The sequence below is a fragment of the Lethenteron reissneri genome, chromosome 17 (genome assembly GCF_015708825.2).
Source record: "Lethenteron reissneri isolate LAM-NWPU_2019-01 chromosome 17, ASM1570882v1, whole genome shotgun sequence".
Classification (NCBI taxonomy): Eukaryota; Metazoa; Chordata; class Hyperoartia; order Petromyzontiformes; family Petromyzontidae; genus Lethenteron; species Lethenteron reissneri.
Genome location: NC_083795.1, coordinates 11,212,330 through 11,462,839, shown reverse-complemented (window position 1 = coordinate 11,462,839; position 250,510 = coordinate 11,212,330). Strand labels below are relative to the sequence as shown.

The 250,510-nt window shown below is 47.1% G+C and overlaps 3 protein-coding genes across 4 annotated transcripts; 2 read left to right on the top strand and 1 right to left on the bottom strand.

Annotated features, from left to right (window-relative positions):
* The first annotated feature begins 8,625 nt into the window (after window positions 1-8,625).
* Window positions 8,626-196,572, top strand: LOC133343488 (slit homolog 2 protein-like). Its single transcript, XM_061553143.1, is given in 39 exon segments — window positions 8,626-9,128; window positions 21,627-21,698; window positions 22,356-22,427; window positions 31,498-31,569; window positions 125,754-125,825; window positions 129,913-129,984; window positions 130,921-130,992; window positions 132,308-132,471; window positions 134,037-134,048; window positions 136,432-136,579; window positions 139,753-139,824; window positions 141,842-141,913; window positions 142,049-142,120; window positions 145,246-145,389; window positions 146,542-146,705; window positions 148,459-148,482; window positions 152,123-152,273; window positions 152,865-152,939; window positions 154,970-155,113; window positions 156,665-156,808; window positions 159,441-159,607; window positions 160,338-160,470; window positions 162,220-162,288; window positions 163,234-163,305; window positions 167,157-167,228; window positions 168,742-168,813; window positions 169,235-169,398; window positions 170,106-170,230; window positions 170,866-170,966; window positions 172,333-172,472; window positions 177,305-177,398; window positions 179,821-179,932; window positions 179,934-179,959; window positions 181,774-182,014; window positions 183,517-183,647; window positions 188,272-188,426; window positions 189,325-189,619; window positions 190,278-190,492; window positions 191,841-196,572. Coding segments are annotated over 39 exon segments (4,665 nt in total). The 5' UTR covers window positions 8,626-8,940; the 3' UTR covers window positions 192,116-196,572.
* A 5,984-nt stretch (window positions 196,573-202,556) lies between these two features.
* Window positions 202,557-212,410, bottom strand: MORN4 (MORN repeat containing 4). Of its 2 annotated transcripts, XM_061553141.1 has the most exons (6): window positions 212,326-212,398; window positions 210,894-210,939; window positions 210,146-210,247; window positions 209,714-209,828; window positions 205,563-205,672; window positions 202,557-204,611 (listed from the first exon to the last, which is right to left on the bottom strand). In XM_061553141.1, the coding sequence occupies exons 2-6, from the start codon at window positions 210,895-210,897 to the stop codon at window positions 204,463-204,465; spliced, it is 480 nt and encodes a 159-aa protein (XP_061409125.1). In that variant the 5' UTR covers window positions 210,898-210,939; window positions 212,326-212,398; the 3' UTR covers window positions 202,557-204,462. The 2 variants fall into 2 exon arrangements, with proteins under 2 accessions (XP_061409125.1, XP_061409126.1); XM_061553142.1 differs by lacking the exon at window positions 210,894-210,939 and having other exon boundaries at window positions 202,558-204,611; window positions 212,326-212,410.
* Window positions 212,411-219,097: 6,687 nt separating this feature from the next.
* LOC133343486 (ligand-dependent nuclear receptor corepressor-like protein) lies at window positions 219,098-241,595 on the top strand. Its single transcript, XM_061553140.1, is given in 9 exon segments — window positions 219,098-219,299; window positions 232,602-232,667; window positions 233,699-233,778; window positions 233,951-234,062; window positions 234,335-234,548; window positions 234,909-235,165; window positions 235,417-235,492; window positions 236,125-236,838; window positions 236,840-241,595. Coding segments are annotated over 9 exon segments (2,097 nt in total). The 5' UTR covers window positions 219,098-219,202; the 3' UTR covers window positions 237,321-241,595.
* The last annotated feature ends 8,915 nt before the right edge of the window (window positions 241,596-250,510 follow it).

Sequence of the window (250,510 nt, the reverse complement as noted above, 5' to 3'; positions counted from 1 at the left end):
TCGATTGAGTGCCTGGTGCGGTGTGTAAAAACATCGCCACTCGGGAGACAAAGGCGGCCGGGCGTGGGGCTGGCCACCCACCCCATTGTGTGCCGTGGCGGCCTTCATAGGTGCTCGCTAACAGCACTTGCCCCGAAAGTTTATGTTCAAGCTATACGGGGGATCTTTGTCTTATATAAAAAAAATAGTAAAATTTGTTTACGTGTTGTGAGCGCCAGTGGAAATATAAAAAGGAGCCTAGCTTCAATTTAGTCCGTGCTTAGAAACGGGGAAGGGGTCGGGGGGGGGCGGTATGGGCCTCCGAGAGGACATAGTTTCCTTTTCACTCCTGGCTGACCTCAAATACTGATGCCCACGGTCCCTGGCCTAATTATAGGTGTGGCGGGTGAGATGATATCGCTGCTTTGTGCGTGTCTCTCTCGCTTGCCCCGTGCTGATGGTTCTCTGCACGGTCCCCAGGACAATGTGGGCTGCACTGTTGCATCTTTAAAGAACAACAACAACAAGGATGCAAAACAAACAAACAAAAACCACACCGTAGGCAAGGCAAACTTTTCTTTAATAGCCATATAAATAATGATTTGTATTAAAATTAACGGAATAGAACAAACTGTTTCGTAACATTTTCGAAGGTGGCATTGTGAAACTTCTATCACTGTATTTGTTTTTAATGGGGAGCGATGTTGCAGTGATTTGGGTACAGCGCTACGAAACTGGCCACTTGGGTTGGATTACAGCCGTGGCTGACAAACAGTTTCGAGCGATTTCTGAACCGGTACTGGTTGTGGAAGAGGTTTTCACACGACACATTTGAATCCACCCTTTTCTCACTCGCACAATAGGGACGTGCATCTTAAATTTCGATTTGAAGCTTTCGTGACTGCAGGGATTCATCTTCTTGGTTCTTTCGGTAAAGTCACGTGACTTTACCGAAATAATCAAGAAGATGCAGTGCATCTTGCCACTGCCGGGAGATTGTCATTTATCGAATGAGGGACAAATAAAAATGATCTTACTGTTGGGATTTCGCCAAACTGAGTGAACATCAAATTTAACGCAATCGGGTTTTTTTTTTCGTGCAAGTCATTAGTGACCGGGCTGAAACCATCAGCTCTCTCCACTGGAGTACTGGACCTGGTTTAATCAGAGATGGATCATACCTGTATTCGAACCTGTGTTTCGTTCGACTGTACCAGCTAAGGCCCACTCAGCTATACAGCTCTTTTTCAGAAGCGACCTGGCCACAAATAATAGCTCACCGAAGTGGCTTATCACGTGGACATTTTATAGGAGCCAAATACTCCAGACAAATGTGTTCTTTAAAACTGTGGAGGCAACAACCCCTTAAGACATGGGGAAACATCCATGCGACTACGGGCAGAGAGACACGCAAAGTCCAAATATACAGCAAGCGTCAGGGTCGGGATTCGAACCTCGGGTCTCTCGGTTCAGGGCTCTGATCTCTGAGCCACCCATTAACCTCTAAAATCGTGACAATAAATAAAACAATCCTGCGTGCATGTACACACGACAGTCTAACTAAAAGTGAATACAATGTTAATTAATCATGCATACATAATTGACAGCCACTGTGTTAATACGAAGGCCCCCGCCCCCCACGCCGTTTCGGATGTTTGACCATACTTCACCACGTTGGTCAATGGAGGTTGGTCAAGAAGGGACGGAGCGCAGATATCACACACACCCGATGCGAGCCGTGGCACGGTAACGGAACTCAATCCGGCCAAAGTTCATAGCGCAGTGAATCAACGCAGCGCCACCACTCAATTAAACGGCTCTATTCGTTCATCGAGGCAATGTGTTAGCGTGATTAAGTGGAACCAATGCGAGCGCCATTAAGCGAGCGAACGTTCACATTTCGCTTCCGTCCATCGATTTTTTTTTGCGGGAGGAGTCGGAGCGCGGCGTGGCCTGTGATGCGAGTCGCAACCAACAGATGGAGCAAACCCCCTTCTCCTCCACCGTCTCCTGTCGCCGCGTGTCCCGTGGACGAAGGGCTCGGGCGTTCGCGTGGACGATCACCCGAGACTCGGGCTTTGTTCTGCGGACGCACACAGTGGTGCTGGCAACGCGATACGCGGAAAGAAGGTCACAAGCCCCCCCCCCCCCACAGCCGATGGTGAAACAATCAATTTACGGGAATATGTATTTAATTGTTCATGTGAAAACCACCGTCAGACGTTTACGAAGTGTGTTTTGCTTCATTCATCCTCATCGGCCAAGATCGATCCACTGCTAGATGAAGGCCTCGCCAAGCCGTCGATATCCTCGACGATGTAACAATATACTCCTTCATCTTTCCCGTGGCGTCAATGCCGCTCTACAATGGGCGTAATTATTCGCACGAGACGAGATGCATTTATGTATTGGGAACTCCGCGGGGAGGAGTGCAACCGCCGTGGTCAGAGAACAGCCGCGGAAGATGGCATTACAGAACTACTGCTGAAGTCACAACAATATGCCTCTTGATGCACACTCGGGGTGGACCGTTTAAATCCCACACAAAGAACGTGTGTTGCATGGTTTAATATACTCGTCGTTTTCAGATGCAATTTTCCATTCTCTTCAGCTCATCACCACCCCCTTGACACCCCCCTCCCTCCACCCTGGGTTAATCACGGGCGGCTGGAACCCGGACTCGAACGCAGGTTTCTCAGCGATCAGGAGACACTCGTGACGTTATACTCTCCCTCACAACGATCTTGAATGATAACGATGTGTGGGTTAATACACGTAACGGTAAGTCCTTGCTTAACGAGGTTGTTGCATTATGCAACACTTTTCGCGCTCGTAATAACGCGAAACAACGCGCCGTTACAACGCGGTTTCTTGAGCAGCCGAGGACAAACTACTTTCTTTAGCTTCGCCGCTGAGCGGAATGATACAATTCGCGGAATGATACGGCAACGCTGCGGCAGTATCCTCAGTGATGTGTCCCATCCATCTCGCTGCGCGTGCGTACATCGCATCTCGCTTAACTTTATCGTTACATTATTTCATCGTTTCGCTTGAACGCGCCTTTCGCTTAACGCGGACATTTTCAGGAACCCATCCACCGCGCTAAACGAGGACTCACTGTGCTAACGTGAACACGCGCTCTTTGAAAACAAGCTTACACTAGTGATAGTTTTACACGAATACAAACCGAGTATGCTCAGTGAACTACGCTCTGAACCCGGCCACCCGAATTCAAATATTGGCGACGACCACCATCAGTGATATCTGAGCTAGTGCAGAATTATCGCAGTAGCACAAGTAGCGACATATGCTACGGGCCCCGCACTTTCAAGGGCCCCGCGCTAAATGCTTTCAAGCTATCGATTCTAGTTCAGTGATTCTGCACTTGCTCTATTACTATAGTACTATACCGCCTTCAACTTTTATGAACGACTGGGTGTTTAAGGTTAGCGATTTGTCGAATTATCTGGCTGTATATCAAATGAAAAAATACAATTACTTTACTATGCGAGTAAAAAATGTGTGTTTCAATATTCATGTGTTTTATATTTAGGGCCCCTCGCAAACACGCACTGGGCAGCATGGTGAGGTATCGTCAAGTAATTTCAATGACCGATATGACGGTGAAGAGATCCTTATCCGGCAGTGGATTGACAGAGGGATGTACATCGTTTCAATTCCATTGCGCGCGATAGAGCGATCAGCAGTCTCAATACAACTCCCGCGTCAACAATCAAATGTTTATTTCAACTTGCACCTTACACACGCAATGCAAAATGCACCCAGGGGCTATTGATTCACATTAACGTTGGCGCACATATCGGTGATGTATTGTTATTCCCATACGATCACCATTAATTAGCAATCGGCATCGTGAAGACCACAGACAAGACCGTGTGAAAAATAATTAGCTCGGGGTATTACAACGCACCGATGAATCGCATGCTTTACCATCTAAGGCAACGCTATGCATTTAAACGAATTTCATAGTAAACCATCGCACGTTTGCCGATTCCTACGTCCCGTGTGAATGCATCACGTGACTCAGCAGCCGCTAGATGCCGCTATCAACGTGATAAAAAAAAAGGTTATCGACGATTCATTGAATCGCCAGCATGTATGCTACTCGCATTGCTTCTGTTTTATTTCACTATACTTTGCACTCCTATCGTTGATGTTGTACTGTATGTTGTATCGTTCTGACCGCCCCTATTGGTCATCTGTAGAAGAATTTCTTCATAAATCATCGGATTTCTCCAGGATAAATAATGATTCCGATTCTGTAACGAGGACTCAATCTGGCCCACCGCTCGCCCTTCCCACGAAGCGTAATGAATTCACCAAATCGATCGAGTTTAGCTATTTAATATCGACAGCTCAAATGACACCGACTCATAGATGGCGCACACCACGACGCGTAACTCTGCCACGCGACTCATGACATGGACATGGAGTTGCCTTTCATTTCGAGCATCGGTGTGCGGCTGCGTGTGTGTGTGTGTGCATTGATCCATATTTCAAGCGCACACGTGTTATCTAGAGTAATTGGTAGTACACGTGTTCTATCGTAATTGGGAATATAGTACACGTGTCCTACAGTAAGTGCTAGTGCACGTGTTGTACAGCAACTGGCAGTACGTAAGGCACCAGGTGGTTGTACCCCTGGCACTGTATAGACTTGTCAGCAGAATGCTCCTGGCAGAATGTAACGCAATTTAGATTCGAATCGCGTCTTCATTACCGCTGCATCTAAAAACGCTGTACAAACACAGGGTGGCATGCGCATTACGGTAATGCGGACGGTAATATCGATGTAGATGAGCGAGAAGGGTCAGTGGCAGAATAGCTCCTTGATACATCTTAAGACTTGGACGTTCTTCACATGTGTGTGCAAAGAGGACTTACCGTATCCGTATTCTGCGGATGAGAAGAGACACCCCCCCCCCCCGCCCTTGCATGGTCGATGTGCGTCTTCCAACAACGAAAAACAAAAAAACAGCCGTGCATTTTGTAATTGTCAATTGTTAAAGAGGCCGAATTGCAATGAGCGTACGCTTTGGTTCAGATAGGTTTTCACATCATGCAAAATTATGTAGAAATAAGTAAAACTGTTGTGGGCCGTCAATACGTTTGGATATCTACCCTTCGCGGAAACGACAACTGTTCAAAGAAAACACGTGCAAGTTAATGTATGGAGGAGCGGTGGCGCCGTGGTTAGCACACTTGCTATAAACGCGGCCACTGCAAACGTGACTTTACCGGGGAGTGACTTCTGAACCGATTCTGTGCCTCTCCCCCCCCGACTTCCATCAACCCGCAATGACACGCGTAGTGAAGTATGGTCAAACAACGTCCACGACCGAGCGCCCGACACGACACGAGGAGGCTTTCATCCAGCAGTGGATTGACAGAGGGCAAGCGAACGCCCCATGCTGTGGCACAAGTTGCACCACGCTCGCAGCATAACGAGTTGGCACGTACGCACGTCGAACTTCTTTCGCGCCGTACATCGCCAGCCGTGCTCATCAGAGGTGCAAATGATTGCTCTGTGACCGATTACGGAGTCCGGGCGGTGTGAAATATGACGCAGTGCGCAACAAAGCAGAGAACACGCACCCAATAGAGGGCTTCCACCGCGGAACGTGAGAGCTCTGATATCGGACCACGTGGAGCAGGTAGGTAGGTACACAGGTATGTGCAGGGTGTGCAGAGTTGTCCGTGAAGAGGGATTGCGGAGGTCTTCATCCAGCAGTGGAATCGACCACGGCTGCTGATGACGATGGTTATATCAGATGTAAATGATGCACACTGAGCCCGGGGCATTTGCTCAATCGCGCACTATCAATTATTTCAACTTGTAACCAGGGCCGGATTAAGATTGTGTAGGCCCCTGGGCTACAGGCTACCGTGAGGCCCCCAGTAATATTTTCAAAAGGAAAACAATGTTAAAGAAAAATACAATTTATTTTTTACAAGGCCTACAACAAATCAAATTCAGCATTCACAAATGAAATAACTTTTGCACTTTATCTCTGGAGGCCCCTCTCCAGCTGGCGGAGGCTCCTGGTGCTGCAGCCCCTAAAACCCCCGTGCCTGAATCCGGCCCTGCTTGAAACGCGCCGCCACCACCACCGCACCGTAATTCGTTCACCTCTCGAAGAGGCGCGAGGAGGAGGAGGAGGAACCAAAGACAACCTGCGAAAGCAGCAACCACGCGGTGGACCGGCGCCAACAAATTGCCCAAGCTTTGCGGTCCACCATACGTCAAGGTGTTACCGGCACATTTAATGAGCGCATACACGTGGGATGAAACCTGGCGGAGAAAACCCTACTCGCGCGAGGGAGAAACACTCTACCCCCATACGGACGGAACAGGTGGAATCCACGTGTTGTTGCGTGTACCGCCTTCTCCTGGCGAGCCAGGGTATGGCAACATCGAGCCTCCACCAAACCCGGCTCAATGCTCGCGCCACGACGATTCATCATTCCGGGGTCGGTTGTCGAATTGGTCGGCGCGATGTCAGACGTTTCGCTCCACGTGCGTTGAGCTTCTGCAGCGGTTCCTGTGGCGATTTCTCGAGGGACTGCAGAAAGAAGAGGCAGCGAAACGTCGGAGGGCTGCGCGGATTTCCCGACCGAAGCGAGCGACGCTTCTCGCGACACGAGATCTGCAGCGCTGATTTAGTACGCTTCCCACTAAAGGAAATCTATAACATCATTACAAAATCAATTGACGGTCCCGTGGGAAACGACTGGAAATATGAGACCCCCCCCACCACCACCATTCTCCTACCCCCCCTCCCCCTTCCACACAAACCACCCGACTCCTCACTCACTCTCTCTCTCTCTCGCCGGCGCCGCGCACGACCCAGCAAGCCACTCCGCCTCGTGCACGAAACCATCGTCCAACATTGCCGCCGCCACCCCTCGCCCCCCCCCCCCATTCCGGGCCAAATGAGCCCCCCACCTCATCCCCACAGCACTAACAGACTGCACATATACGTCGAGTATTGTACACGAGACCCTTGAATATCGCGGGGGGGTTACGTTCTTGGAAAGTTCCACGTGAAGCCGAAACCGCGATATTCGATACTTACGCCTTAACTAAATAATGGGGCTCGGGACGCAGGCAAACAAACATATACGCATCTAAATTGAAATAAGCGTTGTTACTCTATGCCACGTAAACTGATAACACAATTATTGAAATAAATCCTGAAAACACTTTTACAAAAAAAACATTCCTAGACAATACAAAGTATAAATAGTGAATAGATATTGTGCAGTACACATCTCTTAACCTGGCTATCCCTCCCCCCCAGCCAAACACAACCACCCAGCCCTTCTCCATCCATCGATCCCCCCCCCACCCCCCACACACACCCCATGACGCCCCATCACATCACACTGTCACAATCTGCGTGTATGTATCATTGCATTGGATACAACACCGAATGTGGATGTAAAGGTGCAGCCCTGCAATTGCGTGCTCACCGCCACTGCGGGCGGATGGACCTCCTTTAGAGGGAGCGCTAGAGAGCCCCTCTAGAGAAGAGGTATTTGACATTCTCTTCCACGCCGACAAGACGTCTTGGAAGAGGTGCACATCTCTTAACCTCCCTCCAGCTTACCCCGCCCCAACATTCCAGCCAGCCATGACCCTCGCCTCCAGCTACCCACCTTCGAGACCCCTTTCCCCACGACACCAGAGATGACCCCCTCTATTATAACAGCCTCGCTCCGTACCCCTCCAAAGGGACATCTATCGCACAGCAACTTCGAGTGCAGCTTGTTGCTGCCCGCTTGGCGCTTTGGGGCGTTTTGCTCCTGTGCTCAGCAATCGTTGTTTTTTGTTGTTGTTGTTGTTGTTTTAAAAACAAAACAAAGCACTCATCTCCTAACCCCCACCACACCACCACTCCGCACCACTACCATCATTACCATCTCCCTCCATCCATCCCACTCCTGCGCGCAGGCTCCACGCACCCACACCACGCGCTCTCTGCTCCCTCTCTCTCTCCCTGCCCGTGACTCCACCGCCTCCCAGCGCGAGCCGTGGGCCGTTTTTCTATTCGCTGACAGGCGAAATGAATGGGCCGGGCGAAGCGAGGCGAGGTAGCCCGGGATTGGTTTATGGCCGAGCACAGCGAACACAACTCCTTGGTGCGGCACGCAGAGCCGTGCACCACCGCAGCCGCCCGCTTTAATAATAGAATAATACAAACACACGCGTACACACACACCGAGGAGAAGGCTGCGGCGGCTCAGGGTGTTCCTGACTCTGCTCGCTTGGTGCTATCGCTGCTACTGTTGTTTTTCCATTCGTATCGTTGGGAGCAGTCGTGATTATAATCATATCGCCATCATCACTGTCATCATCGTCGTCATCATCATCCTGAAGTGCGGAGCGGTCGAAGCCGGGTGGGTGGTGGTGGTGGCTCCTTGCGTGAGACGCAGCATCCACGGGCAGCTTCAACGGGGGAAGGACTGATCCTCGGTTCGGTGCAGAGATCGTTCTTGAATTGTTGACGGGAGGAATCATTAAAGCCCCCGTGTTCTGCGTGGGACGGAGCATTGCAGCACGAGCGGAAGGGGGGGGGGCGGGGGGGGCGCCGGGGGGGGCGCCGGGGGGGGGGGCACGGGGGGGTCTCGGTACTTCACGCGACCACCCTCGCTCATCAATCAAATGCGCAAAAGAGCAAAGCAACATCGGAGCCGCTGATCACTGCTAAGGCGACGCACCCGTTCTTAGCGCTAGAAAGTGCGCCTTTAAATATTTCATTTTGTTAGCCTTTCCCCATCACCCCCCTCCGCACAATCCTTCCCTTCCCTGTGAACAACCGCAGTCGAGCCTACGTACGCCAGAGTGTGCTGCTGAAGGGAGGAGGAGGGGGGTGGTGGTGGTGAATAGCGTAGACACAGGGACGTGTCTGCCGTGCCCGTCGTTCACCACGCACGAAGATGCTCGGAGCGACGCGCCCCGTGGCTCTTCTCGCCGCCGCCGCCGGCCTCCTGTGCCTCGCCTTGGCCGGGAACGGCGCCTGGGCCGCGTGCCCGGCGCTCTGCACCTGCACGGGCACCACCGTGGACTGCCAGAACCTGGGATTCCGCGCCGTGCCAAAAGGCATCCCTCGCAACGCCGAGAGAATGTGAGTAGAGAGACACGTCGCGTTTGTGATAGGGAGTGAGGTGGGGGGGTCCATGCGGGATGAGACTCGTGAGCGAGCGAGCGAGCGTGGCTGTGTGCTCTGCCACGCTTTACTACCGCAACATCCTCCTCGTCGTCGTTGTAATCATCGTTCGCTCCGGCATCGTAATCATTGTAATTGTCGTCGCCGTCGTCAGCCGATTTCTCTTCCACCACATCTAATTCTCCCTCCGTGTCCTTCTAACCGTCATTTCTTCCTCTTTCTGTGATTATCTTGATAATTGCTCTCATGTTCCACCTTCTCAGTAACATTTACATCTGCAACAGCGTCTGGATATTCCTCTTAAACATACATTTGCTCTCTCCTTCGCCTACCTCTTTCAAAGTCGATCATGATCTGCCTCAACCACCTTCTTTTCATCCGTCTAATCATCTTGATCTGTCTGCTTTTCAACCCATTATCGCCACTCCATCTTCTCCTCCTCCTCATCATCATCATCATCCGCTTAATCTTCTCATTATCATAATGATCATCATCAGCCTGTTGATTCACCACCTCCTTACTCCTCCTGTTGCTGCTAATTCTCATCGTTATCATCGACAGCCCACGCGTCTAATGAATGGACCGCCCGTGCGTGTGTTTGCCCCAAAGTTGTAAATTAACGCGCGCGCCTCGACGGCGAGAGACGGCGATCGTAGCCACGAGTTGAGAGCCGTGATGGCAGTTGGCATAAGCCGCAGAGTCACTTTATAACGAGTCGACAAAACTGCCCGCTCTAATGACACACTTGACGCCAGATTGAAAAACAAAAAGATGAGTCTCAAAACTTGACGAGGAACTCTGTTGCACGAGCCCGGCTCTTGTGCGTAATGAGCGGGCTGCAGTCATCCATTCAGCCAGAGTGAACGCTCCAAATCGTCACAAATCTAATCTGCCTCGCCGCCGACTTTGTAATTCATTGATAATGGACTTAATGACGGGCCAGTGAAGTCCAGTTGAGAGTTTATCGGACAGCGCGCCGTACACGCACCCGTGGTTGTAATTGCTTTAATCGCGCTGCTGTGGTTAACTCACATTTGTTGGAACGTGGAACGCAAAAAAAAATCATACTTCAATCATTTCCAAATCGCGTACGAATCATCTGCGTGATTGTTAATGGCATACTATCAGATGCAGAGGTTGGGGTTTGGTAAGTATTTGTTTATTTACGGCCGCTGGCGTTTCTGAACAGATTAAGGGAGCATCGTTGGCCTAACTGATGCTGTCGTAGGCTTCTTTTAAATGCTTTCTAACGGAATGGTTTGGGGGTAGAGCTGCTTATGGGGAAGAGGAGGAGGCATTGAATGTAAACACACATATTTGCCTTGAGTACATTGATGGAGCGGAGTCGTGCCTCGTGTAGACAACAATCATCGCGCTCCCCCCTCTCCCACGACAGCACGAAGATTGTTTTATTGTCGCCTTTAAATGCGCAATGGCAGTTGCACTGAAACGCGACACCGGCGCTTGAAGATGCGATTATAAAATAATAAAAAACGACGAAGGTTAGAAAAAGAAAAAAACACACACACACGTACAATCCCCTGCCCTCACATTGCATTACATTCGGCGGGGTCACGTACTCATCTCGTGTATGTATGTATATACAGTACACGCCACAGCAGTCATGTACCACGAGTCAAAGTGTGCACGGGTTGTGTTTGCCATGTTGTGAGTGCAACGTCGAGTGCACGGTTTCGCAAACTGCAGTCCTCGCGACCCACCACGCCACATGATTCCGCGTCTGCCAGTTTAGTCCCCATTCAAATACAAATTAACTCGTTCGATGATTGGTCAACACGCCCCAAGTGTACACGCTAAGCATTCGGCGGGTTTTCGCGTTATTAAGATCGAGATCTCAGTGTGCGTGCCTGTGTGTGTGTGTGTGTACACACGTATTTTACGTGACGTAGATAGCGTTAATTGCTTAGCGCGTCACGTGGGACGAGCTTAACAATCATCCGGTGCGTGCAGCGTGGAACGAGTTAATTTGTATTTGAATGGGGAGGAGAAGATGGATAAACGCGGACAGACGTGTCGTGGTGGGTCGCAAGGGACCGGCGTTTAGGAAACCCGGTTCTCATGTTTGCCTAGCGAGCTGTTAATCGCCTCGCCTGGTATACAGGAGGTCGTGGGTTTGACCCCGATCCTGATAACTGTATATTTGGAGTTTGCATGTTCTCGTCGTGGTCGCGTGGATTTTTCTCCAGGCACTTCGGTTTTTCCCTCCACATTTAGAAACATGCTTTTCAAGTGTTTGGCTGCTTTCCATTTCCAAGTAACAAGCCACTTCATTGAGCTATCATTTGTGGCCAGGTCGCTTCTGAAAAATATCTACATAGTTCAGTGGGCCTTACCCGGTAAAATAAAACTTGTACAAATACTATCGTATACATGGGCATTATCCTTGTACGCGTACGTGTGCATGTGGTTTATGTTAATAACACATTGCATAGTCCATCGTAGACATGGATTTAAAAAAAAACGCTTGTGTTTCACGCCTGCGTTCGCGACAGTGAATGTCACCAGACGAAGTGCGATGATGGGGTGCCCCCCCCCCCGTCCCAGTTGACAAGCAGATGCCCCCACACGGCCACTCCGATTCACGCCGTGACATTTGACCCTTCTTCATCGGCGCACGCGCTTAGAACGAGCAACGTGGGTTTGTTGATTGCTTACTGGCGCCGGGAACACAGCGACGCATCGCACGAGCAGAGCAGCACAACAAATCCTACAGCGCGTCACCTTGTTATATGGGAGGTGGGGGGGGGGTGTGGGGGGCGTGGATAGGAGGGCATACAAAACACTGGGGGGCTGATGGGCACGGCAATGAAATCCTGCCCGAATTTAATGGTAAAAATGAATAAGAACATTTATACACCTTTATACAGCTGGTAAATTATATCACCACCATGAAATAATCATCATCATCATCATCATCGTCGACTCGACTACAACAGTATTGACTTTACTGTAAGAATTTTGAGGGGGGGGGGGGCTGAACCTTCAGCAGATGCGAGGCGTGTGGGGGGGGGGGGCAGTCCCCTCTTGGTGCCAGCCCGACGTTACAATCTAGAACAGGGCTGCCATGCAACACAATCTAGAACAGGGATTCCACACAACACAGTCTAGAACAAGGCTGCCACACAACACAATCTAGAACAGGGTTGCCACACAACACAGTCTAGAGCAGGGCTGCCACACAACACAATCTAGAACAAGGCTGCCACACAACACAATCTAGAACAAGGCTTCCACACACCACAACCTAGAACAGGGTTGCCACACACCACAATCTAGAACAGGGCTGCCACACAACACAGTCTAGAGTAGGGCTGGCACTCAACACAATCTAGAGCAGAGCGTCCACACAACACAGTCTAGAACAGGGCTACCACACAACACAGTCTAGAGCAGGGCTGCCACACAACACAGTCTAGAACAGAATGTGGAGTTTCTAGCAATGACGACTCTTTATCTACCACCACCCGCTGCGCATGCAAAGACTAAGATCCTCCGTGTAGCCTTAACAGACTGTTGCGGCAAGTGCTGTTAGCGAGTAGCACCTATGAAGGCCGGCACGGCACACGGAGGTGAGTGGGTGTCCAACACCACGCCCGGCCGTCTTTGTATCCCCAGTGGCGATGTTTACTACACACCGCACCGGGTACTCATTTGAAACCGAGTCGACCTAGGAGGAGGCCCCATGACCGGTTCAGATAATCGTCACCGGCGTTGGCCGTGAACGGGAATCGAACTCGGGTCGCCGTGTTCGTTGCGCAGCGGAGCGCCGACCGCTGCGCCACCGCTCCCGCGTTCACGGTGCCCGCATCGTGCTCATCGGCGATCTCCGGACGTATCCGGCGCGCTTGGTGGAGGGCAGCTCATTGAAACCCGAACGCCAACAACAACAACAACAAAAATAAGTGCGCGGCTCGTAACGATTCCAAGCAGAAAAGACATCGCCCGCATCGCGAGCAAATAATTTGCCATTTGGAGCGCCGCGTGTGCCGCGGATTTACATTCAGAGTCCCCGTGCTCTGTGCCAAGCATTAACCGTCATCGGGCGTGGTGTTTTACATTGATGTCCTTGTGTGTGTGTGTGTATATGTGTGTGTGTGTGATTGAGAAAATTGCCCGCAATTACTCAATTACAGTGTCGAGATGTAGTTCTCAATGCACGCTTCACGCGAGACGCAGTTTTTTAGTTTCATTTATTTGGTATAGCCCTGTGAGCCAACGCGATGCTGCATTGGGCAGCGTCTGTGCGGGATAAATTGCCGCAAGGCACACATCGACCAAAATAAATGGTGATATACGCACAATATTGTACTTTCCGCGTGTGCGTTCGTGTGTGTGTGTGTGAGCAGTGGCGCGGTGGTTAGCGCGCGGTGCTCCAAACCCAGGCGACTCGAGTTCGATTCCAATAACAATTATCTGAACCGGTCCTGGGCCTCCCCTAGGTCGTCTCATCCTCAAATGAGTACCTAATGCGATGCGTAAACATCGCCACCAGGGATACAAAGGCGGCTGAGCACGGAGCTGGCCACCCACCCCCTCGTGTACCGTGGCGGCATTCATAGGTGCTCGCTGACATCACTTGCCCCAACAGTCTGGTCCAGGCTTTGGTGAGATTGATTACGTCAAATTATTTGTCTATGGCTCCTCCTGTTCATTCGAGAAGACATAACGGTGCCTCGGTGGGGTTTCGGTTAATAACAAAGAATGTGCATGATGTGTTTTTTTTGGGGGGTTAGATCGCGTAAATATAAATGTGTCGGTAAAGCCGCCGCCACCCGACACAGCCAACTAGTGAGGGTTGTCACGTAAGCAATACATGGCAATTCGTTACGAGTACAGCGCACCGGTGTGTTGGAGAGCAAATCCACAACATTTACAATCAGAGTATCGTCATGCTCTACATTTTGCGTACCGAGAGCGTTATTGTTATTACTTTGTCTTTGGTGCAATTAAAGCGGATAATTAACGTTTCAGAAAAGAAAAAAAAGATTCGTTAAATATATTGGCAACAACATCAGTCGCGTGGCATTTCGGATCGGCCACACCGCGGATGCGTGTTTGCTCTCTCCCTCGGGATTGTTCGCACAGCCCCGTGATGTTTGCTTGAACGTTTGGTCCACGCACCTACCCGTGATATCGTGATTTCGCGGATACCGCCGGTAATCGATGAGTAAATAAAGCAGATGCAACGATTGCTCTACTAAGAACGTGTGCGCGCGCGCGTGTGTGTGTGTGCACGCGCGTCTCTATAACAACATCAATCTGCACACGTTGAACATTGCCGGTTGAAGTTAAAAGAACAAATCGTTATAGTTTTTAATCCGTTGGCTCTCATTCACATCTTAGCGGTGTCTGGCCGAGCAAAACAACAGACAATTTTACTCCGACGTGGCGTTTATTTTCTTTGCAGTTGTGCTGTTTCACCCCTCGTGTGTACCCTGTCGGGTCGTACCGCGTGTCGTTGTCGACGTTTCACTCCACCGGCTGGGAACTTCTTCCCGAAACGCACTGAAAACGTAAACAGGCAAATTACCCGGTGGGTTTTTATTTTTATTTTCATTTCCTTTTGCAAAACCCAACGTAACGCCAAATCCTGATCGCGTTACAATGCCGGCGAACTTACCGTCAGAGTGTGGATCAAATCCGTAATCTCCGAAATGAGTGTCCTGTGTGGAATCGTTCAAAAGCTTTTCCTCGGCAGTTACGAGGTCTGTCTCGTTAACCCTACCCCCCACCCCCTACAAAAAAACAAATCTAAAGTGATCGCTCACCTTTAAAAGGGGGAAAAAATACCCCCGCTCTGTGACGTCACCGTTCGTCATATTTCACCGATGGTGACAGTCACGTGGACAGAATCCAAGAAAAAACGCGGACTCCTTCGTAAATTGTGGCGGTTTAATGCTCCGCGAAGTGCCCATTAAGAAAACATGTGGTTACCTCCACAATACACACACACACGCGCAGGCGCGCACACACAGACAGACACATTTACACGCTCCTAGGGACTCGTGACCCAAAATGTGCAATAATTTAGGGCGGCATTGAAGGCAACTCGGCCCTCCGGTTATGTTTTTGGCAATATTCCTTTGGCACGCGCGCGAGCGACGCGCCGCGCCTTCCAATGCGAAAATAAATTAGCGGCGCGTCACGCGATAATTCATTAATCTCGAACGCCGACGTGCGATATCTTGCGTGCCGTTTGTTTAGCGAACGGAACACCCATTGAGTGCTTGACCGCTCGACGCGCGCACCGCGGTAAATATATCCCCCGACGGTGAGGCTATTGAGTGCGCAGGCGGTGCAACTGCACCGAGGCGCACAGGCCAGAAGGGGACCAGGTGGCAGGCTACGAAGAGAGGGGGGGGGGAGGGGGGCAATTTTCATCGCTGGCACCAGCGCCGATGCTAACCGAGCGACGCCACTGCCACTCGCACGGCAAAGGCGAACACTAAATATTGACACGATAGATTAACTGTGAAAATATTTAACTTGGTGTATACAGCATATGTGAGAGTGGTGGGGGTGGGGGTGGGAGCTTTGGCGCAATGATTGACACACGAGGCGATGAACCCAGCGACCTGAGTTCAGTTCCGTGGCCACTGCTAACCCCGCCGATTGGCGAGCGATATCCATAACAAGCCCTAGAAACTCCCCCCTTCCCCCTGCCCCCACCCCCGTGACCACTGTGGTGAAGTATGGTCAAACCACTCCTCGTGACCAGTGTGGTGAAGTATGGTCAAACCACTCCTCGTGACCAGTGTGGTGAAGCATGGTCAAACCACTCCTCGTGACCAACACGACACGGCGTGGATTTCATTCACCCATCAGTGGATTTGACAAGTGGCTGTGTGTATCGTTGTAATTTATTATTAGATGTGTACGCAGCATCCTCTTGGATTTGCAAAACACGCGGTGACGTTGGGGACCTCTTTCCTCCAGGAATAATTGGCATCACACACGATGTTGCGGCAGCTTATAGCCACTTCATGGAAACATTCCTGACAGTAATTACGTTTTTGCACCGTTGTGACGAGAAAAGTAAACTCTCATTTCTGCATCTCGAGTATGATGATGATGAAGATAAAAGCACAATAAATTCCTACTATTTTCCATCCGCCGAAAATAAACTTTTGAGTTCTTTCGAGACAATTTTTTTCTGGTTATTGTATGAACATACAGCAGACGCGCGCGCGCGCACGGTAGTCCAGAAATAGAATGACGCTACAATGCGCATTCCTCTGCAATGCGAGTCTGAAGTTAACTACTCACCTAAGGCCATGCGAGGCCTACTTCCCGTCACACTGCACAACCGCAGCGGCTCGGTACATGCTGCGTGTACACCACTCGACGCTTCACGTTGGCATTGGCGTTATTTTGTGTGTGTGTGTGTCAAAAAGAAGTTTAACGTGTACTGTACGTACGTATGTTGAACTTCTTTCGCACCGTACGTAGCCAACCGTGCTAATCGGAGCTGCGGGGGGAGGACAACAAGCTAAACACAAACAGCTGTTCTAACGGAATGAGTTTACAATCTATATTTTAAAGTTCACGGCTCCATTGGCTTCCTAATATCGGAAGGGAGAGGGTTCCAGTACGGCCGCAGAAGCGCATCTGAAAGCGCGTGATGCTGTGGCCGTTTTTGTTCGACGGTTAGCCAGAAGCCGCTGCGAGGATGACCGGAGTTCGGGTGATGGTTTATTCTCCTTGACGAGATCAGCGACGTATTGTGGTTCATTTGCGGCAAGAAATACAAAAGAAAAAAATCCCCCGTATAGCCTTCACATACTATTGTGGCAAGTGCTGTTAGCGAGCACCTATGAAGGCCGGCACGACACACGAGGGGGTGGGTGGCCAGCGCCACACCCGGCCGCCTTTGTCTCCCCAGTGGCAATGTTTACACACCGTACCAGGTACTCATTTGAGGCCGAGTCGACCTAGGGGAGGCCCAGGACCGGTTAGGATAATCGTCACCGGTGTTGGCCGTGAGCGGCAATCGAACTCGGGTCGCCAGGTTCGTAGCAAGAAATGCATTCGTACTCATACATCGAGTTACATCGAGTGAGAGGCTATGCTTCATCAGTGCCGTTGACAAAGTGTGTGTGTGTGTGTGTTTTAGTCTGCACAGTGTTGTACTTTGTGTGCACCCGAAACAGCTGCCGGGTCTGCATTTATGTGGCCAGCGCCGCTTTGTTCAACGTGCCCCTCTGACGTTAAGTAAACGTCCGCTCCTGCTTAATCAATCGATGTGTGGTCCCCTTTATTTAATCAGGTGAGAACCCATCGAAATTTGACACACTCTGCATCTTCCACTCGGAGAGAAAAGAAACCGCGATGACGTTTGACAGAATTGAATGCATCCCGATGCGTTGACCTGTCATCGTCGTTGTCATCATCGGCCATGATCAGTCTACTGCTGGATGAAGGCCTTCTCAAGTCGCACCTATCCCTCACGGTTCGGCGATGCAACAATCCACACGAGCCGATCTCAGCTTCATATCCACGGCGGACGTCACCTTAGACCGGTTTATTCCTTTGACTGTCGCTCAGTATTTATTTTCGCCATTATCCCTTCCAGCCGTGACATGTCCTGCCCAAGCCCAATTACTTATCTTACCAGTCAAAATAATGTCTTTGGCCTTCGAATGTTCTCTAATCCACGTGTCCTTCTTTCTGTCTCTGAGTGCAATCCCAAGAATGCATCTCTCCTTGCTTCTGTTGACCTGTACATAGAAAAATGTACGTTAACGTTTGTGCATAATGATTTTCTAACAACAAAAGTGAACACTAACACCTTTGCTTTTGTTGGTATCCTGGAGTTTAGCGGACGTTATTTAAATTTAAGCATACATATTATGTATATGTATTCATGCTCAAGAATACAAGATGTGTACGTCACGATTAGTCGAGCGGCAAGTCGCGTGAGGTGGGGAGAAGTGTGGGTACTCGCGCGCCTTCCCAAGATTTCCGACCAGTGTGGAAGAGTAGGCCAAAATCATCTCGAGAAGGGAGGGCTCCTCGCGCACTCCCCATGACAACAGCACCTTACAGCCGCAGTGGTGTGAGCAAACAATTGCAGGGCTGCACCTTCACCGTTTTACATTTCATCTACATTCATGCCAGAGCTTGACAGCCTTTAAATTCAAAACACATATCCGCTCCGTTGTACCGTAAATGTGAGGCCGATATTAATCAGAGCCCACGGTGAAGTTATTATAATGGGCTCTAAACGGGGTCGTCGTTGGGTCAGACATGCCACCACGTGGCTTTGTGAGTGTAAATTAGGCCGTGAACGGTGAGGCCACACAGGTGGGTGTTTACCCGCGTTGTGGTTTTTAAATACGGCAAGTCCTCGACTACCGAGTGGTGTTCGTGCAACGAATCTTTCCTGTAACGCGGTTCTTCCGTGAGGAAGCGCGGAATGCTCACAAGTTACAACGTGGAATGCGCCGGCTCGTCATAGTTTCTGAGCGGTCAACGACAAACTACTTTCTTGAGCTGCACGGCTGAGTAGTATGATACAGGACGTATGTATGTATGTTGAACTGCTTTCCTACCATACATAGGCGACTACGCTGGAGGTGCGGAATGATATGGCAATGCAGCGGCGTTATTTGTCCGACCGTCTCACCGTGTGTGCGTGCGTCGTATCTCGCAGAGTTTTACCTTTATGTTATTTATGGAGAAATTCATCTTCTTGGTTCTTTCGGTAAAGTCACATAGAAGGGAAATAATAAAATAATAAAAATAAAACATAATAAAAGAATATAATAAAATAAGAATATTATAATATATAATTATTTTTATTATTTTATTATTTACCTTCTACGTGACTTTACCGAAAGAACCAAGAAGATGAATCCCTGCAGTCACGAAAGCTTTAAATCGAAATTTATGGAGAAATTGTTTTGCTTAGGGCGTTTTTCGCTCAACGCGACACTGTTCAGGAACGCATCTACCGCATTAAACGAGGAATTACTGTGCCCACGAGGATGCAAAGAAAGTTTGCGCGGGAGGAGCTGGCCTGTTACGCAGCTGTAACCGAGGGTTCCCAGGTCTCTGTTACATTGGGAAAATGAACGCAGAGAGTTGTAGACGCAACTAAAACATAAAGGAAAGCCACTGACTGGGTAATATTGCTCCAAGGTAAATACAGTTTGCGCGTTCTGCTGTGAGTCAGTTTGGCCTTCGCAGCGCTTTCACTCCTGGTACCGGGTCACTCAAGGGTTCTTTGTCACCAGAAATCACCAGAGGTCTACGGAATTGATGATGAGCTATGTGCAATTCAAATGACCTTTGGCTTAGGTCAAAAACATCAAAATATAACATTTGTCACCAAGCTAATTTTGCGGGGTGTTTTTTTGTTATATAAATGTTTAAACTCTCCTGCCATTCCTCTTCATGTTTGAGTTGACAGCTGAGGGAGTAGTGTTTGTGAAATGAAGAAAAATACGAGCAACATGAGGGGCTGGGGGGAGGGGGTGAGGTGGGGGGGGGGGGGGGAAAGCTGACTTAAACTGTAAAATTTCACAACCATTGTATTCGATTTACGACAATAATTGACGATCCTGTGTCTTGTTACAGATTTTACCACTTGGGTGCTGTTACACTGGTGAATGATGTATGACATGCGAGACAATTACATAAGAAATATAGAAGCCACAAGTATTTTATTTATGAGTGTAACTGCAGCTATTTATATATGAAATTGATTTTTTTTTTATTCTACTCATTCATATCGTAATGTAAAGTTCAGCTCACTCTCTGGGGAATCTAACATTGTTCAATTCCATATGTCTTTACATTAATTGTTTCGTAAACCCCTCTGGTGAGTCCTCATATTTTCACAAATTGCAGGCATGTTTCAAAAAAATATCCGGCGTAATTTTACGCGACATTCTTTGCGACATTCTACTTATCCTGTGTCATTTTGTTACCCGTATCAACAGTCGCAAAACGTGGATAGACCAATCGCGGAGTTAGATAACCTGGAGGTACCCGGGACATCGTGCACGCTCCGTAGAATGCACACACAGCGAATCGATGCCCTTTCAATCAGGCGAGATCCAATTGAGATGCATTATCTCTTCTGCTGGACAAACTTTGCAATCGCGGTTGTGTTTTTTTTTATATTGTCCGCGATTAGGGCCAAGATTTATACCAAATGATATCAGGTAATACATTTTGTTGATCACCAACTAGTTCACAGCCGATCGCGTTCTGAGTTAATCACAATGTCTCCCACAATGGCTGTGGCGGGAATTGAACTAATGGCTCCCCGCACACTGGCTTGGCGGTTGGCTCGTTGGGGCGAGAATCAGAATCAGAATGTGTATTGATACTGGAGGAATCCGATGAGCTATGAAGCTCTTTCTTCACAGATGTCCAGCAGGATCGGACGGGGCTCATGTGTGCAGCGGCATACCCAGCTGATCGATTTGTAGCATTCAAAATGTGCTTCTACCAAAGCGAACGCTAAATCGGAATGTCACTGGTTTTGGAAAACAATGACAGTAATTTTCGATTGAAAGCTTTCGTGACTGCAGGGATTCATCTTCTTGGTTCTTTCGGTAAAGTCACGTAGAATGGAAATAATAAAATAATAACAATTTTACTATAAAATTCTCACGACGTTTCGATTGCAACATAAACAATCATCATCAGGTGTGCTGTGGTTTTCACACCTGATGATGATTGCTTGTGTTGCAATCGAAACGGCGTCAGAATTTTTTTTTTCCTCTTCTACGTGACTTTACCGAAAGAACCAAAAATATGAATGACAGTAATTGTACATATTCTGGATTTGTATAACATTAAAACTATCTTAAATGACATCTACGTTCAATCACTATACATTTACACGTTTACAATGATGCAAAATCTCAAACGTAGTCTGACAAACAACTGCCACCTAATTGCCCTTGTGCCTTTCCCTGGGTGCGCCTCTGTGTGTATGATGTGTGTGTATTTGTGCGTGTGTGTGTGTATATATTTGTATGTGGGTGTGCGTATGGGTAGTGTAGCGGGTAGCGCACTACGCTACGAACCCAGCAACCCGAGTTCGGTTCCCGCTCATGGGCAACACCAGTGACGATTATCTGAACCTGTCCCGGGCCCCGCCTAGTTCGACTCAGCCTCAAATGAGTACCTGGTGCGGTGAGTAATCATCGCCACCGGGGAGACAAAGGCAGTCGGGTGTGGTGCTGGCCACCCACTCCCTAGTGCACCGTGCCGGCCTTCATAAGTGTTCGCTAACAGCACTTGCCCCAACAGTCTATTAAAAGTGATACAGGAGATCTTTGTCTTTGTGTGTACAGGTGGTTCTCTGCTATTGCGCTGCATACCAATCCATGCGCCTGGCTGTGTTGCCGTGGGCTCGGAGTCTCGCAGGGTCAGATGAAGGCCGCTCACCGCCGTGCGCTCGTGTTTTGTTGTTCACAGCGACCTCAATGGGAATAACATCACGCGCATCAGCAAGGCGGACTTCGGAGGGCTGCGCCAACTACGCGTTCTGTAAGAGCCCTCTCGCCCACCTACCGCTCGCGATACGAGATCGACCCCCCATTGTCGAATCCCACCCCCCCGATTGCAATTACCACCACCGAAGATTTTCATTTCCAACGGAAATATATTCTCCGGGTCACCGGCTAGAATGCTGTGTAGTAGGCACACGCGAATGTGAGCCGTAGCCATAGCAAGAAAGGTATACTGAATGTGGTGTGCAGGGCTTGAGAATATTTTCCAGGTCGATGGAGCGGGCACACGACTAATAGGCATGCAGACGGTAGTGACAGTCAAAGTGAGTAGGATAATGGACGTGGTTTGCCGGGTGTGTAAATGTTTTTCTGATCTCCGACCTAGACAAACAATATATATTTTTTAATCCTAATAATCTTCATATGTTTTGCCTTATACGTGTTTTTGTTGTATTCTGGGGGCCGCTGTCCTTCCGCCAGCGTTGCGCCAGATAGTGGAGAGTTGACCGCAGTTGTTTGCTGACTGTGAACCTGGCTATGGTAGTTCTCTAGCGTTGTGATGATAGTTTAAAATTGACCGCGGTCATTTATGAACCGTGAACCTCACGATGGCAGTTCTCTCTTCCACCGACCTGTCGTCTTCGCGCGGCTGATCCTTGTGGGTTTTTTTTCTCACCCGCCTGCTCGTTCACAGGCAACTGATGGAAAATCACATCGTCGCGATTGAACGCGGCGCCTTCCAGGACCTGAAGGAGCTCGAGCGACTGTGAGTACATCGCCCGAGAAAAAAATATTTCCGTGCCTGGCACACAACATCCAATGTACCTCTCGCTATGACTGTGACTACTAGCTACGAGCCACGTGACACCTGCTAGCGATCTTGAAAATATTCAGTGAACAATTAGGCCCCTGAAAGTTGTACTTGTTTTCCCTGATTATCATTAATATTATTAATTCGTGAAGGTAAATAATTCCCAGGCTAATGATTATAATTATTTGTTCCTACCAGCATGCATTCATTGCCCCCTACATGCAAGTCTGTTATTCATCCCTCTCTTATCTAACTTGTATATATATCTCTTGAAAAGGAATTTGGTTTAAGGTTAGTAACTGATATTCTTGGTTCTTTCGCTAAAGTCACGTAGAAGGGAAATAATGATGATGATTGCTTGTGTTGCAGTCTAAACGTCGTGAGAATTTTTATTGTTTTATATTCATATTATTTTATTATTTCCCTTCTACGTGACTTTACCGAAATAACCAAGATTATGAATCCCTGCAGTCACGAAAGCTTTAAATCAAGAGTTAGTAACTGAGTTAAGTTTGGACTAACTTCGGACCAAAGTCATTGTATGAAAACTTTAATTATGCTGCATTTATGTTGAACTAATTTCACACCGTACGTAGCAAACTGTGCAACATACAGTTCATGAAGAAGTTGGGCAACCAGTCTTCAAATAAATCATTTAGTGGAAAATGCACGGATATACGGTAATGCAAGGAAAGATTAGTCCATTTCAAAAATAAGAGGGAACACAAATATTTCTGAAAGGGGACCAATATTCGTGAATGTCAGTTCTGAGCGGGAATGCACATTCGTTCTCTCTGGAGCAATTATTCGGGTCTTCAAATAAATCATTTAGTGGAAAATGCACGGATATACGGTAATGCAAGGAAAGATTAGTCCATTTCAAAAATAAGAGGGAGCACAAATATTTCTGAAAGGGGACCAATATTCGTGAATGTCAGTTCTGAGCGGGAATGCACATTCGTTCTCTCTGGAGCAATTATTCGGGGAGAGGGGGGGGAAAGGGGGGCGGGGAACACACATAATCCCTGACACCTTCACGACAGCACGTGTGTTCTATTACTAGTGGCACACATGCTAAATGTACTTGTTATGCAAGTGTAGAAACACGCACACGACAATTGTCAGCACAGCAAGGGGTGTCCGCCGTTCTTTGTGCCGGTGCTCAACCCGAACTCCTGGAGTGGTCACGCGCGCGGAGCTCACTTTACAGGGCGGCTTTGCGTCGGCCCCGGCTCTTGGGCCGTCCCAACCCAATTTCAATTACCGGTGGTGCGGTGAGACCCACGGTCTGCGCCGACCGTCAGGGATGCAGGGACTAGACTGGCGTAGTTTCTTAATTGCAGCCACTCACGAAGCAGCATTTTCGTACGTGGGATATCTTTGGCAGATATTAAACTCCGTTGTGAGAATGTCGGGGTGTCATTTCTTTTTATGGATAATTTTTTTGTCCGCCAATTATGCGACACGCATTTGTTAGTTGAAGCTACTGGCTGGCTGGATGGCCCCTGCTAATGAAAGTCGACAAGCTCCGCTCTGTACACGCTGGAGTCCCGATTGACATTTGAATGAAATGGCTAAAAACCAATCGGTTAGGTGATTTGCAACATTGTTTGGCTTTGGAGAGACGATTTCAGAAAAATATATCTGATGAATTTGAATTTTCATCACTGTGACAACTTAGCCCTGAATCAACCCTTAGATGCTTCGTGCTACAAGAAGCAGTGCGCATGATAATTCCTGCAGTCACGAAAGCTTTAAGTCATGATAATTGGGTCTCGAGAGAAAAGTGCGGGTGCTGCCTTCTAATCTAATATTTCGATTTAAAGCTTTTGTGACTGGAGGGAATTCATCTTCTTGGTTCTTTCGGTAAAGTCACGTAGAATGGAAATAATAAAATAATAAAAATAAATCATAATTAAATAATTCTCACGACGTTTCGGCCACAACGCAAGCAGCCGTCCTCAGGTGAAGAACAGGTCTGTCAGAAAGACAACGTCTGAATGACAGACCTGTTCTTGAAATGTTTTATTTTTATTATTTAATTATTTCCATTCTACTTGACTTTACCGAAAGAACCAAGAAGACTAATCTAATATGTTACGCTAGCATGGAAGAGTAGGCCAAAAACACCCCCCAAATAGAGGCTGTATAGCTCCCTCTGGTGGAGGCATTTTCGTGAGCAGTGGTGTGAGCCAGTAGTGGCAGGGCTACACCTTTACCTACATCGAAGGTAGGGCGCGGGAGTGGTGGTGCAATGGTTCTCGCACTATGTTGTTAACTCGAGCGACCTGAATTCGTTTCCCAGCCGCGGCTAACATCAGTAGGTGGGTGACATCTAAACCAATCCTGGGTGTCTGTACCCCCTCCCCCACCTGCCTCGCAAACCCACTCTGACCGGCATGGTGAAGTATGGTCCAACAACTCCCATTACCGACACAGCACGGTGTGAGAACTTCATCCAGCTGGAAGTTATCTATTCTTTTTATTTTCTACACAGAGGGCTTAGATTGGAGCGGTGTCCGTGACGGTGTGTCGTCGAGCCCCTATTACCCTCTGAGCTGTCGTAAACGGACTCTGCTGGGGGCTCCGCTTGGGCTGTGCGCTTTGCCGCACGACGAGCGGTGAGCAGAGCGGCGGTGGTGGCCGCGTAGTCACAAAGCTGTGCCGCGCAGGCTGTCATTAACCCTGAGCCGCAATTTCCTCCGTTATAATTTAGCCTTTGCAATTAAGCCGCTCTTGTGCCCTCTATGATACGCGTAAATTTTTTTTTTATTGTGGTTAGTCATGCTAGTTTGCGATTGGGCAAGAAGAACATTTTTACCTGATTTTTATAATTTATTTATTCCGTCCCTTAATTTAATCCCGATTGTTTTTCTACGGTGGATGTATACATTTGTCTCGGAGATGCCAGTGGAATCGCTGAAGGCAATGTTTCTCAACGCCAGTCCTCACAGACAAACCTTACACCACAATCCACCTTCTTAGCTTCACCAATATTGCCTACCCACATGTAATTTAGCGTGGGTGGGTCACGATTGAACCGACTGCCGTTGAGAAACGCTGGCTCAGAAGTTCCGCGGGCTGCTCTCGCACCGAGGTCCTGTATTCACCTCCTCCATTCCCTGTGGCCCAAACGGCCATTAAATACACAGGGCACCATGCCCACGGGGCCGCGTCGCAGCTCAGCGGCAATATCCTGGGGTCAAGCTGCGCAAAGACCCAAAACAATGGCAAGACGGATTTGCCGTTGACACTGCTTGAGGTGGCCTGTGAGGAGAGTAATTATGCCGCACGGTTGCCCAAATCTACGTCACGTGACCAAGATGTGACCCGGAATTAAATAATTATCCGAACAATTATGGGGAAGGAAATATCTCACCAAGATGATGATGATGATCATCATGCTTCTCAAAACGTTCATCTCCGGACGTTTTGACAGCCAATCGTGATACATTTTAATCCCTCTTCGTGCAGAGGGGCTTAGCCCGTGCAGCAGTCAGAGTGGCAACCGAGCGATATTTCTTTGCTGCAGGACAGGCGGATGCTTTGTTGGGGACCTCCTGAGCAGTTTACCCGAGGAAACTAGCACGTGGGCCGGCAGGATTTAAGCATCTTTCATGAGTTTGCCGTTGAAACATCTGGAGATGCAATTACTGTGGTTGGAGAAGCGTCATCGGCATCTTTGTGAGACCCATTATTGTTGAGACTCGAAGACGCAGCCCTGTCTGACATTCTGCAGCTGTCCACAAGTGTATATGATTCACATTAATTGTAAGCATAAATGTTGACTTGAAGCTTTCGTGACTGCAGGAATTCATATTCTTTGGGTCTTTCGGCAAAGATACGGAGATAGAACAATAAAATAATAAAAATTAAAATAAAGTGAATAAAAATATAAGAATTTCACTTCAATTTTATTCTTTCATTGTTCTATCGACATGACTTTACCGGAAAGACCCAAATAATATGTAAGCATATATGTTATTAGGTTATCATGTTCACATGAAAGTCACTGGTAAATAGATGTAAAAAATTGTATCCTTTCCAAACACTCAAGCTTAGAAGTACCGTATTGGCAGCATTAACATTGTCCATTCACATATGATACAATCCAATTGCGATTCATATAGCGTCTCAATGGAGCTATATCTTAAGACACTATTTGGAGAAGTGGGGCATGCGCATGACCACAGAGATGAGAGGGTGGTGCGTTATTGAAGCAAGTCGCGATTGGGAATCACACCGCACACACGGCTACGTAAGGCAACAAAGCCGCAGTGGCTTATAAATATCCACAAATCACGGAGCACTGAAACAAACGAATCTCCATTGAAAACTCGTTTCTTTAGAATTGCTTTTCGTTTTTTTGTTTGTTGTCCTTCCCCCGCACCTCCGATTATGTATGGTGCGAATTTTTTGACGTACAACAAAATAAAATCAGGCTTGACGATTACAGTTACTTGAATTGAACACTGAATGGATCTAGGTTATGGATTGAGGGTTGGTCTCCATGAGGGCCGATGCGCTGCCAATCGAACTGACGTCCTTGCCTACGTTGGATGTGGACGTTTTCTGTGGGTGCAACATCGGTGCCGGTAGATCGAGCGTCTCGAACTTGGCCAGGGCTCCGCCATCAACAATTTAACATTTTCGCTGGACGGGTTTTTGTTGTTGCAATTTCCAGAAATTGGTGTCAACAAATATAAACGTCACTCGCACTAGCCGCCCGTGGGATCTCCTGATGTCCGTCTGATGCGAGGACGCAGCGTCCGATTGTTTGCGGGGCACAAGCACGTTCCGTTTTTGTCACGGCGAGACAGAAGGGGGCTTTGACGAGCACAGCAAGGGCCCTCTTTTTTGGAACGTGGTTTTCGGTTCAGCGCTGCTCCACATTTTGCGGAAAAATTGGCGTGGCGTACCGATTTATCGTTGTTTTTGTTGCATGATTGTGAGCGCAAAAATAACAGCGGCAGAAGTTGATGCGACCACAGCGCTCATCCAAGTGGCTGCCGCTTCGAGTACCGCTGCCAAAGATTGTTAACGTCGCGATGACGCTTGGCCGTAGCCGCATCAGCAGAGTCAAAGTGATCTCCTGCTGCTCAAACGAACATTGAGGCATTGAGGCATTGGTGCTCATCTCCTATTTACAGCGGTGGAAGTTCCACATTCCTATGCCAGGGTGCGCGGATGATGGGCTGAGTCAACCCCTATCCAGGATTTGAAATTGCAACTCGATAATTGTGAGCCAGCTGCCTCCTAGGACGGGTCGCGTTAGGTATCAACACTTGGCATGTCGATGGGGGGCACGGGGGGCTGGCTGCAGTGCAGTGGTTAGCGCATCGCACTATGAACCTGACAAACTGGGTTTGATGACTAACTGTGGCTAAATTCGGTGGCGAGAGGTATTTTAAACCAATTCTGCATCACCCCCCTCCGCCCCACCCCCTTGGCTTCACCAACCCACACTGTTTAGCGTGGTTAAGTAAGTATGGTCTTGCAATCTCATTAATTGACATGGCGTAGGGGGATATCTTCATGCAGCAGTGTATTGACGAAGGATTGTAGTATCAACAAAGCTTTGTTGATATCTGAAGCACTCTTTATTGATATGATATTGTGACAGTTTTCATCATTTTGCAAAAAACCATGAGAGTACTTGACAAAGCAATAGCGAACCTGTGGATGTATTCCTCGATCGATTATATGAACTTGCAATGCACGCTCTTGGCAGAAGCACGCTCGATAGTACGCCTTGCTGCCGGGATGTTACCGTTGCACAAAGGTCAACAATTATGCTTCTTGAAATCTTCAAGAAAATGCATTGAATTTGACATAAAACAAATGCCACAGTCACACGATGAGAGGTCTAGTTTGTATTTGAGCGAAAAGTCAATTTCCTAAATCATCCGTGGCGTCGACATTTTATTTCCTGCACCATTTGTCTGCACACCAGTTAGGGTCGGTTAGTATTCTTTGCCAATAAAGGCTTATGTCTACAGCTTACTGGGCAATGCAAGACCACGTGACTTGGCGATAACATCACAGGAATAGGCAACGCATGTTGCAATAAGCAGAGCGCCGGCCAAGGCGTGGCATCAGTGCTATTTTACAACGGGTATTGTGTCATTAATCATGTGATTGTAAGTAACATTACTGGCCCCCTTTCTTCATCTGCCAGTGCATTGACAAAGGGTTGTAAAGTATTTATTTTGCATTGCATTTACCCATGAAAAGCCTCATTGAGTGCCGGTAGAGAACAACAATGGATTTTGCCGCCTTGCTCTCTACTAATAACATCGCTCCGCAGCAGCCAATAGCAACCTGTTTGTGCACGGTGGTCTCCCGTTTGCCCATCCATCCAAGCGTGAGCCAGGCTCAAAAGTCCTGCTTAGCTTCGGAGATAATTTGCACCTGCAGATATGTCGGGTGCGAGATGTGTCAACTACCTCGCCTAGTATACAGGAGGTCATAGGTTCAATCCCAACCTTGACGGCTGTATAATTTGGAGTTCTTATGTTTCTCTTCCCGTGGTTGCATGGAATTTTCTCCGGGTCCTCTGGTTTTTTCCCTGCACATTTAGAAACACGCGTTTAGAGTATTTGACTGCTATACATGTCCACGTGATAAGCGACTTCTTTGGGCTTTCATTTGTGGACAGGTCGCTTCTGAAAAAGAGCGACATAGCTCAATGGGCCTTACCTGGTAAAATAAACAATAGTTTACGTAGTTTAGTTTTCCTACGCAGTGCTCCGTTTTTATGCATTCTCGGCTGCTCATCTTGAATTGATGAACTGTTAAAGTTTCCTTTTTTTATATATATATACGTGCATAAAGTGAATTTTAACCGCGTTCAGTTTCCATAAATAGCGAATTTGTGGAGCAGGGGCTTCTGGGGAGTTGTGCTTTTTTTGTCACATTGTACTTCAAGACTGAGACTGCTTTTTTCCCACCTGACACGACCGGATGGTGGAGGGATTTCTAGTAAAAGAACCCATCAGGCTCGGCGTATTGGTGGTGTAACTGTGACGCAGATTGAATCGCCGGAGAGATGCTCGGATGAATCAACATCCATCGGCGGAGAGAGCGGAGCGTAATTAATCTCGCCGCCTCGCCTCGTTTCGCTGCCATTAGCAAACTTTCTTTTTTTTTAAGCACCTTGCCTCTGGGGATAAAATTAGCACAGCCGTTACAGCCTCGTTAACGTGTTGCTTAGAAGAGTGTGTGGGTTTTTAAAAAATAAATATACATATTAAAAAAATATGCAGGGCCTACCTTGGCTCCTCCCACCCTCAACCAGTATATATACAAATACTGTTTTCTTGGTATTTGTCTCACTTGATACAGCTATCGTGCTGTGACGGTTCCACCTGAAGACGGAAGCTAGTGTTGCATCCGAAACGTCGTGATTTTTATTTTTTTATTTTATTTTTATTTTACTTTAATTATTTTAAATTTTTTACCTACGTGACTTTACCGAAAAAACCTAAGAATATGAATCCTTGCAGTCACGAAAGCTTCAAATCTAGAGTTACCGTGCTTGTTTTTTACTTGCGTGTTTTTTTTGTGAAACCTCCACAAGCAAATTTGACCGTTTATAGACAAACCTATTTATTATCTGTGTCGATTTGGGTATGGAATTGACCAAACATCCCAGTGCAGGACCTTCTTTAGAGGAGACGTTTAGCACTCATTGCGGGCGGGGGGGGTCTTGGGGTTGTATCGCACACCCACGTGGACAGCAAAGCTGTGAGGATGAGGCCCTTGCCACGTCCTGCGCTTCACGTTTGGTTATTTGACCAGAGGTCACCACACCGCTAAGTGTGGATTTGGTGGAGGCGTGGAGCGTATACGTGGGAGCATAGAAGTACTGTACAGCAATGGATTTCGCGACACCGTAAAAAGGACGCTTATTTATTTTGAACTAGGTACTGTAATGTATTCTATGTAGAGTATGGATGTGTGTGTGTGTATGTGGGGAGCGGTAGTGCGGCGGTTAGCGTGCTGCTCGAGTCTCCAGGTTCGATTCCCGCTCATAGCCACTACCAGTGACGATTATCTGAACCGGTCCTGGGCCTCTCCTAGGTCGACGCAGCCTCAAATGAGTACCTGGTGCGATGTGTAAAAACATCGCCACTGGGGAGACAAAGGCGGTCGGGCGTGGTGCTGGCCACCCACCCCCTCGTGTGCCGTGCCGGTCTTTATAGGTGCTCGCTAAGAACACTTGCCCCTACAGTCTGTTAAGGCTATACGGGGGATTTTTGTTTTTATATGTGCACTTGAAATATATAAACTTGTAGCAGTTTGTTAATCTGCTACTAAATAAAGCCCTCCCAACGCCATTCCGCTCATGGGGTTTGCGTGACTGTCCTTTGTATAAATACACACACACTATGTTCTTGTGTTGTATCTAGATCGTAATTGTCTCAGATTTTGACGTCTTGATATTTTTAGGCGCCACGTGTAAGAGGGGGGAGGATGCCGCCTTTTGTGACAACTTGTGCTGCACCCACCACGGCTCCATTTGTCCTCACACGTGTGTTGTTCTTCTTCTTGGTTCTTTCGGTAAAGTCACGTAGAATGCTTGCGTTGTGGCCGAAACGTCGTGAGAATTATTTTATTACGTTTTTATTTTTTTATTATTATTTTATTTCCATTCTACTTGACTTTACCGACAGAACCAAGAAGATGAATCCCTGCAGTCACGAAAGCTTCAAATCGAAATTTACGTATGTTGTTTTTCATCTCGATTCGAAGCTTTCGTGACTGCAGGGATTCATACCCTCTGGTTCTTTCGGTAAAGTCACGTGGGTAGAATTTTTTTTCATAAAAGAACACGACGTTTCGGTCGCAACACAAGCGTCCGTCATCAGGTGAGGTGTGTTGTTTCTCTCCGTGCCTTGCTTATGTTGACATGATTTCCCTCACGGGGCATCTTGAGGTGCACTTGAGTCTGGATGCTTTGCACGATTAAAAAAAGCGCACGACTTCTCTCCCCATCTCCCTTGTGGTGGTTGTTGTCGGCCAGGCGCTTGAACAGGAACCGCCTCCCTCTCCTCCCCGAGCTGCTCTTCCTGGGGACGCCGAAACTCGCCCGACTGTGAGTACAGCCGCCTTTATTCTTTCTCAACTCCCATTAGCACGGTTCACTACGTACGGCGCGAGAGAAGTTCAGCACGCGTACACGCACACACACCACCGCCATCGAGCGTCAGAGAGTGTGCAGGCAGTGCAACTGCGCCGTAGGTGCCTACAGGTCAAGAGGGGCCCAGGCACTGGGCTATGAAGAGGTATCGAGCGGAGGGGGGGGGGAGTATGATGCTCAAAACACCGCCCCCCCCATTTCATTCCTCATACCACCAGGGCCCAATGCCAACCCACGCTGCGACACTGCATTCAACACGGGGTGCGTCGGAGGTCACGTCCGTGACCAACTCCACGTCTGTCATCTGTTGAGCATCGCGCGCGGCATGCACAACGCCTCCTACGTGTCTCTCTCGAATTGCGCGCCAACCTCCGCCACGATGTCTCGTGGCGGACGCAAGCGTCGCGCCGTTTTAGCGCTCGCCGACCCAACGCGTTGGCAGCGACACCGCACCCGTGCCACCCCCCCCTCCTCCCCCCGCGCTCTTCAACTCGTGCCACCTCTCTGCCAAGCGCGCCCGCGGATTTACCGTCACGTCGCTCACGCCCGCCCGCCCGCCCGTCCGTCCGTGCGCACCTTCGCGCTCGTGAGGCTGGCGCAGTTTGCGTAGCGGAGCTCCAACTCCCTGCGGGATTCTCCATTGAAACTGTATTCCTGCCTCCGGGAGTCGGAAGTCTATTAAATCGGATTTAAAGGCGGCGGCGGCGGCGGTGGTGGTGGTGGCGGCTGGTTCGTGCAGGGAAGGAGGGCCCTCTCACCGGGCGAATCGTCTTGGCGAGGATTAAGAGCGAGGTGGTCGCCGGAGGGGGGTGATGGTCTGCGGCCTCAAACGATGCCATGCGGCAAGTTAACGCTTCCAATAGATCTGCGGGTAACTTGAAGGGTATTTTTAGCTTATCGGGCCGTTGGGCTGTTTGCTCACCAATCCATCTCCCGCTATCTGATAGGCCCATCTCGAGCCAAAGAGGCCATTGGACAGGCTTGGCAAACATGCAACCCAATGCCAATGCTGATAAGAAGTGCCAGGTGATGCAGATAAGATTTGGGGTAGGGGTGTGGGTGGAATGCACTTGTGGCAGCTGATTTTGGAAATATAAATAAACGAGAAAATAAAGTGTCAAAAAAAGAGAGAACGTGCTAAAAAGAATTGGACCCGCACATTGATTAAAAACAAAAACATCGCCGCTACGCTTAGATTATTCGCATACATTTTTAACGCGATCTATTAATAAATCATTGAGGGAATGGTGTGGTGGTGGTGGTGTGAAACAAATTCATTACCATTATAAAAGGGCATCTGGTATGGGAGGATTTCAAATTAGCGAGGGAGAAAAAAATAATCTGCCGCGTGAACAATAATTACGTGAAGCAGTGCGCCGGAATAAGTGCGGTTTGCTTTTTTTGTGTTCGTGCATGTGCAGGCCCGGTGCACGTGCGTGCCCATTAAAAACCCTCGCACGTGCAGCGGCGCGCGCGCACACACGCACGGTCATTCGCGTTCTCTCCCCTCCCGAGATTACAGTTCAGCGATGAGGTCATCGGACGTCTCGCTGTCTCGCTGGGCGCATCTCAAATATCGATGACTCTCGCGCATTTCCCACGAGCCTTGTGGCCCCTTCCCTTCCGAAGCTGCCGTCTCGCGCGCGTGCCGCGACCTCTCTCCTGAGAGCGCGGCCACCGCCACTGCCACCGCCACTCTCTCTCTCCCCCCCCCCGCCCCGGTCCCAGAGTTGGCCATCATCGCAAGTAGCGCCGCCATGACGACGACGACGATGATGATGATGAGACACAGCCTCATTAACCTCTCCGTGGGAAATTGCTTGGGGGCAGGTGCTGCTCTGACCTCCCGGAAGCTCCCTCGCGTAGTCATCCCAGGTGGGGGGGGGGCATCTCAGGGCGAAGGCGCATCTGTGCAAATGTATAGATTTTTGCACGCAGGATGGAACACTACATTTTTTTCCCTTAATTTAACCTTAACGTGTCAAGCTCTGTTCTGTTGGGAGATGTGTGTATTTTTTGCACGTGTGGGTGTAAGTGTGAATTTGTGTGCTATTATTAGTGGCGACTATTTGAACCGGTCCTGGGCTTCCCACGAATTTGACTCAGCCTTAAATGAGTAATTGGTGCGGTGTGTACCCAACAGTGTTGGGGAGATAAAGGTGGCCAGGTGTGTTGCTCGTGGTCTCGTATATACATTTTGCTTAACCAGTTAGCCCACGCATTAGCATATTGTTGGAATACATTTTTGTAAACAATCAATTCTCAATCGATGATCCTATGCATGCATTGTGAGCATAAGAACCTATTTTATCCAATGAATCAATGCTTCGTTACACTCCTCGTAATCGGCAATAATCATCATCAGCCATGGTTAATCCACTGCTGGATGAAGGCCACCCCAAGCCATCGCCATCCCCCAGGGTCTTACAATCAAAACCCACCCAACACCTGCACATCATAAACTTTCAACTTATTTTTTTTTATTTTACCAGGTAAGGCCCATTGTGCTCTACAGCTCTTTTTCAGAAGCGACCTGGCCAACAGTGGTAGCTCAACGAAGTGGCATAACGTGCGGGAAATTATAGCAGCCAAAAACTGGAGGACCCGGAGAAAAATCCACACAACCACGGGAAGAACATGCAAACTCCAAATACACAGGCGTCAGAGTCCAGATGAAACCCACGACCTCCTTCATACCAGGCGAGGGAGAGAACATCTCGCCACCGCGGCGTTTCCGCCACCAGCTTCCGCTCCGTTGTTAGTCCTGGCCACGGTAATTGGCGAAACGCGTGCGAAATATCCGTTTAAGCGAGCGGGCGCGTGACGGTACGTACCTGCGCAAGTCACTTTGTTTTTATAACGGTGACACAACTCCCACGATTATTTGTCAAAGAGAGAGTGTGGGGGGGGGGGGGAGGTCTTAACAAACAGGCCTTGAGTTGCCCATAATTGGAGGGGGGGCAGGCTAGGGCGATCGGGCGTCCGGGGCGCTCGCGAAGAGAAGAGGAGGAGGAGGTGGCATCGTTATTTCGCGCTCGCGACAAAAGCTCGGCATGGGTGCCACGGCTCGTTCTCCCGCAACGGGGAGGGGAGGGCCCGCCGCCTGCCCGCTGCTGTGCGCCGCCGCCGCGCTGTGCCGGGCCTGACGTGCCGATTAGGGGCCCCGCTCGCCGCCTGAGCGGCTTGTAACGAGACGTGAAACTGACAGCCGCTTCGATGTACTGGCATTTGTATCCCTATCGGATGTCGCTCTCTCTGCTTGAGTTGCCACCCACCCCCCCTCCCACTCCACACACTCGTTCACCACACCGACCCTGCCAACCCACGTTCCTCCCGTTCACACTTTGCCAAATTACTATTCCTGGGGACATGGACATGCTCACATGAATATATACACATGCTTGAAAGGAGAGGCGCTTACCCTATATTTACCTGAGCGCTATGTTTGAGGCTGACTTTTGCGCAGAACGCCACATATATATGTATCTATTCGGTGTCTGGGGCACATAGTTGTTATATGCTGATGTATTATCATCATCATCATAGGCCACGATTAATCCGCTGCTAGGTAAAGAGCCTTTCGCCAAGTCGTCGCCATCTCTTGCAGTCGAGTGGCGTAAAAGGTTCAACAAATGTCCCCCCCCCCCGCCCCCGATGTGGTTGTAACGATGTGAAAGTAAAAGTGTCCAACTCAACTTCTTCTTGGTTGAAGCTGTGGACGAGACGAGACGGCCTCACCAGGTTTTACAGTTCTCCGTGTTTTGAACGACGCGGGTATAAATTCTCTCGCGGGTGATCGAGTTGCCGCCGTCAACTGAGATGTGGAGCACGGGGGGACGGCGACAACCGCCGGGAAGAGTATCACAGGTCATAGGGGGGGGGGGGTGGTGGTTGGCGAGGGGGTTGAGTGGGGGGGGGGCTATGTCCGGTGACATTTGTGGAAGTAGCTAACGAGAGTGTGACGGCCGCCGATCTAATTTCGATCCGTGCTTCTTCCAGCGCTGAGATTCAAGCGCGGCTTGAGCAGATCCGCGTGCTTGGTTTTCGCCCCTAAATTAAAGGGGACGATGCCGCCGCTGCTGCTGCTGCTGCCGCTGTAGCCATGGGTCATTTTATAGCAGTTGGCTGCCATTTGGAACACATGGGGGCCCTCTAAAAGTGTCACGCTTTGGTGGCTGCCTTTCGCTTTGCGCAGGCGTGCATGCACAAGGGGTGTGTGAGCGGTAACGGAACGAGCGTGCTCTGGGAGTATTTGTGGAGGTGCCCATTGCCCGGGCTTGCTCACGGACCTGCACGCGCATGTCGCTCGAGCTGTGTGTGCGTGTGTGTGCGTGTGTGCGCGTGTGTGTGTGTGCGTGTGCGTGTGTGCGCGCGCGCGTGTGTGTACGTGTGTAGTGGTTAACGCGCTGCCCTACGAACCCGGCGACTCAAATTCGATTCCCGCTTGCGGCCAACACCAGCGACGATTTGTTTAACTGGTCCTAGGCCACCCCTAGGTCGACTCAGCCTCAAATGAGTACCTGGAGTGATGTGTAAACATCGCTACTAGGGGACAAAGGGAGCCGGACATGGTCTTGGCCGTCCACTCGCTCGTGTGCCGTGCCGGCCTTCGTAGGTGCTCGCTAACAGCACTTGCCCCGACGGTATGTTAAGGCTATACGGGAGAATCTTTGTCTTTGTGCACGCATTTTTTCGGTGGCGATGGCACAGCGATTAGCACACAACGTTAAGGTCTTGGAGGCCTGGGTTCAATTGCTGTCCATCGCATTGCATCATTAACAAACTACACCTGTCCTAGGCCTACCCCGAGGTCAACTTTAGGCTCATCACGAGTCCCTGAAACATTGTGTAAACAACAGCACTGGGAAGACAAATGTGACGTGGTATGGTACCTTGGCAACCCGGAATGTATATCCACACTTGGCGCGCCACATCGACTATTACCTCCCGCTCTGGGGGGAGCTGCTCGTCACGTGCCATCTACTCCAATCTACCAGCGACACAAGCAATAATATTCTGTGAGAAATAAAGATCTGGCCCTCTATTAAACAACGCTAATCCTGGTCATTGTGCATATCTCTGTGTGGAACGAGCCGCTATATGAAAGTGGTTGGCTGATGCGCTGTCTGTTGAGGGAGTGCGAAGGGTGATCCAGAGCTTGAAACAAGGTGAAGGAGTGCAGGGCAACTAGAATGCAGAAAGTTAGCAGAGTGAGGAGCACAGTTGGTGCATCTGCCAGTCATCACAGTCAGTCATCCCATGGCACCTGGGTCTGTTCCATGTCGTCCTGCCAGTGGGAACTTCCGACACTTTACGTGGCCTCAAATTGCACCTAGCCTGGCACAAGAAGCGCGCTGACGTCACCGCCACTTAGTGGTGAGCGGCGGTGGTTGTTTTTGAATGTGTGTGTGTGTCGTATGACATTGGAAGCGGTGTGAGGCCGCGTGATGAACGTGTGCCTCCCCCGTCGTCACCCGATACCGCTTCTCTTCCTGTATCCGTCTCGGTTGCATCGCACCCGCTTCACCTCGGCATCCGGATTTTTTAAAAATCGCAGCGGGGGATCGCGCCAGCTTTGCACTTCAAAAACCTCTGGGAAGGCTCGGCATTAACAAATACGCGCGGGCCGATACCGATTTTACAACATAAATATTTAACAGTGATCATTGGTTCATTGACCCCGCGCAACTGCTGCTAACCGCTTCAAACGACGTCCGATGGCGGTTTTTGCAGCCAACCGAAAACCAAAATAGACTTTAAGACTGCAAAAGCTCTGCATGCCTTGCAAAATGCAACCGCATATTCACTCGTGTCCCACGGCAGTGAGAGGGGCACCACCGTGGCAAGATGTTAACTACCTTGCCTGGTATGCAGGAGGTCGTGGGTTTGATCCCGACCCTGGCGCCTGCTGCTGTATATTTGGATTTTGGATGTACTCCCTGTGGTTGCGTGGATTTTCTCTATGTCCTCCGGTTTTTCCATTCCACATTTAGAGCCAACACACGTTTAGAGTGTTTGGCTGCTCTAAATTTCCACACCATAAGCCACTTCGTTGAGCTATCATTTGTGGCCAGATCGCTTCTGAAAAAGAGATATACAGCTCAGTGCGCCTTACCTGGTAAACATTTTTAAATTAGTGAAATAGTTGATATGAATTGGGATGGGGAGGGCGGGCGGAGCAGTGGTTTCTGCACTGGGCCATGAACCACGGTGACCCGGGTTCAATTCCCGGCCACGGCTAACATCATCGGTGAATTATATCCGAACCGGCAACGACCAGCACTGGGAAGTGGGGTCCAACGACCCCCACAACCAACACGGGGGCGTGGGAAAGCCCTCGTCCAGCAGTGGATTGACAATGGGCTGTGAGTCAAATTTAAATATCACGAAGTGGAGCAGGTAAGCGGTGAGTTTTACACGGTGAGTTTAAACGGTGAGTTTAAACGGTGAGTTTAAACGGTGAGTTTAAACGGCGAGTTTAAACGGCGAGTTTAAACGGCGAGTTTAAACGGCGAGTTTAAACGGCGAGTTTAAGCGGCGAGTTTAAGCGGCGAGTTTAAGCGGCGAGTTTAAGCGGCGAGTTTAAGCGGCGAGTTTAACGGCGAGTTTAAACGGCGAGTTTAAGCGGCGAGTTTAAGCGGCGAGTTTAAGCGGCGAGTTTAAACGGCGAGTTTAAACGGCGAGTTTAAACGGCGAGTTTAAACGGCGAGTTTAAACGGTGAGTTTAAACGCACCTGAAATGTAAACCGTTTGAACGCCGGTGGTGTCGGCGCCTGATGGACGTTTGTCATTTTAAACGCAGAGTCGTGAGCTTTGGAAAGGCTCTCACAATGTGGGCTGCTTATTCCCCCGTGAGATGTCATTTAGCCTTGGGGTGCTGGCGGTGGGGAGGAGGGGGTAATACGCAGTCACCATAATTTCGAGACAATTGTCGGCGGGATATGGATTTGGAGGGGGTCTGGGCTGGTGAGCAGGTGCGCGAGTGTTTCATGTCGGCGTTGTGTCTCGCCGCAGCGCGCCCGCGTGTGCTCCCAAATCCTCGATTTCTGGCGAGCCGTCCACTTATTGCCGGTAGCGTCAGCGCCAGTGCTCCATTTCTCACTTTAAAAATTTCTGGGTCTCTGGTAGACCGGAGGAGGTGGTGGTGCTGGTAGTGCTGGTGGCAAACAGCACGTGATTAGTAACCACAGCCATAGCGAGAAGTCTGTACCGGATGTGGTGTCCCAGCTGTGGAAATACGTTCTGGGTCACTGGTAGGCTTAAGTAGGCGGATTAGCATGGCTGGCTACGTACGGTGCGAAAGAAGTTCAACATACATACAAGTGACTGGTAGTAGTAGCCACAGCCATAGCAGAAGATGGTGTGCTATATTCCTGTGCACCTATATGGACAGACTCGGCTGATATCAAGCACTGGCCGTAACATTGTAAATGCAAATGTTAAAATTTGCAAACAAAAATACTCAAACTGCTTCGACTGGAGCTGAGTTACCCATATGCAACCACGGGATGGTTCCGTGTCTTCCGACCTACGTTGGCGGCGATGCAGCGAAACATAAGGGGCTGGGGATGTCCGTGCGGATAACCGTGAGGGCGTGAAGTTAATGACCGCGAATGGGGTTTGTGCACAGGCTCTAAGTGCTGCGCGAGCACAGATTGAGGATCCGGGGAGCGAATGGCCTGAAGAAGAAGCACACAGCGGTCCACCTTACGAACGTAATGAGAGCAACGTCGCCACGGCAGCGAGATGTTAACTCCCTCGCTGGGTATGCAGAAGGTCGTGGGTTCAATCCCATCCCTGACGCCCGGTCGCGTGGATTTTTCTCTGAGTCCTCCGGTTTTCCCATCCATATTTAGAAACATGCGTTTAGAGCTAGTTGGCTGCGATACATTTCCACGCGATAAGCCACTTCGTTGATCTATCGTTTGTGGCCAGATCACTTCTGAAAACGAGCTATATGGCTCAGTGGGCCTCACCTGGTAAAATAAAAATAGATTTTGGTTTTAGTTTTACATCGTGCTTTGTCTGGGCTGGTTTACATCCAGAAGGTTAAAAAAAACTGAAATCTGAATCGAATTAGTTGTCGTAATGACAGCACTGTATTTCGTAACGAGACGACGATGACGAGACACGGTTTTCTGCGCCGTCTGTTTTTGACTGATTTTTGTTTGCCTTTCCGTTCACTCGGTGTGACTGCCTTCAGAGCTCAAAATAAAACCACAATACAACTTCACGATCAAACTTCTGCGACGTCGTGCCGCTCGGGGAGAGACGCGTGCGCTCTTGCCTTTGATATTGTAATTTTGTTTTCATAGGTAAGGCGGTTTTTTTTTTGTATCCATCCGCTCGCTCGTGTCTCCGCAGAGGCTTGCGACGGCGGCGCTCGGGCACAGCTTAGATAAATCAATGACAGAGATGAGATCTCACCCCCAACATTTTTCGTGTGTGTGTGTGTGTCCCACTAGGACCCCTGCACCGCACCCCTATTCTCAATTGCACATGGTGATCTAAGCCCCGTTCCCAGCGCTCAGATCCCGTGCGTACATAGCAACTCGCTCGCGCGCCCCAAGAGAAACTCAAGGGAGAAGGGCGGGGCGGGGAAGAACTTCGCATGGAAAAGAGGGGTCTCTCTTTTTTTTTTAAATCGTGGGGAATCGGGACACAAAGGCCAGTTTGTTCCTCCTGGGGAGAAAAAATAGTTTGTCATTAACTTTTAAACCCTGTGCCCCCCCCCCTCTCCTCCTCCCTCTGATTCCCCTTTCCATCCCCACCAGACGCTGAATGGAGTTTTGACGGGTTGCTAAAGAGCTGCTAAATCTCTGCAAGCAGAAATTAGCAATTTAATAAACGCAGAGTAAATGAGTCTTTTCTTTCGCTCTCTCTCTCTTATTGACTTGCTCGCCCGCCTTCTCTCTCTCTCTCTCACACACTCAGTGCTCTCTCTCTCTGGCTGCCTGTCTGCCTGTCTCTCTATCTTTTATCGCGGCCCGTCTGTGCCTCTCGTGCTTTGTGCTTAATGTGTTTGTCTTTTTTTTTTCTCCCCGTGCTTTTAGCCCCTGTCCCTGAAGGTGAAAGGGAGCCTAGCGTTCCGTTATTTGGAATTTACTGGAATTCACGTCTGCCCGTCTTCCTGAGTATTTGTTGGGAATCGTGGGCTTGGCCTCGTCTGCGGCGATGAGCTTTATTTGTTTCGTTCTGTTTGACTAACGGGGTTCCTAACTGACAAAGGCATTACGCTTAAGGTTAATGAATATTTGCTGGCCTGGCTTCTGCCTGCCAGCCTTCCCTCCAAGGGCTCTGACAAAGTGTGGCATCTGCTCTTGTGCCTCTGGAAGCCGCCACCACCCCCCCCCCCACCTCCCTCAATCTTTCAAGCAGATGCATCTCATTCAGCAGATTTATCGGCGAAAATGGCAAGGCTTTAATGCACGTAAATCTTGGGCTAAATTCTATCAATTTAAATTCCTCGCACCATCATCGACTCGGGGTCCTGCTTTTTGCCAAGGTTATCCCACGCACGCCACGATTTGCCGCAACGGTGCTTGGATTGTCTTCGCCCTTAACCTTGCGTCGCGAGCGAGGTTCGGCGACGCAACAGATCAAGTCCTTCACGGCGCGACTGTGATGAATCTGTCATGCCGCGGCATAATTGCATCCATTCGCGTTAGCTCAGGACTGCAACAACATTTAAGGGAGAAATGCATCGTTGTGGGGAAGAGAAAAGGTGGCAGCAGACGATATTTGTTTAGAGGCCCTGTCCCTCGTTTACGCTAATTAAGCAGCCCGTTAACTCGGCCATTCACAGCGATTAACCAAGTGTGACGGTGTGAATCGGGCCGCGACCGCGAAAGGGGGGGGGGGCCTGGACCACAAAAAAGGGGGGGGGACCCTTGACGTCACCTTCGCGTGACCGGCTCTCGCCCCCTTCACGGCAGCGACAAGCAGCACAGCAAGACGGACAGTCCTGTAAACTGTGATGTGCCTTGTAGCGTCGGCGGTGCATTTGGCGAGCCCCGGGGTTTTTCTCGAACTGTGATTCCTGCGGCCTGCACCGCCGATGTTCGGCCATAATTTGGCAGCAGCTACTTGCTGGGTGGCAAAGCGCGAGGAGCGAGGTGCTCCCTTTAAAATGCCGTACGCACTCGGGAGTTCCCGTTCGCCTTCCTCGTCACCATCATCGTCACCGTCAGCCGTGATCTATCAACAGCCAGGTGAAGGTCTTCCCAAGCCATTACCAAGTCTAAATTAATAACGAATTTCTTTGGGACTGCTCTTTGTGTTTAGTTTGTTATCCTTCCCGCACACCTCCGATTAGCACGGTTGGCTATGCACGGTGTGAAAGAAGTTCAACATGCATGCGTGCGTACGTCTCTCAGGGTCTCGCAAAGGTCAATCTAGCACCTGCATTTCATTGCTCGATCTCCCCAGTGGACGTCCGCTCGGGCACCTTCCCTCCTTCGGCCCCCACGTTGCCGGCGGTCTCAACCCCACCGGCCATTGTCCCTTCTAGCCCACACGTCCGGCCCAGGTCAATGTGATATCTCCGTCTTGCATACGTGCGCTCCCCCCTCCCTGCCTCTGAGTGGAATTTACAAACAACGCATAGTTCACACCTCGGCGACTATTATCGCTTAGGCCAAGCGCGGGTTCCAAGCATCACGTGCGATCGGGAATTTTGTCCGCGTTCTCTAGGCAAATCTGAGAACACGTTGCCTGGAGTTAGCGGACTTTTGAGAAAGGGAGGTAATCGGCCCGTCTCGTTTACGGGTTTAATGGCCAGATTCGTGTTTCAAACCTCGCCGATGAAACGGCGCAGACGCCGCCACGAGGAATCGGGCGGAGGAGGAGCGGCGCGTGAACGATCCCACGTCGCGTCACGGGGGGACGAGGGGGCACGCGCACGTACCTGCATGCGCGCACCACGGCACACACGCGGCACACGCACAGCACACACGTGTGCGCTCACGGGCATATACATTGTGCCCGGCCGGCCGGCACTGTGCGTGCGCGTACATGCTGCTGGTTGGTCGTCGCCTAGCAACCCGAGGCGCTAAATCGTGGCTTTGTGAGCGCGGGGCCGTCCATCTCCGTGGTTACCGCGGTGTGAATAGATTGGCTGGCGGGGGTGGTCTTTTTTTTGTTTGGAGAGGGCACCCCCCCCCGCCCCCACCCCCTGCCCCCTCCGCACACCTCCCTCTTGCCAACCACGATGGCCTGGGCCCCCCCCCTCCCCTTCCTCCCCCACCAACTAGTGAGGAAATTCACGTTTGGCCAGTGAAATTCACCTAAACACGGCGAGGGAGGCTAACAAGTGGGTTATGGGTCACGAGGACACAAAGAAGGTGGCGGGCGGGAGGTGTGAATAGGAGAAGATGAGAAAGGAGAGGCGGCATGAATAGAGAGCGGCGAGTTTTTGGGTCGCGATGAGTTTTTGAGGAAGAATCAAAAAGGTGGAATTGTCGTGCGAGCGGAGTGGCGTTGCTGCTGCTGCAGCTGCGGCAGAGGTGGCGGCAGCGGAGGCGGCGGTGGTGGCGGTGGTGGATCGCGGTTCTCCAAGCCGGCAGATGGGGGGGCCGGCGACGCTGAATGAGAGAGTTCAGGCAGGAGCACGAGGCCCGCGAGAGGACGATGAATCGGGAGTTTTGTATTGAGCTAATGCTGTTCGACAAGGCTTATAGTTCACACAAGTGGATTATGACGGGTAGAAAGGGACACCAGCACAATGACGACAGAATGAAAGGGTAGGGGAAGCAGAATTATATATATATAAACACACACATATATACTTATAGACACATAGATAGACAGACTGAGATCGAGAGGTTATTGCCATCCGTTATGCTGTGTCTCCCGGTTTCCGCCATGAACGCTGAGGGCCCGTTGCGCATCTCTATACACACGCAGGTGGAGGGGGCATGGCTCCTGGGCTCCCTCTCTTTCTCAAATAGCTGGCCCAGTCACGGGCAGGGAATGTGCATGAACAAAAGACTTTTCAGGATTTAAAAGGATGTAATTACCACCACCCTCGTACCCACCTCCCTAACGTTTCAGCGGAGCCCTACCTCAATCGCAAACCCCCATGCCGAGTGCCCCTCCAGTGCAGCTCCCTTCTCAGGACTCATTAAGTTTAATAACGGCGCCCGATTCTTAATGAACTTGCGCTCCAGATCACTTCTTTTCAAGTCTTGTTTTTTCTTCTTGTTCGTCTTCTACCACTTTCCGCTTTCATTACGCCGAGCATTGGAACTCACTACCTTTGATGTGCCTTCCCCGAACCTCAACCGATTGACACAGATCATTCGCGTTAAGTTCACAGCTGGGTTTTTTTTTTGTCTTTTTTAAGGCTTCGCTTTGAAATAATTTCGACTTTAATACCGATGTTAATTTTCAGCAGGCGGTGGTTATTGTCCCTTGTTTGACTCGCGGCTCGATGGTGCGATCACCACCAGGGCATCGTACAGCCGACCTCACTCAACCGGCATTTCTCTCCAGAATCGATGATTCTTCACGGAGGAGCGAGACGGGGTGGGGGCGGGGTGTTGTGAAGAGTGACGATCCAAATACATTGCCTCATGGCTGCACACTTAACCGATTTTAATGAGTAACTGCAGAGATTAAGAGCAGGCACATCATTGATTCTCATAATATGTGTGTGGCAAGGTCAATCTCAGGCCCTAGCGGTGGTACCAGAGGTCTTGTACTTGTGCTCAGGTAGGAGCCCGTTCAGAATGGGAGTTCGTTTTTTGTTGGTTCGTCTGGGTTTACATGAACGCAATAAAACACGAACAAATTCCACGAAGTGTCAAGATTTAAACAAAAAAATCAACACAATGCATTGTTTATCATCGTTATCATCGCGGGTACAATGGCAGTTGCACTTCAACATTGCCAAAGAGAATGGCAAGGCTAATTACAGGCCACACAAATACACTTAATAGAAATTTTAAAAAATTCAAATGAGCATGTAGATAATTTTAAATGGAGCATAAGCAGCCAAATCAATAACGTAGAAGAGCAAATTGGTTAATTGTATGTCACCACTTCAAATAATACATTAAATAGCGTATTAAGTGTGGTCGGGAAAAGGTTAGCAAGCGAAGAGCGAAAATCGTCTGGAACCACAAGCACATGTTGTGGGAGAGTAAATATATATATGAAAAAAGAGAGGGTGATACGAAACAAATGATTGAATACACAGAAACCCAACCACAAGTAATGTATAATAACTAAACTTAAGGAAAACACACAACACGCATTCGTTGAATATTTACTTCCGCTTTGGCAAGAAGAAAACATTTACATTCATGGTCCCTAAACGCGGCGGGCGCTGGCCATCTTTCAGACATTTGTTGGGGTCAATACGATTGTGTTCACCGCCCCCCCCCCAACCACCGGTCCCTCTGTTCCTCCGCTGCATTCGGCTGCTGCGTATTGACGACGGGGCCATGGGCCGGGATTTGTCAAAGAGCGGTGGAGAGGAGAAGAGGGTCATCGAGTCCATCCACTCGGCGGGCTCTGCTCTGCGTCTGACCTCGCACGGACGCTGTCGAACGCGAGCGCGAGCACTCAGACGTGACAGCGCCGATGACAGCCAGAGATATGAAGAAAAAACACAGAGCAGCCGGGAATAACGGACACAGATTGCACGGCCGACATACAACATGTACGTTATTGTCGCAATTTGTGATGCGTTTGCGTGTGTGTGGGGTGGGGGGGGGTGATAGTGTAGCGGGGTTATTGCAACTGCGCCATGAACCTGTCGACCCAGGTTCGATTCCCGCTTACGGTTAATACCAGTGACCATTATTTGAACCGGTTCTGGGCCTCCCCTAGGTCGACGCAGCCTTAAATCAGTACCTGGTGCAATGTGTAAGCATCGCCAATGGGGAGACAAAGGCGGCCGGGCGTGGTGTTGGCCAGCCACCCCCTCGCGTGCTGTGCCGGCCTTCATAGGTGTTCGTTAACAGCACTTGCCCCAACAGTCTGTTTAAGCTATACGGGGGATTTTTGTCTTTATTTTTGGTGGTACCGGTAGTGCAATGGTTGGCACGCTGCGCTACGAACCTGGCAAGTCGAGTTCCATTCCGGTCCCGGGCCTCGCCTAGGTCGATTCAGCCTCAAATGAGTACCTGGTATGCTGTGTAAGCATCAGCAATGGGGAGACCATCTGACAAGACCACCCGCTTTGTGTGCTGTGATGGCCTTTATAGGTGCTCGCTAACAGCACTTGCCCCAACGGCTAACGTGGGATCTGTGCCTTTGCGTGTATGGGTGTGTGCATATTTGCACGTGCCTTTTTAAGTTAAATTGGTTAGTTTTGTTTATATACGTAAATGTGTAGATCCCCTCTATTGTAATGTGGAATTTCCACAAGTCATAGTGTGGATGAGTGCCATGCCATTGCTTGTTTTTGAGAAGAGAGTCACGGAGTCGTTTTGACTTGGACTGCCCCTGTTGTAGAGAACCCTTATATATTCTGCACAGAATGCAAGAGAAAGGGCGTAATTATTTGGATGTTGGATTAAGCCGTAGCGGGAGATGTATTGCTGTGTGTGCTTATATGATCGAGCAGTTACTCTACCGTAATGGATTATTAGAATATTCTATTAAACACCGCGGCTGTAGTTTGTAAAATACGATATTTACACTAACGGCCTTAACGATCCAGGCTCTGACAATCCACCCGCATTAAATATGCGTATGGGTGCAAATAAAACGACAATTGCAGTGATTGAACAAATTGGAATACACTTTGGTGATTTATTTTTCATGCTAAATTTACATTTTAACCACTTTTTCCCGAGCGTGTGGCTCTTCTGAAGGTTATAGCTGAGTGGAGAGAAACTTGAGTGTACGTGGTGCAGCCACGCTAGATAAATTCGTAAGTTCGTATTTGGTCTGGAATTCTGAATTATGATGAGGCTTTGGCCAAAGGTTAAACTGCAGGGGCAATGCTGTTCACCTCTTTGATTTGGCTGGGTCACATCACAACTCTCCCGTGCCTCTGAAAAGAAACACGTGTAGCGGCACATGGCCACAAGCCACCAACAACAAAACGCAAGACGCTCGTCGAACGCACACTGCGGCCTTAAAAGGAAAGGTATATAGCGGGTGACGTTTCAAGCAATGGCCCTTCTTCATTGCACTTAAATGGAGAAACCAGAGGGATAGAGTGGATAAGGGGTGGAGACTGTGCCGTGAAGACATGCTTTTGCCAGTAAGGCCAAAGTTTTATTGACGAGAGCGTGGAATTCAATGCGTTATTTGTGCATGTGCGCCTGTACATTATAACCAAAATAATTTGTTTAATTTTACGTTTATAAGGTTATTAACGGTGGAATTTCCCCCCTCCCACACCACAAACAGTATTCCCTGTACGTGGTAATCAGTGAATAGATCTTATGCAGCGATAACATTTTGTCGGTTAGGTTTTTTTTTCTATCGGTAATGCAATATGCGCCCGAGAGAATATCAACCTTGGAGATGCAGAAAGGAGATCAGCTGGTGCGTAGAGATGGAATGAGAAGATCAGCTTGTGTGTGGAGTGGGGAGATCAGTTCATGTGTAGAGATGGAATGAGAAAATCAGCTTGTGTGTGGAGTGGGGAGATCAGTTCATGTGTAGAGATGGAATGAGAAAATCAGCTTGTGTGTGGAGTGGGGAGATCAGCTCGTGTGTAGAGATGGAATGAGAAAATCAGCTTGTGTGTGGAGGTGGAGTGGGGAGATCAGCTCATGTGTAGAGATGGAGGAGCAATGAGAGCATCTCGTGTGTAGAGATGGAGCAGGTGGATCGCTAAATCGCATAACCATGGAGGGAGATCTAACCCAAAAACGTTTATTATGAATAATATTGGTCGCGAAAGCCAACATGTTAAACATGGAGGGAGAGTTAGTGGTGGCTTGGGGAAGGCCTTCATCCCAGCAGTGGATTGGCCATGGCTGATGATGATAATGATGGTGATGAGGCTTCTTCATGCGACTGCATCTCAAGATGCTGTACACATTTGGGGGGAAGGGTGTATATGGTTTGAAAAAGATGAAAGTTTGTAAGGAAGCGAATTGGAGTTAAATTGATGTCTGGAATGAGAGGACGACCAGATGGCAGTAATGGGAAAAATAATAGTCTTTGAATAAAACAACAGAAAAAAAGTCATCATTCACTAATTTGACTGAAATATAAATGCATGCCTTTGAGCTTTTCACAAATGCATTGGCGACAGTTAGAGAAGCAGCAATTGTATAGATATCATTTTCCAAATGTCTAAGTGACGAATGTGTAGATGCTGTTCTACGGGACGCTAAAAAGAAACGCCGATACTTTGGCAAGATAATGAACAATTTACTTGTTTCTGGCACAACCGATTCAACATTCCATTTGAGCTGCCCATGTCAGCTTCCCCACTCTGACAACCAGCTGCCCGACGCGACCGCACACACTTAGAAGCCGACCACGTTGTCAATCATCACACATGCTCGCCAACCATTCGGTGCATTCACAGGAGATGACGACGCGAATGTAGCCTTGAAAAAAATTAACCCGTAAAAACTAAGTTTTTCACTATAAATCCTTTATATGCGTGGCATCGGGGCGGCTAGAATCCTCTCGTCCTCTGGCTTGAGATGGCTACCACCTATGGGTCAGATGATTGTCTGCCACCTTTAAACAATTGGTAATTAAATATTTAATTATTTTTCCACAACCATATAAAATTTGGGAAAAATTTTTTCACGAAAATTAATTGTCACGCACAACGAGTCTGTGTGCCAAATATCAGCTCGATTGGATGACGGGAAGTGGGTTAAAAAACGACCGAAAGATTTGCACGGTCGTAAGCAAGCAAGCAAGCACGCAAGCAAGTGAACTTAATATAAAGGATTTAAAAAAATAAGGATACTTTCTTGAGACGTCGCCGTGCTTCGTCAAATCTCTCGTGACTCGGTATGATTCGTATGGCACTGAATGGGCATCTCGTGGGATGCGGCTCCGAATCGATAGAGCTCTGGGAGAGCGGCGTCCGTTAGGAATCGTCGACAAGGCCTTGCAATCGGCAAACCCCGCAGCGACCATGCGTGACGGTGAGTCGATTCTGCGAAGCGTTCGGCCAGTCGCAGGGAGTTGTCCTCCCAAGTCACTGCTCCTTACCATCCTCCCCTTGGCATTCTCCAGGCAAGCTTTATCACGCTGCCATCATTTTTTTTGTTCTACCCGTGGCACACCGCGGATAAGAGAGTGGAGTCAAGGATATAGGGAAGAGACCGAGTGATCCGTTGCAGACAGAGCAGGAAGAATTGGCATTTGAAATGCTGCTTTACATGACAAGAAATGTGGAATTAAATTTAAGCCGGATCTGTTCAGTATGCCTCTCATTATAAGCGTGGCTAATTGTCGCGTGCATACTCCGGTCTTCCAGCAAATTGGAAAATATCCTGCCAGAAATTGAGCTCTTAGCACGTACGTGATTTTTGCTGTTAACAGGTTATCTTAATTGGCACGTTGGTTTTGTTTGGACCAGTCTTGTGGTCTGAGACCTGTACGCTGTGCTGCTGCTGCCCACACTCATAAGAACCACTCATTGATACAATACAAACACGTGTACAATGTGTACTCATATACAATTACAACACAATTTGTATTCATACATATCCAATGGAATTATTGTTTTTAGTTCAGCATCTAAAGACAAAATATATCCAAAAAGTGTATCTCAATAAAAACCGGTGTGACCCGCACATCATCTAGACGGTTACATTACAGCATGTACGGTGTTCGATATGTACACAGTCTGGATAAAGAGAGATGGTTCAGTCATGGGCAGAGATGGTCAGTCATGGGCAGAGATGGTCAGTCATGGGCTGAGGGCAACACCTTGATGCCCACTTGCAGGCCGGCGGACCGGGCATCTGCGACGTACACGCGACAGACGCTCCACCGGGGAGCGTCGAATGAAAGGGGGGGTGGGGGTGCAGGAAGGGAGGGCAAAATAAAAGATATTGGCAGAGGTTTAGTCACGCCTGTCACGTGCGGGCACGTCTTGTCACTTTGACCTCTGGCCCCGGTCTGACAGTGACACAATGGATTGGAAGGAGGGGGGTGGCGGCAGTGTGACTGGGGTACATGGAGACACCAGGCCGGAGGCGTGGGTGAGATGGGGGCAGCGGGGGGGTGGGGTAAAAGGAGGGAGCGCGAGAGAAGCGACAGCTTTATGGAATTCCAGTCAATCAAGCGGAGAAAATAACCGGGTTTCCATCCAGATATTCACACGCAAAGAAGTTTTACGATTTGTACATCTCTTGTATGCGACGGGCAGTCGGAGACACCTTACTGTCAAAGGTATATATAAAGTAAGAGTAAATTGCTGTGGAGTCAGATTGAAATGCATTACCATGGTGAAGTCTTTTTTTCATGTCTGCAAATTCATGTAAATGTATCGTTTATGGAAAAGCAGTTCCCGTTCTCCTTACCGAAAGCGGCATTCGAACATTACTCACGGCGGCAAGGAATGGCCCACGCTTGAAATTGCTGCCAATTTCAATCTCTTACCGAGTCCAATAATTCAAGCAACGGTGGCGGTGCTGGTGGGGGATGGTGGGGTGGGTGGGGGGGGGCGTTCACCCGAACGTGAAGTGGTATTGCACCATATGGTTTTTAACTGCGCAGAGTCTCGCCGAAGACTCCCAGAACCTTCATCCCTCGGGCTCTTTGGCGGCACAAAAGAGGAGCGAGAGCCGTCGCGATGTGACCGCAAGCGAGACGCGCCGCGCGAGCGAGAGCCGTGATTGCAGGGTTGGTGCTACAAACTCGGCCGATGCCACTGCGCAGGTGACTCATTCCTCGAGCTTGCCGCTCGCTCGGCGTAACACCAGATGCGCCGGCAGACTTTGATTTTTTTTTGTAAATAAACGTTCTCACACGGACACACGTGCGCGCGCGCGCGTGTGTATGTGGGCGTGGTGTTGGTCACGGTGGGGGAGCGGTGGTGTAGCGGTTAGCGCCGCTGCGCTGCGAACCGGGCGACCAGAGTTCGATTCCCGCCCACGATCAACACCACCGGTGACGATTGTCTGAACCGTTCCTGGGTCTGCCCTAGGTCGACTCAGCTTCAAATGAGTATTCGGTGCGGTGTGTAAAAACATCGCCACTAGGGAGACAAAGGCGGCCGGGCGTGGTGTTGGCCACCCACCCCCTCCGTGTGCCGTGCCGCCCTTCATAGGTGCTCGCTAACAGCACTTGCCCCAAAAGTCTGTTCAGGCTATACGGCTGATCTTTGTCTTTGTGGTGTGTCCGGTCCGTGTGGAGAGCGGTGGCGCAGTGGTTAGTGCACTATGCCACGAACCCGGAGACCCGAGTTCGATTCCAGCTCCCGACAAATCATTCGGTGACGAATATCTGAGCCGGTCATGGGCCTCCGGAAGATCAACTCAGCCTTAATATCGAGTACCTGGTGCGGTGTGTCCACCACACCCAGCACTGGTGTAGTGTTCGCCACCCACCGCCTCGTGTTGCTCTACCAGCATTCGTAGGTGCCCGCGAACAGCACTTGCCCCAACATTCTGCAAAGTCTATATGGGGAACCTGTGTGCTTGTTAGGGTGTCTGTAATGAAAGAAGTATAACGAGACAGAAGTTTGAACTAGAGCAGTAAAACTGCACACACACACACATTTGGTGTTTGGTGGAATGAAGATGTTATCGGAAGTTGTTATCCCTCTCAACCTCCACGTGTCTGACGTTTACATTGCGACGTTTGCCAACATCTCGGCTGTGGTTGTGTGGAATGCTTCTGTTTGGTGTTGCTCTTGAAGTCCACTCGTGCCCCTTCGGTTTGTTTGGCGCGGACGTTTATGACGCTTGAATAAAGGATTCATCTTCTTGGTTCTTTCGGTAAAGTCACGTAGAATGGAAATAATACAATAATAAAATAAAACATTATAATATAATTCTCACGACGTTTCGGCCACAACGCAAGAAGCCGTCCGCAGGTGAAGACCAGGTCTGTCGGGGAGACAGTCGTGAGAATGATCTTATTATGTTTTATTTTATTCTTTTATTATTTCCATTCTACGTGACTTTACCGAAAGAACCAAGAAGATGAATCCCTGCAGTCACGAAAGCTTTAAATCGAAATTTAAAGGATGCTTCTCTGATGTGCACGCCACATCGGCCGTCCGGCTGCTCCACGCCTCTTCCAAGACGTTTGGCCAGTGTGGAAGAGTAGGCCAAAACACACTCGAGACAGCTCTTAAAGGGGTTGTCTAGTGGAGGCCCTTCTGTCAGCAGTGGCATGAGTAATACATTGCAGGGCTGAACCTTTACCTTTACACGTCTAACTTTATAGATATTCTGGCCATTAAAAAAAAAATCACAATCCTTTTGCATTGCATTTATTCATTAACCAAGTTTGTTGTTGAACAAAAAAAACGCGTACTCCTTCGCAAGCCCAGGTGTTTCCTGAAATAAATTCTAATTAATATCCGTATTTAAAAAAAAAAACAACCGCCAGCTGTCTCAGACATCACAGTTCTTCGGCATGGGCAGCGTGGTTGGCTTGAGTGATGGTGGGTTTTTCGAGCGAGCAGTTCGGGAAGACGTGGGGGTGGGGGGGGAGCGGTTAGTGGGGGGCACCGGAGCCAGTGGTGGGGGGGGGGGGGGGTCCTGAGAAAAATCTATGGATTTGGAGGTAACCCCCCCCCACCCCATTTCAACTTATAGACTCCTATAGAGATGACAGACGAGATGTAGACGAGACAGAGAATCAGGCGTCCGATGAGAGAGGAGAGCGATAGGGATGAGAAACGAGTGACCTGTTTTGCAACATGAATTAGGTTGCAACGTTTTTTTCAGAATCAGAATCAGAAAGGGTTTTATTCGCCATGGAAGTTAGCACAGACAAGGAATTTACTTTGGCCGGAAGGTGCATACATTCAACATATAGGAATCTTAAATTTTAAATAAGTGGTTTACAAGTCTAACTATACTAAAGGTACAAGTCTTACTAATACTAAGGAGCTAAAGTATGTAAAAATTGAATAAGATAAAATCTAAAATATACGGATATGAATTCGAGCTCATTGCAGATTTCATTCCACCCTTGGTGGTGGGGGAGTGGGGGGTTCTTCCTCTTCTTCTTCCCGTGTGGGTCATGATTCCCGAAGAACCCCCCTTGAGCCGCTCTGGGGGCGACAACCCAACGCGTTTTCTTAAAGTTTCCTTCTGAGCCACAGTCGCCGCCGCCCCCTGCCTGGAGCGAGTGAGCGAGCGAGAGCCCCTGAGAAGTCCGCAAAGCTCTCGCTCTCTCGCTCGACAAGCCCTGGGAACAAACAAGAAGACAAACAAAAAATCCACCCCCGGCCGCCACCACCACCACGACCGCCGCCACCACCGCGGCCTCCCGCACTCCGTCTGCGGTACAACGACGGCAGTCGCCAGGCAACGCCACCGCCGGCTCTCCTCTCCCTGATTCCCCGGGATGGCCGGTCGGCGAAGAGTTTGCACCACGAGCGACACCGGGGGTGGGTCACAAAACCGGCTTGTGTAAAAAAAAAACTCAAAAAAAAACTTCGCGACCATGAATACGACGGACGGGACGGACGGGAGGTTACGCGTAAAAAAAAATGTAGAGTTGGTGATTCGGTTCAAGCTAAGTCATCGTTATTTGGCACAGAAGCGTATACGGTACAAGCAGAGCACTCTTTTTCAGTGTTTCCGTTTTTATAAAAAATTTATTTTAAAAAACACGTTTTTATCTATCAGCCGAATGGTTTTGCAGACCAATATGATCAAGGAGTGTTTGTTTAAGCGGGCGCATCCGATTGGCACCGTTGGCAACGGAAGAAGTTCAACACAAGCACACTCCTGGACAGGTTTTGATATTCTCGGTCACATTTGCAGAGTCATCACACTTGTTTAACAAATGCTGCTGTTGCTGTTATTGGTACTAAGATCACTCTTCTAGAAATGGAGTCCCGTTCAACTCTAAACGCATACTGCATTGCCACATGGTAGAACATCTCTCGTTTGATGCTACGGATGCCACCTGTACATAATTATCACGGGACGGTGCATATTTCAGATGGTTGTCCCGAGCGCTATGTTGACTCTTTCTGACTCTTGAAATAGTTTGCCAGCTTTGATGTCATTGTCCCAAACACCTGTTTGCCAGGATATGTGACTTGTGAAGTAAGGCACTTTTGTGCGCGACCTTTGTCAAATATATTTTTTTTATTCGAAGTTGACAACCCGACTTGGTATTTAAAGAAGCAGCAGCAGCAGCAGCTCCCAGTAGTGAGGTCGATAGTTCACGCTGTGACCAGGGTCGAATCGGGGCCGTCATCGTCGTCGTGATCCCTCGTGGGTCAGAAAAGTAATTGCAAGAAGGGTTTGAGAAAACACATCTTCACGAGTGGAAATGCGGATAAAATAGGAAAGAAAGTGCAGATAAGGATGACAGAGATGTGTGTCAGTTCTGTCTCTAAATCCCGAGTTAAGTGACTCTGCCGGCAGTATAAATAAACAGGCCTGATTGGGATATGAGTTCCTGATAAAGGGGAGGTGAGGGCTTGGGGGCTCCTGGTAACCAGATCCCTTTTGACAGTGCCACTGCGCCGTCTTTCGTGTCCATTCACCGTTAAAGAGTGGGCGTTCCTCCGCGGAGACGAAACATAAAGAGCGAGGGAGCAGAGCGACAAATGACTGTACTCCTTTACCACCCCTAACTTGTTCCTTTTTTTGTAGCCGTGGTCTCACAATGGAGGCACACGACCTGGGAGAATACCAGAGTGACACGCGTGATTGTGGTAGTTAAATTGGCGTTGAAGTCGGCTCTGCACTTCACAGATTCTCATTGTATGTATGTATGTACACACGCACACGCACACTTTATTGTGGCCGAGAGGCAAAGCTACTGCGACACAATGCAAACTTTTTTTTGTTTCAGAAAGTCCGCTATCATACCTTCGAATTGTAAAAGTGCGGAGCAAACTTTACGGACACTTTTGTTGAAATGGTACAAGGAAACAGCTGCCACTATCGTGGTGAAATACCCATCCTCGCACTGATCGGCGAAGAAACCAATGAAGACAAAAGCACTGTGAATGAAACGTGTGAGCGTTTGTCATAAACGCGTTTGTAATTTCACCGCGTAGGATTTGAGCTATCGCATTACCACACAAAAGCCTGCGATTGTGAAAAACGTCGCACGGTCCTTAGCGGCCCCCTTTGCAGCAGGCAGCAGCGCGTTTAGTGTCAACCCCTGTAGAAATCACTGTGCAGTGGTGGGAATCAAACCGAGGCCTTCATTCCGAGTGGCTCAGCGGGTAGCGCAACCGACCACTTGACTACCCAGCCAAGTGAATAATGCAGATCAAGGAATCTGACCCCGCTCCTTTGAGTGCTTGCGGAACGCATTGCGCGACTTTACGAGCACAGTTGTTGTGATTGAATGCATTTGAGAAAAGAGATAGAAAAAAAATAATCACGTCCAAAAGCCCTCCGTTTATTATTCCTGTATCGTGATTGCGCGTCGTCCTGCCGTTAATAATTGCGCATGGGCTGTATCGTGGGTTCTTTAATGACCATGAAAAAAAACGCTTTAAAAAAAAGTCTTCAAAAAAATGTTACATAAAAAATAGCGCGCGGTGGTTTTACCATTTCGATTAAACTTGTTAGGCAGTGGGCGGCTTCAACCGACCGCTGGCATCGGGGGTCATGCCACAGACTCGCACTGGGACCCTCCACGATCATCGAGGAGAAGCTGCCCCCCTTCACGCGGTAACCGCGGGCCGCTAACTTATGGGCTCGCTGTTAAAAGCGGCGAAATGTGGTGATTGCGTAGTTGGCGCGCCTGGACGTTTGCGGAGGTAAAGGGCGGCCGAAGTCACAAAAGGCCGCATTGCGTTTTAGAAAATGAACAATCATTCCAGATCTGAATGTAAGGGTCGCTATGGTGACATGTGGAAGGGGCTGTGTGGTTGTAGGTTGGGGAGTGGAAGGGGGGGGGAATGACGGACGGTGGTGGGAAGGGGGGTAATGGGGGGGGGGGTGGAGGGGGAATGTCGGCAGATAAAGAGATGGCAAGAAAGATGGGGAGATGAGATTGTGTCATGTGCACAGAAGGAGAGAAGAGTTGAGCGCCACTAACATATGAGCAATAGCCCATGATGATATCTTACACAGCAATAGTTGTCGTCATCATCACCATCACTGCCGCTAATTCCCAAATAATTTAGTTTTTACTTTTCACGCTTTTAAGAGGTGTAGCGAGCTTGCATTGCTTCTGCAGTGCTTGCGTTTGATGCTGTGGCAGGGCAGCTTGGTGAATGGCCATTTGCTTTGCAGGCAGGAGGTCCCGAGTTCAAACACTTCCACATGGCCCAAGCATTCCCTTCAAAGGAAATACAGTATTGCATTTGCATTAGCCATCTTTGTTATGGGGCCCTTTGTCAATCCACTGCTGAATGAAGGCCCTCCCCAAAGGAGTTATGATTGACCATACTTTACCACGTTGCTCCGTACGGGTTGATGGAGGAGATTGGGGGGAGGTGGTCCGGAGCCCAGGACTGGTTCAGACATCACCCGCCGCTGATGTTAGTCATGGCCTAGAATCCAACTCGGCTTGCCAGAGTCTGCCTTAGTTTTGAAGATGTCGTCAAGGGCACCGAATGCACCGCATCTCATCAAATCTCAGAAGCTGAGCAACGTTTGAGTCTTCGTTGTGCTTGGACGGGCAAACCGCCATGCGCAACAGGTGTCATAGGCTGCTACGGGGAGTTATGTGATTGGCAGTAGCAAAGGGCAATGCATCCGAATCCATTGTTGCGCACTAATTCTACGCTCCAACATTCTGCTGCTCGCTTTAAACCCCACTGACCAATGTGCCGAAATATGATCCAATAAACCTTCATACACGCACAGGGCAGGGGAGCTCCTCATCCCCAAGGGCTCTGTATGTGTACATGCGTGTGTACATGCGTGTGCACATGCGTGCATGCACAGGGTTAAAATGTATTTGTTTCATGGTCGCCGCTCGACAGAGCTCATTTGCCGTGAAATGGTGCGGCGTGGGGTACAGGTCCTGTTCCTAAGCGCTGTTCAGCGTGTGAAGTCGCTGAGATCCTGCAGGAATACAATGATTGTGTTGATGGCGGTGGTGGCGGTGCTGGCAGTGGTGGCGGTGATGGTGTTGATGGCGGTAACGGCGGTGATGGTGATAGTTGTGGCGGTGACGGTGTTGATGGCTCGCACGTGCCGTGCTAGAAGGGCACCTTCCTAATCGATTTCTCTTTGGCGGGCGTACGGGCGGCAGATGACGCAATGCAGAAGCCCCAAGTGTTCGCCGGAGTGGCCTGCTGCTCGTGACTGCTGGGTTATACTCCGGTCACTGGCCTGGCGGCACGGCAGCTCTCAGCCAAACCGTGCGAGCGCCGAATAACGAGATGTGTGCTTAACGGAGTCGCCGTCTGCTCGGGTCACCTGAGCTCAGTTCCCTCCCCCCCCATCTGTCCCACCACCCGCTCACCTTGTTTACTCTGGAGTTGGCCATCCGCGAAATTTAGTGCTCAGCCTTTTAAATGAAGTGGTGAAACAAATGCTGAATGGAGATTTTCTTTTTTTTTTAAGGCGTTTAACGTTTCGCTTGTTGCGAGGAAATTTGATCCAAAAATAAGGCTCCGACGTCCTAAATTACAATTTCTTGTCTTTAACGAAAGCTTCAAGTGGAATTAAAGCGTTTGTTGCATATTCAGCAAAATGTGCAGCTAATATCCATTACTGTATAATGCATGCACTTTCAAATGGGAAAATGTTTATTGTGATTCATGCAATAACAACAACAAAACAATTACATGAAGAGGCAGCATTAAACCCACAATGCCTTACTGTTCAAAATCCAAAAGTCAGACATCTCCCTGCTCAAATGGGCATCGGGCGAGTTCCCATTTCATTGTTGACCTTTTAGCTCGTGGTGGAAATTCCACATTGCCGTTGCTGGGAACAGTTTTCTCCACAGCACTTGATTAGCGATTCTGACAAAGCGATACTAAATTTTACCCACTGTGGAGGGGCAAAGGGCTGATCCGACCCTTCAACGGGGATGTGAATGGCGGTGAAATCCACAGCGCGTGATTAAAATCGATGGGGCTGGCAAATAAAAGTGGCGGCTGTGGGAAAAATTCCCCGGCGCTGCTCATGGGCACGAGCATCGCCCCGGCGCAGCGCGCCGCGCCTTTAATTTTGCCACCAGCAGGAGGGTGGAAGGGCAGGGGTCAGGGTTCACAGGTTAATTTTGCGCTCTCCGCAGCTCGAAGGGGAATGTTTGAAGCTTGAGTAAACGAACACGTCTGGAGTGCGGCTGGGCACACCCGCTCCGCAACACCCATCGTCCTATAAAGCGGAATGAAAGGACCCCACTTTGGGGCGGCTTTAGGTGATGGGGGCAAAGCTGCGGATGCGCCGACTGGAGCTGGCGATGGAATGGGAGTGGTAGGGGGAGAATTTTAATTTGCGCCTTTGATTTAATGAAACATTCAGTTTGATTAAATATATCACTTACATTAATGTAATGCCGAAATTAAATTAGCTTGATGACTTTAATCAAAGCTGAAGCTTTAAGAAGAAAAAAACATTCCTTTTAAAATTTATTTCTTGCAAAACTTGGTTGCCAGTTGTGGCTAATTCAGCGTCGTGATCAATGTGCACGTAAACGTTCTAAGGCAAGAAATGTCATTGCCTTCTGGCATGTTTTCTGAACGTTGCCGCCTCTTGCCCGCAAAATGTCCGACTTGCCGAGAGCTTCTTCGAGGACAAGAATCCTCTTGGCATTTTTGAGGGGAAAGTGAGACAACGTGCGGACAGCTACACAGCAAAGACAAACAACAAAGATCCCCCGTATAGCCTTCACAGACTGTTGGGGCAAGTGCTGTTAGCAAGCACCTATGAAGGCCGGCAAGGCGCACGAGGTGGGTGGGTGGCCACCACCACACCCAGCCGCCTTTATCGCCCCCGTGGCGACATTTACACATCGCGCCAGACATTAATATGAGGCTGAGTGGAGCTAGGGGAGGCCCAGGACTGGTTCAGATAACGGTCACCGGTTTTGGCCACGAGCCAGAATCGAACTCGGGTCGCCAGGCTCGTAGGGCAATGCGCTAACCACGACACTACCTCTCCGCAGCCACACAGAGCAACCAAAACACGTTCGCAGCACTCGAATAGTTATTCTCCGTCACACACGTTTGTGGTAAATGGCGCTTAACGGGCTGCTGGACAGTCGTACGTGCGATTGCGCTCATTTTTGAGAAGGCGTCGGGAGAGGAGCTTTCCTTTATTTTGAGCGGTTAATAAAGCGCGCGTCGAAGGCCCCGGCGCTCCTCAAGTCGCCGAGATCGCAGATGAAAGGCGCTATTCACGGCGTTCTCCGCGGGGACTGTGTAAATAGCACGGAGATAACCCGCTGCCTTCTAAAGCTCGTGCCGAAACCTGCCACTCACCAGCCCGGCACAAACCAGGTCCCAGTCACTTGGCACCGGGTCCCACGCTCACAAGAATAACGCTCTCTTCCCCTCCAGCCGGCAGCGGCCGAAAGATGTAAGTGGCAAAAAAAAAACTCGTGCAAATAATGCGGGCGGGCTTGCCGTGGGTGGTTTCCATCAGCGTGGCATGGCCCAAGCGAAGTGACGCTAAACCGAGAATGCGAGGAAACGTTTGGAGCCCAGGGTGTGAAACCCCTGGATTAGGGCACAGATTACAAATCAAAAGCACTTTGGAGCAGGAACAGTTTTTCCCACTTCTTACTCGAAGCAGCAACGTGCCAAAAAAAAAAGAATTCACGTCCAATCTTCAGGATTTGTTTATTAAAGAGAGAAAAGTTGGAGGCTGATTTTGTGACGTGAGCAAAGCATTCGGATTTATCGACCACGCACGCACGCACGCACACACACACCACACACGTGTAACCATGTGGCTGTGTTTACAAATAATCTCAAGAAGCTTCCAAAAGAAACCCAATCATGCGTATTTAAGGGAGTTACAAAAATAAAAAGGATTGTTTCTTTTCATGTGTAAAGTGGGGAAGCTCTAACCAGCTGGAAATATTTCACTGAAACATTAGAAGCATCGAGACACATCGCAAGCCCCCCAAGTGTTGTATTGATCTGAGCCCAGCGCTTTTTGAAATTTATACTCATTCAACGGCAGATTAAAAAAAGAGATCGCAAAATGGTCCCAGGTTAGGGAGCCGAGTTGTGGCATCATTTATTTATTTATCTGTCTGTTTGTGCATTTATTTATTTATTTTTCTGAAATCTCACAAACAGCCTTTTGTGCAGGCCCTGCTGTGGCCAACTAATCCGTTTGACCAGGCAGTTCGTTTGGCAAACATGGGATTAACGTGGAGCAATTTAAGGCAAAGAAGGAAAACAAATGCATGGAGAAATGGACTAATGTTTTTGAAGGAAAGGAGGCGGGGTGGTTGGGGGGCAGGGGGGGGGGTGAGAAAAGGAAATGCTTGGCTTGCAGCGGTCGGATTAAAAACTCATGACTTGGGGGGGGGGCTTAAATCTGTGGCAGAGCCAGGCCTGAGGGCTCAATGGACCAAAACTGGGCCGAGGTTTACAAGGACATTTCATGCTTTGGTGCCCACGAAAATGTGGTCGTTCGTACATTTCACTATTACTATTATTATTCCATGCATGCATACGTGCAGGCTTGTGCGTTGGATGTGTGTGCTGATTTGTGTGCACAGATGCGTGCGTGTGCCTGTTATCATGCGTGCCAGTTGCAAAATGGTAGCAGTGTGCCTGTGCATGCAAAGTTGTCATATTTCGAATGTCGCGTGCGAGAAATATTTTTGCAATGTAATTATCTTCGACGTAAGCCACCATAATTGACATTTCTGGATGCATACCGGACGCTTCTCCCGCTATATGTTAAGGAGGCAGTGTCCGTGGGCAGGAGAAACAATCTTCGGCTATAACATTGACTTATCTCGTTTCAAAACGGTATGAGAAAACCAGGGAGGAGGTGTTGCAGAGGAGGGGTCAGTGTGCCGGGCTTTGAGAGAGGGTAGGGGGGGGGAGGTGGGTAGTTCGATTAAAAACAATCTTTACCCACCAGGAGCTCGTTGATTTACAAGCACGAGGGGCCTGGCCGGAGTAACCTGTAACCCTGGCTCCTTAAAGGAGTCTGTCCACTTTTTTTTCCCCTGTGAGTCTCTGCCCTTTGGCCCACCGTGTCATTAGCTGTAATTACAATGCTTTCGTCTTTAGTCCGTGCCAGACGTGCACGCGCGCGCACACACACACACAAAAACACGCAGGACATCCATCCTTCAGAACAAGGGAGCAATTTTCAAAGTGGCTGGATATGCAAGGGTGGGGGACTGAGCTGGGGATGGTGCTATGATCAGACCGCTGTGTATTCAGCAAAACAAATCTAAGGTAGTTTGGAATTAAAAAAAAAAGTAGATATTCCGCGAGAACACAGGTGTAACTGATTACTTTGATTCCAAGTATGAACCTGCCCTTTATAGATTGTAGATAGAGGTTTAAACACTGCATGCGGACACTGGTAATGATTTGAGCTCAGACTATCGATGCTGAGCCAAAAAAAGAATCCCGAGTGAGTGCTGCGCAGTTAAAACCACCCAACCACTCTTGATCACGATCGTACGGAATTGAAATGCATTCATAAAATGAATAATGGACATTCTTTCCGACTGCCACATTCAAATGTTTCCTCTTATTTTTGTTTTCTTTAACAAAAAATAAAACCGCTGGCTTCTTCGACTAATAATAAAAAAGCACCCCCCCCCCCCATCAACCCTACCCTAAACACTCCGTTGTTTCAACAGGATTATCGAATGTAAACACAATCGCAGTGTGAAATCACATTAATGCTGTTTTGCAATCACTTTTTTAATTAGCTTGCACAGATCCAATTGTGCCCTGAAACCCCCCTCGCGAATTAAATACGGCTTACGAAGGGAGGGGGGCTTGAAGGTAATTTACTTTTTCAAACGGATTCGGTCTCGGAGGCCTCAAGAAGGTGTTTGGTCTCTCCATACAATTATAAAATGTGTTTTATCGTCTTTATTATCTTTAAATGTATGAGAGCTTTTATACGGTCGTAGGGTTTTTTTTTACCTTTCTATTCAGTGATAAAAATGTAATTGGCTCCATTTGGAATGGGACGGCGTGGTTGAAGACTATTACGAGCTAAGTTTTTTATCAGATTGTGTTGTACCTGTGACCAGGAGATGGCAGTGGCAAGTGATACCGCTCGTATGTGTAGGTTTTCTCGAGAGTTTCACCATTCTATCCCCATGTGAAGTCAAATATTCATTCTTTGTATTGGGCCATAATGCAGGATCTTCCTTTAAAAAAATACACTTTTCTGCCTGGTCTTAGTATAATTATCGCAGGTGAATTGGTGGCACTGTAAACTTTGGGGACCAGAGTTTGATTCCCGTCCACAGCTAACACAGATGGCCATTGTTAACTCAACCACACCCAGACGACACCCCCTGATGAAATATGGTCAAACGACCCAACCCCAGGACCGAAAGGCATTGGGGAAGGCCTTCATCCAGTAGTGCATCGATAAAGCACCGTACATTGCATTACAAAACTACAACAATGATGCCGTCTGCGTTGTCACATGAGACAGAGTAGCATGCTTTACGATCGTGTTTCACAATTAACCCACCACATTTTAGCGATGCTGCACTGCAGCCCAAATCCAACAACTTGGTGGAACACATTCATCTTCATTGTTGCGCTACCCCGTGTTTTGAAGACGAGCTGGCAAGGTCGCTAGCTGAGAACCACACACACGTTAGCGATGATTATCTCGCCGATTGCGTCTGTCCGCAGAATCTCGGGCATTATTGTGCCCGTGCGCTCCCCTACCCCCCCACACACACATCTTAAGGCAACGCTGTTAACAAACGTCCACAAAAGGAAAACGTTGCAGCTGAGAGCTCAACCCTGAAGAGAGAAGGCGCCTCCGAAGAGAGCGAGTTGGCTTTGGGGAGCGTTTGGTCGTGCCGCTAATGGACGGCAGGTTCGTGTCACGGTCAGTTTGAGGCGCGCGCGCGGCGGATGAGCTCGCCCTGCCGACCCAGGGTCTCGGCTCAGGCTGCCGGGGAAATGGCCCAGAACATTCTGGCAATTAGAAGAAACCTATCTGCTCCGCATGCTGATTTTTCGGGAGGTTTTTTTTCTTCTTCTTTGTTATTGTTTTTTTGTTCCTCTCTTCGTCTCTCTCACTGTGTAAACGTAAGGAGTTGGGTGTGGGGGGGGGGGAAATGAGTGCAGAAGAAAAGAAAAAAATCAATAGCTGCTGTTGAGTGTTGTGTTATTTTTGTGGCCTAAAAATGCACGACGGAAAGTAGAGTTGGCATTTAAAGGAGTTTAACCATCGCGGTTGTGCGGCGAAATGTCACGTGTGTGGTTTTTTGATTTTGTGGCCAAAACGAGAGAATTATTGAGACCAGAAATGTATGAGCTCTTGTGCCATCAACATTCATACATGTCCACGAATGGATGTTAATTTTTCCCCCATAAAAGTCACGTTCCAAATGTTATGGTTTAGGAAACATTCACTAGTTTCCTGGTCTAATAGGCAATATGCTCAACCCTTGAGCCGGTTCCCATGGATTTAATGGTACGATACTCACAGCAACATAGCAACTCGTCAGAATGAATTAGCATTGCCGTAAATGAGATAATAAAGACCCTGTGGCGTGATTTGCAAGAGCGAACGTCTGCTTCACTCAAACCTAAAATCCTAAATTGGAAAATTACACAAACTAATAATTTCAACGCAAAAAAATATAACTGTCTCAGCTTCACTATGGCAACCGATGCAGCACATGCAATGAAAAATAATGAACCTCAACGGATTCGCACCTGGTTAAATGAAGACGTGCAAGGGAAGTGAAAGTATAATCATTGTTATACGTCACGAATAATTACACCCGTTTTATATCTGACAGCGTTTGGATAATAATTGCATCTCTATTTTTGTTTGACAACTTGGAATAAAACAGGTTTTTTTTTTGTTCAACTTTACATATCCCTTTGCGCTCGGCCGCACCGCGATCCACAATTTCTCGTTCTCCAAAGAATGCTCGGGAGGGGGGGGGGGCAGCGAGGGAAGAGGGGGGAGGGGTAAATAAATAAATAAATAGTCGGCCCCCCTTTTTACCGGCCGCCTCCTGCTGCCCCTCGAACGCGGCGCAAATGGCACCGCGCGAGAGAGGCACACGGCGCAGCAGCAGCAAGAGACCGTGTCACGTTCGCGAGCCGCGTTCATTAATCACTGTCGCTGTGTTTTGAAAGCGAGTCCGGGGCAAGGTGGTTGGGTGCTGGGACGGGGGGGGGGGCTCGGTGGGGTCGTAGTGGGTGGAGGGGGGGGTGAAGTGTTGGGGAGGAGGGCGGTCGAGTTGGCAGGGGTTGGGTTTGGGATTTGAAAGCAAAGTCGAGTGAAGCTTGTAGGGTCGCAGGGGGTGGTGGTGGTGGGGGGGGGCAGATTGTCAGCTGAGAATCTTGTTAAACTCTACCTTCCAAACCCACCGCTGTGAGCCCAGCCCTTCTTGCGCGCCAAGTTAAATACTTCAAAAGAGTCCGGCGTCAGGAACTCGACTTTTCGGTGGAGTTCCGAGCACCTGGTCGGGTGGGAAGAAGGGCACAAGAGCCGGGGGGCCGTGGGGGTGGGGGGTGGGCGTTAGTAGCGGAGGAATCTGCAGCGGGCCACCCCGGTGTGTTTGTTGTATTGTCCGTGTTGCTGTTTGGTAGCTGATGCAATGTGTGTGTGTGTGGCAGGACTGGAAACAGGTCTGTTTTCTCCCCCGAGGGCAATAAAATAACATTGAGACGCGGCTGTCGCGGCTTGAAAGGTGCCCGGATTGCACACAGCGCCTGTGCCTGGTCAAGGCAGAGCCACTCTGCTCAAGTGACCACCTTGTGAGCGCCTATACGAGCAGAACCGCCGTCGGTGGGTCCGCGTGTCAATAAATACGTTGATATTTTAGGCCACTGGGCTATTGCTTTTCCGGACCAAATTATCCTGCAGCGTTTGTTTGAGTTTAAGCAAACTCTGGATCGGTTTTTACTTTCTGGGTTTCATCAGTAGGGTCAGTGTTGTTAAATAAATGTCGTTGGCTTGCCAGACGTTATTCGCAAGATGTTAACGATAGGGCCCTGTTCAATGCAAAAAATATCTATTTTGGATATCAACACATTATGCTTCGTGTAAGTACAAAACATTACCGGATTGGGATGTTGATTGTTTCTATCACAAGTCCGTGAAATGCAGCGTCGTGTGTGTTTGACCATGAAACTGCATTACGAAGTGTGCAGAGTTTCATTTAAACTGCAGTGTTTCATTTTTAGTTTTCACCCGCATTGGACGATAATGCAGCAACTTGGTAAGGTGCACTCCTCCACAAGTTGCCACCACCTCGTCGGCCTGCCGCCTGCTGTCTCATCGCCATGTCCACGCTCGGGCGTGCCAGTGTCGTTCTGCGTGCCGTCAGATTATTGTCTGCCGTTTGCGTGCAACAAAATCAAATGCCATTGCTGTTATTACGATCGACATCTGCATTAGCCAGTGTACCCTTCGTGTGTCCCTGCCAGATAGAGCATGGGGAGGTGGCTATATTCAGCACTGCACAAATTGAAATCTGCTGTAATCCACGATAATGGGAGGAATTCCAAGGACACGAAGATGATGAACAGGTACATCCGCCCTTCCTTCTGGCTATGAAATTACTTTCATTGTAGTCCTCTCTATTGTGGCTCTCCTTTGTAATATGCCGTTCTATTATGCAGCAGCCCAGATTGCTTATCTTCTTCAAATAGGAATATTTGGAGCGCGTTTGAATTATAATCTAATGCGGTGGGCGAGATCAAATGTGATTAAAATGCTTTACAGGAGAAAAATAATGTAATACCGTCATTTTACAATGCGCCCAACGGGCCACTGCGGCTGTGTTCGCAGGCTGTTAAGGTGCCTGGAAATGTGCGCGCAGTCGAGTCCAGATTAGTTTAAACTTCCCAGTTAATTCCACCCACTGGACTGCGTGTATCTGCTGTCTCATACGTGGACAGGTGGCTCTGTGGTAGGTGGTAGAGCGAGCGACGGCTCGTAAGTGGAAGGCTTGCGAGTTCAAATCTCGGTGAGGGTTTACGCAACCCATCACGTGAGAATAGGTGTTCCCCTTTTTTCTGGCAACAAAACAGGTGTTGAGATGTTAAAACAGTTTCTGATTTGACCAATCGGTTTCAAAGACAATGCGTATATTATTAGAGTATGGTTTTTTGTTTGCATTCTCACCACAAGTATTGTGTTTAATGCAGACATGATTCTTTGTAAAAGGTTTCAGTTTGGTGTTTTAACATCTTAACACCTGTTTTGTTGCCAGAGAAAGGGGAAAACCTATTCTCATATTTTGGTACTGGCAAAGAAGGTCCCATGATGTATCCTATCAGGTGTGTGGGCTTCATATAATGAATGCCAATTTGATGGGGAGTCAATAGTGGTTGTCCTTTGGATAAACTCGTCCCCACCATCGGAATGTGGAGTTCCCACTACTTGCTTATGGCTATTAAATGTTTTTTTTTCTTACCAGGTGAGGCCAACTGAGCTACATAGCTCTTTTTCAGAAGCGAACTGGCCATAAATGATAGCTTATCATGTGAAAATATATAGGACACAATTATTCTAAATACATGTTTCTAAATGTGGATGGAAAAACAGGAGGACCCGGAGAAAAATCCACGTGACCATGGGATGAACATGCAAACTCCAAATATACAGCAGCAGGCGTCAGGGTCAGGATCGAACCCACGACCTCCTGCATACCAGGGCGGGGTAGTTGACATATCAAACAGATGAGTACTGCCTCAATTCTCACATAGGTAGAACTCTCGGACTTTTTAAATGTACAGGAAAACCTTGCCCAACGCGGCTTCATCGTGTTTCAGCTCGACGCGGAGTACCCGATGAGGTCTGTTTTCCAGAGCATGGGGGTGACGTTTTTGGTTGTACGAGGTTTGACGCTGCTAAGATTCTCATCTCTGCGTCAAAAATCAATGCCGTGAGAGTGCCGCATCCGTTGGCAGGCGTTCATTCATCGACTGTGAGAACGACTTCTTTACCATGTACGTTTGGCGTGCGTGTATTTCTTCGTGCCATAATGTAACACACTCGAAACGCACGATGGCACGTTCACGTATTGACACGTATCCAGCCGTCCAGTCGTTGAGGACGTTTTGTCATGCGGACGCCTGGATGGCGAATCATTAACGTTCAAGTGACTGTGTTCTATGGGCGGGTGTCAGGCGTGAGTGCCCAGGTGATGGAAGAGTAATGTAGTTACATATTTTGGGATTAGTATATTCCGGGACAGGTGACTGGCAATAATGTGTTATACATTATTAAGATGTCAGGCAATGTTCGCACAGTCGGTCCGGTTTAGTTGACAATTTCCCAGCTAAATGATATCTATGTGCAAACTTTACCCGTCTGAGTATATGTGTGTGTGTACATAGAGGGAAGCGAAAGTGGAGCGGTTAGTGCACTGCGCTTCGAACACGGTGACCCGAGTTCAATTCCCGCACACAGCCAATTGCGATTATCTGAACCAGTCCTGGGCCTCCCCTAGGTCGACTCAACCTCAAATGAGTACCTGGTGCCGTGTGCAAACCTCGCTACTAGGGAGACAAAGGCAGCCAGGCGTGGTGCTGGTCACTCACCCCCTCGTGTCCCATGCCGGCCTTCATAGGTGCTCGCTAACAGCACTTGCCACAACAGTCTGCTCAGGCTAAAAGGGGGGTCTTTGTCTTTTTATATACACTGAACTTTTTCAGGCTTCGTATGTTTAGGGACAAGCGACAGGCAATAATATTTTATGACAACTCCTTGGGTCCCATTAATAATTTGTGAATATAGCAGAGTGCAATTTTGGGAATGCCGAGACACCAACACTAAGTAATGTAGACGTTTTATAGATTTTGCAGTCACTGCAATAAATGACAAAACGAGGCTGCAGTGATATCCGGGCGGCGAGCGTTGAATTATTCCTGCATACAGTGCGGTTCCCCTTGCTATCTTCCATCCCGTGTGCTTTTCTCATGTGAAATACACACAGCCTTGTCAATTGCTTTAGGAGAAGAGGGTGGGGGGGGGGGGGGAGTCAGAGACGAAGTAGAAAGGACCCTTAAGTGCTGCGCATTGACAAAATCCAGCCGGTGCGCATTTGACCATCGCCGTGTCCAGGTGCACGCCCAACGACTCCGCGTCGCCTCCACTTCACGACGCAAGCCCCCCCCCCGCCCCCTCCCGGCTGGCTTACCTGGGAGCAGAGAGGCTGCTGTTCTCGCCCGCCTGGACACCAGGAGGGTGCCCTCCCTTGGCATTCCCTGCGGCGCAGGCCGTTGTCTGCTGGCGTCGTCAGGAAAGAAAAAAAAATAAACCACCAGCTAAAGGTCATTCATCTCCCATTACTTAAAAAAGGTTGCACTTAAAATGAACGCGCCGCGGCTTTGCAGCAGCCTCGCCCAGGTCTCTCCCCAGCTGGCGAGGGCTAAGTTGGTGAGAGTTGCATGCGCAGGGACGTGACCCCCCCCCCTCGAACCCCCTGCCCCCTCAGCAAGTGGCCTCATTGTGTGAGCTCGAAGCAGCGGCGACTTCGGACACTTTGGCAATCGGCAATGGATGAGTCGAACTTGACGCGATAACTAAACACCGCGCGGTGCGTCTCGTTTTAGAGTTCAAGCTGAGTTTTGGCAGCCTACTTACACTGCACTTGTCCTGTTAAGAGGTGTTGGTTGTATCTATTAATAGTAGCATTTTTTTGTATCGCACAAGCAACGTCTAATGGGCTACTGGGAAAGTTATGAGAACGAGATCTTGAATAAATATCTAAAGCCCCGTCTCTGTGAAGTAATTATACAACGGCGAACACATGCAGATTGGAGACATCGTGTCGACTTGTGTGTACGCACGGGATATTGAACGCCAAGCATGCCAATCGGAGGCGCGGACTTGGGCAAGACACGTGGCTAAACGATGCGATGGCTGATGAATGATGCCGGTCATGGAACGGTCGCCAAAGGGGAGCGAACACACCGGAGGAGACGACCCCCGTGAGATGAAGCGCTGAGATGAGCTCACACGCAGGACCGAGACGGATTGTGGCATCACTAACACTACCATTCATATTTTTATTTTAGCAGGTAAGGCCCGCTGAGCTGTTTTTCAGATGCGGCCTGGCAACAAATGATAGCTCAACGAAGTAGCTGATGTGGAAATGTATTACATGATGCTGATTCTAAATGGAGAGGGAAAACCCGGAGGGCCCAGAGAGAAATCCACGCAACCACGGGGAGATCATGCAAACCCCCAAATCTACAGGCGTCGGGTTTGAAATCTAACCCACAACCTCCTGTATACCAGGCAAGATAGTTAACATCCTGCCACCATGACGGGTGGCGACCACTAGGGGTGGCCTTCATCCACGCTGTATCGTTTGTGGGGGTTGTTTGACCATACTTCACCATGGTGGTCTGTTGTTGCGAGTTTTGTGAAGGAGGAAGTCTGGAATTGGTTCCCCAAGAGCCACTGCACCAACAATCCCCCCCCCCACCATGAGTCTCACACATGAGTGCATTTGCATTATAGACTCATTATTTATGAACATCAGGGCAGCAATTAATGTACACAGAGTCTATCGTTCTGACTAAAATGATGCATTACGTTGCCATGATTTTGCGGGTGTTCCAAACAGCCAGCTAAGTGGAGATAATCTTTCTCACGTTGCCTGCCACCTAGGCATCTAAAAAAATTATAAATCAAAACAGCCGTTACGATATACTCAGGAGGGCCAGCTTAAACCAGGTCCCTCAGGTGCTCACCACTCTATGTTGCAGCACGAGCCCTTTGTTTTTATGATTATTTCTTATAATATGTTTTAACACTCTCCTGCCAACCCCTAACGCTGCCCTCCCACACTTCCATCTATTTTAGCTCAGCTCTGACAGGCCCCCATCTGCTAATGAGGCATGAAATAACGGTGGAGGAATGTGTTAGGGCCAGATTCTGAGCCCTGCCATGGATTCCAGACGCAAACCCCAACCAAGGGACATCGGACCCACCTCCCACCCCCTTCCCTCCCTCCCTCCCCTCCCTTCCCTCCCTCCACCCGTGGGGTGGATGGTCCTCAGTCAGTCGTTAATGATCCCTACGTTGCTGGCAGTCTGATAATAATTGTGGCATTGTGGGCGCACTGGCCTTGTGAGATAATTGAGCGTCTGGGCCAAGCCATCGTGGGAAGTTCATAACTCCATCAAATTTCAAGTTCTCAAAGTGTGTCTGTCGTTGGGTTGCAACCTGTCCTGAATTCCCAAGGATTGTCCCGTTTTGGGGAGTGGCTGCCATGGGATCTCTGTTAAGTCATTAAAAAACTGGTGCATAATAATAATAATACACTATTCAAGACAATGCACTATTCAAGAGTTTTCTCCCCTCTTCCGGTATTGTGAGAGATTTATTTTTTGTCCCGGTTTATTGCATCTCCGAGGTGGAATTCCCTCGTCTGTCATGATCGCCGGACTTTCCGTCGTGACGGCATTCCGCGTGACTTCGCCATCAGAAAATAAGTCGCGCCGGCAGTGGCGTCCGCTCTGTTCTCCGCGAGCACCGGCGTTTCACTCAAGATACCGGAGCCATGTTGGCAATGCAGTTTTTTTTTGGCTTGCCGAATCCCATGGTGCAAGTTAATTCGGTTGGGTGCCCTGCTAAAAAAATTCTTACGTTTTTTTTTCATAAACGGATCAAAACCCGGGGTTTTGGCAGGTTGTTTGATTGCAATGTAACAGAAAACCGCAGTTTACTTGTGCATGCAGTCCTTTACCTGCGCGCCCATTCCGTAGATGAGGAACCATATATACTTTGTGCTGACATCTGACAGTTTCTTTGTGCAATTTGCATTCGTTGGGCGCTTTTTTTCGAAGGTAATCTAATTATGGTGAGATGCACGTGATTTCTGCTGATATTACACAGGAGCCTATAATCAAGAAATTGCAGAATTATAATTTAAATAAAGGCTTAAGCGTTGGGCTGTGGTTAGCAGAAAATACATGATTTGACATGTTTCTGAAAGAAAAAAAAACGCCATTCATAAGTGCCAAGTTATACTGTATGTATAACTGTAAGTGTGGTGTATGTTAACCTACATGGGGCGATTCAGGGCTTAATTTCCAATTGAATTTTTTTTTCCTTCAGATAACCCGGCTGGAGTACGTGACACATGATTAGCTGCTTCTAGATTTGAAGCTTTCGTGACTGCAACGATTCATACTCTTAGGTTTTTTCGGTAAAGTCACGTAGGTAAAAAAATACAATTAAAAGTTAATAAAAGTAATAATGGACGTAAAATAAAATAATAAATCACGACGTTTCGGAGGCAACACAAGTCTCCGTCATCAGGTGGGACCGTCACAGCTAAAATTACTGTATCAAGTGATGCAGTAATTTCAAGTGATGCAGTAATTTTTGCTGTGACGGTCCCACCTGATGACGGAGACTTGTGTTGCCTCCGCAACGTCGTGATTTATTATTTTATTTTATTTCCCATTATTACTTTTATTAACTTTTAATTTCATTTTTTTTTACCTACGTGACTTTACCGAAAAAACCTGAGAGTATGATTAGTTCCCACAGCCACAGTTATATGTATACTGGATGTGCTGTGATGAGCATGAACATATCTCATGGATTGCTGACCCGTTGTGGACCCAATTGAATTTGAAGCAGTGTGTTATCCCACAATGCACTGGTTGTCTCTTGAATTATGTAATGCTTTCGGAATTTATTGTGTACCAATTCCAAAGTGAATTACTGCTTTGTATGTATGTCAAACTTTTTTTTGCGCCGTACTTAGCCAACCGTGCTAATAGGAGGTGCTTGGTTTGGCACTGCCAAGATGTGGCTTTGGAACCGCAGGTTGGTAATTATGAAATTGGAAAAACAACAAAACCCTGCGGTCATAGAAATGGTTTTCCAGCTAAGCCCACCTGCAGGCTGGCAACATGCAGTCGATTCACCAGTTCTCCGCTCGTTTGTTGTAACAACACTTTTGGCCACTCTGAATGGGTTCCTTTCCTTGTTTTACACAACTCCGAGTATCTAATCAAATTGGCACGAGATTGTGTGACTGTGCACCCGAACTTTGCTGATAATGGGAGGAATGCGGGCAGTATAATTTCTTCATCCGTAGACAACCCACGGTCCATTTCTTTACATCTTTAATTGCACGGTGTGCCAGTGTAGAGGTCGCACACCGCTGGCTGTGTTACTGATGTACGTTGTCTATAACGATGCTTTGAAAAGGGAAAAAATATACATGTACAATATACCTTATTATCCGGATTATAAGATACACCCAAACATTTTGCTTTAAAATACAGGGAGGAGAAGTGCATTTAATGATCCAGAGAGTATGGTAATAGGTAACGTTTCGGACAATAGCCCTTAATAATTATTTAATTTATCCAGGATTGCCACACTGAGCCATAGGACATTGCTTTTTTTTTAAGATGTTTTCAGCCAATTAATGACGCGGCTTGTTTGTACAAGTGGGAGGCGACCCAGAGAAGACCCTCACGTGTGAGGGGGCCAACTCTCCATCCCAGTACGGATGGAAACGGATGGCGATTAGTCCACGTAACATAGTGCTGTCTCCTGGCGAGCCAGGGCTATGGTCCCTTGACCTCAACGGGGATGGAGTTTAACGGCGTGTGTGCGCTCCACCAACCCTCGCAGCTGCCTCCACAGTGCTTGATTACAGGCCACATGCAGCAAAGCCACCGCAGCCCGGCCAAACGTCACCTCTTCTTGGTTCTTTCGGTAAAGTCACGTAGAAAAAAAAAATAATAAAATAAAAATAAAAAACATACTAAAATAAATTAATTATTATTTTATTACTTCCCTTCTACGTGACTTTACCGAAAGAACCAAGAAGATGAATCCCTGCAGTCACGAAAGCTTTAAATCGAAATTTAAACGTCACCTGTTGCGCGGTGTTTTCTCTTCAGTGCAGCGTTATTGACGAATGTGTTAACTTTTTATAATTTGTTTTTGTGCACCACTGCCATTGTGCGGTATCTATCACAAAAATACCGTTTCATGCAAGTTGTGCTCATCCATGCGTGTCCATTGTTTTCCGCTGAACCTGTCATCCAGCTGCAAGCTCAGGAATGTGCCTACGATGTATCTGTGCTTCAGCGTTAAGTGGATAAAGCAGCGGAGAAAAAAAATGTGTCGGCTGTCTGTCACCTTGACCCGATATGTGGTAGATAGCGCAGGCGATTAGGGAGCTTGCGACAAGCTTACTCACCGCAGTGCTTGGCACGTGTCTCCAGAGAGCTCGGCATCGCTCTAGAAATATTCCTGAAAAGATATGTGTTTAAAGGATTTTTAAAAATGTAATTAATGACAATAATTGCCTTTATATAGCACCTTTCACGGTATCTCAAGGCGCCATGCGTGAAAAGGACAAAGGTAACAAAGGAAAAACCCCAAATAAAAACCAGAGAGGAACAAAGCAGATTCAGTCGGGAATTAAAAATGTCACCTGCCAGAGTTTCACAACCGGGGGGCACCAGTCGGGAGTTTCTCAACCAGGGGCGGGGGGGGGGGCACTGCAATCTTGCAACCCTTCTCATTCGAATTCACGGCAGCTCAATATGTTTCCTCCATAACCACTTTAATTTCTGCTTTGTCTTTTTCCATCTCCTCAGTCCTCTGAAACTGAAATCACTCATCGGCTGTGCCGTCATTAAACCGAAGGACACACAATCTGCTTCAAATTACTGTTCGGTCTCCCTCGAAGCCGCCGCGGTCTCCGAAGAAAGTCGCAGGATGTGTGGTCGGTCTTCGACTTCAGCTACGCAGCCTCCTCCCAACTCAACCATCGTACTCTCTCCTCTTCCACACGCACACCGCCTCTCTGTGCGACCTGGCACCGGGGGCACGTGGGGTAGCAGCCGTGCCCGGCAACGCATGCCAGCCTGTCGGCAGCGGGAGCGTGTTGGCCTCCCGTTTGCTTTTTTATTTATTTGATCTGCTGCGAGGATTTCAACGCTGTCCGCAGCGCTGACCCAAACTATAACTTGGCAACGTGCTCATGCAAGTCGCGTCGTAGTTTCACCGCTCACCTCTGCAGCGGAAAACAAAGTGCGACTATCGCTGACACCATCTCGGCCAAAACGCCGGCTCTGTCCAAGAAATATATGCGGTCGAGCCCCAGTGTCCCTTCTGTTTTACTTTCGCAATTTAATATCTCCCTCGCTCTCTCTCTGTCTGTCTGTCTCCTTCCCAGTGCTCCACTCATTTGCCTTCTCAGCCTCCCCTTTAAGCCAGTCTTCCGCTGGATGCATGTTTGGTTTATGCTCAGTTCACACTTAAGATTTCTCTCCATGCAGCTAAAACAAAATCATGCAGTTGACCAAGCAAGCTGTACCACATGCCCTTTTCTATAACCAATCGAGCAAATTTGCAAGCATCTGGTGTGGAAAAGTATGCAGGCTTTGGCTTTTTTCAAGACGTTATTATGGTCCCACATATTTATATACATTTTGCTTGTCAAAAAGAGACCCACAGCAGACTTGGTACTATTAAGCAGAATTTCCAAGCACGAGTCATTTTACAATCAAACCAAAACCCGTGCCTGGCAATCGTCTGCCCTGGACGGGAATCCGTTTACGGTAGCTTGTTTGGCACCGCTGCTGCCCTTGTCATGGTCATAAAATGTAACCTCTTTTGGAATATTTTTTGGCTGCTGAGAAAATTGTGCACAAAAGCAGACTCCGGGGCCCCCGATATTACACCACAGGCTCGAGACGGGGCGCGTCCGGCTCGGTGCGGCGGGGGTGGTGTGGAAGCCCTGGCCGTCGCTCCCCCGCGAGTAAAACGATGCAAAAGGCGGCCTCCCCATGAGGCCAGGTGCTGGGCGAGCTACTGGCGGGCTTCGTTGGCAATCGCCTCGCTGCCTTCTTGCCTGGGAATCGCCTCCGACTCCGCATTCAGTGTCTCGTACAAAACGTTGCAGTGTTAAGAGGAAACTCCTCTTAACTTAGGCCATGGCGACTCGCTTGCTCCTCTTATCTAGAATCCCCACATTCAATCCGTGCAAACTTCTGTTGTCCGCGCAATGTTTGTCTTGATTATGCGTGATTTTCTGCAGAAGTTTGTGGCAAATTCATCGTAATATTCGTGTTGACATGGAGCTGTCACACAGCGGTTCTTGCACTGTGCTACGAGTTTAATTCCCAGCCATGGATAACTTTCGTGGAAAGTGATAGCCGAACTGATCTTGAGTCGAACAATCCTAATAACCAACATGGCATGCGGTTACCTTCATCCAACAGTGGATTGACAAAAGGCTGTATATTATAATTAAATCGTGTACCATTATCAACTTAAAGTGGTCTCCTGGAAGTGTACTCTTAGTTTTTTTCAGTAAAGTCACGTAGGTAAAAAATAAAAAAATTTAAAATAAATGAAATCACGACCTTTCAGGTGCAACACAAGCATCCTTCTTCAGGTGGGGACAACTTAGCGAAAGCACACCGCTTAAGTGCGTCCTTGCAGTCACGAAAACTTCAAATCTAGAACTCCTGGAAGTGACCTCCTGTAAGTGCCAAATTCATCATATTCTCTACGTCTATATCTTGACACGGATACAATGGGTTACCTGAAAGCGATGGCCAATTCATTCTATTATCCATTTCTGTCGCTGGCTACCTTCGCAGGTAACAGGGGCAATGTCTGTGGATACGTGCAGAATAATAACATCCACCAATAGCACCGCCCGTCCTCCACATCAGCCTTGGCTAAGGGGAGTTGTACGGTAATCAGCTGCTTCTTTCACACAAGTCGTGCCCATACTTGGCAAAGGGTTATTCCCCGACATTTCGAGAAGTCAGTCGGGCCACACCAAAGCCCACCGCTGCGGCACGCAGACCTTCCCCGGGGTCAAAGGTGAGGCCTTACGGACTATGGCTTTTTTGCAGGGTCAAAAAGCAAAGCTGCAAAACCATCATTGGCACGGGATGCCCTCTTTCAAGGATTAGCCTCCGTTTAACAATGGCTCTTTAGTCGATGTATTGTTGAGAGGTTCATAATCCGACCGTTTTCCAACTCCTGTCTCTTGGTTCCCCTGGGCTGCGGCAGGCCCGGTTTTTGGGAGCTGAAAGCGCACAGGGTTTTGGGGAGAGGTCAAAGTCAGCGACGAGTAAATGGGATTTGTCACTCGCCGGGCGCTGAGTGTGAGATTGATGAGAGGCACGGACAGGAGTCACGTCAGCCGTCGCTCGCTGCTCGATCCGCGGATTGTCGTTCACCTATTCAATTACGGGCTGTGGAAAATGGAGAACAATCCGCTCGGTGGATTAGACCATGGCGTGAAACGATGTGCACGTTTCATCAAAAGCTTTTAGAATGTAAGAGGGCGGTTTAAGGCGTAGTGTGGCGTTCCCGCTAGAAAAATCCAGTGGTGCTGCTTCAATTCAACACGAGTTGAGTATAATAATGATAATAATGCCAGCTATGTACCCAGGAAAAAGTCACCAAGTTCCAGGACTATTTTTCAGGGTGGTTCTGTATTTTAATGCTATGAACCAATTGCACTGTTACGTGTTGGACTTTTGTGCTGGAGGGGTATAACCGAACGATCCTGGAGAAAATCTACTCGCACGACAGGGAGACGCCTCTGCCCCATGCCTATAACACCTGGCAAGCCCTGGTGGTGATCACCCATCCAAGGTGCTTAACTGGGCTCACATCTGCTTAGCTCACAGGATCTGACGGGGCGATCAGGTGCATTCTGGGTTGTTTGGTCACAGGGTGATTTTGGACAGGGCCACTGCTCGGATTACTCCGCCTGAAATGAGCACTTCGTGCAATGTCGCACAGACGTCAGTACAGTGGAAACAAAGTTACTGGGAGGGATGCTAGACCCATCACTCTTTCTCTCTCTCTCGTGTAAGGGTGGCGGGTCCATAAGAGCAGTTGCCCCCCGCCGATAATCTATACGGGCTCAGCGACAAAGATTTGTCTTTATTCGCGTGTGTTTTGGTCGCAACTATCAGCGCATTGTCACGCCAATGAATTGAGCTTTGGGAAAAGAAAAAAAGAGGAAAAAAAAAACCTACAGCACAGATGGTGCCTGGTGTGGTCTTCTGAGGTTGTGCGGCCGGCCCCTGCTGTATCGGATTAGTGGCCATCGTTCAAGTGGGATGATGGATGTTGCTAGTGTTATTTTAAATGTGGCGTCGGGCCGATGCTTGCACTGGTGAGGCGGTGGAGGGGGGAGGGCCAGGCCTGGGCGGGGGGGCCACGTGCGGAGCGACGGGGCCTGGTGACGAGCAGGCGCAGGTGCTTGTGTGTCACGCATGGCGAGCGTGCGTGCGTGGGAGCGGGCGGGCGGGCGGGCGCGTGCGTCGGTGTTGTGCTCTGCGCTGCAGGATTCTGTACACGGATCGTGGGCAAAGTGTGCGTGAGCTCTCGAAAGGATCTGCGTCGGCGGCGTTACGGAAATGAGGTTACAGTTGCGCAAATGTGTCTTGAGGAAATGCTTATTTGTTGCGACCAGGCGTGTTTTTGTGATTACTTGGGACTGTATTTTAATATATTTTTTACTTTTTTATTATATTCTGTAGACGAATGTTTAATTGAATGTGTTTAAATAGGTATAATCTTTGTTATTGAGGAGTATTATCCCGAGCGTGACGTTAAACTGATTTGGTTGATGGCGTCATCTCAAAATCCACTGTGGACGGAAGACAAGGGGAAGAAATCACTCAACCATACTTCTCGAGTCGCTGTTATTACGCCTATTTATCCAGGAAAGCCTCACTGAATCGCAACTCTTTTTCATGAGGGTCCTTCCATGTATCCACATTAGAGAGCGATGTCACTTTGTGTAATTCCAATTGAGTCATTTGCAGGTAATTCTTTTAGCATTGAGGATATTTGGCCAATAGCAGTTACATTGTATTTTTTTTATCAATGGGAATAAACCAGAGAACCCGGAGAAAACCCATCCTGAACAGGAGGAGAACTAACAAACCACACAGAATGGCACCTGAGTTGGGACATCAAACCCAGGATTTGTTTGCTGGGAGGCACGAATGTTAACACTGTGCCACACGAACCCTCTCGTGTAGATTGAAGTAAAGAGGGGCGGGGGTGGCATCAGACGAGGATGGAGGGGGCCGAGAGCGGGGGGGGGCTATGGACCTGCCCTTGGGCAGAGAACTTGAGAGATTGTGAAACAAAATTTTTTGTTATTTTCCATGACTGCAATAGTTCATGTTTCAGAATACATTCAGGCAAGCTACCGCACAGTGGCTGACCTGACCTTTACCAAAGCCACGTGACCGTGAACGTGCCGACATGTCTCCACTAAGCACCTCGACATTTGGGTGCGCGAATTTCGATACTCGGAACAGATTTCGTGCCTGAAATTCATCCCATTTTGTGACAAATTTGGACACCCACTCAATTATATAACGAGTATAAAGATCACAGTGCGTCTTTTTATAAACCCGCGCGGTTTCATTTGTAATGTTTGCAATGAAGTTGTTCGTTAAGTGTTTTTTATTTTGACTTTCATTGCTGACCAATTGGAAAGAGGTGTCATTGCAGTTAGGTATTTTTTTTAAAGTGCCTACATTACTTTTCAAAGTGCTGGCATAGCCAATGTAAAATAAAGTGCATTGCAGTCCGCATTTGGCACCGAGACTGGCTGCTAACATATTTTATGGCTAGCACAGGGACCTAAATAAAACCCGCGATTGAAATGATGGCGAAACAATGGGTGCTATTCCTATCCGAGGCAAAGTTTGTAAGTGAGGCTTACAAGCATCGTGAATTCCCGCTCGCTAATGCGACACCTTCGCGAGGCAAAAACGATCGCGCTTCTTGTGGGGGCCTGTCCAAGTGCGCGCACCGTCGCGTTAACGACTTCGCGTCTTTGTTTTTCGTTTTGAAAAGTGTAAACGAGTTTTTTGGTTTCGCGCGTTGAGTGCTGTTTCACATTTTTTCAAACTGCGAAGATGAAAACAAAACCCTCCTGATTGGCCTAATGGGATGACAGGGTTATGCAAAGCTTTTTTTTTCCACCCGAGTCTCTGCCTCGGTGCCCGGTTATTCCATCTGTCGGGGGGCCGTGACCGCGGGATGGAATTACCAGAAATGATTTTGAAATCGGGGGCCATACGTTCTCGGCTGTCATGTTCTGCTTGACATCTGGCGGGCTTAACGCAGTATTAACTCGAGCATTTGCCACTCAGTAGGGGGGGGGGGTGTGCAGGGGGAGGTGGCCCTGGAAGGGGCAATTTAGCAAAAAACGGCTCCGTGCCTGTGGCGAGTTGGCTTTATGATGTATTCCAGGGGGTTTGACAGCGCTGGGGTATGCGCTCGTTCGTTTGAGAGTGCTTTAATATAGAAGGCATCACAATTATGGGTATTTTTACATTATTTTGATGGAAAGTACATCACGGGGGTTTATCTTTTAATTTCGAAGGAAAATGTATAATGTATATATCATTATGCAGAAACGGTTCAGCATCTAATAAAGCAATTGAGGCGGCCATTACGCCGAGTTAAGCCATCTGTAATTTCAACGGACGCTTCGGCGATTGGACACTCTGCTACATCTTAACTAATTGCAATTGTCGCCTCACGTAAATGATTATCCTGGGGCGAAGTTTCAGATTTTAATGTTGGCCAAATAAAACCCTTCTTAAACACCCCCCCCCCCTGCCCGCCCCCGCCCGCCCCACCACAGCATGTGAACATTTTCTTCTCCCGCAAAACTTCTACTGTGTGCGTGTGAGGGCGACATATTTTACAAACATCGCCCTTGAGCCCGGGTTTCGGGTTTTGAGTGGAATTCCCTCCAAGGGGCTCCGTTGCTCTGAGCCACCACCACTAATAGATGGTAGCCGTAATGCTGCATGGGAATTGTAATTTGTGGAGTGCCTCGTAACCAATGCTTTCGCGTGGGCAAGGCCAATCAGCCACCACGTGCCAATGTGAGTTGCTAAGATGGCCCCCTACCTTGCCCCCCCCCTCCACCCCCACCAGTCATTCGTCTTTCCCGACATTTTCAACTGGAGTCTGGAAATGCACGAATTTCCTCAAAAGCCGCATTTGAATCGAGGAGAGAGGACGCAGAGAGAGAATTACATCACCGCCCGGTCTGGTTGTTTTCTGGAGGTTTCCTCCCGTCCCGTTGACTCATCGTCAATTCATCTTTGCTCGTTCTTGGAATTGCACGCATCGGGAAAGAGTACGGGAGGTGGGGGGTTAAAGGTGTACTTTAGCAATCTCAAGCAAGGAGGGGGGGGGGGGGGCAGAAGGTCGCAAACATGTTTAAGATGTGCCAGTCTGGAGAAATATCTCATTATATTTGTGCGGGTCGACAAAAATGTCATAATGAAGCACACGTCCATGTAAATGTCCATCGACGTCCAACGTCTGAAGAAGAAAACGACTTGCCACGATCATTCGTCATTAGCACCGCATTGCTGCATAAAACCGTATAATAGACTGCCATTGCAGGCAGTGGTCCTCCTCCAGAGCAAAGGAAGGGCAAAAAGATTGACTGACTTCATCTTTGGAAACGATACTGTGCAATCTGGTGTTCTGCAAAAAAATTTTTATAAAATAAAAAATCTTTTATTTTTTGTCAATAAAAATTAAGCAGCAACCAATCACTTCTAAAGCCAAAAATACACTGCCTATCATCATAATCATTAGCCATGATCAATCCACTGCTGGCTGAAGGCCTTTCCAAGCTGCCACCATCTGCAATCACTCACAATTTTGCGACGTGCGCAATGATAAAGCTCGCGACGCTTGCACAGATGTGTTGCCATCATCGCTCCCCTTCCTCAATGTACATGCAAGCACTTTTTTTTTAATTCAAAGTTTGGCATTCGTGTGCGTGCAATTCTTCAACTGCACGACGAGACAGCCAACGAATGAAATACAAATTTGATGATTTCTGCTCAGAATTCAAATCACCTCCGGATGGGTGGAGGAGATTTAAAAAAAAAATTGCTGCAGAGATGGGTTTCAGGGGGGTTGGTCATGGAGCAACCGCTGAAGCCGGCTGTGACACTCGGGCGTTTAAGGTGGCGTGTTACTAATGGCCATGTGGGGCACTCTTTTCTGTCATTATCAAGGCCGTGGCAAAAAAAAAAGAGCTGAGCCATCGCATCTGGGTCTTTGACACCGAGCGGTGAAAGAGCCGCGCATCGCCACGGCCGACCAGATGCTGCCCTCCCCTTGGGGGGAAGCGAGTGCTGTAACAACAACACACACAAAAAACCGCAGTAGCTTTCCCGATCATAGTCCAATAAAAAAATGGGTTTGCGATCGTGCGTTTATCAACACCGCATTTCGAAAAGCGGAGTTGTAAGATGAATGCTTGTGAATGGGGGTGATACTGAGAACCGGTTGTCATGGCACAGTTGTTAACACATGGATTATAATTCCTGCCACCAGAGTTGGATTCCCGGTCAAGGCTAACAATATCAGCGGTCAATGATTTACGAATTTGGTCCTGGGGACACCTTTTCACCAATCCGTGCTGCTTAGATTTCGCGCCGCGCAATGGCGAATGCCGCAGCCGTGCATCGAACTCAGGTAGCCTGGACTTCATAGCCCTGTGCGCTAACCGCTGTGCCACCGCTCCACCGCTTTGTATTCCACCTTCGGTTTAATCTGCATTGCCCTCCGTGTTGCATTCCCTCGCTCACTTAAGCAGCTTTCCCACGTTTGATTTTGTTCTGACCCCCCCCCCCCACCGCCCCCCCCCCTGCCGTCAAGGTGAAACTGACATTAGCGCCACTTTGCACTACCGGACACGTTCATCGTATTTTCACCGTGAGACCCCCCGGAATGGACCCGATACCACCGGATCTCTGAAGCTAGCCAGGTTTTGACCGTCGGGTGGGTGACCACCATGCAAAAAAAAAGGGCTTTAGGTCTGAAAGCCCTCTCCTGGCTAGCAGACATTGACATGTGGCGTTTAGATCCAGTATGTATGTTTATTTAACCTCTTCCGCACCGTACGGAGTCAACCGTGCTAATCTGAGGTGTGGGGGAAGGACAACAAACTAGACACCAAAAGCAGTTTATAAAGGAATGAGTTATAAATTAAAATGTACACGTGTACAGCTCCAGTGCTTTCTAATATCGGAAGGAAGAGCGTTCCAGACGGCCGCAGAAGCGCATCTGCAAGCACGCGATGCAGTGACCGTCCTTTGTTCGATGGTTAGGCATCGAACGTATTGCCATCCGCAAGAAAATAATATAAGAGTGGGGCAACATCAGTTGTGGTTCTGTACCATGTTACAACAACCGTATTTCTCGCACCTTCGATTAGCTCGGTTGGGCTACATATGGTGCAAAAGAAGTTCAACATAAGTCCATACAACCCGCAGCGACCACCAGCACGGTGAAGCACGTTCAAGTGTCTCCCCTTCTCCCCCACAAGGACGCGCATGGCGTGGAGAGATCCTCATCCAGCAGTAGATGGACAAATTAAAGGTGGGCTGCGCATAATCAAGAACAAAGAGCTGCCGGGAGAAGGTCTCGCGGAGAAGTGGCTGCATCGATGTGAAGAAGACCTATTTGGCAGTCGTGGAAAAAGTGGGGAGTTTTTACAGTCACTCTGGAGGGCTTCCATTACAGAGATCAATGAGAGCTGCACGGCCTGGAGAATATCATTGTTTTTGGTGTGAATGCCGCCATTGGCCCCCCCCCCCGCCCCCGCTGGTAATTGATCTCGACAATGAGCGTCAGATATGAGGTTGTCGAGACATAAAATTGAAGGGGTTGTGGTGTCAAAAACGATCTCGGAGATCCACAAATTATTGGATTTTTTTCTCTCTCCTCTCCCCCCCCCCCCCCCCCCCACGGTGCTGCCGATTGTATTGGAGCCCCTGGTCGTGACAGTCTTACCTACTGATCGTGACAGTCTTACCTGCTGGTCGTGCCAGTCTTACCTGCTGGTCGTGCCAGTCTTACCCGCTGGTCGTGCCAGTCTTACCCGCTGGTCGTGACAGTCTTACCCGCTGGTCGTGCCAGTCTTACCCGCTGGTCGTGCCAGTCTTACCCGCTGGTCGTGCCAGTCTTACCCGCTGGTCGTGCCAGTCTTACCCGCTGGTCGTGCCAGTCTTACCCGCTGGTCGTGCCAGTCTTACCCGCTGGTCGTGACAGTCTTACCTGCTGCCTGTTCTTACCGGCTCCTTAAACGCGCAGGAGAACGTCGACATTCGAGCAGAAATGCCGTGACGTTGATGCGTGCTCGTTATCATCGTAAATCATCGGCCATGGTCAATCCACTGCTGGATGAAGGCCTCCCCTCCCCAAGCTGCTGCCATCTTTCACGATCTTGCGATGTGAGTAATACGCCGCTGAGTTCATTGTTCCATCTCTTCGCTCCTTGCCTTGCCACTCCATCATTATTCACGACCATCGGCCACCGTTCCTTCAGACGGCGTCTCTCCCGCTCGAGCCCCATTCGCATCTCATCACAACGCCGTTGTTATAGGAAGAAATTTTAAATATTCGCTTAATATTTTAGACATTTTTAAGCACCGAAGTTCCATCGTCAGGTTAACTTCTAAGGCGTGTCACTCTACACGCGATGCACTTAAGTCTGGCCCTTTGAATTAAGCAGTTTGAATTGACACGGACTTTATTAAGAATTAAACACTGAGCTCAGGATTCTACAAGGCTCCCGTCCTAGATTGCGGTGATGGAAAAGGGGGCCCCCTGTGGGAATGCGGCGCAGGCGACAAAGTGAAACTCCAAGAAGACAACAGCTCCCAGACTGGTTCTCCGCACACATTCCTGATCGCAGACAAAAGTTACCAGACGATCAGAATAACAGCCGACAGATAAACAAACCACGGCAGCAACAACAAAAACAACAAACAACAGAAGCAGGCTCTTTGGTGTGTGTGTGTGCGCGCCAGGCCGGGCACGCCGGCGGATTTGACGAACATAAATAGAGGCGCACCTCTCCGCTCGTAATTACGTATCGACCAGGCGCGTGAGATTTGTGAGTGGAGCGACGGTCATGGGGGGGAGGTGGAGGAGGGATGGGCCGCATCTGGGGCACCGCGGTGGGTATTGGGCACGCGACCGCAGCGCGAGCCGACGAGCAATTCCCCAACGGGAGCGGGGGAAATCGATGCGACGCGGACAGCGGACTTCAGCATTCCGATTTTGTCTTAAAGATATACAAAAAAAAAATGCGCCCGAGTGCATTTCTGCAGGATGGGGTGGGATTGTGAGTGGGGGGGTAGAGGAGGAGGGTGGAGTTGGGAGAGGGGGCGGGGGTAGAAATGGAGGCATGGAAGGAAGATGGGGAGGGGAAGTGAGAGGGGGAGAGGGAGTGAGGGTTGGAGCGAGTTTAATTTGCCAGCCAGATGGTGTCCCTTGTAAAGTAAAATATATAAATGAAAGAGGCGTCATCACCGAAGGGAACGAGATAAGCCTGCTTGTGCCGTTCCCTGTTAATGGAAGAATCGGAAGCACCCCCCCATCCCCCATCGGGTGGCGTCCGATGAAAAGAGACCGACCTCAATCAATGGCGCTGTGCTTCCTCGCCGCCACGTTCACGGGCCAACCAAACTAAGCGTAAATAATATCCCTCTTCTCCTTTCTTCAATTGCGATATCTTGCAATGTAATTTATATAAAATGAACAGAAAAGCCGTCGGCTTCCCATGTCATTAATTAAGTTACAAATGACCCAAGCAAGCGTGTTTTTGTTCATTTTCTTTCTTACAGGCAGTGTCGGGATGATGTCGATCGGGGGGTTTTTTTGTTGCTTCCGGTGACTTGGTCATCCCTCGCTTAGTGAGTTAATTAACGTTGTCATCAATATGCCCGTGGGCTGCTGTCGTGGGGACACGTGCGAGCGTGGACTAGCGCAGCGTGCCACTCTTAATTGTCAAAATCACGGCGGCTTCCGCTGAGAGAAACGGCCTCTGGCCGCTCAGTGCTTTTGTGTCCTCGTGTAATCAGAGTCTTCAAACGGCGGCTATAACATTTTTCAGTAGCGTATGGGGGCCCCTTTTCAAGTAACCTAATGACGCTATTAATCCTCTTTTTATAAAGCGGCGCTGACAGTTTCACTTTATTAGCGGCTCCCTGACGCGCTGCGCTGAAAAACACACGTTCCAGCGGCGGCTGCCGCGGTGGGAGTGGTGGAGGGCGTGGTGGTGGTGGCTGGGCTGGCTGGGCTGGGGTGGATGGATGGAGTCGAACAGAGGTGGTTGATGGTGCGTGGCTGGGGAAGGGCAACCGCACGATGCCTCCGTGGCTGGTCGAGTCTCGGGGCGGAGGAGGGAGGGAGCGAGGGCAGTGAGGTTAGGGCGTTGGCGCAGGCGGTGGTGGCGGGGTAGCAAAGTGCAGCTGGAATAAATTGCCTCTCGAGGCCCTCCCCTGCGAGCGGGGGGGGGCTCGTTATTAATGGGTGAGGACCACTCATGGGAAGAAGAAGAAGAAAAAACCACCACCACCCTCCCCAAATGAGGGCTCGTGCGCATTGTGCTTGCGGGACAGGGTTGGTCGCCCGCACGCACGTGGGGATTTTATATCCTTGCTACTTTATAACCTCGCAAGCTGCACGGTCGGGCGCAGATCTAGGGCGCCGTCTCTCCCTCAGCCCAGTTTTCTGGTTCACGACCAAAAGCTGTTCCACACTTTTGTATGGTCGTATACTCAGTGTATTGTGTGCGCTGCTCGGGTTGTGAAAGTAATCCGAAATTGTAAGTCCTAGATCTGTTCAATTTCAGGTCTGGTCTCGCCACGAACTTCGAAAATACGCGATCCGTGGTTGACGTACGGCAATTGCAGCGATGTAACTTTTGAGTGGTGCAGACGGTGCCACTGCACCAGGGCTCGTGGGCCAGGTGGGGCCTCGAGCATCCGGCTACAAAAGAGGGGGGTGGAAGGCAGACAGGGGGCGCCATCCATTCCATGTAACAGGGACCCATGCCAACCGTGTCACTGGGCATTTGTCGAGCGCTTCCATGCAGAGCTATGGAGCTTACCAGCGTGAATATTGTACCTTAACAAAAACAACAACAAAGGCTGTTGAACAAGCTGTATGCAGTGCGATGGAGTGACCTTGTGCGCAATTTTTTAATACATTCAATGTAAATACCGTCGTATAAAACAGGGCACAATATCATATCTGATATGGGCAGGAGAATTCCCACTTAGCAGCTGTGACCGGGATGTGAATCAGCTGCAATGTGCTCCGTGCAGCTACAAGCACTCCTGACTATTCATGCTGCACGGTGCAGTTTTGGACGTGTTTATTGGCTTAATGGGACGAATGGCTTCCGTGGTACATTTGCTGCCAACACGTTCTCCGTGTGACCCGTAAAACAAAAGGAAGAAATGAGATGAACACAAAAAAACGGTCCATATTTATTCAGCAGTCTGCATCTGCTGCAATGGACGCATGATGAGTGGGTATGCAGGCCCCACCAACTCTGCCTCTGCGTCTTGTCCAAACACGCACTGCTGCTCACGACATTTCTATTGCTTCGGAACTGGCAGATGGCAATTAGGCGGTGGTCCTTGAGATATCGCAACTCATTCTATGTGTCTGACTGGTCTCCAGCTCGGATCACGCCATCTGAAAAATCAAACGTGCATTTGTGAAAGTGGACTTTTTCTATTCTTTGGGTTTTTAGGTGAAGTCCCGTCGATATAAAGAAAAATACCACGACGATTCGATCGCAACGCAAGCAATCGTGATATTTTTATTATTTTTCTATCTACATGACTTACCGAAAGACCCAAACAATATCAATTCCTGCAGTCGCGAAAGCTTTCGGTCGAGATTTAGACGTTTGTCCCCTTGCCGACACACATGGTAAATTGCTCATCGGTGTACATCTTTACTTCACGAGTTTAATAACTCAAATGACTAACAGACATTTCAGTGAATCGGTAGAAGTAAAACTAAAACGTAACTTTATATTTTACCACGTAAGGCCCACTGATCTATATAGCTCTTTTTTCAGAAGTGACCTGGCCACAAATGATAGCGCAAAGAAGTTGCTTACGTGGAAATATACAGCAACCAAATACTCTAAGCGCATGTTTCTAAACGTGTCGGGGAAAACCGGAGAACCCGGAGAAAAATCCCCACGACCACAGTTCGAGAAACACGCCCTCTCCAAATACACAACACTCGTCAGGGTCGAGGATCGAACCCCACGACCTCGTGCATACCAGGCGAGGCAGTTAACATCTCGCCACCGCGACCAGGATGACAAGCCAGAACATCGCGCAGTCGAACTCACGGTGGTCCTGAACCCTGATCGCAGTTGACGGGAGTCGTCTGCCTTGGCGAGCGGCACGTCGCTTCGAGCAGAGGCGGGGCAGGCTGGCGCGGGACGCCGCCGCCGCCACTGCCGCCGCTGCCGTGGCTAGCGGTGCCAAGCCCGCCAGACGTGTGGGTGGAGTGAAGTTCAAACGAGCGGCTCTGCCAGAGGCCCCCAGCTGTTGTCGCTCGCGTCTGGAAAACAAACCAGCGCCGCCCACCCACCCCCTGTCTTGTTCACTCCGTGTCGAGCAGCCCCGGCCCAACAATGAAAAAGCAACGGTCGAGGCAGCGCTGGAGCGCTGATCCGTGAATCAAAATTGTGGTGCGGTTGAGGTTTTTTTTCTCCTCCTCTCTTTCGACTTAATTCAGCCTCCCAAGCTCAGCAATCATTTCGCCCCCCATCCCAATCCCCCACCGCCCTCCCCCACCCTCCACGCCCCTTCATAGCAGATGCACAAGCTGTTCCCTCTCCATTGCATCCGTTGTACCCTTATAGGCTGCCCACACCCAACCACACACTGCCAAAGGGCCCTCATCCCTAATCCGTTCAGTCTAACCCATCTCCTGTTGGGAGGTTTACCGTGGTTATAGCTTAATTGTTGTACAATGATTCACGTTATAATGCGCACATGCTAAGCGTGCCCTATATACTTCAATCTGAGCCGCCAAAACGTTTTGATGATGGGTCGTAAGAAGTAAATGTGGTGCCGCAAAGTACAGGTTTCATTCTTGTTCGCGGCCACTAACAGCATAAATATAACCGTACTTACTTTTTTATATGATTTGTACCTAAATGGCATTAGATTGACCATGGCTGCTGAAGATGATGGTTAGAGAATATGTAAATGATTACCATTGAGCCCAGGGTCTTTGCGAATCGCGCACGAAGAATAATTTCAACTTGTGACGCACCACCACTGCCGCACAGTTGATGATGATGACAAAAAATATGGGACTTCAAACTTAACTCAACGTGAAGTTCATGCAGCGATTACGACATGAAGGCGAGTTGGAATATTGTGAACGTCACTCCCGCACCCACATAGTTTCGTTTTTCAGTCAACCGTGCTGTCAATTCTACAGTTATACAACACCGAGTCTGTACACATTAATTTGCTTTTAAACGCGTTAAACGTACGGCGCTTGATTAATGTATCTTGTTTTGTGGTTGGGAAGGAATCGTGAAGGCAGTAAAACAAAGCGCCGGTTTATTTCCTGGCCCCGGGGATCAGCTGCTCCGTGGCCACGACAAAGGCTTCTGTGTGAGTGTTTTGACTGAAACGCTTGCTCCAGCGCGCCGCCGCTTTTATCGCGTAATGCGATTAGGGGTGACGGCTCATTAATCGTTAACTCTGATGGAAGGCAAAACACCCATCTGGGCACAGGGCACTCTGGGTAATGAGCGCAGACTTGTCGAATTTTCACGCTTTCGTCTTGGTCCGGAGCGGAAACGTACACAACAGGTACCTATGGACGCCTCCTTTCGACACCTGCAACTTGTTTCGGGGTGGATTTTAATGTGGACATAACTGCATCGACTGTCCCGATGTGTTTTTTTTCCCCCCGGTTGTATCGCACGTTGTTCCCGCGTGATGCCCTGAGGCCTTGCAACGCGTGTAGGTGGCTTCTTTGCGAACTGAAGGTTCAAAAGTTGCAAGCACGTGGAGAGAATTGTCGGACATCGTGCCATATAAGCCGAAAACACGTCTGGAGACCTATACAGCCCAACCCCGAAAAAAATCTACGCAATGGTAATCATTGTATTAAGTTCGTTAACGTCGGCATGGTGATCAATAATCCCATTATTGAGATCCTGTTTTGGGGAGGGGGAGGCCGTGAACCGGCATCATCTCTGGGAGCATCACAGTGGCGAGATGTTAGCTCCCTCGCCTGGCACACAGGAGGTCGTGGGTTCGATCCCGATCCCGACCCCGACGCCTGTATATTACGAGTTTGCAAGTCTCTCTCCCCGTGGTTGCGTGAAGTTTTCTCCGGGTTCTCCGCTTTTTTTCCCCTCCGCATTGAGAGACATGCATTCAGAGCAATTGGCTGCGATACATTTCCACGTGATAAGCCACTTTGTTTAGCTATCATTTGTGATGGGCACGTCGCTTCTGAAAAAGAACCATGTAGCTCAGTGGGCCTTACCTGATAAAAAATAAAAAGTTGTTTAAATAGTTAGTAAATCTCTCGGCTGTAAAGCTCGTGGCTTGCGGGGCTCGGCGAACTGAAACCACGCTCCGGCTGCATCGACGGAGCGTGAAAATTCATCCGGCATCTTCGGACTGGAAAATGTTTAACACAGCACTGGTTGTCATGCCTCGACACCCTTCCTGTTGTTTTTAACGGGCGCTGTTTGGAAGGCAGATGGGGGGGGGGCGGGGGGGTGTGGGGTGTGGGCTGTGGGGAGGGGGGTTGAGGGGGGGCTCGTTACATCATGCGAGATGCTGCCACCCTAAGTGGGATCCGCAGCCGGGAGCTCACGGTTGAGAACTTAACAAGAGCCATTCCGCCTGCATCGGCAGCATCATTTCGACCGCGCTGCGTGTGTCTCTCGCTCGCGTTCTCTCTCTAACCTCAGCCAGTGTTCGTCAGCCTAAGGTACGGTTAAAGCACTGATTTAAAAAATGTGATTTATATTCGAATAAAGATAACCATACCGATAAGAATATATTTACAACCGACTAACACCCGATTAAAATAAAATACAAACTCTTGACTTTTACCTATTTCATCATTGTTAATCTTAAGCGGGATATAACCGAGGTTTTTTTTTTTTTGCAACGGGATGCAAGAGCGTGTAACTGATAGTTTGCGTGCTTTTAAACTGTGAATTACATTATTGTTTGTATTATGTGTGTTTACAAGTAGCAGGGTGGAAGGGGGGGGAGGTTACATGTTTCCAGCTCGGAGACCAGCAGGAACGTTTTCATCTCCACGCCGTGTACTTAACCGGTCAAAACGTGCAGCAAATCCTTGTTTAGGGTCTGACCCCCACTTTGATCTGAATTGTCGGAGTGGCTGTTCGTTATTTTACTAAATGCCGTAATTATTCCCCCTCTGTTTTTAATTTGATCTGACAGTGTAATGAACAGCATGCAGTGCGACGCCATTGCATAAGCACTGGTTTTAGACTGCTCTGGCAATTACTTAGAGAGGGAGAGGAGGGGGTTTTTTTGTTGTTGTTGCGCTGGTCTTAAAGGCAAATCGCTTCGCAGCCTCGGAATGTAATTGGGGTGAAACACACATCATTAAGCACAAGCAAAGCATTATACGCGATGACACAGAAATGGCTACCATATTGGTGCGTAGGGCATGACACAATGCCAGGCAGGAGCCGCCTTTAGTTGAAAGGGAGCTACAGTTGGCACACACACACCAACCCAGACGGGAAGCTCTGAATGGCTCTTAAGCCAGATATTTTGAACAGGTACAGAGACCACTTTAATCTCCCGCCCCCCCCCCCCTTGCCGACCCCCCACCACCACCTCCGTCCACCCAGCAGCAAAATAAATGTGAGCACATTACGGAATCATAATATTTATTGAAGCTGGAGGAATCCGATGAGCTATAAAGCTCTATTCACAGATGTCCAGTCGGGGCAGGTCAGAACGGTACAACAACAAACAATACAAAAACACGATGGGAGTGTAAAGTATCGGAAAGGTAAGCAAATCACTTTTAAAAATATATATATAAATGAAACTAAGCTATTTTTCTTACCAGGCAAAGCCCACTGAGCTATGAGCTTTTTTTCAGAAGCGACATGGACACAACTTATCGCCCAATGAAGTGGCTTATCCGGTGGAATAAGTTAGCTGTACAGCAGTTCACGTGTGGTGGTGTTAAAGGTCTGGTCAGTGTCAAAGAGTAGAGCTTCCTCTCGTGCCAGTGACATAGGCAACCCATTGCGGAGGTATAACTCTACCTTTGTACAAATATCTCATCGTGCACATAACCATATCTGCTCCCGTGTGAACGCTGTCACTGTGTTTCGCTATCCAGGGTTCCCAATAAATGCAGTGTAGTCAAATTTCGATGTAAAGCTTTCGTGACTGCAGGGATTCATCTTCTTGGTTCTTTCGGTAAAGTCACGTATAAGGGAAGTAATAAAATAATAAAAATAAAACATAATAAAATAATTCTCACGACGTTTCGGCTGCTTGCGTTGTGGCCGAAACGTCGTGAGAATTATTTTATTATGTTTTATTTTTTATTATTTTATTACTTCCCTTCTGCGTGACTTTACCGAAAGAACCAAGAAGATGCAGTGTAGTCTTTAAAAAGATGCTGGGAGGGAAGGGGGCAGGGAAGAAAGAAATATGTTTTGATGTTGGATGTAAATCCCTTTTATTAGGATTTGCAGTTGCCGTAATGGACCCGTGTTGCCAGCAGTTGGGACCACGAAAAGCAGCCCCCGGGTTAGATTATCACATTTTTTGACATTCCAGAGTAAAGCCCTCCCTTTGGAGTTTACAAGGAGCCAAAAGACAAATGAAGACGCACATGCCACCATCAGGCCGCGTCCTGTACAGGTGCCACATGTGTTTAACGTTACACAGCCATCCTCTGCCGAGTTATGATATTTTTTTATATTCCGTCCTACCCCCTTTGCACGCCCGCCACTTTTTAGCGAGGTGTGCACAGCGATGAGGTTTTGTCTGATAATTGTTTTTTTACTCTTCTATCTGGCAACAAAACTGACACCTTTTTTTACAAGGAGTCATGTTTGCATAGACCTTACCCCGAGCTCTCATACTCTGATGGTGCATTGTCTTTGAGTTGTGCGCCTTTTGGCGTCATCTGGTCCAACCCATGTGAGACTAGGCTCTAAGGAAAGCTGTCTCGGGTGTGGACCAATCAACTTCAAGGACAGTGCATACATTATCAGAGTTATGTTTTTTGTTTGCATTATAACTGCAGGTATTGTGGTCTATGCAAACATGACTCCTTGTAAAAAAGGTGTCAGTTTTGTTGCCAGATAGAAGGGTAAAAAACCAATTATCATATTTTTTACTGGCAAATGAGGTTCCAATGGTGAGGTTTTGTCTGTCTGCGTGCACCTCTTGAATTTGAACGAGCACCCGCAGCCGTGGTGGAGGGTGGTTGCCGGGTGGCTGTGTGGCGGTTTTACCAAAGGAGCTTGGTGCTGGCCACTCACGCACTTGTGCGGCCGTATTGACCCTTCATAGGTGCTCATTAATAGCACCTGCCCCCAACGAGTCTGTGTAGGCCACACGGGGGATCTTTGTCTTTGGTATCACCGAAGACGTCGCAATTAAAGCTGCGCTGCCGGCAGGGGTTTTTCATCTGGCGGTTGTTTTTGGGGGTCAAGAGGTTCACGACAATGGCGCGACCCAAGCACGCGCTCTCTTTCCGTGTCGCCGGTTGCCGACAGGACCGTGAACATTTTGGTTTGATTTCATGTTTTTTTGTCTCGTGTGTAAAATAGATAATACGAATGAAGACAACAAACGCGATGCGTGCAATCTTCTCGAGTAGGTTAAATAGTTCTTTAAACAGAACGTGACATTTTTAAAATGTTTAGATTTTTTTGATTGTCTTTAATTTCGCGACTGAATAAGATGCCATTTTACTCAGTATAATTTCGATAGCATGTTGCGTTTGAACATGTATTTTCGTTGTGTTTTATATTTACGATGATAATTTTCTGAATTGCTTCATTGAGCTATGTTTATTGTTCACATTCCTGACTGTTATTATACAATTTGCAAATATTCGGTTATTAAAACTGACTACATTTGCCTAATTCATTCATTAATGATAATACTTTGGTGCTGATATATATAAGACACAATTACCAGAGTTTAACATATAACTATGATTCTTCTGACATGTCATTCGGCAATGATAACACCTTTAGAGTGTTCAGGAAAGTCTCAATACTCATTTTAGCAGAAGCCTACAAATGTATCTTCTCCCAGGGCCACTTTGAGCAGTGCTTTAATAGGAGCAGAACCTATACGATACCCATATAAACCCCCCACACACACAAAGGAATTAAACAATAGGTCCACACAGATGGGATCACGAGCGCTTGCCATCTCTTCGTATACTTCACAGCGCTTTGCGTTTTGGAGTTTCACAAATCTGGGTCGGCCTCCAAACAGCTGAGTCTCAGGCGTGCGCCACCACACCCCGTCAATAAATATCAATTCGAGCATTACGATATTATAGATATTTTTCCATTGTGCACAGAAAAAATGCCTTCTACGCTTGGTATTGTTGTGTTCATGCGGAGGCTGCACAAGGGGGAAATGCACAATAAGCATCAGCTCCTTTGAGATCCGTTTTATTATCAGCACTCCCAGAAATGAAAAGTTAAAGGTTAAGGTGCAGCCCTGCAATTGCTTGCTCACGGCACTGCTACCGGTGGAAGGGCCCGCACTCAACGGAGCTCTGGAGAGCCCCGCGAGACAATATTTGGCCTACTCTTCCACGCTGGCCAAAACCTCTTGGAAGATATGGGTGTAGTCACAGTTGCCCACCTCACACGACCTGCCGCGCCGAGGGATAGAATAGAACCGGCGAGCTCTGTATTGCTAGTGCAGCGTGCGTGCTAACCATTAATCGGCGGCAGCGTCCCATGGCCGAGACATGCCCTCGAGAGAAATGCGGGAGGCTGCACCTTTAAGGCGTCTCTTCGAGACCTAGAGTCATGATTTTCCTCATTTTCTCGCAAGATTCATCGGAAGACGGCTGACCCGCTCGCCTGCCGCGGTTTGTTTTTTTGATTTACCGCCGCCTTCATGAGGACAAATGCCTCGGCGCTGGAATTCACTATGCGCCTCGAGGGGAGGCTGCCACTGAGCCGCCCCTCTTTAATTCTGACCTTGTCCTCAAGAGCTGCTTCTTGCACTTCACAGCTGTGCTTCCAGTGTTCAAATACCAGCATTTGAAAACAACAAAAAAACAAGCTTTGCCTCCCACTTTCTCACACACAACAACAATAACACTTCTTAGCTTATGGGGGATTCATGTGTACGAGATTATTATTATTATTGTGAAGCCCCTCAGCAAGTTGCACCTGACAGCTGGCATTTCCCAACAAACCCCTTATGAAATCTGGTGAATAATATGATTAGATATTTTGGGAAAATTCAAACCACAGTTATAAATAGTAGGCAAAAAAAAGGTATTTCTGCAGTACTTTTTCCTAGAATTATATTGTTGTTGTTGTTCACGTAAACAATGACGATGTCGTTTTTACAGCAGCTTATTTTAATTCCATTCGTGCTTTCATGATAATTATTATTTAAAGCCATCTCTGAATCCACTGCTAGATGAAGCCTTCCACCACAATGTGGCGCCACGGTAGCGAGATGTTAACTACTTCACCTGGTATGCAGGAGGTCGTGGATTCCATCCTGACCCTCGTGCCTGTATATTTGGAGTTTGCAAGTTCTCTCCCCGTGGTCGTGTAGATTTTTCACCAGGTCCTCCGGTTTTTCCCTCCATATATTTATAATCAACTTGCGTTTAGAATATTTGGCTGCTATGAATGTCCACGTGATAAGCCACTTCGTTGAGCTATCATTCGTGGCCAGGTCGCTTCTGAACAAGATCTATATAGCTCAGCAGGCCTTACCTGTTAAAATAAAAAAGAACATTTTTATAGTAATTGTTTTTTTACCCTTCTATCTGGCAACAAAACTGACAACTTTTTTACAAGGAGTCATGTTTGCATAGACCACAATACCTGCAGTCATAATGCAAAAAAAAACACAACTCTGATAATGTATGCACTGGTCCAACCCATGTGAGACTAGGCTCTAAGGAAAGCTGTCTCGGGTGTGGACCAATCAACTTCAAGGACAGTGCATACATTATCAGAGTTATGTTTTTTGTTTGCATTATGACTGCAGGTATTGTGGTCTATGCAAACATGACTCCTTGTAAAAAAGGTGTCAGTTTTGTTGCCAGATAGAAGAGTAAAAAAACAATTATCATATGTTTTACTGGCAAATGAGGTTCCAATGGTGTAAACAGTTTTATAGTTTAGTATAGGTCATGGGGTTTGTTTGACCATACTTCACCACGCCGGTTCAATGTGGGTTCGTGAAGGTGGCATGCAGACTAATTCAAAAAGCACTCGTCGACATTAGCCACTGCCAGGAATGTATCACAGGGTGCTGGGTTCATAGTGTGGTGCACTCATGAGCACCTATCATGCCTGCCACAAGCGTTGTCTTCCCAATGTTGATGTTTACACACCTCACCAGGTATTAATTGAAGGCTGAATTAACCTAGGGAAGGCATGAGTGAGAATCAAACTCAGCTTGCCAGGTTCGTAGCGCAGTGCACTAACTGCCACGCTCCCGACTCCCCACAGAATGTGTCCACACATATACGCACACCATGTACCATTCACGCGGCTGCAGCTCTCCCACGTGTTCTCTCGCTGGACCGCGTGCTGTTCGGCATGACACAGCACAACCACCGAACACCCTCACAGTCGCGCGCACTGCCAGTAACCCCACAGCCAGGTCGTGTTTGACTACACTTTAGGGCCACCTGTTTGTTTGCAAGCGTATCGTTTTGTTTTGCCGTACTTTAGTGGAGGCACGGGGTTTTTTCACCACCACCTGCTGTGGCCCTGGCTTGGGAAAATAAATGGGGAGGGGGGGGGGCACCACAGTGCTATCGCAATCAATGGCAATCTCGCCTTAGATATTTTTCTCCCCTCGGCCGGCGCTGCTGCTGTCCCATTCGTCTTGATTCAAGGGCTGACGGGGGCACAGGGGACTGCTCTTGTGAAGCTGCCGGGGGGGGGGGGGGGGGTGAAATGAATGGCCGCACCACAGGTAAACGGGATCACATTTCTGTGACTCTTTATATTGAGTGGGACGCTCCGTCAAACTGCCTTGAAATTTAAATCGGAACAACCACGCGCGTGGCGGCGCATTTACCGCCGGCCATTATTTCACGATTGTCTGCGTTGATACCGTCATCTATTCGGCGTCTGCCGATACAATGACGCACCGCCATCTATTTACGCTCCACCGCATTGTGCGGAGTGATTAATGGATTCTTTTTTTTTACGAATATGTGCTGCCATGTTCAGGGAATTCATTATCGTAATCGCCATCGTGGGCCACGATCCATCCACCGCTGAACAAAGGTCTCCTCTCCTCCAAGCCGTTGCCATCCCTCATGGCTCCGCGATGCAGACATCCGTCCGGCGCTTTACACGCGAGCTGATGCCGTGGTTGTAAACGCCACCTTGCTAGGCACAAGACGGTTTCTGAATTACTGCACTGCACATATATATATTGTGGTGCTGCATGCTTTTTTTTTTAGATAGACCTGTCGACAAACATTAGACCGTAGCGCCGCGCGTACGACTACAACAACATCGTGTGCTCGAGCTTATGTGGGGTAATGGACAAGGTGTGTAAATCCTCGTGACATGCATAAATAAATGCATTTATTACAGTGCGCCCTTTGATGGACAACCACAGCATGCGGTTAGACCAAGTATCCGCTTGCGCCTGTTCGCTTGCGACGAGGCTTGACAAGCATAAAAGGCCCCGCGTTTGGTGCGTGGAGCCCGTGGGTTAAAAGGGGCCCCCTGGTCTGATCTCCGACCAATCATTCGGTTCCTCTTCTAAATAGCCCAAAATGAGTCGCTTCCTGAAATTAATTCTTCGAATGTAATTAAAAACAAATCGAGAGCACTTCAATAATAGGCCTCTGCAGTACGCGCAGCATTCCATTACGAATGCGCTGACCGTGAACTGCCATCATTTGGCTCTGCAATTATGTGCAGATTACGACCGGTCACTCCATCCCTCCGTGCATCCATCCATCCGTCGGTCCGTGCATCCCCAGATTGTTTTGCCAAAGCCACTGCCGCCGGATTGGAAATAAAAATGAGATATTACCCGTCATGATGTGTGACATTTAGTAACGGCGCGATGATCGAGGTGCAAGGCGCTGGGGGTGACACACGCTGTTGTACACAGAGACCTGGTGGGTCGGGAAGGGGGGGGGGGTACAGACGGTTTGTGCCGTGCAAGACCTGTTCAGTTTGCCAAAGAGCAGAGGAGAACGCAATGTAAACACGGGATGGCACCGAGCAAGCGTCGATGTTTTTCCCCCCCTCTCTCTCTCGTCAAGCAGTGTTTAGCCGTGTGAGTGACGGCTATTGTGGGAGAGAAATAAAAAAAACCCGGAGATCTCTGCCTTGTTTTTTTGCCACAGCCACACATGTGGATTTAATTTGTTATGTTTTTCTAAGAATCTGTCATTGCATTATTCACTTTTTCGTACGGGTAAATAAAGAAATAAGACGAGCGTTGCCGCGTTGCGTCTCCGGGCGCAAATTTCTCTAAAGGAAGATTAGAGTTCTACGGAATGAAATGCGAGTGAAACCTTAGTAGTGCCTCGCAGTACATTACGTTATAAATGATTGCGGACGGCCTTGGCTTAATTCCAAGCAAAGGTTGACGCTGCGCGCCCGTGCGTGTGTGTGTGTGGAGAGCTCCGTGCCGTGTGAATAAAGCGCATTGCTTGCAGCCACGATCGTGATACGGTAAATTGAATTGTTGCTGACTTAGTATTCTTACACGATAAATAACAGGTTGAGTAAAAACAAAAACGTATCCTTTGTTGTGCAGAGGGAACAAAACTACATTGATGATTTTGACTGACCGCCCACCTTCGAATGAAAGTAACAGAACACAATTCCAGTGATTTAATTTCACTTAGCCTGCTATTGTGAAGGCCTGCTGAAGTCGCAGTCATTCACGTTTGACTGGCTGACTGAATGGATAGATTTCTGCAAAGTTTGTGAGACAAAACTTAAATCTTCAGGACCTCACCTCTGTCAATTAACCTGAGTGTATCATAATCAGTGTAATCGGCTGCAAACAATGATACTTTCCCAAATCTGAAGATAGATTTCTTTTCTTTTTTTACGCCTTGCAACTCCTTTGCGCGTAACAGAACCTCGCTGTAATTGCCGTAAATCGACTCCTTGCTGTTCTTAAAAGTCCTACAATGCGTACAGTGCTCTTTTTGAAAAGGCAAAGTGGGCGCGTGATTTCAGTGAAGGCGCAAATCGTGGCTGGGGAGGCCCCCACGAGTTTCAGAAGTGCTTCTATTTATAAGATGCACGGGTCCTAATGCATCGAGGCAGCAACGTTGGGTTTTGCCCGCAAAGTGCTACTGCAGTTTTTAGTTTCTCTCCCATAAGCGGGTCACAGAGGATAGGTTTAAACAGCGGCTTGCTTTAGAACGTTACCCTGCGCACTCACCTTATTTAATTTCACCACTTGGCCACCTCGTATCCCTGCGCCCCGTGTGTGTGTGTGTGCACTCGTGGCGTTGGTGTCATAATTTCTGTTTTAAATAATTGAAAAAGTTGGGGGGGGGGGGGGTGCATATGTATTTTCAGTGCATCAATAATTTGTGAGTCTTCCCAGGGGAGGCAAGGCTTCCACTGAGCTCATGTCGGCGTCATTCACAATCTGTTGCATTTCATTCACTTACTCTAATCGTAATTGGGGGATTTGGGGGGGGGATTTTAGTTAAATGCTAATCATCATTGTGTTCATATTCTTCTACTGGCCTGTCCTCGCGGATGTTTGGGGTCAGAAAACAAAAGCTTGCCACCGGAACGAGGCGCATTGTGTGGGAGAGGAGGACTGTTTGCCAATCCAATGTGTCCACGACCTCTAACCTCGCCCCTAACAAGGCCTCCTCCTAACGAGTGGGCAACGGTTCGGGCACAGCCACGACATGTGCGACATCCCCCAGCTAGCAGGCACGTTTGGTTATTCACCAGATAGCTTTTGGCGTGAGAGTCAAGGATTTTCATTAAGTTTGATCAATTCTACGCGATTTGCAGCAACAGCAGGAGCCACAGAGGGAGCCTTGTGTACGCTTATTAAGATTTTGGCAAATACATATTTTGCCGTCGTCTTCTTCAATGCGCTCACACATCGTCGTCGTCGTCGTCGCAAAACAGCAGCGTGCATCTCTGCCCAGACGATAACCTGCGGATAAGCAGGGTGGTGGTGGTGGCGGCTGCTGCGGCGGTGGCGGTGGCGTTGTTGTTCCGCGCGTGCATGACTGGGCTGGTTTCACAGACGACTGGGCAAGCGTCTGGGGGCAGTGCCGTGACGGCGGGGGCGTGCGACGCTTGACTAGCCCCAGCGATTACCGCTGCCCAAGGATGCTGGCACGGGTTACTTATTCGCGCGTGCGACAGACGGTAACGCGAGTTTTGCTGACGGGCGAGGGACGGTCCGCAGTCTTCATGCAGCTGCAAATACAGAGATCATCCGCGTGGAAAGTTAACAGGCGGTTGGGGCAAGTGCTGTTATCTATCTCACGTTTACACGCAGCGCCAGGAACTAATTTGAGGCTGAGTTTACTTAGGGGAGGCCCGTAACTGGTTCAGACATTTGCCACTGTTGTTGGTCGTGAGCGGGAATAAAACTTGGGTCGCCGGGTTCGTGGCGGAGTGCACTAACTACGCACGCACGCACAGCACCGCGCGGTTACGAGCTCGTAAAAGGGAATCGTGGTGCTTCATTAGAATGATATGATCTCAAAAAATGAATTCCACCTTCGTTTAACTTAACAGAAGCTGTTGGGCTGAACGAATTGTATTGTGCCCGCAGCACATTGGAGAAGAGATCCAATACACGTCGCCTTTGTCCAGCAATAATTGCAACTATCTCTCGTTTGCTTTCCTTCGCCTGGTTCGCCAGTCCATCCCTGACAGCGTATATACGCGACGTAGATTTGAATTTCATTCCTTATCAATTGGACGCGAAAGTTAAGTTGAACAAAAGGAGAGAGAGAGAGAGAACAAAAACAAATTCCTGCCTACTGTAAGCAGTTCGGTATTCATCCCGATTTCAATGCAGCACACAATTGGAATTTTAAACGACCGCGTGTCACGCATCGTGTTTCACTACAGCCGCTTGGTGCGCGACAACCCACGTGCGTCCAGGGGCGCTGAGTGCGACTCCAATACGCGAATAAACAACAACAAATATCAATTGCTAATTATGCAACACAATACATATATTCAAAAATAATTACCGTCACCCGTTTCTCTTGGGAGGTGAGCTCTACATTATCACAACCGTGTTGCGAATCACGTTTTTTATTTTTTTACAAAGCTTTGCAACAACAACAACAACAAAAAACGGAAACGTTACGAAAAAATCGGCACCGTTGCGAGGGGTTCACAGCATTGGTTTGCCCAGCGTGCCTCCCTGTACATCGCCACGCTAATTAGCACCTTCGACGCTCGCAGAGGACAGGAGTTATGAAACTTGTATTCTAAGTCGCCGTGCAAGATGAATTACCATTCGTCTCCAAGGGCTTTAATTGAAATTGTAACTGGCGGGGGAATATGGTTCCGCCATGTGCGCGTGGTTGATTTTACATCGTTAAGCATTTTTTTTGTTTATGCTGCTTTTTGCGTGTGAAAATAGTGACATTTACCAGCTGTGAGTCGAAAGCCATACAGGCGATATTGTTGCTATTATTTTTTTTCCTTTTCACTCAAAGTTGGACTCCACTGAGATTTTTGTTCAGCTCAAACGTTTCACGCTGCATCATTGAGCAGAAAAGTCTGTTTCATGGTCTTGTATGTCGTGAGAATGAAATTGAATTTTTGCCAAACGTGTGCAGGGCTTTGGCGGACTGGGTCCTCAGTAAGAGCTAAGGGGTGGACAGCATTAATTTATCTTTTCAGGATTGTCCTTGGGATGGCATTGATTTTTTTTCTCTCTCCACAGCTTGTACTTGTAAGAAATTTCCAAACAGACACACAAGCTGTAACACCACCTCTTTTTTGCATAAAGATGATGGATGTGCGAAGCAGAATTTCAGCACAGTGCTTAGTTTGCGATTATATTGAGTGATGAGTGAGAAAGAGGATTCTCTTTAAAACATGCGCCTCACTTAGCCTTGCAATAGACACCCATTTATTCATGTTCAATTGCTGTCAAAACAATGGTGCCAGTTTCTTAGATACACCCCAACTCTTGTCCACCCAGCAGCATGCGAAATAGGTACAGCACAATCAGTCAGTGGGCAGGTTGCGTGTCGTGGGGTAAAGTGTGGGTACCTCCAACTCTCCCGAGACGTCTGCACAGCATGGAAGAGTAGTAAAAAAAATTACCCTCTCGAGGGGCCCTCTAGAGGCCCTTCCCCATCAGCAGTGGCATGAGCCGGTAATTGCAGGGCTGCACCTTTACCCCTTTTGACACCTTTAGCAATCCAACAAGTTCTAAACGAATAATGTTTTTCAGTCATTTTAGACAAACCTAGAACATCGTCTTGGTTCTTTGCGTAAAGTCACGTAGAAGGGAAATAATAAAATAATAAAACATAATAAAATACAATTCTCACGACGTTTCGGCCACTACGCAAGCAGCCGTCCTCAGGTGAAGAACGGGTCTGTCGGAAAGACATTCAGACGCTGTCTTAGGTTTATCCAGGTTGGAGTGCAAGGGGGGCAGTCACTGTGGGTGACCGGGCAAGCGGGAGTGAATGCTTATTGTGCTCCAGGTAAAGTTCCAGCAAAATGACGTTGGTCTTCCGAGTCCGATCCGTTGTGTGTGTCTAGGTGACGTCTCTTCGTGGGACCCACGGGCTGTAGAATTAACTTCCATCGGACGCTCATTCTGCTGACTACCGCCTCGTTTTATTAAGATGCACTTATTTTTAAGGGTTTTTTTCTACTTCTTGAATCCTTTGTTTTGGAGTTCTATCTGATTGCTGTGAGCCTGATTGTGTGCGTTTGTACAGCGCCTTTGGATCTCCAGGTGAAAGGCACTTTTTAGAAGTGTAAATTATGATTACTATTATTATAATAAAGCGTTTGTACATTTCATGTTATCGCTGAGCAGCAGGAGAAAACTTGCTGCTTGCCGTGTTGAGAGAGAGAGAGAGAGTCACAGTGTAATATAAATAGACTAAATATAATACTAGGTCAAAGACTTAATATAATACTCGGTCAAAGAGACGTTTCTTGTGGTTGTCTTAGAGCCGTCATTTTTCTTGTACGCAGCTGTTTCATATAAAATGCCTAAAATTCCACCGTTGCTACTTAGTAACTGCTTACTTAATGACAGAGATATATATGTACACAGGATTGTTACTGTACATGCAAAATGATGGTAATCTGTTAAAGGTGGTACCGGATGAGATAATGACACTTTAACAGTAATGCGTGGGGCGTGTTACATATAGTGGGTACGTGTCCAAGTCTCCACGTCCGCAATTATGCCCAAATTGCTTGCTTTGTTACACCTGCACTCAAAGGTAAGAAACGTCAATTTTACAAAGCATCTACACGCAACGGCTTCTCAAGACATTTTATAAATGTGGTGGGGGCTACATTTGGGACGAATGCAGGGATGGACAGGGGATTATATCAGAGGATTTATATTGTTTAGATTATTTTGCTGCGGTACATTTCAAAACATGATCAGCCACTTTGTTGAGCTATCATTTGTGGCCAGGTAGCTTCTGAAAAAGAAGCTAATAGCTGGTAAGATGAAAATAGTTTAGTTTCATTTAGTTATTTTTTTAAAGGTATTTTCTTACCTTTTCCATACTTTGCACTCCTGACGTGTTATTGCATTGTTGTTGTAACGTTCTAATCTGCTCCAACTGGACATCTGTGAAGAAGAGTTTTATATCTCATCGGATTCCTGCAGTGTAAATACATATTCTGATTCCGACACTGGAGCGAGAGAGGAGAGAGCAGCACCATGACATAGCTCAGGAAGAAGCAACTGGGGCACAGACAAAACAGGGCAGCCAAGGGCAGCTAGGGTCACCAGGGTCGCCAGGGCAGGCAGGACCAACCAAGGGGCAGGCAGGGCCCGCCCGCCATGGCAGCACCATCAAGTCCCAGTGGAGTGAGCTACTTTACTCCAGGATCCGCTTTGCAAAGTGAAACCAAAAAAATTGGTCCACTGTCACCGTGTTCTCTCACCTGGCTAAAAATGAAGGCAATGCCACGGTATACTCGTGGAGAGAAGCATTGCCTGTGAAGCGATGGGATTGCCACCGGCGGAGGTGGCCTGAAAAGCGCACTAAACAAGCGCGGCCGTACTTAACAGGATTACAGCCGTAACAAAGGGTATTCCCGGCTCGTGCTGCGCTTTGTGGCTCGGCTGAAATCCTTCTTCGGATGAGAGGGAGAGGGAGGGAGGGAGCCGATCTGAAGGGGCTGCTGGGATTGGAATAACGGCGAGCAATCGGGCGGGCGGGCGGGGAGAAGCTCGCCGAGCGTGCAGCTCCTCCGCTGGGAATTGTTCCGTCAGCGTTTGGAGAATGGCTGTGCGCGGGGGTGGCGGCCCCCCTTTCTTAAAAAAAAAGCACTGCATCCTTTGTTGCTTTGTGCCACGGGGAATAGACGGGGCCACGTTCACGTTTTTTTTTTTTGTCTCTCGATGAAAAGGGGCCGTTGAAAGAATAAAAATGCGACCTTAAACCCGCTCGCCGCCTTCAAACTTCCGTGGCCGCTGCCGTTGCAGCGGCAGGAGGATAAGGATGCATAATGAGCTCACTGCCGGCCCAGAAACATCAGGTATTATTCACATGATTAATCTTTGCTCCTTCGTAGATGACGATGGCTTGCAAGTTTTGAGGAGCTTTTTAATCTCTTGCCTTTGGCGTTTAGTCGTCGCGATGACCCGCTTGTGTTTGTTTTAGTCGCCGCCGCTATTTTTTTTTCATCGGCTCCCTCTCAAGTGCGTCTCTTGGGGAAAATGAGATTTTTGTGGCTTGAATGGCATGCGCATGCTCCGAGTGTTTGCAGGTTGTGTCGCACCCCGTGGATAACGCCGCTCTGTTAAGCATGTGATGATTTATTACGGCCGATTAGTGCCATCTGTGTCTTACAGCTGTTGCCGTTGGGTTGGGAAAAAAAAGAGTGGCAGTCAATTTTAGTCGGGGATGTTGCTACGCCCCGCATACGCGCTCGCTCGCTCCGATGACGGAGCGACGATTCTCACACTCGCAGAAATTAAGAGGCAAGCGGACAAACACACACCACAGGGGCGACTTGTGAGGGAACAAAAATCGCACCGCACAAAAGTTATATTTCATTCCCTCTCCTCTCGTAACGCCGTCGACCAACCGCAGCTAAATGGAGTTAAGCTGGCTCCACAATAAAAAAAAACATATTAATAAAAAAACTGGAAGCAGTTGCACAGCAGTGCCAAGCGTGGCTTCTGCTCTGAGCCCCTTCAATTACTCACGGCCTCATTATTGTTGGAGCTTTTTGCCGACGGGGATTGTGGCCTACGTCCCGCTGCGAGCCTACTCATTAGCGGGCGGCGGGTTATTCAAAAAACGTGTCGGAGGCTGCGCCTTCCTGTCCATCTGCGGGTTCTGTGGGCGCTCGCTTTATTTATTTATCTGTTTAGAACGACGGACCCTGACCGACCAGGTTTCATCTTTTTCTTAACGATCCTTTGCTATTTTGTGGCGTGCCAATCTTGCAATTTATTTATCAAAGTTGTGTTGGGGGGGGGGGGCGCGGCGGGGGGGGGGGGACGGGCACAGGCATTTCCATCCAATTACCGTGTGAACCGAGGGTTTGTGCGTGATGCACGTGGCCAGGGAAATCGTGTCGCGTTCGTGGCCTCCGCTTGCAGAGTTACTTCGGGCAGGGCTCGCGTAAATTTGCCACCGAATGTATTTCCCATTTGACGCTTTGCAAGTGAATGCAACAGGAAGTGATCGGGCGCTCCGTTCTACTACCGTGGGATGACATTTATTCTCATGGCTTTAGGGTTAAGTTGAGGTCTCGGGTTAAAATTGAAGTAGGATTATGGTCGGTATTCAGGCTAGGGTTGAGGTTTCAAGGGTTAGATTTAAAGTTCAGGTTGCATTACAAGCCTGCATTTCGGTTATGAATAAGTTCCAATAGTCGCGGGATCCTGTCCTGGACGTATCGTCCGTGGCCACGGCAAATGTTCCCATAAGTTCACAGCGCGATGTCCATCCATTGCCTGGTGAAGTTCTTCCACACGGTGTCAGTTATGGGGGTTGTTTGACCATACTTCACCTCGCTGATCGGTGTGAGCTGGTAGATTTGAGAGGGACCCAAGACCGATGTAGATATCACAGGCCACTGATGTTAGCCGTGCACTATAACGACTGTGACTGCTATATCTCCTTTGTTGTCACAAGTACTGTCGACACTTGTTCAAATCAGAATCTTTATTTTTACTGGAGGAATCCGATGAGCTATAAAGCTCTTTTTCACAGATGTTCAGTTCGGGCGGATAAAAACGTTAGAACAACAAACAAAACAAAAACACGACAGTAGTGAACAAGACAGGAAAGAAAAACAAATCACCCAAAAACGTACAAATAAAACTCAACCGTCCCCATCCTACTAAAACCTACTGAGGTATTAACTTATTTCTCATAAGCAACCTGGCCAGACAATATAGCATGAACAAAGCTGCCATCACGTCTAAATTTAGAGCGGCAAAATTATTTAAATAATCGTAATGTGCGTTTCTAAATGTCGGGGGAATTACTCCGAAAAAAACATCCACGAAACCATGGGGAGAGAGACACGCAAACTCCAAATATACAAGCGTCAGGGTCTGGATCGTAGGAAATATAACAAATTGTTAAGGCCGACAAGGGAATGCACGGGACGACTTTCCCTGAGCTGGGCTGCCCTCGTGACAAACCCTGCGTGCACCGGCAGCGCGTCGGCAATCATCGACGCAGAGAGGCGAGCGTGATTGCGGCGGCGGTGGCATTCATTGCGCACGATCACGAAACTTCACTGAGAGGGAGGGAGGGAGGACAAACGCGGACGGCTCCCGGCTCTCACGGCTGCCGCTGCAGGCTCGTTGGCTCGATCGCGTCGAGAGGCTCGAACCCGCTCCGTCTGACGCGTTTTATTTAATCCGCTCCCATTACCGCTGCATGACTAACAAACGCAATTGCGTTAGGAACGCTTAGGTGTGCTTTCAACATGCTGTGTATATTTTAAAAGCAGCCCTCCCCCCCCTCTCCCCCACCCCTCTTTGTACACGTGTTATTTATTTTACTTATTTTCAATTGAACTTTACTTTATTTTAGTTCACTGCCAAAAGAAAAAGAGGGTGTCGTCGCGGGCATGATCTCACCTTCTCCCCGTTCGTCTCAAACTTGACTGAGAGCAAATCTGCTGACCCCATGAAAAAAGTATAAACAATAGCACGCACGTCCAATAAAGTGGGAAAACTAGGAGGGGACAAGGGCCGAGGTCGAAAGGAGTCCTCGGTGCTGAGAAAGCACGCACACGCATGCGTTAACAGCAGTAACGTAATCCACTTCACGTTCGAAATGGCTGTAGGGTTCCGTTCAGTCAAAAACCCCTTTTCATGTAAAAAAAAAAAGAACTCTCTATCCAATGAGGAAGTGGCTGCAGTCGTAAAAAGAAAAGAAAAATAGGCAGGGAAGGGGAAAGGAGCGCACAAAACGAAACAACCCACTCGTACGACAGCCACACAGTTGCGTAGTGGGGGCGAACGAAGCCTATTTGGAAAAGAGAGAAACTCGGTTTTTGTTAAAGATTTGTAACGGGAGTAGCATTGAAGCCCCCGGGCCGGGCGGTAACAATGCCGGTACTGTGGCTCCGTGCGGCGGCACCGCTGCAGGGAAGCTGCAGCGGATTGCGAGCGAGTCTCAGCGCCGGCTCTAATGACCGCCACCGGAGGAAGAGCGGGCGAGCGGGGAAGAAAAGCGGACGAGGAGGAGGCGGAGGACCGCGACCACGAATGGAACATTTGGATTTGTATGGCAGCCCTCTAAACGCAGCCATTAAGAGTTGTCTCTGGAGTGGTCCACGCTACCCCCGCTGTGACCCCCACCGGCGCGAGTTCCACTCCCGGCAGACGAGCACAAGTGGCGGGTGATATGCGAGCCGATCCGCACTGATGCGCAACAGCAGTGGCGTCAAAAAGGGCTCCAGATATGAATTAAGTGCAACCGCGCCTCAAGCAGCTCCGCAGGAGTGAGAGGCAGAGGAATATCCTTGTTAGCGTTGAGTTGGGGTTGGTGGGGGGGTCAGTCGAATAAGGAATCAAAGATTATCAGGAAAATAATGTAAACGACAAGATAGTAAAGAGCAAAAAACCCAATGGAGCAGAGACAACAACCGGACATAGTTGTATGTTTGTTGAACTTCTTTCGCACCGTACGTAGCCAACCGTGTGCATCGGAGGTGCGGTGGAAGGGCAGCAAACTAAACACAAAAAAACAGTTCTAAAGGAATGAGTTTTTAAACTAGATGATTTAAAAGTGCATCGCTCCAGTGGCTTCCTATAGTCAGAAGGAAGAGCGTTCCAGACGGCCGCAGAAGCGCATTTGAAAACGCACGATCCAGTGACCTTCTCTGTGCGGTGGCCAGCCAAAATCTGGAAGAGGCAAGTGGTAAACATTGACATAGCACACGTGTAGAGAGAGGAAAGGTACACCACTCGTGGTAGAAATCCTACTTGAGTGGGGTTCTTAACTCGCGATCGCTGATCATAACGAAAGCTCTTCCACCAGCTCGAAGTGTGTCTGTCGCAAGATTCGTAAAACTGGAGGTGACGAGGTGCATTGTCGCAACGGGCAGCCGGCTGGTAGCTGACTCGTTGGTAGACGCCCGCTCCTCGTCGCCTGCCACACCACTTTAACCCATTACAACGTGCACAGGGCTCGCCGGAGTGATGCTGATGCGAGGGGGAAATATGTGGAGGGAACAAAACCGCCCAGAAAAGAAAAGAGGGTGGTCCATAAAAGCGCCGTTCGCTTTATCTTTTACTGACGGGGGGGCGGGGGGGTTGCGATTGGCTCCGTCGGGGTGATTCGCGGTAATGAATGCGTAATTCCGCATCGATGGAAAGACCCGAGGGACATCCGATCCCGGAGGTTTTAATCGCGACGGAGACGGTGGCCATCGGGGGGGGGCAGGTGGGGGGGGTGTTAGGATTGTGGGCATAGCAAAGGGACTATCGTTTCCTCGCAGACCGAATTACCCCTCGCTATTTTATCCGTACGTTATTTTTAGACGCGGGGTGGAGGGTTCGGGGGCGTGGAGAGGAGATCACGAGCGGGAATGTGTGTCGGGACAATCGTTGGCGGAGCGGTTATTGTTTTAGAACTGCGGCATCGCCGTGTTTTAAGAGCGGTCGGCACCGTCGCCGACGAAGGGGGTAGAGTAGGGGGGTACAGCACGTGTGTGAGCGGGGGGCGGGGGAACTCTCACGCCCGTCCTCGACTGCGTTGCCATTTCCGATAAAAGCGTTGTGGCCAAAATATATATTTCCTATCCTCTCTTATCTTTCTGGTCTCTCTGTTTATGTTGCTAAGCAGAAGGGCCCTTACACAAAACATCGCCTATTTTTTTCCCCTTCACACCACCGCATTTTCATTGAATATTGAGAGCGTTATTTTTAAACCCCGTTCTGATGACGTACGTCTACGGCATCAGTTTTTCTTCCAATTCCATTCCAATTACGTACATGTACATAAAACGAAACTGGAAGGAAAAGTGAAATAACTTTATCCGTACCTAGGCTCCTACAAGACCACGTGGGAGGTTGTGTTTGCACAGTTTGGTGCCAGCTATCATAGAGTGCGGTTGTGCCGCTACGGTTCTCAGCGCTACACTTGCGCATTGCAACTTGCAGACGTCTCAGAACAGGAAAGGGTTAAGTGTGCTTGCGGATCACTTGCCAACGCAGCAGCGTCACCAAAATAATTTGCTATTTTTAGATCGTCGACACAAACATTTTTTTTTACAAAACTTGAAAAGTGTACAAAGAAGCACGAGGGGAAATGCATGTTTGTAATTTATGACCACGTAGATTACACGGCTTTCACAGGATAAAGACATTTCGCAAGAAGGGATGATGGTCGATGGGGAAGAATAATGACTTCGGATTGTGAAAGATGGTGACAACTTGTGAGAACTTTATCCAACAGTGGATTAACCATGGCTGCTGATGACGACGACAGTGATGATGATGATTTCTTTAGCAAAATGCTCCACTTGGTTTCCCAGCCAATGACCTGCTGAAAGAGGGCCAATGCGCATTTAATGTCCCCATGCGACGATGCCTCGGAGTCGGGGATTGGGAGCCGCTGGACACGCGCGCATGGCAGAGCACGTAAACAAACCAAAATTACGGAGCGTTCCGAGCGATGGGCTTGTTAGTTTCCAATTAAGCGCATTTAGCGTCAGTGGATTTGGTTGGAAACCAATTTCGACGACGTTTGTACAAGATTAGAACCCAGGCGATAAGCGGAGGAGAATAACCTGCATTGTGTGCGCGTCCGCGTATGCCTCGTTTAAGCGAGCACCATGCCCAACAACATTGATGATTGATCGTGAACAATCCTTTTCCTGGAAGCGCACATGGTCACAAAGATGAGCTTTGCCTATGCAAGTCTGTGTGGCGGTGTTGTTTCAATGTTTATCGTGTTGCCTGTTTCCCTCAAATGTTCTTCTCATTGTCCCCTTTGGTTGATGATGCGTCGTGAGACGAGGGTCCATTGAGAAAGCTCTCGCAGGGCCGTGGATCACCCCTTCGTGACAGAACGGCCCACAGAAGGGCGTTTTGTAGAACTGCTTCTGAGAGAGAGAGAGCCATTCATTTGCCTCTCGTGGGCAATAAGTCGTGCGCATTCTTCACTTGCCCTGCCACAGAGAAACGCTCGTCACGTGGCGGGCACCGCAAATTATTATAATTTTCTCAGATCCCCAAATTAATCAAATAAATTGACGACCAAATTTAATAACGGGCGGGTTTATTATTTTGTCGCCGTAGTTCAAACAGCACTCGAGCTGCATTGCATTAAGACGTAAATGCACGTTTGCATGACGGTTTGACGTTAATTTCCGGAATGGGAAACATCTTGCATTGATTTGAAATGCAAATTAGTCGTTTGAATGCGAGTGCGAAAAAGCTCATTCATCCGTATCACGTATATTTATATGCCGTCTGTGACTATGATAGTGTGCGGCACTAGCATCTTTAGATATGGACACATCACATTGTCAGCATGCTTACGGACAGTGATTTGAGCGGTACTTTGTTTATAAAAAAAAAATTTAGTACATTGCAAAAGCAACATACAAATGTTGCTCAATCAGTACATAACCACCTTATATCACACGTTTGATCAGAAGCCTTGCCACTGACCAAAAACATTTTGGAACAAAAGCGAGCAGCATGGAGAAACACAAGCTTAGATTTGCATCAAGATACACAAAGAGGAACACGTGAATCGGGGAACAAATGAGAGAGAGAGCTCATTGACTTAAGCAAGTGAGCTGCAGCGCGACACATTGGTAGAAGGGCTGGATGATCGTTAGGACAACTGAAGGAGTGGCAGGCAAAGGTGGAAACATCTACCCTTGGAGATGGAGTGATGAAATAAGTTCATGTGCAGGCATGGTGTGAGTTGCTCCATCACAGGACCAAGAGGGGGGGTTGGTGGGAGGATGGTTATGCCTTCGTCCAGCAGTGGATGATGATGATGATGACGACGATGACGACGACGACGATGATCATTGATGATGGTGGTGACGTTTTAAAAACTCAAGTGACTCAATTCGCCCGATCCACGTGCCACGCTTCCCAGAGTAGTTTTTCAAACCCTCGGTAAATGTACAGAATCTGGTGAATGCCTGTGGCTTGAGAACGCTTAGTTTGACATCAAAAGCAGCTCCAAGGATTTAAATAATGTTTTGGAGCCACGAAACTAATGATTTCTTTAGTTTTTGTTTTCGCTTAAACATTGAAAAATTAAAAACCCCAACGCTAACCACGTGGTGGTGATTATACATAATGACAACGTCATTGTGTACAGTGCAAGAGAGCGTATTGGCGTACACGAGGATTTTAATCCTTTATAAACAATTCCAAGGATTAGTACAAATAAGAGAATCGGCCTCCCCCACACCGTGTCGGCCATTCGAGTTGTGTAGCCATACTTCATCACGCTGGTCAATGGCGATTGGTGAAAGGGGGCAGAGGACCAGGATCGGTTCAGCTATCACTCGCAATCAATATTTCTCGCTTTTGTCTTCTCGACAGACCTGTTCTCCACCTGACGACGGCTACTTGCATTGTGGCCAAAACGTCGTGAGAATTATTTTATTTTGTTTTATTTTTATTATTTTATTATTTCCCTTCTACATGACTTTACCGAAAGAACCAAGAAGATGAATCCCTGCAGTCACGAAAGCTTTAAATCGAAAATCAATATCCGTTGTTGGAAGCACAATGGGTCCAACATCTCATCCTGTGTTCTTTGGAATCTGAATTAGAGGAGCACGCCAAACACAGTCTCATCCGCTGTGCCACACTCTTTACATACTTCTAAATGTATAACTATTAACTTATCATGACATACGTACGCTATGCATCTGTTGCGTTGCGTACATACAATATTGATTATATCACATTTATGCAATGCAGATAATGCATTATATCAAACGTATCGCATCGATTATTGACCGTCACCCATATCGTTATCATTATTCGATAAGTAACCCTAATACATTTGTGTATTATAACATTACGTACATTTTCGTCTGACCAACTCAAAGCTTTTTGTTTGGGGATGAACCCCGTTAAAGTATGCATGCGTGTGTATATATATATAACATTTCTTGTGCGCGTGTGTATATACATACACAATAAATTCCGTGCAACTTAAAAAAAACCGATATTATGAATGGAAACATTTTGCGGCAGTTTTGAGCGCATGGCATTTGGCGCGGAGTAAACGCGCGCGGAGCCCGCATCTCGGGCCGGACCCCCTGCCGCTGCCAGTTAGCTACCAAAATGTTTCCAGCTGTTAATCATTGCCTTCAGACACAATGCTGTCCGGGGCGGCGTGCCCGTATCGTTTACAGCAGCGCTAAAATTAATTTCGAAACGCGAAGCCCCGGGGCCCCGTTCACTGTCGCGAGTGCCCAGCACGACCTGTTTGCCTACTGAGCAATAGCTGCCCCGCCAAACCTTTGCGGTGCATTTACCGAAATGCACCTTGACCCCCGGGGGAATAGGTCGTTCTCATTTGCAGCGTCACACTTTTGGAACAACCTCCTCCCGTGGCAATACGGGGACTCCTGTACTGATGAACATTCGACTTACGAACTTTCAGAGATACGAACAAAGCTGTCCGTATGATGTCCAGTTGCCTGTTCGGAACGAGAGTCGTAAGTTCAACCGCCGCGCAATAGATGGTGGTGGTGGTGGCATCTACATCTGCAGAACATGAAGAACCAGTGGCATCTACATCTACAGGAGATTATACAACTTTTCTTGGGTCTTTCTTTTTTCCTGAAGACGACCACTTGTGTTGCATTTGAAACGTCGTAGTTTTGTGTTATCTTTTTTATTACTGTATTTTCTTTGAACCTATCTACGTGACTTTACCGAAAGACCCAAAAATATGAATTCCTGCAGTCACGAAAGCTTTAAGTCGAGATCCATTCCCCGTGTTTAGTGTACATGCTGCCCAACATGTTTGGAATCGACAGGAGTAAAGTTGAAATTACGAACAAATCGACTTATGAACAGACCTCTGGAACCTAACTCGTTCGTAAGTAGAGGAGTCCCTGTAAATACAAACGACTGCATTCAAGTCACACCTCAAAACACATCTATATGCGCTTGCAAACAACTAACTCAAAGCCACAACTTATATTTGTGTTTATGGATGTTGGTGTGATGGCGTTTCGGGTGGAAGATTTGGGCCCAAAAGGCACCACACATTTTAAAATATAAATTTGACTCGCCTTGACTCTATCATTCTCTCAACCCTATTGAGGGAATGATAGAGCAATTTGTGGATTTTAAAATTGTGTGAAGGTTACAGACGGCATTTCAACTGACTCAGAAAAGTAAGTGGGCGTAACACGTGGATAAAAAAAAATCTAAAAAGATATATAAAAGGGATAGTGGACGATGATGGTCAAACATAGGAATGGCGTGACAGCCAAAATATCCAGTGAGTTTGAGAGTATGTCAAGCAAAGGGATGTAATGATGAAATCGGCTTTCGTGCCGGTACTATATAATTCATTACATGACAAAATTCTGATTGACGGCAAAAGCTTGGGGAGCTCTTCATACAGCAGCAGATTGATCATGATTGATGACGATGAAACCTGTTTCATGTTGGATCGATGGGATATTAGTTGGTGCACTGTACTCTGGACACGTTGACCCGACTTAAATTCTTGACCACGGCTAACATCAGTGATGACATCTTCACAAACCGGCACTGACCATTGCGGTGAAGAATTATTAAACTACCCAGCTCAACACGCAACATACAGCGCAGAGAAAAAAAAACCCATAATGGACTCACACGCGCACTATTCGACTACTTGATGCATGTATCCTGAGCGTGAGAATCAATTCAAGGCCATCATTAATGTTAGCGTGAAAGCATTAGCTTGAGAGAGTTGCCATGGCCACAGAAAGAGAAATGGGAGAGAGAGAGAGAGAAATCCCTGTATACAAAGGTGCCGACCCAGGTATTTTGTTTTAAAAGCACCACATCTGCACTGCGATGGTGTGTGGAGGAGGAGGAGGGGGTGGGGGCATCTGTGCTCACAGCGGGGAAGCAGGCCGAGTGAACGGATCGTGGCCGTGCTGAGAGACAGGGCAGCAGCGCCTCTGAGCTACGTGGAAAGCATCTGTCATCGTTAGGCACGTTCATGTCAAAAAAAACGTGCGCGCGCGACTATTGTGCTGTGCACGGCGGTGTTGCCCCCCCCCCCCCCGCGAAACCCCCCCCCGTTGAGAAGTTCTGTCAAGCCCCTTTAAAGTGAAGAGCAGAGAAGCGGGCACACAGACGAATGAGTTTCACGTGTTTACTCCTCAACTGGCGTTAGGTCGCACATCAAACAACATTCACCCGCAATTGTGTATTTTAACGGGGGCTTTCTATCGGCAGCAAAAAGGTGGCGATATCTGCCTTAACTGTTGTTTTTATTGTCCTTTGCCTTAAACGTGTGAAGGTTATAAGGCGGTCCGGAATGCGTCGGGGGGACACCCGTTTTGAGAATGCACGGAGAAAAGCATTTTAGAACGTGACGGCATCTCTTGGGTTTCGTGGTTATTAATATGTCGTGGGTTAGTGTGACATTTTAATCGAGAGCAGAGTTCATCTCATGTTTGACTGCCCCCCCCCCCCCATGCCTCGACCGGAATTTCTGGTCATATTCCTGTTTGGTTCGACCTCATGCATGGGCAAGTTTCAGGCATACAGACACACGTGTGTATTTAAACAAACTCAAAAACACAATTCTAATACTGCTTCACTTGTGGTGTACAAGCCCAAGTAACAAAAATTCAACACATTTGTCAATAACGCTGCCCTTAAGAGGAGAAATACAAATTAGCTGATGTTTCTTCAAAGCAGAGATATCGTCTGTCCATGTATTTATGCATTGCATCTATTTTTATTGTTTTATTTGCATAATTCGGCTAAATAGGAATGAAGAATTTCAGCCACTGACTCAAGACTAATGGGAATGCGCACTAGAAAATAGTAATTTGAGCATTTTAAAAAAAATTGGTTTTCAATTATTTTACAATAACGTTGAAATTACGGGAAGGTAAAAGTACAGCCCTGCAATTTCTCGTTCACACGACTGCCGACAGGAGCGCCTCCACTAGCGGAAGCTCTAGAGAGCCCCTTTAGATCGTATTTGGCCTACTCTTCCACACTGATCAGGCATCTTGACAGAGCGCTCATACTGTACTCTCCCACACACAACCTGCAAATCAATAAAAATATATACGTTCCAAAACAAAAAATCTATAACAAAATATGCTAAGTCGGCTTAGAGCTGTATAACTTGGCATGGCCGATGGCTTTTAATCGAAAAGCAGCCCCCCCTCCCCCCCCGTGGGTCTGACGGACGACGCTGGGGTAGCTCCTCGTGGAGATAGTAAACGCCCCACGAGAGGCACCTGGTACGGGGCAAAGGAGATTAAAACCGGTCACTCCGCCACGGTGAGCGGGGAGACGTACCAGTCCCCTCCGTGACGTTGCCACGAGACGTCTGGCGTCTGCCGGAACCCTGTGTTGGCAGACAGGTGGACGCGCGGCGACTGCGTAGTTGACCGCTGATCGCCGTGACTGCGGCCACCCTTTTTTGCCCGTGGCACCTGCTGGGTCTGCCCCGTGACCTCCTACCAGCGAGCGTTCGACACTTCACGTGGCCTCAAGGTGCACTTGGCCTGGCACAAGCGTCGTGGTGACGTCACCACCACTTAGTGGCGAATGGCGGTTGTTGTTGTGCGGTAGTGTTGCGGTTAGCGCGCTGCACTACGAACCTGGCGACCGGGGTTCGATTCCCGCTCACGGCAAACACCAGTGACGATTATCTGAACCGGTCCTGGGCCTCCCCAAGGTCGACTCAGCCTCAAATGAGTACCTGGTGCGATGTGTAAACATCGCCGCTAGGTAGACAAAGGCGGTCGGGCGTGGTGTTGGCCACCCACCCCCTCGTGTACCGTTCCGGCCTTTATAGGTGCTCGCTAACAGCACTTGCCCCTACAGTCTGTAAAGGTTATACGGGGGATCTTTGTCTTTGTGCTCGGTAACAGCTTCATTGCGGTAATGTAATTGATGTGCAAATGCATAACCCGACGCGATGATCAACATGTGAATCGTTGCAGTATTAGATACAAAATTAAGAAGGCAGTCCTGGTTGGGAAGAGAGGACATTGGTTGGTGCTCACAGAGGCCCAAGGCTTGCTTTGGCTTTTTTTATATTAGTGGCATCAACCGCAGCAGTTTCGGCCATAGGCAATCCAGGATTCGAGGATGTCTACCTCCTGCCAGGTTGTTCCGCAGTAGAAAGTGCAAAATGTACCCTTATACCTTCAACAAAAAATAGAAGACAAATAAACGGAGTTGTAAAAAACGGACACATTCTTCTGAATTTAAGATGACATTTGCAACTGCAGAAATAATTGCATCTTCAAATAACCACTTCAATTGTTACGAGGCGTTCGCCGTCATCAACATCATCAGCCATCATCTGTTTACTGTTCGATGACGAAGGCCTCTGCAAGCCATCGACATCTCACGGCGAAACTATCTACGTTGCTTCGGCAAACGAGCTGATTTAATGAATCCATCTTCATGGTGGATATCCTCTCGGGAACATTCCCGCCTTTCGCTGCCACTCCATTGTTAGTTATGACTACCGGCCATCATCTCTTCTCGCGACATCTCCCACCCAAGCCGACTGACTTTTGCCTTCACACACAATATCACGTCTCAGATGTGTGTGTGTGTTCTCTGATCAATAACTTTCCTCTTTCTGTCTCTCGGTGTAATTGCGAGTGTGCAATCTCTGCATGCTTGTTTGCATGCAGAGTATAATCGCTGTGAGTAGTAGCGAAATTGAAAGGTGAAATAATTTGTCATTATCCACGCTGGTGCCACGATTTTTTGCGCCCGTTGCGCAAATGGCCTTCGGATTTGGCCTTTTGTTTCCATGGCTTAAGGCTCGCACAAGCGTAGTGAAAACATTGCGAGGGGGGCACAACAGTTCTGTCGATGGTACCCGTTGATAAATCCTCGCTCTGACATTCGAGGTTCAGTTACATTGCCCTAGAGGGCCACAGTTAAACTCCCAAAGCATCCGGCTTAGAGAAAATGGGTTAGGACGTTGCAGGGGATTATGCTGTGCCTGGTTGTGAAAAAGGCACAGAAGGGTTTGTGTAAAATTGCACGAAAGCATTGTGCATTGATGGGAGGCTCTTGTTATAGTGTGTGCCTCGGTTTATTTTATATTTGCAGCTCTTTGTATCATGAAAATTGAGAAATAAAGTAATGATAATGTTGGTAACATTCTCACATGAAAGCTGCGTACAATTTCCGAAAGCTACGATATTCTGATAGTCTGAGACATGATCATACGCTTGCTTTGTGTTTGTGCTGACATTTTCAATTCATTTCTAGATTGATGACCTCATTAGAGGTTAAGCTCAATGTATTTTTTTTGGAAGAACGATTTTAAGAAGGGGAAAGGATTATTTGTGAGAGTCTTGCAGAGTTGCCTTAGTTTAATAGGCCATTTCCTTTTGTTTGACCACCTCCAAATTTCCTGGGTTCAGAGGGCAGTAAAATAAGAGTGTAAAATAAATGAACTCCCACAGGCCCGAGCCTCGCCATGAAAACATAACACGTGGCTAATGTTCCCTAATGCTTCTCCACTTAGTGCATACCAATCAATGTAATGAGCATTCTGCAAATAATGTGCTTGTTTATGTGTGTGTGTATATTCAGCGAGCCTTAGACACTTCACGTGACCTCAAAGTGCACCTGGCCTGGCACAAAGGCGCCGTGGTGACGTCACCGTCACTTAGTGGTGAATGGCGGGTATTGTTTTTTTTATTTAACAAGGGGTACTGCCACGGTGCAGTAGTTAGCACCATGCAATCCAGAAGTTCGCAGGTTATATTCGATCTCCAGGAGTGGCAGTTGAAGTAATGGCCATGGTTTCTCCAATCCGGCTGCCTCCACTCAGCACTGTAAATGGGTCCACCGTCAGCCGACCGGCCGGGTCGTCGCGCGTGGCAGTGTAAAAGTTTCGGTACCCTCACCTCTTCCAAGATGTCAGTCTAGTGTGAAAGAGTAGGCCAAATACCCCGCAAGAGGGCTTTTCTATAATTCATCCGAATGAAGGCCCTTCTGCCAGCGGTGGTATGAGCCGGCAATTGCAACAAAATTTTTTTTTTATTAAACAAGAGCCTGGCACAGAACGCGAGCGACGGGGGAGAGGAGGGGGGGTACAGAGAGTCTGCGGACGAAAATCCTGAGGCCAGGTACCCACGGGGCAGGAGAAAAGGAAGGTGGTTGTGGGCCGTCGCTCATCAATCGCAATTTGAACATTTCTTCATTTTTCGTTGAACTAAGCGACGCAGCCTCGCAAAAACACGACGACGACGACGCGGCCGCGTTCACAAAGCGTGCGTTGAAATGTGCGGCCGCATGCACTTATGCACGCACGCACCCAGCTGGAAGCAAAACGTGCTGTGAAATGAGACGGGCGCCGCGCGTGCGGTTTCATGAGAGAGCGAGCGCGTCTGGAAGTCGGAGCGCGTGGAAACGGGCGGTCAGGGATTCAACTCGTGCGCGGCAAAGTTCAGCTCGAGCAAGCCACTTTGTTACCGCCGACTGGGGCCGGTTTTATGAGGCAATCACAAACGAGACTCCCCTTTTTTTATCCCTCCTCCTCCCTCCCTCCTCCTCCTCACTGTAACCTGTCCTGTGTTGTTTGCAAAAAGTTTTTGCTTTCCATTCAAAGGTGTTGGAGGTCAGCCCCATAAGGATCTGCGAAGGCTAAGATGGAGCATTCTGGCATAAGTAACCGGAATAAGCGAGCGTATTTGCATGACCATGTAAAGCAGGTACCATTTCGCTTTGTTTATTTTTATCTCCGCGCGCACACACAATGCGCGGCATATGGCCCTTTCCACAACTACCATGGCCTTTTCTCCATATCAATACGGGGCAGGCAAAAAAAAAGGGAGGGTGGTGGGAGGAGGGATTCGTGGCGGTGGGAGCAGCGGGACCTGGGGGGGGGGGGGGAGACTTGAGATATGAGAAGCGTCCGACAGTGACGGTGCGACATCGTTAGGCCGGCGGGAATTCCACACTGCACGGTTACGGCTGGAAACTGAGAAAGTGGCAGGCGAGGAGACGGTAGGTTAACGGGGGGGGGGGGGGGTGGGGGGGTGGTTCTTCTTCTTCTAAAGACCCGGGAGGGAAGTGGGAGGGCCGTTTCAGATTTGTTCTTTAATGGAAAGCTTGCTCGCCCGAGGGGCATCGACCTCGGCATTTGTAACGCGGAGCGCATTTCTTAATAAGCTGGGCCTACATGATGCACGGCTCGCGAGGGATCGCTGCGTCAGGCGCCCCAACCTGAAGTTGATGTGCTTAGTGAATTAAATGTTTCCAATTTGTGTTTCCCACACACACACACACATCCCCCCCCCCCCCCCCCCCATATTTTAATGTCTCTGTAGGGACTTTTCCCTGTGGTTATATAAACGTTGGCATACTTTAATCAGCTTAATTGAAATGAGGCTGACTGCACAGTAATAGTTGACAGGAAAAGTGACAGCAGCAGCGACATGACATAGATCTGAATAAGGGTCGGACTTCCTCCTTCATTTGCACGGTTTCGCTTTTGTTCACTTTTAACAAGTGACTCTACAGCAGCAGATGAGTGAAGCTGCAATTATTTATGTTCTATTATTCTGTAGTTGTATTACCTCCCAAAGGGTGAGCATTTGTGAATTGCTAATCGTGAAGTTCATTTCTGCTGCTTTCATTCTCCCTTTGCTTGCCGTGACATCTTCAATCATAATGCCTCATGTTCTCTGGAGATCTTCATCCAAGCGTGGATTGATCATGGCTAAACAGGATGATGATGATGATGATGATGACGAAAACGCTCGTTGTATTATTTACTAGTCGTGTGTGTCTTTGCCATTGTGCTTGCTAACAGCGCTTGCCCCAAAAACCTATTGAGGCTATACGGGGGGAGGGGATCTTTGTTGTGTACACACAATGTAATTTCTCATGTTTAATTTTCATTTTGCGCTACCCCTTTACTCATCTTACCTTTCAATGCACACAGGGTGGCACTGGTGGAGTGAATGAAAGGTGTGAGCAAGATACTCACATGTGAGAGAGCCTTGTGGGAACGGTGCTGAGGATGCGGTCTCTCCTGCTGAAATGATCCCGTTGGTGGTGCACGTGACATCCCCCGTTTAATGAAACTTACCAGCGGCTGGCTCTGTAGCAATGCGTTGGAGGTGGGCGGACTGGAAAATTACAAAAAAAAGGAACAAAAAGAACCCGACCGAAATATATGGCTTCGTGGCTCTTGATAGAACGGTGCACCTCATACACTTAGAGGGGGGGGGGGGGGGGGGCGGCGCTTGCAACGCACTGATTTATACCAGCGTGAAGACGCACAAAGCAGACGCACTCAGCTAAACGACAAAATCGATGGGCTGTGTCGCTTCTCTTCGGGTCAAGGTCAGGGTGGCCCGAAACTTTTTTAATCAGAAGTGCCCCAATGAAATCACGGGCACAACCGTTCGAGGTGTAACGGATGCACCGATCGGGCCCGTCAATGTCCACCGTTAATATCACGCAAAGCGCATCAAACGGCGTGCGTTAAGAATGAATCGATGATTTATTTTCAAGTCCCTGTGCCGTGTGTCGTAGCAGGGGTTCGTGCGATGCCTGCAGCCACGAGAGGCCGATGCGTTCCACAAATAATTTTGATCCTCCCATTCGTTCATCGAATTGTGGAAAGTCATCGATACGCCGCCACTAACCGTGCGCAGATGTTTTATACGAAATGAATGAGCGTAAAGCCTGACCGATGGCAATGTCACCGTGGTGATGGGGCTAGAAAGATACAAATCAATACATAGCATAGCCTGATAATGTTCTTTCACATGAGCAGCTTTCGGCAATGAACTAATTCAAAGTTTGCAGGTGTTGCAGGGACGTGGGAGTGGGGGGGGGGCAACACTACTTGGGTGCCACAGGGGCAACATGTTAACTACCTCGCCTGGTATACGGGAGGTCGCGAGTTTGATTCCAACCCTGTATATTTGGAGTTTGCATGTTCTCATGGTCGCGTGGACTTTTCTCCGGATCCTCCGGTTTTTCCCTCCACATTTAGTAACATGCGTTTAGATTATTTGGCTGCTATAAGCCATTTCGTTGAGCTTTAATTTGTGGCCAGGTCGCTTCTGAAAAAGAGCTGCATAGCTGAGTGGGCCTTACCTGGCAAAATAAATAAAAAATGTCATAATAGGCAGTGCTGTTGGGTCAGTGCCCTATCCCAGCGTACGTGACGTGTGTGTGTGTGCAGAGGGGCACTGGTGATGCAGTGTTCCTGGGCACTGCGTTATCTTCCTATGCGCTTTTTTGCCCTCTACGTTGTCAATCTTTGCTGTCTCTCTCTCTCCGTTCCTCCTTCTCCTTGAGCTCAATCACGCTTTCGCTCCTTTTCTCTTCTTGCCCCCTTCACTGGAACAAACTTCTCCGCATGAAACAGTCGCCTTTGCTCGCAAGTTTCCGCTCCGCACTCAAAGCTCACTTATTGTTTCCTTGCTCACCCCACGGCCCCTTAATTATCCCCCTCATAACCGCCACCTTTACGTTATTCTCATAAGGCTTTCACTCATTCTCTATTCATTCAATCTATTCATCATTTACTGTCAGCAATGTCACTTTCATAATTTAGGTTTTTTTTTTGGTTAGATCTCGTAAATATAAATGTGTCGTTAAACCCGCCACCACTCGACACAACCAATTAGTAAGGTTTGTAACGTAAACAAAACATGCCAATTCGTTACTAGTACAGCGCACCGGTGTGTTGGAGAGCAAATGAGCAAATCCTCCTGTTTCGTTCCTTAAATAGAGGGACAGATGTGATGACGTCACTTGTGAATTTCGCTTTCACCGAAGTCGCGCATCATCGTCACAGATTTACCACCCATCGCTTCCTCTCATCTACGTCATTCACCTCAGCTCCACCATTACATGCATACGTACCACTGTTCATTCTGTGCAAAGCGCCTTGAACAATGCGCTATATACATTATCTTAGGATAAGAAAAGATTAACCTGGTGGCCTAACATCAGCGGCGAGCAATAGAGCAGAACCCCTCTTAACGACGGTGATTGGTTCCACGAAACCAGTCGTTAAGTGATTTGGTCGTTCAGCGAGTATAAGAGATACATGTTAAAAGTTGAATTCGTTCCGATAGCATCCAAAGTTACCCCTTTAAACCCAAAAATGGATATTAATACAATAAGATACTAACAGAATGAACACATTATTTTAAAAGAAACATGGTTAATCAATGCATTCATTAATATTTACTGTACCTACAACAACCCGTCATTAACAAGGGCATGGTCGGTAAGCGAACACATTGGGCTCTATGGAGGCACTACTATACACTACACTACTATACACTACACTATACACTACACGACTATACACTACACTGTACACTACACTACGATACACCACTATACACTACACTACTATACACTACGCTACTATACACTAAACTACGACACGCTACTACACAACTACTATACACTACACTATACACTACACATTGGGCTCAATGGAGGCCCACCGTTAAGCGATGAGTCGTTAGCAGGTGGGGTGATCGTTAAGAGAGGTTCGACTGTATCCGGACCAGTCCTCAGCCTCCCCTACCCATTCACTAACTCGCACTGACCAGCATAGCGAAGTATGGTCAAACACCGCCCTCCCCCCACAAGTGCCACGGAATGGAGGTGCCTTCGTCCAGCAGTGAATAAGCCACAGTAGTTTTTTGTTTTTCAATCTCTGTACTTGTATAATTTGGACGTGCTAGTGTAAGAGGGTTTATTTGTGGAAGATAACTTAACACTGTGCTCGCTTATTACGCACACCAGTGGGAAGATATCCACGTGCTTCAAATTGACCATAGTGGACGAGCGACTGTGAGGCTCTTTGCCCGCATTGGCGTAGTTGCTGCGAGTAGGGCTGATATTTATTCCTGCTAATTGAAGCCAAAACCTCTCACTCACCAGGAGGTCTCAATAGTGCCCACGTTTTACACAAATGGTCTTGGCGCCTTTGGATTTGAATACACCATGACCATGGCCTCGTTTGTAAATGGTCATTTTAACATTGCTCGGTGACTTACACAGCCAAGGACTCGCCATTTTATGAAGTCAAGGTTCACGTTTGGCATCTCTGTGCCTAGAAATCGATTTTTCATTTGTAGAACCTCACTGCATATCGTGCACGGCTGTTAGGTATCGAGGGCACATTTGTGTTTGGTTAAAAAAAATGCTTGTTATGCATTACAAATTACTAAATTAAAAGCATATTCCTTATTACAGCTGTAAACCGAGCTTCTCTCGAAATACAAACTTCGCACACAGGCATGGAGCCGCGCTTTGTGCAGAGTGACTAATTAATTTCAGACACATTTTAAAAAGCAACACCCACTTCTGTGGATTACAATTTTTTTACAAAGCGAGACATTTTATACGACCGCCTATTTTTCCCTTTAAGAATGAAATCCGCCTCTGGGCGTCTAAAAAGATGCCAGGGTTAAGCGGATGTAATAGTTACCAGCACATTGTAAACGCCTCCCAATTACCACATCAAACACAAGGTGCTTGGTGCTCCGGGGTGACGGATGTACAAGCACTGTGAGGTTTCTTACATTTTCCATTGCGAGCAACCAGGCAGACACGTCCTGGTTTTGTTCTTTACAGCCGCGTGTGCCACTGTTTTGCCAGGTAAGGCATCAATGCCTCCCCCCTTAATTCCAAGCTCTTGTGCGCAGACATATCTCCTACGTCGGGGTCATTTGTTTGGTTTGAAGTAGGGCTACAACCTCTGGTTACCACCACTCAAATGTAAAAAAAAACGAAAAGTCCCCACGACATATCGTGGGAAGAGGAAAAATCTCGCAATGTTGGAAGAGGGAGGCACTGCATGTAAAGCCATTGCTCCCGACTGTTGTATTATTACACGACCAGTTCTTTATTATGTCCCAGCATGGATACCTTTCAGCAACAGGACGTCCTGGGAAAACCAGGACAGGTGGAAACCCTTGCTCTGCAAATGCACCTTTCCCCATTGTGAAATCAACAACTCCGTCTGACTCGGGACACATTTCATTTTCGATTACTTTATGCGTCGTTTTCGAGTCACTTAAGAATCGGAATCAGAATCTTTATTTATGCTGGAGTAAAACTTGCACGGGGCGTGTTCGTATAATTGTGCGTTTTCATTAGCTGCGCCGCTGTTGCGTGCTAAACAATGTTGAAACGACAAATTGGGTGTTCCATCGGTTACGCGCCCACATTGTTTAAGTTAAGCGGTGGAGCTCGGGTTGAACCAGTTGTTCTTAACCTGGGGTGCACGCATTTCCCTGGGGGGGCAAGATGCCCTTTCTGGGGGTGCGAGACGTGGCCAGATTTCTTTCGAAGTTAAATAATTAAGCGCGGGCACGTAACTACAACTACTTTGCTTCACCAAACCCTCTACGCATTTACTAAGTGTACTTTTTTTTTACGATTGAGAAACAAAGGGGGGGTGCAATTCTGCAGCAAAGGTTAAGAACCACTGGGTTAAACGCACTGCGCATTGCTCACTTCTCAGTCAGCCGCCCCCGTGTGGATCCCTGTCCAGCCATGAGCGACTACCCTTCGAAACGGCCGCCCTGCTGCTGCTGCTGCACCGGTAATTGATTCACAGCGGTGCGTGGAGCGAACCGCGCGCGCGCTCCCGGCGTTTGGCGAGGGCGGTGGGCCGACGTGGCCCCGCGTTTGGTTTTTGGTTTTGGGGGGTTTTTTTGTTGGGCTCGATTCTCCACCTCCTTGGGAGGTTTTTTTTATTTTTGCAGTCGAACCGCAACACAGCTGCGCGAAGCAGGTGGAGGTAATTGGAACACGGGCGCTGACGCTTAATTGCGCCGCACCCACTTTGAGTTCCAATTAACCTGCACCACCTGCAAGAGCGGCGGCGTGTGTGCCGAGCGCGCGCGCGCACACGCGCACGAGCACGCGCGCACCAGCACGCGCACGCGCGCACGAGCACGCGCACCGCGCACGAGCACACGCACACGCACGCGCACCGTACACGCGCACACGAGCACGCGCACCGCACACGAGCACACGCACGCGCGCACGAGCACACGCACGAGCGCGCGCACACGCACACGAGCACACGCACGCGCGCACGCACACGAGCACGCGCACACGCACCGCGCGCGCGCACACGCGCACACGAGCACGCGCACCGCACACGAGCACGCGCGAATGCACAAACCCGCGAAGTGGAATCTGTCCTCTACCACCAGAGACACGGCTACGGAGTTCTCCAGCACTATAATTAATGCTAAAATCTACAAAAGCGCTGGCTATTGATTCAGTACTGAGCCTACTCTTCGTGCCCAGGTCTATATTCTCTCTTTAAAGGTTTTATAATTCAGAATTGCCACTGTCTGATGTGCCATCCTATTGGGATTGGATTTTATTAAAAAGGCATCTTAATAGAGCAGTAGAGTCTCCTTAAACACAGAGATCCTTATAAACTTGCAACACAGCACACACATGCAAGGAAATAAATCCTTGAAGTGTAACACGGTATTCCAGAAGGTTTCAAACGTTGTAAAAGATGAAGGATTAACTATGAAGCTGTCTCTCCAGTTGTACTCAATCATTTGTTAGATGCTTTTTGTGAATGGGTTTTCTTGATTGGGTTTCCAAAGCCACCGTGACGTAACGTTGCTTTCCCCAACGCTGCATTGTTTTCACCTTGAACACGTCTTTGCTCAGCACTGCCTTTGCCCAGTCACAGAAACAGCGAAGACATCACGAGTGAATAATATTCCAACACTTGCCATTCTATTTCCACAGCAAGCGGACATCCATAACGCTGAATTTTTTTATCTTGGCACTAAGTGCCTGTGCCACGATTGTCCGATGCATTTGCTCAGATTGTTATGGATTGTTTCAGGGACAGGTCTTCTTGGTACGTATTGATGCTGAAGTTGCGCCACTGAGTGTTTTTTGCTTGTTTTGTTTTTTTTTGTCGATTTGTTGCACACAGGGACCTCAGCGAAAACCTGATCCAGGCCATCCCCAGGAAGGCGTTCCGTGGCGTGACGGACATCAAAAATCTGTGAGCAATGAAGTTTATTTAGCAGCGTTCAATTTAATTTAAAAATAAATTTTACTTATTTATATAAGGCAGATGTCGTGTGACTTGTGTGTACAAGGAAAATGTGTATGCGCATGTCTTGCAGCTATTTTTTTATTTTAGAAATGTAATTGGGTGATTCATCATGAGGATGATACGATTTAGTGCAGTGCCCTCAGTGACTAATAACCAGCCAAGCATGACTTTGTCACGGTTTTTTTCTTTACCTGATAGAGCTGCCCAATACCTGTTTTTTCCCCCTATAAAAACTTGGTCACGTAAGTTAACAAAAACTCCAGTGGTCACTCACATCGCTGTGTTTTGTTAGCCCTGACCTTAGTTTAACAGCGACTCCGTGTGTCATCGCCAAAAAACACATCACGTTTCGTTACAACTGCCACGTCATACGGTTTGGGTGTTCCCCCTCCAGATATCAACACCTACTTTGCTGCAATAACAAAACAGAAGCCGGTGTTGCGAAGGGGGGCGGGGGAAAGATCCCTGGCCCATTGCCAGATTTTACAAAGCGCCACCACAACCACCACCACCACCGCCGCACACAATTACACAGTGCACAACACCAGCGAATACGGCATCCAAACACCGTTTTAAGACGCACCCTAAACTTTCCTACTGGCATCAAATTGTGGGGGGGGGGTGGGGCAATGAGGGCCTGGACACGCTGGCTGGGCATGTGCCCTCCTGTGTCCCTCCTTGCCCCGACCCTGCCCACGCCGTGCCTTGTGCGCAGCGGCACGGCGTGGGGCGACCTTCTGACGGGTCCATCGGAGGTTGTTTGGGCTAAAAAAATGTAAATGCCGCCCGCTTGTCTGCTGTCAAGCTCCTCGACTCGTCCTTGGTCTGTCCGAGAGGGGGTTTTGTTTTGCTTTTGCCCCCCCCCCTTCCCCTCACTGCGCGACGACTTATTTATTTAAATGTGTGTGGCTCTGCATTGGAGAAGGTCCCTGCATGCATAATGTATTTTTCCCCATCCACTTGGACCGCAGTGCTGTACTCCCCATACGCTCCCCAATGCAGAATATTTGTTTCCTAACAAAAGGGGGAGAAAGAAAAAAAACGAAGGCACTCGTTACGTTACGTGGGTGTTGCTGCGCGCCTATACCACGCACCTGCACTTAGCGTACCCGCTTCTGCTGGCGGAGAAAAAGAGCTTGATAGCTCACCGGATTCCTCCAGTTGGAATAAATATTCTGATCATACTGCACACACAGGTGCATCATAGCAGGTGCACCTTCTTTACAAGTAAGTTAACAATTGGCATTTGAAGCCTGTTCAACTGCTGGATGAAGGCTTTCCCCACACTGTGTCAGTCATCGGTGGGGGCGGGGGGGGGGGTCGTACTTGATCACGTCAGTCACTGTCAGGCTGGCGAAGTGGCGGAGTTGCTCGAGGGAACACTCGCCGCTGATGTCAGCCGTGGCCACGAACTAAACTCTCGTCTCGCTTGGTTCATAGCGCAAGTGTCGAACCACCTGACAACAGCTTCCGGCCCACAATTAGCGTGCCACATGTATTGTTTGTAACTTGCACCATTTTTGGCCAGGGTGCATTCGTCCTTGTTAATATAATTAAGAGGATGATGATAATGATGTAAAATTTCTGGCTGACAGATGCAAGCCAGCGCTCGCTCACGGGGGAGAATAATGTTCCATTAATAGATTAGAGTTCCGTACTTAATAAGACGTAAACTAATCAATCGAGAGAAATTGCGGCTCCCTTGGCATCTTTCGGGTTGGCACTTGGCCTGGCGAATGCATTGACAAAAGTTTTGGGCTTGGTTTTTTTCACGGCCGTAATGTTTTACTCTTGGAAGCGTGGATTATCAATCGCTGGAAGCACTTGCCGTGAATCACGCTTAACTTTGTTTTCCGTGACAATGCACTCATTCCAGCATGACGGCTTTTCGTAAAAAACAATTTTGGCACAAATTCATCAACGATAGACGGACATAACGTTTATCTATGGTGATGTTACCGAACGCTGTCTGAAGCTCTATCGTTGTTAAGGCAAACACGACGCATGTGCATCCTTGTAAAGCACACGCATGTAAAGCCTGTGTGACAGAGAGAGAGAGAAAGAACGCGAGAAAGATCCCTTTTTTCAGAAGGCATTTTAGGAAAAATACACACATTGTTTAAATATAATACAATTTATAGGGTACGTCAGGTGAACTGTGTGCATGTTTGCCTTCGTGATAAAGCTGTGAAAGGAATTGTTATGAATCGGGGGGATGAATGGACGGCCGAGTGATTGAAAGCTGCAGGTGAGGTGGAGCTCATTTTTCCCACGCAACACAAAAGAAAAAATACGATAAAAAATGGAGAGAGGGGAAAAGGAGAGGGAGAGGAAGGCAGATGAGGAAGGGAATGCGAGAAATAAGTCATCTGTCTTTGGGCCACCCAGCCCTGGTGCTGTCACCCTTTCTGGTCCCACCAGCACGCCCGACCGTTTCCGACAAGAGGAATTGCCGAGACCGTAGGGGCATCCAACTCTGTGACATGTTCCAATGAGCCCGTATACATGCGCACGTTGCTGTGCATGCGTCGATAAGTAATGCGAACGAAGCCGTCTAGATTTTTTTCCCCCCAGGGCCACACGATGGGTGGAACAATGCAGTGTCAGGATTCGGGTCAGGATTTTTTTTTATATATACAGTAAAACCTTGGATTGCGAGTAACGTGGTTTGCGAGTGTTTTGCAAGACGAGCAAATTTTTTAAATAAATATTAATTTGATAAACGAGCGAGGTCTTGCAATACGAGTAGTACGTGTATACGCTTTGTCTGCCGAGCGTCACGTGATCACACCTGATATACGAGTGCTTTGATATACGAGTGCTTTGGATTACAAACACGTTTCCGGAACGAATTATGCTCGCAATCCAAGGTTTTACTGTATATGTATATTAGGCTGAATGGAAGCTGCCTCTAATGGCAACTTGAGAGATTTTGAAGGACGTCTGAGAGCAAAGTGACACCGTGATAATTAGAGACATGGCTGCCTTTCCTGATCTAAAGCATTATAAACACAAAAACAACGAATTAAAGGTGGCACATGTATTTAGTATGAGTTCATTTTGTGTAACTATCTAGCCTGCTCGTGTCGAAATTGGTCATTTTGTTTAAATACATTTCTTCAGGTTTCCTTGGTCAATGTGAAGCTTGTGAATTTGCTAATTGATAAACATTTGCACTTAAGTTAAGTTTAAAATGCTACGTGCGTACACTACCAAAATAAGACTCTTTTGTTCGATCCTTACTTTCGCTCCACTAAAAAAATATACATTGATCGACAGGATCACGTCTTTTGTACAATCCACCGCTACGAGATGTCATCCGCTTGGCATGGCAACTTTGCGCATACTCCTACCCCAACTTGCAGAGCCTATTCCAGATTAAAATTCAATTCGGCCTACCTTTGGCAAAATATAATAAGTGGCGGATGGGCCCTGGGAAAGAGGGGAAAGAGAGTAAAGGCTGGAGCAGCAACCCACTGATTTATGGCCCCCATTCTCTTAATGAAATTGTTGCCTTGGACATGACAGCAAAAAAGCCCCGTAATGGATAAGCGACTTTACTTAATGAAATTACTAAGTCACGAGCCAAAAAAAAAGGAGAAAGAAGAAGAAGGAGGGGGAGGATGGGTGGAAGGGCTCGTGGGTCTGGGCTGCTGGCGCTTAGGAACGTGGGGGGGGGGGTGGTGGTGCGGGGGGGGGAGGCAGCAGTGGTGCCAGCATGAATATTTACTACGTTAGCGCGATTCATTTTTTTAATGCTCGCCTGCGCCGGGGACGGCGCTCGTATCGTCCGTGCCTCCCGTTAGAAAAGGAGCACCCTCGAGTCGCCTCGCCCCCACTCTCAGCGCAGGCGGCGGGGATTGCCGCGCCGGCGTTAGCGGCGGCGACAGCGGCGAGGACGCGACTCGGTCACCGGATTCGGCCGAGAGAATTCTCGCTCTGAGCCTTTCTGCCCTGCGGAGGCTGTCCGCCTGATTGTCTTCCGTGAGCTGTGCGCTTGTCTCTCTGTTCTTCCTCTGTCGCTGTCTTCTAGGCAACTTGACAACAATCGCATCTCGTGCATCGAGGATGGGGCCTTCCGTGCTCTGCGTGACCTGGAAGTCTTGTGAGTTGACACTTTTTTGAATGTCCTGTACGCATTTGCCGGTGTTTGTCAAAATATATTGGAGGTTTGCTGCAGAGGCTGTAAAGTGCTCGTTAGTACAAGCGAATGTTTTCGTTATGATATTTTTCATAATCAACGTTTTTGGGTTTATTTACTTATTTCCCATATCCGCATTTGTGTTTCCCATTAATGTCTATTGCTTGTTCCGGACAAAGAAAATGCCATTCCAATTACAGAGTGTGCAAACAGTAGGCTTCGAAACATCCGCGCAATCCGAACGGTTACTTAAGGAGAGAAGATGAGCGCGATTTTGCATTTTGTGACAGAGCACGCATATACAAAACAATTTTACAGCGAGCTTTCTCTCTACGTGATGAACGATCGGAATAATGCGGAGACAATCCACAGCTGATTCCGAGTGCTGAGTCTTCAGAGTGGCAAAAAGATCAGATGCCCTCTGTAATAGCTTTGACACACAGTGCTTGGGGTTAAGCCACACTTATATTAATGCGCAGCCCAATCAATTTCACAGGGAGGGATAACCTTTTCAGACGACAGTGCCTCCCAGGAGATGAATACAGCGATACCTTAATTTAATGCATCACTCTTCCTGCGCTGTTTGTTGGTGGATTTCAAACAGGGGAAGGTGTGCCCGTACATTATTTAGCTCGTTTTATTGCGCACAATTGAAAACGATGTAGAAAGAAACGGGCGACCGCGTTTGAGGGCTGAGGTGGGTAACTTTTCGTTCTGAAACTAGCAGAAGCTATAATTTATTCTTCTGTGTTTTCTTACAACAAATGTGCGCTAAATCTACCATGGCCAGAGTAGAAACTTGGCATTACCCGTGTGTGCTTCAAGAGAAAATGGTCTTTAAATGTGTTTTTTTTACACGAGTGGGCCTAACCATATGTTCATTTTTCATTCTCGTTTCAGCACGCTTAATAACAATAACATTACTTCATTGTCGGTGGCGAGCTTCAACCACATGCCCAAGCTAAGGACATTGTAAGTTACCGTGACACGCTGCCCCTTTTTAAATCGCAATTCGTCGCAGCAAGAGGTGCATTAACAAATTAGACATCATCACGTCACGTCTGCCGACGTTCGCGGCTAAATGATAGCCGCAATAAAGAAGAAGGCTTTTGCTGGGGAGCCTTGTCACACGACGAGAGAGAACGCTATTCACTGCATGCTAAGTGGCTCTACCCGGTAAAGGGGGGGGGGGCGGGGGGGGGGGGAGTGCTTATGAATTGACATGATGATATGTTGTAGGATGCTTGACTCTCCTATGATGAATGTTTCACTGACAAATTAGATAGGCCAGCTTTCTAATTTCCTTAAAAGCCTCCGCCTCCCCACACATGCTTGACGTGCTAATTTAATACGTTTTACAGAGCATTGGCAGCAGGGGGAAATACGCCCCCCCCCCCCCCCCACACACTCGCCTCCCCTTTCCAACTCCCCCCTTTGCCCTGGTCATAGCCGCCAGCGGAGAACCTCACGCCCACCGCGGTGGGGAAAAAAAACCCTGAAAATCTCGTCCACTCCCTCCCACTGGCAACGGTCTGTCCGATGCGTGCGGTCTCCTCGTCATTAACAATTACACGCACACACCGATATATGTCCGCCGACTCATTCGTACGTTACCAACTGTCGCGCGTGCCTGCCAGGGACAGAGGAGCGCGGCCCCAGCGGCAGCATGCGGCATGCTCACTGCGCAAAAAAACAGAGGGCCCGGTTGCCAAATCGGGGCCGCCTCTCGCGTCCCTAATTTGCCTCGGTTTTTTTTGTCGCTGCACTTCCACGGATGTCACGCCACGACTGGGTGATCAGTGATCACAAAAGCGAATTAATTACGCAAACGATTTTCACAACAAGGGCCCGGAGAGGCGCGGCTAGATTGGGTGCACGTCCAAATGTTGTGAACGCTACGTGAGCTCGAACACGACGGCAGCAATGATAAGAATAACCCCACGTTAATTATTTATTCATCATTGGTCATCCTACAGACATTACTTGTCCCCGCCATGGGAACGTGGAGTTTCCACCACTGACCCAGGGGCTGTAAACGGAAGATAAGGCAATGCCTCAAAGCTCACTTGGACAGGAAATGACTTGAACGTTTGAATGATTGTTCCACGTTCTTTTTGTCCCCCTCACGATATTCTTTCTAATCCTGTTGTGCGAATGTCTGCTCCTCTTTCCCGCGGACGCACGCACGCACACGTGTGTGTGTGTGTGCGGCCCCCGCTGGTGCCCACATTACGCGCACACGCACGCAACTCACCGACCCCGCTGTCTGCCGTTTGTGCGCACGTAGCCGACTGCACTCGAACAGCCTCCAGTGCGACTGCCACCTGGCCTGGCTGTCCGACTGGCTCAGGCAACGCCCGAGGATCGGCCTCTTCACTCAGTGCGCCAGCCCCGCCAACCTGCGTGGCCTCAACGTGGCGGAGGTTCAGCGCAAGGAGTTTGTGTGCTCAGGTGAGAACCACCGGCCGGAAATCGCTCCGGCGTCTTGTTCCTCGCACGCGTGCGAATCCGCGGCGCCTTGAGATTCGGCGGAAGTGCCGCACGACAGCAAGTAGGCAAGATAATTGGAAGTTTCTATAGAAAGAGATTCATTTTTTTGCTACAAGTCGCTATCGTAGGCAAATAGGGAATGTGACATTGACCACGTGTTCTAGTTTTCTAGGCACCACGCTCGCGCCATCACGCAATAGAACACTTGTCACTTAAAACGGTGCATGCATGCTAGAGTCGTGAAGGTGACTGGGCGTGCTAATGGTGGGGAATGCGTGTGTGTGTCCCTGATGTGTTTTAACTCAAGCATCCTGCATGATGACAACCAGTATTTCCAGAATTTTACCACGAGTTTTTACAAAACCGAAAGTCGCATTGACGAGATGACCATTGCATGTTGAATCGGTGAATGCTAAACGCGTCTGTGACCTCAGTCTAGCAGGCTTGAAGCTCTATAACAACAATATTCGGAGGCAAATTTACAATCGTTTTAACATATATATTATTTGCTAGAATTGTTTTGTTTTAAAAAGGTATGTAATTATCCTAATTGCTATCATGATCTATCCACTGCTAGCCATGACCTATCTACTGCTGGATGACGACCTCCCCATGCCAATGCAATCCCTGCTGCCCCTTGTGACGCAGCAATCCGCCAAGCTCATTTTAAACGAGACGACATCACTGCTGCATCCTCGCAGTGGACACACTCTTGCCCATATTCCCTCCTTTAGCTGTAACTCCATCACTAGTCTCAACCACTGGCCATCGCCTCTTGCAGTGTTGCACTGCCCCAAACCCACCTATCTAATCGGTCAACGTGATGTTTCTAGATTGCGTTAGTCCTCTGTCCCATGCAGTCCTCCTTCCGTTTCTCAGTTTTAATTCTAAGCACGCAACCTCTCTGAGATTATTTGTGCGCTGTTCAGCTTATGTTACATTTGCTTTGCCGGTGCCCTTGATTCTGAATCTGTTTTTTGACATCAGCAGCTAGTACGCGCTGATTAAAAACACCTTCCATTATCAAATTATGTTATCCAAAAGAGCTCCAACCTGTTTTCACCCTACCTCCTTAAATCCATCAAGTTAAATTTAATCCGTTGTCTGTACAGAGATGAAAACACAATGAGGTATATACACAAGCACATACTGAACTAGCGCACTCTCCAGCACTGTAGCTGTGGGGTGTGCAGGCGGTGCAACTGCTCCAGAGCCCACAGGCTACACAGAGTGGGGGGGTGGTGGGGGGGGTGTAAATTGGACTGGGGTGGGGGGGGCAGTTAACGCCTTGCACCTTGGCCCGTGCCAACCACACGACGCCATTGGCACTGTCAGTCATTAGCCTGAGGTCACAGCCAATCTAAAGCTGTTAAATCAAAGTACGTGCACGTGTGTGTGTGTGCGCGCGCGCGGGTTTAATTTACGAATGCATAATTTATAACGTTTTGATTTATTGTCCGGTGTGTTTGCTCTGCATTTGGTTGGGCCTGATGCATTTCTCGCGATTATACGAATCTATTCTCCAGACGATGACGAAGGCAAGTTTTACCTTTCGTTTGATGCACGATTACGCAACATAACCGCCACCACCACCACCTCGTCGTCGCTTCTGGTCCTCCTTACTCTCACAGATGGATACCACTCATTCGAGTAGCCGCTGCTCACCGCTAGCAATCTGTTGTAAATAGTTAATTCGTACATTGTCTACTAACTTGTTCATTAACATCAATTAACCCATTTTCCATAAGGTAATGCACTGATGATCAATTAAACCTCTTTTGCTTTCATTGTGTGTCCACTTGCTGCATTTGAAAGTGTTTTTCCGCACGTTGTTGTTGTTTTACATTTCTATATATAAAGAAACCCGAGTGAATGTTATTCTTTTAGAAGGGATATAGCAGTTTCATTGAGCCCTATGGAGCTCATTTGGATGCCCGGTTCAACTTGACGAGGGCCTATTAAGCCATTGTGAGGAATTACGCTGACAAACCTGGCAGTGTCACACAGCTCACGATCGATAGGCCATTGTAAGATCTTTGTGTGCGCACGTCAGCGGACTGATTCATTGGTCGCCTTTGTTTAAGGGGACAGAGAGCCCCGTGAAAATGCGTCACAGCACCCAAAATTAATATTTCTCTGTGTTGGAGAACTGAGTCGTTGTAATCGTGTTGCGCGCTCATGGTGGGTGGTTTAATTTTGATTTGGGCACCCTGATCTAAGAGGAAATTAAAGCAGACAACATCTCCAAAGGACCGTGCGCTCATGAGTAACGATGGCAAATCATCACGGCAGATCTCTGTGTGTGCCGTGAATATATGCACGTGCCATGAATTAACGGCACGCAAAAAGAAAAGCCACATTATCGTAGCCTAATAATAATAATAGTCACAACTTACAGCTGGTTTTAAATCCACTGCTGGATGAAGGCCTCCCCACGCTTGGTCGGTCAAGGGGGTTGCTTGCCCATTCTTCATCATTCTGGTCTGTCTGTTTGGGGTAAGGAAAGGGGATTTGGGGGGGGGGGTTATTGAAGAATAATTTGGTGCATGTTCTGCAGGGCTTGCTTAATAAGCCAAACTTATTTGTGCTGGCCGTTGCCCAGCCCTGGATGGAGGGGGGGGGGGGCGATGCGTTTGTATTGCGCGGCAAAGGATCGGGCCAAGTGACCTTGTTCAATTCGATTCTCAATATTTCAATTCTGGCAAATCGCCCGATGAGGCTGGTTGTAATCACCAGCGAAAACGTGGCACTCAAATTGTAAATTTTGCAGTGGGTTTACTCTCCAACACACTGGTGCGCTGAAGTAGTAACCAATTGGCACGTTTTGTTCACGAGACAAACCTCATGAATTGGCTGTGTCGGGTGTGTTTAAACGACACATTTATTATATTTACGCTATTTAACCCAACAACAACCCAACAACAACAAAAACGTTATTATGGGTGGTGCCTCGTCGGTTGACGGTGCTGCCAGAATACATTGTACAAGTCCTGCCTCTTTCAAAGCTCTGCTTGGCACGAGCAATGGTTGTTGGGTTTTTTTTCCTTCTGGCCGTGGTGCAATAATGTACGGCTACTTTTCATCACCTCATAAATAGTCTCAAGTGCGCTCCCATAGGAGCAGCAGCAGCAGCGGTTACCGTTTGCAGCCCCCTGAACATCATGAGGAATGGTACTCGTACACCAAGTGGTGTTACGGGCCAGAAAAAATAAAGTTCATTCACACCTTTTGAGTTCACCGGGGGAAATTTTACGAGATAACTCCTAAACTGACTTCGAAGTGCTGGAATAAATTCAGCTCGTTTTTCAGCGGGTGGGCATTTTTAATATGTATTTATATTTTATCTTGCATATTTGAACAGACAACTTACAGATGTTGTTTGCATTGGCTCGTGCCGGTCGGCTCTCGTTCTGATGGAGAACGTTTTGCGGCCTGTGGTTGTGGTGGTGGTTGTGGTGGTGGTGGTGGTGGTTGTGGTGGTGGTTGTGGTGGTGGTTGTGGTGGTGGTGGTTTTGGTGGTGGTTGTGCTGGTGGTTGTGGTGGCTGTGGTGGCGGTGGTGGTGGCATGGTGGTGGTTGTGGTGATGGTTGTGGTGGTGGTGGCTGTGGTTGCGGTGGTGGCATGGTGGTGGTTGTGGTGGTGGTTGTGGTGGTGGTGGTGGTTGTGGTGGTGGTGGTGGTTTTGGTGGTGGTTTTGGTGGTTGTGCTGGTGGTTGTGCTGGTGGTGGTGGTGGCATGGTGGTGGTTGTGGTGGTGGTGGCTGTGGTGGCGGTGGTGGTGGCATGATGGTGGTTGTGGTGGTGGTGGTGGTGGCTGTGGTGGTGGTTGTGGTGGTGGTGGTTGTGGTGGCGGTGGTGGCATGGTGGTGGTTGTGGTGGTGTTTGTGGTGGTTGTGGTGGTGGCTGTGGTTGCGGTGGCGCAGGTCACTCGGACGTGTCCAGGACGCAGACGTGCAGCGTGGCCTCCAGCTCGTGCCCCCTGCCCTGCACGTGCGCCAACAACATCGTGGACTGCCGCGGGAAGGGCCTCACGGCCGTGCCTGCCAACCTGCCTGAGGCCATCACCGAGATGTGAGCTCCGTGCACACGTCCTGCACCTCCCATTGGCACGGTTTTGCTACATACGGTGCGAAACAAGTCCAACGTACGTACGTGCACCTGAGCGAGATAGAGTGCGCGCGGGCGCAGCAAAGCATTCGCTGTACCAAGCCCTTGCTCAATTCTCAAAGCCGTGCATTAACGATTGAACATTATTCCATTAATTACCTAACCAGGAAAGCCCCGCTGAGTCCAGGACTCGTTTTTTATTTGTTCAGGAGGTTCTTAAATCGAGTTTTTCTTTTTTAATTGGTCAGCCAATGTGTGGGTATTTATTATACAAGTGGGTAGGAAACCAGAGTTCCCAGAGGAAACTCGCTCGCGCGAGAGGGGGCAACTCTCTGTCTTGCGTACAGATGGAAACAGATGCAGATTAGTCCACACTTTCGTTGTGCAGTGTTACCTTCTCCTGGCGAGCCAGGGTACGGCTACTCCTCGACGCCCACGAGGAGAAGGGAGTTTCGCAACAGTTGTGCAGCATTTTCTTGGTTCTTTCGGTAAAGTCACGTAGAAGGGAAATAATAAAATAATAAAAATTAAACATAATAAAATACAATTCTCACGACGTTTCGGCCACAACGCAAGCTTCTACGTGACTTTACCGAAAGAACCAAGAAGATGAATCCCTGCAGTCACGAAAGCTTTAAATCGAAGTTGTGCAGCAATTTACCAACCCTCGCTGCCTCCACAGTGCTGGATTACAAGCATTTCGTCTAGCAGTTGATTCATTAAAGGGGCTGGAAAAAATGTTTACTAGTAGTATCTGTTTGAACACCCACACCTCCGATTAGCATGGTTGGCTACCTACGATGCGAAAGGAGTTCAGGTGAGAGTCGTTTAAGCACTGTGCCACCACTCGACCCCATTGCCCCATTGCATCATGGGCTTTGTGTCTCACGTCTGTTTGTATGAGGGACATAGTTGGGCAGTGTCATTATCCTGTACTCACTGTGACGAGCGTAGCCCTTTGATGTAGACCTCGGCAAGGTAAGGTAAAGGTGTCGACATGCCAAGGGGTAAGGTAAAGGGTAGGATAAAGGTAGGCCAGAAGAATTACCCCCAAATACCTTGTTTGCCGCTCGCGAGGAGCTCCGTGGTGCAGTCCGTGGCCTCCATTTAAAATTGGAATCATCGAGAGTATTCTATATGAATAAAGCACTCTACCTAGCGTTTACCTGTTACATACCTTTTTCATGTGTAGTACCCCAGTAATTACCCTGTAATCGGGTCATTTGAATGGGGTAAGGGTAAAAGGTAGGGTAAAGGTAGCCTCGTTGTTTTTACCTTGCCGAGGCCAACTTTGATGTTGTTCACCAAGAATAGGGTATTGTGTAACGAGAACAATTGTAGGAATGAAAACTTATTTGATGAAACGACTGTAATTTACAGGGAAATTCCACGCGTAAGTTTTATTTAATTTACGGCAGAAATAAGTAAGAAGGTCATCATTATATGAACTTGAATGAAACAAAATTCGAGATATCATCAACACTTTGGCAAAGATATAAATCAATTTGCAGTACTCAATTTTGCTGTCGCTAATGCATTTATAGAACTGCGCGACATCGCTCCCGACTAACGGGAGATGGATATCAACGACAGTTCACCTGAACAAATGTGAATGAAAGTTAATTACGAATAACTTCAGCACTTCCGATGTACATTTTGTCCGTTAATACGCAGAGTCGTGGAAGTCTCCTTTTACAAGCGGTAACACCACGTGTTAAAACACGGAGGTATTTCCCAGCTCTAGGAGTACATGAAAGGGAATGTCACCGAGGTTTCAAAGCATACCAGCTGGTATTTGTGAATTCCTTAATCGCGTGGAAAATGGCATATGAATAAGTGGGTGCCAAATGTCGTTGACAAAGTCGTCTTCACCCCGATTGTAAGCGGCAAGGTAGAGAGCCAATCCCAAACACAGCGGTGCAACGCCTTCCGCCTCGCTCATCGTCTGCGTGTGCACGAAACGAGGCATGTTTGTCACATCAGCCTCGTCGTCATCATCCATCACCGTCAGCCATCGTCGGCCATTGCCGGATGAAGGCTTCCCGAAGCCACCACCATCGTTTGCGATCCTGCGAAATAATATTCAACGCAGCACCTACACGCGAGATCATTCATCGTCCCACCTCCTCGGTGGATGTCCACACGGACGCGTTTCATTCCCTGGATGCCACAACATCATTAGTCTCGACCATGGGCCATCGATCCTTCCAGCGATGTGCCACATCGTCAGTTGGTTCATTGCACTGGTTTGAATATTATCATGAGCAGCGCCGAAGGAAATGTTCAGTTGGTCAAAACGGTTGGAGTGGTCGCACGGTGGTTATCATGCCGCGCAGTGAACCTGGTAACTCGAGTTCGAACCCCGGTCACGGTTAACATCAGTTGCGAGTGATATCACAACTGGGCCTGCCCTCCTTCTCCGCCGCCCCCACTTTACCAGATTGCACTGACCAATGAAGTGAAGGATGGTAAAACACCAACATGGTGTGGGGATTCCTTAATTAATTTGCAGATTGAGACCGCCTGGAATTTTATGTTGCACACATTTTCATTGGCCAGACTGCAGCAGTTTGTAACTCGGCGATGGAAGCTTCCTCTCGGTGGTTCGTCGGCTCCTCTTACGACACGAATCGCGATGTCGAGGCAGGCAAGAGACGAGCCGGCCTGATGCTACTCTGCTGGAAGCGCCGAAATAAATTTTGAGAACACATTTCCCGGCCTGCTAAACCCGTGGAGGCATCTGCTTCGTGTTACTCGCTGTATTTGGACCCATTTCTGTTTAATTTGCTTCGAGGGATCTCTTTGACTGAAAGCGAGCGCCTGCTTGATTTTAACAACGGAGACGTTTCTTGGCATTGTTCGACCACCTTGTGTCAGGGGTGCTACGGGGGCCTCTTGTCAAACGGGGGTCAGTTCACGCGGTTCACACAAACTCCGTGCGTTTGCATGTCACTGTTTTGATAGTGCTAATAGATGCTTCAGCGTAAATATTATTAGTGTGTATAAAAAGTAATCGACCGTCTGTGGCAGCCAGCCACTCGCCGCTTGTTCGTTCGAGTGGGCAGGAGGCGGTTTGTGTAAATGTTGATTTAAAAGTGCACGTCCGTGTTTGTTTTTTGTTCCTCTGCCTTTTACAGACGACTGGAACAAAACGGCATTAAGTCCGTTCCCCCCGGTGCTTTCTCATCGTACAAGAAGCTCCGTCGAATGTACGTGGGGTTTTTTGTAGATTTTTTTGTGTACGTCTGTGTTGAAACTTGTTAAAGAGGCTACATGTCTCGGTTTTATATATATAGGGGCACGCAGCACCCTTGTGAACTTTTAGATAATACGGCATGACATAAGGCTCGCCGCATTTGTCAATAACACTGTCGTTTTGGGCATTAGTTCTTCTTCATAGCAGAGAAAGGAAGAAGAACAGAGCCATTGCCCCAAGTATCACATATTTAGATATTATTTAATTTTCGGGTATTGTTATGAACCTATAATGTTCAGTTTGCAATTTGTGTTTGTGCACCGCCGCAGACTCACAAACATTCTTAAACACAAAGGTCAGCTGTGTTTCTTTATCGTTTAACAAATAAAAACACCCCGCGTTCATTTCCACGCCACGGTCAATCGTCCGTTTGGGAAACTAAACGCAGTTTGAGCGACCAGGCCGACAAACGAAAAAAATTTCGATTTCAAGCTTTCGTGACTGCAGGGATTCATCTTCTTGGTTCTTTCGGTAAAGTCACGTAGAAGGGAATTAATAAAATAATAAAAATAACATTTTATTATGTTTTATAAATAATAAATAATACAATTTTATTATATGTTTTTTTTTACTATTTCCCTTCTACGTGACTTTTTTTCCCGAAAGAACCAAGTAGATGAAAAAAAAATTCTCCGAATAAATTTCGCAATCTTTTTTACGTAAGAGCTTAGCTCTGGGCTCAGCCACTCGTTGCCGTGCGGGCGCCACTGCCCCCCCCCCCCTCCCATCGTTGGTGCTCGCCGGAGACTCGTGCCGTTTGCTTCATTAAGCAAAGTGCAGGTCACAGGAGCAGTGGAATAGGAAGTTGGCAGCTATTAATGCCTGATTTATCATGTCACGGAATGAATTCATTCTGTGAGATAATGCACTTTACCGCGTTAATGTATGCGCGCACCTGCACACTTAGGTGATAACGGGTTCCATTTATATGGTGATAATTGTGTAACAAAACCTTTGCTCCGAATGGAACATAAGAGGTGTTTGAATATAATTTTTTGTAATTCTAAGAATGGTAAATATGAATAAAATCGCACTTAGGTGTACTTGTTATAACTGCCAGTTTCCAAAAACAAAAAAATCTCGAATTTCGCATCCGGACAACTTCAAAACATGCCAACACATGCCAAATGTTTGCTCTTGCATCCAGCCCGTGAATGGTTAAATTCTCAGGAACGCAAATTGATTTTCGAATTTAATGTCTCTTTCGAGAGGCATTGGGGCCCAGTGTGGGGCAGGTTTCACACCGTCGTAATGAGCTCCGAAATCTATTACCCATAATTCCTGATGAAACAGGGAGGCAGTGCTCTTTCGGATGATTGTACATCATAATCGCATGGGAGCGCAGAGCGAAGAATCTATTTTGTGTTCAAGATCCACTCGCTGCTGCATATATTAATGGTTTTTAAGATGATTTACTTTATTCTAAACCTCTGTAACGAAAACAAATCTGCTTCGTGGGGAATTGCATTTTTTGGTGATGTTCCCACGCATCCAACGTTTAATTTCGTTTTTATCACAAGTTCCGAAATGTTTTGATGCAATTAACATGCTTTGCTCTCCTTGTCCAAGTCCTGGCTATAGACCTTCCTCCTTCTCCTCAGACTATAGCTGTATCTCCTTCTTAAAGAAATGTTGTCTATACACACCTCCATGATGCACGTTGGCCCGCAGATTCTCGAGATGCGGCGGTAGTTAGGTGTTGCATAAATCCAAATTGTAAAAATGAAATTGCAAATATGAAAATCTTCCTATGTGCCAGTTTAAATCACGTATGATTTCAGTAAAGTGCGATATTCTCCGAGTGTAAAATACTGCACATTGTGTGTGTGTGCGCGCATGCTGTGTGTGTGTGTGTGTGCTGTACGTACAAAATGAGGTTGTGTTCTGTGAAGGCTGACATCGCTATTGCTCTTGGCTTGAGGCTGTGCGTAACGTGGAAGCATTAATGTTTCATTCCTTCTTTCGCGCAGTGATCTGAGCAACAATCAGATTTCCGAGATTGCTCCGGATGCGTTCCAGGGCCTGCGGACCCTCAACTCGCTGTGAGTGAGATCCTGCACGTCTCGTGATTACATTCCCATCGTGGCCACACACACGCACAAAAAAAAACCCAGCACGAATCTGCCCATGATGTGTTTTGCGTCGCCGTAACGTTCGATGTCTTTGTGCGTTTGCAGGGTTTTGTACGGGAATAAAATCACCGAGCTGCCCAAAGGGCTCTTTGATGGCCTCTATTCGCTCCAGCTACTGTAAGTTTTGGGACTACACCACTTTGTTCGAACCTTACAGCCGAGAAAGAGTAATTTTTATTCCATCTCAAATGGGGCTCTATTGGTTCTCTAGGAAAAGGAACGTTGTTCACTGGTTTATAGAAGTGTTTTTTGTTTTTTTAAGTGATACATGCAAGCGTCGTACGAAGTGGAACGACGGCATTAGAAATGATGGTCGCCTTGGCGGTTGACATCTCCTACCTCACGGCTTGTTTTAAGAAATTGCATACGGCTTTAAAATCACGCCGTGATTCCTTTCGACGAAATGCTGCTGCCCGAAATATTCCATGTAAGCGTATTTATTTGCCGAGATAAATTCGCAGCATCCGCCGAAGGCGTTGTGCGTTTGTAAACACAGCCGGGCGTGTACATTCGTTACATTCAAACCCCCCACGCTGACAGTGTCTGGTCCAGACTTTGCTCTGCTGTTTTTTTCTTTGCTCCTACGGAGGTGCGGGGGGGCGGTTGGGGGGGGGGGTGTCGGGGTAATGGAGGGAGGCCAAATGGATTGCGCGGCGGGAGTTGAATTCCTGGAAACCAGATTGCAATGTCGACTTATTGGTGGCGACAGTAAAGTAACACAGCCGCCAGACTGGAAGCGCTCTGCGCGTTTTGATGGGCGTAGAGCGGGCGGGCGGGCGGGCCCGTCCGTGAAGGGCTCTGCTCAATTCCTCGCGCGTCCCCGGCCCACCGGCGGGCTAATGCGCCCCAATTAGCGATGACAGCGCACTCCTGCACCAGGGTCTGCTCAGCGCTGCCCCGGCGCAGATCTCCACAGCTTCTGCCCAACGAGCGGTCACTGGGCACAACGTCATTACATAATCAAAGCGAAATGAACGCAATACGTGCACGTATATCTTTTTGGTTTGTTTTCTATGCATGTGTGTGAGCGTGTCTCTGTTGTCCTTCCTCTGATCATACGCAGTTAGCTACGAATGGTGCGAACGAAGTTCAACATACATACACACGTGTTGTGGGGAGCAATGGTTTAGTGATTAGCGTACTGCGTTAACAAACAAAAAACAGGCGAACTGGGTTCGATTCCTAATCACGGCTGACAACAGTGCTGAGTAATATTAGAACCTGTCCTGAGCCTCCCCCAGGTAAACTCGTCCTCACAATGAGTGCCTGGTGCATTGCGCAATAGTCAGCACTGGGGAGACAAAGGCAGCCGGGCATGGTGATAACCGCGCCACCGCCTCGCGCACCGTGCCGATCTCAAGAGGTGCTCGCTAACAGCACACGTCCCAACAGCCTGTATTCAAGGCTACGCGTTGGGGGATGTTTGTTTTTGATTTGACTCATATTAAACTGAGAGCCAGATGCTGTGGTGATCAATGCCATAAACGAAGGAAATGATGGCCAGGTGCGTGGCTGGCTGATCCACGCACGGCATCTGTGACCTGTTCACCTTTAATGAGGGCTGCACGCATTAAAGCACTTGCTGATAATCCCTGTGCATTTGGCCATTTCCATGACAATGTATGATCATCTTCTTCGTTCTTTCGGCAAAGTCACGTAGAATTGAAATAATTAAAGAATAAAAATAAAACATAATAAAATAATTCTCACAACGTTTCGGCCACAACGCAAGTATCCGTCCTCAGACTCTGTCTCCTCGACAGACCTGTTCTCCACCTGAGGACGGCTACTTGCGTTGTGGCCGAAACGTCGTGAGAATTATTTTATTATGTTTTATTTTTATTCTTTTATTATTTCAATTCTACGTGACTTTACCGAAAGAACCAAGAAGATGAATCCCTGCAGTCACGAAAGCTTTAAATCGAAATGTATGATCAGGTCATTTAATGTACAGTATTAGGCAAACTGCTGCGATATGTTGTATGCCTATTCTTGTCATGGAATTACTTTCATAATTTGTTGGGGATTTTTTCTTCTTCTTCTTATAACCTGATGCAAGAACTAAAAAAAAAATACAACACATTTGTCAATAGCACTGCCTGAAAGACACAGGCGGTGTTTTTGGTAATGACACTTTGTCATAGCACGTAAATAATTTATGAATGATTCACACACATAAGACGAATTTATGAAGAAGGGCTATTGCTGGAAATGTTGCCTATTATTTATTTATTCTCTTTCAGCAGCACCATTGACGAATGCGTTGAGTTTATTTTCGTTTGTTAACCGCGCTGGTGCGCCACTGCCAACGCAGCTGCAGCGGCATCACCGGTGAATTTGTTTCGGAGTGACTGAGCGTGCAGTTAAGCTTTGGGTCACCGATTGCAGTTCATCATTACGCTCGCATATACCCGCATGGAACATTTTCGTGTAAAATCGATTGTTTGCGACTTGTGCAAAATTATGTGCAAATACGGCGGTATTTATGAATGAGACGGGACAAACAAAGGTTGGCAGCACCAATGACGCATCATCGATACTCGAAACGCATCGTGACTTTGATTCGTGGCAGTTCATTGAATCATAAAGGTGGGGTGAGGTGGGGTGGAGGAGGTGGGGTGGGGGAGGCGGGGTGGGGTGGGGGAGACGGGGTGGGGGAGGCGGGGTGGGAGAGGCGGGGTGGGGGAGGCGGGGTGGGAGAGGCGGGGTGGGCGGGTGGGGGAGGGGGAGGTGGGGTGGGAGAGGCGGGGTGGGAGAGGCGGGGTGGGGAGGCGGGGTGGGGGAGGCGGGGTGGGAGAGGCGGGGTGGGCGGGTGGGGGAGGGGGAGGTGGGGTGGGGTGGGGGAGGCGAGGTGGGGGGGGGGTGGAGGAGGTGGGGTGGGGGAGGTGGGAGGGAGGATAGGCGGGGGGGGCGGGGTGGGGGAAGGGGGCAGGGGGGTTCAATATTTGCAGGTGATGCAGGAGTATGTGGGTATATTTTGCAGTCACATATTTTTTTTGTTCAATGTTTGTCACACTCATTTGTGTTCCCCCGGTGTTAGCCCACAATTTAAATTAATGACTCCGTCTAATGACATTTACCTCTCACTACGATTGCTGGCATTTAAGCACTAATCGCACAATTAGTGCACGAAGTTGTTGGTGTCTATTGTCATTTGGCGTAATCGCATGTCCAACTCCGCTGACTCTTTCCTCAATCATTGCCTGCGCCGCTCCGATCCCCCCCCCCCCAATCCTCCGCAGGCTGCTCAACGCCAACAAAATAAACTGCGTCCGAGCGGACGCGTTCCAGGACCTGCAGAACCTCAACCTGCTCTCGCTCTACGACAACAAGATCCAGACGATGGCCAAGGGCACCTTCAGCCCCCTGCGCTCCATCCAGACGCTGTACGACGGGCACTGCGCAAGAGCTCCGGGGAGCACTGTCGCGTACTCTCGCGCTAGCGCGAGCGAGGGATGTGCAGAAAGCACACCGGGTGAAAACCCGGTGTGCTTTCTGCACATCTCTCGCTCGCGGCCCTGTCTGGGATGCCTTCGTCCTGCTCGCATGCGTATTACGGGCTCACTGCGGTGCAGATGCACCATAATCTGCGGCCATTCCTCTTTTTAATGTGGAAGATTAAAGGCGGGTGGCCAAAGGGCAGACCTGTGTATATTATCCAGGCGGCGCACATTAATTCTCATTCACGGTTGCCAGCGAGGCCCCGGGATTAGACGGCGATTATGCATTCAAATTTCAAAGTCATTAGACGCGCATTGCCATAAACCAACATGGTCTGCGGGGTCAACCCTGTGCGTTCACTCAAAGCGGGCTGGGTTTTATCATATTTTTTTTGTCACGAAATTAAATGAACACTGGCGTATTCAGGATGTATCGAGCGGCTTTGTTCTCATTGCCTCAGCGGAATAGCAGACGCGTACCCAAGCGCGTCCACGTTTGCCTGCTACCGCTGGCAGGGTACAAAGCGTACTGCAATCCGCTCAAAGTTTTCATTAACGCACTCCGTCACATTTGATAATTCGCACGCGTGTTTATTCCGCAACCCGTCTCATTGTCTCCCAGTTGAACAGCGTGAACGCTGTGTTGAGGGCACAAGAACGGCATTTATAGTATTACACGCAGTTTTCTTTTGGTTTATGTTTCATGTTAAAATAGAGACCTTGAGCTATTGATATTTAATAGGTAAGATGAAATCAATTAGTTTAATGGATTTTTTTCCTCATTTCCTAAAACCTTTTTAGTGGAGTGGCGGCGCAGAGGTTAGCACACTCTGCCCTGAACTCGGTTACCTGATTTCGATTCTTCGCCACGACTAATAGCATTGGCCAATGACATCTGAACCTGTCTTGAGCCCCCGGCCCTTCCCTTCACCAACCTTCCCCCTCGCTGCTCAGCGTGGTGAAGTATGGCCAACAGCTCCCATGACCGATACGGTACGGGGAAGCCTTCGTCCAGCAGTGGATTGACAAAACGACCATGAAAGCCATCCCCAAGCGTACCGACCGTCGTCCCCGTCTCTCCGCTCCTCCACGCCGCAGGCACCTGGCGCAGAACCCGTTCATCTGCGACTGCCACCTCAAGTGGCTGGCCGACTACCTCCACGCCAACCCGATCGAGACGAGCGGAGCCCGCTGCGCCAGCCCGCGCCGACTCGCCAACAAGCGCATCGGCCAGATCAAGAGCAAGAAGTTCCGCTGCTCGGGTGGGCGCCCACACCTGCCGCACGCACCCTTTGAGGGCGCACCGCGCACCACACGCTCACCGCACGCTCGCTCTCTCGCTCTCTCTCACGGTCTCTACCTCTCGCGCCAGCGGTCTTAACCTTAACCCTGCTCGCAGTGCCTGCCAGTATCTCAGCAGTGGCTGGAGAAAGGCAGGAGGGGGCTTGGTGTGTGTGTGAGTGTAGGATACCTGTCTGTCGTGTCGTCTCGCATGTACGTGTACTGCTCGTGTGTGGGTACGTGTGTGGGTACGTGTGTAGGTGCGTGTGTACCAGTGTGTGTTCATGTGTGGTTGTTGTTGTTGTTCGTGTGTGCTCACGGGTGTGATCCTGTTTGCGAATTTAAAGCCCTTGTCAATGTTCTATTCGTTGAGGGCATCGCCACGTTGTGTGGATCGCAGGGGGTTGTTTGACCATACTTCACCATCCTGGCTACTGTTGGGTGGTCTTGAGCATAGACATGGGCGCATTAAAGTACAACGATACAATTATTTTTTCTGCACTACCCATTTATGCCCACCGTGTGACCTTTATGCAAATAATCGGCAGGTATCGCAAATAAATTAGAATTGATATTGCCGTGGTGACATGTACGCTTCTCGTCGTCTCAAAAAAAATTTTCATAAAGGTCCTGCATTGGGATGATAATTGGTTTTTTACCCTTTTATCTGGCAACAAAACTGACACCTTTTTTTGGAGCTATAGCCGCACCACCACCCTTGTTGCGTGAATGGACGCTCACCCACACGGGGGGAATTGTGTCATGGGCAGCACAAAAGCTCGTGGAGCCTGCGCCCAGACAATTATCATATTTTTCTACTGGCAAAGGAGGTGCCAATGGTCGGCATTGGGATGTTTGGCCAATACCATTCATGATTTGCTTGGCAGTGGGAGGTAAACCGGAGTGCCTGAAGAAAGCACACACATACAGGGGGGAGGGGGTTAACACTCAACAATGTTACCTCTCAGCCCAGTCCTACAACACCTGGCAAGCCCTGGTGGTCAGCCTTCCAAGCGCTATCCAGGCTCGAACCTGCTTAACTTCTGAGAGTTGACATTGATGGGGGGAATAGGCCAGATGAACGTATTAACTCGGGGTTTCTCAAATTCCATTACCCACGATCCACCACAGTAAGTCCTTCAGAATGTACCACCCCTCAAATGCAACTTTAGTTGATACGTACTGCACATGCCTGATGATTGTTAAAAATTCAAACGAGGTTAGAGAGATCTTGCACGCGTATACGCGCGTGTGCGTGTGCGTCCCACGTGGAGAGTAGACCACAGATTCAAATTAACCACCGCTCTCTACGTCTCATCGGAAGTGTTCACCAATCATCAGGCACGGGCAATGCAGAAAAAAACTTATCTTACATTCGAACAAGGGTCAACTCGGACACTCGAGAAGACGAACCGGGTCACAGGCAATGTCTGAGACCACACCGGAATCTAAACGTAGGACCATTTTGTCTGGGCTTTTAGCCACACGTAAAGCAAATGGGTTTTAAATGTAAGCCACTTGTGCGTGTGTGCTCCATCATGGTGGTATTTAATGAAAGTTTTTTTTTGTTTCCTCTTCCAAACCCTTTCGGAAGATGAACTGAGCTTGGTTCTTTGGTACGCGATGGCGGTGCTTGTTAATTCACGCTCGCTCTCTCTCTCTCTCTCACAGTCACAGCAATCAGCTTGTCTTATTGTCTCCCTTTCTCTCCATCCTGCCACCCCACCCCACCAGCCAAGGAGCAGTACTCTCTACCAGGTGCGTGCTTCTCTCACCTTTTTGCATTCTCTGACCAATTTGCCACCCATTTCTACCTGCTACTAATCTCTTTCTCTTTCTCTCTATCGCTTTTGTCTTGGCTGCCGCTGTTGTTGAATTAACAAATTGTCTGTTTTTCTGCCGGTGAATCGAGAGAGAGTGTTTCCCAACGCTAAACCACCTCCTCTGCAAAAAAAAAATGCGAAATGAGGGTTGCCACCTGTCCTTGTTTTCTCACGATTCGTCCTCTGTTTGAAGCAGTTGTCCGGGGGAAATGTATAAATCTGAGCGGGACATGAACGTTGCGTAGTTCCTCCCACCTTCTTCCAGCGTGGTGGAACCTTATTCTTCTTCCCGTGATAGGTCTTCGTATCTTTCAATGGCGAAAGGGGGGTGGCAACCCTGGGTGAAATGCCCAGCAAGCATTGCGAGAATCACATGTAACCGCATTGATTGGCTGAAAACATCTTAATATGTAGAGAACCACAGAGCTTGGGCAATTGTTGGCCGTGCCGGCTCACGGCCGAGCTGCTGCCTTGCAGCTTGTCTGTGCTTCCTTATCAACCCTGAGACCCAATTTGCACAAATGACGACGCTATATATATAAGCCCAACATTTTTACTATTATTATGAGCACTGCAGGTTATCTGCAAAACGTTGGCAGCATTATCTTGCACAGGGGTGGTTCGGTGTTGGAAATCGCCCAAGGTCAGCACGCAATAAAAACGTTTGTATAATGTTCTATGTCGTGGGGCTTATGGTGACAGGGCGCTCTGTGGCGCGACATTGTTAGTCTTTCACTTACGTGTGCCGGACGGTGTGCCTGTATTTGTCGCTTGAGTGGTACAATTTCAATGCAAGAAGACTCGGAAGCAAGAGCTTTTGCATGTACAGTAAACCCTTGTTAATTCGACACATGTGAGGCTCTGGCCTTGCCGAATTATCCAATATTGCGAATTATGTGCAATGGTGTACTCCCCGGTGCCTCCTGCCCCAATAACAAACAAAAAAAATCCAAATTTGCTTTCCTAATTTTTTTTCCCATAAAAAGTAACGCTTACCATCAGTAACCAGCACTGCAGGTGAACAAGGAGGAATGTGGTAGGTTACATGTGGTAGGTGGCAGAGGTTGTGGAGGGGCCTTAATGCGCTTAGTATGTACTTACTGTACTGTATTTTCAGGGTGCTTGATTCAATGTCAAACTCTTCACACGCCATACACATTGACACACACCCTGCATCAATTCTACCCGAAACTTTGGATTTGTCTCGCAGACTAAAGGGGTTTATATTTCAGTCCCTTTCCATTACTTCTTGATGTCGGTGTAGACGACATTTCTGAGAGGGTTGGCTCGCACAGAGTGCACCAATAAGGTAAAGTCCAAAGTGACGGGTCTGCACTTATGCTCGCCACGCTCACCACGCTCACCATGCTCACCACGCACGCCACCGGCAGACCGAGCCGTTGTATTGGTCATGGCGTGCGGCATCGTTACACGTGTCTGACGAAATTGTACCAGTCGGTACGGCAATTCGGCTCATGGCGAATTACTACTACACCGTATATATGCCGAAAGCGCAGCCGTGCAGAATTATCCCCAATGATCAATTATCAAATACCGAAATAACGAGGTGTTACTGTATTGTTGCAAGCACGTGCAGCGTAGCGTTTGGTTTCTGGTTGTTAAACACGTGTGCGTCACGTTATGACTTTTTTGACCTCAAGGCTGATATTAATTGTGGATTTTATCTCCTGCTGCTTTGATTTTAAAGTTGTAAATATTGAATGACGATGATGATGATCATGTATGAATACATTTTCTCTGGACAATGATGATATTCGGGGATGAATCGTCCTCAATTTGATTTATATTTGTCAAAGTAGGAAAACTGTTCTGCTACGCATTCTCAAAGCCCTCTCTTCATTCATTCGTGTGCCTCAACATGCATATGTGTCTGTTGGTGTCTCTGATTCTTTTTCATAATATTACTTTATTTCTTCGTACTAAACACTACTTGGCCGTCATTATTTTAGCAATTTTCTACGAGTAGTTCACTTTTGTTTATAAAATCGTGCTAATTTATACACCTGGCATGCTACCACGGTGTAATTGTTAGCACACTAAACCTGCAATCCAGAGGTCACCAGGTTGATCTCCTGGCATGGCAGTTGAAACAACGGTAGAATTGTTTTGAATCGGCCCTCACCCAGTGGTAAATATGGGTCGAATGTGCTGGGGTTCACACGTGTGGGCACCCCCACCTCTTCCAAGATGTCTGGCCAGCGTGGAGGAGTAGGCCAAATATCATCGGGGTGGGGGGTGGGGTTTCTAAAGCTCATCTTAGTGGGGAATTTTCCAACGACAGTGGGCAAGAGCAGGACACTGCAGACCTGCTGCACCTATCCCTCTTAATACATCTGCATAATTCTGACATTTTCACTCGTGTGGTCTTTGTAACTCCATCCCCTTTGAGTCTCATTTGGCCCCAACGCCATGGCAGATCTCTCTCTCTCTCTCTCGTGCACTCTAAATCTCTCTGTTGTCTGTCTCTCTCTCTAACTGGCCTCCTCACGTGCTGCCCTTGCTCCGCGGGCCCTGGGTCCCGCTCCTACGGTACTCTCCCGGCCCGCCGGGCCCAACGTGGGCCTGCCCTGCTGCTCCTGCCGCGTCGCTTTCCCTTGTGCTTGATCTAACCATGTGCTTGCCGCGCTCAAGACAAAACAAAACATGGTTCCTTCAAGCACCAGGGAAGGCCACGCCCCTCGGCCACCCGGGGGACACTGCAGATCTTGCTGCCTGGTGGTGGTACCGGGTCATTCCCGACCTCCTAGAGTCGACAAACCTGGTTACACGTAATGTTAAACAGGCGATTTGGTGATGCTGCTGCTGTTGCATTGACGGTGGTGCACGAGCACACATAATAATAAGACAAAAAACTCCACACGTTGGTCAATAATAATTATAAATCGTGATGTATGTGCTATGAAGGAAGGCCATTGCCCGAAACGTCGCAAATATAATATCTATTTAGGCCACACAGTGTTATTGATGAATGTGTTGAGTTTTTTTCTTGTTAATATTTTGTTTTCTCCTAACCTCTTCCGATGAAAAGGTCGTGTTTTCTACTGGAAAGCTGTGTGACCTTTTTGTGTGAATTATATTTGAGATGCGCTGAGTAAAAGTGAAAAAGTGAACTATTCTGCAAAACAACAAAGTAACGCTGTGCTTCAGGAATCAAACAAGTCCGCTCCACACGTGTCAATGATTCGTCACGATTCAGGATAGCGATTTGATTTACGAGTTGGTTAATGTTTCTAACAGTGGTTGCATTGTCACTTCTCTAGTAGCTGCAGGGGTGACACAAACTAACGATACATGTACCAAATGAAAGTAATCTATTGCTAAAGATTCGGCGAATGTATTATATGCATAATTCATCGATGCATCATTACACCTCTCCTGTGTTTACAAGTGAAGAAAATATATATTGCCAATCCATGTTTAAACATTGTCTTGTTATAAAGTGCCCATGGTCTATCCCCTCTTGGCCCTACTTTGCGCTTCTATTTCCAATTCCCCCCCCACCCCCACCACCCACTGGCTGCGCTGGCCGTGGCCCCGCCAGTGCCGATGCGCAGGAGCCGAAGACCACCGCTCGAAGCTGGGTGGCGAGTGCTTCGTCGACTCGCTGTGCCCCGAGCGCTGCCGCTGCGAGGGTACCATCGTCGACTGCTCCAGCCAGCGCCTCTCCCGCATCCCGGAGCACCTGCCGCAGTACACCACCGAGCTGTGAGTTGGCTTCGCAGGCGCGCCAAGTCGGGCGCCCGGTCCTCTCGAACCTGTCGCACAGTGAGCGGGCCACGGTGGCCAGATGTTAACTGCCTCGCCTGGTTTGCAGGAGGTCGTGGGTTTGATCCCCGACCCTGACGCCTGCTGTATATTTGGAGTTTGCGTGTGTCTCTCCCCATGGTGACGTGGATTTTTCTACAGGTCCTCCGGTTTTTCTCTCCACATTTGGAATCAACGTGCGTTTAGAGTATTTGGCTGATAGAAATGTTCACGTGATAAGCCACTTCGTTGAGCTATCATTTGGGGCCAGGTCACTTCTGCAAAGAGCTGCATAGCTCAGTAGGCCTTACCTGGTCAAATAAAAAAAAATTCTAGTTTGGAGAGTGGTTTAAGCTTCGTGTGTTGGTGCACTTGGTAGGAACCAAAGAGCCGGTGTTGAAGACTGCATTGGTTTTGTGTGCCGCAAACCAGGTCAGGGAGGGGAAAATATTTCACGTCTAAGATTGACAAACTTTCTGTCCGCACTCAGAAACAGGTTTATTGTGTGTGTGTGTTCAAATATGCTCGTTGTTTGTATCCTCTTGCCTCCAGGCGACTGAACAACAATGACATCACGGTGTTGGAAGCAACGGGGATTTTCAAGAAGCTCACACAGTTGCGGAAAATGTACGGTTTGTTGCTGAGAATCGAATGGATAACCATTACTCCTTCATAACCATTATTGCATCTGTTATAGCAGCCATAAACAGAGACAAAGATCCCCCCCCTATAGCCTGAACAGACTGTTGGGGCAAGTGCTGTAAGCGAGCACCTGTGAAGGCCGGAGTGGCACACGAGTGGGTGGGGGGGTGGCCAACACCACGCCCGGCCATCTTTGTCTCCCTAGTGGCGATGTTTACACACCGCACGAGGCACTCATTTGAGGCTGAGTCTACCCAGGGGAAGCCTAGGACCGGTTGAGATAATCCTCACTGGTGTTGGCCATGAGCGGGAATCGAACTCGGGCCGCCAGGTTCGTCGCGCAGCGTAGCGCTGACCACGACACTGCCGCTATGACACAGAAAGGACAAACTTTAGGACAGACATAATTACAAAATGTCACAGGTTCAAGTCGAATTAATTATAATTTTTTTATTCCACCAGAAGTTTTGATCTTTGAGTCTTTTGTTGTCACTGGCATGTGTTGTCCAATGGGGTATGTTTATCAACAACCTCCCACTTCCTACCAGTGTGATAAATGCCTTTCACCACCGCCACCCAAACAACCTTATGAACATGTAGTCTTAAAATAAAGCCATGGAACGGGGTGCATCCATTCATCAACTAAAATTACTGGATCTTACGCTCACAATACATCTATCGAATCGAGCATGTAGGAATACATTACTTGTCATTCATGCAATTTATATGCTAATGATACAGATGACTTGCGATAACCTCAAACATGAAGTAATGCCAACGAGCAAGTACAAATTAGACAAACGGGCATTCGTTCTGAAATCGCCAACCGGAATCTTGACGATTCATACAATTCTCACGTGCAAAGTAGATGTTGCAATTGTAACTGCGAGCAAGATTCACCTGATTTTCTATCGGCTTTAGCGTCACATTCCACAGGAGGTGACCTACTTGGTTCACTGGTGATGGGGATTGCATATTTGCCAGTGTTTAGCCTAAGACTTCAAGCAATTTTGAACTTTAAGCTTATCCTTTCCGATGAGTTAATCCAATCAACCTCAGGTCCATAATTTTTAAGTCTCCCAAGCAATATTTTTTTTCTGAAATCATACTTTTCTGCTTATAAACACACTCGACATTATTTCATCCAAATTGAATTTTTATAGCAATTCCAGGTCACTGTTACCAATTGCATAAGTCACTCCGTCAGCAGCGATCATCCATTTGTTTGTGATCTTGAGACCCCCATCTCAAATCGTGTCATTTATCTTCTCGCGTTTTCAGCCTCTGAAGTTGCTTTTGTTCGTCTTCAGAAGTTTCCCATCCCTTGCCCCATGTTATTTTTGGTGAAGTCCGGTGCCTTGAATACCTTTTCTTGGACACGTGGTTAGCGAAACCCCGCGTGAGTTGCATGTTCAAATTCCACATCACCCGCCGGTAGTTACTTGAGTCGTGCCATGATCTGGATGTTGTTCCCTCGAATGCGTTTGTCACTCAGGTGTCTGCAATGTTTCGGATTTATTCACCGCTGTAACTTCCTTCGTTTCACCAAAGTCCTCCGTGGGGGCGGGAGGGGATGTGGTGGTCATTCTTGTAAATCAGCTTAGGGCTGAATGTTACTTCATCATCACCATCGGCGGATAGCCCGTAGGTGTCCACCGCACATTTTGTCATTTGTTTCCACTTTCCCTCTGTCTTGTGCCAATATGCTCAAGTAGTGCATACATCTTCCTGGCACCAATCTCTTACGGTGCCCTCGTCAAGCCATTCTCAGTTATGTTTTCCTCTCTTTCCGGTTCCTTCCATTTTTCTGAACAACACACTTTTAATTTTCCTGCCGTTGTCCATCCTACATGTCTGCCCATACAGTGCCGGTTCCCTTCTCGTAACCGCCCGCATCATCAGGTCTTCTACCGGTCGCGCGTGTGCGCTTTTGCGCGAGCGCGCGAATTGTGTGTCGTGCTCGCGGTTCGGTGGGGGAACGCTCCCGCCGTGTCTGCTCCCCCCTTCGCATGCAGTAACCTGAGCAACAACAAGATCGCCGAAGTGGAGGAGGGGGCGTTTGAAGGCGCCGGCTCGGTGGGAGAGCTCCTGCTGACGGGAAACCAGCTGGAGAGTGTGCACGGAGCCATGTTTCGGGGCCTGGAGGGCCTCAAAACACTGTACGCCGCCAGTTTATTGCCATGACCTTTCGAACAGTTTTTGTGCTCTGCGAAATGTGTAATGGATGATATTTGTTTTGGGCGTTTTTATTTTCTTTTGGGTGTTTTTTTATTTCTTTCTTTTTTTCCGGTTTGCGTTAATTTGTTTTGTCCCAGCCATCCACACAATTCCTCTGCGTTCCTTCGTGTGCATCCCAGCGAAGTATGGTTTTTTGTTGTCCTATCGCAATCAAACGTCAAAAAGCAATGTCCTGCTCAAATGAGCATTGAGGCATTGGTTCTCATCTCCTGTTTACAGCCCTGCAAAGCCAGCAGTGGAAATTCCTCGTTCCTGTGGCAGGGGAGAGTCTCTCTATAGGACAACTACTGTTGCCTACCCCACAAAGTGGAACTTATTTTATCGACCCCACAGAAATGATGTGCTGAGTCAACCCCCAAGCAGGGATTGCGAGCCACGCACAATAATTGCTGACAATATATTTATTGTAATATGGAAATGGAAATCAATTTATCATCAACTGCAACTGGATCCTTTTATCGTCCGTGTGTATGTGTCTTTTAGATATTTATTGTAAGGATAAGGATTTGTGTCATGGCGCTTAAATACCTCAGTAATTCAAAGGGCATGACTTCGCATCCCAGTGCCATGTGGCGGTCTAACCAGGTGACCCTCAGTGACACCTTTCCCTGTGCTGCACGTGGTATGCCCAGCGCTTGCCTCCAAATGGGCATTGATCTGCTGATAGGGGGCAATGTTGCATTGTTATTTTCCCAATTAAGTCATTTGCTTTTCATTTAACGCTTGAGCCATTGTCACCTTCATTGCACATCATGATCATCATCATCGAGGGGCACGCGAGAGCAACTAAAACCGTCGTTGTGTCAAACCAGAGTGTCCATGTGCCACCGCTACGCTGCAGAGGGAGGGCTCCTGCGTGGTTCTGCCCGTGTCACGATAGATCTAACGGATTTAAAGCTTTCGTGACTGCAGGGATTCATCTTCTTGGTCCTTTCGGTAAAGTCACGTAGAAGGGAGACGATAAAATAATACAAATAAAAATAATAAAATACAATTCTCGCGACGTTTCGGCCACAACGCAAGCAGCCGTCCTAACGGACCAGCGAGTCCCGCGGACGGCCAACCGGACGGTTCGGCGATTTGTCGTTCGGACAAGCACTTTGGTGAAGTAAAGTAAAAAAAACAATTTAAAGCTTTCGTGACTGCAGGGATTCATCTTCTTGGTTCTTTCGGTAAAGTCACGTAGAATGGAAATAACAAAATAAACCATAATAAAATAATAATAAAATAAGAATAAAATAAACATAATAAAATAATAATATAATAATTTTATTATGTTTTATTTTGTTATTTTGTTATTTCCATTCTACGTGACTTTACCGAAAGAACCAAGAAGATTTTGTTATTTCCATTCTTATTTTATTATGTTTTATTTTGTTATTTCCATTCTACGTGACTTTACCGAAAGAACCAAGAAGATAAAAAAAAAACAATCGCTCACCCTGCGTCTCACCCCCGTCCCCACGTGACAGGATGCTGCGCAGCAACAAGCTGACGTGCGTGGGCAACGGCACCTTCGCAGGCCTCGGCTCGGTGCGGCTGCTGTCGCTCTACGACAACCAGATCGGCAGCATCACTCCCGGAGCCTTCGCTACCGTGCACTCGCTCTCCACGCTGTGAGGAGCACCCAACACCACCACCACTCCAACACACAGCACCGCATCGTCCCGACGATTGTTTCTTCTTCTTCTTGGTTCTTTCGGTAAAGTCACGTAGAAGGGAAATAATAAAATAATGAAAATAAAACTTTATCAAATAATATTTTATTATATTTTGCTATGTTTTATTTGAATAATAAAAATAAAACTTAATAAAATATTACTTTATTATATTTTATTATGTTTTATTTTTATTATTTTATTATTTCCCTTCTACGTGACTTTACCGAAAGAACCAAGAAGATGAATCCCTGCAGTCGCGAAAGCTTTAAATCGAGATTGTATCTTGTTTATCTTGCCATGCATTTCTTGATTCGTTTCTCCATTTTAAATTTTCTGAGGGTTTTCGTTTCGCTCACTAGTTGCTTTCAATTGGATTTGGCCCTCGTGTTCAATTAAGGTACGACGCTGTGAGGATGCGATTAACATGAATGGCGCTATATGAAATGAAGTTTGCTATTATTACCGTATTCTTTGGATTATAAGTTTCTCAAGAAAATAAGACGTGCCCCAATTAAGTTTTCCAAATCTGGTCACACACGCGCGCGCACGCGCCCATATTATAAAGAAGCATCCTCAAATTTTGCTTTAAAATACAGGACGGATCAAATATGAAATGGTGAATGCGATACTATGCAAAGCGTGCATTTGGCCAAAGTTGCGAATGCTTTTGTTGCATCGGGGGTAGAGCAACCCTTTTGCTGCCTCGCTGCACTTGCTGTCACTTCACGTGAAGTGGTCGGTCGCCTCCTCGTCACTCTCGCATCGCTCCTGTGGCACGGTGACCGTTCTCACGAACCTCGCTCCTTGATTCCTCCACCCCATGTCGAGGGCTCGGTCTACCAGACCGACCGTTTCGTCTCATCCATGCTCAACAACTCCCTCGCCGTCTCAACAACAACAACGGCCGTTCACCACTAAGTGCCGGTGACGTCACCACGTCACCTCGCTTGTGCCATGCTAGGTGCACACACGCCCACCCACTCGCTCGCCACACTGCAGGTCACAACTCTTCTCGTTCTGCTTCTTCCCTCGCACGGCTCCACTTCGGAATCTTAAGCCCATTCGGAATCTTCTCCCATCGTCTCTTTTCTCCAGGCTCTTTATATACAATTGCTTTGCTCAATCCAAAAAAACGTATGAACTCTTATCCGTTACAACTTTGATCGTGCTGTTTGTTGCTGGTCACTTGGCGCTTTGGGCCGATGCATCATGGGCGTTATTTTCTTGTATATTTGTTTAAGCAGAAACCCCAGGGTCGTTAGCATTGACTCGAAGCAACGCGTTTCCGCGCCGCGCTCGCCAACATGTCCAACGCCAACACAAACAAGCCCGTGGTGGATGTTCGGGGTCATGTGTGTATTGCAGAGAGTGCACGAAGCTTTCTTCATACAAGCAAAATAAGGAGAGCATAAAAATGTATTTCATTCAGAATTACTTTGGCGTGGATAGATTAAGTAACTCGACCAGACGGGCGTTTAGCTCGTAAAGCCGGGGAGGTTTATACTCCATGGACGTTCTTTTTTGTTTTGTTTACAACGTACAAGTCGGCTTGTAAAGGATAAGTAATATACGACGCAATTTCAAAGTTACACGCACGCTGTTAACTCGCGGTTGACATCTTGCGCGGTCTCCCCGATATGAATGGCTCGTTGCAGAGCCAGCGCCGACCTCCGAGCCGGTGCGTTAGCTGGAACGATTCTCCCTTCCCTCTCGGACGCATGTACGCGCACGCAGGCACACACACACGAACATTAGAGCCGCGCAGTGAGCGAACGCGCGCGCGCACACGTGTGTGGCGGCAGAAGATTCAGCGCTCGTGACTCGCGGAGACCGGCAGCCCCCAGGCCGATAGCCAACAAAAACCGTGCGTGATTGAGTCATCGACCTCTGAAATGTATCTGCTACGGCAGCGGGGCGCATTTGAAACCAGCTCCGCTAATGGTCATTAATCCCCCATCAAAGCAGTGACAAGACCTCCGGGACACTCTCCAATATCTCCCCGCGATTGTCACCTTAACGTTCCCCTCTGTCAGCCACCAACCCCCCCCACCTTCCCCCACCCCAAACCCCTCGCCCAGCCACCCCACAAACCCCCAGCCCTCCGGACAACTCTCACATTCAACCGAGGGCTGCGGCAGTAGCGTATCGCTATTGTCGCACTTAAGCCCACACTACGGTGAGCTCCCATGGTCATTGTGTGCCGAGGGCTAGGATCAGCGCGACAAAAGGTTTGGCGGATGGTTTAATGGGCACGTTTCCTGCAGTTGGCTCACATCTGAAGCAGCAGCGTTTCTACGCTCTGCTCGCCCGGCGTTCTGTTGCCAACATAAACATCCGCGCACGGTAACTGTTTTGCCAAATTCACGTATTTGAAGTGTTGTCATGCCAGCAAAAATGGTGCGTTCGAAAAGAAAAAATAATCCATGACGCTTTAAAATAGCTTTATATTTTCAGCAGGTATTCTCGCTCCGAATTAGATATCGATGGATCGCACTCACTTCTTCATCTATATATTTATTTATCCACCCCCCCCCCCCCTACGCCAAACCGTCTCACCCATCTCTATCGCGTGTGCCCCCCGCGGCAGGAATCTGCTGGCGAACCCCTTCAACTGTAACTGCCACCTGGCGTGGCTGGGCGAGTGGCTGCGCAAGCGGAGGATCGTGACGGGGAACCCGCGGTGCCAGAAGCCGTCGTTCCTGCGTGAGATCCCTGTCCAGGACGTGGCCGCGCAGGACTTCTCGTGCGACGACGGTGCGTTGGCGACGAACCCCCCCCCACTCCCACGCCTCTGTCTCTTGTACACGCATCTCGTTTCTGTTAGATCCAGAACGGGATGCTGCCCCACTGCGGTGTAGTGGGTTAGCACAATGGACTTTCATTCTTCCCGGCACAGCGTTCAAAACGATGGGGAGGTATCTTAAATTCACCGTTGCCTTTGTCCACCCAATGGTATAAATGTGTCCGCCACATTTGGTCGGCACGTCACATGTAGTGGGATAAGCGTGTATGTGTGTTGAACTTCTTTCGCACCGTATGTAGCCAACCATGCTAATCGAACGTGCGGGGGAAGGACAACAAACGAAAAAAAATAGTTCTAAAGAAATTCGTTTTCATTCTAGATTTCAAACTAGAAAGCTCCAATGGCTTCCTAATATCCGAAGGAAGAGCGTTTCAGATGGCCGCAGAAGCGCATCTGAAAGCGTGCGTTGGCAGTGGCCGTTTAAAAAAAAAAAAAGAGACGGGGCAAAGTGTGGATACTCCCACCTCTTCCAAGATGTCTGACCGGCCTACATGAGTAGCCCAAAACTACCCACCAGAGTGGAGGCCCTTCTGCCAGTACTAGCACAATCAAGACATTGCTGCGCTGCCCCTCCGTGTTTTTTCCCTTTAAACCGCTCGCGGCTCCTGCTTGGCGCTTAGCGGACGACTCTCCCGGTGGTCTCCCCCCCCCCCCCCGCCCCCCCGCCATGTTGTGCGCCAGGCAACGATGAGAACGCCTGCACGCCGCCGCCACGCTGCCCTGCCGAGTGCACGTGCCTGGACACGGTGGTGCGCTGCAGCAACAAGGGCCTCAAGGGGCTGCCCAAGGGCCTACCCCGAGACGTCACCGAGCTGTGAGCGCGAGCCCCGCTGCTCTCCCGCGATCGCACACATGGCACGGGCTCACGCGCCGCACGAGCTCAGCGCGCCGCGCTCGCGTTGTGGTGGAGAGATGTTAACTCCCTCGCCCGGTGTACAGGAGGTCGTCGTTTCGATCTTGACCCTGACGCCTGTATATGTGGAGTTTGCATGTTCTCCCCGTGGTCGTGTGCATTCTTCTCCGGGACCCACGGTTTTTCCTTCCACATTTAGAAGCATGCATGGCTGCTATAAATTACCTGGTAAAATAGAGAATAGCTTAGTTTATAGTGTTAGCTCGCACGCCACGCTGCTCGACTAACCAGGCCCCCCTCCTTAAACTCCTTTCACTCCACTCTCAAAGCCTCACCTCTTCTCCATTGCCCATGCTCTTCCCTCCCCCTCGCCCCTCCACTTCGTCCCCTCCCTCCCCTATAACCCTTTCGTGACCCCCATGTGCCCTCTGTTGCACGCCCTTGCCATCTTAATCACTCTTGTTTTTGTTGAGAACGCCTGCACGCCGCCGCCACGCTGCCCTGCCGAGTGCACGTGTTACCTGCTTTTAACCTATGGAGAGCGCCTTGAGCTAAGGTGCTCTGTAAATATAAAATAAGATAACATTGCACGGCCTTGCCACGTGCTTACCGCCCCTTTAACCCCGATGACTTACTGGCGTGGTCCTCTTCTCCTCTGCCCATGATGGACGGTCTCTTCCCCTTCAAAAATTCTAGTCCCTGTACCGCCCCTCCCCCATCCCCCATCCAACCTCACCCCATTCCACCTCCCCCTGTGTACATCCCCACTGGTATTGTACGGCATCTTGAGATGCGGTTGCATTTTCATAATCATCATCACCGTCCACGGTCGATCGACTGCTGTATGAAGGTCTCCGCCAAGCTGTCGCACATCCATCCCTCGTAGTCCCGCGCCACAATAATACACCCAGCGTGCTGTAAAGGAGACGGCGGTGACGACGACGCCATCGCTCTGTCTCCGCGACGGGCATCGCCGTGGGGCTCTCCGTGGAGCGGCGCTAATTACGCAGCCTCAAGTCACGTAGGGAGCGTTTCTGCACAGAGGGGCCTCTCTCCGCGTGGGATTTTTTTTTGATGGTTGGCAAGTAGTGGGAGACATTCAATGCGGGAGTCATCATCGGGTCGTGATAAACGTTCCGCGTGTAATGATAACGTCCCCTGCCAGCAATTCAACAAATGATCACGCTTCAATTCAATGCAGTTATTTTGTTTTTCCTCGTCATTACCGGCTCACGTTGTTTCTCATTTGCTCCATCTCATTTGTACAGTTGCGTGCTCTCATATTCCCACATTTAAGAGGGGGCAACATAATTTCGACTATAATTTTCAGACGTCGGAAATATCGGCTTCCGCACGCACGACGCCGGTGCGTTCATTACGAGTGTAAGAAACTGTCGCATCGTCGCACGCCGGGTTATTATTAATTTAGCGAATGCGTTTGAGGGCGGGAATTCGTAGAGATGGAGCTCGCAGAATTCGGTCCGTGCTGGTTGGATCATTAGCTTCCCCGGGGAGAGTGGGTGGGGGGGGGAGTGGGGGGTGGGGGGGTGGCCAGGGTACTGCCGAGAGCTGTGACGTGAACGCTGAATGCATTGCCCCCCACATGCCTGGCAACAGGCTTTTAATGTCCATGAATAATCCCTGACCGGTATATTTCCCTGCATCCCGTTCCCCCCGTCTCCTTTCCCTTACGCCTCCACTGATTCCCAGCTACCTGGACGGAAACCAGTTAACCATGGTTCCCCCAGAGCTGTCCAACTACAAGCACCTTTCGTTCATGTGAGTACCACTGGTGACATGTAAGTTGCATAATGAAAGAGTGTTCCGCCATTTTCAGTCCGCTGCTGGATGAAAGCCACGTCAGTCGTCCATACTTTACCACGTTGGTCGGTGCAGGAAACCCAGAACTGGTTCACTCATCACTCGCCACTTATGTTAGCCATGCCCGGTAATTTATCTAGGGTTGTAAGGTTCATCATGTAGTGTGCTAAGCACTGCTCTTAATAAATATGCCAACCGAACGGGGATTCTGCATTGTGCAGTGTGTAGCACACTGTGCTATGAACCTGGGATATCAGTGACATGTGATATCTAAACAGGTCCTAGCTCCCCCTCACCCTATAACCTATTGCCGTTAACTGGCCTGCGTCGTGAAGTATGGTCAAACAACATTAATGACAGACAAGGCATGGGCAAGCCTTCATCCAGCAGCGGTGTGGCAATGCGCTGTAAATTAGTATTATTATCATCATCCTAGAAGAGCTCTTATTACCACTATTGAAATCAGACCCATATTCATTATTATAACTGTTGGGGTCATTTGCAATTGCTCATTAAAGTGAATGAGCTTGGAACGTGGTGTTAATGGCTATTGTGAAATGTAGAAAAGTGAAATGCTTCGTTAAAACTCTCAATAGTTAATCTTGCGAAACAATTAGCAAATTAATAATCCACTTTCACAAAAAATAATGGATTTTTTGCCCAATAAAAATGTGTAATAAATCTGGCAACCTCATGCATTTCATGCAAAATCGTGTCTTATTTTACATTTTTATTGAATGTTAAATATTAAGTTGAAAAAGCAATATAATTTTCTCCCTCCGCTTCTTTTATTGGGTAAAGTAACGTTAATCGAGCGAGTCGGGTTGTGTGCACATTTAGATCTCACCGTCGCACACCGTGGCCCACGCTTGGCACCGATCCCTCCGCTCGTTGTCTTTCTAGTGACCTGAGCAACAACCACATCAGCACCATCGCAAACTTCACCTTCAGCAACATCACCCAGCTCTCCACACTGTGAGTATCCGTGTCGGATGGTCAGGGCCCGTGGCTGGAGGGAGGTTCGTTAAGTCAATTCGGTGTCAGCCGAAGGGAGTGGACTCATTTCCCGGGCATCATGGAAGGAAGAGTATTTCAGACGACTGTAGTAGCACATCTGAAAGTGTGCGATGCAGTGACCGTCTTTAACCAAGTCGTAATTATTATATTGGCTGTTTTGCCCTTAAATCTGTTGGATGCACCTATGACGACCGGAGTCTGTAGGAATCACTTGGTAGCTCCCGCCATGTGCCATATTCGGGCCAGCGCTTGCGAAATGGGCCACGCGGGGTAATGAGCATCCACGTGCATCTCCAACCACAGACTCGAGTTGTCATCTCGGAGATTCCAAGAACCGGGACCTATCACGGCAAGAAGAATATCTCACAATACCAGAAGAGGGGGGGGGGAGAGAGGGGGGAATGCACTTCAGTGCTTTGTCTTGAGTGCCATAGTCTAACGCAACTGACAAGAACCTTAGTGTTCTGGAAAGACTTCCAGATTTCCCAGGACAGCCGCTTTGAAAATTGGACGTCCTGGGCCTAATCAAGGCAGGTGGAATTGCTAGCACAGATGCAGCGACAGGTGTCCTCTTCCTCACTGGAGCCAGGAAGCCAACGAACGAACACAAGCTTCCTCCCACCCAGGTCTCAGAAACAATTCCTCACCACGTTTCCCTAGCAGCTGGCTGCCATTTGCCTTCTGCTTCATGGTTCGACAGTAACAGTGTTTACCACTCCTGGCAAGGGACAATGTTACTTTGGTCAATTACGATCAACCGCCGCAAGCTGCTGTAGCCGCCCCACAAAGTGGTGAGGAGCATCTCTCGGCAGACACGCAGCGTTGATGGCCGAGCGAAAATGAACGTGTTTGCGTGAGGGCATCCTTGATGGCTTTAAGATGCGGGTGGAATACACAGACAGGAATGGATTTGGCACATGTATTTAGATGTATTTAGATGCTACGATCCTGCCAGTGGTATAGCGGTTACCAACATCCTGGAGTTTCGATCCAGGGGTCACCGGTTTCAATCTCGGTAGTTGGAAGAATAGTGGTGCCCGGCAGTATAAATGGGGATACACCACAGTTGATCGATTGGCATGTGGTGGGGTAAAGTGTGGGTATTTCTACCTCCTCCAATGCGTCTAGCCAGCATGGACGAGAGGGCAATATGACCCTTGGAAGGAACGCTCATGAGCTCCCTCTCTCGCGTGAAGCCCTCCTCCGCAAGCAGTCGTGTGAGCGAGCTATTGCAGGGCAGCGTGAATGCAAGTTGCATTCTGTTGTATTGTGTGGGGAATTAGCAATAGTAGATTAATGAACGACTGTCGAATTAATGGTGAATTACTCTTAACTATTGTTCATTTACACTATGAGATCTCTTTTACCAGTGGCAAAATATAGTAGTAGGTTTTGTACCAGTTTAAAAGGGTAAAAACCTACTACTATTGTTAATTTCCCACACAATACAATTTTGATTCGCATTGCCCTGCTTTGTAGCGTTGGCTACACTCCTACGCCACCCCTCATAATTGGTGTTTTCCATATTTACGCGGCTTAATTATGCGTTCATAAGACAAACATAATATTCGCATAGTTTATAAATTGCTCGACTGTGCGGCGCATAATGATAGGTTTTATATAAATGTTTAAAAGTGATGCCAAATGTAATGTCATCCTAACAATAACAGACAAAAGGCCCCATTTTCTGTGCAATGTAGGGCATGGTATTTGAAAACATGTGTCACCATGTAGCTGCCAAAACATGTGTTGAATGATTTGCTGTACGTGGCTCCCATGCATACCTTCATATTTGGCCCGAATGAACAGGATTCTGCCGAAATTACCATACCTTGTACCTCATAGAGAAACAGTTCACACCCATATATATATGCATAACTTTAAGATAAACAAAAGTAAGAATTTAATCGTAGCGTGCACCTCTACAGATGTGTTTAATTACCCTAGGTCGTTATTGCAGCGTTTAATTAGCCCCGAGGACGTTTGCTAGATAATCCCGGGACGTGAGGAGAGGCTTGAACGAGCGCAACGGTGCTCGATACGTCGCCACTCACAAACGCTCCGATCAATAACGACCCGCAGGTCTGGAAGAGGAATGAAGCTCCGTGTGTACTTATTGGCTTCCGTCTAAATGAATGAATCAATTGCAGAGTTGGGTGGCTGACTGGCTGGGTTGGGTTGGTTGATTGACTGGCCGACTGACTGGCTGGCTGTCTGCTTGGTTAATTAGTGCATTGATTAATTGGCTGGATGGTTTGGTGTTTCCTGAGTTGGTCAGATGGTTAGCTGATCAATTGAATGGCTGGCTGGCTGGCTGGTTAGTTGGTTAGGTGGTTGGGTGTTTGATTACTTGGTTGGGTGAGTGGTTAGTTGGTTGGATGATTAGCAGATCGATTGATTGGCTGGCTGGCTTGGTGGCTGTTTGGTTGAATGATGAGCAGATCGATTGTTTGGCTGGTTAGCTGGATGGTTGATTCGTTGGTTGGCTGGCTGGTTAGTTGACTGGCTGATTTACTTATTGTTCGGTGACCAGCAGAGTGGAGGAGGCGCAGGCTCTGTGAGTGAAATGTAAACAATCTGGGAGGGCAGCGAGCAGCACCGCAGTGAAAATCTGCCAGGCTTAGGGGCCACCCAAGGCTCGGCACTTAACTGCAAGCTGGTTATTGTTTGTGTACATCAGAAGGACAGATCAAAGGTTATTGTTTGAAGAAAATAATGGGTGGGTTCTGCTCTGCGTTTCTGTCCTGTTTATGAAGCACGCGCGAGTTGTTATTTGTTCCAAATGCGGTGGTTAAAATCAGCCGCATGTACAATATTAAATGTCCCATGGAATGTATTGGCGCAGGCAAAACACAATAAATTACAATTGATATTGTCGTGGCAACATGTAAGCTGCTCTGAGTCCCAGGACTCTTTTTCAATAAAAACGATGATATTTTTTGTTTTACCAGGTAAGGCCCACTGAGCGATATAGATATTTTTTAGAAGCCACTTGGCAAAAAAATTATTGCTCAACGAAGTTACTTATCACGTCGACATTTATATCAGCCAAATACTCTAAAGGCACGCTTCAAAATGTGGAGGGGAAAACCAGAGAACCCGCAGAAAAGTCCACGCGACCACGGGGAGAACATGCAAATTCCAAATATACAGGCATCAATGTTGGGATTGAACCTACGACCTCCTGTACACCAGGCGAGGTAGTTAACATCGCGCTGCATTGAGACGTTGGGTCAATAGCTTTCATGAGATGTTTGGCAGTGGGAGGAAACCGGAGTACCTGGAGAAAATGCATGCATACAGGGAAGGGGTTTATACTCAACAATGTGATGTCCAGACCAGCTCTCAGCCCCAGCCCTGCAACACCTGGCAAGCCCCGTGGTTGCCCATCTAACTACAATCCAGGCAAAAATTGGCTTAGGTTCTGAGATCGGACGAGATTGGGCACGTCCAGGGTGATTAGACAAAATCCTTGACACGTGATGTTAATCCTTTCTCTCATTAGGAAGCCACTGGAGCTATGCACTTTTCAATCTAAATCGAAAACTAATTTCTTTAGAACTAATTTTTTATGTTTAGTTTGTTGTTCTTCCCGTACAGTGCGAAAGAAGTTCAAAATGCGTTCAATCCTGACGTGTTGAAACAAACACGCTCAATAACAACACGGCTTTGTTTTTTTTTTAAAACGATGGTCTCGACGTGAGTTATAATAGCGCAGCACTTGTAGAACAGCTCCAAATATGTTGAGGGGGGAACATAACGCCCGGGAAGTCTGTGGGTGTAAGGTTTCACCTCTTTGTTATTTGCAGGATTCTGAGCTACAATCGTCTAAGGTGTCTTCCTCTGCGGGCGTTCGCTGGCCTCAAGACCCTGCGCCTCCTGTGAGTGTGGGAACCGGCACGGTGACACGTGTCCGCTCGCAATGACACGTGTCTGTTGCTGAGCGTGTGTGCAGCAGGAACTTCAAGAAATGTGACCCCCCCGCTTTGTCAAGCCATCCCCCGCGATTGCGACGGCCCCCTTCGATTGCGTGAAAGGGCAGCGTGTATTCGCATGGTGAGCGGTGGGGTAGCGGTTAGCGCAATATGCTTCAAACCTGGTAATCTGTGCCCGATTCCCAGCCACGGCTGGCGTAAGTGGTGTTTGAACCGGTCCTGGACGCTGACCCACACTCCCACCCCCCCCCCCCCTGCCTCACCAGCCCGTGTTGACCGGCATGGTGAAGTATGGCTCAAACATCCCCCATGAATGACGTAGCATGGGGGAGGCCTCCGTACGGCAGTGGCTTGACAAAGGCCTCTAAATTATTATCGTCTACAGAAACGTGTAGATGCTTGAAAAGATATCGGTATGTCATGTACGTCCCATGACGCTCAAGCTATTTGCTTGAGGTCACTCCCTGGAATGTCATTGTTGAGCCTCTCTAACCTTGAGACGCCCAGCATTTAGCAATTACACCTAAGGGCTTGGGGGAGGGCGCTTCCTCGCTCCGCGTTTTGGATGGGTGGAACGTCCTCGCGGGTTTTGCGAGCACGGCCGGGAAGATTACATTTCAGCGATGATGGACAGTGGGGCGGACAATTATTTAGTTGCATCCCCAAAACATTCTCTTGTTAAAGTGTGCGCAATAATTTCACCGGTTTCACAGTGCGGCTTCGAATTGTTTACGGCTCGAATATTTTGGTTCTATTTTTCTTTGCTCCCCTCCTTCCGTGTGCACGGAGCGAATTCCTTATTGACAGCCGCATAATCTTATCGCGGTGCGTTCACCGTGGCAGGACACGTCCCTTCCCACTCGACTTCCCATCCGTTGTTGTCGCTAACGTGTCACATCACGTGATTTAATCTCCTCGGCTGAAGAGCAAAATCCTCGGAATGTAGACCAGATTCGGTTAGAGCCGGAAGAGGGGAATTATTCATCTCGCAGCCATGCGGGCGTGAAGTGGGCGGTGGTGGCCTGATGTTGCTGAAATCCCGTGTCGACCATTTGCGTACATGCGTGTGCGCGCGCGTATATGTGCGTGCGTGTGTATGTATGTGCGTGCGTATTTTTTTTTATTGGTTAAGCGGTAGTGCAAAAGTTAGCGCGCTGCACTATCAAGCCAAGAGCCCCGAGTTCGATTACCACTCATGGCAAACATCGGTGACGATTATCTGAACCGGTCCTGGGCCTCCTCTAGGTCGACTCAGCCTCAAATGAATATCTGGTGCGGTGTGTTAAACATCGCGAATGGAGTGACAACGGCGACCGGGCGTGGTGTTGACCACCCCACCTCTTTATGTGCCGTGCCGGCCTTCATAGGTACTCGCTAACAGCACTTGCCACAACAGTCTGTTAAGGCTATATGGGGGATCTTTGTCTGTCTCTTTGTGTTTTTTTTGCATGGCTAATAGGTCACTTCACGGAAACGACGTCTCCATGATTCCCCACGGCGTTTTCAGCGACCTGACGTCTCTCTCCCATCTGTGAGTTTCGCCGTGATTCTGAGCGCAGCATATGAAAAAAAACACACACAACTTCAAATTAATTTTTCAACAGTTTCATTTTACACCCCCAGCCACGTGTAAATATTTTAAATGATAAATTACACCTCAAAAATTAAAACACGAGCACGCACGCTCCCATAAAACATTACCGCGAAAACGTCGCGTACGCAACGCTTCGACGCGGAGCGCTCGACAAGGGGCGCGCGTGATTAATGAAGCGATGGCCGCCGCTCGCCCGCGGCCTTCTACAGGTGTGAGTTGCGCCATCCACAGCGGAGCTCACGTTTTGGATATTTCGCCTAACCGCTTCGTGTCGTTTTAACTCCCACCCACCCGCCCGCCCGGCCCGTACGGACGAACCAACGGACCGACCGACCGACTGACGGACGGACGTCGGCAGAGCGCTGGGATCAAACCCGCTGCACTGCGACTGCGCCATGCGCTGGCTCTCCGACTGGGTCAAGGTGGACTACAAGGAGCCGGGCATCGCGCGCTGCTCGGGGCCTGGGGACATGGCCGAGAAGCTGCTGCTCACCACCCCCTCCAAGAAGTTCGAGTGTGTCGGTGAGGCTCCCGCGCGCCACGGCACCGCGGCGCTGTCCTGTGCCGTCACGTGAGGTGGATCTTACCGGTGTGCAGGCGGTGCAACTACACTGGGGTTACCACGGGCCGGAGGGGCACCAGGTGCCGGGCTACGAAGAGGCAGGGGGGAGGGAGGGGGGGGGAAGCGGACAGAGGGCATATAGCAATACACATCGCTGATGGAGATATTAGCAAATGATCACTAAATATTGACAAGAAGAAGCATTCTTCAATATATTGATTGAACCCAAAGTTATTTGTGTGTGTGTATGTGTCATTTTATAGTAATGTAGTGGTTACCGCGCTGCGCTACGAAGAGAGTGACCAAATTCGATTCCCACTCACGGCCAACGCCGGTGACGATTACCTAAACCAGTCCTGGGCCTCCCCGAGGTCGACTCAGCCTTAAATGAGGGACCTGGTGCGATGTGTAGACATCTCGACGTGCTTAATAGGCGCTCGCTAATGGCAATTGCCCCAACAGTTTGTTAAAGGCTAAATGGGAAGTGTTTGTCTTTGTCTATACATATTAATAAACCATAGTTTTGTCATAATGCTGTCAACTTAACAACAAACTCACGATTATAATGCATAACAAATGAGCGTTGCAATATGCGGCGCGACCGTTTTTTGCACGTTTTATTCAAAGCCTGTGATCCATCACGACCGTTGGTGCGCGTGAAACCCAGGTCCGCCTGACGTCAGCATCCAGGCCAAGTGCAACCCGTGCCTGTCGCAGCCATGCCTCAACCACGGCGTGTGCAGCAGCGACCCCGTCGACTTCTACCGCTGCACCTGCTCCTACGGGTTCAAGGTGAGGGCCGCTGCCGGGACCGCCAGCCCCATTGGTGGGCCTGATGAAAAAATCCTAAATTAACATCCCAACTGTGGGGGCTTGCTCCTTCTCCTTTGCTGCCTCTACTGTCTGCATTCCTCTCTCTTGGTCATCCACAATGCTGATGCCCTCCTCGTCTTTAAGTCCAGCGTTGAGTCTTCTCTACGGCTAAGGAGTTACTTCCCTCACAGGCTCATCCTCAGTGTTCACTCCTCTCCGCCCCCTCACCTGCATTGTAATCATCACTCTCTTCTCCAGTTCCCTACGGTCTATATCCACCTCACTTTGATGAACACTTAGAGATGTTTATCCTGAAACACAATACAATAGGAGCGGGGGCAGTGGTGTCACGATCCAAGCACCGTGGTTTAGAATGCACGGCTGATATCAGTGGCACTCCACCCTTATAAACGCTAAAACTCTGACGAGCGCTACCTGGAACTAATTTTGCCGCGGGAATTTGGATTCATTTTCCCTATCCCGCCCTATGCCATGTCCCCCACCCACCCAACCCCCACCAGCCCCCCTCCCCGCCACATCCCATCGCCCCCCCCACCACACCCCCCGACTCCAAACACTGCATTAACCCCACGCCGCTGTGCTCCCGGTGCCAGGGTCAGGACTGCGGAACGCCGATCAACGCCTGCGTGAGCTCGCCGTGCCAGAACGCGGGCACGTGCCACGTGCGCGAGGACGGTGACGACTCCGGATTCCAGTAAGGGGCCCTCGACGGCACTCGCCTGAACCCAGCTTGCACACGAGGCTGACGGCCGGTGCCCCCCCCCCCCCCCCCCGCGGAGCCGATGTGGGAGGAGGAGCCGTTTAAATTGAATAAACACGCTTCATCTTCTTGGTTCTTTTGGTAAAGTCACGTAGAAGGGAAGTAATAAAAGAATAAAAATAAAACACAATAAAATAATTTTATTGTGTTTTATTTTTATTCTTTTAATAATTTTATTGTTTTTTATTTTTATTATTTTATTACTTCCCTTCTACGTGACTTTACCGAAAGAACCAAGAAGATGAATCCCTGCAGTCACGAAAGCTTTAAATCGAAATTTAAACACGCTTCGTGTTTAACCCGACGTGCATTTAAAAAAAAGAATACGATGCAACGCAATCAAGGGCTTTCGGCGACTAAAAATGTGCCCGCACTAATTTACGGCGCGGAGCGACGTTAAAATTCACGGCAAGCCCGAAGGTTGCGTATGTTGTCCAATTCGATGCGTGACGTGAGGAATATGTAGCCTGCAACAGGCCTGCTGCACGGTAACCATCCAGCTGCAGTGGGGGGGGGCGGGGGGGGGGTCGTTGTGTAATGGAAGCACGAGGCTACACAGGCCACCCGAATGCACCAAATATTGGGTCGTTCTTAATATCCACCAGACAGCACTTGTGCGGCCAATTATCTGGGCTAATGGGAGGGCCGGGGGATGGCGTAGATGAAACAAAAGTGGGCATAATGCTACGTATATTTCACTTTAACTCTAAGGCAATTATGATGTCCCTGCATAGAATTGGGGTTCTAAGATATCATCCCTCATCTGTGTGTGATTGTCGGCACATCTGCGATCATGTGGGCATCCAGTTGCTGGCCCCCTGATGAGTATGCAGCAACCCAGATAATCAAGAGTTGACTGCAAATCCCCTGGATGTATGTTAAACTTCTTTCGTACCGTACGTAGCCAACCATGCTTAAGCCGGAGGCGCACATCATCAACCTCATCAGTCATGATGATGAAGTGCAGGAAAAGGACAACAAACTAAAGGCATAAAGCAGTTCTAAAGAAATGAGCTTTCAATTTATATGATTTAAAAGTGCATAGCTCCAGTGGCTTCCGAATATCAGAAGGAAGAGCTTCTCATACAGCCGCAGAAGCGCATCTGAAAGCGCGCGACGCAGCGACCGTCTTTGTTCGATGGCTAACCAAATGCCGCTGCTGCGAGGATGACCGGAGTTCACGTGATGGTGTATGCTCCTCGACGAGCTCAGCAAGGTGTCGTGGTTCATTTGTGACCCTGCTCGAGACTCGCTGCCGCCTCCCCCTTACTCCCCCCCCCCCCCCACCGCGTGACCCCAGGTGCGAGTGCCCCAAGGGCTTCGATGGAAAAGTTTGCCAGGTGAATATCGACGACTGCGAGGACAACGACTGTGAGAACAACGCCACCTGCGTGGACGGCATCAACAACTACACCTGCCTGTGTCCGCACGAGTACACAGGTGAGCTCCACGCCCCACCACCCACCACCGCCCACCCATCAACCAGAGCCACTCTGGGTGAACGCTAATGGCTTGGCGCTCTAGGTCAGAGGTGGCGAACCGTTCCCTTACTGATGGCCAAACAGGACTTTTAAATACCTTTGCGGGAGCTTAGGGGTTTGTTGGGGGTGGGCGATATACCACCAGATGTCCACTGGCCCACCACCCACGTTCACTCTGCTTAGCGGAACTGTTTATCACTGCTGTGGTGCCCCCCCCCCCCCCACTCAACAGCTCTACTGCCCCCCACTACCTCCCAAGAGGAGCAGGGCCTAGCAGGTGCCACACATTAAAGTAAAACTTTAAACCGATTTTATTTTCCCAGGTAAGGCCCACTGAGCCTGTGTTTCACCCTTTTTCAGAAGTGGCCTGGCTATCACTAATGATGGCTCGGCAAAGTGGCGTATATCAGCGTTTGGAAATGTATGGCAGCCAAATAGTTTCGACGCACGTTGCACGTGAATGTGGAGGGAAAGACCCGGAGGAAAAATCCACGTGACCACGGGGAGAACGATGTGGAAGTATAAATTTGATTTAAAGCTTTCGTGACTGCAGGGATTCATATTCTTGGTTCTTTCGGTAAAGTGGCCACTTTTTTCAAATTTTCTTGCTGTGTTTTTCACACCTGATGATGATTGCTTGTGTTGCAGTCGAAACGTCGTGAGAATTGTATTGTTTTATATTTTTATTATTTTATTGTTTCCCTTCTGCGTGACTTTACCGAAAGAACCAAGAATATAAAGATGTGGAGGTAGCCACTTCTGTCACTGCAACGGGCCCTGTTGGTCACAGACATGACTCAGCAGGCCATAATTAGAAACACAGCGTTGTTGCCGGGTTCAAAATGTTCCCCTCTAGTAGCAGATTAGTGAAGCTAAGACGTTTCTCGGTGATGTGCTGAAATACTGTCCGTTGTTACGATTCAGAATGGTAGACCAACCAACCATGTGCCCATGGGCCCCCGAAGTTCAACCACCCCTGCTGTAAGTGCAGCAGGAGTTGAGCTGTGTGTGCGTGCAGTGGGTAACAAACATAGCAATGGGTTCAACACACTCCCCCCCCCCCCCCCCCTCTCGTCAAACTTGTTAGAGCACCTGATTGTTCTGAAACAAAATATCACTTGAAAATTAACTTCAACATTCTGGGTTTTAATCTGGCCCATCTGATCAAAACCAGATTCTGCAGTGAGTTGATGGTCTCAGCATGGCCACCAATTACTGCACAGTGATTTTTATCGTATATAAACAACAAAAATCTAGCTTTAAGAATGACAAAAAAGAATCAAGCTTGCCTGTCACGACACACGGATCTCGACTGCAGAGTGCGTGGGGAAGGTGCAGCGCCTCCTAGTGTGCACAGCAGGTCGCTTGAAGGGATCTCGGATGCAGTTCTGTGATGTTGCCTTCCTTTAGGCTCGTCTCTTACACGCAAGGTGGTAACATTTCCCCTGTCCAGAGTTCCGAATGGACACTTCATCTCATAACATGATGCTGAGGAGAATAGGAATAAAACTCGACAAAAGATAATTAAATTAGTTGAAGAGTTTGCATTCTTCACGTTTTATTTTACTTTCTTAGCCACCAGGCTGCTGACATAACTTGGCGGCAGCAGCCAGTGAAACAGTCGGGTGTTTTTTTTTAAGTTCTCCACCATAAATCACCCGCTGAAAAGGAAACCTGGGACTAATTTGAAACGTACGACTGTGCGGTGGCCTTGCTTGTAAGGTGGTGGCTACACTGGGGGTGGGATGGATTTTTTAGCCATGTGCGTACCTCCTTGGGCGAAAGCCAGTCTGAGCAGATTGGACATCTCAACTGTATCAGTTGGTTGCGATTTGTTTGGGGAGTCATTCAAATTAATTTCATTGCGACACTTTAGCGAGCAACGGTGATGGCCTTTGCAAGTAAACAACCCGTGGAAGCCCCTTCCACTGTTCGGTTTTGCAGTGCTGTGTTCTAAGAGCGCGCGTAAATATTTCCGCAAGTGCTAACGACGATGTAAGACAAGTCTCTGGTGGAGGGTATCTGTGTGTAATCGCATGCAGATACTTGTTGACTTGCCAATTATGTGCACTTAAAGTAAGCGAACCTCTCAGTGATGTCACGCCGGCACAATTCATAATCATACTTAGACGTGAGCGGCATTTATCTCTCCAACGTCAAGACGATGACGGGGGACGGACTCGACGGCACCCAGCGGCGTTCTCGTCTCCGGCCGCTTTGTCGTAGCGCAAAAGTCGAATTGGGTTACCGGTCATCCTTGTGCGTGGGCAGACTTCGAGATAAGATCGGTGCAGATATTTTTTGCGGGGAGGAACGGGCTGGGATGCACCAGAGAAAAGGGGAAGGAAGCGGAGAGGGGCAGGGCAGGAGGCGAGGGACGGAATCGTGTCTTACAAATCTCCCAATCCCCGCGTGCCGATCACGCTAATAGTGAACAGATGTGCGCGATGCAGCCGGGCGTGAGGCCAGCACGGCCGCCAGAGTGGGCCCTCCATTCCTCAACGCAGGTCACGCTACGTCTGCCGTGCCGTGCTTCAAAAAGGAAGGAACATCCTGCACCGCCGAAGAGAAAAAAAAAATGACCCATAAACTGATGAGGATGGGATAACATCAGTAAAAACATTCAGGCAAAACATTTTTTAAAAGCTTATTAAAAGGAAAAGTTAAATCCGTAAAGCGTTTGCACGTCGTGATACTGTGCGTAGACTGTGAAACGTTAAAAGTTCAATTATCTGGCCATGTAAACAATCAGTTGTGTGTCTATAGATTTTCTATTTGTGCAAACATCGTGCACCTCGTGTTGCAATTGTATTTTCAATCATGGCCTTTAAACTGTAAGCTTAATGTGTAAATTTTCATTTACAGCGGCTAATGCCCTGCATTCCCCTGTGGCAATAACCATCCATTGAGTGAAATCCTGTCCTCCAATTCATCATGAGCCTCCAGCCGAAGGGACGCAGGACCATTTTTCACTCCTTCCCCAACACCGCTGCAGAGCGAGGGGAAACTGGTAGCTTACTCCTTAAAGCTGTGCGCGGCAGCATCGATTCAAAAAGGCTGAGAAAAATAAAACTCTTTAAATGCGTTACATCTGTGCCACGCCACGGCCAAAATTCATGAAGGACGCTGGAGACCCCGAGTGATGAAGGGGCCTCCGGACAGGAACGCGCCGGCCTTGTGAGACCGTGGAGGTAGTCCCGCGCCGGTTTATTCCTGGGTTTCTAAGCGCGTTCTTTGTGCTTTTCCTTTCACATCTTGTGTGCCCTGCACGAAGATTGCTGCTTTTTGTTCGTTAGCATCTCTCGCCGCCGCTTCTCTCACTCTCTGGCTCGCGTGCCACCAGTGCGCTGTCCTCGCATCGTGCCGGCATAGCTGTGACGTGCTGGACGTGCGAGAACTTGGCCTTCCTTAACGTTTGCCGAATGTTTGTTTTGTTCGTTTCTCGCTGCAAGCTGCTAAAAAGGGCAATGAAGTTGAAAAAGGTCAGTTTGTGACGTGCTTCTCTTTCTGCCGATCTTTGCTGCTCTCTGAGTTCCCCCCCACGTGCCGTCCGCCTTCGTGATGTTTTATTTTTTTTGCCGGTGCATGTTTTCCATGGCTTAATTTGTTGGCGGGATTGATTGTTGTTTTTTTTTTCTTCTTCTTTTTTACCAGTTCAGCAGACTGGACTATGCAAGTGTAAAGTAAAGTGCTTGCATGGAAATAATTTAGGGATACTGGGAGAGATTATACACATGGGTGGAAGAGAGTGAAGGGAGGTGAGGGCGGTAGGAGGGGGGGCACTCAGGAGATGGACAAAAAAAATAGCTAAGAAGCAAATTCAGACTCCTTCCCAAACACATTTTGTCTGGCGTAGCAATACACATGCCTCCCATGTTGCATAACAAATGCACGAGGTGCGATATTCTAGGGAAAAAATAAAACCGTCACACAGGTTGTGAGACTAGCCTCGCAAGCGGCAATGATCGAAGGAAAGTTCAATGACGAGGCCATTTGAATAATGAACGGCAGGCACGCGTAAAGGTGACGGGGGAAAGGAGATTGAGAAAGGAACACAGCGGTTTTGTCAGGCGCAGCGTCTGGCTTTCCTCTCTCTGAACGCACTCGGAAGTGGTGGTGCCCTGCCACGCGTTGCCGATCAAAGCCTCGTTAATCTCCGCGCGTTGTTGCTGGGTGATGCTCACCACAGTGGTGTAACGGGTCGCCGCCCCCGGGCTTGCTACTCAGAGGTCGCCGGCTCGATGCCATCTCCCGGCACGGCGGATGAAACGATGGCGCAAGAATCTTAAATCCAACCCGCTGCCTCCGGTCCACCCAGCGGTGTGAATGTGCACACGCCACGGTCGTTCGGCAGGTCGCACGTGCAGATGGTGGGGGTAAAGTGCGGGTACTCTCACCTCTTCCCAAGATGTCTGGCCAGAATGGAAGCGTAGGCCAAATACTCACTCGAGGGAGACCCTTCTGGCAGCAGTGATGTGACTAGGCAATTGCAGGGCTGCACCTCTTACCGCATGTTTATGTGGCTGGACGAGGCCAAGGCGTAGTGGCGATGTTGTCGACAGGCAATGCGCAGCGAGGAAATGAGCCCGAGGGACTGTCCGAATACGCAACACCGCCACCCATGAGCGGCAGCAATGGCGTACTTGCATCAACAATGTCGTGACGGTCGGGCGAATTATAAAAATCTCGATGAGCGCTCCTGTAACGCACACGCTGGCTCACGTGAGGTCGTTGCGCGTGAGCATTGCATTCCGGTGGATGGTCACGTCACGGTGTTTCTCCACCCTCTAGGGGAATTGTGCGAGGAGAAGATAAACCTGTGCTCCGAGGAGCTGAACCCATGCCGCCACAACTCCAAGTGCATCCTCACTTCCGACGGGCCCAGGTGAGAGCAGGCGGTGGTCACTCGGCAGTTTTGTGACCAAAACTTTTATTATTACAACCGGAGCGTTTCATTTCTGACGGAGATGTCTGGGGCTGATTTCCAGAAAAGATTACCTTCCCCCACCACCCCCGTCTCTTTCTTCCCCCCCCCCACCCCTGCACTGTGGGGGGCAGCAAGGGCCGGGGGGGTTAGTCATTGCGGTTATTATAATTATATTGTGATTATAATGCACCACGGCATTTACGCAGGGCCTGACGCAAAGTTTGCCCATTAGTGTGGCTGCATGCAATTCCACAGACCCCAGGGGTACGTGGACAAAAGGACTGACTGATAAAGCTATGTCATTGAAAGCTGCTTAATTACTCCAGCATGTTGAGTACAAGAGTTATGTTACAGCAGGGCAGAGCACAGTAAGATCACAGGACACTAAATACTACAGTGTGTAACGACGCGTCGCTTTATCGATTCGTATTCATTGAATCTTAGGCCTGTCATAATTTATGGGGAGTTTTATATATGTTGTATGTAGTGCATTCGTGTAGTCCCTTCAGCCACTAGAGATCACTACATTTTCACCTACCCATCCCAACGCAATCCAGGTTCAATCATGCTTCGCTTCTGAGATATGACTCTATTGGGGAAACTACAGTTGAATGCAATTTCAATGTATTTTTAATTATTATTTATCAGTATATATAACGCTGTGACAGCTCAGTCACACATTCCTGACAGAAGTGAAGTATGACATGCAAATTTCGATGTAAAGCTTTCGTGACTGCATGGATTCATATTCTTGGTTCTTTCGGTAAAGTCACGTGACTTTACCGAAAGAACTAAGAATATGACATGCAAAGTTCGCATATCTTGTGAGCGGTGGTGGTGCTGCTATGTTTTGTTAAGAGGCGCCGATGCTCCCCGAATTCTCGTAACGCGCCTTGGGTTAGAAATGAGCCTCAAAATCCCCTACCACACACCCCCCCCCACCCTTCCACTGCACCGGCAGCGCCTATAAACGTGTGGCTAAATGATATGTCAAGCCCAGGTCTTTGGGGACCTTTTAGAAAGCATCGCCCAAGGCTGTCCCCGCTGCTCGCGGTTGAGCGCAATTTATTTCCAAACGCGGCAAACGCCGTGACGGACGCGAGTCTCCGGCCCATGTGACAAGGCGGTGCGCCTGTGTGCCGATATCGAGAGGATCGTTAATTAACCTCTTTTTTATTGCGGGCAGCACGTGGCAACAATTCATGGCTTTTGGTGTTTTTTTTATTCTTAGGTTTTTTCGGTAAAGTCACGTAGGTAAAAAATTAAAAATAATAAAAATAAAATAAAAATCACGACGTTTCGGAGGCAACACAAGCTTCCATCTTCAGGTGGAACCGGCACAGCACGATTGCTGTATCAAGTAATAAATACAGTAAGAGATATAGCAATCGAAACGTCGTGATTTTTATTTTATTTTTATTTTACTTTTATTAATTTATATTTTTTACCTACGTGACTTTACCGAAAAAACCTAAGAATATGAATCCTTGCAGTCACGAAAACTTCAAATCTAGAATTTTGGTGGTTTTCTTTTTGTTTCTTTCGACACTCCGAATATCGAGTGAAGCCTGCAACCCGTCACATGTAACACATCCTCCCCACCAGATCATCTCCTTCGTATTCATCCGTTCACATCCCACTGATGGGCAAATACCTCCTCCAAATGTCTTGCACTCTTCACAGTGTATTTCCACCTCTATCCAGCGTGCTCCTCCAGATACCATCATATTAGTCCAAGAAATTGTATTTTCTATGTCCCCCCACCCTCTTTCTCCTGCCCTCTATCGGCCTCCATTCTGTTGTTAGTTTTTTTACATAACCTAATCCATTTATCATGTACAAAGCAAAGCCGTTTTGGTTTTGTGCCGGTTTTTTGTGTCGTCAATTGATATTCTGAGTCCAGTCACCAATGACTGCACGAAAAAAACATCCAATTACATCTGGTTTTGCAATTAATTTGGCCAAATTCCAGCTCTGAGAATTAGAATATTGGGTTTTACCGTCGTGCAACGAGCACGTCTCATTGTGCACGCCGACCGGGAAAAGTGCTGCCATCTACGCGGTGGACCTGAGATGAATTTGAGGAGGACTTCCCAAGCAGTTCTGTAATATCTACTTCCACGAAGGATTGCGGTGCTTTGTGAGAGATCAGAAACGGTTGCTTAAGTCTCGCTACGCGACGCTGATATAACTCAATCGATCGGATAAAAAATTGCGGAAACAAACTAGTCCCGTACGATAAACTAACAACCGAAAGCAAATTTCTCCATCGACGGGGGGGGCAAAACGGGCAAAACGGGCAGGGCAGGCGGGTGGGCGGCTGCAGCCGCGCAGGGCGTCGTGTGTGCAGCGAGCGCGCGTCTCCTCTCCGTCGCCGCAGGTGCGAGTGCGCCGCCGGGTTCGTGGGCGAGGACTGCGCCGTCGACTACGACGACTGCCAGGAGCACAAGTGCCAGAACGGCGCGCGCTGCGTGGACGCGGTCGACGGCTACGTCCTGCGTGTGCCCGGACGGGTTCAGGTGTTTACGGTCGCACGGAGAGGAGGCACTCTCGGCGTCGTCGCGGGTCGTTAGGTAGACCGCGAGGCCCTCGCCGGTTTTCAAGCGGGTTTTTCTCGCGGCTTTGTGTTGTCGGGGAATAATGAGACCCTTGTGACTGCTGCCGCTGCTGCCGCTGCTGCCGCTGCTGCCGCTGCTGCGAATGATTGATTGAGTAATTGATATTTTCTTTACCGGGGCCTGTTAACAGAAATAATCACACGCATCGGTGACACAAGTGTCGACTTTCCGAGTTAATATGGCATGTTACTCTGGAACGACGTGGCAGGTATGTCGTGGCTTTCCGTGGGGTCAGAACCCCCGTATAGCATCAAACGGTTTCAGCGACAAAACGAAAAACCTGCGGTCTGTAGTCGCATGCTTCAATCCCAAATACAACAACTCTGAGTCAAAATCAGGAAACAGTTGAAACGCATTCAGTCGATTTTTTTTTGTAGTTTTCTGTAATCCCGTTCATGACGCATGCCCCTTAATCCAATTCCTCCCATGCCCAGATCTTGTCGTAGGAGTCACTCTCACAAACACAACACGAGCTGAGCTACAGACGCATTGAGTGCTACCTCCGCGCACACACACACACACTACAACAACTGTGAGTCATCGGATGCGATTTTAGGTAGGCTCGATCACAAGTCCGTATTGAGTGGAAACTCTCGGAGGTGGGCGTGAAGTGTTGGTTTATACGTGCGTCTGTAATGGCTATGGGTGTGACACACAGCTCACGGACTGCTTTAAAACGAATGTGAGAATACCGCCGAAGCAGCGGCATCACCAAAGCCGCAACTGTCCTCATCCGCAGCCTGCGCTGCTGCTTCTGTGGCCAGCAAAGCGTCGCATAACTCTCCACTGCTAAAGTACCGTGAATGTTTTTTTTTTGGATAGGGGAAAAAAAAAAAAACTCTTTTTGGCAGATTTTGATTCACAAAAACTCTGAGAATGTTTTTAATTGCCCAATTTTCTCAATTTCAAAGAAAAACGGTGGAGTTTCATTCCACGTGGTTATGGCCCAGTTGTTAACAAAAACTAACCTAAGTTCACCTTCATCACTCCTGGCACTCCACCCGCACTGCCCCCCCCACCCCTTCTCCCTACCCACGAGGAATGTAACAATTCACAATTTGATGACTTGTCAAGATTCGGGGGGCCCCAATCTGATTGGAGTAACGATTCTTATTGTGCAATTTGTTTTTTTTGTCTTGTGGAAGTGTTGTTTACCCTACTGGCACAGATATAACATTTCGTTTTTTACGTTGGATACATAATACAATAATACATTCTCATACGCATGTATGGTGAGTTGAAAGAATCGATATAAATTGATGATTTGATTGTTACATACCTCAACGTTTCTGGTAGGTTCAACTGCCATATACGGTGAGCCTGGAGCTCCTCCCCCTATCAGGCCCGCCCTCTTTTCATAGCCACGGCCACTAAATCACTATCCCCATTCACACGGTGAGAGTGGCCTTGCAAATGGCATAGGCCCCACATAATGCACTCTCCACCCCCACCCGCTACTCAGGTAGTCCCCACCCATCTTCCATATTGTGAGTCGAGCACGATGCCAGAAAATATTAGGACCAGGACAAAAATCACGATTTCTCTAAATGCTTCCAGACAATGGAGACAACCTTCCTGAAGCCTGTTTTACCCTGACCAAATTAGAATTTGTAGCTTTACGCACAACTAACACCTGCCCATGCCCTACCATGTGTATCACCCCACCCCCCCACCTCCCCATCCTCGTCTTCCTCCTCCAACCGTCGCCCCGGCAGCGGGCCGCTGTGCGAGGTTCCACCTCCCATGGTGTACCTGCAGACGAGCGCGTGCCAGTACCACGACTGCCAGAACGGTGGGCAGTGCGTGGAGGCGGGCGGCGAGCCCGAGTGCCAGTGCCTGCAGGGCTTTGTGGGGCCGCGCTGCGACAAGTTGACGAGCGTCAACTTCGTGCAGCGCGACTCGTACCTCCAGCTGCCGCCCCTCAAGGGGCAGCCCAAGGCCAACATTACCCTGCAGGTCACCGCGCGCACACACGCGCAAGACGAAGATGACAGGAGGTTCCAACCCCCACCCCCATTGTTTAGCCACACAGACAGTTCTTAATTTCGGCCGGGTCTGTCCGGGTCACCGAGCCAGAAAACATTTCCGTCACAGTCATTGCACACAAAGTGCTTGCCACGAATGAACCACAATACCTTGCTGATATCGCCAAGGAGCGTAAACCTTAAGCCAGACTCCGGTCATCCTCACAGCAGCGGCTTTTGGCTAGTCATTGAACAAAGACGGTTCAGATTCGCTTCCGTGGCCGCCTGGAATGCTCTTCCTTCTGATATTAGGAAGCCACTGGAGCTGTGCCCTTTTAAATCCAGATCAAAAACTAATTTCTTTAGAACCGGTTGTTTGTGTTTAGTTTGTTGTCCTTCCCGTCCACCTCCGATTATTATGGTTGGCTACGTACGGTACGAAAGAGGTTCAACCTACATCCATACATAGAGTAAATACACCACATCCAGTATACCTCTCCCGATGGCTGTGGCTGCTGGTCATGTACCTGCTCCAGTCTACCAGCGACCCCGAAAGTACTGAGTGAGAAATTAAGCTCTACTTCTAGACCAGTGCAGTGGCTTAACATTGATATGAATAGAACAAAATTGGTAATCACCATCATTTGTTTTCTTCCGTTTGAACATTTGAACCTTATGGCGGGACCCCAGGGTCCCGAATAAACGGAAGTCAAAATCGTAAATCATTTATTTTTGGCGACTCCGTCCCACCACACACATAAACGCCGCGACCCACCTGGCGCGGATCATTCTATTGTCGTGTCGTCCAAGCGCAGCAGCGAGGACGAATGCGCAGAAGAAACAAAACTTTGATTAGCGCATCGTGTAGAGCTCGTCCAGAGGAATAGATTGCCGCATCGTTCGCCTTCAACAGACATAAAATAACGTCGCAACGCAGTTCATGCGAGAGCCAGCGGCTTATAGGACCCCGAGGTCCGTCCATAAGGTTCAGTTATGCTTATTTTTTTATAACTGTGCTGCGTGGTTAGGTATAGTCAAACAATGCCGATGAATCAGAGGAGACCGTCACAGCTGTAAGAGTAAATATGAATAGTCTTATTATATTGTTATTCAAGCATGTTCATCTATATTGTACATCACAGTTGTTGAGCACAGACCCAAAGTCCCGAAATGCCAAGTGGCCAGCAGCAAAACAGGTGTAACAGATGGGAATTACTAATGTCTGGAATTTAGCAAGGTTAGTGTAAGAACTTGGACGATGGGAGGGAATTCCAAGGTGGAGAAGCGCAAGGGAAGAAGCAGACTGAGGAGTTATTGTGACCCGCACCTTCGATAATTATAATTAGCACGGTTGGCTACGTACAGCGCGAAAAAAGTTCAACATACATACCTGCAGGCATGGCGAGCAATTTCGGTCCTTGTTGCCTCCAGCGCCTTACATCAGAGTGCCCTCTCCTGACGACCAGGCTCCTCGCGTCCGATCTGAGAATGCAGGTGGCGACGGACGAGGATAATGGGATGCTTCTGTACAATGGCGTGAGCGAGCGCATCGCCGTGGAGATCTACCGCGGCCGCGTGCGCCTCAGCTACGACACGGGCAGCTACCCCAACCCCACCATCTACAGGTGCTAGAAGCGGCCGCTGCTTTTAATTAAACACAATTCCTTCTTTTTGACAGTCAATCGAGCAGTTGTTTCCAAATGCGAATTAACATCCTTTGCAGTGAAAGTTCAAATTAGGGTTGCCACCTGTCCTGGTTTTTCCCAGGATCGTTATCTATTTTAATTAGATGTCCTGGAAAATCGGACATAAATGGCCTCGTGTTTGCGAGTTGTGTAATCATACACCGCTAAAGACAACGCAGGTGCATGTGGTTCTCCCCTGTTCCAGTATTGAGATACCCTTCTTGCCATGATAAGTCCCGGGTTTTTTAACCACATAGGTGGCAACCCGATCTACTGGTTTCGCCAGCAATGCATGAGCCCTGACAGTGGCAGTACAATTGAATACGTATGGTGCGAAAGAAGCACGTGGGGCAATTGCTGTGGGCCTATCAGAATTTAGCATTGCCACCCCTCCTGGGTACCCAACAATCTGCCACAAAACCCAGGCGAATGTCTACGTCGTCTACACCTAGAGCCGGCACTGCCAGGACCCCCCAGCCAACCGCCAGTGCTCACCTTTAGCCCAGGACCTGAGCCCTACTTCATGGCCTGGTGATGTGGGCACCTCTGACCTGTGTGCCCACGTGCAGTATCTTGGCTCTCGAGTGTGTAATTGCCTGCATGCTCGATAGCTACAGTGCTGAAGAGGGGCAAAGCCAAGATTCTGTCTGAGGAAATGGATTTTAGATTTCACGGGTGGCTTTTGGAGAGAGGAACGATGGTGGATTTAGGAACATAATCAAAATGCGGCGGGTGCATGGAAGCTGCTATCGGATTTGTGGCGCGGGTGAAATCACCTGCAAAGTGAGGTCACCAGAGCTTCCTTAAACTTGATCTGAAAAATGTTACTCTGCTGCAAGCGCGAGGCTGGAGAAAGTGCTATGGCAGGCCTCGTCCCTTTCATTTTTTTGAGACTGTGCTTTTTACCCATTAAAGAACTCCCCTGATTCCCAGCCTACGCTGCTTCTCCGAGAACTTGGAAATTGTCTTCCGAGTAAAAGTGAGAGGCTTTTTCTTTGTTTTCAGTCCCCAGAACCATCCATGCTTTACTTAAAACAAAGGGGAAGTTTGCCTCTTACATTCCTTTCTGTTTTTTGAGTAATGAGCTTCTGCTGAAGCGATGTAAATTATAAAACAAAAAATTCCACTCGCTCGTTTGCCATTAATGCCAGTGCCGGCTAATCCGCGCCACTATTTGCCACTGCATCTCAACGTTGGCCATTACTGTATTCAGGCGATGCTGCTGTTTAAAAAAAAAATTACAACGCTAATAGCAGGAAATGTAGCAAAGCCAAGAAGGGGTTCTGTTTTCCTTGAAATAAACTTAAACTTCGCTTTAAATGTCAAACTTTTTCAACATATTTTTTGTATACAAAATGAGAATAGATGTTTTCCAAAGCATATAATAATGGTATTTATCATTTTTATTGGTATTAGCAGATGTTTTTTTATTGTTACATATAAATACACATACCATAATAGAAACATTACATAAATAGGATGTGCCTAAAACAATGACTTCTGCAAGCTGTGCTTTTTATGGTGCCTTTGACAATTAGCTTGCGTTTTGACATTTAGCATTTGCCATTCTAAACTGCCCCCAAAGAAACAGATGAGAGACTAAGAAGCAGCCTGCATTGTGTCAAAGCAATTTCACAGTGGTCCAAGGAGGCGGATGGCATTGTGTTCCACTAAACGGGATGACGATGACTGTAGTAACTTCATGCAAAAAAACAAAACTCCAATTAAAAGACAGGAAAATTAAGGACATAGCAACAGCGACAGCAGTGTATATACAGCGTTTACATTGTTGGGTCCACTTGCAGCGGACGTTCGTGTTCGTATGGTTTACAGAAACATCTGTGTAGGATTTTCCAAGTGCAAGTTGGCGATCCCATTGATTCCTTGATGTGGCATGGAGTTGATAGCAGAGATATCACCAGGATAAGATCGTTTGGGGTTATGATTGAGAAGGTGTTCTGATGTTTGAGCTGCATTTCCACAGTCACACAATTAGGATTTTTTTTATCAGCCCCCATTTATGGAGGAGCTAGGCGCAAACGGCCACATGATGTGCAGATGCGGTTCAGCGTTGTGCCATATTTTCTGTGGGAGTGTAAAGCCTCTGGGTTCTTCTTTGGTTGGGTTATTCTTGCACTTAAATATTGCAACAGAAATGTGACGGCATGACAAAACAATTATTTTTGCCCAACGTCTATTTAAGTGAGCTGATCCTGGCCAATCTGCAAAGCCTTTGAATTGGCTTTCAATATTCATCAAACCTCTCCGTTTCAAATGAAATTCAAAGTAAATTTGATATAAAATGATACTTGTAATATATTTGGCGGTGACATCACAGCCGGAGGAGAGAACACATCAAAGAGTTCGACCGGTGGTGAGATCGGTGGATAATTGCAGCAGCACTGGACCACAAGGACTTCAGGATGGGAGGCCTCTATCCAGCAGTGGATTGAAAATGGATGATGATGATGAATGGGGGGTGGAGGGTAGAAGTGGAGTCTGGAGGTGAAGGGATGGCTGTGAAGTGGAAACATAGCGGTTGGTCCATTCAACTCCCACCTATGACAGAAATCTGTGGCAAGTGACAGCTGCATGCAGCATGGACACCCCCACTCACCCACTTCACCAAACCATACTGACCGGCGTGGTGAAGTATGGTCAAACAACCCTTATAACTGACGGAGCGTGGCGAGGCCCCCAACTAGTAGTACGTTGACAAGGGCTTTAAATTCGCAAACAGGATCACACATGTGAACGCACATGCACACTTCTACACGCGCTCCTACACACGTACCCACACACGAGCAGTACACGTCCGTGCGAGACGACACGACAGACAGGTATCACACACACCAAGCCCCCTCCTGCCTTTCTCCAGCCACTGCTGAGATACTAGCAGGCACTGCAGGGTTAGGATTAAGACAGCTGGTGCAAGAGGCGGAGAGGGAATCGGAGAGAGAGCCTTCGTCCAGCAGCGGATTGACCGATATCAACACGTTATTTTTGTTGAAATATCGACCGGTTCCTGATTAGCTGTGTGAAATGTGAAAGTGGACCTGGTGGCAATGCAATCACTAGAATGTAAGAATCCTCTGTATAAAAATGTGACGAGTATCTCGCAAACACACGGGTTTTCCTCCTGACTGATAACTACAGAGACGACGACTTCTGCAACACAATGCCAGGATAAATTAGGCGCGAGCCATATGCTGCACTCTCGCGTTCAAGCCTTAAGCTTTAATCCTCCCTGAATGAGAAAATGCACTCTGTTGAGCGCTTTTGTCTGTTGGAGAACCCTGTTGCTACTCACGACGGGACAAACACAAGCTGGCGTGGAATAATGATGCTTTATTTTTTCGTGAAAAAAAAGTCACCTGGAATTTGTAACGAAAGCTGAATTTAAGCACGAGCGAAATACGAGGCCTGCCTTTGTAGCCCTCAAATATCGCGATGATGTATGAAACAGGAAGTGAGGAAAAGGAAAAGCTACCCTAAAATATCGTAATTTTCGGATTGCTCAGATTTTTTTTCCCCCATAAATCACCAAAAAAAAACGAAAGTATTTATGTTTTCCAAAATGGGATGGTTTGCATTTTCTGTACATGCAGAGTTCAATTCCAGCGATTCCGGGCCACTGATTGATTGCAAGCCCAGAACTGTTTTTTAGCAAATGAAATCAGTGCCCGTAATGCGATCTCTTGCTGCGGCTGCTGCTGCTGCTGCCGCCGCTGCTTTGGCATGGAGTGGCCAAACAATAAAACACAAAGGAGGACACTCATCGTTGTTTTGGTGAAAGCCGTCCGGTACGGCACCTGGCCAGGACACCGTGAAAGCGCAAAGTGCAGGCTTAGAAAGGTACACAATGCAAGGCCTGAGGATTTACATCCACAAAAGAAGTTTTAAAAAACGCAGCTTTACTCGAAGCGGTGACCGTTTTTGAGTGTTTGGCAATGTATTACTTAGCCCTCACTCGCTAGGTTATTGTATACATTTTTACAAATGCTGATTCAATATTGACAAACACTTTCTTCGGGCGTCTTTAAAAGTCTATTCTTAACTTGAAAATGGAAAGCAAAATTATGCCATTGACTCTGTCTCGTTCAAACAGAAAAATGGCTTTTTTAACGACATATCTCTCTATCGTTTTGACCATCTACTTATAGCATGAATGAAATAAATACGTAATTGGTGAATTAAAGTTGCTGGCAGGTGAAACGATACTTGCCTGGCATAAGCTACCTTTAATGTGTGTTATATAAACCAGCCAAACAGGGAAAGCACCAGAGATTACAGGCACCATGGAAATGGAGCGATGATTTCAGCTCTTTGCAAGTGCTGGGCGTAGATATGTTACATCACAGGTTCATGAGAGATGTTGCTAAATTGGGGCGGCATTGATCCAGCAGTGGATTGATCATGACTCGTGATGATGATGATGATGATGATGCTGTGCTCCTCCGCTTAAGCATGGTTGTCTACGTACTGTGCAAAAGAAGTTCAACATACATAAGTACGATCACGTGGAAAGCAGATGTTTGATTCAAGCTGTTGCCGTGTGCACCAGCCTGGAGACGATAAACGACGGGGAGTTCCACACCGTGGAGATCGTCACGCTGGAACAGATGGTGAACCTGTCCATCGACGGAGGCTCCCCCAAAACCATGATCAAACTGGGCAAGCCAGCCTCCCTCACCCTGGAGTCGCCCCTGTACATCGGTGGTGAGTAAGCCCACAATACAAAATGTAATTTAAAATACATTATTTGTCGAAATTAATTTGCATAAGAAATGGTGGGGCGAGGTTTGGGTTAGATCGCGTAAAGAGATCACGTAAATATTTACGCGATAGAACCCCCCAAAAAACGACATTTATTATGGATAATATTGTTCGCGAAAGCCTTTGTGTTAAACTGACTTAAGTTTGGTTCTGCACTTAATGTTGGAAAAATCCCCATGTCCGCGACATTTAAAATATCGGATAGAATGTCAGGTGATGAACTTTACTCACGATGGTAGAGCGGGTGGGAAAGTACTGCCCTTAGTGTGTAGATCAATGATCACTTGAAGGGATATCAGAAGTTGTTGTGATATTCCCTTCTATAACATGAGGAAAGTACTCTCCGGGAGCTCCAAATATACACCTTGTTTTATGATATGCTAGCACAATTGGGATAATACTGGGGGAAAGGCCAAAATAATGTATATGTTTTTTTCTAAATAGGAGCGAATTCTACATTCCTACGATGAGGGCACTTTTATCCGTAGGACAACCAGCATTGACTTGCCCACGAAGCGATACTGATTTTATTGACTCCAAAGGATTTGATCTCACGACCTTGCGATTGCGAGCAGCTCACTGTACTGAGCCACCCGGCCGGATATCTGATGATATGCTGGTATGGAAGTTTGTATATATATATAATTAATAAAAATCCTTGTTTCGGCACAATTAAAGCATCTCGAGAAGTGAATATTAACTTCTAATAACAAAACATGGTGAACATCCACTCGCAAATACGACAGGCGCTTCTGGCTCCCCGGTATTGCCACGATGAGGACCCACGCCCCCGCGTGATTACCGCACGGCGGCTCCTTCTGCCCCCCCCCCCTCCGAGCAGGCATGCCCACGGACGTGAACAGCGCGGCGCTCAAGCAGATGCACGACCGCAACGGCATGGGCTTCCACGGCTGCATCCGCGACCTCTACATCAACGACGAGCTGCAGGACCTGCGCGCCCCAGGCCGCCCGCCCGCCGGCATCCTGCCCGGCTGCGCCCCGTGCCGCCAGCAGGGCGCGTGCGCCCACGGCGCCTGCCGCGCCGCCGGCCCCTCGGGGCACACGTGCGAGTGCGAGGCCGGGTGGACGGGCGCCCAGTGCGACCAGCGCTCCGGCGACCCCTGCCAGGCCAACAAGTACGGAGACGCGCGACACTGCCACCGCCGCCCTTTTGCAGTTTGCATCGCGGGTGGGCGTCGCGTCTATCGTGGGGGGTTGTTTTGACCGTACTTCAGAGGCGACAGCAGTGCACAATGAGCCGCGCCACGGATCGCCGGCGACCCGAGTTTGATTCCCGCGCATGAACCGGTCCTGGGCCTTGCCTAGGTCGGCTCGGCCTTAAATGAGTACCGGAGAGACAATCGCGGCCAGGTGTGGTTCTGGCTACCCATCCTGTCGCGTGCCTTGTTGGCCTTCATAGGCGCTCGCTAACAATACTTGCTCCAACAGTCTGTTAAGGCTATGCGGCGGATATTTGTCTTTGATCTTGCTTCACCACACTGGCCAGGACTCGTTCAGATACGACTCACCACTGATTAATTATCACCACGACCCACACAGCACGGGGAGGGTTTCATCCAGCAGTGGATCGACAAAAGGGCTGTGCATGTACTTCACTAACATCATTTCGGCTGTATACGTTCATCATAGCAATCAGGACCACGATTATTATTATTGTTGTATATACATATGTTGAAGTTCTTTCGCACCGTACGTAGCCAACCATGCTAATCGGAGGTGCAGGACATCATCTTGTCATCATCTTCACGGTTATCCCCCCCGCCCTCCCCCCAGGTGCGTGCACGGTGCGTGCGTCGCGCTCGACGCGTTCTCCTACAGCTGCCGCTGCGCCGACGGCTTCGTGGGCACGCTGTGCGACGAGGAGCAGCGCGAGCTCTTCAATCCGTGCCGCGGCGTACGCTGCAAGCACGGCACGTGTCGCATCTCGGGTGCCGGCAAGCCGTTCTGCGAGTGCAGCCCCGGCTACACCGGGGACAACTGTGACAGGGGTGAGGAGCATCGTGCGAGCGCCGTCGAGGAGACCTCTTTGCGGGGCGAGCGTCGGCGGGGGAGGCGGGCGACACTTTTTCAGTAAATATTTTGTAAATATTATTGGGAATAATATTCACAATTGGGTTCAGCAGATGATTGCTGACAATGAACGAGCGACACATACGACCGATATGCCTAGAGAAGAACGGTTATTCGTACAGTGGTCACCAACATGCTCCCAACATAGACTATGTATCCATAAGAGGTTATTTGGATTAGATCGTGTAAATATATAAATGTGTCGTTAAAACCCACCACCACCCGACACAGCCAACTAGTAAGGGTTGTTACGTCAACAGAATGTGCTAATTCGTCACTAGTACAGCACACCGGTGTGCTGTACTAGTATATTTACGCGATCTAACCCCAAAAAACAAACTCTTATGGATGATATTGGTCGCAAAAGCCTAAGTGTTAAATAGACTACGTAAGAAATGCGGGAATTCTTTCGTACCATACGTTGTCAACCGTGCTCATAGAAGGTGTGGGGTAAGGACAACAAACTAAACACAAAAATCAGTTCTAAACAAATGACTTTTGAATTTGGATTTAAAAGTGCATAGCTCCAGTGGCTTCCTAAAGGAAAAGTATAGACCGAAGATCACGTCCACTGCAGAGATGGAGTGACGAAATCAGAGATGGCTACTGCTTGGGGAAGCCGTCATCCACCATTGATGACGATAGCGATGAGATTTGTACAGAAACATGCTGCTCTGGTTGCTGCAATAATACAAAACCCTCCCTACCCTGACACAGCCAGGAATCCATACGTCCACTATTCCCGTGGTAGCCCAGTCCCTTGGGTTGTTAGGGCACTGCCGCTCCTCCAGGTGTGATTCCTCAGTCGCTGGGGAAACCCGGCACATCGGTCACGGCATGGTTTTCCACACCGTGTCGCTCGTCACGTGAGCTTCGTCCGTCGCCCTCCCACCTTCGTCGCACAGGGTCTGCGCTTCGCGCGAGATTCAGATGCAGTTGGAAAGGTCGCCAAGACCTTCACCCACCAGCCCTCATTATAATCTCCAAAAATACATTTCACGGCTCTGCCACCGTGTGCGTGAGTGCGCGCGCTCGCCCCGCCGCTTTAAATTAATGTGCGGTCGACAATTTAACCGTTGCCCGCTGTCGTTAGGCTAATGACAATTTATAGTCGGCGGCAAAAAACTGCGGAAAGCAAAATCGCATGCCCCTCATTTGTTTTAACGCTCCTGTTTGTTTTACCTACCCCCGCACCATCCCCCCCCCACCTCCCCCTTACGTGGTCTGGACCACCTTCCCCCCCCCGCCCGCCACCGTTTCCCACAGAAGTGTCGTGCCGCGGCGAGCGCGTGCTGGGCAGGCTGCAGAAGCAGCGTGGCTACGCCGCGTGCCAGAGCGTGCAGGAGGTGTCGCGCGTCGACTGCAAGGGCAGCTGCGAGGGCACGGGCGGAGGCGGTGGTGGTGGCGGTGGCGGCGGTCAGTGCTGCGCGGCGCTACGCACGAAGCGCCGCCGCTACGCCTTCGAGTGCACCGACGGCTCCTCCTTTTTCGAGGAGGTGGAGAAGGTGGTTAAGTGCGGCTGTGGGCGCTGCCACCCATAAAAAAGATGGGGCTGATGGCTCCGCGCAGTTCCTCTACCCCCCCCACCCACCCACCCCACAATCGTGCGTAAACGAGCGATTGCACATTTATACCCCACCACCGCACCGACCGACCGACCTGTTAATTCTCTTATTCCATTCGCCTTCGAGAGGTGAGTCTAGGCGCCTTCAAAGCGACGCCCAGCAACAATGCAAGGACAAACGAGTACTAGGACTTATTGCACAGAACAACATGCGGAGTTGTTTCGTGATGAATGCCAGCGCGGGGGGGCGGTCGTGGCTCTCCAGCAGTGCCTGCGTAGAACTTGCAGGGCTCCGTACAAAAAAGAACACAGGGATGTAAGCGGCAGCAGGTGGATCTGTAGCGCAGTCGGAGTGCACGCCGTAAGTCGGTTCGTGTGTGAATGGGAGAACCTTTAAAGGAGGGTGCAGGAGGCCCAGTTTCTAACAAGCACACTTTCGTACGACTTGAGATGAGGAGGAACACATTTAAAAAGGTGTTCACGGTAGAACTACAGTCGTTATGAAACACGGGGTGCACGTTCACGTACCGTATATGCGTCCTGTACATTTATTCCTCGGTGATATTTTTTTATTATTCCACAGCTCAATCAGAATCACATTTCTCTTAGCCGAACGGTTGTTGTTTTTTTTAGCTTCAACGTGGTTCAATAGGTGGGGGGGAGAGAACCTTCCAATCACAACATGGGGGGGGGGGGCGCACACAGTCTTGCCTTGAAGTCGCCGCCACGTCGCTTCGCGGAAGCAGTTTGAGGCTCTGCCGAAATTGAGGATCCGCTCGCCTCTCCGCATCAAATCCCCGTCCGCCAGAAGCTTCCCCTTCTTCCCTCCCGACCCCACCACCCACTTCAGCGCCTGCGCGCGGCTACCGACGGGCAGGACAACGTCCCATGCGCGAGACATCACCGCCACCTCCACCCCCGTGACCTATCTGACCGCTCCACGGATTTACGAAGAGAAAAGCCAATGAGGAAAGCCGCCTCACAGACTTCTTAAAAAAACTGATCTTATAACAGAGGAATCATAATGATAATGATACATTAGACAATGGAGTTTGGTTTTTCTTTTCCCACTCCTTTACTGTTTGTCTGCACCGCTATCCGTAGAAGACTTCAAGACTCTTCGTTCCTGCAACGAGTCGTCAACTCCGGATGTTAGAGTTCAGCTTGAAGTGGGGCGGGGGGGGGAAAGGGAGGCATTACGAGTGAAGAAGTGTGAGGTGACTTCAGAAGAAACGGCCTCGGTAACCTCTCGCTTTCGCCTGTTTCGTCTTGAGTTTTACGACTTTCCACCAGGTGGTTTGTGGGGGATTTTGTAATGACTTAAATTGTGAGTGCAAACATCGGAGCGTTTAAACAGACCGTCTGAACGACACGTAACTGCTGTCTGTAGATTTGACCCGAAATAGTGAAAAACTGTTTTAACCTGTGTAAATCAAATGTTTCTGTAACTTTTTTTTACTGAAATAGGTTTTTTTTTTTGGTGTGTGTGCAGTGCGGTATTGACTCTCCAGTATTTGTTTGGATTTGGTTTGGAAAAAAAAAACAGATGCGTACTTTTAATCAACAGGTGCGTCGGATACCCAACGAGAAACCCCAACCCGCCGCCCTTTTGCCAATAATCTTGCAGATTTAACGACTCTCGCCAAACTTCATTTGGTTCCTGTCGCCAGCGTGTACTTTTGCTCAATTCAAATGCATTCGTTGTTGTTTATTTGATTAATAGTGATAACAAAAAAACTCTAGAAGACACGCACTAATGCAGTCGTTTGCAAATGTATCGCATTTGGATATACCGCTTGAGCTAACACCATTAACGGCTTCTGTCTGGCAGAGAGAGAAAAAAAGAAAAGGCTTGAAACGTTTAATATATTATTTATAATTTGTTTCTGTATTTTTGTATAGCAGAATTGTAACAGGATAAGGCTATCGATAAAGGTATAATAGTACTAACAACTTAAACAATTTACGTATTATTAAATGTCTTTTTTTTGTCTAATTAGCCCAACAGACTTAGTTTTCCTTTTTTAAATTTTAACGTCACTGGGCGCGAGGCATCACGAGGTGGACAAATTTGGACCAAAACAAACCCGAAATAATGAAAGAAGATCCGAACATTTATTAAACCAAGCACAGAATTTTCATTTCTTTCAACCCCGACGTAAAAATCGAGCTGTTTAAGTGAACGCAAGTGGTCGATTCTATACACAAGCGCAGAACGCTTCTGAGAATTGGGGGCCAACGAACGCCTCTGAAATTAGCAGGGTTTGTGATTTATCAGGGTAAAGGATCGCAAATAACAACCCCATTCAGCACTTGATTTTACTGTGGCCAAGTCCACTTTACCCACGACAACCCATGGGAATATTCACGAAAATTATAAGGGTGCTCTGGAAGTGCAGCTTAACGAACCATGGTCAAAATAGATATACGTTATTTAATGAATGAATGAATGTCATAGGACCTTCAGCGATGAAGTTAGGAGAAAACCCCCAATTAAGCTTCCCAGCACCTTGTGCTTTGAGAGGAGAGACACAAGAAGCACCCAGTGTTGTAGCCGTCCAGAGTAACGACTGCTATAGGAAATGTTCCAATGCATTTGGCATATTGTCCGGGTAGGGGAATTCAAAAGGTAAAGGTGCACCCCTACAGTTGCTTGCTCATGCCGCTGCTGATGAGGCGGAAAGGACCTCAACTAGCCGGAACTCCATATAGCTCCTCCAGATGGTATTTTGACCTAACTCTTCCACGCTGGGCGAATTATCAGGGTGAAAATTAACCAGGGGAAGGTATGTGCTCTCTGTCCCATACAGTATATACATGCATACATCGATGGCCACGTTTTCTTTTTGTTCCAGTAGAAGGAAGAACGGTGGTATAAAATGTCATCGTGGGAATTGAGACGTCCCAAGAAAGCTGGCCGAGTATGGATATGTGCACTTTGTTCTGCTGCCACTGACGAAGGTGCCCGTGCCACGTGTGGGAGTGACGTGCAGAGCCACCATAGGCAACAACATCTCAAGCAACTCCAGTTGGCGCGATTAGGTTACATTCATATTATAAACAATAACGACAAATACATATACATTGGGATCCAGATTCCCATGTTGACAAATGTACATTTTTCCAGATTTTCTAAAACAAGTACCTAAGCCTCAATTACCAATGAGGCAAATTGCCAAAGCAATGCGTTTTGGCCTGTTCATGAAGAGAGGGATTTGGCCGACTAACTTAAGATTCAAAATATGCCAAGACATCTTACTAAAACGGTGGTTTTAGAATTTTTAGAGACCCGTATTGGACCCAACAATTGTGGACCCCAGCCATTGCATACGAGCGTACAACGCAAACAACATACACATCAACAGACATACAATAAAATGCATATGCTAACAACATTATTCCATGTCCCTGTACATACAGTGTAAATACATTGTGTGTACAATTCATGCCTCTGATGGCTGCTACGCTGCTACATCGCGAATTTAACACTTTCACATACATAATTTGTGGCAGAGAAAAAAATCCAATTATCTGTGATGTTAATGCGACATTTGGAGTCAGAAGAAACACCCACAGAATTTGTTTGAGAAAAAAGAAAATAAATATCATTTCATACCTGTCATATAATTCACAGCAGTCGGTCCACCACAGTGAACACGATGCATGAGAGGAGTTAAAAAAAATGTTTAACCTAAAAATCGACTCGGCAAAATGCATTCCCCTGCCACCTAAGACTTTGTGGGTCCCACGGGACACCCCTGCCGCCTACACGCCACGTGGGCCACATGTGACCGTACATTTTGCCGATTGATAAATGTGCCCGCCCGCGTGGCTTCCACTGGTTTTGAGTGGCTCTGACGGTGGCTCGATGCACGTCTGCCCGCTGTGTTAACAACTTTGCCCGTGCTGTGCTTTCAAGCCAGATCAGTGGAAGTCATTTAGAGCTGTTATAGGCTGGGTGGGTAGCAGAGCGATGGGGAGAGGAGGGGGGGCTAAAATAATAAATAAATACGTACACACACATTCTAAAAACCTGGCCTCAATAAGTTGCTGCGGTTTCTAAACCAGAAATTGCGCCGTTTAGATCTCACTGAAAGTAACACATGATGTAGTGTGTAATGTATACCGACGTGGAGTTGTATGATAGCGGTTGTTATGCGTTATTTTTCTCTTTTTTTCTACATAATTACAATGCTATATTAAAAAAAAGAACAAACTATATAAAATGTAATATTAACAATACTGTATAGCAACAAATGCTTGTTTTCTTGGGGGATTAGTTGTAACAATCTGGAAGGCGAACGTCGGTTGGTTTAATTTGAGCGCATCTGGAGTGATCACAAGTTTGTGTCTGTCGCTTGCGATGTAAAATTGTATTCAATGTACCCAGCGGTTGTTTCAAGTCTTCTTTAATAAAAATGTACACAATAAAATTGTTTTTTAAGGCATTGGTAAATATGGCTATCTCCCCTCGCCTTATGGAACTGCAACCCCTCGCTAGCTTGACATCATCGTCAATCACTAGCCACGATCCATCCACCCCTCCATGAAGGACTCCCCGCAAACTGTCACCATCTCTCATTGTACCGTGATGCAATAATTGGAGCTGACTTCGCCGCTCCCGTCTCTGCGGCAGATGCTCGCTGTATGTATGTTGAACTTCTTTCGCACGACGTACTCAATCGTGATAATCGGAGGTGCGGGGAAAAAGACAACAATCGAAACATATGATAATTGTTTTTTTTACCCTTTTATCTGGCAACAAAACTGACACCTTTTTTTTACAAGGAGTCATGTTTGCATTGACCACAATACCTGCAGTCGGAATGCAATGAATGACTCCATGTAAAAAAGGTGTCAGTTTTGTTGCCAGATAAAAGGGTAAAAAAAGAATGATCATATTTTGCTACTGGCAAATGAGGTTCCAATGATGGAATCGAAACATAAAAAAGCAGTTCGAAAGAAATTAGTTTTCAATCGAGATTTAAAAGTGTATATTTCCAGCGGCTTCCTAATATCGAAAGGAAGAACATTCCAGACGGCCGCAGAAGCGCATCTGAACGCGCGCGATGCAGTGACCGTCTTTGTTCGATGGCTATGCAAAACCCGCTGATGAGAATGACTGGAGATCACGTGATGGTTTATGTTCCTTGAGATCAGCAAGTTATTGTGATTCATTTGTGGCAAGTACTTTGTGTGTAATGAGTGTGACCTCTCTGGTGTTGTTACCTTCTTTGGCTGCCACTCCTTTGTTAATCTCGACCGCTGGCCATCATCCCTCTTAGCAAAGTGCCCTTCCCAAAAACTCAGCTACTTTTCCTCAGAGTCAACACGATTTATTTAAATTGTTACCCGATCGACCAGGGTTTTTCTCTCAGTGCAATTCTAAGCATGCATCTCCCCCTGTTTCTTTGTTCAATTTAAATACTGTGTTCTATTTTCTTTTGTATATGTCCGTGTTTATTATCCATGTCGTAACAGGTAAAAAAACACCAATTTAAAACGTTCTGCAGTAGACACATTGGTATGTTGCATTTAAATTTTCCAAAAGCACTCTTCCAATGTACTCTTGTCCACTTTATTTCATCATGTTGATCCCAGTCTACCTTCAATAACCCTAGGTATTACCTTTCAATATCCCTAGGTATGCATGCTCCAATGTGTTTTGTTTAATTGTATCCCTCCAACGTATATATTTTTCCGCACCTCCGATTAGCACGGTCGGCTACGTACGGCGCGAAAGAAGTTCAACATGCATACATCTTCACTTGCTGAACAAAACAGCTGTACACGACGTTTGCTTTGCGAATACTATCCAGTATTTATCTTGAGTCCAACTTGCGGACTTCTTTATTAAGTCGTTCATTCAATGTGTCGTGTACATTTACTTTTGTTTGTTCTAACAACCTGCCACCAGCTTGTCTGAGATGGCATCATACCTAGAATTTGTAGACATATTAGTCCGTAAAAAATATGTAGTCATCTAAGTGTTGGTAAATAAAATCCAAAATAAATGTATTTAGAAATAGTAAAAGCCGTTTACAAAAATGGTACAAGCTACGCTAAGATTGAATGGAGTAACCAAATACATTATGTTGCGGGGAAATGTTTTCTTTGCGAAAGTTGGATTGGGGAAATAGAGGCATAGACATTCATTGAAAACAATCATCATCTCTGGCTCTTAACCACTTCAAATATTGCACTGCACTGAACTGCAAAGTCGTTTTTGAATTAAAATTCGGCATTAGATTTGTGCTACATGTACTCCAAGTGTCCCTGAAGAGCAACACATCTTTTGACACATTGACAATTACTGCTTGGAATTTCAACATTATGAGCCCAAGGTCTCTATATTGTCTGGGGAGGCTTTGGTGTTGATGGAATGAGGAATTTTGTTACAGGTCTCCTTGAGAAAGAGTCTTTACCGCAATTGACTTTTTTTAATCATTCAATCCCTTATTTGTAACCAAAAGAGCCTGCTGAGTCTAAAGGTCGTATTTTTTAAATGGAGATCCAGATTTAGAAACGAGAATAGCCAAAAAATAACAATGCAATGCTCCATAACAACGACATACAGGCACAGGATATCAACAGCCATGAACAATCCACTGCTGGATAAAGGCATCAACAAGATGCCACCATCCCTAGCGATCCTATGATCTAATAATCCTACACATGACTTGACCTCATCGCTCCATCTCCCCAACGGATGCCCTCTCGGACGCGTAGAAAACAACACAATAATTAAAATACGAAAACAGGAAGGAATAAGATCTCTCAACACGCTTCGGGAGAAATTATCAGTGCGACCAATGGTTCGCCCACTTTGAAGTACTGTACGAACCTGAACACCTGGGTTCGTTTTCCGGCCACGGCTAACATCAGTGGCGAGTGATTTTTGGCGGCAGTGTGGTGCAGTGGGAACATTCGTGCCTCACAGCGAGAATATACTGCCTTCGATTCCCGACTCGGCCACCTTTCTGTGTGGAGTTCTCTCCCCCTGGTGAGCATGGATTTCCTCCGGGTTCTCTCCTTTCCTCCTATAGATAATATAAATGGAACTGGTATTGGCCAAACATTCAAATGCTGAACATCACTCAATTGGGATTACACGCAGCAGCAGCAGCATCGCCCCCTACTGCTAAAACTTGGCAGGACCCTCCTGAAAAAAATAGTTAAGGCTCGGTGAGGCTTTTCTTGGTAAACAAGCAGTCCACTACAGATACTGGAAACACATTTGACTTGATCCTGGACTCATCAACTCGCTCAGAGCTACGTCGTGATGAAGAATGAACCACAACCATTATAAGGTCGCCCTCGTTACACACAAAGTGCTTGCCACAAATGAACCACAACATCATCGTGCTGATCTCGTCAAGGAGCACACATCATCACGCCAACTCACGCTATTCTCCCAGCAGCGGCTTTTGTCTGGCCATCGAACAAAGACGGTCACCGCATCGCGCGCTTTCAGATGCGCTTCCGTGGCCGTCTGGAACGCTCTTCTGATGTTAGGAAGCCACTGGAGCTATGTAGTTTTAAATCGAGATTTAAAACTAATTTCGTTATCACTGCTTTTCGGTACCGTTTTTTGTCCTTCCCACGCACCTCCGACTAGCACCGTTGGCTACGTACGGTGCAAAAGAAGTTCAGCGCACAAACATACAACATCCAGCAGTGGATTAACAAACGGCTGAGCATTACTATTGGTATCATGATTTAACTGGTTAAAAGAGGGGATGGGGTGGGGTGGGTGGGGTAGGGACTGCGCGTGTGGCGTCGCTGTCTCCGCGACGAGATGACGCTGTCTCATTATCTCACTTGATCGGATTATGTAATTAAGCAAGCCGCGTCTCCACAATGTTGAGTACAACTTCACGCGGCAGGCTACTTACTTGCGCGCGCACACACACACGCGCCTGAGAGAGCAACACTTTCTCATTGCGCGCGTGTATGGCATTTTCCCTGATCGGTCTCGAAAGAAAGATAAGCGCCGTTAGTCGGGGGTTGATTGTTGGAATTATTCCTGTTCCCTCTCTCATTGTCTCCCCGTATCCATCTCACCGCGCTGTTGTTACGGCCGGGTTTGACGGTGGCCGTGGATGAAGGTTATGGTGGCATTGGGGGGAGAGTGGAGATAGATAGTGGGTAGTCCATGGGTCAAAGCAAAAATTGATACCACTTAAGGTCGCAAACTTTGAGTTGCACTGGTGTATTTATGCGGCTAACACGAGTGGATTATTTTCTAACCTACAGATTTCCGATGTGTATCCCTCAATTCATTGCTGTCGGTCACCGTAATGAAATTGTAAACCAATAAAGTTATTGCCAACCTCATGTTACACCTACAAGTAAAATCTCTGGCCTGGACCCACATGGACTACGGACATCGAGGTGGAGAGATGATGTACCGTGGTTGGTATGGACCTGGTGCACGGAATTAAACGGGGTTCTCCCCATTACAATTTCCAGCCCCCTCTTCGTAACGCCCCGAGCGTATGTTGGCCCCCTACGGTGCAGTTGCACCGCCTGCACACTCGATCGCTCCCGCTACACCACCCGAGAGCCTCGGATTCACAAACGCGGGCACATGCCAGCATGGACTTTGGGTGTTCTTGACATAGATCAAATTTTATGGGAAGGACCTGCTGCAAGGTAATTTAAATCAAAATACCATGGGATATATACATGTGCGTTATGGTGACATATATCTGCGCGACAGTTCAAAATTGCTACGCACAAGGGTAAGTGGGATGTGACCTCCAGCATTTATCGGCACGTGTTCGACTGTGGCCTTAATGAGAAACAACCCCACTCATTATTGCCTGCAACCGAAGCCGGGCTCTTCGGTGTTGAAAATTGTACCCCAAAAAAAAAAAGATTCACCTTCGTGCGATTCAAGTGCAGCGGCGACTCGCTTTATGTTTGTTGGGCTTAACCCGTTAATTGCAACCCCATGTGGCCCTCGTGCGAGATGTAATCGTCTTCGACAACTGCGTGCCGATGAAGTGGTGTGTGTACCGGGGGGGGGGACCGCGTGCTCAACGAAGCGCGGTGCGAGGGCTCCGTCTAGTGGTCACATTTATGCGCCGTGATTTTGTACATTAATTTCGTCACGAGAGCGCCGTGTGGAATCCAAGAAACACCTCTAATCGCTGTGAATTGAATTGTTCTCAAAACGGTCGCCACGCATATATATATCTATAAAAAAAAATCAACATGGGCGATTCAGTTAAATTCAATGTGAGAAAAAATGCATTAAGCTGACGTGTTATACCCATACAGGTGGGATTTCTCTGTTGCACTTAGGGTCCTTAGAGTCAGTCGTAAGCCAATTATTTTTTCAATCTCCACTATATGTCAGCGTAGCCCCAGGCATACACGCGTTAAAACGTATCCCTTACGCGCCTAACGCGACTCAAATTTGGTAGTTGTGCATTGAATATTCGCTCTGCCTTCCGATTGAATGGGTTTTCTCCTAACTGCTGCATGTAATTGTTGAACTTCTTTCGCACCGTATGTAGCCAACCGTGCTAATCGGAGGTGCGCGGGAAGGACAAACTGAACAAAAAGCGGTTCCTAAGAAATTTTTTTCAATCTATATTTTAAAGTGCATAGCTCCAGTGGCTTCCGAGTATCGGAAGGAAGAGCATTTCAAACGTCGGCAGAAGTTCATCTGAAAGTGCGCGATGCAGTGACCACCGCCTTTGTTCGATGGCTATCCAAAAGCCGCTGCTGCAAGGATGACCGGAATTCGCCTGACGGTTTATGCTCCTTGACGAGACCAGCGATGAATTGTGGTTCATTCGTGGCTGATTTGTGGCGAGAAGCACTTTGCGTGTATTCGTATTCGGTTGAATCCATAACTGGATTTTGAGCACTGCACCAAAGGTGGTGGGGACGGGAGTAAATGAGAAGTCGACAGCTTTCCACAACAACCGCCACCTCGAGCACAAACGATAGTTAGAGACGAGGCAGAACTCACTGGGGAACGAGAGAGTAAGAGGCGCAGACACCTTTAGTGGGTACACAGACAGAAGGCTTATGCAGACGTAGACATAGATTGAGATACAGGGAAGACAGAAAAGTAGATGGGGGGAGGGGGGGCACAGAGAGGAAGGAAGAGACAGTGGGAAAGACGGGTGGTAACAGAGGGGGGATATAGAAGGGGAAACACAGAGACACAGGTGGAATCGGATGTCGAGGGCGAAATAATAGACGGAGAGACAAAAGGCGACGGAAAACAGATGGGGAGAGACGTGCCAGTTTATTAAAATCATCGATTTAAACATTACCTCTGTATTCGGCTTGAAAGTGTAAGAGCCGCTGAATATCTACACGTGATATTTTGCCGAAAAGTAAAACGTGCTATTCTGTGCACATATTTTTTAAAAAAAAGCGTGAAAGACTCGTCCTAGGAGAGTGCTAACGGTACCACACGTGCACGGAAAATCCAACTGACTGGCGGAGATTGCTACAGTAAAACAATCCGCCTTTTCTAAAAGTGTATTATGACAGGTTGGAGAAAAGACTAATGTAATTACAAAAAAATAAGCGACGGAAGAGATACGGTGTATCCTATGTGTGCTAAATAAGTGAATTAGTTTACTTAACACCAGAACGCATCCACAATGCTCTCAGACACGCCGTTAATGCACGATTTAGTCTATCAATTGGCCGTGACATGGTGTGCACACAACTCGCTCAATCAATCTTTAATCAAGTGATCAGACTGGGTTTAGATGCTGTGTGGGGGTCTCGCTAAAGCCTTCATCTGGGATTGCGTCTGTGTATATCCCTGCATGACATTTGAGCTAACAGCCCCCAACCGACCAACGTGGTGAAGTATGGTCAAATAGCCCCGGGTTCCCAAGATACCCTCATCCAGCGGTGGAGTGAAAAAGGGGGCCTCTTTACATGTACATATGCCTGTAAGAAACTCCAAGAAGGATGTAATTGTCCATGAATTTCAATGTATGAATCCAAACCGTTTATTGCAAACACATTTATAAATGACACAATAATGTAAGTTACACTGAAAATAGAACGTGAATAAGGTAAATGAAAAAGTCGAGGACCGATACATATACAGTGATAACACACATGCCTACTTAATGAGCTGTTTTCCATAGCAGACAGGCTTCGTCGTTTGGTGCTTTGCATGCAGGTGCTAGTGCATATTGTTTGGAATTCGTACTAATTGGTTTAATTCGACAACACAATTTTCCAGCAGAAGCATGGCAAATGTTTATCAGAAAAACCAATGTTCTACAAAGCGAGTGCAATCATTTTCACAGCCAAAACCGGTACCTTTTTCTAAGTATAAAAAATGCAAATCTGTAATAAATACACAAGAGGGCGTCTTATTGCCAGAAGAAAAAAATGGGCGAATGCAGCACAAAGGTAAACATAAGGAGTCCTTTCAGCATGCATACCAACCTGACAGAAAAGTAACGTGCTGATAAGGGTCAACTGAAAATCTGCAAAGGCACATTCAAAAAAGCACAGTCCATTTGATTTTTAGCCTTTGTGAAGAACAGGAAATGTTGTGCCTTCAACAATAGGACATTTTACACATCTTACGTTGGATCACAGTAAAATGTTTAAATACATCTGTGCCCTTGCAGATTTATATACACAATACCCATGCATAGACTGATATTTTTATATAAATCACTTGAGCGGTTATCATCATGACAAATGCCCACCCCTCATCCACTATCCAACAAAGGACAATATAAAAATATCACACTTCCATCTGTAACTAATTTTCTAAGCCATGCTTGATCTAGAAAGGAAATTAAAACAAAAAATGATATATTTTTTTACAGTTTAGCCAATACTTTTTATTGTAACAACACAGATGTACTGTGCTTGGTTTTATCTTCATGTTTCAGAGCTTTATAATTATACTTCAGTCATTGAAATGTATTGGGGATTTTTTTCTTCTTAGAAAGTGTATATAATACATCTGCGGCATATTAAATTCAGATTTTTATGTGGAATTTATTTTAATCATACCGCAATTTGAATAAAAATAGGTCAGGCTATGTTTTTCAAAATGCCATTGACAGGTGTGTGATCCAGAGCATTTCATTGAACAGTGAATAGATTTAAATAAAAATAATTAAAATAAAACTATGAGCCACAACATGGTACATTTTATGAAATGGATATATTTTTCTCCACATTGCAAAAGAAAATCAATCGCTCTGAGATTATAGACGTAATCTAACATTCTTCTCACATCTGCGACCACTTCTAAAGAACGCCAAATGTCCTAGTTTTGGGCGAAAAACCTGATCACATGGGAATTTAGCGTATTCACACAGAAAGGCCACGGGCTGTCTTTGCTGCAGCCTGAGCTCTCTGGACAATGGCCCCACACTTCTCACGCTTGGACAACTTATTGTTCTCAAAAATACCTTCGTTCCGCGGCAAGCCATTGGAACCGTCTGGGAAGGTCAGCAAACCTGTTCGAAAAAGAGACATTATTAAGTGGTCAAACTGCTTTTTACAATAAGTATTGCAATTTCCACCATTCACAACAACACAGCAATTTGTTTAGACTCCATCGAAAATGCAATACTTAAGCAGAAAAGAGGGAAAAAGCTGGACATCACTCAATATTCCCTGCAGAGAACCCCATTTCTATAGACTTAAATGTTTAATGGGCCATGTTTGTGTTGCAGCATGCTTATGATGCTTTCATTTTTTTTACGCACTGCATTGCTAGCTATACATCCGGAACATTTATGCTAAAGATGACACATGAACAGTTGATTTATTTTGCCTGTTGTTTTTTCCCAATCAAATGCTCTTTTTCAAGACTTTAAAGTGAGGTCCTGAGGCCCTTATTAGCATAGTCGAGAGATGTAGGGGTGTGCGCGCAGTGTGGAGAGCCAGACTGCTTGCTTGCTCTGTCGCACCCAATTTCAGAGTCCTTTTTCGGGTGGCATATCTGCCTGTCACCTGCAATACGTCACAGGGTCATTTGGCGTGGTTCGTCTTGGCGAGGAGATTTTTTTTTTGTTTAGCGCCCTGGGAAATGTTACAGCATGATGGGCACTGACAGGGATCAGACGCTCCGCGTTCGGTCACATCAGACTGAAACATCTCAAATCTCATGTTCCACCAGAGGGCCTCGTGTGTGAACTCAAGTGAGCAACATATTGACTTTATAAAATTTCACTCCTTGTAAAAACTTATTGGAAAAAAACCCCATTTTGATGTGTGTGTAACTTGAACTTTGTTAAGTTGGAATATGTGCTTGCAAGTGCACGAGCGCATGTACTTGTTGGGGTTTTTTCCCCGAGCTTTGCACACAGCAGACACAACATTCTTGGAAATCCAAGAGGAGAAAAAGTAAAACTCAGCAGTAAGCTTCTACGAGTGGTGGAAATCCACGAAGGGCAACCCCTTACCATATCCCTCCACGTGGCCGTTCTTAAACTCTCCTTCAAACATCATCCCATCGGATCTTGAGAACACACCAACGCCATGAAACTTTCCTTGAGAAAACTCGCCTTCAAATCTGTAAACAGATGAGATTACCAAGACAAATTGGATGGTTCAACAAAAAAGAAATGCGTGATTGTTGAAGTACAACAATCAATATGGACGGGTGTATTTGTGTAGCCATTAATGTCACTGAGTCAATTTTGTTTGAAAAACTTGGAGGCAAGTTTGGAGACAAGTTTGTCAAACAAGAACTATGAGAAGTGCACCTGCGGCCACAGGTCCACCTTCTGTATTCTGTGCGATGCCCAGTGTTTACTGGGCCCAACTGTAGATAACAAATGCATGTAATTTCTTAACAGTATTATACACAAGAGGGATATAAACTATTCCTTGGTGTCCGTAGTCAATTTGCAGATGACGCTGCTATAAAATGGCTTTTTTTTTTACTAAAATTGTTATGGGATGTTACAAATCCAAAAGCGGACAGGATATCAAGCTTAGCATCCCCTGGGAAGGATGTCATACTTTCTTGGATGTGATGTGCCCTGGACAATAGCAAAATGTCGAGATGGGGATAAAATCTTAAAATCATGAAAACTCAGGGGGAGAGAAACTACCTCGGAGCCACACAGCCACTATGACACAGAGCATCGTAACAACACGTTGAATTCTGTATTTAGGTTCGGTTTTAAGGGGCAATAATTTGGTATATCTGTAAAATGGCATTCATAAGTCTTGGGGTTCCTGAAACAGGATAGCTTATGGCCAGTAATAAAGCAAAAGAATGTGCTTTTATTGTGTTCTATTGGTCCACATATAAAACCAACGCATGTTTCCATTGGCCTTGGAAGATGCTACATTTTAACAGTAGGCCTATTCATTTTGGCTTCATTTTTGAACAAAGCGCACTTTGAATAACGTAAAAAAAATGCACCACGCAATAAGATGCTTGTGGACTGGCGCAGGTACAGACTTCATGCAAAACACAGAGATGGACATCATAGACGCACTCGGCAGAGGATCCACACGAGTAATATTAGTCGCATACAGTAGACATTTGTTAAAGCAAACTGATAAGACGAGCTCACAAAAACAAAAACGAATTATGCACAACGCTGCTTATCAACGACGGGTTTCGCGCATGTGTGCGCCTGCTCGCCGCAACAGTAAAACGTGTGCTGTATACACATCTGAATAAAAGGAGGGACGGACCGATATGTACATTTGCAGTTTCACACACAAATGTGCAGCCCTTGTGCACACACAGTGTAATTAGCCCTGCGTCTTATTCGCCATCCAAACCTATCGCACACAATCACTGTCCTCAAGGGTCACATAATCCCGCTGTTACCATGGAGACTAATGCAATTACCCTCCGCGTGTATTATCCTATATTGTTACAGGCCTAGGCGTTACCATAGTGACGACTGCTCTTATTGCTCCTAAATCAATAGCAGGTTCGCGAGCTGCATGGTATGACCCAGACCTACTATATTTTTACATTAGACAACCCACATTTTGCTTTGAAATATTCACTTCACATTACAGCACCTATGCTCTCGTAACAATATTCCTTACTTCACTGGCATTTGGGGGTTAGCTGAGAGATGTTTTAGCCTACAGTAGGATTTTTTTTTTAATTTTACTGCTGTCATTTGCTTTGGATAATAATGTGTTTAACTCTTGCAGTGGGTACCATACAATGGTCTTCCATTAGTGAATAATCTGGCAGTGGAAAGAATACATGGCTGCATAGGATACAATTTGTATTTGAAGGTCAAAAGATGTCATTTTTGAAATGTAATATCTCACGGCTTATTTTTCAATTTTGTGTACAGTGAAAGTTGAAACACTGGAAATGTACAGCCTTGCTGTAAACAAATTTTGAATGGGGCAGATCCGGTGATATTATATTGTATTTATATTGCCCTCTCAATGACGTCCAAAATTGTATTCGGTGTACGTATTATTTTTTCACCAAGTTTGTTCGGCTCCATTTTCTTTTAAAATATATATATTCAGAGGGCTTGTTTTTCACGTTTGCAAATGAATGCGCAATCCAAATTTTCCACAGCATCATGATGTTCATCCGTTTCAAATCGAGTCCGTCACTCGCAAATCCACACTCATCGGCACTGACAGGGGCTAGCGGAGGGCCTGGCGATGCTAATTCTGACATTTATTAGGCGAGGCCAACAAAACAATCGGCGTGGAGCGGCCATCACAGCTAAATTCCGCCCACTCCCACTGGCAGCGCGGTGATATTAACTGCTGTCCGCTCGCATGTTTCAAACGTCAGAACTCGTTACAACCTTCAAGCGCGAGAACCTGTCAAACGTGATTACATGCAAAATAGAAACATTACACCTCCTTGCCTTTTGGTCAAACAATTGCAGCAAGGATAACATTTTATTTAAATTCTAATTTGGCTGCAATTTGATGTCCTTTGCCATCTTAATTGCCAGCAGCAACATTTGCACATATTCGGGATTCAAAAGTTATTCTTTGCTCATGAATTTAAGGTCAAACGTCTACATTGTTATTCATATCGGAAGAGTTCTCAAAAACGATGTATTTCAAAACAAACTACAGTGACGGCCTTAATTATAATCAATGCTGACAACATTGCTCAGTTTTAATTTTAACTAAAGTTTTTCTGCCATCAAAAGCTTCCAACATGTGCGGTTAAGAAAAACGTAATTGTACTTAATATCTGGATTGTACTAAAACTAAAATCACAGAATGCTCCACAAAATGTATCGATGAACCCAAAAGATACATTTTTGAAAACAATGATAACGTTCGTACATTCTGTTATTGTGTACTTTTAGGTTAATTAATACCATCAAGTGCCACATTGTTACAAAAAATCATATGAGGACACAACAGAAGCATTCATTTTTCTTTTCGTTGCAATTAAGCAAAACAAATTAGGCTTTGTGTTGCAATATCTGCAAATCTGTTGGCTCCCATGGTGTGGCAACAGTTGGAAATGAAAGCACGGAGGTTACAACAGAAAAGATTTGCAGCCTGCTAAGGACCTTCTTTTCACACACATTAAATGCAACCCAAATAGTGTTTGCTCATCAACCATCCACACCAATCCATGCCATGTCCCTTTGAAAAATCCGATGACGAATAAAATAATGGGGTGATACATCAGGCTGGCAGTTTTTTCTGGCTTGTGCTAGATGACCTAAGCTACTTTTAGCAATGATATTTAATATGATGTGTGATGAGTATTCTGTTACTCTAACCTTTAGACTGTGACCAATGCATTTTGTTCCTTTTCCGTAAAAGTTATGTCATTGACAAAATAATCAAAACAGAAATGCAGCAAATGAAATATAAAACTTCTTGGCTACATTTGCTTTATTATCCTCAATAATTTGACAAGTTCTCAAATATAGTTTTCATCATTTTTTCAGGCTTGTTAGTGCCGATTCTCTTTCAGATACATTTTGGCTTTTCACTTCCATCAATCCAAGAACAAACCTCTGCATTACATACAAAATTAAGAATGTGTTGCCTACTTTTGAGTGACAAATCAGTGTTACACTTTATTAATGGTATTAATGTATAATCTAGCATGTAATATCATGCCAATTTCATTTACAGATGAGAAGTGCATTGCAGAATTCTTTAAAAAAAAAAATACTTTTCACAATTATTTTGAATTTAACAGCATAGATTAGAAACGCTATGCCTGTAATACATATGGCTATCACAACCGTGAAAAGCGTATGTAGAGAGAAAAATCACAAAATTACCAGTATACTCACTTGTGATGGGTAGGATGACAAAGTATATATTAATTTTAATATCATCTCAATCACTCATTTAAAAAAAAATGTACAATACTTTCTAAGCTCCATCTGTGTGATGAGAATCAACTCTGACGTATATGACAAATTGGGGCCAAATTGGTCATGCCGACGTGTCACTACTGCCTTAAGTGGCCACAATATATTTAGATGTACAAAGGAAAACTACTGTACTGCAAACTTCGTTTTTACACTGTTAGGTTTATTTGGGTTTAATTGGCCCAGATGGGATCATGAAAGGGGGAAACAAACCCTTGACAGGTGATCAGGTCAGTTCGTGATGGCATTACCTGGAGCCGTCGGGAAAGGCGAGAACGCCACAGCCACTAAACAGCCCATTCTCAAACTGGCCCAGATAGTGTGTGCCATCCGTGAATCTCAGCTGTCCGAGCCCGTGCCTTCGCCCTGTATGCAGAGACATTAACAACACACAGCACTGCTGCAGGCTTTCCTCGGCCGTTGTGAGGCCCCGTCACCGACCAGTGCATCATATAAATTGTAATCGAGTGCAGCATTTGTAAGCATGCATTATAAGCCGGAGGTGCCCTTTTGACCTCCAACCCCGTGTCCTCCATCAGCTTTCCACTTTGATGAAAATCGAGCCTTGTACAGTGAATTTTTTTTTGGTTTTTAGCAAAAAAAAAGTACAGTATTTCCTTCTGATTAAAGGGTATTGGTTAAAGGTGCTCTCTCCATGGATCTAACGGTAGATGCTGCCTTACCTTCCTTCCATTCTCCTTGGTATTCCTCCCCAGTGGCATATGTAAAGGAGCCCTTCATTAGCGTCATGATCACGTCTTTCGTGGACGCTGTGTGCAAAAGTGCTGTAGTCCAAGTGTACGAATGAGCACACACACAGACATAAAAGCCAAAAGCACACCATCAGCAAAAAAAAAAGCACATGGTCTGTAGCTCACCCTGTTACACCTTCTGCCAGCCAGTAGCAAGCCAATAAACCATCGTTCTCATACATTTGCAAGTTCTCTGTGTAGCTCAGGAAGTCAGTGCAAGAACACACAGGCAGTGGTCAGCCACGCAAGGGGCAAGAGTCGTAGGTGAAGTTTACACTTGGTGGCAGGTAGATGGCTATCAGAGGGCCCACCAAAAGCAAATGATGTTTGCAGGTGTGACAGTGATGAACCGCCCCACCATAAACAACAGTGTGGTACAAACACAAATTAGATACATTACATTGACTGTTAAGGAAATTAAGGGATACAGTGACGAAACGGCAGGAACAAAGTAGGGAACGTGCGTGAGATCACAACCGCTGTAGAGATGGAACATTGAAAATTTGCACATGCAGGAGCAAAATTAGTTTTGACAAAGCACAATTCTCTGGCAAGAGCCTGATAAACACCATCCAAGGCTAATGAATCCACTTCTGGATGAAGGCCTCTCCAAGCCGCCATCTCTCAGGGATCTGCGATGTCAACAATTCACCTAGCACCTGCACAGGAGCTGACTCACCCATTCCTTGACTTCCACTACGTGAATATTCTTGATGGGCTACTATCTGGTAAACAGTGTAGATGCAAACAGCGACATTTTTACTTTTGCACTTCAATTTGACAACCCGTATCTGGCTAATAAGTAAAAGCTCATGAACAAAACAAAAAAGGAAACGGAAATTGTAAAGTTCACAAAGCGTGGAACGATGGATGCTTGTAATTACACCAAGAGACAAACTGAGAACAACACATGTTCTCAACAAAATGTGAAGGTTTATTGTACCATTCAATTTGTTAGGAAATGGGACTTGGGCAGAACACGTCATGGCTAGAAGGGACAGTGGCCTATTGTCTAATTTAAAACTATCAAAAAAATATATTTTACCAGGCAAGGCCCACTGAGCTATATAGCTCGTTTTCAGAAGCTACATGGCCAAAAATGATAGCTCAACGAAGTCACCTATCGTGTGAAAGTTTATCGCAGCAAATTCTGGCAAAATTGCCCGATGATGCTGGATGTAATCACCAGCGAAATGTCGTACTCAAATTTTAAATGTTGAGGATTTACATTCCAACACACCGGTGGACATTAGTAGTAATTAATCGGCACGTTTTGCTGACATCATAAACCTTGCTAATTGCCTGTCAAGTGGTGGCAGGTCAACGACACATTTATACTTACGCGATCTAACCCCAAAAAAATGTCATCATAAAATACAGCAGCCAAAAATCGGAGGACCCGAATAAAAAGTCACGTGACCACGGGGAGAACACGAAAACTCCAAATACACAGCAGGCGTCCAGGTAGGTGTCGAACCCACGACCTCCTGCATACCAAGCAAGGAAGTTAACATCTCACTGCCACTGACTAATGACGGAGTGGCAGCCCAAGAGATGGAAGGCATAGGAATGGTACAATAATCATTAAAAATATATATATACAAATAAAACGAAACAATTATTTTCTCACCAGGCTAGGTCTGCTGAGCCATTAGCTTATTTTTCAGAAGCGACCTGGCCACAAATGATATCTCAACGAAGTGGCTTGTCATGTGGAAATCCACAGCAGCAATATTAACCTCAACAATCTATCCGCATGCTTCGAAATGGCGAGCGACGAAGGCGGCTTGGCGCGAGGCCCTTCATCCAGCGGTGGATTAGCCACGGCTGACGATGCCAAAGGATGATGACAAAAAACTTCAGACTCCGAGACGTGATCGTGGCAAGCGACGCCTCGGCACTTGGAACAGGTAAACATCATTCTCAACCAACCAGCAAAAAAAAACCACGACCATTACAATGACTGGAACACAACCAAGACTTGCGTTAGTTTGCGCGGCGGCGCGTGCTTATGTTGTACTTATTGCTGTATAAGTGAAATTAATTATTTTAAACGGGACGGTGGTAGGAGGCGGGGGGGAGAGAAGATTGGTGAGGTTTGCGCTCCTCACCTTTTTATTGAAGGGGCCCAGTCCCCTCTACGTTCCCGTGCAGCTGTCAACAGCGCCCGGTGGCTCTCGCCGCTTCCGGGTGACGTCATCGCGCAAACCCCCCTCCCCCCACAGCCCCCACCTCCCTCCACCCACCTCCCTCCACCCACCTCGCCCAGCCCCTGCCCCGAGCACAACACGGCTTAGCAAGGTGCCAGATTCGAGGATTTTTGAACCTCAAATTAAAAGAGGGTCCCCCCCCCCTCTCTCCACACACCCCCCCTCCGCACCCCCTCTCCGCACCCCCCCTCTCCACACCCCCCCTCTCCACACCCCCCACCTCTCCGCACCCCCCCTCTCCGCACCCCCCCCCCCTCTCTCCACACCCCCACTCTCCACAACCCCCTCTCCACACCCCCCACCTCTCCGCACCCCCCCTCTCCGCACCCCCCCCCCTCTCTCCGCACCCCCCCTCTCCACACCCCCCCTCTCCACACCCCCCACCTCTCCACACCCCCCCTCTCCACCCCCCCCCCCTCTTCACACCCCCCACCTCTCCACAACCCCCTCTCCACCCCCCCCCTCTCCACCCCCCCCCCTCTCCACACCCCCCACCTCTCCACACCCCCCCCTCTCCACGCCCCCCCCCTCTCTCCACACCCCCACTCTCCACACACCCCTCTCCACACCCCCCAACTCTCCACACCCCCCCTCTCCGCACCCCCCACCTATCCACACCCCCCCACCTCTCCACACCCCCCCTCTCCACGCCCCCCCCCCTCTCTCCACACCCCCCCTCTCCACGCCCCCCCCTCTCCACAACCCCCCACCTCTCCACACACCCCTCTCCACACCCCCCAACTCTCCACACCCCCCCTCTCCGCACCCCCAACTATCCACACCCCCCCCCCTCTCTCCACACCCCCACTCTCCACACACCCCTCTCCACACCCCCCCCCCCTCTCCACACCCCCCACCTCTCCACAACCCCCTCTCCACCCCCCCCCCTCTCAACGCCCCCCCTCTCCACACCCCCCTCTCCGCACCCTCCCCTCTCCCCCCCCCCCTCTCCCCCCCCCTCTCCACAACCCCCCCCCCTCTCCACACCTCCCCCTCTCCACACCTCCCCCTCTCCACACCCCCCCCCTCTCCACACCCCCCCCCCCCTTTCAACACCTTATCGTCTGAACAGACTGTTGGGGCACGTGCTGTGAAGGTCGGCACGGCACACGAGGAGGTGCCTGGCCAGCAAACACGCCCGACCGCCTTTGTTACTAACTTGAGTCTGAGTCGACCTAGGGGAGGCCCAGAACCGGTTCAGATACCGATGTTGGCCGTGAGCGCGCTAACCGCTCCGCCACCGCTCCCCTAACAGTGACGCACGCGCACTTGCCTGAGCACGTGGTAAGCCAGGTGCCAGGTGTGAAGCGTGTAGCGGCACAATTGCGCTGAGCACGGAGTTAACACGTGCCAAGCGAGTGTGGAGGTGGTTTTACCTCTGCATATGGAACGTTCTGTATAACGCTCAAAGCACGTGGCTAGCCAGGTATAAGGTTTGGCCGCCAGCTACGAGACGCACATTGCACGAAGCACATGGTTTACCACGTGCCAGGTATAGGGGTTTACCACGAGGCATGAGGCGCGCATTGCTCTCAGCACATCGACAAGTAACAGATGAGAGGTTTTACCTCTAGGTATGACACATTGCTTCTTTAGCCAGGTGCCAGGTAGGAGGTGTTAAACCTTTAGACATAACCCATCCATTTAGTACGTACGCATGGAGGGGGGTGAACCCAAATGCGTACGCTTGCGTATGGGGGGGTCTACTGACAATGTACGCAGATGAAACGGGGGGGGGGGGGGCGGTGAAGCCTCGATAATAATTTGTCTACATTGGCCTTCAAATTAGTTAGTCCGGCGGTGGACTATCTGTTTGCTTAGACACGTTAATATTATTATTCCTTGATCGTTTCTGCATGGATTAAATATCGGCTGTTCTATAGGATTCGGGGGGGGCGTCAATCGCACGTAAGCATGTGGGGGTGGGGGGTGTAAAAAGTCCGCGTGCGTACAGTGATTGGGGGAGCAGGGGTCAAGTTTAGACATTTTTTGCGTACCGACTAAACGGATGGCCCCTCATCACTGTGGTGGAACAATTCACCGATATCACGAGACGATTTCATTATTCCATTTTCAGTCGGTGCATATAGCCCGCTGTGTATACCATTTGAATGAGAAATATTGAAAATGGAACAAAAGGTGTAAAGAACCCAAAGAATCGTGAAGATATAATGACGTTCACAAGTTTGTTTCGCTGACAGACATTTTAAAAGGTAGAGATTTTTTTAATATACATACAGTATACGGTATACGTAAGGGAAACTTTAGCAATTCCATAAATAATAGATATTCATGCAGGTGCAATAGTTCTGACACCTGATCAAAGGTGGCTTTTGTTAAGTTCACCGTCTTAAATGTCTGTTTTAATGCTCAGAATATACCTGTGCCAAATCAACAAATCGTATCTATTCCTCTCAGACCAGATTCTAGAGGTTTTGTCACATTCATCTGACAACGCTGGGAATAAATAGCTTGCAGCCATAACCATGGTGTCTGTGAAAGAACCAACTCCGTTGGTGTCGGGTGTCCAACCCAAAGCGCGTTATAATTTGGCACGGTCACCATCAACATTTGCCTCGGGATCTCGGCCAGTCTCAGGGGGCCCCGATGCCTGTACCGACTCGCATACTACAATAGCAGCAATGTGACTGTACTCGTCATCATAATCATCAGACATAATCTATCCACTGCTAGATGACGGCCTCTTCCACACCACCGCCATCGCTCACAATCTCGTGATGGAAGTCCAACCTCAATGGTTTCCAAGACCGCTGGTCCCCACCCCATCTCAGCTCCCCCCCACTGCTGCCCCCAGGTCACCAGGTTACTAAGGCCGTAATACAAGAGAGATCGGATATCCACACATCTAGTCAACGCGGCGGTATCAGTAAGGCATTCGTTTCATGTTGTGAAAGAGCGTGTTTGAAATTTCTCCTGCAAGGTATCCATGGCATAGCATGTGCCCCCCCCCCATGCAAGGCGTTCGTGCCCGCCGAAAGGGAAGCACACCACAGTTTGAAAACGTCTGATCGAGCTGCTGCACATGAGCTGATTTTTCAGCGCTCCCTTGGCTGCAATCATCCTTTCAAGTGACATGGACTGTCCACGCCTACTTTTCTTCAGAGTATTGTATCAGTTCGTGTAAGATGGTATATTCGCCATTATGGTGGCGCAGTGGAAACACCTGTGCGTCACAGCAAGAAGGGCCTGGGTTCAATTCCCGACTCGGACATCTTTATTTTGTAGAGTTGGTATGTTCTCCACCTGGTCTAGCAGTGGGGTTTCTCTCGGTTCTCCGGTTTCGTCCCTTAGCAAAAAAAAAGGCATACAATGTTAATTGGTATTGGCCAATACATCACAAAGCTGAAACATGATCTGAAAATTACTCAATTGGGATTGCACACAGCAACATTATCCCCTTCTGTGAAAACTTGACCCTCCTTGAAAAGGAGTCTTGAGACTCACTGAGGCCTTCCTGGGCAACCATACATAACAATAATTAGAGGGTGAGTTCTAAAATTAGCATCTGAAGAAACGTTTTGTTTCCTGTATAATTTAAATAATAGATAATAGGGCACTTATTGCATTTTGATATGAGAAATAATCCCACCCTTAATTCCATACCCAATTGATTATTGTCTGTTGCTTGTAACGAAGTGGCTTTAACATCTATTTCAGTTCATCTTGAACAATTATTTGACAAATTGTTTAATGATGCAAACAAAAATATAATATTGTGGTGTAGCTCTAACCTTGGAAATATGCGCACAGTCTATGGTTCTGAGCTGCCCATCTCAGGTTTGAAGCTTCATTTGTGAGGGGGTAAAAATACTTTTAAGTAATTTTCAGGCATACCGTTATAGTGCTTTACTGGTGTCTGAAAGTAGCGAGCCTTCGTCAATTCACATGGCCCCCAAGTGCACCTGGCCTGGCACAGGCGCCGTGGTGACATCACTATCATTTAGTGGCGAGTGGCGGGTATTGGTGTCTGAAAGTCCATTAAAAGTATTTATTTTAAGAAGGCTCAAAACGCAGGTCAAAAAGCTGGGGACACAGCTTAGGTAGGACTGTCGGTGCATACAGTAAGTATTACACAACTATAGGATCTGTTCGGGTTTTTTGGGAGGGCGGTGGGGGGGTGGTGCATCCAAAACACATGTCTCGTGACCAATCAATTAAGTAAAACAACGCAATGACCAAATGAACAATGAAGCGGATATTCTGCAGAATATTTATCCAGATGGGCGGAATGGTAGAGCGGTGGCGCAGTGGTTCGCGCACTCAACTTTCAACCTGGTGGTATGATTTAAATTCCGGACGAATGGTAAGCGGTATCTGAATGAGTCCTCCTTAACTCCCAGCCTCCACCACCCCTTCCGACCCCCCGTGACCAACTTACGCTGCCAGGAATGAATTAATTAACATGTATTCATGTTTAATCTTGATTTAATTTTATTTCTAATTACGTGACTTTACCGAAAGAACCAAAGAGTATGTATTAATGTTTGTAAAATATATGCAATATCTCATTAAATTTAATTGTTTTTGCCTGATTTCTATTTGCTTAATTTCTGTGCTTTATTAGATTTTTTTGCTATTGTTATTTTGGTGACTGAGGTCACTCTTGAACATTAGACTATCCTGGTCTCTTAAATTCTATACTTGTTCAACAAAATAAACTTGAACTGAAATATGGCGTGGGAGGCCTTCATCCCGCAGTGGATTATGAATGCATTGTAAGTTTAAGTTGTATATATCCATTTGTGCATGCTGGAGAAATGTACAACCATGTGATCTTGAATTTTTTCATATACAGCCTTGACAATTCCCTGGAGAAATCACCAGCAATTGAACTATGTCCTAACCACTCTCAGTCTACACAGCCCCTGTATCTAGGAGTGTAACATATTCGCTGTTTAAAATACATTTCACAATTAAGTAAAAAAAACATCATGGGACGTCCTTTGCCAGTACCAAAATATGAGAATAGGTTTTCCCCTTTTTTCTGGAAACAAACAGGTATTTTTATATCTACGTGACTTTACCGAAAGACCCAAAGAATATGAATTCATGCAGTCACAAAAGCTTTATGTCAAAATTCAACAAACAGGTGTTAAAATGTTATAATACCAAACTGAAACCTGCATTAACCACAATACTTGTGGTCAGAATGCAAGCAAAAAAACATACTCTAATAATATACGCCAAAAGGCGTACAGCACAAAGACAATGCACTATCAGAGTAATGAGAGCTCGGGGTGAGCAGCTACATCATGGGACCTCCTTTGCCAGTACCTCTGGTCTAACACCGTTTTGAGATTAGGCTCAAAAGAAAGCTTTCTCTGGTGTGGACCAATCAGTTTCAAAGGCAATGCATATATTATCAGAGTATGTTTTTTGTTTGCATTCTGACCACAAGTATTGTGGTTAATGCAGACATGATTCCTTGTAAAAGGTTTCAGTTTGGTGTTCTAACATCTTAACACCTGTTTGTTGCCAGAAAAAAAGGGGAAACCTATTCTTATAAAATACAATGAACAAATTCACAATTGAAGCTAAAAACAACGATTTCAGTGATAAACGATAGTATCCAATTGAAAATGGTCGAGTGAAATCGCTCCATGGTTTTGATATTATGTACCTGTATATCATCTATGAATGGCAAGGAACAAACATGTCGAAAGGGCGAAGAGTCCAGTATTTTCAGAAGTCAATTCTTTCCAGCAGCATTAATCATGTTTGGAAATGTCTCCATCAATACACTGGGATGTAGTGATTGAGTAATTATTGATGTTAACAATTATCATTTACTTGCAATTTTGTCTCAAAATGTATTCATGGGACAATTCTCCAAAGTGATGTGTTCGTTATGTAAAACTTTAGCCCATTCAGGTTAGGAGTACAGAAATTATAATGATAAAGGTCCCTAAACAAAACAATTGAAAAAAGGGGTGCAAACTAAAACTTTATAGACACACTCGATGCAAACTTAAAAAAAATCTAAGTTTAAAAGTTTAGTCTAGAAGTTTACGCAGAAGTGTTGGAAGTACTTCTGGTATAATAAAGTTGTGAATTCCACTGGTTCAATGGCTTGACATTATTGACCGCTTCCTAATAATTAATTTGGCATTAGTGACGAACGGTAGTATCTAATTAATAAGTGGGTTGATTATTTTATTTAAAATATTGACATTTCAAACGTTGCATATTTTCCACCTCCTAAAGCTACAGTTCCACAAACTTTAGAAAAGCACATGTTCAACGGTATATTCAACCGCGCTTGATATCAATTGAATCTGCGCAGCGTTTCTTTCACACCAAATCATCAAAGCAGTATTTACATCCCAGCACAACCGACAACTAACTACACGTGCTTGCTCCGTGTACAACCCCGCGGTCACGTCCCCGAGTCGACGTCACCACGCAACCTCGACGCGGTGACGTCACGCGGAACCGCCGCATCTCCACAACGGTGCGCGGTGACGTCGCGTCCGCGGTGATGCAACCCTCGGCCGTGCGTGATGACGTCACCGGGTGGACGTCGTCACACACAGGGGAGTTGTTGGTGGTGGTGGAGGAGGAGGAGGCGGCGGCGGCGGCTGCGTCCGTGAGACGCGCGGGGAGGGGAGACGAGCGGCAAGGGAGGAGGGGAGGAGGAGGAGGTTAGCGAGAGAGAGAGAGCAAGCGAGGGGAGGCTGAGGGAAGACGGAAAAAAAGGGGGCGGAGGCCCGCTCGCTGAGGAAAGCGGAACGGACGGATGATGACGACGACGACGATGATGGCGAGTTGGTGCCGGAGCCCGCGCTGCTCGGCCGAGAGGCGCGGCTTCAGGCGGGAACTCGACTCGTGGCGACACAAACTCATCCACTGCATCGGTGAGTGACGGGGGGTGAGCAAGGAACGAGCGAGACAGTCGGTGACCGGGATGCGTGGCCGAGGAAGAGAGGTGTTGGTGGTGTTGGTGGTGGAGATTGCTGAGAGGGGAGAGGCGACGGCGGAAGCGGCCGGGGCTGTAGCAGCGCAGCGGACAGAGACACGAGACGCGGGTGGGAGAGTGCGCAAGGGACGCGAGCGAGGGAGATCCTCGTTGTGTCGTGCACTGACACCACTAGCAGCTGCACTGACACCACAAGCTGCTGCTCCTGCTGCTGATACCACGGGCAGCAGCAGCAGCCAGAGCGACGTGTGAGTGTTAGAACGCCGGGCAGCGGTGGGACGGGGCTCAACCTCCTCCCACCAACACTACCCCCCCCCCCCCCCTTGTCGGCGAGGCGGGCGACTCCATATTTTTTTGCATTTTTATTTATTATTTTTGTGTGTGTTGATGTTGTTGTTATTATGACTGTTATCATTTTCTCCATCCGCCCATCGCCCCCGACGCTGCTACTCGTGTTGTGTGCGAGTGTGTTCGCCGCTGAGCAGACTACTGCTGATTGCTCGTGGTTCTTGCTGCTGGCTTTGGTGGTCTTGGTTCTTACGTTTGCTGTGTTTTATCTACATTATCTCTGTGTCTATCCGCCTCACGCCATCATCATCATCTTTCTATTATTTGTGTTTCTGCTGCTGCCGGTTTTGGAGGGGAGGGGAGGTGGCGAAAGAGGCAAGCGAGGTCGGTTCATTGGCACCCCCCACCACCACCACCTCTCACCACCTCGTCTAATCTTCCACCTCATCCAACTCCTCCTTCAACCCTCACCTGCTCACCCTTCCAAGTCAGTCAGTACCACCTCACCCACCCGCAGTGTGTCCCTGGTTACCCCCTCCCTCCACTCCGTCAATCTCTCAAATCTCTCGCCCTGACCCACACGCCCACCAGTCCCCCAAAATCATCACAACCACTGCCCCCTCCTCAACCCACACGTTCGTCGGGCCAAGGTCCCACCTCAGCTGCCGGAGTCTCTACGACTTCCACCTCTCGCAAGGCGGCGTGTGGGGTGGTGGTGGTGGTGGGGGGCCCTTCCACGACCCACACGGTCCGCCTCTGGTCAACTCCTCTCCGCCCACCTGGAGTCCGGAAATCCCTCGGGCAGGCGGGCGGGCGGGCGTTCACTATTGGGAGCTTGCGCTGGGCTGTATCGCTTTCTCACTCAGGGTCGTCTTTGGGCCAACCTCGCAACTCGCTCGCTCGCTCGTTCGTTCTCTCTGTTTCTCTATCTCTTTTTTGTGTTGCTCGAAAAGAAGTAGTGTAAAAAAAAAGAACAAAGTTTTCTTTTCGGGTTTTTTTTCTGCTCTTTTCAAGACCTGCATCGATCGGAGTTTAGTAGCGCGGTGCTGGAGTTTTCTCTCTGTAGTGTGAATTCTCTGCCCTGTGTGTGTTTTTTTTGTCGTAATTTTTACAATTTATCACCCGTCTCCCGTAGTGCGCTCACTACTACTATTATAATATTACACACACATGCCGTACATTTTATTGCTTGCTCCGAAAAATATATTTTCTAAATTCTATATTTTTTTATTGTTCTAGTAGGTTTTTTTTTTTTACCGGTCGTATCTGTCATTCGTCCGTCCGTCCATCATCCGTCGCCTCCCACTTCTTGAACATAGGTGCCTCGCCAGCAACCAAGATAAAAGTAAACAATCGTGCGATTAACGTATCGGTAAGCTTAATTAAAGTTATGTGTGCGCATATGACAGTTTTGTGTGCGTCTGTGCCTGTGTGTACGTGTGCTGTGGGACAGGGGGGGTAACTTTGTCTTTTAAACCCTTAAACGCATCCCGGTGTGTGGATGAGAGCGTGGCACTCAGACGGTTGAAGGTTTGGGTGCGTGTATAATTTTGTGATGTTGGCATGCTGTTGCTTTGAGGGCAGAAGACTCGTGTTATGTGATGACACAAAACCCAGGGGAGTCCTGGCTGTACAGCATTTAAAATAATATATAGTTTGTATCTTGGTATCATTTTCGGTGCTGGGAGAAAAGGGTTGTTGCGAGCATTGTGATTTGTCAGCTATTAATAATGTAAATCCACTGCTGGATGATATCCTCTCCGTATCGTATGGATGATACGAGTTGTTTGATCATACTTCACCAAGCTGGTTAATAAGGCTTGGTGATAGTGAGGTTCGTGGAGGGGAGCGGACAACACCGGTGATTCAGCCGATAAACACTGGTTAATAGTGCAGCCCACCAACTACATGCTCACCATTTTCAATGATTATTGTGCTGTAATTTATTGAATACGAGATCACGGGCATTTTAAGATAAAAGCTCATGGAATGGGGGTAACCACAGTAACTAGATACAGAGGTGACTTTTCTCTTGGGAGGGCCGTGACCGGCATGGTTTGCCACACAGGCTTGTGGCATGCAAACCTCTTCTTGGCAGAGCTCCTTCGTGAGGAATTCCAGCAAGTGTTGGTGTTAAACCCCTAGTGCGAGCCAAACAAACCTCAAAGGATCAGTCATGTGTCACGAGCTTAACTGGACAGTCACACTTTCGTTTGTAAATACAGTAGTTCACGTGTAGGGCTCTCGCCATCGTGTTGTTGTGACGCTTTGCCCAACCTGAATGAGTGTTTTTAAAGCCCCGGTTTTTTTTGTCACCAAAAGTCAAGAGATTGCAGTCTCTTTGCATCATTTGTGCTTTCTGTGCCCAGTGGGTGAACGGGTTAAATTCCTAATAATTGTCCCGTGTGCGACGGAATCTCTTTTAAGATTGCCCAAGCAGCATTTAGAAACTTAAAGAGAGCATGTGAAAGCAGTGTGTAATTGCTGGTTAATGTGTGTGGCAGCGAGTTCAGTACCACACACCCCACCGACACTTGTGGTCCATAATCCCAGCAATCGAAAATGCTTGTGTAATCTGTTGACGACGGATGCCTAGTTATTTTATTAAATCAGAATGTGCGCCAGATTTGTATTAATGTCACCTAGCTTAAAGACTGGGAATACTTAGTAGGGTTACAATATGCATATTTGCGTTGGATTTGCTCAGAATCATACATATTCATTAGAGCTGATTGCAGATAAGTGTCGGCATTGTGAGAATGTGCCATTTTCACTTTGTCTTGGCAAACATGGAAAACGTGTTGCTGTAGCAAACAGCGTAAAAATGAAGCATGTAAGTCGCTAAATCTTACAACGAGCAAAATGTTTGAGACAAGTGGCTGTGAAAGAAAACATTCCAAGCCTTCATACATGGCAGGAATTTGTCGTGGAATATTCTCATAGTTCTCATGGAGCACTAATGGGATGTGGTTTTCAACTTGTATTTTCACAGGCAATTGTTGTTTTGGGGAGTGTTTGATGCAAACTAAATTTGCCGTTTTAATTTGGATGAGAGCCGTTTTCAACAATTTGTCATTAAAGGGTGTGGTTGAAACTTTAACCCCAGTAAATGCTTCTGAAATGTAGCAAAACAGGCAGTTTTTGACAAGACCACGTTGGGATCAGAGAAGGTGAATGAATGTGTTCCTTTGAAACATTTTTTTTTATTTTTAGTTTTGCTAGTTTCATGGTGTGAATTGCCACAATTATAAATGATCTTATTTTGACTCGTATTTAAGGTTTTGCCAATGAGAAATTGCTGCTGTTAGTGAGAACGGTCATGCTGCAACACAATATTGTGTGCTTCAAAGAGGTATAAAAGACGTTTCTTAGATTTGTTTTTAAAAATATGGTTTGGAATTCTATAAGATTCGTGTAACAATAATTTATATTTGAAGTCCAGGAAATTGATGGTAAAATAGAAATGCCTATATTATTTATACAGTATTTAGTGTGTTTCTATGATGTGTGTTCCGTGGCTCCATTACACTACTTGTTTACAATGTGGCCAATTTTTATTCATGCACTACTATTGTCTACGTAAATTTGGCCGTGCCACCTGCTCGTACTAAAGCAAAACGTGTCATGGGATATTTTAATCCTCGCACGCAACCAAACAACCCACCTGCAGACTGGCGGTCCGAATTTGCGAACCTTGAACCTGAAGGCGGACATGCTAAATCTGCCAGTACAAGTTTCTTCGGTCTACAATGTAGCTGCACAGCGTTGTCTGCATTTTTATAATTTGCATCCAAAAGAGTGCCCGTTTTTCTGCGCCAGTTGCATTCTATTTGTTGTTACATTTTAGACGTCAGTAAAATTTGTAACAAGATATGATTGTTATCATACAAGTAATTTAATTAAATTTTCGTCATGCAACCTAACAATACCTTGAAGATACATTTTATAAATTGTTGTTGCTCTTGTTTTCTTATGCGTATTTAATTTCACGTTCGTTTGTACATTTGTTTTAAAAGCTATAATTTCTCGACAGAACTTACTATGGCGGTTGGAATTATTTTCTCTTTGTGTAAGGGCAACTTGCATGCTTCGTTTCACAATACTGTACAGTATATGGTAACCGAAATTAAATTCTTCAAAGTGCTGCATGTCTTAAATGCAATGGCTTAACCATAAAACACACACTTTAGTAAGCTTAGTGCATAGCTCATTTATTTACCTGCATTTATTTTCATTTTTTATTTACATGGTCGATTCCCTAGATCTATGCTACCACAAATATAACTCAATGTTATCTTTGGAAAGAGCCAACAACTGATTGAATGAAATACAAAAGATGTTAGTTTTACTTTCCAAAGCACGTGCTCCAAGCAACCGTAAGTGTTACTGATATCACAAACAGAGTGTTTGTAAAGGTTACGTTTTAAAATGTTAGCCAAATGTAATGGAATATATCTTAAAATTTAAATGTGGAAGCAACCCAGACTTTTTGATGATTTTTTTAGACTAGCTGGTGAATGATAAATAACACTCAGCTGTAGAGATGACATTTAACATAACACTTGTGAATTAACCACTGTCTTTGCTGTAATTGAGTACATGGACAAAGTCATATTTTGCTTACGTGCATTTAATACAATGGAAGGACTGTGTACAATAAATTATAATGGGTTCATAGTGCAAGCACTGGAATTTAATATAATTATTCAGTAAAAGTGATTTTGCTTGGAAAATTATTCAACTAAAACCTACAAGGTGTACACATGTTTACTTAAAATGGAGTTATGGTGTGGACAAGTTGAATATCCATTTTAGAAATAAAATGTCATCCTGTTGCAGTAATATAGGGAGTAATGACACGGGATTACGGTTTTGATTAATCAACATTGAGATGGTCAACTTGCTGCCTCAAGTGCTTTAGTAGGACCGTTCATGAAATTGATCAGATATTTTGGAAACAGACGAGAGTGATATGCATCATTCTGTGAGCCTTTTTATGTTCATTTCGAATATACTCATTGCTCTTACAGTTTCATGCTTTTTAAAATATGATTTTAACAATTAATGAAGACTGGGTTTGGTGTATTTTGGGTTTTTGGTAGGAATTGTCTGTAAACTACCTCCAATTTGTTTTTAAAGCACCATATAGTATTTATACAAAAAAATTACTATGAAAAACATGCAGCCCATACCAATGAAATGTAATTTTTTTCTGATCGGTAACAATGTCGGGACAGATCGTTTTTTATACATTTTTGTTATCAGAGAGAGAGTGAGCACATGTAATTGGTGAACTTAAGCTATTTACAATTTTGTGCAATTACAGGAAACATTTGTGTTGCTGTTAATCATAGAGATTGTACAGTACTGTACATTATTCAGTGCTGGGCATTTAATATAGCTTGGGAGCATTGCTTTGATGGATTTTTTTAAGCCACTTTTTTAAGTAAAAATTTTACCATGTAAATATTCAAAATCATCCTAAGTGCAATATAAAATAAACCATTCTGTCTCGCATCATTGTGAGTTTACCCAGCTTCCAATATAATTATTTAGCACCTAGATGCAAGGTTATTGGAATTCTATCTAATGTGCTTGTGTGCTATTTTATTCCAATATAATTTTGACAAATGCATTCATTGTAAATTCCTTGCATGATATTTATACCATTCTCTAAGGAAGATTACCTAAACATTTTATAAAATGTAAACACTTGCCTCTTCTCTTGTCATTCGATTGTGTGGTTTACCTGAAATTAATAACCAAATTTCAGTTCTAGCAATTGTGCATATTTTACCACACTTAATTTGTTTATTTTGATATGATTCCACAACTCAGGTTCTTTTCCCAATTTTTTTGTTATAAAAAATAAATATTACGTAATTATCTATATCATTTACATTTCTAACTGCCAAAAATACATTGACTTACAGCTGCTGCAATTACCATCTAATACGCTATTGATTATTTCATACAAAATAAATTAAATTTTAAATCCATATAGGCTTTTTAATGACTTCTAAAAAAAAACCTCATGTTTATTCCAGTGTGTATCTGAAACTGACTGAAACAAGATTACTGGTATGTTTAGTTTGGCTTTCTGATCCATAATTTGTTTTCTAGGAAATTTAAATAGAGATTCCAAAAATGATCAACTTTTAAGCACTGTAGTTTGGTCTGCTTGCTAGATCACCGATTAACATTTGGGAAGGTAATACACAATTAAGTACCAGTGTCGTGATCAAAATTTGGGTGTTTCCAACTCCACCTGATGTTGACAGAGCTTAAGTGACAAGTTTATACCTACAGGCCGGGGCTGGAGCAAGCCAAAAATCTTCCGGGACTCCTGAGAACCCTCGAGCCAGTCCGGTAATTACATTGCATGCTGGTCCGTGATCGCTTATCTTTCACTGAAGAAAAGAATTGCCATGACAAAACTGGCCATCATCACCTTGTTTGGTGCCTTTCAATGTACTTCTATGAATGATATTCTTGCTCATATTACCTGGCTTTGTCTATATTTTGAGCATTGCCACGTATATCGTCTCAATTGTCCCTGATATGAAAACTAAATTGTCATGCTGTTCTAAAGATGTAAAATGAGATGAGTCGTTGAGAAACCACCATCACACATGATCACGTTTATATATGCATTAAGGCTATTCCCTTGAGACGTTTCATCGTCGAATATTGGTGACGTTGCCATCATTTTATATGAACGTGGGCTTCACTACAAGCCACCTCGTCAAGTCTGGTGTGGAGTACTGTTAAGGAGTTTTTTCAACTTGTGTATTCATTGTTTATTATCAGGGATGTCTCATTCTAGAATTGTAAGACCTAAGTAAGTTTCACTTCGCTCATTTTCAACGTGGTGTTACACTTGTGAAATATTCCAAAGATGTAATATTTACACATTCAGCAATGCACACGAACTGCGTCATGTTATATATTATATAGGCCAAAGCTTTTAAAGTTATTAATACATTCACACATTTATATTATGTTTTCGTTGTGGTCACTTATAACATAATTATAATTGCCATTAATTATGGAATTCCTTAAGTACATGATATATTTCAAAACGTTCATGTTTTGCCTTTTTTATGCAAACCTTCATGCCATTACTTTTAATAACTTGTAAAAGGCACAAAAATTGTGTTTCACTGTAAAATTACTGTGTCCTGTGGTTTGCTTAGTGTAAATAATATGAAGGCCAAAGCCTCACTGAGAGCCCATTTTGTCTTGTCTAAGACAATGCGTGGAAACCTCTATTGATTTACCTTCAACAGTATATTCCTTGTACTTGACAAAGCGTGAAACTACAAAGTTTATTTTCTCGTTGGGCTTGTTATCCACTAAAAGATAAACCCATGACGAATAAGTCACGTGGCAAAATACACAGTGTGTCTGGAATGCTGTGAAATTCCTTTTTGTACTTGATACCACCAATTTTGTCAAGGTCATCGGCACCATGCCGTGAACCAAAAACAACTCCCACACAATTATTTCACGTAATATTCTTTGCCAATACATTGTATTGGCACAGAATATCCTATCTTTGTAACTCCGGGAAATTTAAATAAGTACCAGATTATTATTCTTATTTTAAAACTGAAGTATATTTGTTTTCTTTTCCTGAGCTGACAAAAACAAGGGAGTCATTTGATGACATCTGGTCAAATACTTTGTATATTTCATGCATCTAAAATTCCCCAGGCTTTGCATAATATTTCATGTGATATTTGCAGAAATGTGTTATATCGGGCATGTAAATTCGTTCTATGCCATATAGCAACTCAAGTTTTAAGAATCTTACAAAATTGTGTAGGTTTAAACATTTTATCAGTTTACTTCTGTGGTGTTTTAAACTGTATTTACAAAAAATTCTGAGCCTAACATATATAAAAGATAAATACACAACAATCACATGGTTTCAACATAGTAACCCTCTTTAACAATGCATTTTTCATATAATTCCATATGATTTTTATTCCTCACAAAATAACTTTTATTCAAGCCCATTCATGTTCCTCTGCACAACCTCCTTTCAGCTCATCATCCTCATATCGGACATGTCTTCCATTTGAGAAACAGCTGGAAGGCACTAGGTGCTCGGTGTGAATAATATGTAGGATGTGGATGTTTCTCAAAGTGGCATTCCTTGACAGCGTCAACCTTAGCAACTCTTGCAGTGTGCGCTGAGGCATAGTCACATCGGAAGAAGGGTGTGGCTCAAATATTTCCGTGCTGTTTTTCTTCAACTTCTGCAGTTGACGAGCTATGAACATCTCCTTGTGTGGCATGAAGTCAATGTGCACCACACCTCTAGCATCCTGACTGAATTTCTTGGGTGTTGGAGAAAGTGGATAGTTTGACTGCATCTACTGCCATTTGGACTCTGGGTCTAAACGGTAAATGAAGGCCCCATCACCACTAAGACATTAGCTCTTTATATTGTACCTTTATCAGATCAGGATTGTTATGAGAAGTTATCAGATGCTCCCTCGTCATGTCATGTGGGCACACAACTTGTTCATTCCCAAACTATAATTCAAGATTGTCTCCACTGATCCCACACTGGCATAAGCTAACTATGCAACAGTATCGGCAATCACAGGGGGGGGGGGTGGGGTCATATTCAAGAGTCTGTCACAACAATATTCTGCAGCCCATTTTCTACCTGTTGCAAATTATAGTCTATTGCCCCCCCCTTTCCAGTCACTTTGAACATGCGTGCATAAATTGCCTTCAGTCCAGTGTTCATTTCTGTGAAAAAAATGATGACAGCATGATGCTTGCTTTTCTTTGTCGACCGGCAATAGACGAAGCATAAATAAGGAGCGAAGCAATCTGGAATATTGTTGCCTGGATGTTTGAGGGTACTCACCATCGACTGCAACATTTAAGGTCTCATTTCCTTTTATATTAGACAGACTTTTTGTAACGGAATATACATATTAATACAAAACTTAATATTTACTTTCAGAGTACATCAAGTGTCAATCCTGATATATTTCACAAATGTCTCATTTCCGGCATTGATAAAATAGACCCAGGTGTTGTGCACAATAATGCGCAGACGAGGTTTAATTTCATTGTTCAATGTGACACTGAGAAATCCAGATTCAAGTATCAATCATTGAGAAGCTATACTTTTTATTGGTTGCTCATATCTCATAGCATTTACATAATTTGATAGTAAAGATAATTATAGTTAATGGGGTGTTGTCATTGTCCATGTACATACAAATGCAGGACATTAAAATGGGGAAAGGATATTGTAGATAGATGCACAGATGCAGAATTAGATGTATACATTGTATACAATTAGTGGTCCAAATACTCTAATATTTGACCTTTTCACCCAGGATGTTACTTGAGATATTTCATATGCTGTCCTTGAATACCTCTCGTCTACTCTCGTGGTTGTGAGTGAAAGCAGGAAGGCACAGACATATCACCTACTCCCATTTGCCTCCAGGAGGAACCGTAATTGTTCCACTGTAATACAGTGGCAATCAATATTGTATTATATATTTTTTAAATCTATTTTCATACGTGGGTCATTTCATTTATGCATCCCAGTGTAAAAAAAAGTGAAAACTGACATTTAAATTATCACTCGAAGTAAATAATAAGGTCTTAAGTTGGGAAGATAAAACATTTACACTTGAAAATGTGTCAAGTTACAACAGGGTCATTTCCAATTGGATCATTGGTTCGATTCCTCCTGCTTGCCATTACTGTTGAGAATTACCAATGCTTGTTGTCTACTGAATAAACTGTTTAGGAACAGACGGAGAAGTCGATGTTGCACTGGCATTGCAGCACCCTCCTAAAACTAATCCCACATTTTAAAATGTTCTGCTTAATGGCAAGGAAAAAGATAATGATTCCCCTTATGTAAATATGATCGGTTAGGTTACATTCATAGCCTAACCTACATGTCACGTTCAACTTGTAAATTACCACATCTACATTTCCTCTTATATTGTTGATAGCAAAATTGCCACAAACAATACTGGAATTAAAACTTTAATTTGTGGAAATATAGTATGAGGATACACCTATAGTTAATGTTTTATTTGAACTAAAGTAATGTATCTTTTGAGGCATTTTCGTTATTAACGCAGTAATTTAAAGAATATTTCGGTATGAAAGCCATTTATTTAGGAAGAGCCTAATAAAGGTACACATGCTAGAATCCCATCAGTACAAGCCTGAAAGGGAAGCCATTATATAGACCTTCCATTGTATTTCAATGAAGCCAATTATGTAAATTAGGAATTCAAATTCTATTTCAAATAACTCATGGAGATTGCACAAATTACTTCAGAACTAAGTACTGTACTGCATTTCAGCCAGGTTCCACTGTGTGTATTATGGAGGAATATGACAATGTTTCACATTAATTCGCTCAAATGTTAGTTTTAATATTGATTTCAACAAGTTGGCCATAGTAAAATTTTGCTCAAATATTCTGTATATGTTGTAGCATGTTGATAATTATAACAAAAACATTATTCACAATTGCTCTAGGATTACGTGAACAAGTTAGCATTGTAAGTACGCTTTTGAACATAATGAAATGTTGATCAATTGTAAACTTTCACAGCCCACATTGTTGTCATATCTATCAAATATCTGTGTAAAAAATACTGGAATACTTGTGGCAATATATTTGACACGTGCATATTTTTTATCTGCTGTGCATGTGACTGTTAAATGCTATCCAACCATCGTGGCTTGCATAAATATTAATGTGATAGCTTTATTTGTGCTGGAGCCTGGACAAAATATTACTTCATTGGTAGCTACAGAGATACCAGAGTGGGTAACATTCGAGTGTATAAACCTATAAGTCTGCAAGGGAAATGAATGGGCAGCCCATGTGTATAGGTTTATGGGTTGCTCGTGTCCTGGTGAGTGGGCATGCCAGTGATATTTATGGTTTCAGTGTTGGCGGTTCTTAATGGTTATGAAAAGAAAAACACAATGACATTAAAATCACGCTGAATGAGAAAAAATACAATACGCTCTGACGTTGAATATTTTAAAATGTGTGATGGGTAGTTTGTGTCTCCCCTGTTTGCATGCATGTCAGTAGTGTGGATGTATGCTACTGTGAGCATGTCAGTGGTGTAACTATGCTAGCAAGCGAGCTAGTTAACATATATGCAATTTATTTAGCTCTTATCAGGCTGACAGGAGAATGGAGGGGCATGTTGTATTGATTTTTTGCATTGTTGCATATTTTTTTATTGTGTACATCACCATGGACTCTTTGTTAAACAGGTCAAAGGTTATTACTGCTTCGTTTTATCTTGACTGTTTTGTATCAGGACATGCAGGATGTTAATGCATCTCCTTCTAAAACGTGTGTTTTTGTGAACACGATTATAATGAAACTTGTTTGTTTAACATTAGGATGTCTGTCCCAAGTTACAGAGCTTTGGTGAAAATGTTTCAATTTCTGCTATTTATTTTTAATTTCCAGCCACCCACACCAACCATGCCCTTTAAAGGTATGTAGATTCAGTAGGATATGCTGTGTGGTATTCATACCGAGTAAACACAGCTGCAGTCCAAAATTCAAGTCCAATGGTGGTTTCACAACTTGTACTCCCGTGCCTCTTCCTTTTTAGACGCTACACTCTTATGCAGCTGTAGTCCAAGTACAGTAATTGGTTAACACGCGCGCCTTGTTTAACGCGCGAGATACCTTCTGCGAAAACGTTGTGAAACGATTATTGTTTTCCCATTGACTCCCATGTAAAAAATCTGAGTTATGTTTGAGCCCCAAAATGTTCCACTCTTAAGCAACTTTTTTTTACGTGAAAAATACAAATAATACATATTTTAAATAAAGTAAGAAAACATCGAATGTAACACAACGCATGAAGAACCACAGTGCAAGATCCAGGACCGATTCAGATAATCGTCACTGGTGTTGGCCGTGAGTGAGAATCGAACTCGCTGGGTTCGTAGCGCCGCATGCTACCTGTTCCAATACCGCTCTCGCCCACCTACCCATTACAGTACCACCATGAGCGAGGCCCCTTTAGGGGCCATCCATTTAGTACGTACGCGTGGAGGGGGCAGGGGGGGTTAACCCATATGGTACGCTTGCGTATTGGGGGTCTACTGACAATGTGCATACACATAGGAAACGGGGGGGGGGGGGGGGTGAAGCCTCGATAATAATTTATCAACATTGGCCTTCAAATGAGTATCTGTTAGCTTAAACACGTTAATATTATTCATCCTTGATCGTTTTTGCGTGGATTAAATATCGGCCGTTCTATAGGATTGGGGGGGGGGTCAAGCGAACGTATGCAGGTGGGGAGGGGGGGTGTTAAAAGTCCGCGTGCGTTCAGGGAGGGGGGGGGTAAAGTTTTGACAGATGTTTTGCGTACCTACTAAATGGATGGCCCCTTACCCACAAGACCAAATACGCGTGCACTCGGCACAACACAACTGGTAAGCAAACGGCTGCGGGCCACCTTGCACCCCCTTGTGCCACGGGACTCATTTATCGATCTTTGTCCGCTCGATAAACGAACATTTTGCTCCTTTTGCAAACGAATGGGGCTGATATCAAATTGCTCGTTTTAGAAAATTATCGTAGAAAGAACGCTCGTTAAGCAAGACACGCCTGTATTTACAGTAAACACGCAGTGTGTGCGCTTGTAGTCGAGCGCGTTGGGAAGATAGTGGGAGGATAGTGGGAAGGTAGAGCAAATGAAGCATGGTACAAGAGGAGACGGAGAGCTGTGTTCGCTTCTGTGGGTGTTCTGCGACATCTGCTGTGATCAGAGCCAACATTTTTCATAGATAAACCCCAGCAGTAGCAAACAAAAAATGTTCAGTAGCTGAAGACATTTCTTAAAAAGGATTTTTTTAAATGTAGCTAAAAAATCTGCTGCGCGCTGTTTTTTTTCCTTCTCTGCAGGCTTTGAGAGCATATTGGAGGGGCTTTACGGACCAGGCTTGCTCAGAGACTTGAGCCTGTTCGATGGTATGTCATTTTACTGCCTTCCATGTACAACCACTATAAATGTTTTGTTAAAGCTGACAGTACTGCATGTTATCCTTCAGTGCTTGTTTACTTTGTATTTAACGGCCCAAGGGTTTTGCACCAATTAACAATGTTGCTGGGTTTTTTCATCTGAGTATTCTGGGTAGATTCTGAAAATAATTGTTAAATTTTTTGACCAGATAATTCATGCTAACTGACGTTGGTTGGTTTTCAGCATGTGTATGTGTGTGTTTATGGTAAAACGGCAGTTAAGAAATGCTAAATTACCAGGTATCTCCTTATGGACTTAATTAATATTGGCCAGCTTAGACACACCTAAGAACCCCTAAATCCTACAATTGCAGCCTATAATCTAGCCAGTTGGAATTGTAGCATGTGCAGGCAGAGGCTGCATTTCCATCTCTAAAGTAAAACTGTTTGCGTGTGTGTTTCTGTGAGAAAGAAATTGTAGGTCAGTGCAACCATTAAATTATTGCACCATAATTGGGGCCACACAAGGGGCAGGGCTATTGTAATTCCAGTTCTGACTTTGGTGTGTTTGTCATATTTAGTGTGTAATCCTTGCTGTCGTGACTGTATAAAAGACAGGTCAGATGATTGATAATTTATATATGCAAATGTTGCAGATAGACTTTTTTTTACAAGCAAGCTTTGTAAAAAGATGTCTCCTTTGTGATTTGTAATTGCTTAAAGAGAGCATCTAAGCAGTCATTATAAGCAGGGCATTTTACATGGTGTTAAAAGACTTGTGAAAATCATTAGAAATGTTTTCTAATGATACGCAAAAGCCAATTATCATTGTACACGGTCTCTTTTTTGCATTTTCTCTCTTAGCTGTGACAATAGTACTCTATGGAATTATTAATGCTAAACGCCATTATTCCTTCATATACGGCATGGGTTGAGCGCCGCTGTGGGAAACTGGATTGGAATTACTCTACAAATACCCTTTGTTTATGAATGAACATGACCAAGTTACTGACTGTGGATGTGCAAACTGGTTATTTCAGACTGTGAACCCGAGGAAGTCTCTGATTGGATAGTAGATGAAAACTGCCCCTTCTGCTGTCTACGGCGGGACAAAGTAAAGGTGAGCCACCTGGTCTCTCCAGGTATAGATGTCTGAGCCATGCATTTACATGTTATTTATTTAACAGATGCCATCCTTCTGACTGTTTTAAGCAATCGTCAAATATTTGCTTAAAGGGTTGGTCAGGAGTGTCATTGGTTTTTCATCGCAAGTCTCTGCTTGCCTTTGTCAGGAGCATTTGTCATCTCCATCGGATGTGGACGGTGCGTCGGATTCTACAGACACTGCTGAGCAGCTGGAACGTGAAACAGAAACTTTTCTCCACGCTCTCTTTCAGCGGAAAGGTAAAGCCTATTATTCCACCGTTTCACTAAAGTAACAGTTATTAGCAGGACATTTTTTTCGCTTAATAACGTAATATGACAACGACAGTTTTAGCGAGTGTCCTGCAATTAACGCCGTACTTTTTCTCTGTTGTTACTACTGCTTAGTCTCTCCAAATGAATAATTTTTCGTGATAAAATTGGATTGAATGCTTTTCAATAATACACGTATTTAGACAGTGAATGAACATTTCAGATTTTTAAAATGTTTTTTACTCTCTCTTCCCCTGTAGATCCACCAAGAGCATGTAACCCAGCCATTCCACTGGTGGCCCGCGAGATCATGTACAGAATGATACGACAGTTCGCAGCCGAGTACGCGCAGCGTCGGGACGCGGCAGCCGCCGAGAAGGATGGCTGCGAAGCAAGTCCCATGGCACCACCCCCAGCCGCTGACGCAGCCACCTCGGTGCCGTCAGCAAAGCCCTCCTGCCCCACGTCCAGCGGGTGTGGCGTCGTGTGCCGTTGTCTTCTGTGCGAACTCGTTCGTGCTGCCGCTTTCGCTCATTTGCATTGTGAATTAATCTAAAGACAAATATTTATTTCGAAAATATATACTTATCAATTGAATTTCTGTACACTCTTTGGAAGTGTGTTCAGTTTTTACCGTGCGTTCGCCATAGAGCGGATCATCCCGCACGACAAACGCATCAGACCTATACAGAACAACCGTGAAAACATGTAGCACCAGTTGATTTTTCATGTTAAAGCAGGGGGGGGGGGGAGGAAATGTTCCCTTAATGCAGGAGGAAAACATGTTTCACTTAAAAATGCTTTGGGTTGTGGTTTCCGTGTTTCCGTGTGCAGCACCACGTTGGCCGTCCCTTCAGATCTGGAACACAAGGCCGAGAGTCCTCCGCAGGAGCCTGCAGCGATCCCAGTGAAAGGCACAGCCCCCACTCCTCTGGCAGATGACTCCATCCTAAGCAAGCTGCTGTCAACACAAGATGAACATACAGCAGATGAGGAGGAGGAGGAGGAAGAAGAAGATGAGAAGGATGACGAGGATGGCCCTCTCGACCTGTCCCTGGGCAAGAATACTCAGGACTGCAAATACGACCAAGGTAGTAATTTTCACTGTTTATTGATGGTTGCCCATTATATTGCTGGGATGGGGCTGCATGTTTCATTGTTGTTTAGCATTTACCAACTTTGCTGTGTTTTTGAGCACTTGGGCAATATTGCTATAATTGTGACATACTCCAATAAGCTTGTCATTTAAAATGAAAAATACATCCAAATTAAAAGCTATCATGTGTTCTTCATCTGCAATTATCTGCAGCCGAATTATGTTGTCTTATTTATTTATTTGTAGCTGGCGTGCTGGACCTCTCCACCAAAAAATCAATGGATGCTTCTAAATCCCCGTCTGCAAAAGCATCAGCTGCAGGGTAAGACATACATTTTGTGCACTGGTATGCACGTCAACACTGTAATTACCCAGCATATTAAGTATACAGTAAATCGTAGCGGTTGTTTCATGTGCGTTGGCAATCATTTTGAAGGTGTATTGAAAAAAAACCGTGTGCGAAAAAGCTGTTAAAAATGTGCATGTTCAAACTTCATTGTTATTGCTCTGGTGGTGGCCGGGGTTTTGGTGGAGCGCTTTTCTCTTGAGCGATATTTTTGTGGTCAGTTTCAGGGATCCCAGAAGACACAATTAAGCTTCAGCTGCATTTATTTTTTATTATGATCAAAATGGAAGCAACTTCTTGAAACTGCAAAGTTTCAGCTTTAAATGGCTGCACAGTGAAATCGCTAGAAAGTTGGAAACCTAAGAAAAAAAGGATGGTGAAGTTTTGCATTCAAAACTTCAATTGGAAAAAAAAAATGACTTTTATGATGTTCAAATGGAGAAGTGTTTTATTGCTGAAGTTGATAGTTGAAAAGAAAACAGTGGACCCCCCCTCCTCCAGTCCCCACCAAACCCTGGTCACGGCTAGGTCAGTCCAGCCCCCTATGACCCTCCCTATCCATTTTGAGCTGAGCTGAGCGCGGGTATCATTCCGTCCTGTGCCTCTAGGACCAGCCGCCTGGCCGCGGGGGACTTGTATGGGGAGGAGAGGAGGAGGAGGGGGTCCTCGGACAGCCTCGGCCTGGGAGCATTACGGCCCACAGGCGGGGCTGGGGCGGAAGCCGATGCAGACACGCGGGGGGCGGCCACGCTTCAGGGCATGGCCAAACGTGCCATTGAGGAGGGGCTAGCAGAGCTCACGTGCCTTGGCACAAGCAACGCAGACGAACTTCGCATCAACACCTCAGAGGGCCGAAACCTCGCGCCATGGCTGGGAGCTCTTCTGAGTGAAGGATTGGGCAGCCTAGTAAAACAAACGGAAAGCACTGCAGTGAGGCAAGATGGGCGGCATTCAATGAGCTCATCCAGCTTTCTGCAACAGTTGGCACTTAAACGTATGGCAGCTCAGGCAGTTAGACTGCAAGATCGTGACATTTCTGGGTCTGGTTCAGTTTCCGGGTCTGTGCGTCTTAAGATCCCCCAGTTTCGCGTCAACTCTTCAAGCGCCTTGTCCAATCCGCTACCGGCAGATGTCAATGCAACCTCGAGCATCGACAGGGCCTCTCCTTGTGCATCGTCTGCTTTGTCGACTGCGAAGGACGGCTCCAGCATTGGACGCAAACTGAAAGCTATCCTGCCTAAGCAGCAGAGTGTCAGTTACCTGCCAGCAGAACTGCATTCCCTCAAGATCCTCCAAGGCAGCTGCAAGCAACAACAATAACAATGACTTGGCCCTGCTCAATGGGAAATATCTGGCAGATCAGGATGTAACACGGCCAAGGTCGCCAGAGGTGGGACCGCTCCTGACCGGTCTAAGACAAGTTCAGGGAACTGATAACGGAGACCCAAACAAGCAGCCGCGGCGAAAACGTGGTCGCTACCGGCAGTATGACAGCGGAATCCTAGAGGAGGCAATCAGCATGGTAATGAGTGGGCGGATGAGCGTGTCCAAGGCACAGGCCCTGTACGGCATTCCTCACAGCACGCTGGAGTACAAGGTGAAGGAGCGTGCGGGCACACTTAAGGTGCCGCCAAAGCGCCGTCGAGTTGACGGAGAGAGCGACACAGGGAGCAGACTGGCGTTCGGTTTTACGGCTTCTGTGTCGGACTGTGCTGCCTTTAACTCCGGCTACTCAACCCACAATGACATTGCCCCAAACTCGACCGCTGATGAGAACGATACAGCACTTAATGGTGGAGAATAACTGCATTGCTCTTAAATTTAAAAAGTAAAGAGAAATGTGCAATGATGCACTTAATACCTTTCTAAAAGGTACCACCTGTATAGTAAGTCAATAGGCAAAATCTGCCTGTTGTATGATTGCTGGCAAGAGAAAGTCAAGGTTTATGAACACAGCAAGGCTGCAGCCATGTCGGGAGAGAGGTCTGCTGCTAAAATTAATTACAATGTCGTGTTTTGTGTTGAAAACACTAATGTATAACGTCGTAAAAAATTTAATCCATTCGTAACTGATCCCTCTAACATTTTTGTTAATTTTAAAGATTAAAAAATGCGAATAAATTTAAGAAAATTTTTAGCAGTATTTTACGAGCATTGTAGGCTATCAAAATTGTGAAAATCAACGAGACTGTCATATTTACGATGGTAAGCCATCATTTTTCGGTTGGATCACTGCCACTAAGTATGCTTGCAAAATGGACTACTTGAGAAAACATATCCTGTCCCTAAGAGGAGGCATTTTATTGCCGAATCAAGGTCCCGAGCCTATCTCTCGACATGGTTCGGAATTGTGAGTTTGCATGGTAATTGTGTGCGGAAAGGAAACGACATGTAGAGTATGGTTTCAATAGGTTTTGATGTTTGCTTGCCATGGTAGTTGCTGATCAGTCATGGTTAAAATATGTGATTGGCGGATGTTTTTGGGAGGGCTACATGGTACACGAAGGTAATGCAAGAAGATATAAAATAGTTTCTTAATATAACAAAGAATGGCAAAGGTGTTATGAAGTATCCAAATGTTAATAGTGATTTTTTAGGAGCATGAGTTGTATTGTAATTCAGGATAATTACATTTATAATAACTAACAATATTTAGATATGGCCTGCTCTTTAAAAATAATAGAAGAACATGTTATGTTTATGCAGATGGTTGTCCATCAGGGATTAGAGTGCTGTGTGCAGCATTTTATACAACAAAGGCTTGAATTTGCTCAAGATGAAGATTTATGACATTTCAGTTTTTTATTTATTTGAAATGCTTCTGAAATAAATGGTAAGGATGGTCACGTTGTGGGTCCAAACATTTACCACTTGAATACGTTAAGCTTGACCAAGATGGAGGTACCGTTGTAGCTAATGCAGATTGTGGACACCTTTAAATAGTTTACAGTGAATGTAGAGTAAAAAAAACTGTCGTAATTAACCTCCCTGCTGAGAATTAAACACTGTTTTTACAGCAGTCGACTGGTCCGCACCTTTTAACGGGTCACTGTAGCATCAGCCTTTACCGTTAACTCCTTAATAGTCTTCAGGGATATGCAGTACTATTCTCCTTGTCCTACAAGTCTGTGAGACTGGCCAGTGCTTATAGATTTTCTTCCTCTGCACTCTCCATGCACCGCGTGTAAAGGATCACTCTGCCGAAAGTGCACCACGTGTATTTTTCTGATTTATTATTGGCATGACCACTCCAGCTATAGCCATAGGGGTTAATTGCTCTATGCCTTATTGAAGAATGTTAAGGCACGGACGTACATATAATATAAATTTGTAAAAGCTCATAACGTTGTCGTAATAGTGCATTATGTAAAGCAGTCTTTTGTCTCCGGATTGAAGTAATATTTGTCGCTTTGCTTTCAGGGACAATTGTAAAAATCTTACAAAAATTCAGTATTTGCAAAGCATTGTTTCTCAGCAAGCTTGCTGGTACCATTCTGGAAAGAGGCTTCATGATTGATTCGAGGCAGTTCTTAATATTGGTGATCTTTACATGTAGTGCATGGGCGGTGGGCACAGGGGACTAAGATACATTTAATCTCGCAGACTTCTTTTCCTCAGGCCTTACTCTGGCACTCCTCAGTACACTGGATTACAACTCATGTCTATTTGTATAGTGATTTTTATTTATTTATGTTCTGTTCCTAAAGATGTAGAGTGGAACACCCCAGGTGCTGGAAACCCATCCACCGTTTTTTATCTCCTGCTCCAACACTGTTTTTTTTAGTATAGGCAGCATCCTCGATTCGAGCAGCTGAGTCCATGTAGCAGGCTTGTCTTTCTGTGTTAACTTGCAATAATTACTGATTGTCACTCGCATGATGGTATATTAGTATAGAGCCGTTAGGAATTAAATCGCATGCTTAATTGCTCATCCTGCTTACAAGCCAACTCGCATAAATCATTTCCTTTTTGATGCCGTGCCGCATTTCTTGCATTGCGCACGTGAGCTCATCTTTGCATACACATTGGACTCGTGTGCCTAGAAAGATAAGGCTTGTACAAAAAAAAATTGCTAAATATTTCATTTTATGGAACTCAATCAGGCCTATTCACAAGCGCAGGTTGTGTGTGGAGGGTGGGGTATTTGTTTATGTATTGTATATTCCAGCAGGTTATGTAGCCATGTTTTGGAAAAGTAAATTATTTTTGCAATATATTGGATAGGTTCCTATTTTCCCCTTCATGTTTGTATACATTTCATTTCATTGTTTCGTTTTTTTTAAACATACTAATTCATTTCGTGTTAATTTACACTTGCTTTACAGTGAAACGTGTTTTGTAATGTTTGATACATTTTCCCATATTTTTTTCCTTTTGCCAGCATGGCAAGTAAGGGTGCAGTATTTATTGGCGTGTATCTCAAAATCAGTTGCATTGTTATTTTTTTTTTGCTGAGACGTGCTTGTGGTTGGGAGCTGACATTTCGTATCATTGTGAATGTAGATACCGGTGTTGCACAGAACGGCCGCATTGATTTTTCAGATACAGTAACTTTGTAATGATATCCCTCTATTCCACAGCTATAGTTGTATTTTCTTGGTTAAATGTAAGCCAATTTCTATACTTTGCAATTTTGGGGCGGGGGAGGTATTTGTGCATTTTTATAATTTATGCTCTTCTGATATACTGTACCGTAGCACTTGTAATTTTTCTATTTATTGTTTATTGTAGCACTAAATCTGTTGAGGTATTGTGGAGCAAATATCTTTTTATTCTGTCTACTAAGAAGATGAAAAAGTCTTAGGTCTCATGATTTACCTAATGCAAGCACTTATGCTTAGTGTGTACATTGGTCGTTAATGGAGTGGGATGTGGTTTGATCTGGAATGAATGTGCTTTATCTAAGGTAAAGTGTTAAGAGTTGACTACTGACTAAGCTAACTTGAGGGGATATTAATTCACTAAACAAGTCTTACTGTATTTGCCCTTCATTCCATGGAGGCAGCTACAACCAAAAAAAATCAATATGATTGGAGGTGACTGGCCGTCCATTGTGTGTTGGGTTGCATTGTTGGGAAATACATTAAAAATTGCATTGGTTATTGTGAACATTCCTAATGCAGTTCTTGGGTATTGCGACAACCGTGCAAAAAATCAAAATAACACATCCCAGGTTTTGGTACATAATTTAAAGAATGTATGCAAATACAGTTGGGGTGGGGGGGGAATGTTTTAATAAGACTTAATTGGTAATTTAAAAAGAAAATAGTGAAAATATTTAATTTCGTATAATTGCATTCTGATTGCTTAAGCTGCACATGATGAAAATGTACTGTATAATGATTAAATGCACCAATTTATAATTATTAGCACTTGATTTAGGCTTATTGCACACATATTATACGGGCAAATACTTTAAACAGTTTTTAGGCACTTTAGTTTCTTTATTTGCCATCACTACTAAATGTGCAGATTGGAAGCGGCAATTGAAACTGAATTCAAAATGGTCCGGCTGAAGTCTTGCACACCATCTCGGCAATCGCAGTAAAAGCGGCCATCAGGGGGCTCTTTTCCTCTCTGCTACTACTACTGTCTCGTGTCCGTCCGCTTGTAAAGCAACAAGGTGCCTCAAACGATCTCTCTCAAACCTCCAGTTTTCAAAAAAAAACTCCTTTGTGTAAAACTACTGAACTTTTGTACGCGTTTTAAACGAGTGAAAAAAAATAATCTTTGTAGTAAATTATCAAAAAAAAACTTGTGTGACTGGTTTGCTTTTGCGTTTTAAGTTTAGTTGCAGTATAATGCATCGTGTGTTTAAAAAGAAAAAGAAAAAAACCTCTTTAAGTATCGGAGTTTTTTTTGTTGGCACTTCAAGGGTGAAAAAATTGCCCTCCACAGAGTCGAGACCCCATCTAGGATGTGCAAACTTTTTAATTGTTTACGCCCGGGTGTTTTTACAAGTGAGAATTTTAAAGCATAGAATTGTTTCGTATAGCAATGTTCTTCTTGTGTACTTTTGCCATTCAGTACATATGTTTCATTTATTTCTAACTTGTTTGTGGTTCAGGAAAGAAGATATTTTAAAAAAACATTTTGTGAAATTCATTACAATCACAGAACTGGATGGAGTCTGCAAGGTTTTAAAATTAAATTTGCACCTTTATTAAAGTATGATCTTAATAATATCCCGAAACTGTGGCATTAAACTGCTAAAACTAACAATAGTACCTGTGCTCAAGGTTACCCCAACAGACGTGTACATTGACTTGCTTGACCCTTTATAAGTGTAATGATGTAAAGTTATTACTCTGATTTTCCAATGGGCTTAAAGAGGTTTAAGGTACTATTTGTACTTGAAAGTAGGGGCTACAGTATTCTGTTTTTTTAAAGCTGTATCAATAAAGCCTCGATTTTAAGTTTTGAATAAATTGTTAAAGTATATAAATTCCTTACTTTTTAGATCCTTAGTTTAATTTATTCATCTGGACCTAATTAATTGCACTATATTATAAAATTGTATTTATTATGGGGAAATTTTCAAATATTTTGTAATCAAAATACATTTCTGCGCTATTGATTGTAGAATTACATTAGAGTTTTGAAGTAAATCCCATTAGATGTGTTCCTGTATTTGTCATCAGCTGTGTAATGTCATGGGGATTCAATGAACTGGAATCTTAAAGTTGAGTTGTTGTAATTAATTTGTCACATGTACCATTCTGTCAAGTTTATGTCCTAAATTGTGTTTGCCTTGTACATGGAATAAATTTCGTGTACTGAAGAGCATTTAACGTCTGCTTCTCATTTTAGAAATATTATTTTGCGGTTGCCGAATATAATTTAACTTGCTCTGTATGCCTGCACATGTATCCCATAAGCATCAAAAGATATCGTAATTTAGCGATCAACCAAGTTGCCGCATTCGCATTCCATTGCGTAAAATATTCGTCTCATTTCCATATGGGCCAAATTATGGTTTGCAGCCTCTCTCTACATCTTTAGCTGCATTGTAGATGGCTCCATATGCATGCTCCACTTAGCAGCAGCGCATCTGAAATGTAACACATGCCGCTATTTAATTGTACACAACGGCTTCCTTACAAGAGTCTGTTAAACATGGCTGCATGGCATCACTTACTGTTGCATTGGCATCCCGTCATCATGATGCTAATGCAGGTTTGCTTAGAATAAACCCTTGCTGTCATAGTAACAGAGCCACTCACACCAGTTTTGCGTTGCAGATGCAGGGAACTGCTTATTGGGTCAACCCCATTATGAAAAGAATAGTTTTTCAATAATATAGTGTATGTTGATAAGTGGATCATTGTCCGAATATACGTGATTTTTTAAAATGCATTTTTGTTTTATTCTTGTTGTTTGAAAATAACCAACTGAATGTTGTTATTTGAGGACAGGTTTCATTATAACAGCTGTAGTTTCTGATAATGCTTCACGTTATATTTTTTCATTGCTCATTTGTTTACATTTTTGTGAATGGAAAGTTTGTTTTTAAGCATTGAGGTTTCTTTTTTAGCACCATATGTGTTTTTTTTTTGTCGGTTAGTTTATAGTTATCAAAAGATAAAAGTACAGGCATGGTATTGTCCAAGTTGTTTTGTGATCAAGCACATTTTTAAGTGCAACGATTTTCTTTCTTTTTTTGCAGAGTTGCTGGCAAGGTACTGATGATAAAGGAAGATGCATCATCCTACAATGGTGTTTTCCAAAACAGTACCCTTTACTTGATCCTATTGAAACTGTGTCCACTGCACCAGCACTTGCTGGTAGTGGTACTGAAATGCCTTGTTGAAGATTACAGATCAAAACGCAAGTCGTCGAACAGCACAATGGGTAAAAAACCTTGTATGTCAGCATTTTCAGATTGTAAAGTTTTATGTTGGCATCAAACCAAATTTCCATTTAACGAGAGCTGCAATGAATCTAGGAGTGGATGTCCTACTGGTCAACAGTTGGCAAAGGCGTCTAGGGCTTCTTTAAATGCTTCAGTTTTGTCAAACACATCGAACTATAATTCGAAGGACTCTGACAAAAGATACTGCACTCGTACAAGAACCGAGCCTCGGAGACGTTCTTTCAGGCGTCTCGCAAAGTCAAATGCAGAGTCTCTGAAACACCAGTCAGAACTTTTACCGCATGGTCCCGTGCATGTCAACTGCCGCAGGTCATGCTGTACAGCGCCGAGAGCAAGACAGTTGCGAAGAGGGAAGAGTCCATCTCCACCCACGCTTTCGCCTGTAGACTCGCTGGACGAGCTGGAAGACTGTGATTTTAAGCAGACATCAAAAATCGCATTGAGGAAGTCACGGCCACCCCGACTTGTGCCCCAAGACGATCGGGGAGAGAGCCCTCATTCATCTGGGAGCGAGACCTTGGTGTGTTCACGCAATTTCACAGCAGTACACACGAGAGGTTTGAAGGCTGTCCATAATGGAGAGTCTGATAGAGGATCGTCTGAAAGATATTCTGAAAAAGATAGTCTGGAGAGCACAGTCTTAGTTGATGAGCTCATGGACAGGATAAACCTTCGACTGCAAACCATCGAGACTACAGTGCAAATTGATGGCAGCAATCTGGTCTCCAGGTTGTCGGAAAGCAGCAATGAGAATAATGGGAAGAGGTTGTTGGATGATATCACATCGCTCATGCAGTGTACCAACGACAAGAAGAGAGACTACAGTTTGGTGGACCTGCTGAGAAAGCATGAAATTCACGTGGTGCAGACCCGGTTGCGAAGAAGACGGCAAAATCTTGGAACACTTCCGCAAACAGTGTGTTCTCCTACGAACGCAGCGAGTCATCGCCGGCCAGCAATACAAGTAAAAAATACACTTTCCGATTTAAATAGTACGTTTTCTTTGACTCCGTTTCACGCGACTGAGGAATCTTCAACTGATGCGACTTGGGAAGGAGATGATGGAACTGATATTGATTGCGCAGACAAAGAGAGCAAGTTTGATTCATTACCTCCTGAGAGCACAGATTGGAAACCTGCAATTCGGTGGCCTTCAATAAAAATAAACAGCCGTGAATTTTACCCTGCACCAAGTGAAGATTCTGATGTCATCTACGTTGATAATATTCCTGACGAGCTCAGTTATTCAGAAATCAATTTCAAAAGCATGCGGAGGAGTACCGCAAGGAAAAGCACAAGAGGAAATGTAAGCGGTCAAGAATGCTATGAGATGCAGACTATTTGGTTAAAAAGCACTGCAGACACAAGTGAAAACGATGTTGAACCACACCAGCCTCAGGAAAATGGCATATATTCAAAGGAGCACATGGAGGCACCAATAAACGGCATGGTAGATATTCCTCCATGTAAACAGGAAAACTGTAATTTTGAAAATGGGGAAGAACCTTTATGCAAGCACGGTAGAGTATCTTGCATTTCGGAAACGCAAACGTCATTGAAGGCAGAAAATGATTCATCAAAACGAGTGCCAGGACCCAGGAAAAGCAGCAGACTAATTTTGAAGCATAGAGCAGATGCTAAGACAAATGAACGTATACCATTGAACTCGCGGCATAATGTAAATGGCCATGAAAAATTAATGGATGAAAACACTCAGGCGGACGAAAAATTTGCAAGCTTTACAAAACGCTCGGAAGGCTCTGCAGAACACCAGAGCAGTGAAAACAGTGCTGCTGTAAACACCAGCACTGAGCATGCAGAGGCAACCGGTTCAGGAAATTACCAGCCGCCTTGTCAACAAAATACATTGACCGATGATGCAGTTGGGCTTTCTACCTGCAGTACCTTGTGTAGCTCAAGAGAGAGTATTCGTTCCGAATTTAAAGGCAAACTGTGCCACGATCAATGCGTACAAGGAAGGAAAAACGTTGCAGGAAATGTCTGCACACAGACGGGTGACGCGCCAACTATTAAAGGTGGCACGGGTGAAGTCGAGTTTACAGAAAATGCAACCACCTCCCAAAGCTCACCGGCAGTGCCTTTGAGAGACGGGGCTTCAAGCACTGCTTGGAAGAGCTTTGCAAAAGCGAGCAATAACGTTTCCGCAACTACAAGGTCACCGGTGACGAGTGACCAGCGAACCTTGAGGAGCAGTCGCCGACGCCACACGCAGTCTGCCGCTGTTGACGAGCGTGGCACAGAGCTGGGGAAGAAATCACCCTCGCAAACAGATCTGTCGGGCAAAGAGAAAGTGGAAGATTGCGAGCTGGATTTGGAAAGGAGACCAGGTGCATTGGACCACGCAGGGAGAATGGCCATCGAGAGTTCGTCTACTGTGCAGGAACGACAACCGCATGATGCACGCACAGATTCTCTCACTCCGACAGATGAGACTTCACTCAAGGTGAAGACTTCACTGAACGTTAAGTGCCCCGATGAAGCCCAAGAACGCCATAATAGAGAGGAATGTGGTTTGAAAGAAGAAGACATGCAAATGCCGTGTTCACATGACTCAAATGGGGATCAAAACCACCCCAAAGCGAAAATCAACTCAACGTGTGACAAGAAATTGCGTGGGATCGTCGTCGTTGATGAAGATGTTCAGTTTCAGGGAAATGTGATGCCTCAAGGGGATATACCTCCGTGTAGTGTCTGCCTCAATCCCGACTGTTCACGTGAATGTTTACAGCCTTGTCACAGTGAATCGGAGGCTCGGGGTGACGTGCAAAATTCTCTTGAACCCGATTCGAACGACGGAAGCTCAAGTTTTTTCGAGCTGAAATCTTCCTGCACCATGGAGTCCCCACCGAATGACACAGGCACATCCACACCATCCTCTGACGGTGCTAAATGGTCCAGATCTGAATATATGAAGTTGTTATGGAAAAAAAGACACAATATTTTGGCATCAAAAATTACATTTTCCAAGAATGTACAAGATGCTGGTGAGCAGACACCTGAAAATAACAATTCGTTGATATCGAAACTCGGACCCAGGCTGTTTTATGAGAGTTCCTTGCAAAATATTTCAACTAAACCACCCATATGTAAAAGTCATCGAAGCTCTACCAGTGTTCATTCCAGCCAGACACAAAGTACATCAGAGGAGCAAATGCATGAATTGCACATCAGCGAATTGAGTAATAACCTTGCCAATCCTGAAGTGAGCATATTGGGTGAAGATGTTCAGCAAAATGTTAATAGAGGCGATGGGAAAATGCAAACCAGATCTCAGATTCGGGCACTGGAATTGCCAGAAAACAGGTTACAAGAGCAATTTTTGCATCACATGGTTTCAGAGAAAAACAATAATGAAACACATTCACTGTCTGATAATTGCACTGTCTTGAAAAATGTATTCACTCAGGAAATTGAAATGTATAATTATGCCACACAGCCTTCAGCACAACCAAGTATATTCCATACATTTACTCCGGATACGAGGTCAGAGTGTTATGGTGCGGTAAGCATTGGTCCCACACTCCACTTTGCAGGAGAATATTTTGTTCAACAAGAACTTGTGGATTCCATCAATGAGCAATATGAAAACATCAATCATGGCTGGATCCCCGTGAAAAATTGCAATCTACTGGCGAAAGGAAAATCTAAATCGGAACGAAAAAAAGATATCTGGCTGATGGGGAAGAAGAGGACAAAGAAGGTCACAAGCAGGAGAATTCCTCTCATTCAACAACTTTTCAGCAGCAGTTGCAGTCTACCGAAACTTCAAGAATGGTTCCTGGAGTCGACAGAAACGAGGCCTCTACCCATCCAGTCGAAGGCAAATGCCCGAGATCCTTTCAGCGTCTTGCAAGCGTCACGGGAAAAAACGACGCAAATGTCGGACGGACAGTCCTTCGCACTAACTGCAAAATGTGATCGGATGGAAAAACACCTGAAGAAGTTTGCGCTGACTGCGAGTAAAGCTCAGAAAATCCCAACAAAACAAGATCCCAAGAAAGTTGTCCATAAAACAAAGCTCATTCCTGAGAGTCAAGGAAAAGGAGAAGACTGTGCTGAATGTGTTTACAAGAATAAAAATCCCAAACGGACAGTCACTCCCACGAGTGCGAGAGAGCGCATTACCAACGCCCCGGTAAGAAAAGAAAAAGCACACAGTCTACAAAATTCGAAACCTAAGCCATCCAGAAATGCTACTGACAATAAATTAACAACAGCAAAAGTTTCCCAAGGAAGTAAATCTTCTGACGAAAACGGTACTCGGGTATGCCAGCAGAAATGGCTGCAGGGCGAACGCATTTCAAAGAAGTACATGAACATGCGCGGAAAGGCAACATGGACTGGCGCCCATTGTGGTAAAGTCGCACGCCTTCCTCGTGAACTCAAAGCGCTCTTGGAGGATGACGTCCACAAGAATCTTCCTGCAGCTGGAAACCAGCGCGTCGGTGTAAGAAAATCGAGGATGCAGAGTGTCGACAGCCCCAGACCGATGCTGAGCATAGGCATGAAGGATCTGAGGCTGCAAAACAAATCAAAATCTTTCAGAACCAATAGTGGAAGCCCACTGAAGGACTCTGAACCTCCTTCGAAAGATGCACATACAAAAACAAAAGAATGCTCAACTGATGGTGACCCAGCAAGCCTTCGTGCGCCCGAAGCCGTCGCCAGAGTGGATGGCGAGTATGTTGACTCAAGGACAGTGAGCCACAGTCTGGAGTCGAGGCGTGCCTTGCAGGGGAAGGAGGCCGCAAGGATTCCTTCAAAGTCTTCTCAATTTGCTGCTGCTCTTTTGAGGCCCTCCAAGCTGGGTGACGCAGAAAGGAAACGGAGGCATGGCGATATGCCCCATGCTTCTGCAAAGAAGATGCATTTGGTTTTGAGAGCGTGCAAAAAGACATAACATCTTAAACACGAACTACTGAACGTTTCGAGAACTCACCAGTTGAATGAATTGCATGCATAAACAAGACCGGATCCTCAATGAGTGGCATTGAATGATGGTGCTTGAGACTGAATTTTTTTAAAAATACCTACTATTTTATATAGGACAAAAGTAATTCATGTATTTTTTTTACTTGCAGTTCACGAGGCAGCCATTTAGAGTGTATAAATGTATCAATTAACTCATTTTAAGCAACCTGCATAATACAAGCCATGTGAAAAAATACCTCCAGGGCTCCGAGTCAACTGCTGAGGTTCAGAGAATTAAGAAAACAGCGGGCCACTGAGGGGTGCCACTGGCTCTGTGATGGCAACGGCAACTATTTTTTAGCCGGAACGTTGAAATGCAAATGATTACCAAAATCAGGCAATGAATTTTTAAGGATATATTTACATTTGTACAACAGACTTGAAGTTCCGCGAAACTTGAGTGACTTTGCAAAACAAGCAATTATGACTTGCAACTTTAATGTATGTGTGTAGGGATAAATATACATGTTGATTTCTTTACTGCTATATTGTACATTTTTGGAAGAAGAAAAAAAACATTGTGTTTCATAACAATTTAAATTGTACAAACAAAAATATATCTTGTGCGCAGACTCTGTCACTAGAGTGCGCCAGAGCACAGGTTGATGTTAATTTGCGTTGCACAATTATAAACTAAAGTTTTTATTTTACCAGGTAAGGCCCCGGCATCGGTGTGAGGCTGCAGAAAAAATATATCTGTAGCGTTTTCATGTAACGGTGCCAAATGTGCTCGTCTTTTGCAATTGCAATGCAGGTGTGTTTCTCAACTTCTTACGACCCCTTTCTCTTTGTTTAAGAAACAATAATTATCATTTCCTACCATGTTACTCGATCATGTAAAACTCTGGCTTTATTCTGGCAAAATTATATTGTTTTACTTAAGGGGCAGCTCGTTCTGCAGGTGGGGGTGATCTTTCCCATGGCCTCTGTCCTTTTCTCACAACTCTTCTCCCCTTGTTTGTCTGTACGCATGTTGAACTTCATTTGCACCGTACGTAGCCAACCACGCTCATCGGAGGTGCAGGGGGAACGACAATAAACTAAACACAAAAATAAGTTCTAAAAGAAATTCGTTTAACAAAAAATGTCTCTGCATTGCCTCTGCCCCTCCTCAGTTGGCCACACTCAGCAACTCACCAGATACCTGACACAACTCACCACCTTGCACTGTCATCCGATACCACTCGTGTGACACCACTGCCAGTCACCCATCAGATACTCACCTGACATCTGACCCTCATCAGACATCACTCGCCAGAAACCTCACCGACTTCAACAAAAACACCAAAACTCACCAGTCATCCACCTGACACCAGCTTCACCTGACTCGTCACCACTCAGTAGTTCAAGTTCATTTTATTAGGTATAGCCCTGTGAGCCATTCGGCTTTCGAATCTGGTGCAATCGCAACAAACATAGAACAAAAACATGAACAAAAAAACATCTTAAAGTGAATGTGACTAAGTGCAAACAGAAAATCCAAGAAAAGACAGCAAAATATTGCAGAAAAAAGCACCGTTACACCAACGCTGTGCAAAAATCCCAGTGGGATGCAAGTCAAACAACAACAACCACAAGACAACTTACATTAAGGCCATCAGTCTTACTCCGTACTACAACAAACATGGCCAAACCAAAAAACTTTTCGAAATCACCAAAATAAAGCAATGAAACAGTGATCATAGGAACTGTGACGGAATTTTCACAATAAACGACAAACAACATGTACTACCAAAACCCTGCAGCCATAGCTGGCTGCATGAGTCACTCAACAACAGCAGGAGCATCAATTGGAGTATTATAATTTTTCAATGCACCTTTAAGATCAGCACACTAAATCAAAACACAGGTCATACTTTGCAGCGATCATCCGGAGCGAAACATTTTATTTTAGGCCACTGAATAGCACTGGCAGCTAGGGGTGTACCACTCATCTAGAGCAGTTTTGAGTGAAGATCTCATAGGTAGTGACTAAAGTTTCAATTTATTGGCAATAGCATTCCAGACCCTGGAGGCATCAATAGCAAAGGCCCTTCCTCAAGTATATGTACGGCAATAGGGAATATGAAGCTGGTAAATGAGTGTAGACCTTAGGTCAAATTTGTTCTTTGAAACAGAGGAGATCCAGC

What these genes read in the sequence shown, in the direction of transcription:
- MORN4 (XM_061553141.1), bottom strand. An exon ending in GCCTTTCCCGACGGCTCCAG is followed by an intron (nt 205,673 to 209,713) that starts GTAATGCCATCA and finishes ATCTGTTTACAG; the next exon opens with ATTTGAAGGCGAGTTTTCTC. An exon ending in CGGCCACGTGGAGGGATATG is followed by an intron (nt 204,612 to 205,562) that starts GTAAGGGGTTGC and finishes TTTTTCGAACAG; the next exon opens with GTTTGCTGACCTTCCCAGAC.